Source organism: Melanotaenia boesemani, chromosome 12, assembly GCF_017639745.1.
Source record: "Melanotaenia boesemani isolate fMelBoe1 chromosome 12, fMelBoe1.pri, whole genome shotgun sequence".
NCBI classification, from domain to species: domain Eukaryota; kingdom Metazoa; phylum Chordata; class Actinopteri; order Atheriniformes; family Melanotaeniidae; genus Melanotaenia; species Melanotaenia boesemani.
In genome coordinates this window covers 30,335,261-30,597,862 of record NC_055693.1, presented here as the reverse complement: position 1 = coordinate 30,597,862, position 262,602 = coordinate 30,335,261, and the positions used below count along the sequence as shown (strand labels likewise).

The 262,602-nt window shown below is 39.9% G+C and overlaps 2 protein-coding genes across 9 annotated transcripts; one reads left to right on the top strand and one right to left on the bottom strand.

Moving 5' to 3' along the window:
* The first annotated feature begins 43,771 nt into the window (after positions 1 to 43,771).
* Positions 43,772 to 102,965, top strand: col5a2a (collagen, type V, alpha 2a). Its single transcript, XM_042001477.1, has 54 exons — positions 43,772 to 44,051; positions 76,171 to 76,392; positions 78,122 to 78,138; positions 78,229 to 78,261; positions 78,354 to 78,386; positions 78,622 to 78,675; positions 79,374 to 79,466; positions 79,547 to 79,618; positions 84,107 to 84,151; positions 84,308 to 84,361; positions 84,548 to 84,601; positions 85,834 to 85,887; positions 85,994 to 86,047; positions 86,166 to 86,219; positions 86,360 to 86,404; positions 86,559 to 86,612; positions 86,771 to 86,815; positions 89,247 to 89,300; positions 89,445 to 89,543; positions 89,627 to 89,671; positions 89,760 to 89,858; positions 89,961 to 90,014; positions 90,146 to 90,253; positions 90,737 to 90,790; positions 90,904 to 91,002; positions 91,128 to 91,181; positions 91,373 to 91,471; positions 91,549 to 91,602; positions 91,736 to 91,789; positions 91,881 to 91,934; positions 92,033 to 92,086; positions 92,173 to 92,217; positions 92,309 to 92,407; positions 92,497 to 92,604; positions 92,738 to 92,791; positions 92,995 to 93,048; positions 93,192 to 93,245; positions 93,345 to 93,398; positions 93,475 to 93,582; positions 93,690 to 93,743; positions 93,827 to 93,880; positions 95,935 to 96,096; positions 96,182 to 96,289; positions 96,376 to 96,483; positions 96,561 to 96,614; positions 96,689 to 96,796; positions 96,934 to 96,987; positions 97,090 to 97,197; positions 97,685 to 97,738; positions 97,877 to 97,984; positions 98,198 to 98,507; positions 98,606 to 98,787; positions 98,876 to 99,118; positions 101,838 to 102,965. The coding sequence occupies exons 1-54, from the start codon at positions 43,961 to 43,963 to the stop codon at positions 101,982 to 101,984; spliced, it is 4,485 nt and encodes a 1,494-aa protein (XP_041857411.1). The 5' UTR covers positions 43,772 to 43,960; the 3' UTR covers positions 101,985 to 102,965.
* Positions 102,966 to 105,741: 2,776 nt separating this feature from the next.
* Positions 105,742 to 227,578, bottom strand: gulp1a (GULP PTB domain containing engulfment adaptor 1a). Of its 8 annotated transcripts, XM_042001487.1 has the most exons (14): positions 227,421 to 227,578; positions 176,538 to 176,623; positions 145,686 to 145,766; positions 130,758 to 130,819; positions 119,387 to 119,458; positions 113,386 to 113,484; positions 113,104 to 113,241; positions 112,873 to 112,989; positions 110,598 to 110,684; positions 109,954 to 110,184; positions 109,651 to 109,789; positions 107,854 to 107,948; positions 106,933 to 106,943; positions 105,742 to 106,504 (listed from the first exon to the last, which is right to left on the bottom strand). In XM_042001487.1, the coding sequence occupies exons 3-14, from the start codon at positions 145,711 to 145,713 to the stop codon at positions 106,483 to 106,485; spliced, it is 1,101 nt and encodes a 366-aa protein (XP_041857421.1). In that variant the 5' UTR covers positions 145,714 to 145,766; positions 176,538 to 176,623; positions 227,421 to 227,578; the 3' UTR covers positions 105,742 to 106,482. The 8 variants fall into 8 exon arrangements, with proteins under 8 accessions (XP_041857421.1, XP_041857416.1, XP_041857420.1 ...); XM_042001482.1 differs by lacking the exon at positions 106,933 to 106,943 and having other exon boundaries at positions 227,421 to 227,576; XM_042001486.1 differs by lacking the exon at positions 106,933 to 106,943 and having other exon boundaries at positions 109,954 to 110,181; positions 227,421 to 227,576.
* Between the last annotated feature and the right edge of the window lie 35,024 nt (positions 227,579 to 262,602).

Genomic DNA, 262,602 nt, shown 5'->3' with positions numbered 1-262,602 from the left:
TATTTTTATTCTGTTACAATGAGCCATTTATTTTTACCTGCTGTGGGTCCACATACACGGCAGCTGCCATATTTGTGCCACCATTTCTACTAAAGTGTCTCTGAATGGACAAACAATGCTGTGTGAGAAGGGAGAACCCTCTGAGCCTTAAAACTGCAGCACCAGCTTTGTTTGTTAGGACTGAACTGAAGCAACTGGATCCACTTAAGAATTTTGGCCACTGATGGCCCCCATCGAATTACAAATGCGTTTGATATTTAAAGTAATTTCTATGCCTATCTTTACCACTAGGTGTCAGTATTTCTGACCTGTACCTGTACCTTTAAGGTTTTTTAGTGGTTAGTGTTGGGTTGTGTGGAGTCAGAGCAGATTTAACAAAGGGTGGAGTTGGACAGAAGTGAGAAGTGGATCTGAATGAAAACTGCATCACACAAGCAAACCTATAAAACAAGAATCTGTCAGTCACAACATACCAGCATAACCATCATGCCTCACATTGTCAGGATGTCAGAAACATGAACACATTATTTTTATTTTATGGATTATGGATCAAACCAATATAAACCCACTGATGGTTTTTGAATAGAAAAGTACTAATGACACAGAACGGTGTAAAAACCAAATATACTGATAAACTGGGTTAGTAATGTGTTTCAATTCAGCTCATTGATATTAAAAGCAAAGCTTTAAAATCCAAAGTATGTAAATAGCAAAATGCTCATAGAAGAATGTTTTCACATGGTTGTGTGATTAAAAAGCTTGTTGGTTGCTCATGATTTTTATATTGTCAGCTTGTTGGTCCCTGACACGCTTTCCTGATTCTTTTGAAATTTAATGGAGGCTATTAATTTAATTTGAGTGCAGCTTTTCCTGATAAGCAAGTCCCAGCTCGCTCCTCCACTCTACCAACTTCCAAACTGCATTTTCAAATGTTCCTGCACCTCCTTATGTCAGAAAACTGTAAAGCAGAAATATTGCTCTTGCATTTATAGTTCATACTGAAACTTTTTATTCATGTTACATGAGTTTGTCTGATACTGCAAGCAGTGGTCTAAGCAGCCTGAAGAACACTGGGGAATTTGATGCAGTAGGAAAGTGTTTGAAGAGGGACCATTTTAACTGCTGCACCACTAAACATTGATGTAGCAGAGCAGCTGTTACTGGAGAGGTTGAGCAGTGAAATTGAACATGATGACACAGAAAAGAGGAGCCATATCTGTTGTCTGGAAATATTTTGGTTTTAAAACTTAGGACATGGACCAAACAGCTAGTTAGTAGAGATGTTGTTGAGATAAAGTTGTTGCAGGAGGCAGCCCCATGAGCAACTTGCTGTACCACCTTAGCTGCAAGCCTGCTTTGGAGTAGCAAGAATGTCCAAAACTAAGACTAACAAAACTAACACCCTCCACATCCTCAGGTAAAACTGAAAAAGATAGAGGACACTTCAGTCAGATGTCCATTGTAGATGAGTTTGTTAAAGGTGCAGATTAGATAACCAAAGACATCTCAATACATACAGCCAAAAACCTGGTTCTCGTAAGTTCAGAGAAAAAAGACTGATGAAGGGCTGTTATGAAGACACTGTGGACATTAACATGTTTTGTTTTTGTTTTGTTTTTTTAAATAGCATATAATGATGATGAATCGATCCTTATCCAATCTACTGCAGTAAGTTTTTTTTTCCTAATCAGTAGAAATCTGATTAAATTTCTACTGATTAATACCACCAAATATAAAAATGGTATGATTGTGAAAAATAATAATTTTGGTCATACTGCCCCACAATAGCTAATGCAGATGATCAGTTTAAGGTCATAGATGTCAGGATTTCACCATATTTTGCTCTTCTTAAAAATCATTACATTAAAAACTTCTAAGTTCACTCAGAGAAATGCCATCAATAAGGATGCTTCGTCCTTCCCTATCAATCTAAACTTAACACTCAAGTTTTCTTATCCTCAACTTACATTGTAAGTATTATATGAACATTGTAAAGACTCTTTATTTATACTACTTCTATCACTCAAAAGTTTGGACACCCCAGAGGATTTAATGGCAAAGTTTGCCCGAATCTTTGACTGGTAGCGTGTGTTCGTGTCTCTTTTTCATTCATATATTTGTACAATTTGGAAGCAAAACTTGAAATTAAAAAAAGAAATGGTTTAGTTGTACATTCTTACAAAATTTACCATTTAAATGAATTATTATTATATCTTGAAAGGAAAATTAACTAATTGAGATCACAAATGTCCCAAAGGTTATAGAAAAAAGGTATCTCCCCTGAGAGCTTGGTTCAACAGAAATTGGAAACATCAAAGTATTGTGTAAGATAAGTCCACAGATTATGATCCAATCTTAAGTTAGAAAACGGTTATGTGTAAAGACTTGAAACAAATAGCTATAAAATGTTCTAAAATACAAACCATGTTTCTCAACCAACAACAGGCTGAACATAGTCCCCGTGAGAGGTGAGAGAAAGCTGTGGTGAGCCACAGAATAGAGCCAGTAGAGCAGAGGAGGATCCAACACAGCTTCTGTAGCCTCGGCTCCTACAAAGTCCAAAAGTAAGATGCCCTGCTGAACTGTGCACTCGAATTATTGACAAAACTCTGGTTATAACCAAAACTAGTCACCATGCAAAACACTCTTATCATGCACTGGGGGTTTTCCTATAAGCTATGAAGGACTGGGTGGGCTTCCATCCACATTTCTGAGGCACAGTTTGAAGTTAATTTTAAGGAAAGAGGGTGATGGAAAAATGATAAACAAAAGAGGTATTTTGAAATGGTTTGCCTACAGGGATCAGCTGTTATCTGTATCAGGTTATTTGTTGTGGTGATTGTCCTCTTATAATGGATTTGGTTGTTAGTTTCTCCATGTTAAAAAAAAAAAAATGTAGTATACATAATATCGACTATTACACTGAGAGGTTTCCAGGGTAAACATGAGCTGATAGCAGAGCGCCATCTCCTAGATAACACTGCAAACTACTTCTAACAGTCTGGTGTAGGGATAGTATATCGAAACCTTGGATATCTACCAGGTAATAAATTTAAATGTGAAAACCCAGCCACAGTGTATTCCTCTCATGTCTTCTGTGCCACATGATTATGGCAGCCAAACAGACGCTATGATGATGCTGCTAGTGTTAATGTTGAATATGTGTTTTAACATTTTACTGAATTAATGAAGGTTCTTACACATTATTTTTAGTATTTATTATGTTACTATTACAACACACACACAGACTCACACACACATATACACACACACATATATATGTGTGTGTACATATATATGGGGACTCTAACATTAATAATAACACGTTAATTATGATTAATTAATTACAAAATAATTCCAAACAACAAGGAACCTTTGTCATTGCACAGGTTTCTGGTTCACCAAATACACCGGTGCACACATCAGAGCTCGGCTAACAACTTAGCGACTTTGGCGCTATATTTCACAAGTTTTCAGTCCATTTACCGACTCTATTTCAAGGAAGCGACCAGCAACAAATCTAGCAACTTTTTCTGGCATTATTAGAGACTTTTTGAGACTGCATGAAAGCACATGTAGGCTGTGTCCCGAATCAGGGTCTACACACTTCGAAGTCTACTTGATGTTCGTGAAATGGAACAGCCAACCTAGCCATCGAGTGTTTCCCATAGCAGCAACGTTGGCGTTAAATCACTTAAACCTCTGAAATGACTAAGTTTGCATATCATAGGCCATTTTATAGGACTCTTGGTTAACATGACTGAGTAATATTATAAAAAAAATCTATCTGAGACTCTGTTTTCCAGCTGATAGTCTTTAATCCCTTAAAAATCCATGAATATAAAATATTACAGAATTTTAATGCCACAGTTTAACAAACTTGTTTTTAATGTACTTGGTTTTGTCACATTTCTACTGAAGTAAGGTAAAACCCAGGGCAGCCCAAGCGAAGAGCCCAGGGCCCCAGGAGCCCAGAGGCGGCCACCCCACCCCCCAAAGGCAGAGGGCCCGCAACATGCCTAGGAGGACCAGGCCCCCCCAGACAGCCACCCGGCATAGGCCAGCACACACCCCAATGTCCCAGCCGCACACCCCGGGAACCAGGGTGCTATCGGCCCCCTCCCCCCACTCCCCACCTACTCCAATCTGCACCCCATATAACCCCACACTCACATCCGCCCCGGCTCCGCTCCCACAAGCACTCACCACCACACAGTCAAAAAAAATTTGCGTTTTATGCAAATTTATTATATTCCACTTAAGAAATTTAAAATAATCTTATATTGTTTTTTTTATTTGAAAAAGATTTATTTTCATATAGTTTTTATTTAATCTACTCAGTAATATATTTTGCTATGTTTTATAAGCATTTCAAATAGTATTTATGGTTATGAGTTTTATTTAAATTTCATATTGCCCTTGCAATAAAGATGATACACGCAAAGATCTCATAACATCAGAATCAAGAAGAAAGGAGATTTAACTGACTGAACATGGCATGGTTGTTGGTCTTGAGTATTTCAGGAACTGGGATTTTAAAACGCAGCCATCTCTCAGCAGGATTAAGGCAGCAAAATACAAAAGGGCTTTAAACCTGGTACTAGCAAGGTGGATCTAATAAAGTGTAAAATGAGGTGCTTTTCATGGATGAAAGTGCAAAAATCACTGTCTTTTTTAAAAGTTTGTTTCATGTCTTCTATGTTAGGACATCAGTCTTTAATTTGGACATTTTATTCAAGTTGATGTCTCATTAAGTTAAAGTCAAATACATGTAATGTTTTTGTTGCTGCCCTCAAGGTTTCCATGAAAAACAGCTTTAAAATTCAGCCGTGTTGCTCATACACACAACCACAACTCGGATATTAACAAGTCATTTGTGAGCCAGCTGGCTCGCTCATTGGAAAAAATCCTGTTAGCCTCTTTATTCTTCTTAGATGTGTGCGTCCCATCATGACGCATCTCAAGAGGCTCGTTTCTCCAGACACTAATCACAGCCCATGTGTAGTTTTAGGATCAGCTGGGAATTTTGATATCAGATTACTTCATATTCTTCCATCTTGAAGCACCATAAAACTTGTTTTTTTTTTTTCTGTACAAAATTAGGAGTTAGGTTATGTTATCCTTCTCCACCAGTAATAACTCTGTATCTCTAAACTGTCCACAAACACAACTGTCCTATTTGCTTGACGCTGTTTGTTATTTCACTCTTTCATCGGTAACTTTTCTTTGTTTAAAACATGCTGCAGCTGTTTTAAAACTCAGCTGCAACCGTCAGAAGCTTATTGCTAAAAAAACGTATGACACCAGGTCAGATTTCAGCTCTTCTGTATCTTTTTGTGCACATTGAAGGAAGGAGGGACTGAGAGAAAATGAAGGAAGTATCATCTAAATTCAAAAGAGACCAGTCTGTTACCACATTAGTCTGTAAAAACTTAGTTAATCATAATTTAGAGTTACACTTTTGGAAGTAAATACCCGTCCCCCCACCTTCACCTCCATCTGGTGAAGGCTGAGTCAGTTTACCCCCCATAAAGAAGTGTTTTACAGCCCAGTCACATTCCAGTTTGTGGGTGGTGGTATGTGGAGGGTAAAAATGTTGCACTTTTCCAACATGTGCTGCAAAACTCCATTTAAATTCCTTTTTTAGGGTCAGATGATGCATCACTGCACTTCCTGTATTTAACCTATGACATCACAGAAAATTTCCTTAGAGCTGGACTTTCTATTTTTCCACCTTCTGAACTGTATTGAGTTGGCAATGTAAATTATTTTAAGTCATTGTTTTAACACTGCGAGGACAGTTAAGCTTTTAGCCGGAGCAGAAGCTTTAGAGCCACATCGTGCAAAGCATCTGCTGGATGGGGGTAGTTTGACAGTGTTTACAGAGTCCTCCTCAGCTGTGATTGGTTTTTCCTTCTGTGTACATGTGTCAGGGTTTGTGTTTATGTACGAGTTTGGCTTTCATACCGACATGCCAATAAAAGTCTAAAATGCTGCAGAAGCCTAATGTATGGTTCACGTGGTAAAAGAAAAAAGTTGCACTCAGCATCTGTCAGCAGTGTTTCCTATAATTTGGTTTCACTCATAAAATGCAATGAGGTCAGCAAAGGTTTGTCATCAGGCCTGGACTAACCTTGCCTTACCACAGTCTTGCAGTCTTTTGTTTTTGTGAGTTTAGTTTTGTTTATTAGAAAAATATCTGGCATCCGTCTGCCTCCTGCCTCCCCCCACATCCACGCCACAGTCCAGACTAACCTTGGTGTACATTTTAAAGTTTAAGAGACAAAACATAGGGCATGATGCAGTTTGTTGAAGCCTCAGAACTGAGAAAAGGTAGCTTTAAGTTATCAGACAGAACATAAATATAATAAATACAAATATATACAATGGCTTCGAAAAAGACTTTTAATGTTACTGTCAATTAATAAACATATATTAACAGATGTAATAGATATATCAATAAATTCTACAAATAATATCGTAAATAGACTGGGCATTTGATGTCATCTGTAATAACAAGAATAATCAGATTTAGAGGAGCTGATGTCATTGTAATGTAAATATATAACACATAAAGCATCTACCTTGCTTGTACGGGGTTGGATCCCTTTTTCCTCCAGAACTGCTTTAATTCTTGCTGCCATTGATTCATCAATGTCTTGGAAACATTCCTCAGAGGTTTTCTCCATATTGACATGACAGCATCACACAGATGCTGCAGGTTTGTCGGCTGCATCCATGATGAGAATCTCCCGTTCCACCACATCCCAAAGCTGCTCTACTGGACTGAGATCTGGTGACTGTGGAGAACGTTGGAGTCCAGTGAACTCATCGTCATGTTCTAGAAAGCAGGTGGAGATGATCTGAGCTTTGTGACATGGTGCATTATCCTGCTGGAAGTAGCATCAGAAGATGCTCCACTGTGGTCATAAAGGGATGGACGTGGTCAGCAGCAATACTCAGGCTGTGCTGGTTTAAACCAGGCCATGTTGGTACTAAGGGACCAAAGTGGGCCAAGAAAATATCCCCCACACCATTACACCACCAGTAGCCTAAACCATTGAGCCAATGCAGGATGGATCCTTGTTGTCATGCTGTTCCCACCATCTGAATGTGGAGCTGAAAAACAAAACAAAGAAACAATAAAAGGCACATTTTACAACCAAAGTGTTTTGTTTCTTTCCTTGTGTATGTTTTATGACCCTGTAGAAGTGTGAGGGATTTTTTGTTCATTGTTTTCATTTGATTAGGATGTTTTTGGTCTGAAACTTCTTTTTTCGGGGGGGGACAGAGATGCCAAGCGCACCAACAATTATACTTCAAATGATACTGTTTTTATGTTGCGTTTGATTAAAACTGGGAACTCAGACCTTACAATATTATGCTAAATAATAAAATAACAGAATACAGAAATCTACAACAATGATTTCCATATTTTAAGCCTTTACTATGAGATGCACCCACAGACTAAGCTTTTCTTGTTGTTGGTTGGTTTGATTATTCAAGAAGACACAATTATGTAATTTATACTCTTATTTGTAAAGCATTACTTATTTGTAAGTCATTTCAAGTCCCTCTTGATGTCCTGTTCAGTTATAATGCATTGTAATCCAGTTCTAATCTAATTAAAAGTAATTTTTTATATGATTTAGATTTGTCCAACTTGGACTTCTGACCTCTTACATCTGAAGTCTACTACCAGTCTAAAGTTTGGACACACTTCCCGATTGGATTTGATAGGAAAATGTGTCCAAACTTTGGACTGGTAGTGCACATCAAACACAGCATCTCTTTGCAGTAAAACAGTGGAACGGCAAGTTTACGATGCAGGACATTACAGAGTAAAAGCCTATTAAACCTTTAAATATCATAGATCTTCAGCTAAAAATAATGTTACGACACTTTTGACTCGTCTGTTCTTCATCACTTTGTTCAAACTTTTGTAAACTATTAAGAAATTACTCAAACTCCTAGACTCCACTTTAACACAATTTTTCCCCAAATTCAGCTTGACATATGGTATCTTAGGAAACTTTGAGAATAATAAAGTTCTGTGGTTTTGAACAATAGTTGGCAGCGCATGCCTGCATGGCTGCCAGACAAAGGGTTTAAAGAGGACATGCAGTCTTTCAGTTTCTTTCTGTGTGAGCATGCATGTGCAACAGAAATGTGGAGATGTGTGTTTGCATGTTGCTTTTTGCATCGTTAACTCATGTAGTGACTCATATATTTACATTTATCATGTAAATTTTTACTTTTAAATCTTATTTATCTGCACACAAAACAACTTGCTGAGCTTCTCTTTATTCTTGGCTTGCAAGTCAGTACAGGATAAAAGAGAAGTAGTCCACGAATAACTGGCAGGGAAAGTAAACACATCATCAATGCCGTGTAGAATTAAGAGAGAAAACACACACACATATACAGATCACTGCAGGCAGGACTGAGCAGCACTCCCTACCTGTACAAACCACATCCCGACGTGGCTGAATGAATAACTTTTTGAAGAGCTGTCATTACTCACCTATGAGCTATTTGTTACATTACCTGCCCGAGGTTAGCTTTCCTTCTCCTTCCGTCAGCTCTACAGTGAAGGCCAGTCATTCTGCTTTGAGATCTGTATACATTATGAGGGGGTCTGCACAGGCATGCAGGATGCATGCTGCAAAGACGTCCAACAGATACTGTTGTCAAAGGAGCCAAGGGAGGCTGAGGTGATAGTTTCTACTGTTTCAACAACTTCCTACAACTTTATAGGATGGAAATTTGCAAAGACACTACAAATTGGATGTGTTTCCTTTTATTTGTGTCACAAATGTCGTTTCTGAAATGTTGCACGGATTACTCATGCACACGGCTCTTTTTCTTTAAGGCAGTTACACATCGTCTGTCCTCATGACTCACAGACCTCAAAGTGATAAATTACTCTCATTACATTCCATTTCAAGCTGTAGGAGACCCCCACTCACCACACACACAAACACACATACACAGGGGTGGTTTACACATCTGCAGAAGCAACGGGACGAGATTTTTTTTCTTTTCCCCCCTCGGCTGTGGAAAGAAAAGGCTCACATCCTCATAAAAGTGTGACATCACTGCAGTACATGCATTTGTTTTAAACCTGGTGATTATGTTGGAGTTTTGGACTAACTTTCTCAAAAAAGAAGACGTCTTTTCTTTAACGTATATACAGTTTCTCACAGTGACTGAGTACACCCCTCACATTTTTGCAAATATTTTATTATATCTTTTCAACACTATAGAAGTGAAACTTTAACATACAGAATATCAAAGTTTAGTTTCTATAGTTTGGTGTTCTGTATATAAAAGTTTAATTTCTATAGTGATTTCATGTGAAAAGATACAATAAAATATTTGCAAAAATGTGAGGGTTGTACTCACTTCTGTGGGATACTATATATATATATATATATATATATATATATATATATATATATATACAGGACATATATACAGGAAGTAAAGAAAGTTGTCATCAGATGTGAAACTGTAGCCTGAGGTGCTGTTTTAAATAACAGCTCCATAGAAATTCCCATATTCACATTCCAGGGAACTATGGAGTTCATTTGACCTCATTCTTGGTGCGTTTTAAGAGGAAGTGGCTTTATTACCCAAGTTCCACGATGCCTGGAGATTTTTTGCTTTTGCTTGCAGATTCACTCCTCAGTTTGTGGTCTAATGGTTTTGGATGAAATCTGCCTCTGCTATTAAACCAAATACATCAAATTTACCAATGTTCAGAGCAAAGACATGTTTAAATGGAAAATCTTACTGAAAAATTAAATGCTTGATCATGTGAAGTCAGTTCTGTTTAGAGGCTGAGCTCCACCTCTTAACATTAACTAGTGAAGGATTTCTAAGTTTTCTTTTCCCCTTTTAAAGCAGCACTACTGAATTTGGCAGATTTTCACTCTCATGACGGGTAATTCAGCAAATGTTCCTACATCCTGTCTCTTCTCTGATTTCTTTCCTGCCAGTAAATCTCAGTTCAATGTTGACTCTTGTATTATCCCATCCTGTTACTTTCTCTCTTTTTTCCCCTCTTCCTCTAATTACATCCTCTTTGACTGTAATGAATCAACCACAGTGCACGTTGATATCCAGTTGACCTGTAAAGTCATGCAGTGTCCCAGAAAAAGTTGTGAAGTACGTTTTCTTGGGATGATGCTGGGCAGCGACAGCTCCAAGAATGAAAATAATAAATGTTATTGTACCATCAAAACAAGTCAAACATTTATCTTTAAGGTCAGAAAGTTACAAAGTGCTACTTTAAGTTTACTTTATTATAAATGCACTTAAATACATCTTGGTGTCAAAATAGATACAGCCTTGTGTATACCCTGTAAAGGGTCCTGTCTGGATGCACGTTCATACAGTTACAGACTCACTGGTCTGGTGTAACAGCAAGAAACATCCAAAACCTGCAGGATTCAAGGACCGACTTTGGACACCCCGGGTTATGTTAACAGCTGTGATAAAGCACCTATATACCGAAAATCAGCTTCTGTCACTGAGATAGGGCCAAATTCATATTTTTAAAATAGCACATGTAATAACTTTCTTTCCAGACACCCAATGATAAAAAAAATGAAAAAATGTCAGAAACTTAATAAATAATTATAATAAAGTGATTTTTGGAAGATTTGGTTCATAGCTGTAACAAAGCACCTACCAGCCCAAAATCTGTTTTTCTCGTCAAGGTAACGCCAAATTCGTATTTTTAATATGACACGAATAATGACTTTAACGTTAGTTCCTCAGAATAATCTCTTTGCATTAAAACATTCATTTTGACAGCCCTAATAAAAATCCCACATGTATTTGATAAATGTAGGCTATATTTAACAATGATCTGGCAACCCAGTTATTGAAAGGCTGGTCTAGTGAACATCTTTGGCAAAAGGGTCTTTTTCAGAGCAGTGAAGCAGAGTATGTGTTTCTTGTGGCAGCTGCAAAACAAAAGCAAGCAAAGAATTCAAATAAAAGAATCAAAGCAGGTGTTGGTGGTCTGAGCGGCAGCTGAGGCCTTTCTGTGTGGAGTTGGTGATGGACAGATGAGACCCCTGGACAGGTTGCCAGTTCTGTTCACAGGTTGTCCCAGCAGAACCAAACCCGTCCTTTTGTGGTAACTTTGCAGAGTTAACACTCAGTGTGTTTTAAGTTGAGCTGTTGTTCAACAGCTTTCCTTGTCCCAGTATTCACAAAAGAGAAGTAAATGTGTTCCTCAAGATGGTGATTAGTCTCTAAGGAAAGGCACAGTGTGTTTGACTGCGCTACAGTTTTGGACGTTATTCTTTCTACATTTGATTGATTTGATTTGAAAAGAGATTAGGAAGCATTGACATAAACAAAGACGTAGAGTTATATAGCTAACAATAAAAAGCTTCAGACTACATTACTTAGCTTGATCGGGACTGCTAAAAGGCCAGGGGTTATATGACCCCCTCTAGGACTGAGGAGATCTGTAGAAGTGCTTTGTTACAAGCTAAAGTCACAGACTTTTCCTTATCTGGTACTTTAACGCTGTTCATTGTTGAACTCTTCCTGATCAGCTAATACCCCAATGTCTTCACACTGTGGAGTCAAATACTTCTTCATCTCTACAAGTCAAGTCTGAGCCCCCGTCAAACATCCGCAGATATACAGCAAACTGCCAGGTTTCTGACAGTCACACTTTAAGTCCTGAGGACATGTTGAGTGTTTTAAGCATGTAAAGCCTCTTCATCTCTTACAAATATGCAAGTTCAGTCCTGTTCCTTATAAAAGACTTTCAGCAGGATGTTTTTGGAGAACTTTTGATTCAGCTTTATTTATTTAAAGCTTATGTAGAAGTCTAAAAATGAACGATTAGAAAGTTGAGGTCATGAATACATCCACAAAGCTCAGCCACATCTGCATGATTTATCACTTTAGAGGTTATCAGCTCTGAAGTAAATGCATTCTGATTAATGGTCATTCATCACTAGTAGGTCAGTTTGACCTCAGTTGCTGCTTTGAGCTAACTGCTAGCAGCAGTTTGCAAACATGCTAATATTCAGCAGTAATATTTCAACCCTTTCTCACATCAGTATGTTAGTTGCAAACACTAACTGGTATGAAACAGCTTTTGATAGCGTCCTTCACACAGTTGGTTGCAACATATCGGTTCTGTTCTTCTCTGGTATTACACATAGCGCAAACAAAGGTGAATCAGTAATTCATTGATGTGTGATTACACACAGCAAGCTGCTGTCATGGCTAAGTGACAACAGGTGCTTGTTGGTAAGACGAGTGTGTTTTACAGTGCTGGTTCACCCATATGCATTCACACCAGTTCGACCCACAGGTAAAAAGATCAGGTTTGACCTCATTATTATCTGAACAACAAAGAGACATCAGTCCCGCCTTGAGTTGGACATCAGAATGAAAAAGAAGAAGGTCTGAAGAAGAGAAAATATCCAGCGAGCAGCAGTTGTCTGAACCAGAATGTCTTCTTCTATTCTATTCTATTCTACAGTCATTTAGCAGATGCTTTTATCCAAAGCAACTTACATTTGAGAGTAAGAACAACACAAGCATGAATTCAAACAAGATGGGACGTCATAATTAAGTGATAGTCAGACCACTTTGAGTCCAGTTGGACCCAGATGCTGTCATGTAGTGCTAGAGGCAGTGCATATAATTTTTTTTTTTATTTATAAGTCATTTTATTTAAATACAAGATCACGATTTCATCACACAATATCAACTTGGTCATAAGTGCATGATTTCATCACACAATATCACCTTGGACATAAGTGCATGATTTCATCACACAATATCAACTTGGGCATAAGTGCATACAGCTTCTTCAGTACTTGGTTGAGCCAAAGAGCTGGTCAAATCTTTCTAACTCATTTAGTTAAGCTAAGTGTGGAAATGCTTCTTAAACAAGTGAGTCTTTAGCTTGCTCTTAAAAGTGGATAAGGACTCTGCGGATCAGATGGAGTTTGGTAGATCGTTCCACCACCGGGGAACAACAGAGGAGAAGAGTCTAGCTACTGATTTTGCGCCACATTGTGGTGAGAGCACTAGGCGTCTTTCGCTGGCAGAGCGTAACTGTCAAGAGGGAGTGTAGCTCTGGATTAAGGAGTGAAGGTAGACCGGAGCCGTATAGGGTTATTGTTTTGTAAGCCAGAAGCAGAGCTTTGAATTTCATGCGTGCTGCAACCGGAAGCCAGTGAAGAGCAATTAGCAGCAGAGTGACATGAGCTCTTTTGGGCTGGTTGAAGACCAGACGTGCTGCTGCATTCTGGATCATCTGCAGAGGTTTAACTGAGCAGGCAGGCAGGCCAGCCAGTAAGGAGTTGCAGTAGTCAATGCGTGAAATGACCAGAGCCTGGACCAGGAGCTGGGTCGTGTGTTTAGTCAGGTAGAATCTGATCCTCCTGATGTTGTAGAGAGCAAATCGGCAAGACCGGGAAACCGAGGCAACATTGTCCTTAAAGGTCAGCTGGTTGTCTACCATGACACCAAGATTCCTGGTAGAAGACGTAGGCACAAGTGTGATTGAGTCAAGCTGCACGCTTATCTGTGGCGGTAAGGAAGGATTGGCTGGAAAGACAATAAGCTCAGTCTTGGACAGATTTAGCTGAAGGTGGCGATCCTTCATCCATGCGGAGATATCAGCAAGGCATGCTGATATTCGCATTGAGACGGTTGTGTCGTCAGGTGGGAACGAAAGGAAAAGCTGAGTGTCATCTGCATAGCAGTGGTAGGAGAAACCATGAGAGCTAATGATGCACAGAGTGAGGAGGTCTATAGTGAAAAGAGAAGAAGGACAAGCACCGAGCCCTGAGGCACCCCTGTTGTCAGCCCATGTGATCTGGACACGCCCCCTTGCCAAGATACTTTGAATGATCTCCCTGTGAGGTAGGACATAAACCACGAGAGGACAGATCCTGAGATGCCAAGCTCCAAGAGTTTGGAGACCAGTATATGATGGTTGACCGTGTCAAAGGCAGCCGACAGGTCCAGCAGTATAAGGACTGAGGATTGACCAGTGGATCTGGCAAGCCGTAGGGAATCAGTAACTGACAGGAGAGCAGTTTCAGTAGAGTGACCTTGCCTATAGCCAGACTGATATGGATCAAACAGATTGTTGTCTTGGAGGAACTGTGAGACCTGACTGAAGACGGCACGCTCTAGTAATTTGGACATGAATGGAAGCAATGAGACCGGCCGGTAGTTTTCAACCTGGGCTGGGTTGAGTGTGGGTTTCTTCAGCAGCGGGGTAACCCGAGCTTGCTTGAAGCCAGAAGGAAAGACACCGGATTTAAGAGAGGAGGTGATAATATGAGTTACTGCAGTTTTGACTGTAGGTAAAATGCTCTGCAGGATGTCAGAGGGAACAGGATCAAGAGGACAGGTTGTGGGTTTTGAGCTGACTAGAAGTTTAGAGACTTCGTCCTCATTTTTAAACAGCGGAAAGAGCAGAGTGAGGCACCAGTAGCTGGTTTGGCAAGGCTGAGTTGGTCAGGCTCAGAGAATTGGTTACTGATGGTAGCAACCTTTTCAGTGAAGTAGGAAGCAAACATTTCTGCAGTCAGCACAGTGGGAGGCTGAGCAGGTGGTGGAGATAGAAGAGAGTTAAACACCATGAACAGTTGTCGTGTGTTGGGAGCATTGCGGATCTTGTTCTGATAAAAGGCTATCTTGGCTGCCTTTAGGCTGAATGTGAAAGTTTCAAGTTTTTGCTGGTACTCAGACAAGTCAGTGTGCTCTTTTGATTTGCGCCACTTTCTTTCTGCAGCCCTGAGTCCGCCTCTGTGCTCCCTCAGAACCTCTGTGAACCATGGACTGGGACGATTTTGTCTGGCTGGTTTTGACACCAGAGGCCAGAGTTTGTCCAGAGAGGAGGCGAGAGAGGAGCAGAGTGTTTCTGTAACCTCATTAACAGACAGTAAGGAGAAGTCTGAGTGGGAAGGGAGGGTAGAGTAAACCTCATCAGACAGCTGTGTAGGTCTGAGGGATCTCAAGTTTCTGCGGTAGGACACCATTTTTGGAGCCGCTTGATTGACAATGAGGCAGGAAGACAGAGAATTTAACCAGGAAGTGGTCTGAGAGATGCAGCGGGGTGACGGACAGGTTGGCTGTGGAGCAGTTTCTGGTCAGCACCAAGTCAAGAGTATTGCCAGCTTTGTGTGTTGGAGAAGTCTGTACCAGTTGGAGATTGAAACAGTAGATGAGAGCCAGAAAGTCAGTTGCCTGTGGTTTGCAAATGTGAATGTTCATGTCTCCCAAGACAATTAGTGGTGTGCCATCATCAGGAATGTCAGAGAGAATCATGTCCATTTCAGAGACAAATTCATCGATACTGCCACCCGGAGGGCGGTAAATGACCAGAATGTATGCAGTGATGGGTGTAGAGACCTTTACTGCATGATACTCAAGTGATGAGCAGTTAGCCATAGGATGGACAGAAGTAAAGTTCCACTTTTTAGAAATAAGAATGCCCGTTCCACCTCCTCGTCCAGCTGAGCGAGGTATTTGGGTAAATTGAGAGAAAGGGCAGTTGGTTTAGCTGTGTTGTTGATGTCAGAGGTCAGAGGAGAATGGGCAGACTAGTTGGAGATGATAGAAAGACAACAGGAAGTAAAATAAGCACTGGTTCCAACCAAGACACCAGAACAGCATCTCTGAACACACAACATGTCCAACTTTGAAGCAGATGGGCTACAGCAGCAGAAGACCACACCGGGTGCCTCCTGTCAGCTAAAACAGGAACCTGAGGCAACAATTCACACACACTCACCAACACTGGACAATAGAAGATGGAGAAACGTTGCTGGTCTATTGAGTCTCCATTTCAGCTCCACATTCAGATGCTAGGCTCAGAATTTATTTTCTTGGCCCACTTTAGTCCCCTAGTACCAACATGGCCTGGTTTAAACCAGCACAGCCTGAGTATTGTAGCTGACCATGTCCATCCCTTTATAACCACAGAGTAGCATCTTCTGATGCTACTTCCAGCAGGATAATGCACCATGTCACAAAGCTCAAAACATCTCCACCTGCTTTCTTGAACATGACAATGAGTTCACTGGACTCCAACGACCTCCACAGTCATCAGATCTCAATCCAGTAGAGCAGCTTTGGGATGTGGTGGAACGGGAGATTCTCATCATGGATGCAGCAACTGTGTGTTGCAAAATCTTTTGTTGAATCTATGACACCAAGGATTACAGCAGTTAATCTAACAAAGTGTCCGTTGAATGTAACTGAAAACAAATAATTAACAAAAACATGGGTTCCGTTTACTTAAAGGTACGGTAGGAGTTGTTTTCCAGGAACATTTTTTACTATATTGCTTAAAATCTCCTACACACCCCAATTGCACCCAATTAATTAAATGCTCTAACACAAAAACAAAAACTAAAAAAAAACTGTGACCTGTGGAATCATTTTAACCGCCCGTTCTAAATGATTGGTTTGTGATATGTCTATCAAAACCCTCCGTTTGAACCCTCGGTTACAAGCATTCCTCCTTTCTGTGTTTTGGAGACGTGGCTTTGGAGGAAGTCTGAAGAAAGGGGTTTGGACTTTTGAATTGTGTATTTTCTAAATGTAGCTTGCTTAAACCATTTTTCCAGGATCTCCTACCCTACCTTTATTATTTTTAATTTTTCTAAATTCATACTATAAATTGGTACATTTATTACATTTACTTTTTATAAAAAAATTGGCAACTTTTCAGGATCAGGGAGTTAAACTATTTTCTTCTAATGAAACCAAAAAGCACCATATATTTCAACACTTTTTTACTTTTAAATTTTGCATTCTACATCAACTTAAATAAATTTTTAGGAGTTAAATTGATTAAATTGAATAAATAATGAAACAGGTAATATTACAGCAAGTAAAATCCAATATTGGGAGCAGAACTTTGAAGGTTAAAAGGGTTTCCAGGCTTCATTATTCCACTCTGAAGCTCATTTATTTTCTTCGTGACAAAAGGACACTATGTGCAATCCACATTTGTTACATTTACTGTTCACGTGCAGTTTGTCTCTTACACATCTGTGTTTTGTTTCAGTGTTTTTGCTAACCCAGTTCGTTCTACAGTGGTAGCAACTATCCACCCTGCAGGGATGTCCAGATAATTAATCAGATTGTTATGGTTATTTGGAAAATTTATTTTCTACTTTCTTTTAAGTTCATCATTACATGCATCCATTATGTGTTGTATTTCTGTTTATAGAGAAATTTATAATGTAATATGCAGTCTAGTATAAATTTTATTTATGAAGTAGGTACATAGTTTTTATGGAATCTAATTTAACAGAGATAAAATAAAGGACTAACTGCCGTAACATGGCATCAGGTATCATAGGAACTCCTTGCAGAAGGTCTGCGGTGGAGGAGACAGAGGAGTAAATCACTGGATACCAACCGTCCTCTGGTGCCAGGTTGTGCCAGCCCTGCTCCCAGCATCCTTCAGATAACTCACCTGCTCAGCCATGTAGGTCTGACTGCCTGTTAACTGCTATAAATGTCCAAACTGTGATAATTTATTTTGAGGTTTATTTAAATGTGAAGATGCATGTGTGTGAGGATAGTTGTTGAAATGTAGACATAAGTTTGAATATTTGAAACAGTCTGACCACTATACTGTACCAATGTGTCTATGCAGGCTGCATATTGAGATAAAAATCTGAGATTGAACCTTTATAATATTGTGTTGATTATTTTGTTTTTGTATTAGTATTTTGCAAAATGCTAAACAAAGTCCCTTATTTGGCTAAGAGAAAGTTGGCAACCCTACTGCAAGGTAACAACTGAAGATGGACTTGTACATTAAAAGATGGGATGGTGTCTTATTTGGCAGGATGTATATAAAACACTTGCACCATGACAAATGTTTATTTATATTATACATGTACAGTATATCTAGAAACAAAGGGATGAGTAAATCTCACATTTATGAGGAAACATCCTCAGTCATTTTTTTTCTTGTTCAGTATGGTTGATTGTAGACCTCCATGTATGAGTAGAATGTGTGGAATCTTAGTGTATCTGTGGCTGTTCTAACATCTGGGGCTAAAACAAGTTGGCAGAAATATTACTTTGCAACAGCAGAGGAAAATAATCCACTATAGTTGTATTTATTTTATTTTTCAGTTGAAAACAACAACATAAAAGTGTATTATGAGTGTATCTATAAATTGAATTTAAATAACAAAGAACTGAACAGCATTAAAGTTATAAGTGCTCCGTTAAAGCAAAGATTAAACTTTAAATCAGAGTTTTAGCATGTTTGATCAAACAGAGTTAGCAGTTACTTTTTTCTAATTTAGAGTTAACTTGTCCAGTTTTGTAGATGAGCTGCAGGTGGTATTTGGTCAAGATTAGCCAAGTTTACATAGATAAAAGTATTTTGATTAAAACCCTGTTTGAATAAAAATGCTTCATGAAAACCAGTGGATAGATTCTGATCCAGTCACACTCATTCGGATCAGAATTTCATTATGATGTAGCAGAGTGGCTTAAGCTAATTGTTGTTCCAACTGGTGCATGACAACACATATTCTAAATGTTGGGTAATAACTATCCCAACTGTGCATGCCTGTTATTTCAGCCATGTAGCCTGTATTTCACAGTTAGCTTTACTTAATAAAGTTACATCCAGTGGAAGACCTGGCGAGACCAAATCAGAATTAATCGGTATGCGATACAAATACATTGCTTGAGATTTTAAGAAAACTTTAATTATTAAGGGGGAGGCAAACTGAAATCGATGACACAGCAATGAATACACACACTCAGTAGTGTTTGTGTACACCAGATGGAAGAAATTGTGCACCTGTAAACATTGCTACTGTCATCACTGATCACCTGTACATTTGTATGTGAAATTATGAAAAGTGGTGTCCAATGGTCTCAGTCAACAATAATATATATATATATATATATATATATATATATATATATATATATATATATATATATATATAACTATATATATATATAACTCTACAGTAAAAATGAGTTGGCTTGCAGCTTTATTTGTAAACAATTACAAATAAAATTGTTCTGAAGTCCTTCCTCCGAACATTGCTTGTGGCATTAATTAAAATGTTAATATCTTGAATTTGTTATCAGCTAAGAGCAAATCTCGAACATTTGAGTGTGGACATGTTTGAACAAAGTCGGTGAATTTTTATGATAAAATTGTTCAAATATAAACACCTTGCAGTCATAGTTTTTGTCTCATTAAATAACTTTTGATAATTTACAAAGTATTTTGTTTCAAAATAAATTGCAAGATCCTGCAATTATTAAACATTAAACATTATAATATATTTTAGAGTAAAAACAAATTATTTTTCTTTAATTCAAGAACAAGTCACAATCTGGACTGCATGTATTTATTAAAGACACATTACGTAACTTTACAACCTTATAACTCTTCTGGAGTCGTATGATGGCACACTGACATCCATCATGTGCATTTCTGGAGCCGCTGCTGCTCAGCAGCGTCCCGAAGCGGAGGAACTGCACTGTACAACTCACACGCTAGCAAGCAGACAAAAAAAAGCTGATAAAAACATTGGACCTCGCTTGGTAAAAATAAACATAAAAGTTAAACTTAATCCCTTCTCTTCAGTTTGGGTCTTGTGTACTGTAAAAGCCCACAGCAGAATAGCCAAGATACACGAGTAGCCTTTCCTTTTACTACTTCGTAGAAAGTACAAATGTTTAGCATTAGGCCAGATCCTTTGCTGTTTGCTCTGGCTGATCAGAACAAGCAGTCCTAACATTTTTAAAGGCACAGTTGAGCTCCTGCGAGGTGATCATAAATTCCCCGTCTGTTGCATATCGTCTGACAAGCTATGATGTAATGGGAACAACAGATGCAAGCTGCTGATTAGGTAAAAAGATTGAGGTATTTCTTTAGACTTCTACTTAACTGTAGTAAATTCCAAGTCAGACATTTTAATGGAGAGAAAAATAATTTATTCTGATAGGGCAAAAGGCCTTACAAAGAAATCCTGGTGACCATGCATAGCCAGGCAGTGTCTGAGCTACTTTTCATACATTGTGTGACAAGAATAATTCATCCAACTTTTTGCATGTAACCCTAAATTGAATTAAGACATGTTTCTGCCCACCATTTTCCCCTTTTGAGTGCCTCTCAGCTCCCCTGTCTGGAGTGTAAACAAATAGCTGAGTCCAGCAAAGGCAGGACTTCCATCCCCCTCAAAGATAGCTGGCCAATGAGTCATGCTCAGTGGCCTCAGTCCTACTCATATTTTCCACAAGGTGCAAATCATTTTCCCACAACCATGTAAAACCAAATGTACATGTGGTTATGCATTAGACCCCACTTATGTAAATTTTAAGTTGTTTTGAACTGATGCATTTTCAAATTAAATATTATTCTGTTTAAAATCACATTTACTTATAAAAATACAGTTAGTTTTATTTCTTCTCTATGCAAGATCATAGAAAAGTAGTAGCACATGAAGTGATACTGACACACTGTAATGTATTATTATTGTTTTCCAGAAATGGGATTTTCTACTTGCTTTCATTCCTCCTAAATAACAAAGGAAATCCCTTCCCCAGGTTATTTGTTGGCTGCTCAAAAAAAAGACATTGACTATATTACGGCTCGGTGACATTTTCCACAGGTTGCTCTGTTTGAGAAGTTTGTTGGCACTGGTCCTGATGTGTCTTACTTAAGAACATTCATCATCATAAAGTCAGCTCTGTAACTGTATAAAGAAATAGAAAATGGTGATTAATACAAATATTAAGCAGTTAAGAAGTGTAGGAGCAACTTTATCAATTTGATTTCCAACTTGGAATAGCTTCAAAGAGAGGAGGCTTTCCCTTAATAGAAACATTTATTAAAATTCTCTACTGTGTTTAATGTAGAAGGTGTTTTTGTAGAGATTCAAGTTTTTAACATTTTCCTGCCAAAGCTGTTTCCATCTTGCGGACATATTTTCTTTTCCCCCTTACAGTGATGCTGTGTGGATCTGTTCAAATGGTCAGAAAACCAAACCAAACCTTGGACCTTGGAAAAAAATCATAGGGTTTAAAAAAAGTTTGGTAGGAAAAAATGGTGAGGATTCAGGAAAAGACGAGTGCCTGACCATGCTGCCACTAAGCTGTGATGTAAATCTGCTGCACTGAAAATATTACTGTATGTTACTGAATAAATATACATGAGACATGAGGCAGCAAACGTCATTGGATTCCCGAGTAAGTGGGTTAGAAAGAGCACAGGTAAGAACAGGTAAGAATAACATGGAGATGGTGCCAGCTGGGCGTGAGACAGAGGCTGGAGACATTGAACTGCAGTCCACAGAAGGTCAACAAGACACAGAAGCTCAGGACAAGGACAGAGAACCAGAGAGCAAACCAGAGTATCCAAACTGCTTTATTTGTTATTGAGGCTCTATTAAAGTACACTAAAAACAGTTAAATATTGAGCTCCTTGCTATAGATCTTTTTCTTTCCCTCTACCCTGCCATGACCATCCCTATCCTTTCCCCCTCTTCAGTTTGCATCTGGTTTGAAATTGTGATTGTGATCAGTATTGCATCCATTGCAACAAATTCATCCCATCCATCAATTTTCTACTGCTTTTCCGGGGTCAGACCCAGGGGCAGCTGCCTAAGCAGCGATGCCCAGACTTCCCTCTCCGCGGCCACATTTGTCAGCTTGTCTGGGAGGATCCCGAGGCTTTCAGGCCACCTGAGAGATGTATCCCCTCCAGCGTGTCCTAGGTCTTCCCCAGGGTCTCCCCCCGGTGGGATGTGCCTGGAACACTTTGCCAAGGAGGTATCCAGGAGGCGTCCTAACCAGATGCCCGAGCCTCATTTGGCTCCTCTCGATGCAGAGAACCATCGACTCTACTCTGAGCCTCTCCTGGATAACAGAGCTTCTCTCCCATTTCTAAGGGAGCTTCCACTATCAGTAAAAACCCAGATAGAAACAGCTGCAAAACCTTCCACCTCCACACCGACATCGGGAGGCGGAGTAAAAGGTGATTATCCCTGGGTGAAACAGGCTTATCTACCTTCACTTATCTACCCAGCAGTAGTAAAGCAGACATGGGCCAGGACCTCATTTCCGACCTGGAGAGAACACACCACCCTTTTCCGGCTGAGGACCATGGTCTTGAATTCAGAGGTGCTGATTCTCATCCTAACCGCTTCACACTCAGCTGTGAATGGCTCTGATGAAAGCTGGAGATCACGTCCTGATGAAGCCAGCAGAACCACATCATCTGCAAAAATGCAAGACCCAATCCTGAGGCCACCAAACCGGATCCCTGCTTCGGCTGCATATTAAAAAATGTGCATAAACGTTATGAACAGAATTGGTGACAAAGGGAAACCTTGGCAGAATCCAACGCTACTGAAAATAAAACAGACTTACTGTTGGAAATGTGGACCAAGCTTTGGCACCGGTCATACAGGGCCACTGTCGCCGATGTCCACGCAATGCTGCAAATGGTGTGTGTCAACCAAGACAGCTCTACAGTACACAGTGCCTTAAGGCGGATTTATACTCATGCAGTGTCTGCGTCACTGCCGTAGGCGCTACATAGGTCTGCAGAGGCTCGACAAGCACCTCTTCAGACCTGACGTTCACCCCTGCACGGAGGTACAGTGGTAGTTTGGGATCATGTGTTGCCGGATATCTGGATCTTCTCCCTGAATTTGTGTTGTAACCATCATTTTTAAAAACAATAACCAGTGGATCAAGTTAATGAGAGGCTGATCAAATTATTTCTTTGTTTTCTTCCACAAGCTCATAAAGACACTGAACCATTGTTGTTTTAAAACAGAAAATGCCTTCTGAACTGAAGTGAACGATCAAAAAAAATCAGGCCTGGCGAGTTTACCGGCTGATACCACCCCTGCTGCCACCTACAGATTAGGAGGGGAAACTGCAACACAACACCAAAACAATGCATAACCCATACGCTCAAGTGCGAGAGCAAACACACCAGACGCCACATGTGTATAAATCTGCTCTGGATGGACCTCATCCTACTCAGGGCCCTGCGACCGAGGAGCTTTTTAACCACCTCAGCAACCTCAGCACCAGAGATAAAAGAGTCACACCAGCGTCCCCTGAATTTGCTTACTCGTCGGAAGATGTGTCTTTGAAGCATTCCTTAGATCAACCCACAACATCCCAAGTCGAGGTCAGCAGCCCCCCATCCCCACTGTACACAGTGTTGATGGAGCACTGCTTCCCCCTCTTGAGCCATCGGATTTTGAAGAATCTCATCGAAGCCGTCCGGAAGTCATTCTCCATGGCCTCTCCAAACTCCTCCCATACCCGAGTTTTTGCCTCAGCAAACATTGAAGCTATGTTCTGCTTAGCCTGCCGATACGCAGCAGCTGTAGAGCTTCTGCTCGGGCTGGCCACATCAGTCCAAATATTGATAGTATAGATACCAAAGGGTATTATCAGTACCGATACCAGGTGATGAGATCAATATTTTTCTTACACAGTGCTTTGAGGAAACAAAGCCAAAGAATGTGAAGGAGAGTCAATCAGCAGTAGACTTTGGTTTGTTTAAACAATTTACTCCGTTGACTTAAATTTCAGAAACAATTGTGTGATAAAAGGAAATTACAGATTTATATATTTATTATTACTTTGTTACAATGTTGATTTTGTTATTTTATATTGTTTACATTAACAATAATCTTTATTCTGTGTTTGATTATAATAATATTAATAATATATAATTAAAGGCAAACTCATTAAATGGTTGTGAAATTTTAAGTAAAAGGTATCGTATCAGTATCAGCTATACGTGTCCTAGATTCGGTATCCGTATCAGCTATACATGTCCTGGATTTATTATCAAATTGATACCAAAATTACTGTATTACCTAGCTTCTGCAGGCGAGGATCAGGCTGTAAGGGTCCCTGCCTTCGGCCGCCGCCAAACTCACACTGCACCCGACCATAGACTGTATATGAAAGATGGACGGAGCCTCCGTGACGTCGCTAGTAGATTTCTGAAGAGCTGAATTAAAGCTCATTGGGCGGTTCCTACCATCACCATCTTGGCAGTGTCACGCCTGCCATCCCTCCCGGAAAATACAAAAACGGGCAAAGTGGCAGTGCTGAGGGGGGCTGTGAGCGTGGGGTTGGATGATTGACGTCCATTAAACTCAGAGCTGCATGTAGGTAAGAGCTAATTGAGCCAACTCGGATCTAACGTGAGCTAACTAGCTAATGAAGGTAGGTGAGCTAAAGCTAAGGCGCACTGTTAGCTGGCTAAAAACCGTGGTTGTGCTACACCCTCACTTCTTGCCGTGAATATTGGATACATGTCAATCGAAAGGACACACCCCTAATTATGACGAATTTAAAGATTAAATAACATCCAAATAAATGATTTAGAAAAAAAATTACCCCTCACAATTGTCATGAAGGTAAACTTGACCTATTAATCCTAAAATGTTCTTTTGTACCAGGTTTTAAACATGTTTATTTCTACTGTAAAGTTGGTCTTTTTAACATGGGAGTCTGTGGGAATTTGGGGTGAACTGCAATTTTTTGCACTTCTGCAAAGGCTTCACATTTTACCACCGGAGGTTGCCGCTTGCACCCGACCCCTATGACCTTTCCCGCAGGTGTTAAGTCCAAAAGACTTCTGATTATTATAAAATGAATGACATTTCTTAAATTGAAAGAACATAGAGCTCAAGATGCTGCATCTAACCAGAAAAGCTCTCAGAAGTGAATATAAACATGGTATAATAAATTATAGTATATAGAAAAATAAATAGAATAATAAGAAAAAAATATTAGATGATAAAAAGATTAAGCAAATTATTAATAATAATAATTAAAAAAAAAAAAAAAAAAAAAGGCCAGAAGTGGTTTGTGACAGTAGGAGTTAAATAAGAAGAAGAAATTACAGGTGGCTTCAAAAAGAACAGGTTTTATTTACCCCAAAAAATACTCTTAAAAACATCTGGGCCCTCAAGAGATCAAATAAACAAAACTAAACAAAAGGTATAATGTCAACTCAGAGTAACTTCAAACTAATTGTTAACACAAAGAAACCAAATTAACTTAACAAAGAACCAAATTAACTTAACAAAGAACCAAATTAACCTAACAAAAAACCAAATTAACCTAACAAAGAACCAAAATGACCTAAGCAACATTAAACAAAGAGGAACTTAAATACTGGCTGATCAGACCAGTCTAAGCACATGAGCGGGTTAATAAATACTAACAAATAAACTACACAAAGAAACAGAACCTAACCGTTAGTTTACTTATTACTCAAACAAAAGAACTAACAAAAATTAAACAAGAGATCAAACTACTCAAAGTCAAAACAACAAATCTAAATATTGGAAGAATAGGAGCAAATGAGAGCCCCGCTGAAAGGAGCTGTCGTGCTACAGGCCCACAGCACTTCCTGTTCCTTGGCTTTGACAGTTGTGCTCACGTCTGCCCCGAAGTGTTCACATGGCTCCCCAGCACCAGTAAAAGAGAAACAAATACACAGTAAATGAGCATAAATTACACAAAAGTTGAAAATACAATAGTGTCTTAATGTGCGCGCTAACAAAAAGAACTAAAGCATTTTAACCAAGTTTAAACCAAATATATAAAGAAAAAAAGTGTTAAATGATAAACTAACATAAATGTGTTGGTGTATGGGGTTACCGCCTTTAAATATGTGGCTGTCAGTTCAGCCTCGTAAGTCTGCATTTGGATTCACACGGTCCTTGCCACACAACTCTTGACAGTTAGTGCATGCTGAACCAGCTCCACCATGGTCATGATACCCTCGTGATTGAGGCGATACCTTTTCGAAAGCTCAGCTTCATTAAAGTTTTCCAAAATGTTGGTTCGGTTACATGCATTACCGGCAGCCATCAATGGATTTCATCTTTGGTTTACTGCCAGTGTTTTAGCAGTCTTCATGACTACGCCTAGCCATTTTCAGGTTTAGGAGCTAGTTTTAGCACTAAAATGCTTTGTGAAAAATTTAGGAGTCCTACATTTAGCACTGACATGCCCACTTTTTCTACAAGTTAGTCCTAAACCAGCAGGTTAGGAGCTACTTTTGTTTCTAAGATTCTTTATGAATACAGCCCCTGGACTCTTAACATTCATGGCTGATTATGTTTTGATTAAATTAGACAAAGTGTTTCATTAGTAACATGCAGATCCAACCATGTACATTAATTTTTACACTAAGCATTCAGAGGATAGAGGGCTATAGAAAAGTAAGGAATCATGAGGAAGGGAAAAGAAAAATAAAAAAGACTGTTAAAACACTGATTTCAAACCTGTGATCATTTGCTATAAAATGTTGAGCATTAGCATTAGTTAGCGCCTCCCTAACCCTTCATTCCTCCTTATAAGGGTTAGTAGCTAAGCAAACAGCAACATGACATAAAAAGCAACACACTTGTTTGAGTTTCTCTAAGTACTTTCTTTATTTAAACAAATGCTCCTTTCTCTGCTTTGTCCTTGACTGAGACTGAAATGGAGAAGCTCCAATAGTGACCATTCACTCATTGCTTTGGCCTGTTTTTTTCAAGATGCATTAAGAGTTTATCAGGAAAGCTGAGGAAGCATTTCATTTTTCTCTGTGGCAGAGAACGTCGACCCTGAGTTCACTGCAGCACACACTGCTCATATGTGGGCACTGAGGGGGGTGTAGGTTGCAAAGTTTCCTGCATTCAAGCATGATGGAAATATGCTTTGTGCTTTGTAAAAACAACATAGTCCTGCAGTCCAGATGAGGCTGTAGACCATGAGTGAGGCTTGAGAGATGATTTTTTTTTTTTTTTTCTTAATCAAAGTAATTGTTAATATGCTATTTTTAAAAAATAGACAATGAATCATAATATGAATTAATCAGCAATTATTGAAGTCTTATGACTAACAAATGCGCATGTCTGCATTTCCACAGGGAAAAATGTACAATAAAAATAGTGTTACAGCTTTGGTTGGACATTTTGTACCATGAACATGTATTTTCTTCTGTTAAGGAAATAAGATTTTCTTGTTTCTAGCTGTCTGTTATTGTCTCTGTTTTGCTGGCCTTCAATGTCTTCTGGGTTTCCAAGGAGGGGAGGAGGGGGTTGGTTTGGATGACTTTAACAGATGAGCCAAGACCGTGAAACTGCATGTTAGGAAAGAGGGGAAAGTCATCACTGGCTTGGCAGTCAAGAGTGTGGAGGGAGGGTTGTTGAAGTAGGAGATAGCACAGGGAGGATTTTTCCACTGTAGGAAGTCGGCTCCCAGCTTACATCGCCTCAGAGAATTCTCTCAAAGTCGCTCTGCCTGACCAATCAGTTGTCTTTTCTCTCTTTTCATTTTGTGTAAATCAACCATAATTTGGTAAATTTGGCAAAACAATACATGACATTTTGTATATCAGCATTAGAATCTCTCCAATCTTCTTTGACCGTAGCAAAGCTGCGTCATGCTTTTCTGCCATCTTACTGAAACACCCCCCACTCGTTTTATTCTGGCATCTGCTGGACAGAACTCCTGTTTGGTGCTGACCCCAAACACAACAGTTGGGCTTTTATCCAGTACAAAAGGCAGATAGCGTTCTAGCTGAATGGAGACTTGTATTTATAGGATTTTTCCCTGTCACATACAGTATGCTGTTGTGAAATGGTTCAACTCAAATCTACATTTTGGACAACTTAACTCCTTCCACTCAGGAATGTACCATTACTTCTGCCAAAAAGTTTCTCCTTGAACCTTTAAAACATTCGAAGCGTAATCAGATGTTTGTGGTCACAGCTACCAAATGCTGATACAGTCTGCATGGATACACACTCCAGCAATGAGATGCAATAACTCTTCCATCAAATGTAAACTGGGAACTTTAAGGCTGAGCGTGTTCTTCTTTTCATCGATCCATCCATCTATTTTCTGTGTGCTTTCTCCTATATGATGTTGTAGAAGGGCTGAAGCCGACTCTAGATGGAAGGAAAGCATAAGAGCACCCTGGACATAATACTACTACTTCAAATGGACCAGTTAAGAACAGTTCTTGAAGTTGGCAAAATAACTGCACAGTGACAAGAGCAGAAAGAAAAGAACATATAAAGAAATAATATTGCAAAATACAATTTTCATGCTACCCTGTTGGCAGCATGGAAATTGACTGAGGGAGCAGTTTTCAAACTGCCAACATTCCCAAACCATATCCAAGTAGTTTGGTTCCTAAACCTAACCAGGTAGTTTTGATTCTATATCTCTTAAAGGTTTTGTGGCGCTAGAAAAACAATAACATTTATCCCTGAACAGCACTCAGTCATATGAAAAAGGGTCACATACAACCACAGATGAACTGTTTCAAAACACATATTAATCAAATAGTTATTTCACCAAAATTCAGACAAAGTCAAGAAAGCGTGTCTACATATCTAAGTAAGTAACACCTTTATTACTCCCGTAGTTAATTATAAGTTAATTATCTACAAGTATGAGGACCATTAAAGCAGAGGTTCCATTGGTTTGCTGGTTTGGAGCATTCGAAGAGGAAAGTCATCAGCAATGATCTTCGATAAACAACTGCTGCTGTCCATCAATCTAAGGGTTACAAGATTATTTCCAACTACTTGGAGTTCATCATTGTACAGAGAGAAAGATTCTTCACAAGTGGAAAGCATTTAAGGCAGGTGTGACTTTTATCAGGAGCAGATGACACAGTAACATCTCAGAGAAACTGCAACAAACCTAAGAAACTCACATTTCAGACTCTACAGTCCTCACTTAGCTTGTCAAATGTTAAAGTTAATGACAGTACAATAATAAAAATACTGAACAAGTGTGTCATTTGGTGGTGAGGAGAGAGTCTCTTCTCTAAAAGAACATGGCAGCATAGTTTAGTTCAGCAAAGTTACATCTGAACAAAACCAGATGACATCTGGAACAATGTCCAAAGATTAGATGAGATGAAGATGGAAATGTTTGGTCATAATGCACAGCAGGATGTTTGGTGAAACCCAAAATTAAGCAAATCAGCACAAAAGCCTCATACCAACAGTCAAGCAGGATGGTGGACAAGAGATAATTTGGGCTTCTTTTGCTGCTACAAGACATGGGGCATGTATTATGAGGCAGGTTCAATATATCCAGGATATATAAGGTGATGGGGTTTATCTGATGCACATTGTGTGTGATACACTGCACACACATAAACGTCAGGAGGAGATGACATGGAGTCTTTCACAGTTCAATGATCATTGTGAGAAAAACGAATAAATAAAAAGAATGAACTGAACCCTCTTTGTAGAACACACCCCAGAATTAGTTTGAAATCTTTACAAGTTCACCAGAGCAAACTTTATTTACTCTCTTTTAGACTAAATATGTTTCCTTTTGCTATCACATCTCTTGCAAAGTAAAAGATTTTAAAAGTCAAGCAGCAGTCAGTTTTAATTGTAGCCAGATTTGAAAAGAGACTCTCTGTCTACCTGCTGATGTTCCATCTTTTCATTTCCATCTTTTCTTTTTCAGAGAGAAAAGGAGGAAGATGTGTTGTGTAAGCATGTGTTGATCTGATCTGGAAAAGCTCACCTGCAAGCAAACGATATGATTAGGAAAGTCTATGACTGTGTTGATTCATGAAGCTTCTGATCTGAAGAAGAAGTCTGCATCTCAGGCTCCATGTGCTCTCCATCTGCTTTAGCATTCTCGCTGTCCTGTTTAAAGTAACAGGAGTAAAAATAACTGTGTCATCAATTCAAATGTTATCTTTGAAAATCTATGGCAGATGCTGCACTAGTTCTTGGTTATGGGCTGTTGTTTCATTCAAGGGATGGTGAGCTTGCTGATGGTGTGTGAGCTCTGGTTGCAGAGTCTGTCTATTGAAACATTTTGGTTGACGCAGCCTTGGAGACTTAGACATTACTTATTATTTCCATTCTCTGGTTCAGTCCAGAGCTAAGCTATCAAAGAGCAACCCCCTCCTCATGTCTGTCAGTACCACCCAATGTCTAAAAAGCAATACAGAATGGAAAGCAGTTTTATGATTTGTCTTTGTGCATTAAAATCATATACATCGCCTAAAGTCTAACAATTAAAACACCTTTCAGAGCTGCAAAAACATGCTGTTTCAGGTCCTGGTATGGCTTTGTCTCAACTGCACGTAACTCAATACGCTGTAGCATGTGCTTTACTAAAATAGAGGAGGAGAAAGTGTCAAGTTTACTGTGATGCAGTTTAGTTAAAGTTACAGCACAAACAATTTAGGTTTGCAGTTATTTCATACCGTCTCACTGCTCACAATTCACCTCATGAATTTGTAAATACAAAAGAGGAGTTCTTTGGAAAGAAAAGAAAATCATAGTGGGTCCTATTACTCCTTACTTCTACAGCCAACATCTGCAGTGGAGTAAATATCTTTTTCAGTAGATACTGAATAGGGATGGCTGATACCGAAACTTTTTCCTGTTGATATTATACGATTATTTGATGGTATTTTATCATCAGTACCGATAATGATACTGTTTGCCCCTTAAAGGAAAATCATGATAGTACAGTGTGCATCAAGATTCTTATTGAAGATTAAACAAAAATAATATATAAATTATATAAATTATAGATTTAGAAATTATAAAATAATTCAACAACAGATTAATATGCACATTTATTAAATGGAAAATAAAGTATATAGTAATATGATCAATAGAATTTAAAAAGTGCAATAACCTGTATTAAACCAGTAAAATATCAAAACAAAACCACATCATCACTAACAGTGTCATCATCATCACATCATGACATCTGATAGGCTGCCATAATCATGTGACACAGAGGGAACACACTGTTGCTGGGCTTCACATGCAATTTTATTGCCTAAAACTCTCAAAAGTGAAAACAAATGGCATGTTTTGTAACAGTAGAGTATCAAATCCGATATGTTGACAGGCTCACATCGAAGATGTTCGTATCGAAGACTATCGATATGCCCGTCCCTGAGTAAATCAGGGCACCGTCCTGCTTAAGCACCAAGTTGTAAAGATTTTGCTAGCCCTTTTTATGCAGTTATCAATAACTCATACTGTAGGACTAGCATCTCCAACAATCCACAGCCCAAAACAGGAGCTTTACAGCAGTAGCCCAAAAATTGTACATTAACAAGGTTTTTCTGACCCATTTCCCTATTAAGATGCAGATTTTGTGTTGCTACGATCTTGATACGCAGTGAAATGTGAGAATATTGAAGTTTGTATGTGGCTTTCCAATAACTCAATACTGTTAGCCAAACTCACCTTGTCAGGGCTCCTTTGGCTCAACGTTAAAAAGGAACATGGACATTGCCTTCTGTCCGTCCTTTGGGTTCATTTTGTGCATTTTTTAGCACATTTTCAGACAGCTAGCAGATGCGTAGCAAACACAGTCATACCACTGTAAATGTGGTATGACTGTGTTTGTGTTGTGCAGAATAACTTTCATGCATCCGGTGAATGTTTGCTGTTGTTTGCGTCAGCTATGTTTACTACTGCATACTGTTTTTAGAACTCAGAGGTGAACTTCTGCCCTCTAATGGATGCATTACCAAACAACCATGCCAGCATATGTTGGCATGGTTGTTAAGTAGTGACTTGGGCAGTGACATTCATCAACGATTGAAACAGATGTACATGATTGTTGTTTTGATCATAACCAAATACAGTATAAATAATAATATCAAATAAAACATTTTTTTATTAAACTTAATGGCAGAAGTGAAAAGTTTTAATTTAATTTTTTTTTTATTTGTATACAATATAAAGTAACAAAATACAAAATAGTAAAGTGACTGTTATTACCTTTAATCACATAATTAAGAGAAATAAAGTCAGCAAAACTTACTATTGATTGGCTCCAATTCACATTTTTTGTCTTTTTCTGACTTTCCCATCTGTCCCATCTGTAAGAAAAATATGAATCTCATCCGGCTGGTATCGATTGATACCAATACTAGCCTTAGTATTGGTTGACTTCTTTAACACTATTGTCCTACCTCTTAGATATATTTATTCTGATTATGGACATACTGTTAACTCTTGCCTGTTTTGATATTAGTTGTATTATGATTGCTGTACAGCTACACTGATGTCCATGACAATTTCCCTTCCGTAACAATAAAGTTATTCTGAATTCTGAATACGTTTGCAATTTTGAACGATTTGTGTGTTGGTAATCTTTTTTTATTATTATTATTCAGTGTTTTTATAAAAGCTTTTTTTTTTTTTTTTTTTTTGTTACAGAAAAAATTAGTATTGTTAAGCAATGAACACAGAACCACTGCAAATAAATCAAAGTAATAAACTAAGGCCCATCTCTGAACATTATGAGATTTAGATAGAGTGACAGATATTTTCATCTTGCAAATTCTGCGCTCAGTGTTTTTTTTAGTCTCCAATATTATTTAAGTGCAATGAAATGCGGCTTATTTTTCAGTTTTTGCATATTTCTTTATTTTTTCCTGATGTGTTTGCATTTAAAAGCCATCTAATCGGACTCTGAACCTGACCTGTACCATTACACTGTCTTCGGAGCATCTGCCCTCTTCTTTCTTTTACATAATGGTATAATCCAAGCAGAGATGTTCACAAGTCCTGTTTTGCAAGTCCAGGTCAAGTTGTAAGTTACTTTTGGTTTTGATGAGTGATCTGCCATGTAACACTCAACAAAATTAACACATATCTCCAGTGTTGGGAAAGTTCAATTTGTACATGAACTAGTTTTAAAAAACATTTTAAAATTAACTGGTCCAGTTCATAGTTCATAATTCAAAATTTTTAACTAAGTTCACAGTTCTAAAAAGGAACTAGTTCATAGTTCTTTTAATAGTCCGTAGACAAAATTCAAATTTATTAAGATATGCAGTGTTGCATATATCAAGTTTTTAGGAGTGAAAGTTGGAGTGAAAGCTGCCGCTGGCTACGAGGATGGACTGAATGGGTGGGAACAATAAGAAAATGTCAGTATTCTGAGGGTAAAAGCTCGCAGCAACATATTGGGAAAAAAGAACTATGAACTAGTTCATTTTTAGAACTGTGAACTTAGTTAAAAAATTGAATTATGAACTATGAACTGAACTAGTTCATTTTAAAATGTGTGAACTGAATTTTGAACTAGTTCATGTACAAATTAAACTTTCCCAACACTGTGCAGTGGATAACACAACATCATAGTGCGTAGTATTATTATGGATGTATGGATGATTATTATGGACGTTATGGATGTTATGGATGCTTCACGTCTGTTTATCAATTCGGAAGTACTTGCACAATCTGAACCAAAAAAATTATGCCTAATTGATAAATGAAAGGAGACAGAGAAAAAAGAGAGCACATATGTTAACAATGGCCTTTTGTGGAGCAGTGTGTTACACAGGACCCTCAGGAGACAAGAGCAAGTTAACAGATTTATTGTGAACCAGAACTCAGAGGAACGAACATACAGATACCAATGCTGGAAGTGGTACTGGGGGTGCTGAAGCCAGGAACGGAGTGGGAGTGAGTCCATCTAGTGTAGGTTAAGGTCCGACCATGAGTGACTGAAGGGCTGGTGTTTATGTAGGACTGGGGAACAGAGGAACACAGGTGTGGCAGGTTGACTGGATTGTAATGAGTGGATCAGGAACAGGTGTGGAGGATGAGGGAGGTGAGGAGTGAATGGAGGAGCAGAAGACCAGGGAGTGCTGTAGGATCAGGGGAGTGGCCGGACAGATTGTAACAGTACCCCCCCCTCCAGATGGCCGGATTCCAGACGGCCGGGAGGACGACAGGAGGGCGGTGAGGACAGGAGTCGGAGCCCTGGCGGACGACCAAAAGAGGGAGACAAAAACACCCCAACGCCTCGGTGGGCGTCCAGGAGGACGGGAAAACCTGGACCGGACTGCTGGAGGACGGCCCGGAGGACGAACAGACCAGGGCTTGGATGGAGGACGACCCGGAGGTCGAGCAGACCAGGGCCGGGTCATGGACGGAGGACGACCCGGAGGACGAACAGACCAGGGCATGGATGGAGGACTACCCGGAGGTCGAGCAGACCAGGGCCGGGTCATGGAGGGAGGACGACCCGGAGGACGAGCAGACCAGGGCTTGGATGGAGGACGACCCGGAGGTCGAGCAGACCAGGGCCGGGTCATGGACGGAGGACGACCCGGAGGACGAACAGACCAGGGCATGGATGGAGGACGACCCGGAGGTCGAGCAGACCAGGGCCGGGTCCTGGAGGGAGGACGACCCGGAGGATGAGTGGACCAGGGCCGGGTCATGGAAGGAGGACGACCCGGGGGACGAGCAGACCAGGGCCGGGTCTTGGAAGGAGGACGACCCGGAGGACATGTGGGCCTGTGGTTGACCCCTGGTGAACGGGCTGGCTTGCACCGGGGCTCTGGCGACCCGGCTAGGTGGATCTCTGGCAGCGGCGGAGCAGGCTGGACCTCCGGCGGCTGGGCAGGCCGGACTTCCGGCGGCTGAGCAAGCTGGACCTCCTGCGGACGGCCGGAGGACTGCGCAGGCTGGAGTTCAGGCGGACGGCCTGAGGACTGCACGGGCTGGAGCTGGAGCTCAGGCGGACGGCCCGAGGACTGCACGGGCTGGAGCTGGAGCTCAGGCGGACGGCCCGAGGACTGCACGGGCTGGAGTTCAGGCGGACGGCCTGAGGACTGCACGGGCTGGAGCTGGAGCTCAGGCGGACGGCCTGAGGACTGCACGGGCTGGAGTTCAGGCGGACGGCCCGAGGACTGCACGGGCTGGAGCTGGAGCTCAGGCGGACGGCCCGAGGACTGCACGGGCTGGAGCTGGAGCTCAGGCGGACGGCCCGAGGACTGCACGGGCTGGAGCTGGAGCTCAGGCGGACGGCCCGAGGACTGCACGGGCTGGAGCTGGAGCTCAGGCGGACGGCCTGAGGCATGCGCCGGCTGGAGCAGGGTCTCTGGCAGGCGCGCTGACTGGAGCAGGATCTCTGGCGGGCGCGCTGACTGGAGCAGGATCTCTGGCGGGCGCGCTGACTGGAGCAGGATCTCTGGCGGGCGCGCTGACTGGAGCAGGATCTCTGGCAGGCGCGCTGACTGGAGCAGGATCTCTGGCAGGCGCGCTGCCTGGCGCTCTGGGAGGCACACCGACTGAAGCTGGAATGCAGGGAGGGGTGCAGACAGGAGCTCTGGAAGACAGAGACGTATTAGTAATATTGCTGGTGGGCGACCGAGAGGTCGCACAGACAGGTACTGCGTCTCTGGCGGGCGACCGGGAGGTCGCACAGACAGGAACTGAGTCTCTGGCGGGCGACCGGGAGGTCGCACTGACTGGAGCTGAGTCTCTGGCGGGCGACCGGGAGGTCGCACTGACTGGAGCTGAGTCTCTGGTGGGCGACGGGAAGGTCGCACTGACTGGAGCTGAGTCTCTGGTGGGCGACGGGAAGGTCGCACTGACTGGAGCTGAGTCTCTGGTGGGCGACCGGGAGGTCGCACTGACTGGAGCTGAGTCTCTGGTGGGCGACGGGAAGGTCGCACTGACTGGAGCTGAGTCTCTGGTGGGCGACCAGGATGTCGCAGAGACAGGAACTGAGTCTCTGGCGGGCGACCGGGAGGTCGCTCTGACTGGAGCTGAGTCTCTGGTGGGCGACCAGGATGTCGCACAGACAGGAACTGAGTCTCTGGCGGGCGACCGGGAGGTCGCACTGACTGGAGCTGAGTCTCTGGCGGGCGACCGGGAGGTCGCACTGACTGGAGCTGAGTCTCTGGTGGGCGACCGGGAGGTCGCACTGACTGGAGCTGAGTCTCTGGTGGGCGACCGGGAGGTCGCACTGACTGGAGCTGAGTCTCTGGTGGGCGACCGGGAGGTCGCACTGACTGGAGCTGAGTCTCTGGTGGGCGACGGGAAGGTCGCACTGACTGGAGCGGGAAACTGGAAGGACCCCGAGGCTGGAGAGGAGCGTCCCACTTGGGGACCCCCTCGGAGACTGGAGCCACAGGCGGAAGAGGAGCGCAGCAACCATCTACCTCCTCGGAGACAGGAACTGACAGGCTGGACAGAACCAGGGGCTGGAGAGGAGCGTCTCGCTCTGAGACCCCCTCGGGAACTGGACCCACTGGCGGGAGAGGAGCGTCGAACCCGTCGACCTCCTCGGAAACAGGAACTGACAGGCCGGACAAAACCAGGGGCTGGAGAGGAGCGTCTTGCTCTAAGACCCCCTCGGAGACTGGACCCACTGGCGGGAGAGGAGCGCGGAAACCATCCACCTCCTCGGAAACAGGAACTGACTGGCTGGACAGAACCAGGGGCTGGAGAGGAGCGTCTCGCTCTGAGACCCCCTCGGGAACTGGACCCACTGGCGGGAAAGGAGCGTCGAACCCGTCGACCTCCTCGGAAACAGGAACTGACAGGCTGGACCGAACCAGGGGCTGGAGAGGAGCGTCTCGCTCTGAGACCCCCTCGGAGACTGGACCCACTGGCGGGAGAGGAGCGTCAAATCCGTCGACCTCCTCGGACACTTGTGCTGACCTCGGACGGGTGAGCGCCGGACAGGACCGTTGCGCTGGTGTCGGACACTGTAGAGCCGGGACTGACCGGGGAGCAGGCGTCGGAGGCTGCAGAGCTGAACAGGACTGGGAAGCAGACATGGGAGTCTGTAGGACCGGGGCTGTTCGTGGCTGTGGCGTCGGACGCTGTAGAGCCGGGACTGACCGGGGAGCAGGCGTCGGAGGCTGCAGAGCTGAACAGGACTGGGAAGCAGACATGGGAGTCTGTAGGACCGGGGCTGTTCGTGGCTGTGGCGTCGGACGCTGTAGAGCCGGGACTGACCGGGGAGCAGGCGTCGGAGGCTGCAGAGCTGAACAGGACTGGGAAGCAGACATGGGAGTCTGTAGGACCGGGGCTGATCGTGGCTGTGGCGTCGGACGCTGTAGAGCCGGGACTGACCGTGGCTGTGGCGTCGGACGCTGTAGAGCCAGACAGGACCGGGGAACAGGCTCAGGGGACGTGAGCCTGGGAGCTGGAGGCGACACAGGGGACGTGAGCCTGGGAGCTGGAGGCGACACAGGGGACGTGAGCCTGGGAGCTGGAGGCGACACAGGGGACGTGAGCCTGGGAGCTGGAGGCGACACAGGGGACGTGAGCCTGGGAGCTGTAGGCGACACAGGGGACGTGAGCCTGGGAGCTGGAGGCGACACTGGGGACGTGAGCCTGGGAGCTGGAGGCGACACTGGGGACGTGAGCCTGGGAGCTGGAGGCGACACAGGGGACGTGAGCCTGGGAGCTGGAGGCGACACAGGGGACGTGAGCCTGGGAGCTGGAGGCGACACAGGGGACGTGAGCCTGGGAGCTGTAGGCGACACAGGGGACGTGAGCCTGGGAGCTGGAGGCGACACTGGGGACGTGAGCCTGGGAGCTGGAGGCGACACTGGGGACGTGAGCCTGGGAGCTGGAGGCGACACTGGGGACGTGAGCCTGGGAGCTGGAGGCGACACTGGGGACGTGAGCCTGGGAGCTGGAGGCGACACTGGGGACGTGAGCCTGGGAGCTGGAGGCGACACAGGGGACGTGAGCCTGGGAGCTGGACCTCGCCGGATCGCCAACCTGGAACCCTGGAATGGCGACCAGTCAGAAAAACTGTCCCGAAGACTGATCATTTGGTCCAGCCATCTCCTCATCTCATCCTCCGTGGAGAAGGGTGGTCCAGTGTCGACGAATCCCTTTCCTATTCTCCTTCCGCGGCTCATTCTGTAGTTGGGTCGGACCTTCTGTTACACAGGACCCTCAGGAGACAAGAGCAAGTTAACAGATTTATTGTGAACCAGAACTCAGAGGAACGAACATACAGATACCAATGCTGGAAGTGGTACTGGGGGTGCTGAAGCCAGGAACGGAGTGGGAGTGAGTCCATCTAGTGTAGGTTAAGGTCCGACCATGAGTGACTGAAGGGCTGGTGTTTATGTAGGACTGGGGAACAGAGGAACACAGGTGTGGCAGGTTGACTGGATTGTAATGAGTGGATCAGGAACAGGTGTGGAGGATGAGGGAGGTGAGGAGTGAATGGAGGAGCAGAAGACCAGGGAGTGCTGTAGGATCAGGGGAGTGGCCGGACAGATTGTAACACAGTGGCTCCTACTTCAGTACAGAGGCATGTACAGACAATGCAGCCGAGTTTGTCGTCCTGCATAGGTCCAATTTTACCAACTCGCACCCACCCAAACCCGTTAGGATGATTACCAAACCCAACCTGTGGATATCTTCCAGAGAAATCTGGACCCAACCCGACGATGTAGGATATCTACCAACCCAACTCGCACGTTAACCCTCGTCCCTTACTCCATTGCACTACTTAATTTGTTATTTAAAGTGATGATGTTGTTTCGTCATTGTTTTTATTTACAGTAAAAATTGGAAAAGACAACAACACAGTAAATATTGTGAAGCAGCAGAATTGAGATGCAACTTCTGTGATGTCAAAGTTGGATGAAATGTGACCGTTCAGACTGAGGTCGGATTATTATCCAATCTAGGACCACATATGAAAGTGTCCTAGGTCGGATTTTAAAAAATGGGATTTGCGTCGTTCAGACTGGCATTAAAAAAAAACCCACGAGTCACATATAGGCAAAAAAATCAGAAGTGAGCTGCAGTGTGAATGGAGCCTGAGTCAGAGCAGAGGGACGGAGCAGAGGAAGCTGAGAAAATGCATGTTTAGCTGTGAATGTTTTTGCTAGAAGCTTTAGGTATAAACACTTCACAGCTCTTCTAGTTAGAGCAGAGAGCTGCTTCACTACTGCTGGGAAAATAAAGTGAGTTAACCCTGAAGCTAGTTGCAGCTTTACCCAGGAGTAATCACCTCACCTCCCCGAGCTCAGTTTGGAGGCGGAAGCAGGAAAGTTTAGCAGCTGTTTCTGTTGAGTTCTCATTAATGGTGGAGGCAACAGACCAGAGCTGCATGGTTACTAAACCTTCACAGAAATGTAGCTTCAGAAGCAACAAGACCAGACTGAAAGACGAGGAAAATAACTGGTTTTGTTCCTCCCGAACACTCCTGTGGGTGCAGTGTTTAGTTCACCAGGCAAAGCAGCTGCCTTATAAATAAAGCCAACCCAGGTTGAATCCCAACATCTCCGTGACCTGCTTTCTCATCTACCTGCTAAACAATAAAAGACACTAAAGTCTACACAATGTTAAAATAAAACAAACAAAATTACTGATGACATCATGATGATGTCACAACTAATTGATTTTGATTGGCCTGACTAGTCGCCTTCAAAATTCAGCTGAAAGGCCCATCCCTAGTCTGTACACTTCATTGTGATTCAGTTTCATCTGGAAAGCCCCCTATCCTCTCTACTCCCCCTCCATGTCTTCCCTTTCTAATCAGATACTGTTTTGACTAAATTCCTTGCAGAAGAAAATTTAACTAGTCTGAATCCAGATATTACAGAGAGTGTCTCTCACTGTCCGGACATGACTTTATGTACCTTGACATTGTCTTTACTGAGACTGGAAAGAGGTGGTTCATTACTTCTGTAGGCATAATCTTCTCAAGTACAAGGTAGTCTGTAAAATCATTAAGCTGGAAGAAAATCAATAAATCTATGTGACCCCATGCAGTGGGATCACAGTGGGACCAAAATGCTTTGAAATATAACACAGGGGATAATTGTCTGCAGATTCTTCATCCTGATTGGATCACCCAAGAAAAAACTGAAGACTATCAAACAGGACCTGGTTAGTGTACTTTCACTATAGATGAGATTTTATGTAATCTATCTTTTGGATTAATAAATATTCAGATACACTTTGTGTTGGCTACTTAACTCTGATAGTTTATATAGTCCATGCTTTGTTGAAATTAAGAAAATGGATCTGACCCATGCTTGGTCTTCATCACAAAAATAAAAAAAACTCTGTGGTCAGAAACTCTGCAGCCTAACTAACCTGTAATGTTGGGTTTCTTGTTCCAGTGCTGCCAAGAAAGCTCAAAAGTATTCATGACTTAATAATACAGGAAGCAGAGATGGAGGCTTATCTTCAAGATCCTCTGAAACCTGAATGGAAATGATCCCTCTCTTCTTTTTGTATTACTGCTCGTGATGACAGAAAGATGCTGATAAGGGACATTTGTTAATGACCCCGCACCTTGTATGTAACAGGAAACCGGAAGATTTGGACTGAGCAGCTGCCTGTTAGATAGATTAGGGGTTCCCCCCAAATTCAACTCGTATATATTTTGAGTTTATAAATTAATGTCTCCAGAGGTTTTAGTTGTAAATAAAGTTTTGTCACATTGTGAAATAAATCTGTCTGAGGAAATAAGGTCAGTGCATCTGTAGAAAAGACCTGATACTCAAACACACTAAGAAAAAATGGATGTGAAGACAGCCGTATTGATACTCTGCAATCAGTACTTTGATATCTGCCAGTTAAAATATTGGTTCTGATCATTTAAATATGGCAATACCCCTGTGATAATAGAAAACATGCAATTTTGTTTTACTTTTGAGAGTTTTAAGCAATAAAACTATGACAGAACCAAACTATTGATTAAAACGACGGCCGTGCAGCCGTAACTTGGTGTGGAAAATACAGTACACATTTCTAATATTACACTTTTTTTCTTTTTTCTTGAAAGGGCGGTGCATTTCATTCAATGGGCAATGCCCCAGTACGCCCCCTGTGGCACAGGGCCCGAGAGGAAATGATAATTCCTTCTGCCACTGACACGGTTTTAACTATAGTTAACAAAAAAAAGCAGCCAATAAACTAAAGACTAATTCTTGACACAATTCTTTGTACGTTTCTTTCTTAGCATCGAGGTGCATGCGGTAGTGGGATCGAGGGGGCGGGGGTTGGCATTATTATCGTTGTCATGAATAGGGGCGCTGCAGAAAAAGTTTGGGAACCACTGAGCTAATATAAGATGAGTTCATTTCAAAGACAAAACAAAGAATTAATTACCGTCTCACAAAGTGCTTACGTTTGTAGCAGGCACAATGAAGGAAACAGGAAAGAAAGAGAAAAAGACTAAATATGTCTAAAGTTGTACTTTTATAGGTAATATTGATTTATTATGCTAACAGGGATTTCTATGTGTTCTCTGAGAAATTTAGCATCTATATATCTTCTGTTAATTATTGTTTTGTAACAGCAGAACAGGCTTAATGATTAAAAAAAACAAGCTGCAGTTCATCCTTAGTAACCGGTTAGAGGAAATTGTCATTGCTGCATGAATGGATCCATCCTCTACATCAGCACTTCTGTTGCTATGAAATGATGTCAACAATGAAGTCATTGTCGATGACAACAATGACGAAGCTGAAGATGTTCCCATTAAGCATCAGCAAACAGAGAGTCAAGGAACAGAAAAGGGAAGAAAATGAAGAAGATGGGAAAGCAAACATTTTAGACTTTTAGAAAAGTTTGCTGCCGTACAGCTTCTACTCAGCACTTTACCGCCCAAATCTCATCACATTGTCAGGATGCATGGCAGATGAAGGAATTAACGGTTTAATGAAGATAACAAGAGGGAGGCAGGAAAACTAAATAAGTAAGAAAGCCAAAACTAAAAAGCAGAACATTATAAAGAAAGACTGAGACTGGGGAAACAACAACGAGGATCTGGCAAAGAAGACCAGAAACTAAGGGGTATATGTACGTCCTGAGGGAACTAATGACAAGACAAGGATCAGGTCATGTAATTAGCCAACACGTAATTATGTAATTAGCCAACCAGGTGAACACAAAGTAAACTGAACTGAAGCAACAGAGGAACAGGCTTTACAAATAAGACAGGAAGACAAATCAGAATATAAATCAATTTACAAAACGCTGGGACACGAAGCAATGTAAAACAACTAAAACCAAAAACAAATTCTTCCACCTGAACTCTGAGCCAGAGCCCTGGACTGGGACAGGGACTGGGACCCAACGCAAACCTTGCAGGACTGCATGGTTTTAAGGTTGCTTGGGTCGGGAAGCGGGCAGCTAAGAATAAACAGCAGGTCTTGAATTTAGGCTGTAAAATATGAAACTAAAGAAAAGAAAGGAAAATCATGGATATCCTCCTTGGCTCTTGTTAAAATTTAATGTCATATTTGCACATTTGTTTGAATAGATTTGCTTTTTTTTTTTTTTTTTTAAATAATGGCAGATTTTTAGCCATAAATAAATAAATAATGGCTAAATAAATTTAGCCATTATAGTTTTTGGCCTCAGTTTTTATGAACATTGTGATTTTTGTGGAATATATTTTTATTTATTCTTCTGTTATATGTTGGCCAATTAATAAAACGGTTCATATAAACTTATTTTAGTTGGCCTGCATATGGGTCAGCAGGAGCAGGCAGGAGTGACTGAGACAGGCAGCGGTAACAGGTGATAATGACCAGAATTTTAGTGTGAGGTGATTGAAGGTGGATTGTAGGGCTCTACTCTGAGCTTTCAAACCCCATTACCACCAATGTGACATTGCTTTGGACATACTGCTTACCCCCAACAGTAGCACTGAGAATGAAGCCCCATTGTTAGTGCTTCCCAGCGACCCAGTGCACTGGGAATCCTGGAGCAAGCAACGACGAGACAGTGCACGTTGATGCAGTTGTCAATTAAAGATTAAGGGCTAAAGATGAAGATCTGGACTGAGTCATAGAAGAGTAAAAAAAATGGGGTAGACGAAGGAGATGGGAAGGAAGTCAGTGCTTTGTTTTCATTAAATTAGAGGTGTTAAAGTTGGATTACATTACATACTAAATGAAGACCCGTTTAGGAACCAAAAGAGCCGAATCTTTGAAAAGAGACAAACTTCCCATCACTGACAGATGGAAGTTGACAAGACACAGGTGAAAGACATTCAGGAGGAACAGGTAGACAGACGGGGGTGACCATGACAACGTGACCCAGACGTTATCTCTGCTATGTAAATATCCTGTTGACTTTCGCTGTTGGACTAAGGTGGCTCATATAATGGACATGATTTCACTGGATTGTAATAATTATGATTGTGTCTGTAAAATTGCTTTGAAAGAACTGAATTAAATAAGGCAAAAGTATTTCTTTTCTGATTACACAACTGAATGATGGATAATCAATAGAAAATGTTTTGTTTTCTGCAAACATTTTAAATAAAACACACTTAATTGTAGTAAATTTCAGTCTCTGTGTGAATCAGACACTGGTAGCATATGAATGTGTCTGAATTCTCACTGTTGACCACCTACCATCACAACCACCCACTTTAAGGCGCTGCTTCTTTTTGCTTTTATGTCTTTATCTGTTATCTGTTGTTGTGAAGTACAGTCCGACTAAACATATCATTAATTAAACAAGAGACAAATCAGTTGCATCTTCTACAGTAACTTCTCAGCTCTGGTTTCTCTTCATAAGACAACAGTAATAAACTCTATTCTTGCATTTAATGAGCCAGTAAAAGGGGATGGGATTCTCTTGTCTTGTTTTGTTTGCAGTTAAACAACACTTTTGTGATCTGGCTTAGCAACAACATGTGAAAAAGAAGGAAAAAAGAAGCCTTAAAACAAGCTCAGTCATTCCTCTTTATCTCGTCCTGGCGTCTTTTTCTGAATCAGAGTTAAATTCTGAGATAGGCAGACCGAGGGAGTCACTGGAAAGTCTGAGATCTCGTGAACATGGGTGTAGTTCTCTCCCAGCCACTAAAGCCTGCGAGGGGATGGCTATGAGAGAGGGCTGACAAAAGGGGGAGGAAAATTAGGCTCGCCAGCATTCTTCTCATTTAAAGCTGTAACTACACCAAAAAAAAAAAAAAAAAAAAAGAAAACCAGGGCACTCACACAATCTGGGCTGGGTCTGCTTGCTGCTTACAAGGAGAAGCTCCCCTGTATTCATGGTGCTGCAGTGACAACCTGAACACCTTTTTTTTTTCCTTTCCATCCCTTTTCCCCTGTACTTTGCACACAAGGAAGGCTCATGTCTTTCTTATAGACATGATGAGCTCGGTGCATTTGAGGACTTTCCTTTTTCTGGTGGTCTCAGTTGCTCAGGTTTTGATTGTTTCATGTCAAGACGGGACGAGCGGTAAGTGAAGCCCTCAGCTGTCTGTCTGTACATCTAAATGCTGCTGGTAACAAAGTGTGAAGGTGGCTGACCTTTAAACATTAACTGGGACGTTGTCTTTGAACTTTGGCTGGGTTTAGTGGTGCAGTCTCTTGTGTCTTTACAAAAACTTTTATTAAGGGACAAGCTACTTAAAAAAGAGCGATAATGTTAGTTTTTATGTTTGATTGTTGGATTTAAAGTGAATCCCCGCTATCGTTGACAGCTTTATTAGTTCAGACAGCATCTCTGGCATGGATGGTGAAGTCAGACCCTGGTTATCAGAGCCTGTTCAGCTTGGGGACAGTTTTGTAGAGATGATAATAGCTTTAATGTGGGTTATCTGTAGTTGGTGAACAAGCCCTGCATGTAAGGAAACAGTCTTCTGGACATCTGTCAGTGATTGCAAGTGATGTCACCCTGAAGGCACAGAAAAAAGTGCAGAGAGGGAAACGAACACCTCTGTGGTTTTTGCTGTACTCCTGCACCACTTTGGAACAATCATTAAGAAATCCTGCTCCCATTCGTTTCCCAGTTGGAAAACTGCACAGCGTACATCTGCTAAAAGAATCCGGCAGCTCGGCTCACGCGCCACTGAGGGAACATGGGCTGCATGTTAATTCAGGGCAGATGTGAGGAGACGTGAGAGGCAGAGATGCTGTTAGATACTCTGAGTCACTGAGAGTGTGGGGCTGTCCGACATCTTCGGCTGGAAAACACCCAGAGCTGGAACACCTGAGCGCCCTTGTTTTACTTGAGCTGCGTTTCCACCTCTTTTTTTTTTTTTTTTTTTTCCTTTCCAGCAGGAGCGTGTTTGATCTCTGGTGTCGTCACGGAACCTGTGTTGTTTCAGGAGATGATGTCATGGACACTGAAAAGTTCATATGACGGACTCCTGATGGGGTGATGAGTTAAAAGCTGCAGACAAAACAAAAAGTTTTCTCTCCCTCTGCATAATTGATGTTTTTCTTTCATTGTATCTGGACTGGTTTTTCTCTTTGACATAAAGCAGAGTAGTGTTGGACAGAGCTCCACCTTGTGGCAAGTGAAACGTCTCATTTGATTGTTGCTGTGAAAACTCTTGAGACAGCCCTCATTTCTTTATATGATGTCAGGAAAATGGAAATTATGTTTTAAAAACATGTGAAAATATGACATTATATATGACAAGTGAATATTTGGTCTGAACAGATTTACCCTCCTAGACAAGCTTTCTTTTTATTTCTTTTAATAACTTCAGGAATAGCTCTCTAGGTTTCTTGAAGGACTTTCCAAAGCTCATATTTGGCTGATTTTGCCTTTTGTTCTGTCCTCTGTCCAGATGATCTCACACTTCTTTAATAATGTTAAGGTCTGGGCTCATGGGGGGATTCATGACTCCTTCAAACCTGTTGCCATGGTTTTCGGTCCAGTTTTTCTTTCATGTGTCACACTTCAACCTTTTCTCATGTTTCCCTTCCTTCTGAACATATATTCTGTTCACCTACTGTGAATAGTCTTCTTTAGGCCTGATACTTCTTCTTTTGTCCTCCACTTGTCCAGTTTTCTCAAGCACATGCTGAGATATGCCATGATTTTTGGCTAATAGCTCTTTGGAAATCAACATATTGCAAAAATACTGTTTTAGTTTGTTAAACTGTTATATTTGGGTTTTCTTTGTAGATACAGTTAAAAAAAAACTGAAAAAAGTGTCTGTTTTGGGAACAGTGCCAAAAAGTAATGCTTCGTGGGGTAATTTTCAGTGGCTTAACAACAACAAAACACTTCTCTGAAAATGATCTGGTACAAAGACAAGACTGAGATGAGTGGAAAAAAAAAAAAAGCGCAGGAAAGTCTGACTGCTTCAAAGCAAAATATAAAGAAATGAGGGGTGGATTAAGACTTCTGAACAGTACTGTACACACCAATGCTGATGCTGCAGTTTAACGAGGAGGGCAAAACAACAGTTAAACTCAATTTAACAGAGTTACGTAAACACAGAAGCAGTGTTTCTGTTGGAGGGAAAAAAGCTTTTTGTTAATGGAAGTTTGTCTCTTTAACTCCCGAAAGCTCGGTTCCTATGAACTCTGTCCATATATGTTCATGTAAAGCAGCACTGCGATCATTCAGGGCTCTTTCCATGGAATAATGGTGGATGAGGTGATTGCATTTCAACCAAACAAAAGTAGAGGAAAGTTCTGGGTTTTGCAGGCTAAGGGAAAATGTGGTTCACCAGCACTTTGGAAATATGTAGTTATGTATTTGTACAGGAGATTTAAAGACAATTACTATGAACATTCTTTGCCCCTTTCTATCCAATAGTATACCAATGTCATTCTGAACAAAATAAAATGCGTCTTTTAGCTCAAGAAACTCACTCATACTTAAACACTGTATTTGCCCTGTGGAATAATCTTGTTTCTCCACTTGGTTGGACATTTTTTTCAAGAAAATAGCAACTTCAAATTGTGTGTGGCGGAGTGCTGGTCAAACTACTTAATTGTGAGCAGATACATTTTCAGATTCTCAGATCAAAAAAAACTTTTTGTTGAGGACTGAGGTCACGAGAAAGAGATGCTGAGGGTCTAGAGTTTCACAATTTTTCAAAGAAAGGTGACTTAAGGTCTGAAAACGTGTTCAAAGCAAATGTTTAAGGTTTCATTCAGTACTGTTATGAAGTTCTATTAGAGTCATATGCCTGCACATGTGTGGAAAGTTTGCTTGCAGAAGAACATAAACTTGCAAATGAGATTAAGGAGCCGACTTTAAGCTCATAACTGGAAGTGGTGACGCCAGCACAGATTACCAGGATAAAAATCTAGCACAAGCGGTGGACAAAACTTGCAACTTCCAATCAAATACGGAGAAATCTACTCATAATATTTAAAGAAAAAGTTAAAGATGTGATCACAGAAAAGAAGGAAAACAGCAATAAAGTTTCCTTTTTTTTTGTTGTTGTTGTTGTTGTTCCTTCCAGGAAAAACAACAACAACAAAAAAAAAAAAAAAACAGGCATCTGTGACCACAGTTTGAGCCAGAGACAGAAATCATGCCTTTAAAAGTGTGTGTATGTATGTGAACACTCCCCCCAGACGCTGGCATAGCTGTAAAACATCTTCAACGATGCCACTTTGCACCTTACATCAAAGAGTCTCAGCACCCACTCTTGGTGAAAGCAATGGCTTTACAGAGTCACATTGGTCACATTATCAGGATTGTAACATTCATCACAGCCAAAATACGACTTGGACTGAAACATTTTACCCTTTCAGAGAGAAAATATACAAGCAGAAGACAAAAAAAAAAAAACTGAAACTGGCTATTCCAAATGAACAAACCAACATGAGGTCACCCTGTCTCCCAAATTGGTTCCAGTTGTTGTTGCCACATCATTGACATCGCAACAAATGGGCTGTTTTCTACCAAAGCTGAAATGTCCAAACATGTGAATTCAACCAGGTCCACAGACGGCTCTGATTAGAAACACATGCTGCATTTTTTAGCTATGACTTGATTACACGCCTCTTTTCTTCCAGAGAGAAGGGGTTCGGGCTCGCCAGATTACACATTGTCTCCAGCAACACGTTAGCAGAGGTATTTGTCTGTAACTGGATGGGAAGGGTTTGTCTGTGAATCTGGGATGTTGTGGGGGCACAAACAGTGGGACTGATAGATTTGGAGTGCAGCTTGTGCTTGTGAGAACTGCTTCATGGGAACTACTTATAAACCAAACTGTTGCAGTCAGCAAATGGAGGATTGGGGTGGAGGGATGACTTCCAGATGTTTAAAAAAAAAAGACTGGCAGTTTTTTGGAAAAATATGTAAAAACAAAAAGAGATTGTTGGAAGAGGGGCAGGTTTAACTGAAGATGTAAAACACGGTGAGTCATGGCTGTAGCGCAGATAGATGTGAAACTTACCTTAGACAGTGGTAGGGGGAAGGCTTATCTTCTGTATCTTTACAGGTTCAAGTTAAAATAAGTGTTTGTTCAAAGGCTGTGCAATTATGCCTCCTCCTAACAGGTTTCCTGGTGCTTGATTGGCACTTAGTCACATGTGTCCTGTGATCCTCTCCGTCTGTCCATGTGAGACGATGACAGGACAGTGCTTAAACACAGAACAGATGGCTTTTTCTGAGTCCTGTTACTGTCTTATTCATTCATTTATTTTCTGTACTGCTTCATCCAGTTAGAGTCACAGGTAAGCTGGGGCCTATCCCACCAATTAATGGGCCAAAGCAGGGTACCTGAACAGGCCAACATGGAGAGACAAACAACACTTACTCCTAGGGAGAATTTAGAGTTACCAATTAACCTAACATGCATGTCTTTGGATGGTGGGAGGAAGCTGGAGTACCTTGAGAAAACCCATGCATACACAGGGAGAACATGCAAACTCCACACACAAAGGCCACAGTTCGAACCTCCCCCACACGACAGTACAACCCTTACTGCACAGCCTATTACTGTCTTTTTTTAGTTTTTAATTAAAAATGCACCAACAGTTTTTTTTTATCTGGTCTTACAAAAACAGCCTGCACATTAAATTTACATATATGATTGCTCAAATAAATAGATAATTGACGTTTGTGCATAGTTCATATTTTTCTCTTTTGCATCCAACATTCCCATCTTACCCTAAGCATCATTTCTAAATACACGTGGGGACAACTTTACCATCCCTTTCCAATGCACCGGGAGCTGATGCATATAATCTGTTCTGTACTTGCAACGCTAAGGGATGGGATATGCTTGCTGTTAGCGGCTCGTCCGGTCACGTATCATGGCTGCCATGCACTTGGCACGCTGTCTGCTCACAAAGTTGTGAGGTAACGTGTGTGAGTTGCAATATTGACTTGAACGCACTCGCACTCGCATGAACACGACAGGTCTGAGGTAAACACGGTGGCGGATAGATTTTTTCTTCTTTTGTTTAACTTGTCCTGTCTAGCATGGTCTAGCTGCTGTGTTAGGCCAAACAAATTTGCTTTGCCAAAGGGAGCTTTATGGGTATAAGACTCCTCTTTTTTTATATTATTTATTTATTTTGAATGGAATTTACATAATCTTGCTGGACCTGACAAGAAATGGAGAATAGTGAACAGAAGTTAAAAGAAGAGTAGAAAAAAAGGAGACAACAGATAGAAGGCAACGACCCTTCAATCCAACCTAACACCAGAACACTAGCTGCTACACCTGTACAGAAACACAACAGAGAATGTCCTACGGCTTTTACAGGAAATCAAAGCTGACAATCATCAGGAGTTCCTAAAGAAAAAAACAAAAAAAACATGTATTACAATAACAACCAAAGTACCAGAAACACACACAAAAACCCTAAACAAAAGTGTCTTTTAGTATATAAACCTATTGGACAACTCAGTGACTGTGTCAGCATGCAGAGTGTGAGGACTGAGGAGTGAGCAGAGATGAGAGTGATTGTTCAAATGTGACCACGCCTCTGCGTAGGCCAGAGGCAGACTAGGGTGGCTCAGAGACCCGGGCGATCAGCAGCAATCCCAGAGCACGAACCCAAGCCACCCCACCATGAAGACGACCCAGGACCCACCCGGAGGACGGCAGAGGAAGGCCCCAGCCAGAGACTCATGCAACCACAAGGCACAGACCACAGTGGGCCAAAATCGGCAGCTGCCGACCCAGCCGAGCACCGGGCATCCACGCTCAGGGCCAAGTGCCTTGAAGTGCCCCCAGGTCCCAACAGACGACCAGCTGGTGTGGACCAGCACCCACCTCAATGTTTCTGCCGCATAGCCTCCACCCACCCACATACCCCCTCCCACCTTTCCCCAGGCCATACACTGGGTCCCGGGGCGGCGACCAGACACCAGGCCATGCACCAACCCACCCCATGGTGGCACACAAGGGCAAGTCCAGAGAATGCTGGATAGTTTTAAAGACCGTCTCTCGGACCTTGTTTGCACCTATCAGCATCTGTGTGATTTTTCTTCCCAGCGATAAACACTCATGCCTTTTGGGGGTTAGTGTTTCAATCGGTATGACACGGAAATACAATGTGACCGGTGGACTGACCTTTTCACTATCTCAAAGTCCAAGTGCTGTGTACTCCCCCTTGCAGTGACCTCGTGTATTGAGTTCTTTTGCAGTGCTGTGCTTCCATCATCTGCAGAAAGTATACACAAATGTAGTGGAACTTGACGTGTATGCTTGCGTTCACAGCAGGTGTATTCCAGGCCTCAGTGACCCAAGTCAAGTTTTCATGGACACAACTTTGCTTCATTTAAACATACCAATTGGATGATTTTGAGCCGATCACATTCGTTTGGATCAAGATGGGTGGGTTATACCAATTGGTGTTTCAATCAGCATGCATGAAAACACATTCTGAAATTCTGAAATGATCCTTACTGATTATACTTGCTATGTGAGCCATATGTCAACGTAAAATTTTCACTTTAAGTCCATTTCAGTTTTATTTAGCTTTATCTCTATGGTGCTAATTCACAACAAAGTCAAGTCAAGACACTTTACAGACATAATCAATTCAAACAAATTCATTGTGATGCAGTTAAAACATATCCATAGTCTGTGTTCACACAAGTCAATTAATAGAAAATAGCCAATGTAAATAAAAGCAACAGATTCTCATCTTCGATTCAATCCCCATCCTGAGCATGCACCAGTTGGAGGGCAACATTATGGCTTGTACTGCTGTTTGTTTATTTAAAAAGCAGGCAGAAATCGTTATGACTAGTGGAAGACCTAATGGAACCAAAACAGAAGTGACTGGTTTGTGATAGAAACACATTACTACCCTGTGTGTTAAGAACGGCTGCTAAAGACTAGTGGACACGTTCATTGACACGCCCCTTGGCTAGCTGAGCCTGCCTTCTGAAATCACAGAGTGGGCGTCAGCGAAAGCCGGATTCTCTCCCAGAGAGGGCCGTGGAAAGGCACCACTCATGAACATTTAAAGGTTCAGACACAGAAACAGCTCGTTCTCATTAGAGCTCACTAAAGCCACATTTGAAGTGGCTGAAATTAATGGCCAGGGCTGACTTTGGGGTTAATACACTTTGAAAACAATGTTGTTGAACCTGTGGCACCCATATGAAATGGTTAAAAATATGTATAGTATGGGACTTTTAACCAAAGCCACAGAACTTGAATATAATGTCAGTAGTTCAGACTCATACTCCTCACATTTGTCTAGATTGTTCTATATTAGTGGAACCCCAAGGAAACAATAGAATAATAAATGCTAAAAATATTATCTGGAGTCATTTTATCCCAATTAGAAACCATCCTACATATGACCAGACCCCTGGCTCTTGCTTGACCCCAGTTCAGTCATAGAGATCTCAGTCCCTTCTACTTCAGTTCTATCTTTCATTTTCCAGAGCTTTAAGGAAGTGCAATACTAAACCACAAAAGTACCTCTTTAATTGCTTTTAAAAATAAAGATTGTTTGATTTTAAGCAAACATTATCTCTTTCAACAATTAAAGAGCAATATTGTCCATCCTGAAATTCTGGGAAAACAAACATGACAACCAAAATGCTTATGAGCTGTCAGCTGGTCTTTGGTGCCGTTCGCCTGTTTTCTTCATGTTGATACAGCTGCTTGTGGTTTTTCCAGCAGACCGGGGGGGGGGGATTACCCTCTGGAGCGTATCCTCGTTAGGTTGGCAGGTTTCACTGTAATACAGTACTCCCTGCGAACATGTATTCTGCTTATCCCCTGATGACTGTTTCAAAGGCTGCTGTACTTACTTTCAATCATCCCCTTTCAAGAGATATTATATCACATCTTGGAGCCTCAGTTTTTCTGTGGTGAACAGCTCAGGGCCAGGTAGTGATTCAGCTAAATAATATTACATTTTATATTGATTATATTGATACTGTCAAGCAAGAAGAAGTCTAAGTTAAGCTTTAGAGGGAAAATAAAAAACTAAAGGATGCTGTTTTAAATGGAAGAATATTTAAATATCTCACAGTTCTGGCAACATAGTCTCATAAATTTCTAAAAATCTGAAGATACTTGCAAGCCACATTCGTAAGTACTACACTTACTCTTGTGTAAACTGCCACGAAATAGTGACAGCTAGCCATAATTGCATGTTGTGGGCCAGCCTAAATTCTACGTTGTGGCTAGTTTGTGTATATTACAACTTCAGAGGGTGAATAAATAGAGCCACAAGGGTGTTGGTGGGTGACAAGGGTTAGTAATGTGGCCTGAGATATGTTTAGGCTCTTCAAAAGCTGTTGGACAGCTGGCTGAATTACCAGGGACATGCTTCATGTATGAACGGCAGCATGCCTGGAGGTACTTTTCAATGCAGGTGGTCCTCCTGGAGCTGACATAGAGGGAACTATGTTGCTGCTGACTAAAGTAATGAAATGACATTCATTCCACATATTACTAGTAAAGACTAGTAATATAAGGAATATCATAAATGCAATATGTGTCTACTTCTACCTGATTGTATATCATGAATGCCTTGAGTTTGCTGGTTATCATGTTTTTAAGTTCCTTAGCTCACGGTCAAGACTGGTGTCCTTCATTTTAACACAAAACAATTAAATACCCTCTTGAAATACAGAGCAGTGGGTCACTATCATAAAGAAACCAAGATCCCACTTAATGAGTTAACTATTTCATTGACCTGAGATAACAAACATCATTATCTTCAGATAACAGGCTAATTATTGTTATACACTAAGACAAAACTAGGGATGTTCCGATGCCATTTCTTTTCTGTCCGATACCTGGGGTTTTTTATTAGGAGGTCTATAAATTCTATTTTATTCTTCATCTTCACGTGACAGTGACATAGATCTGATTGACATGAGACTGATAATTTTTTGCTATTGCTAGTGCGTCTAATAACAATACTTTGGGTTAAATATAAGATGAACCACGAACCACCATTTGCCTCCTTCTCAGATGAATAATAAACAAGCCCAACAAGAAAGAAAGTGCTACCATCAGAGAAGCAGATCAGCTGATCACTGACAGCTGATCACGGAGCAACAGGAGAGAGAGGAGGAGTAGAAGTGGAGCAGGAGAAGGCATATTAGTACAGAACAGCAGGAAACTTTTTTTTCTTTCTTTCTTTAAATGAAAGAGTGCAAGTGTTGAACCCTCTCACAGCGAAAAGTGTGGGGGATGAGGGAAGGTTAATTCCGGTTAAAAAATTTACGCAATTAATTACATAAATTAGCTACTGCTGTTAACGTGTTTTTTTTTTTAACAGCCTTAATATTTATTCATATTATTCATGTTTTATTAACACATGAAATCCATGATGGCCACAGAACTGTTTTAATTATTGAGTAAATAAACTTGGATCAAAGAATTCCCATTAAAATCTATCGTCCTTTTAATGCAGGACGATAAATTGTAAGAATTCTAAGAACATTTCCTTAAAGGCAACAAACTTTCACACATTTTAACCAAAATGCTTTATAAAGTCACTGGTGGTAAATTTGGCAGGCCTCATATTAGGCATGTCGCTGTTTTGCTTGCAGGATTTTCTAATGAGTAATGATGCCAAATTACTAACATACCATTAATGCTAAATGTTAGAACAGTGACTCGCGTGCAGCTGCTTCTCTGCCTACCAATTCAAAACAATGTCACACAAGACTGCGTAACTTCCTGTGTCTCTGTGTGGTTGTGTTGGGCAGGAAACAAAGAATTATTCTTCAGTTTCCATGGTATCGGATGGTCTTAAAACAGAAATACTCGCCGACACCGATCCCTTTACTTTTGGTAGGATCAGCGAGTATTTCCGATGCTAGTATCGGTATCGCCCCATCCCTAACTAAGCGGTCTTCTTTGTTAGAGTTCAGGGAAACCTTTGTTGTAAAGCAAAAGCAAACAGAATAACACAAACCTTCACTTGCTGTTATAAATCCTACCTTGACATTGAATAATCAGTGGCGGAGCTAGAGGGGTGGCCCTGGGGGTCACAAGCTGGCCTTCCAGGTGCCACCCTAAGAATAGAAAAATTCTAACAAAAATGTAGTGTAAACTCACTTTTAACTGGGTAAAGCTCAGATGCCCAAGTGCAAGTGAATGCAGCATGTATTCATCACCAACCCCTCAATGATCAGTGTCTTGATGTTTCCCTACTGCAACACACTTGATTCAAATAAAATGGATCTCCAACAATATCTTGTAAAGTTATGCACAAGTCTGTTAATGACCTATTCATTTGAATCAGGTGTGCTGCTGCAGGGAAACATCTAATACCTGCAGGATACTGACCCTTGAGGATCAGAGTTGGTGATCCCTGTTCTACATCAACACTTCCATGATTTTGATTATAACACTGCATTTATACAGCATCATCACTCCTATCATTGAAAAGTCACTTACACTGATTAAACTGCTGATTTGGTTAAAGTTTTTGTTGCTGAGGTATAAATGTTTGTGCAGTAATGGTTAAAGCCACACGATGCAGGGTCCTCCTATGTAAACAATTGCTGATGAAAAAAATATAATTGGTTACACAACCACTTTAGTTGTAATAATCAAATATTTATTTCCTAAAATCTACTCTTTATCAAGACTAAAGATTTGAAATTTGAGACCTTTTTTTCTGATCTTTGCGCCGGTCTAACTTTTCTCATTGTGAACAATGAAACTTAGAGTTAAAGCTCCACTAATTTTTAAGCTCACCTTCAACATCTTAATGAGAAAACAAAGGAGAAAATATCATCCATCCATCCATTCTCTTCCGCTTATCCGGAGTCGGGTCGCTGGGGCAGCTGCCTAAGCAGGGAAACCCAGACTTCCCTCTCCCCGGCCACATTCACCAGCTCATCCGAAGGGATCCCGAGGCGTTCCCAGGCCAGCCGAGAGATGTAGTCTGTCCAGCGTGTCCTGGGTCTGCCCCGGGGCCTCCTTCCGGTGGGAAGTGCCCGGAACACCTCACCAGGGAGGCATCCAGGAGGCATCCTAACCAGATGCCCGAGCCACCTCATCTGGCTCCTCTCGATGTGGAGGAGAAGCGGCTCTACTCTGAGCCCCTCCCGGATCACCGAGCTTCTCACCCTATCTCTAAGGTAGAGCCCGGCCACCCTGCGGAGGAAACTCATTTCGGCCGCTTGTATTCGAGATCTCGTTCTTTCGGTCATTACCCACAGCTCATGACCATAGGTGAGGGTAGGAACGTAGATCGACCGGTAAATCGAGAGCTTTGCCTTTCGGCTCAGCTCTCTCTTCACCACGACAGACCGATGCAGAGCCCGCATCACTGCGGACACCGCACCGATCCGCCTGTCGATCTCTCGCTCCATCCTTCCCTCACTCGTGAACAAGACCCCGAGATATGTAAACTCCTCCACTTGGGGCAGGACCCCATCGCAGACCCGGAGAGAGCACTCCACCCTTTTCCGGCTGAGGACCATGGTCTCGGATTTGGAGGTGCTGATTCTCATCCCAGCCGCTTCACACTCGGCTGCGAATCGCTCCAGTGCGAGCTGAAGATCACGTCCCGATGAAGCCAACAGAACGACGTCATCCGCAAAGAGCAGAGACCCAATCCTGAGGCCACCGAACCGGATCCCACAGCTCTTACAAGCGAGTCCGGCACTCCATACTCCCGGAGTACCCCCCACAGGAGTCCCCGGGGAACACGGTCAAATGCCTTCTCCAAATCCACAAAACACATGTAGATTGGTTGGGCAAACTCCCATGCCCCCTCGAGGACCCCAAAGAGGGTGTAGAGCTGGTCCACTGTTCCACGACCGGGACGAAAACCACACTGCTCCTCCTCAATTCGAGGTTCGACTATCTGACGGACCCTCCTCTGCAGCACCCCTGAATAGACCTTACCGGGGAGGCTGAGGAGTGTGATCCCCCTGTAGTTGGAGCACACCCTCCGGTCCCCCTTTTTGAAGAGGGGGACCACCACCCCAGTCTGCCAGTCCAGGGGGACTGTCCCCGATGTCCACGCGATGCCGCAGAGGCGTGTCAACCAAGACAGCCCTACGGCATCCAGAGCCTTAAGGAACTCTGGGCGGACCTCATCCACCCCCGGGGCCTTGCCACCAAGGAGATTTTTAACCACCTCAGCGACCTCAGCCCCAGAGATAGGCGAGCCAGCACCAGCTACCCCAGACTCTGCTTCCTCATCAGAAGACGTGTTGGTGGGATTAAGGAGGTCTTCGAAGTATTCCCTCCACCGCCTCACAACGTCTCGAGTCGAGGTCAGCAGCCCCCCATCCCCACTGTACACAGTGTTGACGGAGCACTGCTTTCCCCTCCTGAGCCGCCGGATGGTGGACCAGAATCTCCTCGAAGCCGTCCGGAAGTCATTCTCCATGGCCTCTCCAAACTCCTCCCACGCCCGAGCTTTTGCCTTAGCGACCGCCGAAGCCGCGCTCCGCTTAGCCCGCCGATACCCATCAGCTGCCCCTGGAGTCCCACAGGCCAAAAAGGCCCGATAGGACTCCTTCTTCAGCTTGACGGCATCCCTTACTGTCGGTGTCCACCAACAAGTTCGGGGGTTACCGCCACGACAGGCACCGACGACCTTACGGCCACAGCTGCGGCTGGCCGCCTCGACAATAGAGGCACGGAACACAGCCCATTCAGACTCAATGTCCCCCGCCTCACCCGGGACTTGGTTGAAGCTCTGCCGGAGATGGGAGTTGAAACTCCTTCTGACAGGGGACTCTGCCAGACGTTCCCAGCAGACCCTCACAACACGCTTGGGCCTGCCAGGCCTGACCGGCATCCTCCCCCACCATCTGAGCCAACTCACCACCAGGTGGTGATCAGTTGACAGCTCCGCCCCTCTCTTCACCCGAGTGTCCAGGACATGCGGCCGCAAGTCCGACGACACGACTACAAAGTCGATCATCGAACTGCGGCCTAGAGTGTCCTGGTGCCAAGTGCACATGTGGACACTCTTATGTCTGAACAAGGTGTTCGTTATGGACAATCCATGACGAGCACAGAAGTCCAACAACAAAACACCACTCGGATTCAGATCAGGGGGGCCGTTCCTCCCAATCACGCCCCTCCAGGTCTCGCTGTCATTGCCCACGTGAGCATTGAAGTCCCCCAGCAGAACGAGGGAGTCCCCAGAAGGAGTGCTCTCCAACACCCCCCCCAAGGACTCCAAAAAGGGTGGGTACTCTGAACTGCTATTTGGTGCATAGGCACAAACAACAGTCAGGACCCGTCCCCCCACCCGAAGGCGGAGGGAGGCTACCCTTTCGTCCACCGGGGTAAACCCAAACGTACAGGCGCCAAGTTGGGGGGCAATGAGCAGGCCTACACCTGCTCGGCGCCTCTCACCGGGAGCAACTCCAGAATGGAAGAGGGTCCAGCCCCTCTCGAGGGCAGTTGTTCCAGAGCCCAAGCTATGAGTCGAGCTGAGTCCAACTATATCTAGCCGGAACCGCTCAACCTCGAGCACCAGCTCAGGCTCCTTACCCGCCAGAGAGGTGACATTCCACGTCCCTAGAGCTAGCTTTTGCAGCCGAGGATCAGACCGCCAGGGTCCCCGCCTCTGGCAGCCGCCCAGCTCACAATGCACCCGACCCCTATGGCCCCTCCCGTAGGTGGTGAGCCCACGAGAGGAGAGGCCCATGTCTCCCTTTCGGGCTGAGCCCGACCGGGCCCCATGGGCAAGGGCCCGGCCACCAGGTGCTCGCCTCCGTGCCAGGTGCTCCAGGCCTGGCTCCAGAGGGGGGCCCCGGTGACCCACGTCCGGGCAAGGGAAACCTTGGTCCTTGTTTTTTCATCATCATAAGGGTTTTGTGAGCCACACTTCGTCTGGTCCCTCCCCTAGACACCTGTTTGCCATGGGTGACCCTACCAGGGGCATACGCCCCCGACAACATAGCTGCTAGGATCGTCAGGACACACAAACTCCTCCACCACGATAAGGTGGTGGCTCACGGAGGAGAAAATATCATATAAACATGATATTCTGTGAAAATGAGCTTCGTGATCTCATGATTACAGCATAAGATAAATAATTGCAGGCATGGCTACTCTCAACTTCTGTACTATTGCCGGTTTTGAAAGGAAAATTCACAAAATATAATTTTAATGGCATTCCAATGCAGTCTTTAATATCAGTCCCTGGCATATCTCTGTATGGATTTCCTTCTAATCTAATATAAAATATACAAAGTAACATAAACTCATATTAAAACTCAGTAGATAAAACAAAAATGAATTAGCTTGTTGAAAAATATCAAAAGATGAGGTTTGTCTGTAGAAAAAGAAGAACATGGACCAACAGAGCTCTTTAATCTCATTATACTGTATACTGGATCATGGCCTGCTCCTTCAGAAATGGCTTTTTTCTTCTTAAAGTTTCTAAGTGACAGACTTGAGACATGTATATTAGGTACGTGAGTTGTTCAGTGGAAAGAAGGGTGCATTCTTTTAACACAATGTGGAGTCTGTGCTGCCTGTTACCCAGTGTCCACAGTGTTCAGCCAAAGTTTCCGAACAGGGACGTCTCACACTGAGCCAGACCAACGAGATGTGGAAATGTCTGCTTGCAGCTGGTGATTCATGACCATTTAACCTGGATGATTTCACCAAATGAGCAAAATTCCGCTGCAGAGAAGTAACCAAACACAGAAAGGACTCAACAAATCACACTAACAGAAGACATTGGAGGGTGTTGCTTCCTTTCTAGCTGTCCACCTTCACATAGAAAGCATCCATACTGCTCATGTTTTCAGTTGTTTACAGATAATTGTGGAAAGATAGTCCATTTCAATCAGAAGAACAGCAAACCCAAATGCTAGCACAGTAATTTACAGACTGCTAGCTTTAAAATTATGTCTAAATGAATAACATCAAGCACTAACATTTTGCATTTTTTGTAAACATGCTTAAATTTCATCCACGTGGGTTTGCCTGCAAAAACAAGAGGCTCCAAATAACCTTGTAATTACTTTGGTGTGTCAACATTTTTCAGCCATCCTGCATCAGCTCCACACTAACAAAATACCTCAGGTTTACACAACTTGAACTGTGTTGTGTATCGCGTCAGTCTTTATTTACCTGGGATAATTTTGAGAAATATAAGTAGAAGCTCTGAGTGCCTCAGAGTTCAGCCCAGTGTTTTTGGGATGGAAGAATAATCTTTACACTTGAGCTAATTTCTTATAACTGTGTCTCAAGCATTGAGATGGAAAGATGCAGCTGCACAGAAAGAAAAAGAAAGATTAGGAGAAGACCAGAAAGAGTGGAAAGAGATGGATTTAGTAAGAAAAGATAACTCAGTTGTAAAAATGTAAAATGAGATGTATGAAGTGATAAGGTAATCCAACAGATTGTTTGGGATCTGATTTAAAGGGCAAATATGTTCCTGCATGTGCGTTGCAATCTACTTGGACACACTCCAGCGCAGGAAGTTATGTTGAAAAGGAATTTCCTCCAGAGCAGCTCATGCTTTGACTCTGATTATTAATAACTACTGTGATTTATAGCTAAAAGACAAAACAATGTTTTTTTGTTTGACTCTAAAACTGTATATGAGCCCTTTTTATGCATTAATGCAGTCTAAGACAATATAAGTCAATGCAGGACATACGTTTGATACACATGTTAAATTCTTAGAAAATAGTAACATGCTAACGTTTTTTCTATTAAAATTAGGTCAGCCATTAGCTCTTTAAAACAAAAGATTTTAGTTTAACTCTGCTTTGAGAGATTTCTGTGCCTCACACAGCTGTTGATGACATATTGAATAAAGTATGTAGCTGTTGCTGATATTAGGGAGGAGTTTCTGTAAACAAAACTGCTACAGATCTGCCAAAAGTAATCGCTGTTTGGCACTGATGATGCTGCTAAAATCCTCTTAAAAGTTAAATGAAAAAGTTTGTTGTTAGTTGATCCAGTTGTCATGTCTTCCTGTAATGCCATAAGGACATGTGAGGAAAATAGTTCCTAGTGAATGTGTGTGTGTGCTTGTTTTTAATACATGATGGGGACTACACTGGCCAAACACAAGCTTATGAGGACTTCTTGTGGATATGGGTACATCAATTTAGTTCCCACGGGTCAAAAATTCTTTTTTTTTTTTTTTTTTTTTTTTTTTTAGTTAAGACTTGGTTTTGGGGTCAGGATTGGAATTAAGTTATGGTTTTGGTTCTAATTGTAATGGGTAAGGGGCTAGGGAATACATTGTGCCAATGGAGAGTTCCCAAGATCAATACAATATGTGTGTGTGGAAATAAATGGGTATAAAAACATGGATGGATGGATGGAGGGATGGATGGATGGACACATTTGGACTTGATGTCTTTCTGACCATTGGATTATGTTAAATATAACAATTCATCAAAAGCAGAAATGGTAAAATTACATCACATTATATTTATAATTCTATTTACATTCAAACATGTTGAAGCCTGTCTGATTAGAATAAGAAATTCTCCAATCCTGACAAAAAATTTACACTCTTAGACACAATTCATAGCCCCACACATGGTCACAGGGTTTTCCCATCAGATAAGAGTTTTTCCACACTGGAGCAAACTTTATCCACAAGGGTTTTCTTTAACAAGCCACAAAGTCCTCTTAAGGAAGCAAGAGAGAGGGTGGATGGTGTGATTACACCAACACTTGGGACTTGACCATTAGTTTGACAACCAGAAAATGTTTACTTTGTTCATTAAAGCCGTTGTCTTAGGTGCAATGACCACTAGATGTTAAATACTATTTTAATTTAGTTATCCGTCATTATTGATGGTGTAAAAAAAATAATTCATGGCAGGAGGACAGTCTGGATTATAGCAAGGTCTACCTTCAAATAAAAAACGGATTTACTGTGAGGCAGCAAATTCTGCAGAGCTAACCTGTTACTAATACACCGGAGCATCTATACAGCAGATCTCACTGTGCAATGTAAATAAGCATATGAAGAAGAAGATGGTTGGTAAAATCTGGTAGAGATTCGAGCTAAAAAGGAGACCTTTCTTTTCTTTTTTTTTCACATTTTGCTGTAAATCCCATATCATACTCAGCAGCTTCGTCACATGCAGGCAAAGGCAAGGTAGAGCTATAGCATCATTGGTTCAGAAAAGATAAATATAGGTCATAAACATGGAATTAAAATGGTAGAGTTTTCATATTTATTCACTTTTGGAACCTTTATTTAAAAAAAAATGTGTTAAAAATTCATGTTGATGCTAAAAAACTAAAGCTAAATACACCTAAAGTCCTCTTCATGTGGATGTTGCTTTCACAAGGAGCAACAAGAAACACAACTAGACAAGTTGCCTACTTTACTCTGATTTATATCCAATGAAGGACTCTGGTATCTGCAGATGTTAATTTAAATCAGTAGTTACATTTTCCTATGTCTCACAGATAAAACCTTTGTGGCTAAACCATGTGGCACCTCCTTTTGCAAGTGACCCCTCTAAAGTCCATCAGAACTCTGCCCTGACCTCATCCCGTCTGCTTCGTGTGTGTCTGTCTCCAAGCATTTACATAAAAGCAGGCTGCAGTTAACTTCAAGGGCTTCATTCAGCAATAAAAAGAAAGTGATGAATTGTGGGTGTACCCCTGGGCTGCAGCATTTCGTGATGTCACCACAGGGAAGAGGCCTCATTGTCTGCCTCCCCTCTTAGTGGTTTTGACTTCCCAGCCTTTTGCCTGGAGAGAACCCGCACATACACGGGGAGAACATGCAAACTCCACACAGAAAGGCCACTGTTCGAACCTCCCCCCAGCCAAAGCTTGAACCAGTAACCTTCTTGCAGTAAGGACATGGTGCTAACCATATATATATATATATATATATATATATATATATATATATATATATATATATATATGAGCGACAGAAAAAGCTGATCAGCCGACCATGGAGGGGGAGAGGAGGCTGCTGCAGACACAGATAGGAAAAAACTTCTGAGAAGTTTTTTTTTTTTTTTTTTTTTTTAATGTGTGAAAAGAGCAGGTGTTGAACCATCTCAGGATGTGACCAGTCATCTTTCTCCATCATAAATGACGGATGCTGTGCATGCAAATGTTAACGCAATTAATTAATTAATTATATAAATTAGTTACCGCTGTTATATATATATATATATATATATATACATATGAATAAACACTACATTTTGCAGCTGGATTGTAAACTTCCTGGAGGGGACGTAAATGCCTAGAAATTTTCCATAGATCGCCTAAAGGGTAAACTTTCCATCACAATTTACCCCACAGAGTTCCTGAGAGATAGTTAATAATATAAACAATAGGACTCGGGGGCACTGGTGAGCCTTAAGGATGAAATTAAAAATGACGTAAGAATGAAAAGCCAACAGAGAGGTGAAATTATCTAAGCTGCTATTCTTCTGTTTATTATGTGACTCTGAAGTATAAGAAAATAACTAGCAGTTCACATGGACGTATGTTAAGGTTTCTTTTTCCGGGATGCTACTGGAACAATGGATAATCAGGCAAATTCTGTTTTCTTCATAAATATGGTATCTGTTACTGGCTTCATGCTTGATGTCCAGGACTGTGACCCAATTCTAAAGTTACATTTCTGGTAATGCAATCATGTCTTGCATCTTTCCAGCCGGGATTTGGATGTGTCCCGATGAAATAATCTACACTTGAAAAACTTTGTAGCATTGAGAAATACCCGTCTGTCTTCTTCACTTTAAAGCTCTTTGACTTTTTTCATAGAGATTTTTAAACTGTGATGGGTTTGTTGTTTACTTAAACATCCTTTGCTTGTTGGGCTTCACGGACTGGCGCTGCAGCCTATAGCAGCTGTTTTATATCTTAGAGCTGCTGGAAAGACAAAATGGAAACAGAGAAAAAGGAACAAGGGGGGCTGTGAGAAGAAAAAGAAAGCAGAGGAGAAAGTACAAGAGGAGTTTGGAGGGAAAATCCATAAAGAAGCATTGTGTTTTGATAAGGATAAGCAGAAAGAACAAGAGATTGCAGAGCTTGATGGACTTATGAGAAAACAGATTACTGCCGATGAAAAAATGGGATTTAAAAAGTAGCCTCCGGCAGCCATTTGAGTTTGAGGAGATGATGCAGCGTTCTTGGACTGCTGTAGCGCTGATGTCAGATACAATGCGGAGGCAATAAATCTCATCTGCCTTTGGGGTTGCTTCTAAACCCCAAATACGGGATGTCTCATAAAATGACTCAAAAGTTATTCCCCACCTGAAGAACGATATAATATTGGAGCATATGTATCCCATAATGTTTACTTTTACAAACCAGAAATAACTGGCTAAAAATCTTGATTTTTTGAGCTCTCATATCTTATTAAGAGTAGACAAACTCCTTCAAGTGTTCACCACAAGATGAAGGGAAGGTTGCTCTGCAGCACGGCCTGTGCAGAGATTCTGATCTCGTCCAAACAAATGAACTGAAACATACAAACTAACTGGAACTGGTAAATAAACTGTGTATTGTGCACCCAGTGTAGTAAAAGCTATAAGCTTGAAGCTTTAAATTATTTAGTTTTATTTATTTATTTACTTATTTTTCCCTCCGGGGTCGTTTGTGCAGCACAACTACTTATTCTGCACATCATAAATATTTATGCATTAAATTACGTCTATTGATCATTTGGGGGGGCTTGTTAGTAACAACAATGGATAAAAAATCAGAAATAGAATTTCACTACGTCTGCTTGATGTGTCGACAACTGATTCTAAATCATTTTTTGTACCCTTAGTCTTGTAAACATGTCTTAAAATGCCACCGGACACAACCAACAAATCACAATAATTAACAGGTAACACTATCTGAATCCAAATGTTCCAAAAATGGTAAAAGTTTCACTCAGTTAAATATCTACATTGTTTAAACGTGTATAATTTATTGAAAAAAAAGATTTAAAAAAGGTATGGAAATTCCTTTATATGGTTTGATGTCTCACGCTGCCATTAGCTAAGCATTTGTTTGTTAGCCATTCTGAAGAGAAAGTTGGATTATATGAGGCTGTGTACAAGTGGAAGTGGAAGAATGGGGATTTAATGTCCGACATGTTCAACTACACTTACAAACACAATAATCTGAGCATTTGACTTGTACATGGTATCAGCTTGTAATGAGATGCTTAATGTTTCCTAAAACCTTAGCTAGCCTATGCAAACTAGCTTGTTGGTACATTGAAAAGTTATTATGAATGCAGGAATAAGAGAGAACATAACAGAAAAATAATCACACTGTCTCACAGACATGCCTGCTAAATATTTTTTAGAAATGGCAAAGCTGTTTAAACTGCAGTAGTTTAACATTATTGTGCCCTGGGACCAGACACTTCACGTTAGTCTGTTGTTAACAGACATGTAATTGAGGCTAATTTTGTTTTCCCCTGGGCAAAGGTGTGACAACCCGTTGTCTCCAGCCTATGTCCTGTCCATCTTCATGTTGGTCTGCGCTCCTGAGATGATCTAGAAAAGTGTGAAAGACAACAGCAAAAAAGAGAAGAGTACAAATTACATTAGTTATTGAAAATGGTCTTGTTCATTTGTTTAATACTTGAACAGATATTTTTGTTCAGTCAACAAGAAATACAAAAATGTTCTCCGTGTGTAACTGGGAGGACAGTCAAAGAAAAGGTTTATTTGTAAGTCATGTTTTATGTGAAGCAGCAAATGAACAAAACATTCTCAAGTTTTTCACTGTGGAAATGTGACCATAGTGAAACTGGTTGGATATTCAACAAATTCAACCTCTACCGTGGATCACCACAGTGACGGCAGTTTTCAGTGTTAATGAAAAGTTGGACGTGTATTTTCCTTTGTGGTCTCAGTAAACGAAACAATCTTAAAATAGAAGCGTTTTCTCACAGTAATTGTTAACTCCTAAATATTTCAACAGGATATCCCTAATTATTACATCACGTTAATATTATCTGCGTCTGCTGGTTTCTTCCTCAGCTTTGGCATGAAGAGGAAATACTTTGCTTGGGGCTCTTTCCACAGCTGAAGGTCTGATACCCATCCTGCCATGAAATATTTAGAAGCCTCTAATCTGACTTGTATGCTTTTAATTCTGCCACTATGAAGCGCGACTGTCCATTATTTCAAGGTAAGGTAAATCGGGTAGCAATATCTCCGTGAGCTGGATGTTTCGAAGTTTTTTTAACCAGGAATATGGAAAATCATACAGATTTTGAGCACCAGGAAGTGCACATTTTTTAAAAACAACCCTCTCTAACATGACCACATAAGTGCTGAATTGGTGTGGAAATTAAGTCCGCTAACGCCATCCCTGATGAGAAATGGTTAATAATGCCTATAGCAGGAGTGGGTCCCAGATAGCAGTTTGCCACCCAACATGTGGCGGCATAAAGGAACAGTGTGAGGTCACTGAGCATGGTCCATAACTTGTCCTCGTAGTATATGCTAGCTTCTAGCTTCTCTTTTAACAGCTGCCATTACTGTTTGTTGTCACATTTGCTGAACAACAACAACATTTCTGCTAAACTTAAAAACCATGTCAAAATCACTCAAACCTGATTGCAAGCAGCAACAATGCAATGGTTGTAATTTAGCTACCAGTTATACAAATACAAACTTGAATTTCTGAAGTTTCCATGCCAGACGTTTTGTTTGCTGTTTGAAAATGTGCATAAATGGACGTAAACATCTACAAATTAAAATGTTTGTAAATGAAATAACACGTTTTTATGATTGAATCTTTAAACTTTTGGCTGACATGATGAGCTATAAAGACAAATATTGCTTTATTTAGGCACTTTCTAAAATTCTGAAACCTTTATTTTAGACACCACTTGGTGTTTAGTTAAATTTAAAACACAAAAAGTGAACAATGTAAAACGCTTTGACACATGTTGCCAGTGTATTAGCTTTGGCCCATACAGCTTCAGTCCGTCAAATTAGTGGCTCTTGATTTCAGCAAAAGATTCACTCTGAATTTTCTGCCTGTTCATCAGAGATATTTTCGTATATATGAGATAATTCTCTACCAGTTTTCCAAAGATCTGTATAAATAAATAGTTGAGGTAGCCATTTAAATCACTGCAACAAAGCTCAGAAATGGATGACGCATTAAATGAAAACAAGCTTGTATCATGATATCACGATTAAAAATTTTCACTGACATGAGTGCAAAGCCGTAAAAGTGTTTCTCTGTGTTTCATCAGCCAGCATGGCATCATGTTACAGTTCCTCTGTGTACAGACACAGTTTATTCTCTCACATCTGGCTGTGTGCTGAGTTGATGTGAAACACCAGGGTGCTCTGACCCCTTGTATAAGTTACCCATCTGCTTGGGTAAACTGGAACAATCTACGTCACCCTTCTCCTTTGCTTCGAATAGCCAAATGTTTTATTCCATCATAAGATTTGACTGCTTTGATAAAGTTAAAGGAATATTAACATCTAGAAACATGTAGAGAGCTTTCTGCTTATGTTCTGTGTTAAGGGGCTCTACTGGGGAACATCCCAGAGTTTTATGTTTACAGTTGCTTGCTCAGACCTGATGATCAGATCAACTCCACTGACTCCACTGTACTTAGTCTCATGTTCATTAATGTGAGAGCACATTATGAGGTATTTTCATACAGGGAAGCAGAGATTAGCTCGTGTAGCAGCTCATTGTTCACGTTTGTATTTTGTTTCGTTTGATCAATGAACAACTGGAACCATCCTGAGAGAATATGAATACCACATGTTTGACAGTGCACCAGGACCTTGTGTAAAATGTGATTATAAATCAAACAGACTTACCAGGCAAGGTCAAACAGTCATTTTAAGATGTTGTTGTGCACTGTGGATATTTCTCATTTTTCTGTTCCCTTTGGTTGAATTACTGAGATGATGTTAGAGTGGAGGCTAACTTGGGTGCTTCCAGGGTGTTACAGAACATGTTACAGAAGAATTTTTCACTCATATATCCCAATTTTAGATGAGGCAGTATTATATGGTGTTCATTCAAGTTTTAGATACAGGGTATGAACGATCCAGTGTTCTCCTGCAACGATGCAAATGATCCCTATGAGAGACACCTGAGGATTATTCTCTATCATATTCATGTTTCCATGTATAATATGGGGTAATTCAATTGAATATTTTTGAAGTAAAAATGCTGGGTTAAGCTCCTGCTTCCCTGTGACCCTTAATGGACGAAGCAGTGCAGATAATAAATGAATGTTTGAAGTACCTGTGACCCTGAACTGGATTAAGTTGTACCCAAAATGGATGGATGTTTGAACCAGAAAGTGATGCTCAGCATGAGAAAGTATATATATACAAGGTCCCACACAAGTGTATCACAGTGGGAATGTATTTACTTTCTGATGCAGTTATACTGCTAATTTAATAGCAATAAATAATATAAGCCAGTGGTATATTGGTAATGTGCTAATGTTAGCTAACCTTCCTAGCATGCTAGCTAAACATCAGAGACATTTTTTTCCTGAAGGCTTTTATGGCTTTGGTGTCATCTATTAATAGCTACCTACTAGTGTTTTTTTGGCAGGCATCTCAGTTTTTGTCTTAGTTTTAGTCTGCAGGACGAAAATGCTTATTAGTTTTAGTCACATTTTAGTCATTTCTAAGTTTGATAGTTTTAGTCTAGTTTTAGTCGACGAAAACTAAAAAGGTTTTAGTCTGGTTTTAGTCAAATAATAAAAATGTATCAATCTTTTAACAAATTAATTTAGGTCAATAATACATATTAAAAAGTGGAATCAAAGTTGACAGGTTATAACAAGTATTGCAATTCATAAAACAAGTGAACCTTAATGCTTTTGCATAATAACCAGATCCTTTATCAGACTGGTAGCTTTAGCTTAGACTTTCCCATCAACAGAGATGCAATGCTGTACTTAACTGCTGTTGGGCAGAAACCTTTTATTTCTATATTTCAGCTTTTTTCATTAATTGATGCCCAACTTCATCATACAAAAATGTCACACAAGAAAATAGCAGATCTATAAGTTCAACATATAGCAACACATTGTGAGCTTGTTGTTTGGTTATTTTCATCAATAATTACAAAATTAAAAGGTTTCCCAACTAGCAGCAAATACTTTCTGATCTACTTAGGGTTATGCTTTGCACAAATAAAGGGCTAACTGTGGAATCAATTACTCCAAAAAAGCAACGATCAACAACATCCTTACTTTGGTAACTGTGGCTTTATTTCTGAGAATTTTCTTAAGTGCAATACTCCACCCTGAACATCCTCATGCCCAAAATATGAACAATGGATAAGGAACATATGCTCAACTTGATCTAATCTGCCAGTGAAATTATGATGGATTATAATTATGTCCATATATCGTTTCATCGCTTCCACCAAATCCCTTCATCGACACTGCCACCATGATTCATCTATGAATGAATAAACTGCTTGTCTGGGTGCGCTGTCTGATGGTGGGCGTGGCCAATGTGCAGAAGCATTGCTGACTGACAGATTGCGCTCACAATAGGCAGAAATGTTGTGCGTTTTTAATGTCGATATTTATTGACACCTGCCTAGCCTGCTGAGATACCCAGTGCCATGGACAAGTCGTGGACCCACTTAGTTTAATGACAAAACAAGTCAATTTTAGGTCAACTTTGTGAAGCCGGTGTCTCAAAAATGAAGACCGCAGACTTTAATAGTACTTTTGGGACTCTGAAATTATTTCAAATATAAATGAATAAACATTTATCAACATTTAACCTCTTTGGTTAACCTCTTTAACACAGTTACAGAATCTGATTTCATGCTATCAGTCATGAAGAAACCAAGTAGCTTCACCAGCTAACTTGTGCTAACTTGTCCTGTAGCATCTGCACAACTTATACAAATTATGGCTAAGACACAGGAGGCAACCAACGACAGCGACAGGCGAAACTCATCACAACCTTCGGGACACAACAAACAGCAGCAACGGCAGCAGTGTCGTGCATCACGCTCTGAGATCGCTTTGCTCCAAGAAATTTGATTGGTTATGATATTGATGGGGATTTTGACATTTTCAGTCCGTGATGTGACAGACAAAGTATGTTGGATGGAAAGTCAGAAGATTTTGCATGAATTGACAGAAAGTTTGCTGTTTACTGTATAAAAGAGAGACAACCCTGGGTTCATTCGTGTTTACAAAATAGGAAACAGCATCATGAATATCATCATTTGATGGACCTCAAGATTGATCCAGATAAATCCAGAACTTATATTCAGACAAATTCACTTTTTCACTGCCTTTTTATTTAGATCTCTATAATCTTTGTGTGAAGTAGCCTATCGTAAAGTGTGGGAAAGTCAGACACAGCTAAATTGATCTGATCCTCTATGTTCAAAGCGTTTGCAGACTGCGCTGTCTAGCCTGCTCTCATTGGTCAGTCCATGAAGCCCCTCGCTGGTTGGCTGTAGTGCCATGCAACAGCGACAAAAATTGAACATTTTTCTATTTTCTTGTGTTGCTTTGCAAACCTCGTGTGCACGTCTACATGAACGAGCGAAGCATTTCACATGCACAAATTGGTTGGAGGAGGGCAGTGATATTAACGTCATTGCATGAGTTCCATAGAGAATGATGGAGGAGGAGTGACATCTCCTCCCGTGTCGAGCCCATTAGCTGTACAGCCCTGTCTAGATTGGCAGCTTAATGCCCACATTTTTTTTTTTAAGTTGCTCTAAACAAATCTGACAAATTTTAGGATAACTCTTTGTTATGTCATTGGGAAAGTCATCAATTTTCCCTCTCAATGAGACAAGTCTAGCGAGTGAGACATGACTGTTTTTGTTTTGTTAGAGCTCCCAGCCTACAAAGCCACAGCACTACTGGGACAGATTTCTACCTCTTAGAGAGAATACAGAAGGCATTATTACATCTGTTCTTTTGGTTTTGTTTGTTTGTTTGTTTGTTTTGGGGTTTTTTTTTTCCATCTGAGTGATCATTGTACTTATAATGAAAATCAATGCATAGACATGTCATCAAATTCTCTGGGTAGCGGTTGTCTCAGCTTTATTTTAATATAAAAGCCTGGTTTTTATTAGAGCAAAACATACTTTCAGGCTTATTTTCTTTTCTAACAACAAAACTAGAAAAATATGTGAATGAGGGCAGCTTTAGTGAAAAATTGTGCCAATTTGTGTGTAATGTCATACATGTTAAGGTTAAAAACTTAAATTCATCTGAGGTAGACTGTAAGTAACGTATGCTGTCTAAGTTTAAAACTAAAACATAAAAACAGATCAAACTTGATATAATGCAGAAAAAGAGTCTGCTAAACATAATCTGATGTAAGGCTACAGAAGCAAACATGTTCTGAGTTGCGTTTGTGTACATAGTCTTCTCTGTGTTAAAAGCTTTTCACATGAAGGTTTTAATGGTCAATCAGAGAAAGACTGCCCCTGCCTTAAACTCTGACCCTGACCTCCGTTACTTGACAGCCTTGGGCAGCAGAGAGTCTGCCATTTCCTGGCCCTGGTGATTTAGTGGCTTATAGTTAAAACAGCTTGTTATTCACTAATCAGTCATTTTACAACCTGCCAACCTTCACACACATATTCATCCTAATGAATACATACATAATCTGTGAATGAAATGCTGAGGTTCAATCATCTGATTTAATTATAGTAATTATATTTCAGGCAAATTTACAACACAGATTTAGACAGGAATTGCCAGTTTTGATCGAAAATGTTTCATATTAGATGGAGCTGAACTGAATCCAAGGAAGTAGAGAACAGAGTCAGCCAGAAAAAGATATCCAGAAAAGGAGGAGAGGAGGGGAGTGTATTTCAGAGGAACCGCAAGCCTCTCAGGGCTGAGCATGGGAAGGGAAGAGCTCATAACTGTGGCTGCTTTTTTAAAAAAGGAAGGCCCAATGGAGACGAGGGCCTGTTGATGGAAAAGCCTAGACATGTAATCAGGAAGCTACTTATTCATTTTAACTTTCCTGGCCCGAGCTCCCTCCCCCACCCCTGAGATGCACAGCTTTGTTTGTGGAAGCCAAGCCAAAGAGCATGTTCAAACTAGAGCGTTCTCCCAGATTTTAAGCCCATCACACAACAAACCATCCAGACGCTTCTGAATATTAAAAGGGTTGAGAGATACGCCGTGCCCCTAGCATTAACACCCTTACAACTCAAGACCTGAGCTGTTTGTGGAACAGCTGCTTTTATGTGCAGCTTCATCAGTGGACCAGGTATGGGGAGCTGAGCTAAAGGTCCTTTACGGAGGGAAGATTTATGTTCGGCCATGACACCAGGGGTTTTAGAGCAGGAAAGAGCAGCTGCTGCACTGTGAACAGCTGTAACTCATCTGGACAAGGACTCAGCCAACTAACCACGCCAGCTGCGGCAAGAGAAGAACTTCTGAATAACTGCTCAGATTTTATACATTGTTATATCAAGAAGCCACTATGTTTTCCTAAAACACATGATAGGGTGGTTGTGTGTGTTTAGTACTTGTGCTCATCTTTGAGGAAAAAAAGTCTGAAATGACTCACTGGTTCCCTCAGGTCATTTTCTAACCCCCGACTTCAGACGGCCAAAGCTTCTCCCCAAACACACAACATTATGAGTCTTTCCATATTAACCAAGGAAAAATCCATAAACTATCCACTTTTTCTTTTTGCCTGCTCACATCTGCCAGCTACATCTCACTAGTAGTTTCCTCTGGTTTTTTTCTTAAGCCAGATGAAGTGACTCTAGACAAAAATGTGTGTTGGGTTCTGTGTTATCTGACTGATGTGTCATGAGCGGCTCTAAATAACAGCCGCAGAGCAGACACGAGTCATGCTGAAGAACTCCAGACTCCATGTTATAAACCAAGGAAATCATGCCCTCTTAGCTGACTAGTGGAAAATTCAACACCAGGAGAAGGAGGGTGTCATGATTAAACTATAAAAAACTGCAGGACCTGCAACAAATTAGCTTAGAGATGGGGGAGAAGTAAACCTTCCTCTCTTTCTCCTCCATTGAAAGGCTTGTGGTCAGCTCCTTGACAAAACCAGACAAAAAAAAAAACACCCACATTTCTCTTCCAGTAAATTTCAAACTCATGTTTTTTGTTTTTTCAAATCTCAAACCTCAACTGGGAAAAAAAAAATCACTCACCGTCTTTGTGGCTTAGCCAGACATGCTTGGTGTGACATTTTTATGTCTCAACACTGAAAAAGAGAAGCTTGAGTTACACACCACCCACAGAAACAACATTTACCTGAATGAGATTTGATCAGAAAGCTTGTTTGAGGCAAAAAAAAAGTCAATAAAAAGACAGATTCATAAGAGAGCTGCTAAGCTAGCGCCTATGAAACACATGCCTGAATAATGATGAAGCACATTTAAACAATCGTTCCTGTGCTCCCTTAGACTGGTCTGATGTGTAGACTGTGGCAGTTTTGTGGCTGTTAAATGTCAAGAACATTTCATTGCTGAATGACATTGTGTTTGTAGGGTCGTCAAATACCTTGTAGTTGACAGGGCAAGGCTGGTTGAGAAAACATACCTCCAGGATGTATTTACTAGTTAGACTTGATCTGCTGAGGTAGACACAGCTGGAGAAGCTGAAGCATGACGACAGAGTTAATGGCTGATGGATGCTGAGAGTGTATTTACAGATGTGGGCTTTGTGTTTCACTTCTGCGTAGCAATACGAAGTGCAGCACGAGTAGATGGCTTCGATTTATGAATGTACAAAACTTTCACCTCTTTCACCTTCAACATCTTTAAAATCTGTTTCTGAAAAATCCTGAATTTCACTCATATCAGACCTGATTTATACCTGACTTCATTACTGCCTTTTATCATAATAACTGTCTTTTCAAAGCCTGCAAACTAAACAAAGGTATGAAAATTCAAATATTATAGGATGCCTATGTGACATACACCAGATTCATTAAGGACAAAATCCAATTTGTAATATGATATTTCAAACATTAGAAATCTAAATGAAATTGCAGATTTATTAAGAACTTTTTTTAAAAAAAAAGCCGAGTTTGCACCAACGGGACAGGTCGGGACGGTTAGGGTGCTGATATAGTTTGTAAACTGTAATCTCACTGCATTTCCACAACCAACCATAACCCTAACTGAGAGGTGGCGTATCAGTCGGATAGTGATAGATGCCTTAGCTACGTAACAGCATGACACCATCGCAGTGCAGCACCTTCCTTAAAGTAGAACCAAAAAACAACTCAGAAACAAAGGAGGAGAATGGCGATCATCCAACAGTTTATGTTCTTTCTTCTTGGCGGTGCTTCGTAGCGCCATTTTAAATGGAGGATTAATCAACAAAGAAAATATGTTGCTCTAAACAAGAAGCTGTTTTATTGTTATACCTTGTTCCATGGAAAGTGCCTTTTTTTTCTCAACCAATCAACAGATTGCAGTGTGCCAAACTCCATCCTTTCAGGTCGGTTAGATTAGTATGCTGGGTTGGATATTAAGTGTACCCTTTCCAGTTTTCACGTGTGGAAACACAAAAAAACATGCGTCCCTCCCTGGCCTGCCCCGCTCCCATCGGTGGAAGCGGGGCTATAGACTACATGCAGTCAGGTTCTTGGAATAAAGGACTTGGTTCTGACTCTGTTGAAGGTTTTCCTTCCTGTTATAAGGGAGTTTATTCCTCTCCACTGTCGCCCTGTGCAGCTCAGGATGGAGGCTTGAATCAAAGAGAAGATCTCATGAATCTGTTGGTTTCCTAATGAACTTGTTTAAATGAACAAGGGTATTGTAAACTGGACTGATGTGGATCATATAATGGATTTGGTTTAATTGCATCGCAGTTAAACCTTAATGAATCGGATCGAATTAGATCGTCTGTGAGGCACCTTGAGATGACTTTGTTGTGAATTGGGGCTACATAAATAAAACTGAATTGAACTGAACTTAACTAAAATCTAGCAAAAAAATATCGTTAATACTTTCATACTTCATACATTTTTTTTCTTTTGTTCTCTTCTGCTGGTTTTAGATATTAAGTCTGAAGCAATATTACATCTGTCACTAACTATAATACAGTATTCCAATATCTAATTACACTAAATAGTAATGCACTAATATTACTACCATTCGTGTTTCTGAGTTTTGGAGATTTCTAGTATGGAAACTGAAATTTTATTAATTTAGTTTTTTTTTAATGAAAGCCTTATAGGTCTGACATAAATGAAAATGAAACAACTGAGGTGAGATTTAATCAGTTTAGTTGCTTTATTTTCAATAATATTAAACATAAACAGCTTTGTTTAAAACATAAGACCAAAATTTCAGATTTTATTTTACCAGCTATTGCAAACTCCTTTACTTCAAAATACCACTACATTTTATCCAATTCTGGATTATTATATTTTAGACACGGAGACGGTGAAATTTTGTTTGTCTTTTTCTGAGTGTTGTCGTGCACATAAAATGTATACCAACTGTCAAATCTGATTGGCTCAGAACGCCAAGACCTGAAAAGTGAGGTCATGTGACACAGTCTTCTCCAAGCTTAGAATTGTGTACGTGTGAATTGACCTAATAAAGTTTAAGCAAATATAATACAATTAAAAAGACTAATGACTAATGACATGTTCCAACAAATAGGATTTTACTTTAATTTTATAATGAAAAGGAAAATTGATGAGAAGAACAACAGTAATTACATATAAATGAGTCCAATTTATTGCTCCCCTCACTGGTGGGATACATCAGGAGCTCAACAGGGTCTGTTTACATGGTGCATGAAGCCCAGACGTTCCCATAATTAAAAGAGTGTAAAAGTCCCCTTCTTGTTAAGGCATGCTATATGAGTTTGTTACTATTGTTTGATGTTGTAACAAGCGTTTCACTCGTATTAAGACAGACGTTCCTCACCTCATTGCGACATGTGATAAATTATGACAGTACTGGAATAGAAGGCTCTAGTGGTCTTATTAAAAATCCTGAACTTAAATAAACTGTAGTTATTGACGTCAACTTCATAAGTTGCATAAAGTAACTAATTAACATCTCTAAATCATTGAAACAACATAACTTTGTGGATGCTACGTTTTATGTTGACACTTATTGAATTTTTCTGGCCTGGCTACACTGACGTCTCTGTTCTCATCTATATATTTTATCTATACATGGCTCTGATGTAATTTAATGATATATTGTTGTGTTAAAATCAGCTTCTTCTTCCCAACATGCTTGCAAATGTGAAAGTAAGCTATGTTTAGATATATTTAGTACTTTTTTCCCTCATGTTTGGACATTTTGAAGCTTCTCAAAATGTTGATTGAGTTATAAAGAAGCCGGTCCAGTCTTTTTAGTTGCTTCTTTAGGACAAAATCACATAATTTCTTCACCTACCTGGGAATAATCTGACTTACCTGCTGTGTGAAGCTGCCATCTGCTGTTTACACCAGGAACAGGTAAAGGTTTCAGAGCCTCCTCTGCAGGCCCGACAGACATAGAGTCAGGTTACAGAACATGTAGAGTCCTTTCAAAACCAAATACACCCCACAGCAGGCGGTGGCCTCCATCTACATTCACTTCCTACATTTCCTGAGACTACACCATGAGTGGGAAAAGGGACAAAACTGTGCATTTAGGTGAAATGATGAGTAATCTGTAAAGTATGTGACGCTAAATTACAACTCAAAAGTGGTACCTCAGACATCTGGGAGAAGGTGGTTGCAGGTTTTCTGTTTTTAAGCGTTAGTCGGGTTTGTGAGGGAAATGACTTCATGTCTAACGACGGGAGACTTCACTGCAACAACGGATCACGTTTTCCAGACCCCCCCTCACTTTGTACAGCACATGCTGGAAACCTGTGTTTCACATTAGGTCCATACTGTTTCCCCTGCATGCTTGCTTCTCCTGGGGGAGGCCTCTGGTCTCCCAGATTCGGAGCTTTTGCAAAGATAAAAATTGAGTTTTCAGTCTGCCTGCCTCCTCTGTAGCAGCTGCTCTGATCTTCACATGATGGATTTGTGGTTGGTGCTATTTCAGTGGTTGTGCTTTTCTTTGAGGAAATAATGGGGAAGAGAAAATGGTTTAGTTTAAATGGTGCAAAAGCTTATAATTATATGCAGTCTTCATCTCTTCATGTAAATACTCAGGCTAACTTGAACAAAGGGTCAGTTTGTGTTAGTAATCACGCATTTTCTCAAAATGCTCCTATTTAAGTCGAGATCTTGTCTTTAGTGCTGCTTGTGAGCTAAGCAAACCTCTGTGCTGTTTCAGGAGATGACTCGAGCTGCACTGTGGACGGCCAGTTCTACACAAACAAGGACATCTGGAAACCAGAACCATGCCAGATCTGCGTCTGTGACAACGGTCAGGTGCTCTGCGATGAAATCCAGTGTGAGGAGACCAACTGTGAGAAGGTGATGATCCCGGAGGGCGAGTGCTGCCCCATCTGTAAGACTGATTCATCCACCAGCGGCGGGACGGACACCTTTGGTGGTAAACAGCAGCTTTTGTGTTGGCGGGGAGCAAAATTATTGAGAGAAATCACTTTAATATTACTCACAAACCCAGACCTCAGAGGAGAAGTAATCATCACTGACAGGAATCAACTCTGTTAAAACCTCAGTTTCAAAAATGTTGGGACAAAAAACATAATGCAATGATTTAAAAATCTCATCATCCCATATTTCTTTCCCAACAGAACATAAATGACATATCAGATGTTGAAACTGAGACATTTTACCATTTCATGGAAAATATGAGCTCATTTTTAATTTCATGGCAGCATCACATCGTAACAAAAAGCAGGAAAAGTAATTTGCACAAATCAGAAACAACTGACCATTTTTCTGCATGTTTGAAAGTTGCAAAGACTTTCAAGATCCCAGCATCTACAGAGTATAATATCATCAAAAGATCCCAAGAATCAGGAGGAATCTCTGTGTGCACGGGACAAGGCCAAAGATCAAAACTGGATGCTGGTGATCTTGGGGTCCTCAGGCAGCACTGCATTAAAACCAGACATGATTTTTCTACTGGAAACCACTGCATGGACTCAGGAAGACTTCCAGAAACCACTGTCTGTGAACACAGTTCACCCTGAAATCCACAAATGCAGGTTAAAGCTCCATCATGCAAAGAAGAAGCCAAAAACAACACCATCTTCTCTGGACCAAAGCTCATTTATAAGCTCTGAGGCAAAGTGGAAAACTGTTCTGTGGTCAGATGGATGAAAATGTGAAATTCTTTCTGGAAAGCATGGACGGTGTGTCCTGCAGACTAAAGAGGAGAGGGAGCATCCAGCTTGTTATCAGTGGACAGGTGAAAAGCTGCATCTCTGATGGGATGGGGCTGCATTTGTGCCAATGGCGTGAGCAGCTTCCACATCTGTGAAGCTCCATCAATGCTAAAAAGTACATAGAGGTTTTAGAGCAACATCTGCTCCCATCCAGACAACGTCTCTTTCAGGGAAGGCCTTTCAGATTTCAGCAAGACGATGCTGAACCACATCCTGCATCCATCACAGCAGCATGGCTTCACAGGAGAAGAGTCCAGCTGCTGAACTGGCCTGCCTGCAGTCCAGACTTTTCACCAGTACACAACATCTGGAGCATCATGGAAGCAGAAATCCAGCAACCAAGGTCCAGGACTGTAGAGCAGCTAGAATCCTGCATCAGACCAGAATGGGACAACATTCCTCTCCTAAAACTCCAGCAACTGATCTCCTGACTTCCCAGATGTTTACAGACAGATGTTAAAAGAAGAGGAGATGCTACACGATGCTGAACATCATCCTGGAACTACTTTTTACAGATGTGTTGCTGCCATTTTAGTCCATATATTCCATGAAATGATAAAATGTCTCAGTTTCATCCTCTGATATGTTGTTCATCGTCTACTGGGAATAAAATATGAATCATTACATTCAGTTTTATTTACATTTTATACATCATCCCAACTTTTTTTTTGGGGGGGGGGGGGGATGGAGGTTGTACAGTGTTCATTGTTGTCAATAGCAATATAAGGAGCTTAGCTTTGACAAGCAGTTAGTGAAAATTACTGCTGCTATCAGGCTCCTGCACATCCGTTCACCCTGTTATCAGATTAATTGTGTTAATTGACTGTTTTTGTTCGCCTCCACTGACCTGCATAATGATGATTAATGAAAACTGTCTCAGTATTCATCAGCACACTGAAATTCTTGCTTGTGTTTTCCTCCCTGCAGGTGGCAGAGTTTATCGGGTAGGCAGCTGTTTTGTGATGTCAGCTTTATTACATTTACTTTATTGTGTGCTGTGAGTTTGAAATCTTTTGTCTCTTGTATTTATTCAGGGCCAGAAGGGAGAACCTGGGGATGTTCCACTTGTGAGTTTTTTTCTCCATATTAAACTATTAAACCTTGAAATAAAGTCTCAAGTTAAGGGATCTAATGGCTGTTTTTGATGCCTGTCCTGCAGGTGACTGGTATCAGAGGCCGTCCTGGAGCTATGGTGAGCATTGTTTCTGTTCAGTGTAGTTTTCTGAGTCCTCAGCTGTGGGTGGATGTTCATCCACCTCAGCTGACACTAGATGGCACAAGAAGACAGTTGCATCCTACATAACTTCACCTTAAAAGGACATCTGCACAGCTGGATGAGCTGTCCTCAAGTCATCATGGTTATTTCTGGGATGCGATTTCGATGTCATCTTCTTTTTAAAAAATTATTGTCTTATTTTTTACAACAGGGGCCTCCCGGCTCCCCAGGAGACAGAGGACCTCGTGGAAACAAAGGAAGGCCTGTACGTCACATCTACACACTTAAAACTCAACCAGTCTGCAGATTCAGTTTTATTGGCCTCATGTGATGCCACATTGTTGCACCATTCCAGTCATTACGAGTTATGAAAATATGTGTGTGTACAATGCAGTAATATGATTTATTGGAAGACACACCCTCCCAAACTAGACTCAAGTGAGAGTATTGTATTAGTTAACCTCATTCCTCCATATGCAGACTAATATATCATGATTTTAACACAATGCATGTGGATCACAGGGGTCATGAGAACAACTCAAGTTAGTTATTTTATTAGTTAAGTAATAAAATAAAAGAAATTTTTAAAAAACGCTGCTTGGTTTAAGGTCAAAGAACTTGCCATCAGGACTGAGCCTGGGGAGCTGATGTAAGCGGTGCTTAGCAAGCAGAACGGCTGGCGCTGATGAATGAACTGTTGGTGGAGGCGACGGCAACATTTCGCTGCTGATTTATTAGCACAACTTTTCCTGCTGCCCACACTTTAGTTTGTAAAGGAAAAGCAAACTTTGTTGTTGGTGGTGAACCAAAATGTCGGGTTCCACGGAGCTGCTTTAAATCGCCTTTTGTTTTCATAATAAAATGTAAAAAGCTGCAAACAGCATCACTGGCATAAGAGCAGCAAACATCTTAGATGTTAAATACTTTGTGCAGTGAGAAAATCTGCATCTGTTTCACTTTAAGGGACTGCGGGGCCCTGCGGGATATGATGGAGAGCCTGGTATACCAGGCCAGCCTGGTGAACCCGGACCTCCCGGCCATCCATCACACCCAGAGGTGAATAAACCGCTAGTGGCCGACACTTTTCCTGACATACTGTTAACAAAGTGAGCTAACCTGACATGTTTTACCTGCAGGGGCTTGGATCCCAGATGGCTCAAGGCTTTGATGGAAAACAAGGACCCCAGGCCATGCTGAGTGGCTCCAGGGTAAGATGCCAGAGAAATAATAGACTCAACTTTATTCTGACTTAACATTTCTCCCTTATTATTATTTTTCCAATGTTTTGATGATCACACATTTGAGTAGGGAGTGTGGGACCAAACCAGCTTCACCATAGAGGCACAAATTATGAGTGACAGGGTTCGCTTTATGAACCATTGTCCCATACTTTAACCCCAACCCTGTGAAGAAATAACAGCCAGAAGGTGCCGGAAGTGGCACTAAAACCAAAGATCCTGAGACTAACTTGGTCAGTCAGTCACTGCTTATCTGAGTTAAAGGTCTACGGTGAAAGAATGAGTCTAATCCAACAAAAGGATCATCCTATAAGATACTAAATGACATTCATTTAGCTTATTATTCTGTCTTGCTTCTTTTCAATAAAAAATTAAGAAAGAAATATTTCAGGACAAGGTGAGTTATTTGTTTAGCAAATTTCATGTACAACATGAATGCAACAAATAACTTAAATAGTTTTTCTTTTAGTTCATTTATATGCTGGGAATGATTTTTTCCTGGCTTCCAGCAGCAGAAAGACAACGTTTTTGTGCACCATGTTAACAAGTTAAAGATAAAATAAGATGATTTGGCTAGTTTAAAAACAGTGATGTGTGTGTATATAAATACAGGACATCAGTGTGTTTTTTATGGCACTGGACCCTTTACGCAGTTATCATGGAAGGTGTGTTTGGTTTGGATGATTTGTGTAACACCCACAAGAATATCAGTTATTTGATATTATTTATATTAATCATCAAGTTAACCTTTAAGACTGAATTAATTCATGTCATGAACCTCAAATCCAGACAATAACAGGCTGCTTATTATTACAACCCGTTTTAATAAGAAAAACAAAGGAAGCACTGACAACAGAACTACGAAGCTGCTGGTCCTGCCAGCCACGAAGACCACTGGTTTCAGTTTTCTTTTTCAGATTTTACATCCTCTGAACCAGCAGCACCTCCTTCTTCTGTGGAGGATTTCTCCTCCTCGCTCTCACCTTCATCCATGAGTTCTTGTGGGTTTTTGAGTCTGGGACGCCCCGAGAGGAGAATCAGTCCTTTCTCGTGCCACTAACGTCAGTATTTAGTACTGCTGCCCGGGTGCAGCCCACCATTTTTGCTGTTTTAGAGACTTTCACACCGAGTTGAATTACCTCGACAACCTGGCCCTTCTCGAAGTCGCTCAGCTCTTCATTCTCCCCCATTTTCCCACAAACGTGACTGAGAACTCTACACACCACAGAGGCTCACGGGCGTTATTTTCTTTTTCTTCCTCTGTTTATTAGCAGTTGGCAAACAACGTACAGATGTGCATTACCACCAGCAGCTGGTAAGGAGTGGGACAGGACAGACTGATAACCCAAAAACAGTCCTCTACATTCTCTTAATCAGCCCTGTTTTAGATGGAAAATCAATGATTAGGTGTGTGCCATCTGTAAAATACCTGGAATTTTAAACGTTACTTTCATTGTTCTGAGTTTATCTAGTTTCCTTCCTTTCTGTCTCACATCTGTTGCAGTGAACTATTACATGCTTTGTTTCATTTTGGGTGCAGTATGTACACCAACTTATATCATGTTTACCCATCATACAGTGTATCGCTAAGCCAAATATGTCCCAGTCTCAGTCTTGATATAACACTATCACATTTCCTTCAAACCGCCTTCCTTCCTCCCACAGTTCTTTGTATTCTAAACCATTGTCCTTTCCTTTTTTCTCCCCGTTTCTGCCATCACTCCTTTATTTCATGCATAATAATTCTTACTTTCTTCTTACCATAGTCAAACCATCATGCTTCCCTCCTATTCGTTCTCTCTTATGAGTTGGGACCCAAAGAAATGCCACTACTGATCCCCTCATTTGCTGGAATTCAATTCATATCTGTGGTCAACTTTCTGAGTTTCTGTTCGTTATACTGGCTAAAGATGAACTTGAGTCAGGCGTCGTTTTGACATCAGAGTGCTAACAAAAACAAAAACAGCACCAAAATGACTCGCTCATCATTTGACAGTCTCCCCAATGGCATTATATACGTTTTTGTTATGTAATTTATATTAAAAAATCCTTATAAAATAACATTTATTATCAGATTTGGACACTTTTTTCCCTCCTTTAGCTGAGTTTAAAGGCAGTAGGATCTTTGTCGCTGCTGTGAAATGAGCAACCTGGAAGTAATGAGTCTCCTGCAGAGAGAGAAGTTAGCAGAAGCACAGATTCGTTCGGTTTAGCTGCCTCTTTATTCAATACACATTAAAGTTTCATTCAAAATGTAGCCACTTCTTCACACATCCAAACAATGCAGAATATTTATGAAACAGTTGTAGTGCATTGAAATATGTCCAAATTAACTTTGCATGTTTTTTTTCTAAATAGGCCACATGTTTTCCTCTGAACACTCACAATAACTTAGCTCCGTTTAATGCGTTGCAACCTGAACTTATTACTTATTAGCTCTTATTATTACATTTATTAGCAACAAACCTCTTAAGAGTAAAAGTAAAGTGTTTTTAGTGTTGCTATTTAAATCCACAGGCATTCTGCAATCTCTTTAACATCCATAAGAATATCAAAGTCTCCCTTCAAATCTCAGCCCTGGAACATGTTCACCGGACTGTGGTCGATCAAAAGTTTGGATATTTTCACAGCCACAGTTTCACAACAGCAAACAAAGAGTTCTGCAGGAAAAGGTGCAACATTTAAGACTGACGCACATTTACGTGATGAGCCTCAACTCCAGACAGGCAGGCTGCTGACTTCAGGTTACAATCTCATTTATTCTGAAAAACAAAGGCGGCACTGACAAGCTGTATGTTTCTGGTCCTCCCACCCACGAAGACATTAGCAGCTGGTCCTTTGAGTCCTGTTAGTTACATGCTGGAGGCACCGATGCTCCAGATGTGCGGAAGAGGAGGTCAGTCAGGACATTTTAAACTGTGTGCCCTGATCCAGAGGTCTCTGAGAGCATCACTCTCCCTCCACGGGCTCTTTTTTCACAGCAGGATCTGCAGATTTGTCTTCTTCTGAAACTGCAGCACCTCCTTCCTCTGTGAGGGCTTCCTCCCCCTCCCTCTCTAATTGGTCCATGAGTACTTGCGGATCTATGAGTCTGGGTCGACCCGCGCGGAGCCTCTGTCCCTCCTCGTACCACTGACGGTAGGTATTCACCACTGCTGCCCGGGTGCAGCCCACCATCTTGGCCGTTTCGGAGACGCTTTTACCGATCTCTATGGCAATGACAACCTGGCCCTTGTCGAAGTCGCTCAGCTCTTCATACTCCTCCATTTCCCCACATCCAACACGTGACTGGCAGCTCCTGTCCACACCTGCACACCCAGGATAGTGAAAGGCGTCGATTTAGCAACGTCTGTGCTACATGTAGGAGTCTGAACTGTGCCAGACTTCCTCACTCGTCATGTGACGCGCATTCGCCACAACTGAAATGTGTCGTTTCTTTCCAGCGCAAAAAACAAAACAAACAAAAAAAAAACTCACAAACTTAATGGGATGGATCCTCTCTTCTTTAGAATCGTTCTTTTTCCGTCTTTCTACAGCAAAGTTTAATAACGGCAGGATTCTACTTACAGACGCCAGCCTCTGATGTGAAATTTGATCCACCCAGAAGTCAGATGACTCTCCTGGCGGGAATCACTTCTGCGCATGCTCTGTAGGCCGCACGCTGCCAGGCAGGAGCTCTGGCCTCACATCCAAACTGAATCACGTTCCCTTCACCAAAGTCCTAACAAACACACTAAAACCACCAGCAGGATGTAATACTAAGCATTGAAGTATGTCTAAACCAGCTGTGCACAATTTCTTCTTTTTATTTTTTCAAGTGACAAAAACTGTTTCCTCACAAATATTTATGTCTGGGTTTAGTGTTGCTACCTAAATGCAACACTTGATGTAGAGGTTTTCTGCAAACTCTTCACCACTAACTAACTAACTGATTAATAAATAAATAAAATACCATTTACTGATTTATAAATTATTTATATTATTTTTGTACCATTACTTGTTTGTTTAAATAAATGGTATATTCTCCTTATTTAAAAAAAAAAGTGTGTCATTATTTACATAGATTAAAAAAGTAAAAAATAGTTTTATGGCTTAACAATTAAACAATATGTTTTTTTAAACTCTATCAGGAGACACTGTAGGTTTTATAGTAATGATGGTAATGCATGATCCTGTGTATCAAAAAACATTACTCGGATATAAAAAAGAACAAAACAAAACTGATAAGAAAAAAAAACATAGAAAAAAGAAACTATTTTTATTTGTTTTGTTTTTATCTCTCACTTTTTATCTCTCTCTCTCTCTCTCTCTCTCTATCTTTCTCTCCCTATATATAAATCAATCTCACTGTCTCTCGCTTTTATAATGTCTTATGTGTGTATTTATGGCCCTGAGTAGAACTGAATTGAATTGTCTGAGGACTTTAGCTGATCATTTCATATGGCATGTTTGTTGTAGGGTGAGGATGGACCAAGAGGACCTCCAGGGCCAAATGGCTCACCTGTAAGTTAAAGCTTTTTTTACATTGTTACACAGCATTTTCTAATGTCATTGCTCTCCCTGTTCACACACACACACATATTTATATGTATATATATATATATATATATATATTTGTTATTATTATTATTTTTTTAATGTTTTAACTGTCCTTTAAAGGGTCATCCAGGACCACAAGGACCTCCTGGGGATGTTGGTGATCCTGGACAAATGGTATAACATCATTCTATTGTAATTTTCTGTGTTTGGCCAAATTACTCACACAAAAATTGTGATTTGCATGAATTTTAATAATGTCAGCAGACTGCTTTTTTGATACAGAAAAATACTTACAGCATGCACAAAGGAGGATTTTCTTGATTAAACTACACAGTTTTTAATTGTGACTGTGTTTGTCAGGGTCCACCAGGGCAAAGGGGACCAGAGGGCCCGCCAGGGAAACCGGGAGAAGATGTGAGTCAGCAGTTTGTTTTTAATGTACAATTTTAGAGTGAAAAAAAGACTTTTATTTAAATTTGGAAAAAGAAATCTCTTGAGTTTTTATTTTTTATTTTTTATGTTTTAACTTGGAAAGTCAGAGCAGCCACACCAGACCTAATCTCAAAATCTAACATGGCTGTCCTGGACAAAAGTTTTAAATGATGTGGTGATATCTGTAGTAATAAACAATTTATTAGAACTTCTATCGATTTTTTTTCTCCTTCAGTCAATCATAGCTCTGACCAACCTTCAACAATGACCATGTTGCTATGCTGATTGTAAGCAAAACAGTGATAATGGCTAGCTTGATCTAGCAAGATGTGAGTAATTTCTTTGTCTTTAGGTATAGCTTTAGACTTGGAGACATTTGTGCATTTTCATTTAAATTTTGAAGTCAGAACATCCATATTCTCAGTATGAAAAATCAACTGGAACATCTCCTAAAGTTGTATTTTTGAGTTGGAAAGTCAGAGCAACCATACCAGACCCTAAAATTAAAATTCAACATGGCCGCCCTGGACAAAATGTAAAAAACTGTGGTGAAATCTGTAATAATGAACAATTTATTAAAATGTTTATCAGTTTGTGTCTCATTAAACCAATACATTACATAAAAGAAAAAAGTGACTAAAGCACTATTGAGGTAAAAAATTGAGAACCCTTTAATAAAAAGTTGCTAATACATGGAAAAAGTTCAATATGAACCAAAGCATTGTGGGACACTGCCTTTATCAGGGTGACAAATCTAATAATACACCTGGTCACCTTTTTCTTTCTTTGCCACATCATTACCACTGTACCAAAGAGCACCTTAAGGGTTTTGTTTTTTCCCTCTGACCTCTATGAGCATGTTGCTATGTTGTGTGTAAAGCAAAATCCTCATTAAAGCTAATTTGATTAGCAAGAACAATGAGCAAATCCTTCTGGTTTTCCGACATGCAACTGGAATGTGGTCCTCTCATCTGCAACGTTATTTTCCAGGTACGAGTTTGGACTTCAGAGGCTAAATGACGCAGCATTAAATTTAGAATTTGTACCACATGGTTCTCCATAATCAGCCAAAATTGTAATCAGTTGGAAAGTTAAATAAGTCACAGTCCTGAGTAGCTTTCCAGGTGTAGAATCAGTAAGCAGTTTTCCCACTTTCACAACAAACCTTTTTATGTAGTAACTAAGTAATGTGTAAATGCTTCGTCCTTCCACAGGGTGAATCAGGCAAATCAGGAAATACTGGAGAAGTTGGATTCCCCGGATCAGCAGTAAGCTTCTCCAGCTTCATAACCCACACAGACCAAATCTCCTGTCCTTTATTGTGGATCTCCATGAGTAATAACTAATCATGCTCCTTCATGTCATATATTTTAGGGGTCTAGAGGATTTCCTGGTACACCTGGGCCTCCTGGCCTGAAGGGTCATAGAGTGAGTATGAAACATTAAAGGAAATTATCTAAAATGGGCATCAAGCATTGAGAAATCTTTTGCTAAAGTGAATTAAACTGATTTGCTCTGGGGTTTTGTTTCCCTCTCATGTGAACAGGGTCATGCTGGGCCACTTGGCCAAAAAGGTGAAACCGGAACAGTTGGATCCAAGGTACAGAAGAAATGTGAAATTATCACGTAGTTATCAGCCTCAGTGGGTCTGGTGGTTTGTTTGATTGGTTGATTAAGGGGAGCCTGATAAAATAACATGTACTAATTCTGTAAACGGATTCGTTTCCTGTGTTTTTTTAGGGTGCTACTGGGCCCCCAGGTCAAATGGGAGCACCTGGTCCCATGGTAAGTTCATTGTTTCAGACACAGACATTCTGAGCTTGTTTTGCTTTTACCTTGAATGGCAGGAGCTTAACATGAACATCTGATCTGAAATTATATAAAATTCTTAAGTTTAAATGGAAAGCAGCTGTAATTTATCTTTATCTGTGGTCATCAGGGTCCTGCTGGGATGCCTGGGGAGAGAGGGCGCCTTGGACCTGGCGGTATAGCAGTAAGCACGTAATTTTTGTCTAACTATTGACCAGAATGTGGAAATAATAGTCGGATTTTACACATATGAATATTTTATTTTCAGAAGTTCTGTAATTTGTAGAAGTAAGTACAAACATTAATCTGTCTGCTATCTAGTGATTAATTTTTGTCTCTTAGGGTAAGCGTGGTCCACCTGGTAATCTCGGGAAACCTGGTCCAATGGTAAGCCAACATTCATAACCTTTTTTTATTTTTTTTTTATTTACAATTTAATATAAAACAATACATATATTTTACATGGAGAGGAAATAAATAATGAAAACAAACAAAGAGAAATAATTAAATACTAATAAAATACTGTGTTTTTCATCATAGTCTCTAATGTTAAGATGGATTTGATTGGAAAAGATTTAGGCTGCCAATCATGAACCGTTTAAAGTCTTGGAGTATTGATTCTCCACCATTTTCATTTTTTCAACTTTATTAGTATTGGATGACCACAGCAGAATTTGACTCTCTTCCTTTATTCGTTCGTCAGTTCTGCCCAGAGTAATGCACACATGCCTTCCTCAGTTTTCCTCTCAAAAATGGAATTATGCTTCTTTATTATCTCATCTTTATTTATCACATTGCAAACACCTATATCTTGTTGATGATGTCAGCCGCATCAGCTGGAATAACTTTGCAAAGTCGCATGAGCTCGTTTTCATGTGATAACTAGTTAATTTTTCACATTATCTTGAGAAATCAGCCTTTTTTCACCTACTGTAACTGCTTTTTACAAGATAAGCTGTGTTTTGTTGAGATAACAACATGATCAATGTGAGCTAGAAAATGAGCGGCTATCATGTAATGTCATTGGTAATTGATGGAACTGGTCAGTCTACCAGTAAGATAAGACATGCATTATGTCTAATTTTATAGGCACAATACTGTATGTCATATTCTGTTTGACTTCAGGCAAATTTTCAGAATTTTATCAAAAACCTCTGCATTTCATCATACTTTTCAAAAATAAATAAACTGTTATCTTTTTTTAGATAATATTATAATTAACTCGTTATCTCGAGTAAACAATGTAAAATAGAAAGCTGGAAACTTTAATAATCTTGTAAGCAATCATAAAGTAAGTTGTTGTCATGTGATCATTTTTTCAGACTATCAGACTATGACAGTAGCCTAAGGCAGGCATGCCCGAGAAAGACCTCTTAGTTAGGCCTGTCGCGATAAGCAATAAGTCAATTAATTGAACGATAAGAAAATAAGAGCACGATAAGTTTGCCGGCCGCGATAATTTTTTTTCGTCCCCCCTTTACCATAGACTGTGTATGACAATAGGTTTCACTATGGAGTATTTCGACCAAACGCTCTGGTTTCTTGCGGAGTGATCTCTCTAGTGTCACACTTGACTGCAGCATGTTGCAGCACGAGCCGGTAAGCCGCATTTGTTTTGCACGGCTGCCAACACGCAATGGCCGTGAGACTTGCGTATTTAAGTGGCTTCTCACGCTCTTGCGCTAAACCTCCGATTCTCATGCTGAAATATGTAAATAATAGATGCAAGCATCTCCTCTTTTATTGTTTCGCTGCTTCCCACATGTAAGCAGAACACACACATTCTAGCTTACGACGTCAGTACAAAGCCCCCACTTCCTGGTCTACCGTAATAACCCCTGTAATCCGCAGGCACATTACGCAAATAGAATCAGCCTATATACTACCGTATATGACAAAATACACATTAAGAGCAATGCCGGCTAATCGAGAGGTTTGGGAGGATTCCCAGTGGGCCGCATAACTTTTGGGCCGGTGTCCCGGCGTATGTGAATGTGGTATCCCAGCTAACTGCTGGGTTGTAGTTACTTATAAGGCCAACAGAGGGCAGAATGACTTTGTTTCACAAGCAGTAGATTTTGAAGAGCAGAAGAAGAACACGGGTTTTTGTTCGATGTAAAGTGCTGAAGTTTGGTTCGTCATTAAAACCGGCATGCTTGTCTACTTGTCTGGAGTTTATTTGAAGATGCAACAGTGAAAAAGGCGCTTTTATTTATTTAGTTTATTGACCTTTGAAAATGTGTACTTGCATTATTACGGCATATGTCACTATATTAGTTGAGAATGGTCTCAAAATGACACATTAGCGCTCTGCGCAATATTATCGTTTATCGCGATAATTTCTGAGAAAATTTATCGTACAGCTAAATTTGTTATCGTGACAGGCCTACTCTTAGTTTTGTCACAGTTTTTAAAAATAAATAAGCCATATCTTGAGAAAAAACAAAACAAACAATAAAAAGGTTTTTTCAAGCATGACTTCTGTATGAAAGTTAATTTATGAAGAAGGACTCTTTAATTTTCCTCTTGTGGGTATCCATTGCAGTTGTATTTCCCCCTCTGGGTTTGTTTCTGATTAGGTCAACTACTTCTTCTACTGAATTATGACATGCAGCTGAGTTTACTCACTTCAACCCATCTGAAGACTACTTCAGATTTGCTTGATCAGCAAATAGAAGCCCAACCACAGACAGAGCATAGTCGCCATGATCAACTATATCTGCTCCTCCACTATGTTTTCCTATTTGCTCCATCAATGCACATTTTGGTGGTTACAACTTTTTGTTAATGGTGTCTTGTCTCCTCTTTTGGTTAACAGGGCCCCTTGGGTCTCAGTGGCCCACCTGGATATCCAGGAACTCCAGGCATGAAGGTAAGTAAAATAACACAGCTTGCATAGATTCTTTTTATGAGTTGGATATCTCAGTGATGATCAGTTTCAGTGTTTATAGTGCTTTCAAATTCAAATATATCACATCGCTCGGTATTTCATGTACTTGGTGATTGACTTCCACAGGGACAACCTGGCCCCACAGGTGTCCGGGGCCCAGAAGGCCCACAGGGGCAGAGAGGAGAGACTGGTCACCAGGGTAGAGCTGGACCAGTTGGCATCAGGGTAATATCTTATGTCACATGAAACACATTTACAAGGCAGTAATATTATTACCAAATATAACATGACATTATTTGTTTTCAAAGGGACCCATGGGTACAGATGGAGGCCCAGGTTCCAAAGGACCAGTGGTTTGTACACAGTTGTTCAATTTAGGCAAAATCTCTTTTAATTAAACAAATAAACAGATGTCTCAAAAACACAGCTCTCTCTTTACAGGGTAACATTGGTCCACAAGGTCAAGGTGGGAATCTTGGACCCCCTGGTCCACCAGGTCCTCAGGGTAGCACTGGTCAGCCTGGTATCAAAGGACAGCTGGTATGACTCTTAAGTTTTAACTGAATCCTTCCTCTAAGTTGCTAGACAATCCTGAAAACTATAGCTTACAGTAATAAACATTTTTCCATTTCTGTGTCAAAGGGAGATGTTGGTGTCCCTGGTTTCAAAGGAGAGGCTGGACCCAAAGGAGAGCTTGTAAGATTTAAATAAAAAATGAATTAATACAAAATTAAACCTCAGAATTATGTTTCATTCATTGGAAATCATTGTACATGCACAGAAATAACAGGGAAATGTGAATTTCGGTTTGTGTGTCCATTTCTTAGGGTCCCTCAGGATCCCAGGGAGTGATTGGTCCCCAGGGTGAAGAAGGAAAGCGAGGAACACGTGGAGACCCTGGCTCTGTTGGCCCTCCTGGTCCCGTTGGTGAAAGAGTGAGTCAGCACTTTCCTCCATCTGTGACATGCGTTCATAACAAAGTCATACTTTGAGGGCCGGTGTCCACTTCATTATCAATTCAGACAGAAAAAAATAATACATTTTTCTGTCTGAAAATAACACACACACTGATGGTAGTAAATAATATCACCTCACAGCAGAAAGATCCATTTGCCTGGGATGGCAGACAACAAAGAAAGTTTGGCCCACATCACAGATCCACCAAAATGTGGCCAAAATCTGTGTTTATCATAACTCATAACAGAGCAGTTACTGCCCCCTGGTCATGTCTGGCCTGCAGAGCACATGATGGTGCCTAACTCAGTAACCATACTGAGCCAAAATGAGTCTGCTATCTGGCTCTGTGCAGTTCCTGCTGCTGTCTAACAGTAACTATAGGAGGGGTGGAGAATCAGACTAACAGTTTAACTGTTGTTTCCTTTGTGAATGTAATTATAATCTACATCATCCTTTTTCAGGGTTCTCCTGGGAACAGAGGGTTCCCTGGTGCTGATGGCCTGCCAGGACCAAAGGTGGAGTTTATTTTTATTTTCTGATTCTTGAAATCAGTCTGTTTAATATACAGCATCTTGTTTATTATTTAAATGTCAAGTGTAAGGAGGAACTGTTTTGTCTTTTTTAAAAGGGTGCTCAAGGAGATCGGGGCATTTCTGGGCCACCAGGGCCAAAAGGTTCTCTAGGAGACCCAGGGCGTCTAGGAGAGCCTGGTCTTCCAGGTGCAAGGGTAACAAATGAGTTAGATTTTTTTGGTTGTTGTTGTTTTTTACCTGTGAGCTACATTTTAATATGATAACCACATCTGAGTAGATATTTAAACAAATACTAATGATTCAATTACTTTTTTGGTAGGGTCTCACTGGTACCCCAGGAGTCCAGGGAGCAGAGGGAAAGCCAGGACCGCTGGTAGGTTACACTGCTTAGTCATGATTTAAACAATATTTTAAAGATTATGTGTGTAGTATTTAGTGACATCTAGTGACACAAACTGCAAACTGTAATCAACCAGATACTGATACTGTCCGATACTGATCCCCAAACCACAGAGGCTGCAAAAAACATTCGCAGATTAAAGCAAAGTCTGGTTTCTTATGTAGGGTGCTCCAGGTGAGGACGGTCGTCCCGGCCCAGCGGGGTCCATTGGAAACAGAGGCCCTGCAGGAACCATGGGGGCACCTGGCCCTAAAGGCTTCAATGTAAGCCTGGAGACTTAGTTCAACCAATGCATTTAGTGTCAGATCAGAGTGTTAACGCAAGTGTTTTACTCTCAAAGGGTGACCCAGGAAAGACAGGTGAACAAGGATCTGCAGGAGTGCCAGGTCAAAGGGTAAGTCTGGTTAATAAATATGGAAGTGGACATGAAAACCTCAGTTACTATCTGTGTAAGTCATCTTCTTGTTCCACAAACATCATCAGTTAGTTCTGTATTCATAGGTAGTTTTGTCACTTTTTTTTAACAGGGTCCTCCAGGAAAAGATGGAGAGGTTGGCCCTGCTGGCCCCCCTGGTCCACCTGTAAGTATATAATTTCTACTGCAACACAAAAACTGCTAAAAGCCTTTCCTGGCTGGTGCAAAATGATACAAATGATTGTCCCGTTTCAAAGGGGGTTGCAGGGGACAGAGGAGAGCAGGGACCACCAGGTGTAAACGGCTTCCAGGTGAAGAAATATTTTCAGCTGATTCATAACATGTCATAGAGTCACAGAGGGTTAATGTGAAGGGACAAAATCTGATGCTCACATTCTGTTCTTCGTAGGGTTTGCCTGGAAATCAAGGCCCTCCAGGAGAATCTGGTAAACCAGGTGACCAAGTGAGTCCAATAGTGATTAAATATTCTTTGCAATGATTTTACATTGTTTGGACTCAACACGTGAAATCAAATCGTGTCTCTTTCAGGGAATTCCTGGAGAACTGGGTCCTGTGGGTCAAATCGGACCAAGGGTAGGTAAACCTCAGCCTGACATTTTTCATTTACGTCACTGAGTCTGCAGTGGACAGTGATCCTGATCACTTGATGGTATCCATCCTTTAGGGGGAGCGTGGAATTCCTGGGGAGAGAGGAGAAATGGGTCCAACTGGTCTGCAGGGCGCTAAGGGAATTCCTGGTGCACCTGGTCCAGATGGGCCAAAGGTACTATCAGCTACCATGGAATATGATTACAGAAAAAATTTGGAGTGATTCAGGCTGATTCAGATTAACCCTGATGTTTGTCATTGTAGGGCAACCCTGGTCCAACTGGTGCTCTGGGTGATGTGGGTCCTCCTGGTCTTCAGGGAATGCCAGGAGAAAGAGGCATCTCTGGTCCTCCTGGGCCTAAAGGTGACAGAGTAAGTTTGAAAACATCTTTGAGAATATCCTAAACTGATTTTAGAAAGTTAATTAGTGTATGTCTTTTCAAACCATGACTCAGATCTCTGCTTCTGGAGGCTTTTTCTGCATTTCATTGTTGTTTCTGTTTAGGGAGCTGTTGGTGAGAAAGGATCAGAAGGTACACCTGGAAACGATGGTGCAAGAGTAAGTTAAACATCATTTTTTCCTGCCAACATTTTTCCCTGGCTTAGTTCTGAACAAAGTTCATTTTACACTTTGCTGGTGATGGACTTATGCAAGCTTAAGGCTTGTCCCTGCTTGTCTATGCTAATGGATTTCTCTGTGTTCTTATAAACCATAAACAATGAGTGCAGAGTCCTAACTTGTTCCCTTTCTACTATCTACAGGGAGCCCCCGGTCCTGTTGGCCCACTAGGACCTGCTGGGCCTAGTGGTGAGAAGGTAGACTTCTTTATTTTGTGTCATGTTGAAGACGGATCTTTTACAAACACAAAATTACTGGATTAATGCAGATTAATGCAGCAGCACAGACTCAGTGAAGAACTATGCTGAGGGCTGTCAGTAAACATGGGACTTCTTTACAGGGAGAACCTGGACCCAAAGGACCAGCTGGACCTCTAGGATCAAGAGGAATGCCTGTGCGTAGACTTGACCAGTGTTTCCAACAAGCAAATTAAATCATTTTGACTATGTTTACTGGTTTACAGTACATCAACTATGAGTTCTTATTATTTCAGGGAGGGAGAGGCGATCCTGGCCCAATTGGTGCTGTTGGATTTTCTGGACCCCCAGTGAGTCGACCGGACACATACTGAGTATTTGTAGCTTATAGTGACACAGGTTGTTCATGTTAACAATGCTTTTCAGGGTCCTGATGGCCAACCTGGAGTCAAGGGAGAGCCTGGAGAGCAAGGCCAGAAAGGAGATGCTGGTTCTCCAGGACCGCAGGGTTTAGCTGGTGCTCATGGACCTCCTGTGAGTCTCAAGAATAAATAAATTACATGATTTCAGAGATGCTACAGTTTTACGTGCTGATGCGTTGTTGAGAAATTATTTAGAGTGTTGGTTTATCTTGTTTTTAGGGGCCAGTTGGTGTTGCTGGACCAAAAGGAGGAAGAGGAACACAGGGTGCACCGGTAAGAAGTTGGATCAGCTTACTTTTGGTTCATTCCACTGAGTTAGTTGACTGATGCGAGTGATGAAAATGTCCTGCTTGCAGGGTCCCACAGGTTTCCCTGGATCTGCAGGAAGAGTTGGACCACCAGGCCCACCAGTAAGTACCGCTCTAAGCTTGTGTGAGCATACAGGCAGGCTAAAATTAAGATGTCTTCTTCAGTTCATGCTGGGATGGTGTTCAGGGATCATTTGGAGCAGGAATCATCTATAACTGAGGAGCACAGCATGTGTTTTGTATTTCATTGCATTATCTTTACATTAAACTAAGTTAAATTATAATCCGATTAAAACAAATCTATTTTACGATCCACATTAATCTAATTTACCAAAACCAGTTCACAACAATATTCACGTAGCTAAGGAAACCAACAGATTGCATCAAGCAGCATAACGCTATGCCAGGAATATCTGCTGAGAAAGATAAAGAACAACAAAAATGTCTAATGGAGAGTATGGAGAGTAAAGAAATAAAAGTGGACGGAAGGGCTCGTGCATAATGGGACGTCATCAGCATCGTTATCAGCATCACTAAAGGCATGACAAAAGCTTAATTTTAATCTAGAGGTCCGGCTCGGTCAAGAATGGTACGCATTTTTTGCGTGTCCACAGGCAAAAACTGGGAAAGGTGCTAGAATACCCAGTCTGGGACCCTTCCATCTGAGACCTTTAAGATCCAATGGAGCTTGGTCAGTAAGAGCTTTATATGTGAGGAGAAGAATTTTAAGTTCTATTTAGGCCTGTCACGATAACAAATTTAGCTGTACGATAAATTTTCTCAGAAATTATCGCGATAAACGATAATATTGCGCAGAGCGCTAATGTGTCATTTTGAGACCATTCTCAACTAATATAGTGACATATGCCGTAATAATGCAAGTACACATTTTCAAAGGTCAATAAACTAAATAAATAAAAGCGCCTTTTTCACTGTTGCATCTTCAAATAAACTCCAGACAAGTAGACAAGCATGCCGGTTTTAATGACGAACCAAACTTCAGCACTTTACATCGAACAAAAACCCGTGTTCTTCTTCTGCTCTTCAAAATCTACTGCTTGTGAAACAAAGTCATTCTGCCCTCTGTTGGCCTTATAAGTAACTACAACCCAGCAGTTAGCTGGGATACCACATTCACATACGCCGGGACACCGGCCCAAAAGTTATGCGGCCCACTGGGAATCCTCCCAAACCTCTCGATTAGCCGGCATTGCTCTTAATGTGTATTTTGTCATATACGGTAGTATATAGGCTAATTCTATTTGCGTAATGTGCCTGCGGATTACAGGGGTTATTACGGTAGACCAGGAAGTGGGGGCTTTGTACTGACGTCGTAAGCTAGAATGTGTGTGTTCTGCTTACATGTGGGAAGCAGCGAAACAATAAAAGAGGAGATGCTTGCATCTATTATTTACATATTTCAGCATGAGAATCGGAGGTTTAGCGCAAGAGCGTGAGAAGCCACTTAAATACGCAAGTCTCACGGCCATTGCGTGTTGGCAGCCGTGCAAAACAAATGCGGCTTACCGGCTCGTGCTGCAACATGCTGCAGTCAAGTGTGACACTAGAGAGATCACTCCGCAAGAAACCAGAGCGTTTGGTCGAAATACTCCATAGTGAAACCTATTGTCATACACAGTCTATGGTAAAGGGGGGACGAAAAAAAATTATCGCGGCCGGCAAACTTATCGTGCTCTTATTTTCTTATCGTTCAATTAATTGACTTATTGCTTATCGCGACAGGCCTAGTTCTATTCTGGATTCAACAGCGAGCCTATGGGAAGATAAACCTGGAGAAATATGATCTTGGCTACTGTAGCATTTTGGATTTTCAGAGTATTCTTTGGACATAATAGTAATAAGGAAATGCAGCACTCCAATCTTAGCTAGACTATTATTTTTGTGAATCAGCTTGTATAAATAGCGATTAGAGCCCAGTGAATTCGCTCAAACTGATTTGTCTTTAAAGTGTCCTGAGTGAATTGGTGCTATACAAATAAAGCTGAATTGAATTGACTCTTGAAGTAACAAACGCATGGGCTAGTTTTTTCTGCATCACTCTGGAGCAGGAGTGATGACCCCAAAATTATATTTCTTATTTTGGGGGAAAAAATAAATAAATAAATAAACTTTACATCTGCAACATCTCTCATCAGGGTCCAGTGGGAGAACCTGGACCTCTGGGACCTCCAGGAAAAGAAGGTCCTGCTGGACTTCGGGGAGATCATGGACCTCCTGGGCGACAAGGAGAACATGGACCTCCAGGACCACCAGGGAGTCCAGGAGACAAAGGGGACTCTGGAGAGGATGGCCCCACGGTAAACTGATGCTGTTTGGATGGATTTTCTTCTTTGTGGTTTTTGAAAGAACCAAATGTAAATGTTATGCGTTTACTGGTTTCAGGGTCCTGATGGACCTCCAGGACCAGCTGGAACTACAGGACAGAGAGGCATTGTGGGTCTTCCCGGTCAGAGAGGAGAGCGTGGGATGCCGGGTCTTCCTGGACCAGCGGTTGGTATCACTGAAGTCCAGTTTCAGGTTCTCTGCTGTAGTTAATACTTGTGTTTGTTTTTGAGCCACCAGTTTTTATCTTGCAGGGTCCACCAGGAAAACAGGGATCTCCAGGATCACCTGGAGATAAAGGCCCCTCAGGTCCCGTCGGTGTTCCTGGTGCTAACGGACCTCGTGGTGATCCTGGTCCTGCTGTAAGTACTTGTGTAAAACTGGTTGCCAGGCTACAACTCAGAAGCTGGTCTAAGCATGATCTTTGTCTGGTCCTCAGGGTCCTGCAGGTTCTGACGGACCACCTGGAAAGGATGGTGTTCTTGGACAAAGGGTGAGAGGAAAGCATCAGAACTTCTTTGGTATTTCTTTTCGTGTCACAAGTGACTGACAGGAGCTAAATTTCAGGGAGACCGAGGAGATTCTGGTCCAGAGGGTTTGATTGGTCCTCAGGGACTTCCTGGACCTCCTGGTCCTGTTGGTGCAACGGGTGATTCAGGAAGAAGAGGAGAGGCGGTAAGTGGATTTTCAATTTCCCTGTGGGTGTTTTGTTGGGTACACGCTGTTCTGATCCAAACCAGTTTTAGGGATTTGGATAATTCTCTTTTTTTCCTTTATGATCCTGAATTCCTCACGGTTCTGCTCATCTACAGGGCTCAAGAGGACCTCAGGGTCCACCTGGATCAGCTGGAAAGAGAGGACTAGTAGTGAGTCTCCATCATGCTGATGTCTGCTTAAGTTTGTGTAAAACAGCAAGAAAATAAGTTTTTTTTATATGATATATATATGATGAATCATTTTAATTTCAGGGACCCCAAGGACCAAGAGGAGATAAAGGTGACCTGGGTGACCATGGCGAGAGAGGGCAAAAGGGGCACAGAGGCTTCACTGGTCTGCAGGGTCTTCCTGGACCTCCAGTAAGTTAAATGGTGCTATGGTGCAGAATATCTATTGAACATCTACTAAACGACCAATAGGAATAATAAAATTATAACAAAGGGTTCCTGACACATGCAGGGAGTGAGAACTGGTTAAAGGTTAAAGGTAATATGTCACATGTGCAGGTTGGAATATTGACTTGAACACTAGAGGTGAACAAAATCACGAACAAGAGGTCGCTGCCTTAACAGTTGGCAACAAATTAGTAAACTGTTGGCCAGGGGTGTGTGTACTGCTACCAGCAGTGACCTCAAGTGATTTGGCTGCACCGTTCTCTGTCATTTCGCAGCAACTATATACAAAAACATAGCAGAACGATGATGGGATCACTTGCTTACACAGCAAGTATAACCTGGCCCTGAGGAATCGAACCATTGCATGTGGTTTCATGCTTCAGTATTATCTGATAGATCCTTGCCATCATGTGAGCCAAAGAGACAAATAAACATTTTTTCTTGTCTTTAGGGTACAACTGGTGAACAAGGAGCTCCAGGAATTGTTGGACCAAGCGGCTCGAGGGTAAACGATATGTTTATATTAGATTCAGCAGCTGTATTCATGCAGAACAATAAATTATAGTAAATTATATACATACTTTTTAGTGATTTCTAAATTAGACGTTATAGGATAACAACTTTCTGCTGGAATATGATTCAGGGGCCTCCTGGACCTGTTGGACCTTCTGGAAAGGAAGGATACATGGGTCAGCCGGGGCCAATGGGACCTCCAGGAACCCGTGGACTCAGTGGAGAAATTGGACCAGAGGTACAGTCTCATTATCCAGATCAGAGAGCGTGCAGGACTCATAAAGTTTTTCTGCAAACAGCCGGATGAGAATGCCGTTAAAGAGCTGAACATCTTTTAAACAGATGTTTGTAAGGAGATAAAAAAAAAAAGAAAAATCTTATTCTGAGCTGTGCAAATTTTGGACTTTTAACATGGAAAAATAAAAAAGAAGCCTTTTTACCAAATCCACAGGGCCCACCTGGAGAGCCTGGACCCCCAGGCCTTCCTGGTCCGCCAGGACCTCCCATGGCGGCGATGGATGATCTGTTTGGAGGCCCACAGGATTATGATTCTGGGCCCCCTCCCCCTCCTGAGTTCAGTGAGGACGAGGCTCTGCCCAACAGCAACTCCTCCACCATAGTGTCCATTGACCCCAGCGTGCAGGCCACCCTGAAGGCCCTCAGCAGCCAGATTGACAGCATGAAGAGCCCAGACGGCAGCAGGAAACACCCAGCCAGGACCTGTGATGACCTGAAGAGATGCTACCCCATGAAGCAGAGCGGTGAGTGTCTCAGGGAACTTAAAATAAATGGGTTTCTGTCATAGAATTTTCAGAATAACATGGAAGTTATTCTCCAACCTGATGGTTTTCATATGTAGGCGAGTACTGGGTGGATCCAAACCAGGGAAGTGCAGAGGATGCCATCAAGGTTCACTGCAACATGGACACTGGAGAGACCTGCATCTCTGCCAACCCACCCAGCATACCCCGTAAAGTGTGGTGGAGCGCCTCTAGGAGCAAACCTGTGTGGTTTGGAGCCGACATCAACAGCGGGACACATGTGAGCGCCAACTTTTGGATGATTATCAATAAGAAGGAAGGCGGATAATGTAGTTGAAAGTAAGAACATGCTGTACTTCTGTTTCTAGTTCACATACGGGAACAGAGACCAGCCGGCAAACTCTGTCACGGTGCAGATGACTTTCATCCGCCTGCTCTCCAAAGAGGCTGCCCAGACCATCACCTACCACTGCAAGAACTCTGTGGGCTACATGGACGCCAAGACTGGTGATCTGAAGAAAGCTGTGATCCTCAAAGGCTCCAATGACCTGGAACTCAAAGCCGAAGGAAACAACCGCTTCAGATACATGGTGGTGGAAGACACCTGCTCAGTAAGTTCCTCTCATTTATCCAAACTCTTCTCTACAGCTGGCAGTGGTCTGTTTTATTCCAACATTTTCTACAAAAACAGCAAGGACCTGGTAAACAATGTGAGAAAAAGGACACAAAAGTATAATTTCTCTGCTCTGAGATCTGAGTTTATTACAGCAATGAAAAATGTTTTTTCTAGCCAAACTCAAATGATGGAGGGAAAATAAAGTTAAACAAATATTTCCTAAAAAAAAAAAAAAAAAAAAAAAAAGAAGTTTTTGGGATATTTCTGCTGACTAACGGATCTCAGACCATACTGAATGAACCAAAGAACCCTAACGATAACAGAACAAACAGGGCTGAGGTCCTTTGAAGGAAATCAAACCACTAAGATGTTTAATTTTGCTAAAATAAGCGATTAGCACCTAATGTAATTGTTGCAGTTGGTGAGAATCTATATTAGCAAGTTAAGGTAAGCATGTGTCATTCTGCTCAATTCCTACATTCAGCAGAATGTAGTTCAGGAAAGTTTAGGAAAGCCTGAACTTTCCTAAACTTTCCTTTGTCTTCTAAGGACCTATACACTGGCACTTAAAAAAACACCAACAATTAGTGATTAGCATCTATTTTATTTGTAATTGTGGCTTTCTTGAACTTTAAGGAAGTTTAAGGCAGTCGTTGTAGTTTTTCTCCTCCTATATAAACACTGAGCCCCAAAATCTGATTCTTACCTGATTTCTGGGGATAACAACAGTAGTCTGATTATGAGAAATCAGATTAACAATTTCTCTCCAATACTCGGATGGCTCCGTGCATCTAGACCCTCATGTTTGATTTATTTAGTGTTAGCTCCCACATTTTAGCTAACACTAAGACTGTGGGCACCACCATGTTCAACAAAAAAAATCTAGATGTTTTGAAAATCTCAAGATAACAATGCTATCAACAATTTCCCCACTGAGGGACTAAAAAAGGTTTCTTAAAAAAAAAAATTCAAGCATGGCTGTTCTTTACGTCTGTAGCTGTGTACTAGCTTACCAACAAAAACTGTGCAGTTTGCACGCACCTGGTGGCATATCCTGTGGATGAAGTAGCCAAACGATTGGCCCAACATTAGCATGCTAGCATAGGGGTAACTCTATCTGGCTATGATAAGCAGTCACAGCAGTGTTAATCTGTTAAGATCTCCAGTAAAGTTTGTGAAAGTAGCAGGTGAAAAATGAGGCAGATGTTGGTGATGATCCTCTACTCTCTCCTCATTAATCCACTCTTGTTCCACATCAACTGTTGTGTGAGATTAGATTAATCCTGCAATCAGTAAAGTGTAAATCTGATCCTAAGAGCTGGGATGTGGGGATTAAGATTTCGTTTGTTCACAATAATGCAATTTCTTATGTCAATATTTCTCAACATTTAAAGTTCTAGTTAATTTTAAACTAGCTAATCTAGTCATCTATTTTTGTATCTGACTAGCAAAATAACTTCTCCTTCATCATGAAAAAGCATCTAGACAAAACTTGCAGAACTTGTGCTGTTTTTAGTGATAAAAACATGAAGTAAACAACAGGGTAGGTCCTCATAGTTTTAGCTACTGGTTTTAATGGCTTTTAATCATTGCGGGATGCTTCAATTTACTACCTTTGGGTCACGAGTGGGAACAAAAACAGTTAACATAAACATTTTGTCCACTTTTTAAAAAATCTTTTGATCAACTTCTCCTATCAAAACTACCTATTATGCAAATCATTGTAACCCTTTAAATGCCTGTTTGATTACATGATCGGCTCTGTTTTTATGAGAAAATATGCACATGAGGTTTCCATATATTACATTTTGGGAAGCTGTTTTTTCATCTCTTTTTAAAGTAAATGGTAAATGGTCCGTATTTATATAGCGCTTTTCTGTACCAGGATACCCAAAGCGCTTTACAGTATACAGCACATTCACCCATTCACACACTGATGGCGGAAGCTGCCATGCAAGGCGCTCGACCACGACCCATCAGGAGCAACTAGGGGTTCAGTGTCTTGCCCAAGGACACCTCGACATGAACACGACTTGGCCGAGGATCGAACCGGCAACCCTCGCTGAGCCTTGCTGAGCCACGCCGCCAGTCTTAATTTTAAAGTCTTAATTTACTTAAAATGAGTAACAGCATTGATTTTGATGTTGGTGTTTTTTGCAGTGCCAGATTAAAATATACAGAAACAATTATAAAAACGTAACAGATTAATTCTTTAGTATATATAAGACTGATGTTAAAGAGAAAAAAGTATGTATTGTATGGAAAATAACTATTATTATATGTTCATATTCATAAACAATATCGTTGTGTAATCATATAGTCGTTTAAAGTGTGAAATAATTTAAATACATACATATTTGGAAATTTTGATAAGTTGACTGAAAGATTTGAGCAATGAAGTGAGATAAATATTAATCTGTAATGTCATTAAAGCTGTCTTTTGGGAGAAGACCATTTTTGAAATTGTAGTAAATTTGTTCCTGGTGTCTTGTTGACCATAAAGAAAAACTAAAATTGGAATTCCAAAGTTCTTCAAGAGAAACACTTTCTTACAGAAAAATCCTCCCTTAGTGAGTAATACGACCAAAAAGACTTGATGGAAAAAATTAACTGAATGGACAAAACATCCCTATTCATCCACATAGTTTAACAGCTTAACACTGAGAAATTCTGTGTATGTTTTTATCTTTAATCTGTTTGTCTCTCTTTCACAGCAAGCAAATGGCAACTGGGGAAAGACAGTGTTTGAGTACAGGACACAGAAAACTGCAAGACTTCCCATTGTGGATATGGCCCCTGTGGACATTGGTGGCCGAGATCAGGAGTTTGGCATTGATATCGGACCGGTGTGCTTCTTATAAAGTCGTCAGCAGGGATGGAGCGAGGGAGATTTCTGAGACTGTTGAACTGACAGCTGACACGATCAGCCACGTTGTACATACCAGTACTGGGGACTATTCTGGCCCTGTGGCAAGATATTTATTGTGCCTTTCAACCCAGTTCAAGACATCAAAGATTTGTAAGTTAGTATGAATGTTTGGATTTTCCAAAAACCAGTTGGCAAAAATTCTGAATCATTCCTTTGTTGTCTTGTGTATGTTTGACTTTAAGCTTCAGGCGTTGTGAAGATCCAAAAATCTTTAAATTAATTTCAAAAATCGCTGCCAAAGAATCTAAAAGATTTCAAATGTTACTTAAAACTGCTGTTTATAAGCCCAGAACAGTTCCAGTGAAGCCGTGTCCAGTATCCCGTCATGCTATTTTCTTTCATTTTCTTTTAAAGATTTGCAGATTATTAGTATTTTTAAATATAATAAATTGTGGTGCTATTGGTGAGAAACGGTTGCTCAGAGGTGCATAGTCAAAGATCTGATGTCTTTTCCCAGTTATTCTGAACTCTGGACCGACCGCGAGGACAATTAGGTCTGTTGATAACTCAGTGTTAGCTACCTCGTCCGAACTGAGAAAACAATGACACTACATGTAAATCTTTTTCATTCCAAGGTGCTGTTTTGTAAGTTGTGTGATCTTTGTGCACTTCTTCCAGGCCCGTGGTACAGGGCAGGGTTTGGGGATGCAAATAAAGATCTTTTTGTCGATGGAGGGAGGAGTGAGATGGTGTGTGGTGATTGGTGACATTTTATTCCTTCATCGTCAGTATGGTCAGCTAGCACAAAATATCCTTTTTTTAAATGCATGCCATTTCCCCCTTCGCAGTATCCTGGACTTATATGCTCTTGAAACCCTTCTTATAATCAGTTTTATAGAACAAGATGGCTTTGAGTGGCTGTTTGCTTTGTATTTCTTGCTATGCAACAAATTAAACTAAATGCTTGATTATCCCCCGTAACTCTTGTCAAATTAATTCAGCTGTAGTTTTGGTTAGTAGCTCATTCTGCACACAAACTCCTTTTTTCATAGTTAAAGAAAAAATTATCTACTTGTCTCCAGTTTCCAGGTTGTTTCCAATCAGAACTCTTGAGTTTGTTTTTCACGATTATGTCTTCAAGCAACTTTGTGGTTCAAATTTCAGTATATTTATTATAGATCTGTAAAAGAGGCTGGGAAGCTGTGTAAAACATGAATCTCATCAACTCATATTTTATTCCTAGCAGAACATAAAAACATATCAGATGATGAAACTGAGACATTTGACCATTTCATGGAGCATATGAACTGGTTGTGAATCTGATGGCAGTAACTCGTCTGTAAAAAGTAGTTCCAGGGTGATGTTTAGCATCGTGTAGCATCCCCTCTTTTTTTAACAACTGTCTGTAAACATCATTGAAGTGAGGAGACCAGTTGCTGGAGTTTTAGGAGAGGAATGTCGTCCCATTCTGGTCTGATGCAGGATTCTAGCTGCTCCACAGTCCTGGACCTTGGTTGCTGGATTTCTGCTTCCATGATGCTCCAGATGTTGTGTATTGGTGAAAGGTCTGGACTGCAGGCAGACCAGTTCAGCAGCTGGACTCTTCTCCTGTGAAGCCATGCTGCTGTGATGGATGCAGGATGTGTTTTAGCAGGTCTTGCATTTTCCTGAAAGAGACGTTGTCTGGATGGGAGCAGATGTTGCTCTAAAACCTCCATGTACTTTTCAGCATTGATGGAGCTTCACAGATGTGGAAGCTGCCCACGTCATAGGCACTAATGCAGCCCCATCCCATCAGAGATGCAGCTTTTCACCTGTCCACTGATAACAAGCTGGATGCTCCCTCTCCTCTTTAGTCTGCAGGACACGCCGCCCATGCTTTCCAGGAGAATTTCACATTTTCATCCATCTGACCAAAGAACAGTTTTCCACTTTGCCTCAGAGCTTATAAATGAGCTTTGGTCCAGAGAAGATGGCGTTGTTTCTGGATCATCTTCTCATATGCTTCTTCTTTGCATGATGGAGCTTTTCCTTGTCTCAAACACAAAGACATTCCTCCTGATTATTTGATGAAATTAGAAACTGTATGAATATTTGAACTATTTTCTATTAAATAGTAAAATGTCTGTTTCAAGATCTGATATGTTATTTATGTTCTACTGGGAATAAATTATGGGTTGATGAGATTTGTGAATCATTGTTTTTTTTTATTTACTTTTCAGTCTCAGCTTCTTTGGAACTGAGGTTATAGAAAGATGAGGAGCGGACTTTCCACACTGAAAGTAGAGGTGTTTTATCATTTGAAAAAAAACATTAAAAATGCTTCTCTCTGGTGGTTTTTGTTTCAGGCGACTTCATTTAATGCTTCACCTTGCTGCAGTTTAACCAGAATCATTTCAGCTTCCAAGGATGAGAATATACTTTCATTTTGTGATCATGTGCAAGATTTCTACTTCAAATATCCTGAATTCATGTGAAGTGACAGTTACGCAAGACCTCTAAAATAAATGTAGTGTAGGCAACATGCAGGCAACCTGTAAAGGAGGGAAGAAACCAACTTGATTTAGAGGCCAAAAATACCATCTACAGCAGTGGTCCCCAACCCTGGTCCTCAAGGCCCAATATCCTGCAGGTCTTAGATGTCTCCCTGCTGCAACACATTTTATTTAAATTAAACGGCTCTGACAAGCTCTGCACAAGCCGCTAACAAGGTATTGAGTCAGGTGTGTTGACACAGGGAAACACTGAATGTCTGCAGGACAGGGGGCCTTGAGGACGGGCGTTGGGGATCTCTGATCTACAGTGCTTACCTCCTTTATTGTCTCCTTTGTTGTTCACATCTTTCAACTCCAGATGCTCTGGATCATCTGAGTGGACCAGTGTGCCCCCTGGTGGAATTCCCATTTATAGACAATTACACCAACAACGAAATATGTTCCCAACATAAAGAATGAGGTTAAAAAACAAGTCTGTTCTAAACTTTTTTTGGTAATCCAATTATATCTTAAGTCAAAGGAAGTATAGATACATTTTCGCATCAGGTGATGCAAGTACAACAAATATGCTTCAGTGTGAATAGTTAGCAATTAGCATGACATTTTGCTGCAACAACATCAGCAATGAGGTTCTTCCTACATCACTGCAACAGCAATTAGTGATGTCATTTTTGCTAATTGGGTTGTGGCACATTGTTTAGGGGCAGGTGTAACAGTGATTCTTGTTCCACTGAACAATCCTTACTAGTTCTGTCTCACTGTAAATGTGACTGATCATGCTTTCTAATACTGTATAATGCAACACCAGCTGGTGTTATTAAAGGAGAAAAGTAATCAAACCAAACACAAATCTCCTCACTTTTTCTGCTTAAGTTTAAAATTCGTTGGGCAGCTTTTAGAAAAGTGTTTGACATTTATTACTTCAAGATAATGATGTTGAAAACATTTTTTCTTTTTTGCTCTCAGACTCTATTCTACCCGAGTACGCCCCGAAAACAAAGTAATCTTGTACTTTATGGATGTATAGTTTAAAAATGAGGTTAATGTTGCTGACCGACCGCATCCATGGCAACACATTTCCTGTTTCTCCCACCTGATCACTGATCTGTGACTAATTTATAAAATTCATGAAATAGTTGTTGGGACAATTAGAAGAAAGTAAAATGTGTCATTTCTGTTGGGATCAATTAATTATAAAAGTATTAAACCGGATAGAAATCAACAGATAAATAAAGTCACACATGAACAATATATTTTTTTTTCTCCACAAGGAGTTTTTTTAATAACTGTAACAGCAAAGTTAATGAAACCAAAAAATGAAAATGGGAAAAGTTGTGCATGGATGGACAATGAGGAGACAAAGAAGGTAAATACTGAAATGGTAACCCAGATGTGTCAGATGTGAAAAAATGAGAGAAATTAGAAAAGATGAAAAAAAAAAATCATTCAAATGTCTGGATAGAAGTCTGGATTAATGAAGTAGATAAGGTGGGATTTAATGTGGAGTAAAAACAAAGATAAGTGAAGTTAGAGGAAAGTTAATGATACAGATTCCATTTATTTTTTTGCCGCCTTGTTTGGGGCATACAAACAGGAATGTGTCAACAATACAGAATTCAACAGGTGCACGTACACGTATGAAAATCTGCCACAGAGTGTACCATCGGACCTACTCGACTATTTACATCTTGCATGTGCAAGCAAAGGTACTCAAAACTACCCCTCCAGAAGTACTTTCTTCTCTTTTTTTTTGTTTTTTACAAAAATAGCTCTTTTCTATCGTGGATCTGAGTTTACTTTGAAATACTGAAAACCAATCTAAATGCAAATGCATATAAACCTCAAGATGAAAAGAGTGACATCTTGACTCGACTGTGGAGTGGATTTTGGCACTTTTTCATACAAACGAGTTAAAAGTCTGCCTCAAAGGGGAATCTTCTCGGCATCAGCAGCGGCTGTCCAGCGGGTCCAGAGAGAAAACGGTGCCCTCTAAGGTTAGTCCCATTTTGAACCCCTCCTGGAAGGACAAGCAGGATGACAGCTGGTGTTCAGTGACCGTGCACACTTGAGTCTCTAAAGCTACAGCTTTATTGATAAACAGGATCTCTGAGTGATGTCTGTATTAGAGGAAATTGGAGATCTGTGCACCGCTGAGGTTAAGAGGGAAGGAAAAACATGCTCGGTCATCATGCAGGATCAGAAACACCATGACATGCATCTTAATGTAAAAAGAGCTGATGAAACACCATGTTTTGATAGGATTTTGTATGATAAAATAGTTCAACATTTTTTGGACCCAAATAAAGCAGTTTTTGCTCACCCTAGTCAGAAAAGCCACATGGTCTGTTGATTAATAAATAAAAACAGAAGAAGGAGAGCGTGCAGCAGGGTTTATATCATGCAGGACAAAAACACAACACAGAAAAGAGAGGAAAGAGTACAAACCATCTCTGGCGCTACAAGAGGAAAAGAACAAGACACATTCAGCTGTTATTCAGAGAGGAGGAAGTTCAGAGAAACATCGCCGCCTGCTGGCAGCTTCCTGCTGAATTTCAAACATAAAGATGGACTGGATCAGAACCACCTGTTGGGCTGCAGGTCAGCTAAAACCGCCCTTGTCAAGCAGAGAAACCTCCATCTCTGGTTGCTCAACAGTAACAGGACTCTAGTGATGTATAAACATGAAGTTTATTGTTTTCAGATTTTAGGGGACACTGTTATTGTTACTTCTGAACATCCAGTTATTAAATTAAGACATTTGATCTGAATGTTGAGAATGTTTTTACTTCACTAGGAGACGTGAAGGAGCACGAAAATGAAGCTTGGAGATACACAACAGACTTTTTTTAATAATCCCAGTTTGTATTGAATGCATCAGGGCTGCAACAGCAGGTTTAAATAAAAGAAAAAAAGCTTTCCTGTCATCTGAGGATTTTACAGAAATCTCTGTTTAAACATAAAAAATTGTTTTCCTGCTTAACCAGAAACTTTATCTACAAACCAGTTATAAAGGGATGCTGTGGAAAATCAATCAAATGCAGAACACGAGACATTTTAATTCTTCATGGAAAATATTAGATCATCTTGAATTTGATAGCCACAAATATGTCTAAAAAAGCTGTGATGCGAGTTCCTTTCCTTTCCTTTCCTTTCCTTTCCTTTCCAGCCTTTTTTTGCTCCCATTTACACATTTCTAGACATGTTGCTGCAGTCAAACTCAATGGGCATGTTTTACTTGGTTTGGAAGTGAGGTTGTATTTTAACTGTGACAATGAAGAGCAAAATCCTACAATCTATTGAACTATCTTTAGATAGATTTAGAAAGGAGACGTAATTTGACAGTTTAACATACAGACAGAAGCTCACCTGCATCTCATCCAGCTTTGACTGAATATCTGGAGGGAAGTCAGCTGCTCCGCAGGTGAACGGATCAAATGGCTCAGAACCAAACAAATCTTTCCCTGCACACACACACGATAATCACACAGCCTGAGTTACAGTCTTCAATAGACACCGATTTGATGTCTTCCTACAAATACAGGGTGTGCAGAATTATTAGGCAAGTTGTATTTTTGAGGATTCATTTTATTATAGAACAACAACTATGTTCGCAATAAACACAAAAGACTCATAAATATCAAAGCTGAATATTTTTGGAAGTTGGAGTGGGGCTTTTTTAGTTTTAGTATCTTAGGAGGATATCTGTGTGTGCAGGTGACTATTACTGTGCATAATTATTAGGCAACTTAACAAAAACCAAATATATACCCATTTCACTTATTTATTTTCACCAGGGAAACCAATATAACAACTCAAAATTTACAAATATACATTTCTGGCATTCTAAAACAAAACAAAAACAAATTAGTGACCAAAACCACCTTTCTTTGCGAGGACACTCAAAAGCCTGCCATCCATAGATTCTGTCAGTGTCTTGATCTGTTCACGATCAACATTGCGTGCAGCAGCAACCACAGCCTCCCAGACACTGTTCAGAGAGGTGTACTGTTTTCCCTCCCTGTAGATCTCACATTTGACGAGGGACCACAGGTTCTCTATGGGGTTAAGATCAGGTGAACAAGGAGGCCATGTCATTATTTTTTCCTCTTTTAGACCTTTTCTGGCCAGCCACGCAGTGGAGTACTTGGATGCGTGTGATGGAGCATTGTCCTGCATGAAAATCATGTTTTTCTTGAACGATGCTGACTTCTTCCTGTACCACTGCTTGAAGAAGGTGTCTTCCAGAAACTGGCAGTAGGACTGGGAGTTGAGCTTGACTCCATCCTCAACCCGAAAAGGTCCCACAAGCTCATCTTTGATGATACCAGCCCATACCAGTACCCCACCTCCACCTTGCTGGCGTCTGAGTCGGAGTGGAGCTCTCTGCCCTGTACTGATCCAGCCACGGGCCCATCCATCTGGCCCATCAAGACTCACTCTCATTTCATCAGTCCATAAAACCTTAGAAAAATCAGTCTTATGATATTTCTTGGCCCAGTCTTGACGTTTTATCTTGTGTGTCTTGTTCAGTGGTGGTCGTTTTTCAGCCTTCCTTACCTTGGCCATGTCCCTGAGTATTGCACACCTTGTGCTTCTTGGCACTCCAGTGATGTTGCAGCTCTGAAATATGGCAAAACTGGTGGCCAATGGCATCTTGGCAGCTTCACGCTTGATTTTCCTCAGTTCATGGCCAGTTTTTTTGCGCCTTGTTTTTTCAACACGCTTCTTGCGACCCTGTTGACTATTTTGAATGAAACGCTTGATTGTTCGATGATCACGCCTCAAAAGCTTGGCAATTTTAAGAGTGCTGCATCCCTCTGCAAGACATCTCACTATTTCTGACTTTTCAGAGTCCGTCAAATCTCTCTTCTGACCCATTTTGCCAAAGGAATGGAAGTTGCCTAATAATTATGCACACCTGATATAGGATGTTGATGTCATTAGACCACACCCCTTCTCATTACAGAGATGCACATCACCTGATATGCTTAATTGGTAGTAGGCTTTCAAGCCTGTACCGGTTGAAGTAGGACAACATGCATAAAGAGGATGACGTATTAAAATACTCATTTGCCTAATAATTCTGCACACAGTGTATTAAAGAGGAAACAATCTGTTTAAATCCTGCAAACTTCTTTTCTGTTGAGGAAAACCTTCACTCACGTATGTCTGGTGGAAGTGTGGTTGGTGGAGGAGGTGGGCAGCCGTTGCTGGCCGGCGTCGGAACCAGTGGCGTCACAGGGGAGAAGGGAACCATGTCGAAAATGTCTGTCGACTGTGGCTTCATGCAGATGCTCCCAGCCTGCACATGAATGCAAACATTTAGTCCACCAGAAGAGATCTGTGTCGACACGAACTACAAGCTGTTTCAGCCGAAAAGCCAGAGAAGAAGGACAGAAAAGCAAAACACAGAAGGTTTAGAAACAGCATCAAAGCAAGAGAAGAAGAAAAGCGTAGGGTGTTTACGCGAGGCCGCGGGATGCTGCATCCCTCGGAAGCTTTAGGAGGAGGGAGAGCAGGTTTGGCAGGCGGAGGAGTTAATAGCCCTGCAGACAAGTTGGACTCCGGCGAGCTCATAGGGGTGAGCGTGACGGAGGAGATTTCCAGACAGGAGAGCGACGTGATGCTGTGACACCAGAAGAGAGAGGAGGGCCTCTGCAGCATGTACGCCTCATTAGCTGCGTTTATGTGCAGCTGCTGGGAAAAGATGGCAAGACAGAAAGTGACTGAAAGGGGGAGAAGATTATTCAGCCCTGCAGAGCAGCACAGGTGCAGGTAATTGCATTCACATCAGGCTTTCACCATCACTGGCATTCGCCCCAATTAGATGGCGGATGCTTCGCATTCTTCATCGGACCAATCAGGTATGTAATTGCTTTGCTTCAGTCATGGCGTAGACGCCTGCTGACAAACCAGAGGCTGAGGCTGCAGAACACAAATCAGCACTGAGATTTGGTCAACCTTTGCATTTACAGCTGCTTCTGGCTGACTCAGGGCATCTGAATCAACGCTTTACATTTTCGGATTTAGTTTGTCTGCAGCCCAAGTGGATGGCTTCGATGGATGTTAGTGGGCTTTTGGCAGATACTGTCTCAGCATTTGGTTCTTACTGGTGGCACATGCGCAATCATCAGCTGCTCTTCCAGGTCTTGCAGCTGTTTCTTCAGCTCAGAGTTTTCTGTTTCCAGTTCCTGAATCTGCAAAAAACAAACAGATTAAACCAGTGGTTCTCAAACTTTTTCTACCGTGCCCCCCTTTGGAGGAATAAAAATTCCCAGCCCACTCTCGCCCTTATATATACAGATTACAACAGCAGTTTCATATTTCATAATGAAAGACATGATGCCACCGAGTTCACTATCAATCCTAAATTGTAGTCAAGAATGAGATCTGAGACCAAACCCAATACAGAAAATCATATTGTGTATTTTTGCTGCATCACACAGCTCTACTTTGTTGACACTGAAAAACTAAAGTTTGGGTTTTTTGTAGCATTTCTTCAGTTTTTCACCTTTAAGATCTTCTGAATGTTGTTTAGAATATCGGTGAATTTGGTGAGACAGGGTGAATTTGTTGTCATTGATACTGACTGTTATTGTTTTTTATTTGTCATGGATCGCAGCAGCAGGAGATGAGGACGTAGGACCCAAATGCAGGACTGAGAGGAGAGGCTAACAGGTCAACTTAACCAAACGTTTATTGTAACAACAGAAAAGGCGCTGCTTAAGCGGGAAATGCAACTCAATAGAAGACCAAACTCAAAACAAACTAAACTTACTGGCTAGATTAAATAAGTGAGAAAACTCCTGACAAACTTGACTAGCAATAATAGTGTCTGACACTTAACACAGCACAAATTATAAAACATGACAGTACTAGTACTAAAAGTACTAAAGAAACAAAGTCTGATGGATTTGCATTCAAAATACCTCTTAAACTGATGATTCTGACAAAATTTATTCTACAAAGTGCAGCAGAGAGCCATAACTCAGCTGGTAGATGGTGTTTTTATATCCAATCCTGGCACCCTTACCTGACACCAGTCGAACATTTTACCAAAACTCTTGTGTTTCTTTGTTTCAACCAAACTTCTCTTTTCTTTTATTACTGATATTTATTTTAAACATTTGTGCATATCTGTGATAAATACAATTAACAAATTTCTCTTTGTTACATAAAGGCTCAAACAAACTACCAAGTGACAGATTCACAACAATGCCGATCCAGCAAAGAAGCTGATTTATGTAGTTAACCTGAGGACTTTGGCCCAGGATCAGGCCTCACCTGAACCACACCTTTATTCACTCACGCAGCACTGTTCATCCCCCCTCCAGTTCCATTTATCCTCCTGCCATTACATCCATCCTTCCTTCCCACATTCATTCAATCCTCTTCATTGTAGTTCAATAATAATCAATTAAAACAAATCTATAATATCAATTTAGTCCAATTTGTAATAACTGTGTTTAGCTAAAGAAACCAATGGATTGTATAAAATTTTCTCTTCAGTCCTCCATCCCAAGCAGGCAAGTGCCGGCAGGTGACAGTAGAGAGGAAAAACTGCCTTTTACCTCCAGCAGAACTAGGCCACGTCGACATGGAGGCTAGTCTCTGTGTATCCCCTAACGTTTTTCATCATCAAGCATTTTGGGAGCCCAAAAATGTTCTTTTTAAAACTGGTAAAGTAAAGTAAATAAATCTGAAAAGACCATAATTTCGTTTACAACTCATTCACATGTCTCCTGAACTGATGGTGGCGTAGTCCCACCCCTCCCTCACAAATCCAGCCAATCCAGCAGGGTTACAGTATGGAAGAAGCTACTGAGCCTGATATGGTTTTTTTTACAGCTAAATTGTCTGCTCCTCTACTTCCACCATCAGCAACAAGCAGACAGAGAAAAGTACATGATGGAGGTCTGTATATGTCTGGCATTATATTGCATGCTCCACGTCTTATTCTGTCTTTGATGTATTCTACAGCATTGTCAGTGGTTTTATGTGGACACACATTTCTTTTAAAAGATTTGGTCTTTACAGAAAACTTCAGGAGAAAATCAGTTCATCTCTGTGTGAATGTAGCCAATATGCAATCTGCCTTGACTGGTTGGAGGTGACAAGGACAGGAAAGCAGGAGTCAACAAGCACCATAAAAATGAATTAAAACCCCCTTCCATCATGTCTCCTTCATCCAGTCATTCATCCTTCATCATCTTTTTCATCCCTCATTGCCCTATCTCAACTCACTCTCCTCCCTCTTATCATTCATCTGTTTCTGTTTTTTAGATACCATCTGGGGGACGGTAGATCTGCATGGATAAATGAAAAGCTCAAGGTGAGCCCATGTGAGCGTGAGCCCATGTGAGCGTGAGCTAGCGTCAGACGTACTCGTTTCTGCAGGCCTCCGATCTGTTTCCTGGTCTCCACGTCTTTGCCTCCAGACTCCAAGAACTTCTTGTAGGCCAAGTCAAAGGCCTGCCCGATGGTTAGAGTGATCTCTTCCGCCTGAAGCACCAAAGCAACAGAGACTTTTTATCTAATTGTTTACACCTGAAAGTTGACAAAAATACACAATTCAACAATCTGTGGAGTTTTACGTATGCTTTAGATCAAACTTACACATTTTTCACTGTCAAACACGTAGCAGAGGTGTTTGTTGGACTCCGAGTCTTTGCAGATAAAAGTAAATATCCTCTTATCAGTTTTGTCATCCGCACAGAAAGATATCCTGTGTAACTGACAGTTATGTTGCACATCCTGGAAAATAAAAAGCTTATTTATTATTTACAAATGACAGTGTAGCAGATCATTTCTGATTCTACATGGTGTTTATCTCCACAACTTCAGGAATCACACAGATAATTAATGCAGCGTTCAGACAACATAAACCGTCTGACTCACTTTCGTCTTGGGATCCAGTATCTTCACTCCGTAAATGGAGATCTGCAGCTCCACTTTGGGGATCTTCTGGCCCTCTGACTTTTTAATGTGCCTTTGAAACTGTCGGGAGAAATCAAAGATGTATTTAGGCAACTCTATTACGTAACATGAACAACACACATCAAAGTAATGCCAAGACCTGAATGTTTGCCCTTAAAACTGGATCTTTAACCATTATGTTGAAATAGAACAAGTTGAAAACACATTATTAGCTCACAAATAAACACTTACTCTGAACTGACAGGACTTTTTACAGATTCATTCATTTTAGTCGGGAAATGTTTCATTACATTCATTAACCGACAGCTACCTGCTGATTGGTGGTGAGCAGCGATTCTATATTAGTTCAATTTTATGGGTTTTTATTCTTCTTTTTTTTCTTATTTTCAAATGAACCAAACCGCCCTGTGATTTACTGGTAACCTGTCCAGGTGTGGTGGGAAGGAGGGAGGATGGATGGCTGGCTGGCTGGCTGGCTGGCTGGCTGGATGGATGGATGGATGGATGGATGGATGGATGGATGGATGGATGGATGGATGGATGGGCAGGCGGACGGACGGACGGATAGGTGGGTGGGTGGGTGGATGGATGGATGGATGGATGGGTGGATAGATGGGTGGATAGATGGATGGATAGATGGATGGATGGATGGATGGATGGATGGATAGGTGGGTGGGTGGATGGATGGATGGATGGATGGATAGATGGATGGATAGATGGATGGACTAAACCAAAACACTGAGCTAGAAGTTGAAAACTTTACATTTAACAGAGTTTACTATTGTTTGTTACTCTGTCATTTAATGTTCTGTTCTGTGAAATATAAAGATTTTTTTTTTATTTTTTTTTATTTCTTTTACAAAAATAACATTAATTCAACAAACTTGGAGCTAGAGCTAGAACAGTGAAAGACATTCCAGTGGAAGCATTATTTAGGATACAACCTCAATAAAGGACAGAAGAATTTAGGGAAATGTAACCGTGAAAGATGAATACTTTACAGCTTTAAAATAAAGAAATTAGTGCTGGGCAATGGGCAACAATGTGATTAATCATGCAAAATGTCTCTTTTCTTTAAAAGAAGGCCTACGGCTTTATAAAGAAAATGCAGTAAATTTTGGTTTACAAACACGACATCAGGGGTTTCCAACCTGCGACTCTGGAGCTGCAAGTGTCTCTCTGGACCTTCCACAATGCCTCTAAATACGTGGCTAAAATGTTTTTTTAAATATATCTTGCTTGTCATTAGGATGGAAACCAGGGACTTTTTTTTTCTTTTACTTTACATCATTTTCCACAAATATCTACATCCCTTAGAAGAAAGTCTGTTTATCATCTTTTTATATAACATTTGTGTTTTTCTTTTTTTAAAAAAGCATAAAAATGTGGTTCTTCAAAAATAGAAAACATCCTATGGTGGCTCTTCATTAAAAATATATCTATTAAGTTTCCTTTTTGAAAAGTCTGGTAACATTTGCTTCTCTAAAGGAGTTTTATTTAGCTGGCTGAGGGAAAAATGGCTCTTTGGATTGGAAAGGCTGCAGACCCCTGCACTAAACACATAAACAGGTTTAGCAGCAGTTTTCTCTTTAAACAGCAACAGTTAAAATATTTCTTCATATATATTTATAAAATCAAATATTTATGAGAAAGAAGGATGAAATGTTCAGGATTTACTAACTAAAAGGTAAAAAGTCAGCAGGATGAATTTAAAGCTGTGAAGCTGCTTCCTTCTAAACACAGAAGGAACAATATGTTATGAATATCAGCATCAGGTGAACAGACAGAAAGCAGGATGAGAATCTCACAGCTTCTAGATGGTGAGGAGACAGAAATATTCACAATATGCACAATAACTTCCATCCATGCAACTTCACTGCCTCATTATCCAGATTTTTGGCCTATAAATTCTCTAAACTTTCATTTTTAGCTTGACTGCACCTGCAGCCTCCGCTACCGGGAGTTAAGGGGTTAACAGCTCGTTTCCGGGTGTGACGTCAGGTCTGTAAATGTAAATATAAACGTGTGGTATCCACAGAAAGTCCAGAATCTCAGCTACCAGCTCAGCAAAACCATTTCTATCACCAACACACACAGTTAAGACAACAAATTATTTAAAGACCAGCTACATAAAGTCCGAACACACATGTAAACACAGATGATGTCTCCCCGTGTCCACCCGACAGCATGAACAAGAACAAACGGCTCACGTTTGTAAAAGTCAGAAAACATGTCTCACCTTTGCTGTCTTGCATAAAACAAAACCGCATTTATTAAAAAAATAAATAAATAAATTAAAAGTTTCTCATTGTCTTTTGGGAGCAGTTTCCCGTCCAAAAATCACGATGTTCTGTCCATCAATATGGGTTTAGATAAAGAGAAACGTCTGTTCTTCTTCTTTCTTAAGTTTCAGACAGAAAACGTCTCTTCATTTTAATAAACCCGCTCTCTCCTGATTACACCAGACGCACCGCTGCAGCAGGGAAGGGAGACAGAGAAAAAAAAGAAAAAATAAATAAAAAATTTAACGCGCAATTAAAAAACTAACAGCGTTAATTAATCGTTACGTGCCCAGCCCTAAAATAAATATATGGTTCATTAATAAAGTTTTTCTCTTTTACAAGTTTAATGCTTTCAGAGTTTTGTTGCCAAGTGACGTGAAGACTGAAATATTGTGGTGGTGAATTAAAGTTGATATTCAGGGAAAGAAAAAATGGTGTGTGTAAGCTGTCAGTACAATAAATAAAACACTGCCATACAAAGTATGAATCCCTCTTGGCTCTTTCTATTTTAGCCAGGAATCAGCAAAAGAGTTTGTACCATTTGGGTGAGCATAGATCAGGTCCTTCTGTTTCGTCCTTTTCTATAGCTCGGCCAGTCCATCACAGAGCCAGTCAGTCACACTCCCTGCAGGGTGAATTTAAAATCACAGAGGAACCTAAATAGATGTTTGTGAGAGTAGGGGAAGCCTGGGTCAGTGTTTCATGGCTGTGAGAGGTTGCTATGGCCTCATTTGTCCACCAGATGCCACTGAAGCCTGAACATGTGACTCTTTCAGTTTTTAGTGGCAGAAAGTTATGAAATGTTGCTTTAATAATACACTTTTATTACACAGACAGACTCAAGTCATCAAATGATGTGATTTTTGACAGCGACTGGCAGCACTTGATTCAGGGAAAATGCCTCCAACCACTTTTTTTATTTAAAAAGTTTTGAAACTTTACTTCCTCTTACTGTCCAAAGACATTTATGTTAGGTTTATTGTCACTGAACTGAGTGTACTCAGGCCCCTACTGTACACACTTTTCACATATGGCTGCACAGCTAAACATCCCTGTAATCATATTGTGTAATCATAGTGAGTCTGATGTCCCATAACGAGGAGACATCGTACAGGAAGGAGGTGGAAGATCTCGTGAGCTGCTTTGAGAAAAACAACCTCTGCGTGAATGCGGAGAAAACCAAAAAACTTGTTGTGGATTTTGGGAGGAGGAAAGACCACATTCCCTCCCCCTGGCTTGAAATGGCCCACAGTCTGAAATATCCAGCGATCTGAAGTGGGACCTGAACACCAGCTGCACAATGAAGAAGGCCCACCAACGCTTTTATTTCCTGAGACGGCTGAAGCAGTCCGGCCTCAGTCTCTCCATGCTGGAGGCCTTTTATGGGTGTGGTGGAGCGCACGCTCACATTCTCCATCACCACCTGGTACAGGAGCATATGCTGCTGATAGGAAGGCGCTGCAGAGGGTGGTGGAAACTGGCCCAAACATCACCTGCTGCTGTCTTCCTTCTATGTGAGCAGGTACAGGAGGTGCAGCTCGCTTTATGAAGGACCCCACCCATCCAGCTAATGGACAGTTTGATCCACTGTCCTGAGGCAGGAGGCTGCAGAGCATTAAAGCTAAAACAACCAGACTCAGAGGTGGTAGACTGGCTAATGCCATGTTAAGTGCACTTTGATCCATGCGGCTCTGTCATTCTGTTTAAACATTTTTAACATGTTGTGAATTCTTCTTTTATACTTATTTATTCTCTTTGCCTCTCTTTTCTGTTTTTACTTATGTTGTGTATTGATAGTCCTCAGGGCAAATGTAATCTTCTACATATGAATGACAAATTAATAAATAAAATTAACTAATCTGGACTTTTATTGTCTATCATACAAAATCCAAAAATGTATCCAATTAAATTAAAGATTGTTATGCAACAAAATAACTAAACAAACTAAACAAAAACAAGACAAAACAAAACTGCATTGCCAGTCTGCATAAAAACACTGAATAAATGTTGAAATGTTCAGATTTGCACATCAGGTGTCTTCAAATGCATCTGAACTTCATTCTGCAGCTTGATGACAACCTCAAACTTCCTGCCAGGCACATAAAAAACAACTAATGAAAAGAACAAAATGGTACGCTCCCCACAAAGCCTCCATCTCATCATCATCATATCAGTGTGTAGATTACATAAATCCATAGAAGGACTGTGGCAGCTTCTCCAGGATGCTTGCAGGGGTACCACGAAGCAAACAAAACTATCTCCTGCTTCCATGAAAGTGGAAGAAAATCTGTTTGGGTAACACCTGAAGCCAGAAAGAAGACAAGACGATGCTGCAACGTGTTTACAGCCTCTATGGCAGCAAATTGATGGATTCAATCAGACTCTTGTAAGGCTCGAGTTCTGCTTTTCTAACTGATGACATTTACCTCCTTCAGACACAAACGTGACCCGAACCAGAACCAGACAGTCATCACTGAGTTACAGATTGATTTTGGCTACTTTTTTTTTTCTTTTTCATTAAACTATGGACAGATGCCTGACACATCTTTTCACATTTAGCTAAATGTTTTCCCTGCATGGGATCTTTGGAAGCATAGCTAAGTCGGTCTTTATTGCCACTGTATCTGGGAGAGTAACCATGGAACCTCAGTCAGAAACAGGCTTGTAAGATCAAATGTGTTGGAACAATAGAGGCATGGGTTTGGGAAAACAAGCCTCCCTCACAAGTGGCCTCCCAGATTCAGTTCTTGGCAGGGGGAGACAGCAGGAAGGCCAGCAGGCTGAGAGAGCTGCAGTCAGTTCCCAGGACTGGACGTCAGGAACAAACCCGGGTTAAAGTCACTCACTTTAGAGAAATGCTGTCTTAAACTATTATTATTATTATTATTATTATTATTATTACAGTACAGTTGCTTGTAAAAGTACTCTCCCAACATTATTCTTGAATATTTATTTTCTATTTCAAACTGTAGTTTGAATGGATCAGTGGGCTTTGGTGGACAGTCCTCTCTTAGCAGGTTTGTTGTGGTGCCATTATATTTTCATTTTGTGATGATGGATTTAATGGAGCTCTTTAGGATTTTCAAAGTTTTACAGTCCAAACCTGATTTATACTTCCTCACACACCTATTTGGAGAGCTCCTTGGTCTTCATAGTGCCTTCCTGTCAGTGGTGTCTCAGATTCTGGGTCACTTCAGATCAGGTGTATATATACTAGGATCATGTGACAGTTTAATAGCAATTATGCAACTTCTGAAGGTAAATAGTGGCACTAATTTTACTTTAACTGCCTTTTATTGTAAAGTGCATGCTAATGGAAGCAGAAGCTGGTTCATATGCTCTTAGTAATTAATTAAGTCAAATATTATAATGAAGTTCCAGTGAGGGTAGTTTAAATCTGTCAGCTAAAGATCTGATTATGGGGGCTTTTTTTTGCCAGATGAATTTTTCTCTAACTGAGGTCTACATCTACCCTGAGTGAGCAAACTGCTTATCCAGCACTTCCAGTTATCCATGCTCAGGAGCTGGAAACTCCAAGGGCACCTTGCAAGAATGGAGGGAGGGGAGTACTTGTCACTCACTCCCACCTCCTCCTGCACCGAGCCCTCCGGCCCAGTCTGCTCACTCGACAGCGCTCTGCTGTCCTGGAGGCTACAGCTTGCTCAGAGGACTGAATTTACCTTCAGCTTTCTCACCGCGTCCTTCACCACTTCTGTGCCTTTCGGGGCTTCGACCTCTGTGTTTCCAAGGAACTGGGAAGAAAACAGAAGTTATTAAACAGCAGCCCGACAAAAAAAACACACCATACATAAATGCAGAGCAAGCAACGAGATGTGATGATGGAACAGTTCAGAGTTTAGCATTCTGATTTCTGTAAAAATTTGGAGCATTTCTACTTTTCTCCAACAGATGACGCCATTGTTGCCTGAACATAGTGACATCCATCTAGTCGCAGCAGTTGTAGCTGCTCCAGTCACACACACTGCTTCCTAGCCCCCCTGAGCTTTATGTGCACAGCCTGTTCCAGTATCAGTCTTCATAAAGAGTGGTGTCAAGCCCCTTGAAGGCTGAGAAAAACACAATAACAGTGTCTCCCACTGGAGCTCAGTAAACAGCTCGGACGGGCACGAATTGTCTCCATGAGGCAATGAAATGTGTGAAGCCTGACTCTGCAAATGCCCATCTGACTCTGCAGACTTCTGTCCCTGTAATAATGTGCAGCAATGCCAGATGAGCTTTTTCAAGTCCTGCATATCTGTTACCTCTACGAAGGAAGCCTATTTGTTTTACTGTTATTCAGACCTGCGCTAATATTTATGCCTTTTAATGAGTCCAGTAAACAGCTGGTGCTATGGTGGTTATTCTATGGAGCTAGGATAGGGACATAAGCTTTGTGACATGTATCTCCATATTTGAATCTGTAACAACAAGTAGCAATCATATCTAAAAGTAAGGTTTATCAATATTATTTTCCGTATTCCTGTTTTGCAAATGCATTACTTGGAATCAATTCTGTTCTTACCACTGCCAGTTTTTTTATTTCTTGATCTCTATTTTGATCTATATATATATATATATATATATATGTATATATATATGTATATATATATATATATATATATATATATATATATATATATATATATTGGTACCTGTGATGCTGTTCGTGTTTTATTTTAGTGTGGCAGCTTTTTGTGTGTTTTGTTTGGTTATTTTTAAAAAAGTTCTAGAAATAAAACAAAAAAAGATAAAATCTGCAATTACGGCTTTATTTAATAAAAGCACAAGTTAGATAATGTAAAAGTCAGTTTTACAAGTTCAAACATTTTTCCCACATTTTACATGCCTACTGAAGAACCAGTCAGATTTCTCTAATTCCTAACGGATGAAGGCCAGTACAACCATCATAGCTCTTACCTGTAGGGAGCTATGACAGTCACACACGTTTTAGTGGAACTTTTTCACAAGATGTAAAGTTTGGTTGCGCACACAGAGAATCTTAGCCCTCCTCTCTCCATGGTTGTTTGGGGAATGAAGAAATCTGATTGGCTGTTGAGTAGGCGTGTAGAATGTGAGACAAATGTTTTGTACTTTGCACTTTTCAGAACAGCAGAATTAATCCATACTTGTACTTGTTGTTACACTTAGAAATACGGAGGCACTAGTTAAAAAACCTTAAGTCTCTATCCTAGCTCCATACAGTTCATGCTGGATATTAACTAGTGTCGTCATTTCTAAATTTCTAAATTCTACAAGACAGAAGTGAAACAATAACAAACTGCTGCTGCTAAAGAGACAGAAAACAGATCGAAGCTTTCTACACAAATGTCAGAATTCTGCAGCAGTGTGACAAATGAACTCCCCACACACTCGCGGTCGTGTCGGCTGTGTGTGTGTGTGGGGTGTTGCTTCCAGATGCCCAGAATAGAGTGAAGCGGCACATGTTTCTGACCAGTGCATTCTGGGCAGCGGCTAGGGAGGTTTCACACGGCAAATCAAGCTTGGAGGCTCATCCATCAAGCAGTGCAAGCTGTTGTAAATGAGCCACCCCTGCTTCTCTTTCCCCATTCTGAGCATTTGCACAGAACACAAGGTTTCAACCTCGTGGCAGGCCTGAAAAGTTCACTGAGATGACACGATGGAGAGCCGAGATCGACCTTGCTACATGTGCAGCACTCCTGCCTCCTGCGTGACAGGCTCAGTTAAAGGGCAGACTGTGATGTGTCCAGTTACAAAAACCCCTGACAGTGATTTCTTTCCTCCTGCAGCCCTCAGGTCTGAAGCTGTGCACAAACCATCCAACCTAATAAGTGTTATTTGGATATGTGCATCAGTCAAAAGGGTACAATATCTGAGAACAAAGAGGTGGGGGGAGAACAGTGAAACAGAAGCTGATTTCAGCTTTGGCTCACACCTCATATGTACTGACAAAGCTGATGCCAAAAACAAATCTGCCTCAGTTTGATGTGGAACATAGCCCTTGGTGTCCATTTGCCATTTTTCATAGTTTTCCCCCTTAAATCCCATTTCTAGCTAAATAAATGGTCAAGTTGGTCCTGTCCTGCTGTGGTGAGTCCAGGGCTTTCAGATAAGAGGTGCCAGTGTGTCAATCAAAACTGTAAACACTGCAGGGTGTCAAGACTCAGAGACGCTGAAGACGTGAGATGCACATTCAGAAATGCACCCTGAGGTGAGACAAGCTTTCAGAGTTCAACTGACATTCAATTGCTCCAATAAATTCTGAGCATCTGTAATTCTCTCTGATGTAACTTTTAATTTATTTAATTCAAACTTTTGGTTTATGGACTTTTCTTTGTGAAAATCAGTTTAATTTACCTGCTATCAACTCACAATGATCTTCACTTGATTAATTTATCTTCATCATCCATGTTTGCATCTCTATTAAAGCAGAGGTTTTGGTGGTTTCTGGAGGACTCAGGTGTGTGTTGAATTCTTAGCGAGGCCATTGTTGCTACCCATCAAGCTAAGAAAGGTCAAGGTTATGGTCCATCTACAGTCAGAGAGTAACCCCAAGTGGAACAACATTTGTTTTTTTGTTTTCTTTACATAAATAGATTTTAATTTTCAAAGCTAAACACTATTGTTTTTTTTTGGTTGGAAATAGGTTATGTACATTTTGACAACCCTATAATTGGAAATATGCACACACATTTTGGTTTACACTGCTTTTCATGTTTGAATTAGTTAATTATTTTTCTCTTTTTTGTTTCCAAGTTACCTCAGATGGAGCTGCTCCAGTTCCTTGACTGTAGGCCTGCTGGTGGAGAAACTGAACCATACCACAGCTCGACATCATTAGTGGGGGATGGGGGTTGTTTCTGTTTTTATTAGTTAGATTTTTGGGTGTTCTAGCCCTGTTGTGTTTTAGGTGGGCTGATTAACAACAAATTAATTTCCTCTTTGTCTAAATATGTCAGGCCAGTTTGTTGAGTTAGTTGTGCTGTGTTATCAGTAATTTTGTGTAGAGTGTAGTTACTTTTCCACCAGCGGGTGGGGGCTGGTGGGTGGGAAAGCATTGTTCTGTATTTCCACACTCAAAAACTGGGAAGGGTACCCTAACATCTGACCCGACCCATCCTACTTTTGGGAACCCTTCTGTTGGAGTACCAATCTAACTGATACGACCCCAAAAGGGTGGAGCATGACACACAGCAATCCGTTGATTGGTTGAAAAGAAGTCAGTACCCATGTGAACTGGCATAAAAACAAAGCAGAATGGCTCCTTGTTTAGAGCAACAGATTTTCTTTTGTTGATTAAATTTATTTTTAAAATGCCATTACAAAGCACCGCCAAGAAGACAGAACACAAACTGTTGGATGACCGCCCTTCTCTTCCTTTGTTTCTGAGTCGATTTTTGGTTCTACTTTAAGGTAGGCGTTGTTGGATGGCTTCATGTTATTGTGTAGCTGAAGCATCAATCGCTATCCACCTGATACTCCACCTGTCAGGTAAGGTTATGGTTGGATTTTGAAACACAAGATTACAGTTTACAAACCATATCCACCCATTGGTGGAAACTTTTAAATTCTTTTCTGGCTCATTTTTTGTTTAGTTTTGTAAATATTACATTTGATAAATTTTGGGGGAAAAAAAACCCAACAAAAAAACAAACACTTTTTTTTTTTTTTTACTTTAACCAGTGCCTGACTGTCCGTCACATACAGATAAGATCAAAGTGGAGATGTTTGGTCAGAATATAGCACAATTGGTGAAAACCAAACTTCAGCACCAACACCTCAAACCATTTGTAAAGCACAGTGGAGGTAGGCTGGTGAATAGGGATTGCTCTGCAGCCACAAGACCTGGACACCTTGCACCTTGCTGTCAACCTTTTACCAAAGTACTGTAGTCAAACGTGAGGCCATCTGACTAAAGCTTGGCTGAAACTGGGTCATTAAACAGGACAATGGTCCCAAACACAGCAGCAGTTCTACTACCAAATGACTGAAAAAGAAGTGAATCAAGGTGTTGGCATGATCCAATCCAAGTCCAGACCTCAACCTGTTGAGATGCTGATGTGTGACTTTCACACCAGCCTTCTGAATCAAATCCCAGTTCATTTACATAAGATGTTTGGTTTGTTGGGGGAGGTGTGAATGGTCAACCGAACTCTGATGTACATCAAAGGAATGAGTTCTGGTCTGCCTAAAAATGTAGATCTTAAATGAACTAAATGCAGGAAGTGGACTACAACTTATGTGGAGGTAACAGAAGTTTTCTTGCATTAACCAATAGATGACCCAGTTTTCTTGTTCACTGCTTGTCTTGCCTTCTTCAGAAATTCTTGAGGCAGCACCACCTCTGGTGAGAAGGGGAGTGCAGTGTGAAAACAAACTCGGACCAGCTGAATGTTGCAACCTTCAACTGAACCGAGTCCTTAGTTATATTGAGTCTAACAGACTATTAGGTGTAAAAATGACCTGAGAGCTTTGCATAAATGAGCCTCAATGAACTGAAGCATTGTTGTAAAGAAAAGTCCAAAAATGATGTGGGAGAATGAGGTCATACAGATCTTTTTTCTTTTTGCTGCTGTAGTTCTGTAAGCTGCTGAATCATCTGGTGTATTTGGTTTCTTCAGCATTATGGCAAGGCAAGTTTATTTGTATAGCACTTATCATGTAGAAGACAATTCAAAGTGGTTCATATAAAACATTAAAAGCATTACAGCAGGATGCAGGAAGCAATAAAAAGTGCATTAAAAACAAACTTTAAAAGGAAATTAAAGAAACTAAATAAACACAGAATAAATAGATAAAATCAAGAAATAAAAGCTCCAGTGTGTGGAATTAACAGTTGTTTTGATAAAAGGCAGCAAATAGAAAAGTTTTCAACCCTGATTTAAAACTGCTGAGTTTCAGCAGACTTGCAGTTTTCTGGGAGTTTGTTCCGCATTTGAGGAGCAGAAAAGCTGAATGCTTCTTCTCCAAGTTTAGTTCTGACTCTGGGAACAGAAAGTAGATTTGACCCTGATGACCTGAGGGATCTGGTTGGTCTATAACAAACCAGAACCAGAACAAGAACCATAACCAGAAGATCCTGAATGCATTTTGGTCCTAAACCATTCAGGTCTTTGTAAACTCACAGCAGGATTTTGAAGTCTATTCTTTGACAGACAGGAAGACAGTGTAAAGACCTGAGGACTGGAGTTATAAGATCTACTTTCCTGGTCTTAGTGAGGACTGGAGTGTGTTCTGGACTAACTGCAGCTGTCTGATGGACTTTTTAGGGAGACCTGTGAGGACAGCACTACAGTAGTCCAGCCTACTAAAGGTAAACGCATGGACAAGTATTTCTAAATCCTTCTGAGTCATCAGTCCTTTAATCCTCCAGATGTTCTTTAGGTGATAACAAGCTGACTTCACAACTGTCCAAATATAACTGCTAAAATTCAGGTCTGAGTCCAGGACTACTCCCAGATTCCTGGCTTGGTTGTTAATGTTGAACTTAGATGTTTGAAGCTGAGTACTGACTTTTAATCTTTCTTCTTTGGAAAAACTATTTCAGTTTAGTCTTCATTTAACTGAAGGAAGTTCTGGCACATCCAGTCTTTAATTTGATCAATGCAGTGGATCAGTGTTTTGGATTGGACTGCAGTCTCCTGGTGAGATGGTTATGTAGATTTGTGTGTCATCTACATACACTACCTTTCAAAAGTTTGGGGCCACTTCCCTATTGAATCCCATGGCAAAGTGACCCCAAACTTTTGAACGTTAGTGTAGTTATGGTAAAATATTTGGTTGTTTTTCATAATTTGAGCCAGTGGCATCATGTAGATGCTGAACAGCAGGGCCCCAGAATGGAGCCTTGGGGAACTCCACAGGTTATTTTGGTTCGCTCAGGTAAATAGGACGCAACGCAATTAATTGCAGTGCCAAAAAATTCTAACCCAGTTTTTCAGCTGGTCTAGTAAGATGTTATGGTTGACTGTGTCAAATGCAGCACTGAGATCTAGCAGTACCAGGACTGAAATGTTTCCACTATCTGTGCTCTAACGGATGTTATTAAAGATCTTAACTAGAGCATCTCAGTGCTGTGGTGTGGCCGAAAACCTGACTGGTAGACATCAAATCAGTTATTTAGAGTCAGGAAGTTGTGTAGCTGTTGAAAGACAGCTTTTTACTATTATCTTACTAAGAAAGGGAAAGTGTGATTTCGGCCTGTAGCTGCTCATGAGTGACGAGTCTAGGTTTTTCTTTTTCAGTAGTGGCTTGATGACGGCTGTTTTTAGGATCTGAGGGAAGAGAAGAGACCTGAAAACAGAGACGTGTTTACAGTCTGTAAGAAATCAAAGGTCATGCATCCTGAAACAATATTGAAAAACTGTTGCTAGTTGTGGTTTTCAGATGGCCAGTGATCTCATCCTGGACTGACTGAAGAAAAGTGTGTCACGGTGTTCATGTCTATGAGTGGACACAGTGATGACATATGTCCTGCCCCTGGCATGGAAGCACTGACTTTGGTTTAGATCCAAAAAGTGATGACAGTGTAATATGTGATGTGTTGTTGATCATATGGGGTTATTTTTAAATCATTTAAGAAGTGGAGAGATTTATATTCATTTTACATAGTACACATAAAAGTTTAGAACTGAAAGAGGGTGTAGTTTCTTTTATTCATACATGTATTTTATCATACGCTCTAGTTTTTGACAGTTGAAGGTAAAACATCCAGAAATCTTGTTTCATTTAAATAACCAGCAGATTGTACTTGAATAGGTACACGTTCCTTATCCTGGAGATCTGAGCTGTGGCCTGGACTGAAGCCATGCTGGGGTCACGTCAAATACAAAGGGACATTTTTCATCTTTGATTACTCCGCTTTTTCTTTGAGTTTTACTAAGAATGAGGTTATTCTTTTAAGGAAAATGTGGTTTAGGAACTCTAACAGGAAATGGGTTGTATATTTATAGACTCTCTGTAGAGTCGGTGCTGAGACTGAACCTGAGCTGAAAAAACAGCAACAAACAGATTTGATCTTTTCTGTCACATTTGAGATGACAGTCTTCAGAGTTTAGTCTCTAGTTTCTCAAGTGTGAAGATCTGTAGTGTTTTGTAGGTTTGATTTTTACAGATTTGATCATTTTGAACTATCAGTCTGTCTTTCTCAGGATGTCATCTTGGTCTCGGAGATTACAGTAAATAGGAGGAATGTTTACAAGTTATCCTGCTTTAATGTCTACAAACAGAATTGTATTATTTCAGTTCTCTTTTCCATGATGTGAACATTTAAAAGCTCAGCATGCAGAATGTGGTAGCGGGTAAAAATAATGGATTGTTTTTCATTTAACCCTTAAGGGTCTGAGCCTATTTTACTTTTATATACTACATAAAACACGTTTGGGATCTTTCTTCAGCACAGCTTCACCTCTATGAGCTAATCTAATAATCTAATCATTATTTTTTCACTGTAACCTACTATAGTATTCACATATTAAGACCATAAATACAAAAAAAGATCAAATCTGTATTGAGAAAAAAACATAGTGTAATTTGAGTTGATTCAATCTTGTTTTGTGACAAAATTAACTAAAAACTAAAAACATGAATATTTTTAAATAAATGCAAGAAGTGCCATCCCATCCCACTTTTATAGTAACTGTACTATACTATAGATGATGTTTTTCATGGTCTATCAAAGTTAAAAATACCAAATAGGGCAGAACATTAAATACATTTTCAGTTAATTTGAGTTTGCTGGTGATAAATATTTGTTTTTATAAAAATCAATATTTTTTTCACCCCTTTTAACCCTGAAAATGCCAAACACAGCACAAACAAGCTTACCCAAATTAGATTAAATGCTGTCCTTGAACTCTTTGGAATACATTGAACATGGTCTCTGTGAAGATAATACTGAATTTTTGCCTTCAGCTTTTATATTTATTGCTACTGTAACTTGCATGTTGTGATTGAAGTTGGTACACACAGTAATCAAACTTGTTCCCCCCTTCTCTGGATTTTTCTTCCATTTTTTCTTTTAGCATATAAAAAGATAGAGATAAGGGCTGGAAAATTAAAAGAGGCTGTAGCACAGGGCTACTCAGTTCGGTTCTACAAGGACCGCAATCCAACTGGTTTTCCATGTATCCCTGCTCCAACACACCTCACTTAAACTAATGAGTCAGGTAGGCTGTTAAAACCCTCGCAGGACCAAATTGAAGATTACCTATTGCTAGTTCAAATTAGGTGACAATAGCAACAAAAATGACTATTGTATATGTGTTTTTAGTGAGTATGTCCAGGTGTTATCCACAGTTTCTTTGGATAGTGGAATCAACATACCAGAGCAGCATGGTCACTAAACTATCATAAAATGGCTGCACTTCAGGAGCAAAATGACCAAACGGAAAGACAATGAAAAATAACTGGTTTTGTTGTTGCTAAACACTTCCGTAGGTGCAGTGTTTAGTTCACCTGGTATAGCAGCCGCCCTCCATAGAGAGGCTACAACCAGCCCGGGTTTAATCCCAACATCTCCCTGACCCACTGTCCCATCTACCTGCTGTACCCTAGAGACCACACAATGTTAAAAAACATAAAAATACAAAAACAAATAAAGGCAATAAAAAAAAAACAACAAAAACAAACAAACAAACAAAAAGCGCATTATACAGAGAGATAGAGTATTTTCCATTTTATTGTGGATGACATCATAACGGTGTCATAACTAATTAATTTGAATTGGTCTGACTAGTTAATTTCAAAGATCGTTTAAAAGGTCCATCCCTGGTTTAAGCTATTACCAGCTTCTGATAACTTATAACCAGTGATGGGAATAACGGAGTTAAAATAAACGCCGTTACTAACGCCGTTGCCTTTTTTAGTAACGAGTAATCTAATTAATTACTTTTTCTATCGTTACAACGCCGGCTTGGCTCACAGACACAGGAGCTCCAAATGTGTGTGTGTTTTCCCCTGTAGTGAAAACAGGGGTAAGCGATTAAGTAATGATGATTGGAGGAAAATTTTATAAGCCAATCAGAGACACCAGGTGGGCGGATGTTTACACACAAACCCAGCACATAGAAGCACACACACAAAAAATCAGAGATGGCGAGTCCGGAGTCTCAGGGAAAGACGGCGTTTTCGAGGTGGAAATGATGAAGAAAATTCTTGAAGTACAGTTGTGGTCTTTTGAGGTGCAATAAATATTAAAACCTCTGTTCAGGTACCAGTCTTTGCTGTTCTACTCTATGCACCTGGCCTGTGAAACCTGTTCTGAAAAAAATCAAACTTCTTTGACATTTTTAAACTTTAAAAAAGTAATGAAATAGTTACTTTCCCTGGTAACTAGTTATTTTTATAGTGGAGTAACTCAGTTACTAACTCAGTTACTTTTTGGGAGAAGTAACTAGTAACTGTAACTAATTACTTTTTCAAAGTAACGTGCCCAACACTGCTTATAACGAGATTAGATTCTTATATACAAGAGAGGATTGTAAGTTATTAGAAGCATTTTCTGCAGCAGTTTCAGATGAAGCAAAGTCTACATTAATGCACTCATGTCCCAGCTAAGATACCTTAATCACTAACTGAACCACGGTCTAACGTGGTCAGTCCAGCGATCCATGGTCCTGTCCATGCCAGCAGGCGGTAGCAGATACGAGGTCATCGCCACAGTAATAATGGCGGCACCTCGAGATGGGGCAACAGTTAAAATATCTGCCTCCTGTCATCTATACAACTGAAATATGCATGAAATGAAGGCAGAGAATAGACAGAAGGCTTGTCTACATGTTTAATGTAGAGCACCTGAATCAATACAAAATTGTAGTTTGTATTAATATTGTAATGTGGGATTTAAACCCTTCATATTAATTAAATTAATAAAACAAAGTGATTTAAAAATGCTGCACAACCATGGCTCATAAACACCCCCCCCCCAAAACAAGAAAAAAAAAAACAGAGTACATGGCCCCAGTGTTCTCATTAGCAGCTGCATATCTGATTTCTTGTTCAGCAAACTTGGAATAAAAAAATGTGATTTTTAGCTGAGGAAATCTAACACAGGCCGTTCTGAGGCTCCATCATGTCCAAATGATTGAAGTTTCACAAGATTTGACGTCTATGATGAATCCATGCTTGAAAAAAAAGAGAGAGATTCCTTTTCTTGCAGCAGAAAAAGATCTCGCTTCAGCTTTTTCAACAATCCTGGGTCCTTCAAACCCAGGAAAAGTACATCCTCATTACTTTGGCTGTCCAACTGCCTCCAACTCCTTCAGCAGTGGGATTTTTTACTCAGATCTCAGCAAATTTAGGCAGACAGGGAGCTCATCAGTAGAAGCTGATGATCTGCTTTGATTTTAAAAAGGTGTCTCCTGCCAGTTCACCCTCCTTTTGTGCTGCTTAAACAAAAAGCAGCTGGGGGAGGGAGATGTGGTAGTCCCATCTCCGCTGCAGCATGACATTACTGAAGCACAGGATGCAGGAAGACAGATTCTTTGCCACACAAGAGAAAGAGAAAAAAATCTTTGTCAAATTGAAGCCGAGAAGCAGCCTGACGGGGAAGTGCTGACAGGGAGTGATGGTCTCCCCTCAGAGGTGTACTCTGGATATTTGGAAAGACCATTTGGTGTTTGGACTCCAGTCAACACAGAGCACTTTTTCATGCTGTTCTCAAATCAGAAGCATGAGTCACTTCACAGAAACACCCTGACGCTCTCATTAAAACTCAATAAATAAAGGAGTAAACTTTGACGGGGAGGGTTTTCCGCTGTGACACCAGGGAAGCAGCTGCTCCCGGATGATTAATACCGCAAGAGAACATTTCTGACAGCTCATGCTAGGAATGTGTTGATGTTTCCCTCCATCAAATATCCACATTATCATGAAAATGAGGAAACTGTATTAGTGTTGACCTGATCAACCCAAATTAACATGTTCAGAGTATTACCACAGCTGTTTGGATCAGGAGAACCGGATGATGGGATTGTGTTTTTCTTTAATTTACAAAAGCCTGTGATCATTTCTCCGTGTTTATTTATTTCCCTGTCACGCGCCGCTCTAACAAACGCTGCTGGGGATCCCTACCTTGGCATTGTAGGCGATGTAGTGCTTGGCCAGAGCCTCCGGGGTGTGCATCCATGATTTATCTGAAACATACAAACAGCTCAGTCAGCACAGCAGTTCTCATTGGGGAAGAGGTACAATTAGCCACATGTGTGGTTAAGTCATGAGAAAACGTGAAGAAGCTTCATGAGACTTAACATTGATGGAAAAGAATGAGTCGAGCTACTGAGCAGAACTGTGTTACATACTGGATGTTACCCTCCACCACCACCACATTTCTGCTGGACAGAAACACTGGGAAATCCTCTTTACACAAGTGAATGTAGTTAGTGGTTATTTCACAGATGGAGAATGTTTCCACATCAGAAAAATGTGTGTGTCAGGATGAAAAAGGAGAGGATGGGGAGAGGAAGATCAGATGGAGACCTGGTTGAATGGTGTAGGCTGTTAGCTAGCTAAGGTTAGCATCAGGAAAGTCTCAAAGCTGAAGGTAACAAACAGCAACACTGGAAGGTGGAAGGAAACTAACATTTACACTAAATAAACAGCAGAGAGTTGAATGAACCTCCATCTGCTAAATGAGGGCTGGGTTTATTTTTCTACATGGAATTAAGTTCACTTTGGTTCAGGGTGAAGGCCTCCATCATTCCTCTGGTCACCTGCTGAGACTTTTCTACCTGCTTCACCCACTCAGCTGTTCTCTCAACCCCATCCTCCCTCACCCTGTCCTCACCCTGTCCTCATCCATCCTCCCTCAACCTGTCCTCATCCATCCTCCCCCATCCATCCATCCTCCTCTTCCTCATCCATCCTCCCCCATCCATCCATCCTCCTCTTCCTCATCCATCCTCTCTCATCCACCCATCCTCCCCTTCCTCATCCATCCTCCCTCATCCACCCATCCTCCCCTTCCTCATCCATCCTCCCTCATACATCCATCCTCCTCTTCCTCATCCATCCTCCCCCATCCATCCATCCTCCTCTTCCTCATCCATCCTCTCTCATCCACCCATCCTCCCCTTCCTCATCCATCCTCCCTCATCCACCCATCCTCCCCTTCCTCATCCATCCTCCCTCATACATCCATCCTCCCCTTCCTCATCCATCCTCCCTCATACATCCATCCTCCCCTTCCTCATTCATTCTCCGTCATCCATTCATCCTCCCCTTGTTAGGGTTCTGTTATGGTTGCTGGGTTTTTGTGTTTCTTGGTTTATTTAGTTCTGATTATAGTTTGGGTTTCTGGGTTTTTGTCATGTCCAGTTCTGTTTTCCTTCATGTCCTCTGGTTTCTGTTCCTAGCTCGTTACCCCACCTGGTTTGATTTGTCATTCACGTCACCTGCTCCTTGTTACTCCCTCTGTCTTTAAATGCTGTTGGTTTTCAGTTATGCGTTGTCAGATCCTTGTGTGTGTTTCCTGCTCCTCAGTTTGAGTTAAATAAACTCATTTTCACCTGCACGACCTGTCTCCTGCCTTGACTGCCTGCAAGTGGGTCCGCACCTCCGACAACACGCGCATAACACCCCTTCCCTTATCCATCCTCCCATCCATCCATTCATCCATCCTCCTTCATTTCCTAAATTGTTTATCTATCCATCCTTTTCTGTCCTCTCTCATCCATTCATCTATACTTTCCTTTTCTCTCAGTCATTCATTTTTTTTTCTCATCTATTCATTCATCCCTCCCTTCCATCATCTTCCATTCATCCATCTATCATTAACTCCTGCATGTGTTCATCCGTCCTTTCCTCTCTCATTCGTTCATCCATCCTTCCTTTTCCTCATCACCCATTCATCTGTTCATCCACCCATCCGTTCCCCTTTTCATCCATCCTTTCCTTCTCTTATCCATCCATCGTCATCTTCATCTTTTACCCCATCTCAACTCCTTTTTGTCCTTCTTCACATCATTAATCTGTTTCTTTTTGTCAGGTACCATCTGGAGTCAGGTGTGGGTGTGTGTGTGTGTTGGGGGTGGGTGGGGGTGGTTAGGGTGGATGTTTCACATACAGTGAAATCTCTCCTGTAGGGGGAAATAATCTGTGTTTAATCATCAGGTTCTGACTCATTAGGTCCTGTTACATTCAATAACAACTTCTTCAGAGTCTGAACTGCAGACGGTTTTTTATCCTTACAGGTCACTGACATCAAAGACCAAAACATCCCATTAAGCTGCTTTCAGCAATTCTCTCATTCCTCATTTCCTGCTCATCACTTACTTCTCAATGTGCTAATGAATCTTATGACAAAAGCTCACGACTGTGACCTCGGGGAGCTCAGCCTGTTTAAGTTGATTGTGTTCATCCAGACTTTGCAACTTGTCATCGCAGTGGGTCGACTTTGCTGCCAATGTTAATGACTTTGTCTACAGTATTGTTGTCGGCTACCAAGATTAACTAATTTAAAGTTTAATCTGATTAGCGTTTCTCATTTGCTTAATTTTAATTGGTTTTATGGGCAATAATCAGGAGAAAATGTGATGATGTTGATGCTAAAAGGTTCATTTTCAGTTACATCTGTTCAGCTGCTTCGTCAGCATGTTTGGGGAGTCTGCCCGATGCTTTCCTCTTAAATCTCTGAATATTTTGATGATGGACTGTAAACAGTGTGGATCTTAAAAGTCTTAAAAATTTTATGTTGAACATGTTTTCTGAAATTGTTTCACCTACATCTTTACATCTGAAAGACCTGCCTCTCTGAAATATTCCTGCCAGTTAACCAAATTAGCTGTTAAAATATCATCTACTTGTTTCTGATTTGTACCAGTTATTTTTCCAGCCTTTTGTTGTCCCTGTTTCAGCTTGGTAAAGATGCGCTGCTGCTATTGGATTCAATATGAGCTAATGTTTTCCATGACATTGTAAAATGTTTCTGTTTGAACACCGAATACTTTATGTTCTCTTGTGAATAAAATATGGGTTGATGAGATTTGTAAATCATTGTCTAACATGTAAATTGAAACAGAATGCAGAGTCCCAACTTCTTTAGATTTCGGGCTGCTCTTGTTCTTTCTAACAGCACAAGATCAAATTTAGTACTTCAAAGCAAAGATGTTGAACACAGACACACACTACCACCATTACAAGTACATTACATAATATTTTTAAGGCATATGTTTTTAAATTCAGAAGCTTAAGAGGTGAATACTTCTGAAATTCTCTACATGACCGTGCAGGTCTGCAAGTTTCTTTTGACTTTTTTAACACTTCACTGACAACTTGGAGCTCTTCTTCGACTTAAAGCGTCCTTCTTCTTGGTTTACTTAACAGCTGTGCAATGAGATTAAACCTGATTGCACCTTGCAACGGGCTCCTCCAAAGATAAATCCGCTCCTCATGGGACCCTCGAATGAAAGCTGATGGGGGGAATGACATATCACCTCCTCCTCTTTTACAACTAGGGAGGCCAGGAAACTAAACTGTGAGACAGAGTAAAGAGAAGGGCAGGAAGAGCAGCGCTGAGAGCTGACAGCAGCATGGCAGCCTGGCTGACATCTTTTAAAGTGTGCACACTGTGCTCTGATTAAAGAGGCAGAATGGGAATATGTGCTTCCTTGTCTGTTCGCAGCATAAAATGGCAAAACATGAACAGAAGACAAATTACTTCAAGCATATTGATGCAATGATTACAAGTCAGTAAAGTTATGAACAAAAACTAAAAGGATGTCTGTCGACTTTTACAACTGTGAAAAAGAAAGCACAACGTCTTATTTACCTATGACAACATAAAAATCTGGACCCAGTCCTGTACTAGGTTGGGCAATAGATCGCTGTGAGTGGGCCCCATTGGTCAAGTGAAGTTTGAATTTATAAGATTAATAATTTAACATCTGACCGATATCAAAGCAGATTAGGTATAAAATACCATGAAAGTATCTTACTATCAAAATACAAAACCTTTGCTGACACTTAGCCTAAATATGATTCAGATGATAACAACTATAAGAGAAAATGTAACATTTCATTCATGAATAACAAAGTCAGTCTAATAATCTCAACCAATAATCAGACTTTATGTCTAAATGACCTAAACGGCGACATTATAAGAGATACGTTCAGCACCATGGATCACATTTCACACAGAACACTCAGAATCAGGCTCTTACCACTCTACAAACTTCTACATCCAGTCAAAGAGGAACCGTGGAGGAACGCTCAGTAACTCAGGAACTCATTCACAGGTAGTTCCTGTACAGGTAGTTCATTTTAGAGAAAGGCTACAAGGGCTCAACCAGACTGATCTTGTTTATTGTCGTGCAACTTACTTCAACATCAAGGAAACATCTTCAAAATACTGACAGTAAAAACGTAGTTATGTCTAACTACATTTAGCAAAGACGAGTTGGACTGAGTTTAATCCAGCTGCAGAGGAAGAGGGTGAGGAGGGACACACACACACACGCACATGAATGTGTGGTTGCTATGGTTACTATCTTGCTAGGTCTCGTCACATTGCTGGAATCATCCAAGCTGCTGGAAGTTGTTGATTCTTGCAACATGATACCTGATGCGTGTTACTTTCGACATGTTATTCTTGAACCATTTTCTTATGTCTTAAGGTATCAGTCTACTTAATTAAAGCTAGCCAATGATTTCATGCCAAACACTACAATTACTACAGAACATAACATAACTTCGCCTTTAACGTTGTCGCGAGATTTGATGATTATTCGCACACAGATTAAATATACAGACACACAAGTTGCAAATATCTTCAGTTTTCTCAGCGCTGAAAAAGCACAAACAGAAACAGAGTCTAATTTGGATGATTTATACCACTGTAAAACACTGGGACCCGCCCACAGCGCCGGGTCTGAGCTGTGTGAGAAAGTAAGGCTAGCTTCACTGCTTCCATAGGAACTAAGAAAACTCAATGACACTTGAATATATTGAAGATTATAATCAGACAGAAACAGAAAGCCAGTTAGGAGACATTGGTAATGATCTTAGATTGTTGCTGCCCATCAGTCTGGGAAGTGTTACACGAATATTTCTGTTGGTAAATAAGATTATTCCCACACAGGAAACAGTCACGGCTGCTGCCGGTCTTCCCAGAAATGGGCATCGGAGCGAGTTCACACAAATTTCACACTGTTTCATGCTCAGAGAAACGACAATGAAAGAGTAACATCTCAGACTTTCCAGGCCTCAGATAGCATGTTAAAAGTTAAAGTTAAAACAGTACAAAAAAAGACGGAACAAGTTTGACTTTATTGGAAGGGTTGCACGAGAAAACCTTGTTTTTCTAATAAGGTCTTAGATTTGCAAAGCTGCATCAATCCACCAGATTTCTGTGTGGAGATGTCTGGTCAGGAAGTACATCTGGTAAAACTAGAATGGTGGTGGAGGACTGATGATTTGAGCTTGATTTGTAGTCTTAAAAAAGCAAATTTGGGATGTAGTTGATCTTAAGCTAGTTACTTTGGTTAGTGATAACTTGCAACTTGAAATTAAGAAAATTGTTGAACCAACTTAAACAAACTGCTTAGCAAAAAGTGATTGAATTAAGTTCATCCAAGTTAATTCATTAAGTTAGTTTGACTCATTCAGACTTGCTTAAATCATTTAGTACCAACTGTGCAAAGACCGAAAAGACTCACGGAAATGAATATTCAGCAGAAATGTAACCTTTTATAAACTTTAGTTATGTTTGCTTTTAGACAAAGATGTTGTAAAGTTAAAGCTGAATGTTAACGTTGCCGCCATGAGTTGATGCAGATGCAGAGTTGATGCTTTTGACTGACATCTGATGTACTCCCATCTAAAAAAAATATAAAGTATAGCATGAAAAGTATGCGATTAAAATGCTTTCTATTCATGCAAATTTTTTAAGTATAATGTGAATAACTGCACTTTCAATTAAAATGAATCAGTGATTCAGATCTTCATTAGAAAGAAACTAAATTAATTAAGTAAGTGTGTACAATTCATTTAAGTTGGTTTAACTATTCTTTCTTTACAGTGTGCAGTTACAGTGTACAGTGTTGAAACTGGGTCATGAAACAGGACAATGATCCCAAACACAGATAAGAAGGACTGAGAAAGAAAAGATCCAAAGACCAGACCTTACCCGGACAATGATACATGAAAACCAGAAGAAGAGTGAGCTAAAATTATTCAACTCTGTTCAACTCAAGTTATAACTCATAAAGGTTATAACAGTTGAATCCTGGGGTGTACTTAGTTTATTACATACTGCCTCTGCATAATAATTTCCCCTCAATCCAATAGTTACGACTTTTGTTCAACAACGGTTACTTTCTAAAACTGGATCCTGTAGAAAATCCTACCTGATGTATTGACTATCTGTGTACTGGTGTCTAACACACAGTCCTGGGTTCCTGCTCTAATTAACCAGAGTAGACAGATATAAATGGTTAATGATTTGGCTTGAGTAAAGAAAAGAAGGCCTGAGTAGCTCTTTGTGACAATGAAAGTACAGACTGCACACAAGACTAATGCTGGAACAAAAAAGCAAAGTTCACGAGGTTTTTCTAATGACTCAGACACAGAGAATTTCATTACTGAATGAACAAGAAATCATTCTGTGCAAACGCTCGGCTTGCATGATTTAAGTCCAGCAATTGTCTTCATGTGTTCACTTTTTTACTTTGGAACAAACAAAAAGTTATTTTTAACAACTTATATGGGTCACAGAAAACAGTATTTATTATTCTCTGAGCCAACTCTCGCCCCTTGCAGCTTGAATTGCTCACAGTTAGTGAGCAACTTTTTCCACAGAGCCCCCAGGAAGTGGGCAGCCAAGAGCCTAATTCACTGCAGCTCTCAGTCAATGACAGGAAGAATTTGCTAGCTGTGCACAATTCTCCATCATGTATGGGACAACTTCAAATGGACTCTAAGCAGAACAGGCCGAAGCCACAATTCCAACCAAAGAGTGTTAGTTTGAGATAAAGAATAGCAGCGTTTAAACTGCGCTGCTGCTGGGAAGGAAAACTTACCTCCAGCCATAAATGATGTAAAGGTGAATACAGTGGATATAAAAGGCTTTGCAAAATGTTGTAATCACATAGAAATAGTGACAGCAGAGAAAAGCTTTTCTCTATCATTTTATGCTACATTTGGGAAAATGGAAGAAAAAAAAAGTCAACCTAAAACATTAAAGAACTAAACTCCTGTGGTTTATTACAGGACTGGACTCGGTCTTGTGTCACGCCTCATGTAAAACCGCTCCTCCATTGTGGTGAAAAGCTGCTGAAATGCTTCCTCATTTTGAAGGTAACGAATGTAAACAAGTGTTGCTTCTAAGGAGAAAATCAAGGTTTATTCATGGCTAATATGGATTATACCAGCCCTCCTCCCCCACCCCACCAACAAGCCAGAAGAGGCTTATAAATTACACACATATGGCTTTCTAAAACAAGATGTTCAACATCACATGTGCTGCAATGTGAAAACAGACTCTCCTCTCTCATTGTGTCTTTCAATGGGAGCTTATCCTTCCAAAATGTGAGGTCCCCATACTTGGGAAAACTGTGCTGAAATGTCTATTTTGGATACTCCCCCTGAAGTCTCTGTACTAAAACTTCTGATTTTGTTCTGCTTCATTTTATCAGTTGACCTTCGCAGAGATAATGATCACATATTGACGATGATCTGATAGAGGTTTAGAGCTGCAGCTGCATCGTTCCAACAGGATATTCATATTCATTTAGTTTCTTTTAGTTGAAGTTTAAAAATAAAAATCCTTACTTTATATACGGATAAAGCTGCAAAGACAAATTCTGCATCTTCAAATCTGCAGAACAAACATGATATACACTCACCAGCCACTTTATCTGGCCAATATAATTCAATGTTACTTTATATATATATATATATATATATATATATACATATATATATATATATATATATATATATATATATATATATATATATATATATATATATATAATACTCTGAGACCCTGTTCAAATTTAGAAGGAATTAATGGTTTTTTGTGTTAATTTAAGAGCAGTTAAAACAGCATGGTAAAATCTGAACAGGAACACTAAAGTAATGGGTAGGGTATGAATACAGATGGTAAAAGTCCAAACCTGTACTGTTTCTTTTAAGTTTGAATTGCTAAACTTAATCATATTTTTATCTAATGTTCTTCTTCCTTCATCTGTTTTTAAAAGTAAATGATGCTTCTTATTTTCTGCCGTGTGATGATGTTTTGATGTCGCTATAAAGCACTTCAAATCACACTGTCGTTGAATTGTGCTATACAAATAAACTTGCTTTGACTTTTCACACACAACCATCTCTAGGGTTTACAGAGATGGTCGGAAGAAGAGAAAATATCCAGTGAGCAGCAGTTGTCTGGACCAGAATGTCTTGTTGATGTCAGAGGTCAGAGGAGAATGGACAGACTGGTTGGAGATGACAGAAAGACAACAACAAGTCAAATAAGCACTGGTTCCAACCAAGATCTGCAGAACAGCATCTCTGAACACACAACACGTCCAGCCTTGAAGCAGATGGACTAAAGCAGCAGAAGACACACCAGGTGCCTCCTGTCAGCTAAGAACAGGAAACTGAGGCTACAATTCACACACACTCACCAACACTGGACAATAGAAGATGGAGAAACGCTGCTGGTCTGATGAGTCTCTGTTTCAGCTCCACAATCAGATGCTAGGCTCAGAATTTGGTGGAAACATCATGAAAACATTGACTGCCTTGGATCAATGCTTGGGGATGGTGTGGGGGACATTTTCTTGCCACTCTTTGGGCCCCTTAGGCTAGCTGCAGGGCATAATGTTCAACTTTTTTGTGAAATCTGATGTTTTTGAGAGTCCGTTCACATTTCCAGTTAAATGTGACTTGTGTGTGATCTCCTGTATGAACTTGAAGCGCATCAAAAGTGTCCCGCATGTGTAGAAGACACGACGACCTGACAGTGCGCGTGTGTGTGACGTCTTCGTGTTTGTGGAAATAAACATGGACGGTAACAGCGGAGTGTATGTTGCAATTTTGAAGTTATTGTCTCACTATAGTCAGATTAAAAGAGGAGAGCCAGATTATGATGTGGAGGTCGGATTAATGCGACCTGGCCGTTCAGACGTTCAGAAGTCGCATGGCAAAAGATCAGATACATATTGGATTTAGGACCACATATCCAAGTGGCCTGGGTCACATTTAAAAAAATCAGATCTGTGTCGTTCATACTGTTATGAAAAGATCAGATACAGGTTACATAGGGCCACAAAAAAAAAGGGATTTGGGTCACTTCAGTCTGCAGTCTGAACGTAGCCTTAGTTTCACACAGCTAACCTGAGTAATGTCGCTGACCATGTCCATCCTTGATGCTACTTCCAGTAGGATAATGCACCATGTCACAAAGCTCAGATCATCTCCAGCTGCTTTCTAGAACATGACGATGAGTTCACTGGACTCCAACGGCCTCCACAGTCACCAGATCTCAGTCCAGTAGAGCAGCTTTGGGATGTGGTGAAACGGGAGATTCTCATCATGGATGCAGACGACAAACCTGCAGCAACTGTGTGATGCTGTCATGTCGATATGGAGAAAACCTCTGAGGAAGGTTTCCACCACCTTGTTGGATCTATGACACCAAGAATTAAAGCAGCTTTGGAGGAAAAAGGAGGTTCTGATAAAGCAGCTGTTGAATGTACAAACTATGCATGTTCTCACTTAAAAAAAAAAAAAAAAAAAGTTTTAAAGAGACACTAAATATGCACTGAGGTGAACTAACTAAACGAGGAGCAGGTGAAGCAAATTAGTAAATGAAACAGGAAGTAAATTGAATGTAACACACAAGGAGATGAACTTACAAAATAAAACAAGAAACAAGACTCAAAGACACCCAGGAACTGAAAGTAAGGAAGAGACTAGAACAGGAATAAAAATCTGAAACAAAACACAGAAACACGACAATGTCGTCTCTGTGTATCTCTGTATGTCTCTGTGCACTGCTGTGACCTGTTGTTAACAGGAATACTCAGCGGTCTGTTTTGGCTGCACCATGACCACAGCTCCAACAAATGTTCAATATTTATATCATTTAATCCCGTTTTCTAAGAACATGTTTATTAATTATCGAGTCCTGGCCAAAAACGTGTTTTTATTGTTGACCTTCAACTACTAAATGCTGTCTTCGAGAAATCTTTGTAAGGTCTTACACAGAAATTGCATTTACTGTTTGCATGTTTCTACTTTAATGTCTCTTATTCGGCTCCAGCTCTGGTCTCTGGGATTCACTGTTCCACATTTAAATAAGCTAATTAATTTTTTTTTGCTTGTTGTTTAAGAAGTTATGAAATACTGCTGAGTTTTTGCCAACTCAAACCTGATAAAAATGCTAATAAGCAGCAGCAGATAAAGAAAAAACATTAGCTGCATAAAGAAAATGGCACTAACCTTTGTCACACAGAAGTAAAACTAATTAAATACTTTTTAAATTTACTTTAATACTTTTTGTTTATCTTTTTTTTCTGGATTGCTAGCAATATACAAATTGGCACTACCAGCAATACCAGATAAGTTTCAACAGACATCATCTGTCGAGTCATGAAAACCTCAGTAGGTTACAATGACAGCACCTAACACTGCTCACAACTTATGGATAAATTGTTAGCAGTAAATATTAAAGTCCAACACTTGGGTGCAAGTCACGTCCAAGACTGGGAGCGTAATAAACACAGTAGATAAAAATGATCAAGAGCCTGCTGGCATCACCTGTTGGATGTGACACAGTTGTGACCCCACAAAACACAGAGATAAAGGAAAGCTGTTGGACCCGGCCTCCACTCTCAGAGCCAAAAGCAGCGAAGGCAGCCAGGAGTGGTGCAGAAATTTAGAGCTATATGACAGCTGGTGGACATATACACAGGTTTGTTTGTGTGTTGACTCATTATTTCAGCTATTTATGTTCAGTAGAAATAGAATAGGGAGAAACTGCAACCACTGTCTACAACTCTGGTTAAAAAGCATTTTAATGTAAAATAAATAATTCCCTCTAATGTGACAGCACCTGCAACCAAGCCTTTGTTAACTCCTGTGGGAGGATGTCAGCTGCAGAGAAATGTTGCACATTTACATTTTTGTGGTGATTCAACGTCCAAACCTGCAACCCAAATCAGTGGGAGACTGAGAAAAAAAAGATGTTTTCAAGGAAATCAAAAGCTTTCAAATCTTCTTATCCTTCTCATCAAAGTTCTGTATTAAGATTTTTGAGGATAAACACAGAGGCGTTAAATCTGCTTATTAAAATTCAGACTGGTTTGTAACAGAAACATCACGGTCCATTGAGAGTGAATGCAAACAGCAAATGAGTGTAGACTGCGTACAAACAGGAGTCTCCAGATACTTTTGAAGATTATAATTCGAACTTTGAATTAAAAACCTCCTGCCTTTCTGTGAGGGGAAAGCTTTTGTTTCAGATGTGTGTGTTTGTGGCCTCAGAATAGGAGTCTAGAAAGACGCTGAAGGGTACGTCTGTGTGGGACATGGGCGTCCTCTTAGTGAAAAGGTTTAGAAAACTGATGGGAGAGTGGATTCATGTTTAAAAAGAAATGGTCAGAATGTGCTGGCCTGTCTGTGAGCTTTTTTGTTTTCCATCTGGATAACTGGCTTCCCTTCTAACAGCAGCCCTCATTACCTTCCTGCTGCCAAAGCAAACTCTCCCACTGAGCCTTCTTACAGCTATAATTCTCTGTTTTCAACATGTCCTTGCAAATCTAGGCAACATGCATGCATCTGCTGAAATGTAGAGAATTTGAATAAACTGAGCATTTCCATTTTAAATGGAAATTTACAGTCAAGTGAGAAACAAATGTCTGCCTACTCAGATTAACATATTTTGCTCCTAAAACATAAGACCAAGTGAGGAAAAAAATTAATCAAAGCCAAATATCATTAAAGCCTGAGGCGCCACCTGGGTGCTGGACATTTTCCTTTGCTCTGTCCAAGGCTTTTCCAGGTCTGCTGATTCACACCAGAGGGAGTGGGACAGATGGTGGTAAACACATCAAGCTGTTTTTACAAACTCAAGTCCCAAATATCACCTCCCCTGCGCTTGGGCAGGGTCACCTCGAGACTGTGTTGCACAAACCACTTAAGAGTCCAACATTCAGGCAAAGGCACAGAAGGTTGTGTTTGTTGTCCTGCCCGTCCTACACAGTGGTGTGTAAAGGATTAAGGGTGTATTTTCAATGTTTTTTTCCAGATAGGCTGGAAAAATGTTTCACAGTTCAACAGAAAATCATTCTAAACATTAACATTACGTAGTCTTTTTATTTGGTGATATGGTGTTATGGTGCAAAGGTATCGAGGCGAAAAGATCAACTTTTTAAATCCAGATAAACTCAACTAAAGCATAGAGAGCTTTATTCTGTAGACACCTACTTCTTTCCAATAACAAGCATGTTGAATGAATGAATGAATGAATGAATAAATGAGTGAATGAATGAATGAATGAATGAGTGAATGAACTGATTGATTTATTATATAAATAAATATAAATATTGTAACTGCATTGTATTTTTTTGTTTTGTTTTAGAAATAATAAGAAAATACACAATAAAAATATAATAATATAACATGTTTTTTTCATAATAATAAATAATAAAGAGGAGAAGAATAGATACGATAAAACTAGGGAAATTATGTAAAATTTCGAAGCTGAACTGTCTCTACAAATGATTCATAAATCTGTACATTCATCTACTTTATTATCTAGAAATTTCAGTCAGCATAAACCAATGTGAACAAACCTGATTTACATTCCCATTACTAGTCATGAATAAATGTGGACACTTCTTTGATTAGTCATTTGCAATTACAAATATTGTTTTCACCAAAACTAAAGAGACAATTAACCACAAAACAAAGAAGAAACGCAGCTTTACTGAATGAGAAGCTGAGAAACTCACCAGCAAAGTACATAAAAGAAAATTAGTTTTATCTGTTTGCCTCATTTCTGGAATCACAGAGGAAAAACTACTGAAAGTAAGTAAAAGCAGATAGCTGCATCAAGTCAGAGCCAAGAAATGTAAAAAAGAAATATTCTGATTACAAAACGAGAGGCGAGACATCAGTTTACACTGTGACAGCATTGAGACTACGGGACCTTCTTATCAGAAATAACTGAACACAGTCTGTACAGTTAACAGCTGAATTGGAGACAATCAGGGGGAGACAAAGACATGCAGATTGATAAAAGGCTTATTAGCTGTTTTCTTAAATCGTGTTTATAAGCCTAAAGCAGCACACAAGCCAGTCTTCTTCCAGAAAATGCAGAAGGCATTTACAAATAAACGGGATTCTGTCTAAATGAGTAATTAAACCAAGCCACCTTTGGAGCCCTATAACTCAGGCATACTTTCCCGTAGAAACTTCTTTCCAACTTCGAATGAGTCTCAGAAGCTATAACCTTCCCAACCTGAAAGGGCATTGTTATGTCTTTTATGATTTTTGACACAAGCACAATTTAGGTTTTATGAAAATTTGAGATTTTGCTGCAAAATGTTCACACTGATGATGTCACACAGTAAACTTTGGCCCTAAAAATGTTTCAGTAAAATTGTCAAAGAAATTTCTTCCAGGCCCACAATTTATCCTATACATATAAAAATTATACATCAAAATGTTGGCATTTTAATCTTCTTTCATCCAATGTGACCATCTTTGTGATGGACCTTACTGTCTTCTCTCAAATCCCCTCACAGTGCAGATTGCTCACGAGGGAAACACTAGAGTTAAAATGAAGATTAAAAAAACCTTAAGAAACAATAAGAGCAGTTAAAAAAGACTGAATGAATGAATAAATGTATAAATAAATAAATAAGAAGTAGTACAGTTGAGTAAAATGAAAATAAAATAAATAACATTTGTGACATCAAAGAAGTGTGATGTCCCACACGCTCCATTCATGTGACGCATCTATGGACAGAGAGTATTGTTTGGAAACAAATACTGTCAGTTCTATCCAAAATATTTACAAGACTTTGCACTGATTGCAATTAGTGAATTGAATCAGAAAAGTATTACTATTATACTATTCTAGAAAAAAAATGCTTCATGTTAATTCTGTTGCATTTTTTCATTTCTACTTTATCCTATAAGGCTTCAGTTGCTTTACAAGATGTGTATTTCGTAGTCATGCATATGAAGTGAGAATATTCTTTATAAAAACAGTTTGTGTGAAAAGAAAAACGTCATTTGGATGTTTTTCTGTCTGTGAGTTATTTATGCATCTGGTTGGATGGATTCTGGATGGAACAAACCACATTTTTTACTAAAGTAATTTATTGTTGGTGCATAACCATGTCTTCTTTCCTGATTGCCATCCTTCATTTTCAGAGCCACAAATATCTTTTACTGAAATTTTGGGAATATCTTACACATTTGTTTTACTGTTTCTTCTCCTTCTTCTACTTTTTCCTCTTAGGTTCCATCTATTCCTCAGGTCTCATTATTGTATTTACCATCAGATGTTTTTTTTAGAAGGTGACACAGCTGTGCTAAGTTATATATTTTTTTGCTTTTTGATGGTTAAATACTGGGTAATCCGATAGATTATATAGATGTTCACAAGGAAAATCCATCTCCACTATTAACAAAAAAATCTTCATGCGATTGTTCAATACAACTAACAATAGAGCTGATGTCATTTATTCATTATCTTCTTGCATACAATACCATCAGCTATTTTAAAATGTTTTAAACTTTGAGAGAAAAAACCTGCAAAACCAGCAATAAAGAAAAAGCTCTTTGATGTGTTCAGAACCCACTGACACTCATGTGTCAGAACACACAGGATGTTTGGAAATAACCATCCTAGCGAACAGGCTGAGATGACGTGAACAACACTGGTCTTGTCTCAGACCTCTGAGAGAAGATATTTGTCCCGCGGTGGAGCTAAAACAGGCTTACCTCATTTCCAGAAGCTAATCCTGTAAGTTGGGTAAATCTGCTCACCTTTTTTCCTGTTGAAGGCGCGGTTCATAGTGGAAAATGTGCGTCGGCGAGGTCCCACCTGACTGTGTGCCAATCTTCCACCTGAAAAAGCAGCAGGGGGAAGGGAGTTATAAGTTCCAACCTTCACAAATAGGCAGCAGAAAGTCTAAAAACAGTCTCCTTAAAGGAAAAAAAAAAAGATAAAAAAAACACATTCCCACCCTGTGAGAAAGAGGCAAGATTTACAGCAGCTGTCAGACAGTGTTCAATTTAAAGTTCCAGTACCTTCTGCATTATATTTATTTACCATAAAGTCACATCATACTCAGTGGAGAGTGTTTGTAACCTTGTGGAGCTGATAAACCAGGACTCAGCGTCCTGATTTCTATCACAAGAGATCTAACAATGTTGCAGAAAAAGTAAAAACATCATTTATCATGTTCCTCAGTGGCATTGATGCTCTAATCTGTTCACCAGAACAAAGTGTTCCTTCTGTCAAATAGTTTCATCTGCACTCAGGAAAACATTCATGACAAAAATTCCTAATGTTTAGTCATCAGAAAAGATGCCAGCATTAAATTTGAGTGTGTTGCTACTAATAACTTCCACATGTCTGTTGCACAAGCACAACTTCTCCTCCCACACTGATCTCATCTGGATTTAAACAAATGGGAATATTTGGTGGTGTTTTCTTGTTTTCTGAATCTTCTGAATCTGGATGCTGGATGTGATCTGACACACATCTGGGTTGCAGTACAGTGACACTGTTCCACCTTCCAGAAATTGGAGCAATTTCTTTTGCAAATGAAAAATGCCCCTGAACACAACACAGCTCTGACCGCCTTTGCATCAATTCCCCAGGAGTGCTCAACAATATGCACGACTGCAAGGACAAACTGTGCGGGACGGGGTGCCTGTCAGCGAGCTCCTCAATCAGTATTCTTTCTGCTGTGTGGAAAATATGCAAGGAAGCCCCCCCCCTCCCCTTATAACAAATATTTCAATCCCTGCCTTTGCAAACACATTAACTTGTGCTGGGCAATTTAGAAAATGAATGAAAATTTTCCATGTCAGGCATTTTCCATTTATCAGGAGAAACGTGCATGATTATGCGTTCTTAGTGGATAGAAAAATAAATCATACTCAAGACACAGCATCAAACTGCCAACATGTTTACCTCATAATAAAGTGCTCCCAATAAGGTCTCCTTACATGAGGACATTTGAAGGTTCATTTGAATGGGAAGTCACATTTTTTTTCTCATTACAAAATACAAACTTCAATTTCAGGAGAGCTGGGAATACAAAAATTAATATTTAATTAACTACTTTGTTCAAACATTTATTTAATAGACACAAGTGCTAAGAAATTATTGGTTAGGGTGCCAAGATTGGGTATAAAAGGAGAATCTACCAAAGACTAAAGTACTTAACCTTAGCATGTATGAAACAAAGTTAATCTACTGCTGATGCACCTCTGAGCAGACAAGGGAGGTCATATAAAGAGGGCAAAATGGGTTTGAATTGGTGCATGACTACACATACTAAGCGGAAATCATTGTGCTCTAACTCTATCCTACAGTGTTATTGTTGATATTGTGATAATGTTCAGGAAATCTGGTGAAATCTCAATGTGTCATGGCCAAGGCAGTAGTGTTGTCAAAAAAATCGATTCTCAGAGGCTAATCCAATCTAAAATTTAATATCTAGTTAGACATTAATTAGCACGGGTTTCAAAACTTATATGCCACTTTAGTGTTTGAAAAACAGAAAACAGCTGTGGAAATTGATTTTATACAAGCACTGCAGCCGGCAGCCCCGCCCTACAGCTTCTCCTTTGAGGACCCATTGTATGCAACTTGTTGCTATAATTAGCAAGTTTTTAGACCCCTTAAGCTGCACTTTAAAGAAAAAAAAAAGCGACTAGCAACCAATTTGGAAACCTTTTCTGGTATTATTGGAGACTTTGAGACTGATGTGAAAACACTTATTGTTTACAATTCTCGCAGATTGTTGCAGATTATACTGCAGGCCCCTCCCCTCCGCCATCTAGAAGCAGTCACAAGAGGCTCGTCTTCGAGCTGCAGAAAGAGCAGTAGACTAGACGTTGTTTTCTGCTCCATAAGCAGCCTAAAAATAAATTGCACAAAGCTACTATTGGCTTACAGTCAGATAATAATGCCTTTTACAGACTGTTTACAAAAACATTAAAAAAGCTAATCTTTTTTATGTTTTTAATTAATCTAATTTAAAAAGTAGATAGTCTTAATCAGTTTGTTCGTTCTATTTACTTACCCCAAGCCTTGTAAAGAAAAGGTCACTTATGTAAATAACTACACTAACTAGTGGTTGAAGTGGTTCGTTAGTCTTTATTTTTTGCACCACAGTGAGCAAACTGCCTGACAAAACTGTTGGACTGTATGAAGACTATCTCTGCACAAACTAACAAAGCTTTAAAATTATGCATTTATTTTAAGCTGTTAATGTATTTTCTTATATTTATTAATATATTTTTTTGCATTGTTTGTATTGTGTTATTTTGGGGGTGTTCTGACTTTGATTAAAGGAATAATCATTTTTTCCCCCTCTGTAGTATTGAAAATAGTATTATCGAGCACCATACTTAGAATCGGTATCAAGTTTGAAATTTTAGTATTGTGACAGCCCCACTTTGCACAAACTAATAGTTTTAAAATATTGCGCTGTTAATGTCTTCTATCTATTTTTGTTGTATTGTTCAGATTGTGTGACTTTTGTGGTGCTTTGAGTTTGATTAAAAGACTACATTTTAAACATTTTTTTTTTTCACTTGTCCTCTCTGGCATCATAGCAAGCTGAATGATGGTTTGGACCAAATAAATTAATTTTGCCTAGGAAATCTTAGTCGATGTGATGGAAAGAATGCCCCCTTAATGCTTGTGTATTATTCTTGCCAAGTTATACTTGTGCATGGAGGACCTGACAAGGGCAAACCCAAGAAACTAAAATGTGAGGACAATAACTGCTAACATGAAACATGCTCATGTTATCCTTTATTTCCCATGCTTGTTTTTATGTTAGATTAACTAAACATGCATAATCCATCATAACTCTGTTGAGATGGCACCACATGTGAGATATCCTCCTCATGTTTAAGTGGTTTCTTTCAATTATGTGAACAGTTAGCTAAACAGCTGCTAGCATAAAACATGCTTATTCTATTCATAATTTTATGCTTACTAATAGCCGGTAGATGAACAAACTTAATAAGAACTTCTATATAATCTTCCAATACTTGTTTATTTAGTAATGTCAGCATAATAAATAACATTGATCCAAATAACTCATGTGAAATGGCAGTACATGTAAGAAATCCAACTTAAGCTTAAGTGTTTTCTTTCAAATGTACATGAACAGTTAGCTAAACAGCGGCTAGCATAAAACATGCTTATTGTATTCTTACTTTTGTGCTTACTAATAGCAGATTAAGCCAACAAATTTAATCAGAACATCTAAGAAAAAGCCAAATATTTTTAAAATTTAAGCTTTTTCTTCGAAATCTATGTTTAATTCAAGAAAAGTTGCTACTTTGAGCTAGTTTAGCCAGAGAATAAACGTTAGCAATTGTTAAACAGCAGCTACCATGAAACATGCACATTTTATCCTATTTCTTATGCTTGTTTTTATGTTAGAATAACTAAACATGCATAATCCATTAACTCAACAAGTGAAGATAAGAAAAAGGAAACAAAGATACTAGAGCAGTGGTTCTCAAACTGGGGGGCGCGGTTACATGACAGGGAGGGTGCATGGGATTGGGAAAATGTAAAAGACTAACTAATGTTTTGACAACTTGGGCTCTTGAAAACATTCTGGTCCACACTCCAGACCACTTGGTGGCAGTAATACACCAATTTATTTTTGCCAACCTCCAAAAAATATAAAGAAGAAGAAGAAAAACTGCAGACCCAAGATCAGGGTTTACTGGACGCATCAAAGGGCGAAAAGAAAGAGAGAGATATGGAGAAATAGCAGCAACAACAACTTTACAGCTGAAACAGAGAAACCAGGCAACTGATATGTGTGATCATGTAAATTTGGCCGCACCCCTCCAAGGATCAGAAGCTGATAAGTCGAGCCCCCAGAGCGAGGCAACCAAAACAGAACATTAAAAACTTTTTAGCTCAGCTATTAAAACCATACTGTCCTTCTAGCAGACCACACTGATATCTAAAGGCCATAAAGTGTTTTCAGTCTTAGTTCCAGGACTCCGGATATCAGAAATTCATTATGTTAGGGCACAATTAATCATGCTACATTGTTGGTATATATATTACCTTTTATGGTACTGTTTTTACGCCTTATGATTAGGGCGGCACTGATACTGATACCAGAACCAGGCACCCGCCCAATACTAGGTGCCTGTACTCAGTATTCATAAAAGTGTTCTGATACTGCAGTGATGCAAATACGTTATTTTGGAGCGATATATGCTACCACCGAGGTCACGTCTAGTCCCAGAAGGTCTGGTAATTTCAGTAAGACAATGCCAGAGTTCAACCTGCACAATTTACAACAGTGAAACTTCATGACTGCAGAGTGTGTGTGCTCCGCTGGCCTTCCTGCTGACCAGATCGGGCTCTGACTGAAAATGTGTGTTGCATCACAAAGAGAAGAACCAGCAACAACATCCTCGGACTCTTGAGCTGCTGGAATCTTGTTTTGGGTAAGAATGACACAGATTTCTCTGCAAAACTGAAATAACTGATTCCCAAATAATGAAAATGAAACTATTCCAGGTCTTTTCAGTCTGTTGCCTCAAATTCTGGATTTGTTCAAATATTCTAAATGAACTCAAGTTAACCTGTGAAGACACAGAAAATCATTTTTTGGGACTTTTTCTTTTTTAAAAAACATAAAGAAACCTCATCTGAAGGGAAACCAAAAGCAGCTGGAGTCTGAACAAAGCTGGATGGAAAGAAGGGAGAAAGCTGCAACTGACAAACAAACCATAAATTCTGAATGAGCCACATCTGATGTATAATTGAGGGACATCTGAATACAATGCATGTGGCTTCCTTACTGTAAGAAAGTCTTTGACTTAACCAGAGGCCCTGGAAAGGGCTGCAAAAAGCTGAGCTTAACAAGTTTTGGGGTGGAGACTGGGAAATTCCTTCATCTGTCAAGGCAGAATATATTTTTTTGATTAATAAACAACTTGTGTTTCCAAGTTGAACAGGTCACTGCTGAAAGCAGGGTCTGGGCAGATGAGTAGGGATGGCGATGGTGCTAAAATTTCCCTTCAGAGTTCTGCACATCTCTGCATCAAACTGCTCTGCAGTAACTGGTTTGCCAAATGAAGACCTTGGCAGCGGTGGCCTTGGTACTTAGCTCTCTCTGTATAAGTGCACCCCTCGCTTTCATCTTTGCTGGTTATGTTTTGCAGCAAAACAGGACCATGTTAAGTAAATACAGTTTCCCTTCAATGGTTTCTGATATTTTCACTGTGTAATACTTTTTCTTTTTAATCAATGCAGGAGGGGCAAGAGTGGAAGTGAGGGAGGAAGTAAGAGGATCTGGCCTCTTTTCATCAAGAACATAAAAAGCATTTTTAACCAAAAGGAGCATCTTAGAGGTGAACTTAATGAAAAATATTAGCACCTACAAAAAATCTAAGCTTAGTTTTCCTATGGAAAATGGCAACATTTAAGCTTTTTAAAAGCCATGAAGAATATCTTTGATTTTTTTTTAAAAAGTGGCTGCTTTTTTACTAATTTTCTGTCCAGTTACTGAGCACAGTGTGCAGGATAACAGATGTATCAGACCTAAAAGGCAGATAAACAGTATCTAAATATGATGTCTTCAATCCAGCAAAGACCTGGAACAGGACCTGAGTGAAGCACCTGAAACCTCAGGTAATCCACCTACTCTTGGCTGAAGACTCATCAGAAATGGTCTCCATGAAAGGAGAAGCCACTGGCAACCCTTAGGTGCCTGAACCCACAGTATTTTCGCCGTAAAATAATTTAAATTTAGCCTTTTTATACCCCGTAAAATCTGTTCGCCATCTTTTATTTATTTATTTATTTTTAGTATAACTTCCCTTATATGATCTTTCACCTGATTTATTAACATACTGGGCTAAAAACAAACCCACAAAAAAACATCAAATCCTGACTGATAAAAATGTAGATATCAGCAGATTCAAACACTTTTTTAGGTTTAATTGATGATAAATGTTGAATATTTTGAAAGAAATTTAACACGTGCCACTTCTGTCCCACTTTTACACTTAAATAGATATTTTTTTGTACCATTACATCAAACTTATAATAAATCCAGTTTTACCCAGTCCATCTGTGTAATCATAGGGTTCCTAAGGGTTGAGGAAATTGAACCAGGGCGTAAAGGGTGAGGTGTGCTGGGTGATTTTATAGCAAGAGGGATGAAGTACCAAAAACCATCATCAGAAGAAAAGTCCAGGTCAAAAACAAAGATAACAGCTAGACTGGACCAACAAAAGCAACCAAACAGTTAAAATTTAGCCCGGAGACCAGCTTGTTTCAAATATTTCTGAGACTGCCCTCCACACAGGACAACTTTTAAATGGCATTGTATGGTTATTATCAGCCAGGCACTTAAAATATTTCCTTTTTATACTAAAGATATCAAAAATATTTGAATGGCATAAAACAGTAATTTTCCACCAATAAGGTGATTCCCAAAGAGATATAAGAAAAAAATTTAGCAAATCTCAACATGTGTCAAAGAATTTGGAGAAACTGGAAAAGGAACTATCTCCAGCAGATGAACAGCATGTGGAAGTCATGCTCTAAGAACAACTTCCGTAATGTGGGATCTGAGATGATCTTGACAGTGAACAGAAACAAAAGGCACATCGTAGGAAAAGCTTTGAAAAATTCTTGAAGAAGTCTGCAGAACTGTTCCTGAAGATTTCATACAGATATGGCAGAAAGCTCGTCTATGAGGATCCAGACTGGGATGAAGAATAAATATGATCATATCAAATATCCATTTTCAAGCTTGTTAAATTTGTGCAAACTCAGTTTTTATTCTTTTATTATTTGCAAATATTTCCCTTTTTTCCCCCCTCCATCACCACACACACACACACACACACACACTCACACACACACACACTTTTAGCTTTCATTACAGCTGTTCCCTGAACCACTCTTTTACAATCTGAGCCTGATAAATCCTGGTGTTGCCGTCTGGGAATATGGCCGTGCCTCCAGCAAAGATGGAATAACCGGCTCATTCAGTATATTCAGGTATCAGCTGACATCATTCTTTGAACACATAATGTTGCTGAACCTAGACCTGACCAACTGCAGCAACCCCAGATCATAGCACTGCCCCCACAAGCTTGTACAGTAGGCTCTAGGAATGATGGCTGCATCACTGCATCTGCCTCTCTTCTTACCCTGTCCCATCTCTCTGGAACAGGGTAAATCTGGACTCATCAGACCACATGACCTTCTTCCATTGCTCCAGAGTCCAATCTTTCTGCTCCCTAGCAAACTGAGGCTTTTATTTCTGATTATCCTCACTGATAAGTGGTTTTCTTATGGCTACACAGCTGTTCAGTCTTAATCCTTTGAGTTTTCTTGACGTGGTGGGGATGGAAATGTTCTTACTTTCACTATTAAACATAGTCCTGAGTTCTACTGTTGTTTATGATTTGATTTTACCAAACCTTTTAGTAATCGTTGATGACGATCATTCAGATTTTGTTTTTGACCACATTTATTCCTGGAAGATGATGGTTCCCCACGATCCATCCAGTTTTTAATAATGTGTTGGACAGCCCTTAACCCAGTTTTAGTAGTTTCTGCATCTCTTTTCTTTCCCTGCTTGATGCCACTAATTTGACCCTTCTTAAACAGACTTACTTTTACTGTCTGATGTGTATTCCCACATGCTTGATAAAGAAATGAAAAGCTACTCATTGCATCAATAAGGGCTGACTAACTTCTGAAACATTATAATCCATACAGTGATTATCCAATAGGAGGCTCTTACCTTTGTCCTTAGTCAAACTCAGGTGGAGACTTTATTTGGATGAGCAGTGTATACAGGAATGAGAAAAGACTCAAGACCTTTGCCCGGTATTTTAATTCTATTAGTAAAATATGTTGCTATAAACAAAAAACTGGAACTTGATCCAGTTTTTGATGACTGATACTTCATTTGAAAAAAAACAAAACAAACCAAAGCCCTCAGCTTTCTTAAGTTACCTCTAAAAAGTTAAGAGCTTTAAGCTCTTAAAACAACGATTTTGGCAAAACTATCAGAAAAAATCTGCAGCAGATGAAGCCAGGCTGCTTCTCTGTTTGTTTGTGACTCACTTGGATGTAATGCAACGCTTTGCTTGGCACTTGACTGTTATATCACTCTTTGTGACTGACAGCTGCCCTGTTGGGCTTACTTTAATAGCTTCCTGTCTGGTGATTCAACAGAATCCCTGTGGGAGAACTGTTGACCCCAAAGACACACAGACACACACATTCAGACACATGCACACACACAGACTTAACACTGAGCTGCAAATGTCCTCAAGTCTCCCTGCGATGTTTACCAGCTGCAGCAGCAGCAGTGAGTTAGATCTGCTGAAATCTTCACCATAACATCGTGTAGCAGAGAAACAGCATTGCACTCATTAACGGTAAAGCTCGGACATTATGAGGTCTAATTAGAAAACAAAAGGGAACACTGTACTGGGCTGAACACTGATTTTGACCTTAGAAAGCTTCTGAAATGTAGTACTGGTAAACGTTTAAGGTAATGGGTGGAAAAAATGAGCCACCAGTTCAGTTCACTGCGTTAAAACAGATAAATAGCATGTTCAGCCTGATGATTCACCTCCAGTGACTCAAACATGTGGAATTTAGGTTGGGAAAAATATTTCTGGAATTGAGCACAAGCCCTCGAAACAACCTAAAAGTGAATCTAAGATGACAAACATTAACGTTCACAAAGGCTTCATACGAAGCTAAGTTAATATGGCATTTCTAAATACCACTCAGCAACTCACTAATCTGATCCATATGCATTGAAAATCCAGCGGGATTTTAACACTGGACAGAAGTATAGCATGCATTTTAGTATCAACATAATGCCTCAGAGAGGAAAATCAACAAAGAACCTTTGTTTTCTTCACTTTGCTCACACCCCCGTCTCTGGATGCTTGCTGGCTAAGCGCAACACATGAAACGCCGTAATCTGTTTATGAATTTTGTCCCAGAATTCCTCAGTTGAATCAACCGTGGTGTTTTGCTGTCTAATCTAAAATCCAGGCTCACTCTATCACAGCCCGCCACTTTAACACCGCTGGATCAAATGCAGCACCCTGACATCCTTTATCAAGGAAAAGCACATCTTACCCTTTACAAGTAGAACGGTAAAAAAAAAAACATCTATGGAGAGAAAAATGCAAACAACTGAACGGAGATAAAAGCCACTTACTTGCTTTCAAACTGCGGTGGAGTAGAAAAGAGGAAGTTCCAGCGGGTCTTAATAGTTTTCAGCTGTGGACCAGATGTTTCTAAACTAAGGACTGCAGTAAAGAGAGATGATGGGGCTCACTAAACTCAACAAGAAGCGTTTGCCTCGGCAGGAGATACTTCACATTCAAACCCAACTTCCTCCGCCCACAATTTGTACACAAGGAGTTTTGCATGTGTAAAAAAGAGACCCCTTGGACCAGGACGACTACACCGTGATGCACTGAGGCACAGCCAACATGACCTACAAAAGCTGCCGTGCCAGAGGTTGCAGTTTCACTCTTTCGCAGCGGAATGTGATTCATCATCGCACTATGTGCACGGGCAGCCGCCTGAACTCCACATCTTTGCATCAATCAGAACTGCAGCCAAAACATTGCGATGTAAAAGTCAAAATACTCACTCAAATTAGAGCACTCCTCTTATGCTAATTCAAGTTAACAGTACCTTCTCCTCTTCTACTGAAATCCAGAAATTTCAGGGAAACAGTCATGTGAACAAGAAAGTACTCCCTTTCAATTTTAAGGCTTCATATATGACATAAAAGTAATAATAATGATGTTTTTTTTTTTTTTAAATCTTTAAAACAGGTCCAAAAATCAGGTAAATACAACCCCAGATAAAAACAAAACAAAAAAAAAAAAAAATCCTGTTGAGGAATTCTATTCTTTTTAATTGAGGTTTGGGGACGTTTGTTTATTACCAGATCTTTTAAGGTCCCACCACAGCGTTTCAATAAGACTAAGGTCTAGACCAGCGCTACTCAATTCGGTCCTACGAGGGCCGCAATCCAGCAGGTTTTCCATGTATCCCTGCACCAACACACCTGAGTCAAATTAGGTGGCTCTAACAGCCAATCAGGTTCTACACAATAACTCATTAATTTGACTCAGGTGTGTTGGTGCAGGGATACATGGAAAACCTGCTGGATTGCGGCCCTTGCAGGACCGAATTGAGTAGCCCTGGTCTAGATATTGACTCTGCACAGAGGAGTTCATGGTCCACTAAATGATTGAGAGGTGGGCAGGTCCTGTGGCTGCAAATCAAGCCCAGATCATCAGCCCTCCACCTCCGTGCTAGACAGTGGGGATGAGGTGTTTGTGCTTATATGCTGTGTGTTTTGTGCTTTTATGACTAAACATCATAACTTTGGTCTCATCTGTCCAAAGGACACAGGTTTTGTGGTTCAGATGTGTTTTTGAGGTTTTGCAGTTTCCTATCCAACATGTTGATATATGTCACTTCGTCTCTTTGATTCACTGGCTGGTCCATTTCCTTTCACTCTGCAAGCAAATCCCACCAAGGTTCACTTGCAAGTGAACTGAGACCCTCAGTTTTCTTCCAGGCCAGAGTTTGCTTTCTTGGTCCACTCCAGGGTCCATATGGGCATTTAAATTCCTCAAAACAAGCCAAACTATTCGTGGAAGCAGACCAGGGTCGCTTTAAAGTGGACCATATAGCATGTGTCTGATGTCTTTCCTCCTTTGCATTGTGTTGACACACACCTGAATGCTTCAGAAAAGCAAACAGCAAACCTATTGCTTTTATAGTAGAGCTCACATTGATGATGACCAAAGAATAAAGCTGGTTGCTAAGAAACCCCTAAAACGAAGGAAACAGAGGGAAAGGCCTGCCAGCAGACAGAAAAAGGAAACAGAGCAATAACATAGGAGGAAAAAACTCTAGAGAAAGATGGAACTAGACTGAACATCTATCTCTCTTGTCTGCAGCTGATGAGCGTTTCAGACTATTTGTGTTTTACGTCAGCACAAAGCCCAAATATTAAATACCTGTCTTGAATGTTTTATTTTTATAGTTTCATTGTATTTCTATAAAAATTTAAAAATTAAGATTTTTTTGCATTGTTTGTCATTAAAAACTCACTGGAATACCATTTGTTTTCTTTCATTATTATTATACTTAGTATTGTTATTATATGATTTTTTTTTTTATTTTTCAAATAAAGTAAAAGAGTAATTTTAATTCAAGTGCCAACTCAGATTTTGGGTTTTCTTTTTAATCAACAGTACATTTGGGTAGTTTTAACTGTACAGCTTGGTAATTCTAACCAAACTTTTGGGTAGAAAGTCTAACCCAACATCACCCAACCCTGCTGGGTCAGAATAACCCACGACTGGGTCAGCCCATGTTTGAACCCAGCAGTTTTTAGTGTGTAGCAACGAAAGTGGGGATGAGACTAAAACTAAACTCATGCTTTATGCTCTTATATTCATTATATGTCTTTTAAATGTTTTATGTATTCTTACTATTCAGCTCTTTGGTCAGTACCTACAGTGTTTATACTGTAAAGTTGGCTTGGCTTGACTTTCTTCCTGAACTGCCGAAGTAGTTGACATAAGATGTTTACGCTACATCAGTAATATGGAGGTGGTTTTGATCAGGATAAAACAATGAAGAACATTTTAAAACAAAGAGAAAAAAGAACAAAATTGGAAACACGAGTTTTTTGTTTAATTGCCTGAAGATGTATCGCCCCAGCAACTGTGCAGAAAGCATTAAATTGTGGGCATTAATACTTGCAGCGCAAGCACCAAACAGAAAAGCATCAAATCATCATTTGTTGCAAGTGTTGAAAATGAAGCAAAGAGATTATGACGACACTACATCAAAGTAACACTACATAACTTTCTGACCCTAAAACTCTGCTTCTGACTTGTTTCAATGGTAAACTGAGTTTTATTATTTACATTCCTGGAACTGTCGTTGCCCTGCAGCATCCTGAGGCTGAGAAACACCTTTTCCTCATCCCAGATCATCACTTTACTGCTGTGTTTTGATTTATGGCACCATGTGACATGCCAGCAACTGGATATCAACACCCAAGAGGACATTATCAGAGAAAGAAAAGAAAGAGAGAAAGTGATAGAACAAGAGATATAACAAGAGTCAACATCAGACCGGTTTTTACTGGCTGGAGAGATCTCAGAGAAAAGACAGGATGAAGATGGATGCTGAATCATTAGGGGAAGCCAAAGTGCACAAATCTGACGTTCATCTTAACTTCAGCAATGCTGCTTTAAGGTTTTACTTTTACTCTTGGTCAGGATAGAAAAATAAAACTGGGATAATACAGTATGTTTTGTCATATGACCAGTGTAACATGCCATGTGCTGCTGTTTGATGTAACATTACTTAAAGACTTGCTTTGGACCAGATCCTTTTTTTAATGACCTGATAAAAAAAAACTTTTTCACAAGCAGTTAAATTTGTGTACATCTCTAATCGGATATCACCTGTATTAATTTTCTTGTCTAGGACACAATGAAGAGGGAAGGATGTGAAACTACAGCCCCACAGCTCTATATTTTTTTAATGTGAATACCTGAAAACTTTTTTGATTATGCTCAGCCCTCAGTGACCAGGAGCTTCATGAGTTAAAGCTTTGAAGTCTGGAAATTTAACCAAATTTTTAGAATATCTAACTTACAAACACCCATCATCCAATTCACAAAGGCCATTCAAAGCCAAAGAGGGCATTTCTTGTATTTTTTTAGGCATCAGTATCAGATTCAGCTTCATCAGGGCCTTGGGTGGTGGTGTGTTTTTTCTGGCCAGCAGAACTTTGGTTTCTGCATGAGAGAGCATTTAAAACAGGGAGGGTCGGTATTTGGGCGGTTCTCTTCACACTTTATTTTTCTAGGGTTTTTCATTCCCCTGCCTTGTATCATTTCATGTACGCATCTTGTATGAACAGCTGTGGGGATCAGAGTGGGGTTTGGTGAGGGAAGTGGCTTTTCCAGACACTCTCTAAAGAAGTGGGGCCCTTTAGGCTAAAAATATGAAAACAGCACATGACAAAGCCATTGAGCCACCTTTCCAGTTGGTAACTGAACTCAGAATTAAACGTTTCAAGTTTGAAACGTGTAACAAGAAAAAGATCCCTTCACACATTTTAGTAATCAATAAAGAAACAAATGAACAACTTTAAAGTATCTCAGTCCTGCTGTCAGTGTCTATGGTTCATGTGCTTCTTGCATTTACACACATTCCCAATAATTATTTCAGTCCTTGCCTGAGATGTGAGTGTTTGTGGGAGTGGGTGGAGAAGCAGGAATGTGAATCTCAATGAGAAGCTTCTCTGTGGATTTCCATTGAAACTTGCAGCCTCCGCATGATTTGTGTTCCATTTAAACAGTAATGCAAAGTAGAGATGAAATACAAGAAATGTATTACTGTTCGTCCCAACTCAAAATTACTCTGATGGCTGAAACACAAGAACACGTAGAGTTGAAATGGTTTCCAGCAGCCTGCCTTGTTTCTACGCAGGAAGAACATCAGCTAAGACTCAAATAAGAAATCCTGATGTTTTCATTTAGCACAGCATTATTTTTATTTTGAGATCACACATGTGGAAGAGACACTTCAGGCCTGTTCTCCCCTCCATCATAATGGGAAACGTAAGATCTCGTCCCAACATTTTGGACGAGCTGGCGGCGCTCACAAGACCTCAGCAGGAGTCCAGAGACCAGGCTGACACCACTTACTCCTGATTCTATGGATTCTATGGTTTTACTGGACAACTATCACCTACTGTAGGAGGACAGAACAGAGAACAGTGGTAAGAGGAAAAAAAGGGGACTAGCTGTGTTTGTGAATGTGAGGTGGTGTAAACCAGGGCACTGCACTGTTAAAGAGCAACTGTGCAGCAGAGACATTGAACTGTTAGCGGATAGCATGAGGCCATATTATCTGTCACGGAGTTCACACATGTTATTGTGATAGAAACATACGTGCATTATACATCTCCAGCCTTTTTATAAACCTGTTGTACACAGGCAGGCTGTGATCCGATGTTCAGTCAGGAAGACGACAGCTGAGAGCAAGGAGGCTCTTAGGGACTGCTTCAACACCACTGTGTGGACGGAGCTCTGCGACCCACATGGGGAGGACGTTAATGTCATCACAGACTGGATCACAGATTACATAAACTTCTGTTTCGAAACACTGTTCCCTCCAGGGTGGTGTGATGCTCCGCTAACAACAAGTCGTGGATTTCCCCTGATATTAAAGCTCTCCTGAAGGAAAAGAAGAGAGCCTTCAGATCAGGGAACAAAGAGGAGCTGGGGACTGTACAGAAGGAGCTGAGAAGAAAGACTGGAGGGAAGGCTAGTTACAAGAGGAAGATGGAGAAGCAGCTGCTGCAGCAGAGCATCAGTAAGGTGTGGAGATGCCTGGCTCTCAGGCTTCAAAAAGCCCTACTCACAGGCTGAGGGGGACCTGAATTGAGTCAATGATCTAAATCTACATTTCAACAGGTTTGCTAAAGCACCCATTCCTCCCCCCACGCAGCTGCATTCAAACACCTTGACACTTAAAGTACCCCCACAGCCCTTCACACCTCTGGCTCATTCTGCGAGCAAAGCACTCCACATCTCCCTGGACCTAGCCAACCGCCCCAGCACAGAGCCCCCCTGCCCACCCCTCAGCTTTACAGCAGGTTGGAAAGGAGCTGAGGAGGACCAAGGCAAAAAAAGCTGCTGGCCCAGATGGCATCAGCTCCAGGGTCCTTTACCCCTTTTTTCCACCATGTGCGGGTTAGCCACGTTACAGCTAAGTCGCGGCCTCCGCTGCTGTTCGCAGCCATTTTAGTCAATGTTTGTCTATTTTTGACGGAGCATGCACCCAGAATGCATCAAATTCTGCAGTTCAGATAGCGAAGACAGGAAATTAAGGGAGCAGTGTAAAAGTTTCTAGTAATTTTTCAAAATAAAAGCCCATGTGCCGATTTGCACTGCATGGACGACGAGATGTTTATCCTGGAAGTTGAGAATCAAGATTCTCCAATTCTCCTGTGATTTTGTGATCCTGCTATACTCGTGAGTGCTAAACACCTGACATGCTCCTAGTGTAGATTGCCGCCAACGGAGGTTGGAACAAAACCGTGGTGCAGCTGTAATGTGGCGCACACGCACCCGGTGAAAATGAGGGGCAAGTCCTGCGCAGATGAACTGTGTGGAGTTCTGGAGCATGTCTTCAACCTGAGCCTCAAGCTGAAGGTGGTACCACAGCTCTGGAAGACTTCCTGTGTGGTACCATTGCCAAAGACATCTCATGCCAGAGAACTCAGCAGCTACAGGCCGGTAGCTCTCACGTCCCATCTGATGAAGACACTGGAGAGATTGAGCCTGAAATAAATCCGCTCCATGGTGAGACCCTCCATGGATCCACTGCAGTTAGCCTACGAGCCTGGCATCAGAGTGGGAGATGTTGCTATCTTCCTGGAGCACCATGCTCTGGCTCACCTGGAGAAGTCCTGCAGCACTGTGAGAATCATGTTTTTTTGTATTTCTCCAGTACCTCCAGTACCATCCAGCCAGTGCTCCTGAAAGCCAAACTGGAGAGGGCTGTGGTAGACCTTCATCTGGCAGAGTGGATTCTGCACTATTTCACAAATCGGCCCCAGTTTGTGAGCACCTGGGACTGTGTCTGACCTGCTGACCTGCTGACCTGCAGCATGGGTATCTTTGTGGACTGGTGTCAGCAAAACCACCTCCTGATCAATGCAGAGGAAAAAAAGGAGATGGTGGTGGATTTTTGCAATCTGCTGTTCCCTCACCGCAGAAATGGACAAACATCCAGGGAACGAACATTGAAAGAGTGGACTCTTATAAGTACCTGGGTGTTCACCTAAACCATAAACTGGACTGGACTCACAACGCGGACGCACTGTACAGGAAGGGTCAGAGCAGGTCTATCTTCTGAGGAGACTACAGCGTTTTGGAGTGAAGGGGGACTCCTGAGGACCTTCTATGACTCCTTGGTGGCATCATCCATCCTGTACGGTGTGGTCTGCTGGAGCAGCATCACAGAGAGGGAGAGGAGAAAGCTGGACTAAGTCATCAGGAAAAGTCCAGCTCGTATCCTGGGCTGTTCTCTGGACTCAGTGCAGGAGGTAGGTGACAAAAGGGTCCTGGCAAAACTGACATCCATGAGTCCCACCCCCTGCAGGACCTCCTGTCTGCTCTGGAGAGCAGCTTCAGTGACAGACTGATCCATCCTCGCTGTGTGAAGGTGAGATACCGCAGGTCTTTCTTCCTGCTGCTGACTTCACAATGAACCCATGGAAACTGTCTTTACATATTTATATACGTGTTTATGAATATAATTATATACTTTACTGTACATATTATTATTTATTATTTGTGTGTGTGTTCCTGTTTAAAATCACCTGTGTGCGTCTGCTTATTGCAACTGCACTGTTGCAGCCAAGCAATTTCTCTACTGAGGGACTAATAAAGGTTTTCTTATTCTTATCTTGTCTTTTTAAATATTTCTTTCATTTTTTTTTTAAATTTAAAACCCTATATACATCTTAATTCTGATGTCAACATGTTCCTGAAATAAACACACAAACACAAAAAATGGAGGAAAGGTTAACCCAAAAAATAAAAAAGAAAACTAACAAATATAAGTAAGTAAGTAAATACAGAGGAGTTGTTCACCACTCTGTAAAACACTTTTGAGGAAAAGAGTTCACACATTTATGAACAAAGTTCTCATTATTTAAGACCAAAGATGTTTGGGACAAAATTTGCTTAAGAGAATCCCCAAAAAATAAAATCTGAATATAAAGGAGAATGCTGAAAACAGAAATACTTCAGTGATGGAAACTTCTGAATGAACTCTAAAACCAGATGTGAAAACCAGTTGGTGAGTGATTGGAGCTCCACGAGACGTCCACAAATGCAAGAAAAATAAGTAAATAATAATAAAAAAAATTGAATAGACTGTAGTAAAGGGGAAAATTGCCCTGGCCTGTTTTAATAATTTAACTCAGAGAGGTGAGAAAATAAACTGCAGGTCCTGCCGTGATAATTGAACCTGCTAGCTTTAACCACATTGTTAACAAATGAGGTTAAAATCCTGCTTTCTGTCACACGACACCACTGCATCAGTTTCATGTTTTCCTTGTTTCTTTTTTGTGTGTGATTGGATATGAATGGAGGTTGTCTCACATTGATTACTGGATCCTGAATCAAAATCATATGGCAAAATTTGTGAAATTGGTAATTAAATTCTATTCCACTTAATTAGTCGATTAAATGGCAGTCTGTTGCTCTATCAAATGGGGAAAAAACAACTGTGAAATATGACACTCATGTTTAATTTCACTCCCCTGTTTCTTGACAGGTGATTAAAGACAATCATTATCTAAAATAACTGCAATCAAACGATTATGTGATAATTTAGACAGCCCAATGTACCGGTGTGGCATGACACAGATCAACAGGTAAGCCAAGGGTAAGTGTTCTCAGCTTCAGATCCCACTGAATATTATTCACTTTTTAACAAAAGAAACACATCCAAATGTATTCAGTTTGCCTCCAAGCTATACAATAAGGCCACTCAATAGGTCATGAACTGGCCTTTTTGCTGATTCTACACTAGGAAGCTAATTAAAACAGTCAAGTTGTGCGGTATCTTGAGGTGAAAGCGGGAGGGTGTCTCCTAATGCCTTCTTGTTGCTGCAGAGCTGCACACTTGTTCTCCGCTGCTTAGAAGGTCACACAGCTGCCATGCTGTAATATTGATTAGAATAAATTAACTTGTTTTCAACTGTTTTCTTAATCAATCTTTAGTCACTGCTGCATAATTCTGGAGGAAGATGAGATCTATTCCACAGTCACACGAGTCACAGTCAGACCTGAATCTAAAACCTATTTAACAGCAATATGTCCTCAAAAGATCAACATTTTTAAACTGCATTGCACCTCGACATTGTCAAACTACGCCTACAGCTCATAGACCAAATGTAAGGAGGCTGTGTGTCCTTGCTAAATAGTTTTGTTAAGGTCTTAGATTGGGACATTTTTAGCAGGGTGATAGCTGCTTTGTTAAGAATAACCATGCCTTGCTTTAACCTCACATACCATCACCTCTTCGAAATGTTTTATTACAGAAAGTTGAAAAAATAATGACAAAAGTAAGTGTGACTGTCATGTCGCTGTTGTTAGGGAATCTATGACACATACCATCCTGGAGCTGGTGTATAAATCTGATCTGCACAGAATCAGATATTCTGGAACCAACTGCTCCAGTCATGGTAAACAAGCCGAAAATGTTCCGACACTGATCACCAAACCATCAACTTGAACAATTCTAACAATGTTTCTAGACTCAAAAAAGTCACACTGGGTGGTTTTTGTATTTAGAAAAGTATAGGAACATTTCCAAGGCTAAAATAATTAAATCCTGTAAAGTTATCATGAACTTCAACAACTACACGCTTGTTAAGGCCTATTTATGCTCCCTTACGTACGAAAATAGCAACGTCCATTTCAAACATTGTCATACGTCGCCGACCTCATACTTCCATGTGTGTTTTGCATTGCCATGGTTGGTAAGTCAATTCCTCCACCAGTGGGCGGTGCTAAGTTCAGAGTTCTCTCCTGCTAGTCGACCTCAGTTTCAGACACCATTTGGTGGCAGTAATGCATCACTATAAAGTTGTTTCCAACCACCCGACACTCCCTAAACACTCGCACATAGACTTTCTTTAAAAGCTCAAGCAATTCCTATAGTTGTTGTGTTCATCTTCATTCTTCTTCTGCTTTTTTGTTCCCTTCCTGATTCTCTTCTTCTCTGGTTTGTTTCTTTCACTGGTGGCATGTCAGCTATTCTGCTCATCACTGCCTCCCCGATTTCCGGTGGCATTGCTCCGTCTTCTGCGATGGGTAGCTCCCTGAAAACAGCCCAAATTACATGCTTAACCGACACAGAAGACGGACGAAACTGTGCATCGCTCCGCCTATCTGTCATCTGTGTTGAGCATGAATGGGCCTTTCAGGCATGTTGAGGTAACATGATTAAATCTTGCCAGAATGTTGTCATGTCCCTTTAACCCTCTGGGCTCTAGGCTATACATAATGGTCATTTGACTACTTTTGTTTTACCCTTTAAAACAATTTACTTTCTCTTGTCTGGCATTCTGTTCAGCACAACCTCACTTGTGTAATTTTTTAGTTATTTTTTTCATTGTGATGTACTGTATTAACACAGTAGACATAAAATCACACAAAATACATCAAATTTGAGTAAAAAAGTTAGATTTTTTGTGTTAAAGCCAAAAACATGTTTTACAAACCATTTTATATGTTAGAATGCAAAAACATTTGAAAATTTACTGTACAAATGGCGCAAAAAAAGTTATGAACAAAATGAAAATGCAGCAATGTCTCACATAGGTTTTATACAACTAATTACAAAACAATCAGATGTCACCATAAGATGCTACTTAAATTATTTGCAACCAAATTTGTTATGGTGTCATATAATTTTTTGATTGGTGGAAGTGATGCATTTTTCCACTGGTAGGAAAGAGGATGTGAGTTTTTTCTATTTAGGTTTATTTTTTTTTTTTTTTGAGGCACTGACAGTGTGCACCCTTAACCCTCTGGGTTAAGGGTGCATTCACACTGGGACAATTCTAAACATTTCACACTTTAATTTGCTTTGGTTTGCTTTCACAGAGCAGCAAACCTGGACGTCATGCTGTTACAGCAAATGCTCACTAGGGGGCGATATTCCCCAAAATGGCCGCTGACCAAGAAGAAAGTAAATGAAAATCCAGCTCTTTGATTGGCCAGGACCGAAAACAGCTCATTCTTCACAAGTAAACAATGGATAAACACCAAGTTCATGCAGAGTTCAAACCTTGTGCGGCTGTCACTGCATTCCATATCACTTTCTCTCTTTGGCTCACTGGATGGTCCATTTGCTTTCACACTGTAAGCGAACCGCACCAGAGTTCTCTTGCAAGTGAATTAAGACCCCTGGTTTTCAAGTAGGACAGTGACTGCTTCTTCAATGGTTCAATGCACATTCACACTGTTCCAGACCAGATTTAGTTTACAACCAAAACAACAATGTCAGTGTGAATGTGCACTAAGACAGAAGGTCTTGCCTGGAAATATTGCGTAGATAAAGGGTAAGCTACCAATTACAATTTCCCCCACAGAGTTACACACCACTGTTCCTGAGAAATTGTTGAAAATATCAGCAACAAAAACACATCTGTAAAACATGTAGGCAGTGTAATGTTACAGTCATGTATGCTTTCCAATGCTACTGGATCACCAGTGTTTATTGTTGGTGTGATAGAAGGCAGAAGCAGTCGGATGGAGTCCCATGACGGAGAAATTACTGACATGGATGACCAGTGAAGCAAAGCAGTCTGTGAAATTAACTCAGGTTTCTATGGAAAATTACACTTTTATACAATTTTATGCTGCTGTCTTCATGACGTTGGTATCAATGCTTTTGCAAATGAATATTTAATTAGATACTAAATTTTGGCATTAATACGACTTTTTTTTCTTTTGTTAAACAACCCTGACAGCAACTCACAGGGAATCATAGAAATACAAATTTATGAAAGAAAATTATAATAAATAAATAAATGACATTTTACTTCAATGTCTGCCAGTTCAGTTGGTTTAACAGATCACATTTTTAACTTATCATACCTAAGAGACAGGCGTTTTAACGTTTAAATAAGTCATTTTAAATCTACTACAGGGGCAAGTTCTTGGCCCACTTTGATCTATTTTTTTACATGTTGGTTCTCATCACACACAAGAGACAGGTGTTTTATATTTAAAAGGTCTTTTCAATTTAACTGAGAGAAAAAAAAAATCTCAAAGCTGATAGTTTCCTTTTTAAACTCATTTTTAGATTAAATGCTCCACTGTTGAAATATTTCCATGTGATCACATGAGGTCAACTGAAGCAGACTGAAGTATTGAGATTTAGATTTAGGAAAGAAACCAGGCGGGGGAACGCTAAGAAAAATCACAAAGTATAATCCCATTACTGCACCACTGTAATAAAGCTTCTTTCAGTGGTGTGGTTCCTATTTCCAAAGAATTCCAAGCCAACTAAGCAGAATCCTGACTGTAATGCCAAACCTTAATCTAACTTGGCAATCGCTGTTGGTCGCAAGAACTTCCAGGAATTTTCAATAATTTATTCACTAACACTTTACAATCAAACCTACAATTTTATTGCAAGTTTAACTTTTAAGCATATTTGTGAGAGAAAACTAATTTTATGCACATGCTGAATAAATTAGTCAATGTTAGAGGCTTTTTTCAGCTTCTGCAACAACCATTTGTTTACTGTCATGCCAGCCATCAGTACAGTAAAGTTTAATTTTCTAAACCAGTGAATTAGTGATTTGGCTTTAGGGGGTCATCATTAGTGTAAGAGTCAGTTCTCTAGTTTACACTTTGATGGAGCTTCCCAACTGGAGCAAGCATGTGAATTCCTGAGAAAAGGGAGCAGCTGACCAAGCATAGCATGGCAGCTTCACCAGAGACTTTGGATAAAGACTGTACAGATCCTTCAAAGGCCGTCATCCAGAAAAATTATGAATTAATGCTTACTGGGCCTCCCAGTGTAAGTATGCTCACTGTCTTCTTAAACCTAGTGCTGGCAGATCTTCTTTAATCTCTCACTTTTTTGTTTCTTTACTACCTTCCGACCTCCTAAAACCTTTTCAGCAGGTTGAAATTTTTAGCTTAAATGTCTTTAAAGCAGGTGGGCATTAAATTTTCATTTTTCAAAGCTTTTGAAAAATGTTTCATGTTGAATTCAAAGCTTATAGATCTTAAAGAAGGATCTAACTGGTCCAGTTATGGAGCTGATCCACCTAAAATATTGCCTCTAATTTACATTCTCTACAACTCTAAGATAACACTTCCCCCAATTCCAACATCAGATCTGGCCAAATCCAGAGAGCAGACACATTTGGGCCTAATCCAGGATACTTCTCGGCACGTCTGGCTCAGTTAAGGGACTGAAAAGTGACTTGTGGGCCACAAGTTGTCCAAATGTCATGAGCCAGCCGAGCCTTGTGGACCACTTGTGGTGGTGATGTGGCTGACTTTCTGCAGCCACACTCATATAGCATCAATGCTGTAAGTGTAGGTCAAACATGAGCCAAACTAAAGCTGCAGATGTGGGCCAGATTTGGGCCAAACATTTTTTTGTTATCTGGGAAATCATTTATACAAGGCCGTATTTTTCTGTCAGAAACTGATTCAAATGGACCGACTGCAATGCAGAGCTTGGCACGCTCTGTTTTATCAACAAAGGATTGTCCAAGTCATGTTTATTCTCACTCCAAATGCATAACAAGTCTGCACAAGGAAAGAGAGGATGTCTGTGTAAGGCCAAAGAGTTTTGAGACACACAAATGGTCTTTTAAGTTATTAAAAAATGTGCTAGAAGAAAAATAAATGCTTAAAAGAAAATGTAAAAGCTTCAGCTATGCCCTCCTTTTCTCTGTATTGTGTATATATACATACAATACAGAGAAAAGGAGGGCATAGCTTTATATATATATATATATATATATATATATATATATAATCTGCTCTTTATATTAACTGATGATAGCAGCTCATGGTAGCAGGTTGTAACTGTAATGTGCAACATTTTTTATCAGGTGGAAGTCACAAACATGGTTAGAGGAAGAGATGGAAAGATTTGTCACCATAATTAGAGCTTAAACATATCTTAAGACAGCCTGAACTGAACAAACCTGAGAAGCCAATAAAAATCCTTGGCCAATTTTCCTTTAAAAGCTAAAAATGTTAGCTTATTACTTCTAATCAGAGTAGTAGTCATCATACTTTATTAAATAGCATTGATAATTAGCTTTTGTTTAAGGTATTTATCTGCAAATCTGTACAGATCGGTAGTTTTAAATTGGTAATGGACCTGATATATTTGACATAAAAATGATACATTCCCATATGCTGAGTATCAGATCAACACCACCACTGCTAAAAGTTTAAAACCAGTTGCATAAAAGTCTTCTGAGGAGAGTTAGTATGCCAGTTTTCACAAGTAAACACAACTTCCAGACCTCTTAATACAATGTCTGTGTCATGCTTTGGTTATAATATTACAGACAGTACAACAGTTCCCTTATCAACCACATATTTATGGCTCTGTTAATAGCAGCCGGTTTTACAGAATTAAACCACTAAACTCCATTCCACTCATTTCTTACAAGGTCTGTGCCTTTTTAAGGATAATTTTATATTTGAAAAATGTCAATAAAGCTTTCGGAAGCACTGAAACAGCCTTGCTGAGGGTAACAAATGCTCTAATGGCAGCAGATGATGGGCTGTGTTCAGTCTTGGTGCTTCTACGCTTCAGTGCTGCTTTTGACATGATTGATCATGACTATGGAACTGGGTTGAGATTTCAGGGATTGTTTTAAAATGGTTTATATCCTAGCCTGCTAACAGAATATGTTGTGATCCAGCAAATAATTTCATGTCTTATCCTAGAAAATTCGGCATGCCCCAGGGGTCAGTCCTAGGACCACTTTTATTTTCTTTGTTCATGCTTTCCGTCTTATGTCTTTCTTTCATTCTGATAGCACACAGATGTACTCACTTACCGAGTCCAGCGGACTATCCTGGTGTGAATGTACCCTAAGTATTCATTGATTACTTTTACAGCACTCAGTAGTCTCTGTGTCTTCTATTTATGTAAACTCTTAGAAACTTACATCCCTGTACGAGCCTTGCAATATCTGTACTGGTCACTTGGCAAACTAACGGGCACAGAGCTTTTTCCATCTAGGCCACAGAGCTTGTCGTGATGCTTTTTATTTTACTTAATTTTTTTCTTTTTTGGGGAAAGGGATTCACTTTAACTTGCTTCTTTGGATCTGTTGTGTTTATGAATTGTAAAGCACTTTGTAACATTTGTTTTAAAAAGTGCTCTGTAGCTAAAGATTATTATTATTTTTTTATTTATTATATTTTTAGATCCATACTACTTGACCTTGTAGTTATTTCTGTGAGATCAGGTTGAGAAATGTAAACATTTGTCTTTTCTGCATTAATTCAAAGACTATATGAAGGACTATTCTGACACAATCAAGACTCACAGTGATGGAAAAGCCAAAGAGAGGCAAACAAAGAGTTATTCATAATGTGAAATTTATGCTCTGTACTATGGTTTCAGATTGTATGTGAGCAAAACAAAACCAGCTGGAGCCCAAAAGCAAGATAGATGAGATACGGAGCTCCAATCTAAGCAGGCCAAACAGTCACTCTGACCTTTCATTCTTCACAGAATATGACAACTTATGAATTCAGGGAATAAACAGTTGAAGTGCTTATTTCTCATAACACGATTAATTCAGTAACTTGAAGCACATCATAACTGCGTGAGAGAGCATACAGTCCATAGCTTAGGAGCTCACACTGCAACAAATGAAGGCCACACCACCACACACCCGCACTAATGTTGTTATCAACAACTCATCAGCATCTCAGAATTCCAACTAAAAAAAAATAAGCAAAATACAAATAAAATAACAGAAGTAAGAATTCTGATTTAGTAGTCTGCCTATTGGGACTTGTAGAGTAAATTCTTTAACAACTGCACCATACAAAAGCAGATTTTTTTTCAACTTCCCACTAAAGCTAAACCTTGAAGTTGAAGGTTGGTGGGGATAAAAATGAAATTGGATAACTCCACTGGTTGCTGTCTCCAGCATAAAACTAAATTAGAATACTTTTTATTCTAAAAACCTTCAGGCGCGACCATTTGGCTGGATATTGCTGATTTCAGAGATTGAAGCATTAACATGAGTCTGACTCATAACACCACCAGTCATTAAAACACCATGATTCCTCATTGACTTGTGTTGCTCAGTTAGCAGTCCTTTTGAATTATGGTGTTTTTACAAAAAAGAAAAAAGGAGACCTGTGATGCAAAATTCCTGGATTAGTGAGGAATATAAAATGTGGAATGAGCAGACAAAGATCTCGTGCTAATATAAAACAGTCATGCAGTTTATAAGACAAAGTGAGGACGGCCGTGTATTTCATCTATTGCCAAGGTCCAAAGTTCACTAAAATAACTAACTTGCTGACTTTACCATGAAATATAAACATGAGACATGATTGAAACATTTTTATTATTATTTTAAAGGAAAGGTTCATTTTATGAGAATTCAGTCAATTAATTTTTTTCTTCAAAATATTTGGTAATTTATCTAAATGTCTGTTCTTGACCAAATTCTTTATTTATCATGCTTTACTTATTTACAGTTGGGAGCTCCGGCGTCACAACTAGTTAATATCAGTCTAAACCTAATCATTAAAAACACTGAATTAACGCCTCTTAATTACTCATTTTCCCCCATGTGGTATCAAAAATAGTATTCAGTATCATTGCTAGTTGGGAGTGTGACATAACTTTACCCTGAAAATTAAAAACTGTATTAAATTTTTAACCTCTATTTAACCAGGAAAATCCAACTGAGATTAAAACAGTCCAACGGATTCCTGGCCAAGAGGCAGTAAAACTTAACATACAACAACATGCAAACAAACAACATTAATATAACACAGGTCATGAAAAACAATTGCAAGTTATTGAGGCAGTCTCTGGTTTTGAAGGCATTAAGGTCAATAGCTCAGCCTTTCTGCAGGGAATGGACTGCAAGTAAAAGGTGCTGCATGAACAAAACTGTTCATTTGATCGTAAGGACTACGAATCAACACTTCTGTGTGATTAAAGCACAAATGTAAGAGGCAGTAGTCCAAGCATAGCCCTATAAACAAATGTTTACCAATGACCCTGCCTCCTAGTGGCCAGAGGGGCCATCCCACTTGTGAGTACAAGTCACAGTGATGTGTCATGGCTCTCAAGTTAGTAATAAACTGCAGACAACCATGATAAATTTGAAGACATTTGAAGACAAGAAGACAAAGCATTCACATAAAAAAGATCACCATAATCTAGCACAGATAAAAAACATGCAGTGACAATACGCTGTTTTACTTCAACAGAAAAACACAACTTATTACGGAAGACAAAACCCAATCTCAGTTTTTGTTTTTTCACGTTTTCTATGTGTGGTTTACAAGTAAAGGAGTCATCAATCAAGACTCCAAGGTGCTTGTATTCATGAACCACCTCTATGACATTCCCTCCAAGAGTGGACACGTAAAGTTGGGTAAAGTGTCTCCTATATCTTAACTGCAATGAATCAGTGTTGACAGCAATCAATGGGAAAAAGCACCAAGAAAAGATTGTATTTGGGAGAATTGTGATTAATTTCAAAAGCAAAAAACTTTTAATTTTCTCCAGCTTTTATATTTGCATCTGTTCTTTGCAGCTTCAAGCCACTTCAAAGTTAATTATTGCTTCATTTTTACACTGTAGGATCTTTTCAGTCAATTATTAGTAAGCCATTTCATGTTAACAAGTCAGCAGTGTACCACGTTATTTACTCCTTCATGCCTATCTGTCTGCTGAAGGCTGCTGTGAAGCTCCAATCTCGAAGAAAGAAGGATGAGAGACATAAACACTACTTTGTAATCTCCCAAAAACAAAAGTAAACCTAATACTTTTTTCTGACACGTTTTTGCATCAGTGTTATCGAGGGTTTCCATTTTCCCTTCACAAGGGTCGCTTCACAACTTGAATTATGTAGAACAGTACCACTTGTCTACCTACTCTACTAAAACATCTGTCCGATAGTAAAAAATATACCAACATGACCAACCTCAAGCCCACAAGTGGCAGAAGTGAAAGCTTGGAGGATGTGCTTGTTGCTGGAGTGCACTGCACAGCTCCAACCAGCATGAAGAGGAGAGGATGCTGTAACGGTGAGCTCTTAAAAAGATAAGGACATCTTCCTGGCATCCGTTGAGGGTGAAGCGACCCTGCAGGTCACACTGTATTTCATCTGGCTCAAGGACGTCTGTAGTGTCTTATAAACTGTTGCAGTGCAGAGAGATGTGAAAAAGATTACTTTATAGGTCAATAATGTGGATTAACTGAAATCCAGGGGTGCTTCTGGTGGGTGTCTGACTATATTATTTAAAAACATGGAGAGTGAAAAGAGAGAGATGTCAAAGTTGAAGGTTTTGCTTTGAACTTCAATTTTTTTTATCCCTTTTGACTGATAAAAGCCAACGCTAACACCTAATAGCATCTCTTTATAACACAATAAGAAGCTTTTAATAAAAAAAAAGATGTTAAACAGCATCCAGTGCCATGTTAAATGATTCCACAGAAGTCAGAGGAATCTATCATCCAATCAGCATTGAAGGGAACACAATACTCCCAAGCACACACTCATTTCCACTCAGGGTTCTCCATTCAAGGCTGCAGGAGGGGGCACACCTTGATATTTCTTTAAAGAAACACATTTACTGATTAAATTTTTCACATGGATGTGCAGAGACTGCTTTGCATCTGACAACTGGAGAGCTCATGTCGAGGTGTCCCTGAGCAAGACACCGAACCCTTAATTGCTCCTGATGGGTGGTGGTTGAGCGCCTTGCATGGCAGCTTCCGCCATCAGTGTGTGAATGTGTGTGTGAATGGGTGAATGTGACATACATGTAAAGCACTTTGGATAAAAGTGCTATATAAGTACAGACCATTTACCATTTAATGTAATAACTGCGATTATTAGAAAAACAGCAGCAAGGTGTCATTTTAGTAAACAAGAAGCGTCAACTTCTGCTACTGAGAGTCGAATCTTCAGAAGGGACCAGTTACATGAGAGGGAAGAATGGGACCATACCATTATAAGAAAGGAGGGGGCACACTCTTAGACAAAAAGGGTGCGTTCACACCGGGACAGCCTGGGTAACTCCAAACAAGCAAAATACCTTAAAATTTTGCAACTTCCTTTGAATTAACTTGCTTTTACGCTGCAGTTTATCCTTGGACAACGTCATGCAGTTACAACAACTGGTTACTAGGGGGCGACATATCCTGAAAAGACCAACGACTAAGAAGAACGGGGAAGATGATCCAGCTTATCAATTGACTACGACCAAAAACCTTTCATTCGATGCAAGTAAAAACTGGAAAGTTTATGCAGTCTGGCTTCTGTTTTTACTTTAGTGTTCACACCTAATGTGATTTTTCACCAGAATCTGTCCAGTATGAGCAGCAGGAGAGATAATCCAGCATGTTCTATGTCACGCTCTATGCCACCATCTCTCTTTGTTTCACTGTAAGGTCCGTTTGTTTTCACACTGTAAGTGCGAATGTACACTCACACTGATACAAGCTATCTGTACTATCCACGGAGGCGGACCGGGGCTAGTTTAAACCAGAGCCAGTGTGCATGCGCCTACATGTAATAGTGTGTGTCAGGAAAAAGTGGAGAAATGTGTGAATGTAAAAAGTCTTAATGTTCAGACTTTGGTCTTATTTATTTGATTTGTTTGTTGTGGTTCTGTGTTCAGTTGCTCATTTGAAGATTTGATTAAAACATTAAATAGTAACTGAATTTTTTTAATGAAAAAAATCATCAAAATGAAGTTTTATGTAAACAATAAATATAAATTTGCTTACCAACATGCAAACTTATTCATAACTGCAAAATTAAGCTATAATAGAAGCTTTGAGTGATACTAAATTAAGCGTTGTTGTGAAGACATAAGAGCCAGCTCCTCTAAGGGAGCCAAACCAAAAGAACTGAATCTTTGAAAAAAGCTAGACTTCCCATTACTATGACCTGAAACAACACAATAAGTGATGAAAATGTGTAGAAATGACAGGCAAAAGGTGCTGGAAGTAGCATTAAAAAGAGGATCTGAACCTGCAGAAACTGGGCAAGTGGTCATCTCTTACTGCAGAGTTGAAGGTCTACGGTGAAAAGATGAAGAGTTGATGCAGCTAAAGGATCCTATTAGACACTGAATGACATTCATCAAGCTTATTATCTTTACTTCCTGCAGGCGAGAGCTTAGCATAAAGCTAAAGTTTAAGTATCTCCTTAATAAAAAATAACACTATAACTAAAATGTATGTTCTTTCAATTACAAAAAAGTTCATTAAAGAAGAAAAATTAAATATGAAAAAAAATCTCATATAAACCCACAGAAAATAATTAGTAATCCTAAACGAAGAAACATTTTGGAGCTGAAAGAGTGCAATCTGTGGAAAAAGCTGGACTTCCATCACTACAAACAGCCTGGCAGGTACATTGTGATAACATCTCTAAGGTGTCATGGTTACAAACTTGTCCACCAGTAGGAAGGGGTAGTTTTTGGTTGTTTCATATCCCCCAGAATGCTGAGGATAAACTCCAGCAGAGTTTGTCACAAAGGATTAAATCAACTTCCTTAACCTCCTGAGACCTGAGCTTTAGTTTGACTTTAATAAGAGATTTCTTCCAGCATTTTGGGATTTATTATTATACACATATTTTTAATTATTTTAATTTTAATTATATATGCTGATGATGTAGAAATAAATAATTAAATTGAAGAACAAAGTCTCTTCTGACATCACCAAATGTAAGTCTATGTGGTGAACTGGTTCCAGTTTCACAGAATTTAGTATTACGGTGCAGACAACAAAATCTGAGATGTCCTTGTATGAGGACACTAGGCAGGTTTAAAAAACAGGGTTAAATGTGTTTGGTATTTATCACTGTGCTCTGTCACTTGTTTGAGTCAACCAGCTCAATATCTGCCTTAATTTCACTTACGGTGACTTGAACTCATTCAACTTGTGGCTCAACCAGAAGGACCCACCCAACTAGTGGGCAGTGTGCAATCAGGCCACGGGAGCTGACCAATCAGAGCAACTTAGGCTCTGAAATCTCTGAATATGCAGATGCAAACAGCAATGTGCTATTTTATTAGGGAATGTAAGGTACTTTAAGGTGCAATATATTTTCGTACAGCTGCATTTTCAGCTATATTCACATGTTAAATGAAAATTCGTAGGAGAAAATAAGATGAAACAGAAGCACAGTCTCCACCTGGGTAACAAACCTTGAAGATGTTTGTACATGATCACCTGAGCTATGCAGTCAGTTGCTCTTTCCTATCTCTGTACAGAGTAGAGGTATGTCTGCACAGAGACAGCAAGCCCTAACAGTCTCAGAAGAAGCTGCTAGTCACTTTTCAGGGATTTTTTCAAGAGACAGTACAACAGCATGATGAATGGAGTTTATGGACTGATATTTCTACAGAGTGGGGTGTGTTCCTGATAGAAAAAAAGCAGAAATGTCACAGTTAAGTTCATATATGGTCAAAGTTGATGTATTAACACTTAGAAAGGCAAGAAAATGTCACCACACTCCTCTGTAGGTTTATTACAAAGCAAAGTAGACCTGGTGAGAATATGCACAGCTGCATAATGTGTCAGGATGGGATGTGTGATTGCTGCCACATGCCCTCTGCTGTCTTTTAGTCCCACACTCCCACTGACATCCACCATTCAGAACAATAAGCACATGCACACGCAGGATTTGAAACAGGCTGTATAATGACATAATGATAATGACACATAATTATATCATCACAGCTCTGAAGATGGCGGATAAGGAGCCTTACTGTTATCGTGGACTGCTGATGTTCAGGTTTTGAGGTTGTGCTTCACTCATCTAAACGCTGATGGGTGCTCATTAGTGCTGCATCCGCTGTGGGCAGAAAGACACAAGAACAAATCGGTTGAGACTTTAAAAGATGAACCCGGCTCTGTACACCGCTGTAGTAATTACATTAGGCAAATGAAAAGAAAAATATAAAAATGGATGCAGAAATCCATCATTTTAACTTTGTTAGAAAATTAACTTGTAGCCTGAAAGAAGTGCTTGTTTTGCAATTATAAATGTGGCCTTGTTTACAAGGTCCAGTACTTCCCACACTTAATTACAGTTACTGACAGGTGGAGGAAGGGTGAGCCCACACTTACAAGGCAGAACAGACCTTGCCAACATCCCTGGAGAGTTCAAGTACACATAACAAACATCAACATATACAATCAGGTAATGTACGTAACCTCAGAGCGCTGTGGAAAAGTTTAAACACTTCATTTCTTCAGTCTGTGCATCAGACTTTCCTGTGATGAAGCTAATGTTTTCTTTCACGTCTGCTTGGTGTTTGGGTTTTGCATCTAGCTTCGCTTTAGCACATCTTTTCCTACACCGTCAAACCACCTCTTTCTTATTTATGTCACCCTCCTCTTCTTGCCTGCTACTTTATGAGTCTGATCCCAATTCTTTAAAACCATCTTCTGTTGACACCCCTCCTTTACTCAACCCACCTCCTTCCCATCTCCAGCTCTTCCTGACATCCTCGTTAGAGTCTGATTGACATAAAATTTTTGAGGCTAATTCTGATATTTGGGTAAAAATAAATTCAGATAACTGATTAACTGGCTGATTATTTTATTACTAGGGCTGGACGATAAGCCCAAAACTTGTATCACGATATATTTCTTAATTTCGGTCGATACGATATAATTCTGATATTGATATAAACAATATAAAAGCCTCAAAAAACTGCCAAAAATGCCCACAACAGATGCTGTAAAACTAAAAATTATTTTGCCAAGTCTATGAAAGTCCTCCAGTATAACCTTTTAGAAATAAAAACTGTACAATAAATAGGGAGTAACTTAAGCTGCTTTAGCAATGCAACATAATGTGCAATGAAGCACGTGTCACTATCATAACACATGGCAAACAGAATTAAACTGAAACTGGAGGCATGCTAAGTCATTCTTAATTTCACAATGTTAATAAGTCTAATCACTGGCCGACTATGACTCATCCTCTGTAGGGGACCCATAGACTGGATTTTAAGCACCAAGCTGTTTCTTCAACTTTTGTACATCAGTATTATTTTACATTATTATCTTCTTATGTAATTTCTTCTTACTGAAATCTTACAGGACATAATAGCCATGTTACTGTATACCGCGATGCACTCAGCCCCAGACAGACGGCCATTTTTCCATCACAGAAGGACAGAAGGACAGAAGGACAGACGTCCAAGATGCCAACAACACAGGGCTCCAGAGACGATCCCACACGCTGGTCAAATACCGACTGGTTGAAACGTTAACTTGAGCTTGCCAGTTTTATAGCATGAAAGATGAGGTGCTGAAAACCACTGGTGGAAAACAAGGAGAACTGAAAGGACCAACAGCAGCATCAACACAGCAAAAATCAGCCCAGAGCTCAGCTTGTTCCTGACATCTCTCAAGTTCTCTCAAGTCAACACAGATGAATTATTTAGTTGTATTGTGTAGTTACTTGCACCCTGTTAGAAAAACACATGATATGTTTAAAATTTTCTTCAGGTTTTTTTTTTTTTGGTTCTTCAGTTGATAAGCATAAAACATTTTTGCATTAATATGTTGAGAACTATTAGCCAAAACATTGCATTTCTCATCGTGGTGAGCAGTGGCCAAAAATGTGGAGAAACTGCATAATTAAGTGAACAAAAGAAGAGTCTGACAGTGATTTCCTGAAGAAATAGGAACAAATCCGGCAACGACCTGAACCAGGACCTGAGAGATGCATCTGGACCTTCAGCTGATCCATCTGCTGCTGGTTGAAGCCTCATCAGAAATGGTCTCAAAGTAAAACAGAAACAGGAAGAAAAGAAAAATAAAAACAGGTCTGACGGAGGGATAAATCCGCCCCCGAACCCAGAACTCATTATTAAAGTAAAGTGGAATCATCTAGACAGAGAACAGAACAAAAGCCAGCGGACCTCCAAAGAAGAGCTTTAGAAAGTCCTTCAGGAATAGTTCTCCAGATTTCAAGAAGACTACTTCAAAAAATTCGAGTAAGCTTTTCTAAGAGGGTTCAGACCTTCAAGCTGGTTAGAACTGTACATTACACACTGTGTTTCCACTAATGTTTGCATGTTACAGCAAACTGCTAGACCTTTTATCTTCATAAAAACGAAGAAAGCCTCAACACGCTCAGTGCTGGAAAGTGGGTTTTTATGGCAAACAATCTGACTCGATTCTCTCCACAGATGAAAAATGTTCGGCCTCGTGTTCAGTTTCACAGCATATTTTTATTCATACGAGCCATCCAATCTATAGCTCAGTGTCAGCTCGGGCAGATTTGTGAGCTGTCAGTGTTCATTAATGGTTCAGAGAAAACAAACATATTGATCAATCACTCAAAAAAATGCAATTTTGAAAGACTAAAATCAATGGCACGCCTCAGTGGCAGATCTAAACCCAGCAACTACAAGACGACTGAGCACGCTCACCAGAACGCTCGTCTCTGTGCTTCGGCTTTTTTATTCGGTTTCATATCTGAGCGTCAGTACTTTAAGAAAGGACGTACTCAAGATTAAAGCTGCCTGTCTGCACACTTGATAAATGAGGGACAAACTTTTCTATTACCCGTTACCTTGTACTGTTGCATAGTTATTGTAAGAGCGCCTGAGGAGTTGGGGGGAGGGGATGATGAGATTCAGAGATAGATGTGAGAGGCATGGAGTATTATGCAGGATTTTCTTGATCTGCACTGCTGCAGATATATTTTTGTCATCTAAAAGAAACATTTCTGGTAACAGAAATCCCAAATTATACTTCATTTAATGTGAAGTTTGCACTTTGCAGAAATCTGGTATCCACCCAGAAGCAGGACTTTCTACAGAGAAGCTGCTCTGATGAGGAAAAGGTGTTCACTTTTAAATTCAAAATGAAAACACAGAACTAAACTTTTATTACTTCTTAAGACTTATTTTCTCTAAATCTACCTCTGTCACTCTCCATTTCTTTCATTTCTATCCCTGCACCAACAAAGGTGACATGATCAAATTTATCCCGTCTGCAGCTGCAGGAATAATAAAAAATGGATTACTGTTATGAGGGGGGGGGGTTGCCTTTTGGCCTCCGGTGGTATGCATTACACTGAATAATAGAGAATAGAAAAGTAAGCAGCTGTCATTTCCATCTACCCTTGAACAAAGAGGGGAAACAGGAAAAGTGTTTAGGTTGAATTCTGTTCTGTGAAATTGACTAAAATTTCATTTCCAGGTCATCAACTAGTCCAATATTTATATTAAATGTAGTAAAATTACACGGTGACTGATACAAAAGGAAACACAGTAAAAACTATGAAAAGGAGGAAAACAATCACAGCGGCGGAGGATCAGAGGAGCCCTGAGCTGATGTCGGTTCATGCTGGTTTTTCACATTACAGAAAGTCAATCATCCAGAATAATATGAAGGATGAGGTCCTGAAGACCACGCTAAAGGAGCGTACCGGATTAATCCTCCCTCACACATCCTGACAGCCAGGCGGAAAGCTGAGTCTAAGCACAACTTAAAGAAACAAACCTTGATCTGGAATTCCATTTCAACTTTTTTTTCTTTGGTCCCATTTCAGATGATTCACCAGTCCACAAGATGATGCCAGAACAAAATGCGCCAACATAAATGATTCAGTTCTAAACAAGTCAACCAAAACTCAAACTTAGAAGCTTCAGAAAAGTGGAATTTATGGTGGTGCTGATCAATCTCACACATAAAAAACATCAGCACGCCACCAACCTATGCCTGGCTTTTGACCTGCTTTCATTTGAGCTTTTAAATAAATAAAACAGAACCCCCTAATAATAATAATAATAATAATAATAACAATAATAACAATAATAATAATAATAATATCACAGCTACAGGAAAATATGGAGAACTGACTGATAACCAATGACCAGCGATGAATATGATGAAAATTTCCAGGAATTATGAAAAAGTTAAGTTTATTTTATAGAGCATTTCATCTACAAAACAAGTGAAAGTGCTTTACATAAAACATTAAAAGCATTAGAGTGGAGTGCAGACGAAGCATTAAAAGTACATACATGAATAAAATCATATTAAGACATAATTAAAACAATATGTAAAAATCATAATAAAAATATAGAATAATTAAACTAAAACAGTTAGAATAAAGCAACAGTCTGAAAAAGCAAAGATGTGGTTCATTAAAATAAACTGCAAATTAATTCATTATAATGGTTCATTTATCATTATATTTAACCCGTCTTTCTCCACAGAACATATCAGAAGCAGGGTTTGGCTGCATGGACTGTGATGGTTTTTCAGTTTTACCTGAGGATGGGGGGGTGCTGGTCTTAGTTTCATGACTTTTTAACCAACCTATCTCCAGACAACAGATATGGCTCCTTTTCTCTCTGTCATCATGTTCAGCTGAAACGTTGCATATTGTAAACAATATGTTCATTTTAGGGAACCGTAGGTTATGATGGAACCCGATGACTTAACCACCAACTTTCAAGACCAAATCTCCAAGCTTTTTATGTTTATGCCCTCCCAGTTTGGATCTGGTTAAACTGGTGTGAACGTGGGCTGCTTTGCCTGAACCATGGTTCTGAAGGTGTGTCCCAATTCAGGGTCTGCACACTTCGAAGTGCGGATTCATCTGCCACATACGTCATCGGGATGCGTGAAGTACTGTCCCATTTCACAGAATTTGAAGGAGCCTCCAAATCCACCCTTCAAATCCGCACTTCGTTTGGCCTCAAACGAAGGCTGCTGGTGATGCAACCTTCGCAGCCTCTTTTCTCCCAGAATTAATTGCGCTCAAGACGGTGGTGTATTCTGTAATATTTGATATTTGTAGATTTTTAAGGGGTTGATGAAGTGTGTACCGGCTGAAAAACAACACAGCCTCAGACTGTTTTTGTTGTTTTTTTTTTACTGTTGGTGTTACCGGTCTGTGTTAACGTTCACTGAAGTGTCCTATGAGTAATTTCAGAGGTTTAAGTGATTCAACATCCTACGTTGTTGCCATGGGAAACTGTCCCATTTCACTAACGTTAAGCGGACACTATGCAGCCTACCCTGAATTGAGACACACTGTGAGACTCCATGTTTACTGGTGCAGCAGTGAAAAACGTTCCCCCTTCAAACACTTTCCTATTGCAGAATGTTGTTTTAAACCGTTGTTTGGGGTATAAGACAAATTAATGTTTTAATAAAATAAAAACTGGCTTTGAGACAGAATTCACATACATAAACTATTTCACTGTTCTTCAATCATTTGTTTTAAAATTTTTAGGATATTGATTAGCTTATTGTTCAGCCAAAACCTAATTTCTTAGGAGCTTCATTTTGTTCATTCCTTTAGCCTGATTGCTCATGTTTTGTTTACAATCAAAGGACTTGCAAATCGTTCAATTCTGCTTCTACAAAATGGTACCAAAGAGCTAACTCTTACAATCCAGCAAGAGGATTATTATAGGTCTGATACTAATGGAGTAAATCCAAGAGGGTTCAAGGGTCAAAGAAATATGCTCACTGAATAAATGAGATAAATACCTGCTACCAGTCCTTTCCACTTCTCCAGGCACAGGTCGGTGAGATAGGCAGTCAGAAACAAGAATCAGTGGATAAGCAGATCTAGAGGATGGATGATTTCATGTTTGGAGGGTCATGGTAGGCAGCACTTACCATTATACTCCTAAATAATAATCCTAAACTTTTCTAAAGATCTTGAACCCTCTTCTTCCCTCTGAGCTCTTTTGAGTAAGTTTCCTGATTGTGAAACACCATCATGTGGGCAGCAGCACAGATACAGAACCAAACATGCTGGAAGAGGAAGATAAGAGACAGGGGATGTAGAAAATACACCAGGCTGGCTCTGGCTCATCTTCCTTCCTGTGGGGAAGAAGCATGCCTGTGCTGGGCAGATGTCGGGGGTTTTGTACTGAAGGTACACGTTGCCTTGTGCATCTTAAAACCTCTGCAGCTCTCTGAGCTACACACAAACAAGCTGCAGTCTAAATGCACCACCTTTCAGGAAACATTTCAGACAGCAGCTTGTTAAAAAAAAAAAACGTAACCATACTAAACATTTAATCCTTCATGGTACATTAATGCTCATAAGAAAGGAATTTTTTAAATGTGTGCTTTTTAATAAATAATCATTTGATACAGGACTGATTTCAGCTGAGTGATAAAAAACCTTAGAAGACAATGTAAATGAACAAACATCCTCAGTCTGAATCACATCAGCAGCCATAGGAATAAGTAGTAAAGCTTTATAAACAAGTTATTAAGACTTATATTGTATATTTTAGTCCTTTTAAGTAAATTTTTAATATTTTAGTCATCCACTTTATAGTTTTTTTTCCAAGTATTTTAGCCTTCCAATTAATTTTAGTGAATTTTAGTCATAATTTGTTTTAGCTGTATTTTAGTCTTTTAACTTTTAATTAAATTTAGCTTTTCTTGTCCTTTTATGTTTTTTAGCTGTGCAGAATCTCTGGCTGTGTGCATTGTTTTTGTTTTTCTGCGACATGTAAATGATTGTGGTGCACCGCCACAACAAAATAAAAGCAGAATTATGACTTTTTTCCTTTCAGATGTTACAAATGTAAATGACATTGTATGGATGCATCCGTATAAACATAAAGTCCATATTTGTGCACATTTACGGAGCATAATAACAGCGTGAACTTGTACTCAGGAAATGTGACACTGATCTGCAAATAATAAAATTTTGTCTGTCTTTATGTGCAATGAACAACTGATGGGGGTATTTCATTTTTAACGTGAAACTTCGTTTGTGGCAGGGCGGGGTTGTGCACACAGTAGTGTCCGTGTCTGCAACTGCCACATGTGATGTATACATTTTCGTATTTCTCAGCACCTTAATCAGCTTTTCATTTCAGTGTTACAACCCGACTCTGCTAGGATAACAACAAAAAGTAGAACTGTTGCAAGGTTTTAAAGGTGACCACTATATAAACTATATACACAATAACATTAACCTGTCCTATCCCAACTCCACACTAACTCTAACTAGACTAATAAACTAACTAAAGGAGGAGCCACAAAGGCTTTACAAAAACTACACAAACCAAGACTACCAGTCAGAAAATAAACACACAACCAAACAGTATTAACACTACCGGATAATCACACATAAACCTCCAATAAACGAACGAACTAAGCTATCACTCAATCTTAATCAAATATCACCAAACAATCACAAATCCAAGCAATCTGCTACTGAGCGGTTGCAAAAGCAGTGACTGGTCCACGGATTATCCAATGAGGAGGGTGAAGGCGAAGGTCCAGCTGATCCCAGCCAGGTGACAGCAAGCAAGCATTTACATGCAGAACGGGGCACAGGCGGCTACAGCAACAGCCGTAACAATCAGTAACAGTTATGTTCAGAAAACCTGAAGGATGGCAGGCAGTTTTCTGTAATGAATCATTCTTGTTTGCATTTTTAGATAAGTAAGCCAAGATTAAAATATTTTCAATCGAAGAACCCGAGGAAGTGTGTTAGGTGTAAGATAACAGAGGTTCAACATTCTTGATTTACTGACACTTAATGTTCTCAGGTTCTGAGGAATAGAAGTGATATTGATGAGTACCCTGGCAGGTGTGATATTTAAGTGTTCCAAACATGAACTGTGTGATGTTAGCGATGGAAAAGAACAAAACACTGTTACCTGTTTGCTAAACAGTCAGAAGTAGTGGGGGAGAGAAAAGTGGAGGCAGAGCAGAGAAGAGCAGCAGGAAGCTGCAGCAGAACCTTAAAGATAGCTCTTCTTTCAAAAACCAAGACAAATCAAGTGCTCTCAGCCTGGCAGCAAACTGTGCCGTTATATAAGGCTACATTTTGTTTCTCTTAAATAAATCATTTATTTAAATTATTATCATTATTATTATTATTATTATTATTATTATTATTATTATTATTTGGAGGGTGGGATGGAGCTCACACAGTTTAAAAAATGTTGGAGGAATCCCTGTATGTACAGAACATTGTCAGTGTTTTATGTGTTACATAAAGTGGATTGGATTGGATGTACAACATGAAAACAACATGAAGGTATGCAGAAATAAGACAACTGAACCATAAAGAGTATGTCATGTGTGATATGACAGACATCTGTAGAACAGCTGGAGCACTCATTACAGGTATGTATCTGTTCTGCTTGAATTAATTAAATCATGATTCATCCAAAAATGATCCAAAACACCTAAAGATGTATTTTGATGCGTATCAGTGTTGCTTCTCTACATCCACACCTCACTACAGATCCATTAATAAGCACAAGCACTGAGATCAAACTGAATTATCAAGCGCTTACAAGAATTATAAGAGCTGCAACTTTTCACTATCACTGTCAGGTTTAATGATAAAGAACATTAAAACTGGCCGTTGACTGAAGCGCTGTAAGTAAACGCAACTGACGCATCACAAATGTCGAGATACACAACAAACATTTCATTAAAATTAAAATAACCAAAAAAAAAAAAAACAGCTGCAGCCATGAAATGGTGACCTGGCCGACTGGGATGAGATGAAAGCATAAAAAAAGCTTTTCAAAACCATCAAACATTAAATAGGTTTTAGTTTAGATATCTGCCTCAGTTTAAAAAAGCTATTTTTGACCACCGAATTGTCTCACTGACCCACTTCAGTCATGTACATGAGTTAAACAGAAGCCTACAAATCGCCTGTCATGGCGGCTCAACAAGCTTTTAGTTCTTTACTGGAGCTTTAGTTTGCCTGCAGAGTTCAGTTACAGTCATTTCCATGATGGAGTTTGTGAGGGAGCTGATACTGCAGCTCTAACAACTGGAAAAACACTGAGGTTGTCTGTGACTAAATAAAGTAACCCAACAGCCAGGAAAATATGTGTTCATCACAATTTGGAACAATGACTACATTCCATCGGTGGCTATTTTACCTCATGTAGCTATAGGCTGAGGGATGTTTGAGCCAACGGGCCCCTTTCACTGAGGAATGTACATGTAGTAACTGCGAACTGTGGTTTCTAGAAATGTTAAATGGCAACATAACACCCAGGAGACTGAACTGAATGAGGCAGTAGATGCATAGCTATGAAGTTTCCTTCTTTTTTCAGAGTTAGAGGGAACTGCTGATGGTGCACACACTATGAATTTGTCTTATACCACAAACACCAGTTTAAATAGACTAAACAATGTTGGGAACTTGATGCTGTGAGAAACCGTTTGAAGGGTGATCTTTTTTACTGTTACACCACTAAACATGCAAAGCAAATGTTGTTATTGGAGGTGTTAAGTGATGAAAATGGACATAGAAAGTTTAGACCGTTAAGCTGTATTAGATGTTCAAGGTTAAACATTGTGACAGAAAATAGAAGCTACAGCTGTTGTCTGGAGATACTTTGATTTTAAAAGTTCAGATGTGGAGCTAAAGTTGTTGCAAAAACACCTTACCCACAAACATGTTGGGGACTAGGGCTGCAACTAATTAACCAGTCGACTATTGTCGGAAAAAAAACCTACAGAGTGAGACATCGTCTTCTTCCCTATCTCTGTTGAGTAAAACAATTGACATGTGCAAAAAAAAAAAAATTACAGAGTGACACATCGTCTTCTTTTCTTATCTCTGCTGAGAGTTGCACATGTGCAATAAAGTCCACCAGGGAAAAATATGGCGGCCGACCATGGAGCAAAACGGTGGCAGAGGATGTCAAAAGTCTGAAATAACTTCACGTTAAACTTACAAAATAAATTAAATACATGTGAGATGCGTACCACAGAAGTACGTCTGCAATGCTCGAACATTTAAAAAGGAGGCAAGTCGGACTTACATAAGAACCTTATGCAAGATTTCAAAGCTGAAAGTGAAATAAGAGCCATTTAATAATTATGAGATACATAATCCGATTAGTTGACTAGTCGTTTTAATAATCGGTGACTAATCAACCATCAGAATAGTCATTAGTTGCAGCCCTACTAGGGACTAGCAAGAATGTCTGAAACTAAGATCAACACCCTGGAGCCTATGACAAAAAAAAAAAAAAAAAAAAAAAAAAAAAACGCCAGCAGTGGATTGAGATAACCAATGGCATCACAATCCATACAGTCAACGTGTAGCCAGGCTAAAAAACACAGTGAAACCAACTTTTGGTCATACCAATATGCTTTTCAAAATTGGTTGTGTTTAATTTTTTTCTACATAGATTCTACAGACTGCAACTTATCTAGATACTGAACACATAAAGTTCATTAAATCCAAAGTGTCCCGAGAAGTCTGTATTTTTAACCACACCTCCCTGATCCATGCCTCAACATCTGGCAGAAACGTTAACCTGACATTCCAACAAGTTCTTCTGCTGCTTTGGAATTTGATGAGATTTCAATATAACAAAATTACTGCTGAGCTTTATCCTTCGGTGAAGGTCAGGAAATGACTAAGATCATTTATTTTCTGTCACAGCATCCATGAGCAATGTATCTTAGAACTGAGAAATGCCCTTTATTTAGAACTAAAAGAACAAAGTTATTCAATCATGTCATGTGAGGACAAGTTTGCACTCTGCAGCTGTTTTAACACAGAGCCAAAATATTAACATCTGAATCACCAGGATGAGGTGACACTGATGGATGCAAAAATCCCTCTACCTGGAAGACATCAGAACCGTTCGGTCCATAAATGAGACCAAAGACAATCAGCAGTGTTTTATCACACAAACGTTTTTTTGGTTAAGGTGTGTTAGGTGTTCACAATCATTCAGCATAATCATTCAGCATAAGTGTATACATGTATTTTGTATTCCTTATGGGGTCTGAAATACATTATTATTTAAAATCTACTCTTAAAAGATGGAAAAAGTCTTCAAATATGAGATTCTGGAGAAGGTATTTATATGTATATGACCTCTTCTCACCTTGGTAAGGGGTTGACAGGCTTGTATTTTTCACCGCACGGAAGCCAAGAAGTAGAAAATTGAGCAGAGCATCCGATGAATAAAACAATGTGAACTAAAAAAAGCTGAGAAAAATGGAAAAAGATGCAAACAGGGCTTATTATTATATCAAATACCGTATGTCAAAATAAAGTAGAAAACCTGACAGCACACACACAAGCACACACTGGGCAGAGTTCTTGCTGGCTCCTGAAAGAGAGCGCAGCCTCGACCTGACCCGCTGAAAACATTAGCCGATATTCCACGTCAAGCTCAGCCGACCCAGGATGACCCATATTTCCACACGAGCAAAGGAAACTAATCAGCTTCTCCACCAGAGTGCACACAGCAGGATTGTTGGCTGACAAGCAAACGCAACATGGGGATTTGTATTATTGATACAAACAATTGCAGCACAGCTCCCTGATCTGGAAGAACTCTACGTCTCTGGCTCTGCTCAGCTACAGAAAGCATCCCTCCATCTAAATGTTGAAGTAAAATTCTCTGTTTAATTAAGTTGATTCAAACGTATACCCCTTTTTCTTTCTCTTAGTCACTGTGTGGATTCTCACTCAAGCAGCCTCCTATCCAACTCACCCAGACAAAGCTCGTGATCAGTGTAAATCTGCTCTGATCTGTTTTTGTAAATGTTTACCTGGTAGGTGAGTGAACACCGAGGTAAAAGGTTTCTGTGTGCCAGTAATCTTGTGGTTGTGTCTCAGTCTTATCCTCAGTGGGAATAAACATGACATGAAATGATCTTATTCTGTGTTGGGCAGCTCATTTCTTCTGAGCATCTTCTTGATTGTAAAGCTAATTAGATTTTGTTTTAGGTCTAGGACAGTGGTTCCTCACCTGGGGTCCCACAAAGAGCACAGGAGGTCACCAAGGCTTTGACTGTTCAGTGCCAATGTGATTTAAATTTTGTTCACACAAAGAAGAGTTAAACTTTATTTGCTTGGTTGATTCGCATGGAATCTGTGTTTTGGGAGCCTGAAAGCATTTCATTAATGAAACAAGTCAGTAAAATACCACAGTGCAGAAAATGTGTCATTATTTTTAAATAAATAAATAAAAGTAAGGCTAAATGTTGTTAATTTCCTTAACTTTGTTTTTATCCAAGGATGCAGACAGAATGCATCATTTCTGGTGAGAAGCAGCTAAAACACGGGCAGGCAGGGAGTCCACAGCTTTTTGGTAGTTGCATCAAGGGGATCTTCAAGGAAAATAGATTGGGAACCACTGGTGTAAGGAATGTTTAACAGATGGATTTCTTATAGACAGGAAAACAGAATGTTAGAGCTATAATATGCAAGTCATTTTGTCAGTTTGGTGCCTTTGAAAGTTTATACTGAAAAAAATAAAAGTGGAAATCATGGCTGACACAGAGCGCTGCACACCCAAACAAAGCAAAAAAAAAAACAAACGAAAAGATCAGTTACTGTGTATTTAATAGGGGTAGGCATTTTAAGTCAAAATCTATTTAATTCAACCATCAGACGACCTCCAGCAGGCGTTTGGTGGCGGCTAACACCAGGCTGCTGTCACTTTTCCAGCTAATTCTCAGAGTTCAGTCTTTAAAAACACATTTACAAGGTTTTTCTGCCAGAGGTTCAAATGCCAACATATTGATCCTTATGTGTGTTTTTATATTTACCAACTGGCAGTTCCCTGGTTGTTTCTTCTTTTATTGCTGTTGCTGTCATTCCTTCATTATTATGGGATGCACAGGGTGGACTGCAGAGAATAAGGTATCATCGTTCTGTGTTCATCTGCCCAGCGCAGGAGTGTATGATGAGGGATCCAGCAGGTTCTGGTATAAAATACTGGGCTCATCTCCATCCATCTCATGTGTGTGAACAACAGGTGTGTGTGTGACGTCTTTCTCTTACAACAATAAACACTTTGTCATTGTTTCGTAAATTCTCACTGGACATTGGTAAAGGTAAAACCTCCACAACACTAGCCTTACCTGGCAGTGGTTGGACTGGACATTACCTTCCTTTGTTTCCTTGAAAAGGTTCTACATAAAACCTTTTGTTTTGTATACAATGTAAAACATTTCTTTTTTCATGTGCCTATGCATGAAATCTGCACGGTAACTTTTTTTTTTTTTTTTTTTTTTTTTTTTTTTTATCTTATCTTGCTTTTAATCATTTTAATGTAATTTATTATTTTATTGTGATTATGTGTTGATTATGTGTTGATGCCTTTCACTATTCTAAATATCTGTAATATCTTTGTTTTATGTAAAGCACTTTGAATTGTCCTGTACATGAAATGTGCTATATAAATAAACTGCCTTGCCTTGCCTTACAGTACCAGTCAAAAGTCTGAACACACTTTCCCATTAAATCCAGTGGGTAAATGTGTCCAGACTGGTACTGTATTTGTACTCCATTAGCATCAAATCTCACTGCACCACACACTTTGTACTAGATAGTGATAGTGAAGTGTTGTTCTGTTCATGGCAGCTAGCAAGCAGCTTGGTAAATTGATGCCACCTTGTGGCTGTAAGTACTGATTTGTAGCCCCAGGTTCCTCCCTTTAACCCAGAGGTCCCCAAACCTGGTCCCCAAGGTCCACTATCCTGCAGGTCTTAGATGCCTCCTTGCTGCAACACACCTGATTCAAATTAAACAGCTCTCTGACAAGCTCTGTACAAGTCTGTTTATTTGAATCAGGTGTATTGCAGCAGGGAGATTTAAAACCTGCAGGATAGTGGGCCTTGAGGACCAGGGTCTGGGACCTCTGCATTAACCCATCTGTACCAGACCTCCCGTTAGTTAGACGTGACAAATAAATATGCATTTTACTCAGACTACCTTCCAAGTAGCTACACATGTTATACACCAGTGGAAGCTGGGATATCTTGAGATGTGAATGATGTGTACCATCCCAGGCTTCAATCCTGACTGTAGATTCAGTAAACACTTATTTCAGACCAGTCCCAATGCAGTTTATCTTTGAAGCCGTATTTTACACCAGTAGCAGATGATGCTGCAACAAAAATGGTCCCATTACGCCTGCAAGGTTCCAGTAAAAATGTTGGTCCACAACAAGTCTTTCACTCATAAAATATGTTTTAGGCAAAAATTAAAGGATTTTAAGGGGTAAACTAGGATGCTTGTGTTCAGTCATGGTCGACTTACTCATGCCTAGACCACATGTTTGTTAAAACAGTCGCATATCAAGACGATAGTTGTACAGAATATTTGATTTCTTACAATCAAATGCCTATCTGAACATTTGAAAATCATTACCTGCCCGGAAATTTGGTTGTTTTTGATTTGGATTTAAAATGAAGGGAACAGAAACTGGAAATCGAGAAAAGGTCTACAAAAGCACAGCAGCAGTTTACATGAATGCTGGAGATTAAGAGGTTAAGAAGACTTAACCCTGTAACTGCCTGTTCTCACGGTCGGTAGAGCAAAAGTTCCAGCGATGACAAAGAATATGTGGAAGTAAACCTGGCGGAGTCATCTCCACCTCTTGGTTTGGGTATGTAACACCAACAGTAAACTGTTTCATGATTGACCATTTAACTATTGTTACTATGTTACTGACTGTAATTTCAACCATTTGTTTAAAAAAAACATTATTTCTATATATTATTGTCCCAAGGAAAAGGCAAAAAAATAAGAATATTCCAAGAGTTAAAGAGCCGGAGAACGGAAATAACTTAGCAAATCACTGAGCTGACATGCTGTGACTCGCCTGCTGTTTCCAGTTAAACTAAAGCTCAGTGAGATACGTAGAAACACACCATCACCTTATTATTTATACTGACCAATTTCCATTTGCTCATGAAGTAATATCTGTGTACCAACAGATACTTTAGCTATATTCATGTGTACTTACAGTTATATTTATATTCACATCACACATTTTTCTGTGAGTAACATAATGCCTTCATGTTTCCTGTCTTCACATCTTATCAGCTGCTGCACTGCTGCACTCACTGGACTCTAGAGACTGCAGTTAGCTTTCCTGCAGCCCCTTCTTGGTAAAATTGGCCGCCTCCAGGTTGCCTATAATAGTTGTTCCTTTTCTCAGTCTGCAGCCTGAAGAGGCAGATTGGGGTGGTTTTGTTTGCTGGATCCATCCATGGATGCAGAGGGGAGAGGTTAATTGTTAGAGCATAAGTGTGCGTGGGCCCTTCATTAAAGACAGAGGTGGAGAGTCTTTAAAGATGCAAAATAGAAATAATTATTTCAACAGTTGAGGAAGATACTGCAAGTTCAGTCTCCCACTCTCATTAGTACTTTTATGTTGCTATCAGGCTCATTCATTCCCACCGGCATACTTCAATCATCTTCTTCACAATGTTTTACAGTAATTGATGGGGTGTGCTTTTATCTGATAGACACGCTGGATGTAATTTTTTATATATAAACTATATATATATATATATATATATAGTTTATATATAAAGAATTTTATTTCCATAACCACTCTCAGCCCTGGCTAAATGAATCGATGCAGGTTGGTGTCTCACTATAAACCTCCTCACCCAACAGAAAATGTTATATTGCGTTAAAGAAATTCATCTACTCCTTTCATAATGACCTACGTAGGTATAGAATATTACAAGCCCGGGCGGCACAGATGAGCTCATGTAAGATTTTCATTCTAGCTGAGACTCTTTTTTTTTGGTTTTCAGCTGAGAAAATGCTTCCAGGTTCCCACATCATTTAGCAAGAAATAGACCAAAAAATTGTACACTTGGACTGCTGTTAGGCTGCGTTTTCCTTTTCTTTTTTTTTAAACTAAATCTTTTCCCCTCATGTCTCCAGGAGACAGGTTGCCAATCCAGCACCGCAGGGGTTATTTGACCAACCCTGTTTCCTGCCTGTGCAACTAGGACAGTGAAAATCCTTTCTGAGATCAAAAGCATCTTTCTGAACTCTGCCAGCACACATGAACATGCTTTTTTTTGTTGTTGTTTCTATATTTTTCTATATCTCTGTTGAATTGATTTAAATGGAAAAAGTGATGGAACCAGTGAATAGAGATCAGAGAATCAAAGACAGACATGGAGATGAGAGATTTGGTGCTGTTCAGATTTACATGCACAGGGCAAGTGATGGTTTGTGTCACAGTGGCTAAAATAATTCTAAACATTTAAGAAGATTCATATGTTGAAATTGGCTTAAATGACATTGTTAATCTACAACACCAATTCCAGAAAAGTTGGGATGCTGTGTAAACTGTAAATAAATACAGAATGCAATGATTTGCAAATCTCATGAACCCATATTTTATTCCTAATGAAACATATCAGATGCTGAAACTGAAACATTTCATGGAAAATACAAGCTCACTGTGAATCTGATGGCTGCAACACGTCAAAGCAACCGGAGGGACGTTTGACAACTAGTTTGGTTAATTGGCAACATGTCAGTAACATGAAGGAGCATTTGAGACAGGCAGAACCTTTCCGATGTAAAAACGGGCAGAGGTTCACCAATCTGAGACAAACTGGGTCTAAAAAATGTGGAACGATTCCTGAAAAATGTTCCTCAATGTAAAATTGTGAAGACTTTGAAGATCCCACCATCTACGGTGTATAATATCATCAAAAGATGAAGAGAATCAGGGGGAATCTCTGTACGCATGGGTCGACACAAAGAAGCAAAGAAGAAACCAAAAACAACACCATCTTTTCTGGACCAAAGCTCATTTAAAAGCTCTGAGGCAAAGTGGAAAACTGTTCTGTGGTCAGATGGATGAAAATGTGAAATTTTTTCTGGAAAGCATGGACGGCGTGTCCTGCAGACTAAAGAGGAGAGGGAGCATCCAGCTTGTTATCAGTGGACAGGTGAAAAACTGCATCTCTGATGGGATGGGGCTGCATTAGTGCCTATGGCGTGGGCAGCTTCCACATCTGTGAAGCTCCATCAATGCTGGTTTTAGAGCAACATCTGCTCCCATCCAGTCCACATCCTGCATCCATCACAGCAGCATGGCTTCACAGGAAAAGAGTCCGGCTGCTGAACTGGCCTGCCTGCAGTCCAGACCTTTCACCAATACACAACATCTGGAGCATCATGGAAGCAGAAATCCAGCAACCAAGATCCAGGACTATAGAGCAGCTAAAATCCTGCATCAGACCAGAATGGGACAAAATTCCTCTCCTAAAACTCCAGCAACTGGTCTCCTTACTTCCCAGATATCTACAGACAGTTGTTAAAAGAGGGGATGCTGCACGATGCTGAACATCACCCTGGAACTACTTTTTACAGATGTGTTGCTGCCATCCCTCGCCTTCACCGATAAGGTGACCAACATGTCAACTAACGAATCGTCTTTCTATGAAGTTCCACCAATCATCTCAGAGGTTCTTTGGGTTCAAAAGAAGACGAAAAAAAGCAAGATGAAGAAGAAAATCCAGCTCACTGATTAGCTAGGTCAGAAAATGGCTCGTACAGTTCAAGTAAACAACAGAGCAACACCAAGAAAGGAGTTTATGTAGTTCTGGGGTTTCTCTTTTTACTTTGGTGCTCAGACCTAATGCCACTTCCTAACTTTAATTTACTGGATGGTTCATTTGCTTTCACACTGCAAGCGAAACCGCACCAGGGTTCACTTGTAGGTAAACAGAGACCCTCAGTTTTCAAGTGGACCAGAGTTCACTTCTTTGCTCCAAACAAACTGTACTATCTGTGGATGTGGACCAGGGTTCTTTTAAAGCAGACACTGGTGTGAAAACCTTTCCTATTGTATGCAAAAGCCAGTGGTTCAGTTCCTGACTGGTATTAGCTCCTGGCTCTGAAACACCCTCTGACACCTGAAAGCTGACTGGCTGGCCTTTTGTCCTCCAGGCCAATCACAGCAGCTGCTGCTGCAAGATCAGCTGTTTTCCTGTCGTTCTGCATGGCTGTTTTGTAGCGTGTACAGCTCACTAGCTTTAGTTTCACTTTCTGGGTGTGTTAACTAGCTTCCTCTGGCACTGCAGTTATTTGCTGACTTGTATTTTGGGTTATTAAGAATTCCCTGGTGTTTCATTTTTATTTTACATTTAGACTTTGTTGGGTGGAAGACAACTTTTGTTTTGGAGGCTAGACAAGGTTTTAGTTTTAAACTCATATTCGCTCACCATAATTGATGTTTTCATTAACACAAGTTTAATTTTTTAGTTTATGCGCACGTTACCATCTTTTGTTTAGTTTTTTTTTTTTTTTTTTTTTTTAGGACAAACTTCTGTTGTAAAGTTACTTTTTTAATAAGTTTAGGTAAGAGGAGTTTATGTAGGTATGTAGTTATGTAGTAAAAACGTCATGATTCTTTCTTGAATTTGAGTAGCATCCTTCATCTGTTGCTCCTCAGTTTGTGTCTTCTGTTTTATTTTGTCTTTGTGCTTTGACCATAAACTCCCAATTTCCTCTAAATATCTTGGTATTTAAATTTATGTTACCTCCCACACTCCCCTGCAGAGCTGGGTTGTAAGGCCAATAATTAAGAAAGCACACAAGCTAATATATGATGATGTTAATTAAAGCTTGTGGCATTGTGTTAAAAACAGCCATTTAATTCCTAAAAACATATTAGACAAAACTGCTAAATATTTCACACTGCTATGACCTGCTTTAGTAAACCAATTCTGTACTTACAAACAAATGTCCTGAAGTTAAGTATTAAAAATTGCACATTTGTAGATTCTTGTCTGGTTGTAGATTTATGTTTTGATCAACAAGTCTGCAACTGATGCTGTGAGATTATATATCCATGCAGATTACTGAAAAATGGCAAATAACTGTCTGAATTAATAAACCTATTAATGGACCAATCACCAGCCAGGATACATGTCTTTTCATATATCAGTTGGGCAGTATTGATGAAAAAACACATTTCTGTTAACCTTCAGGTAAGCGCTAAAAACGAAGTGACATGTGTTTCTAGTTCTGCTCAGTTACTTACTGCAAAAGCATCATAATGGGCTTTTATGACAATAATTGTTGCAGGTCGCTCTCCATTTCTATTTTCTTCAATTGGCTGATTCCATATAAAATCCAGAATTGAATTTAAAGCATCACCGATGACCAAGATACATTTTAGTTCAAAGAGCTGGAGGTGCCCAGTTATCCCATCTGAACAATGTTGCCCAGAGGTTATAAGAGTAAAATGGGAGGTAGCGCCTTCATCTTTCAGGTTGCTCCTTTGTAGAATCTAGTTTCAGGAGGCAATATTAAAGTAGCACTACATAACTTTCAGGTTTGAAAACCTTGCTTCTTGCTTCTGACTCAGTGATATTATTGCAGCATCCCGAGGCTGAGAAACAGCATTTCACAGCCCAGAGAAGAGACAGGATGAAAGACAGATGCTGAACTAGCTGTTGTTAGGGGGCGCCTCAGCGAGAAAATCTGTCATAGTTTAGAAGTGGGGCTTTTGTTAAATTAGCTGAAAGAAAAATTAATGATGTTTTATTTCCAGTTATCAAACACTATGCCTTCACCTATTCTATTTACTCAAACACACCAAATGGAAACTCTACAAATTTGAGTTTAATTTGTCACAACAGCTAAAAATTTAGCTACACTTTCATCAGAAGATGACATTTAACAGCTCACGGAGAGTCACGGGGAGTCGAAGCTCCACTACTGACACACGTTTTTCTCTCAGAGGACTTCCTGGTTCAGCAGTGTTTTACACTCTGTTTCTAAAAGTGTTCAGGGAAAAGTGACCTTTCCAGTCTGCTGACCTTTGTAAGCAGAGCAGCCAGAATGTGTTGACGGCTGACTTCAGCTTTGATTTGGAGTTTGATGAGTACATGGGTGACGATGGATTGCAAAGCCACTGTGACAGGAAGTAATTAGTTTTCATTATATATTAAATCACTTTTTCCCATCAATGCAGAGCACTGGAAAGTGTGTCATTCTCTTTACATGACAACAACAAGAGAAATTCAAGTGTTCTTTGGTTAACCAGTTACCAAAAAGAAGAAACTACAAAGAAGTCTGAAATAATGCAGCTCTGAAATTGAATTAAATGAATTGTTTGTCCTCGCAGAGGAAGTGGTCTCCACAAATTTAATGTGAAACACTAAATGTAAACACCAAACATTTATTCTTAAATATAACAATATTTCAATGGCACATATATGGCTTTAATAATCCTGCTATTTGCAGACGTTGAAGGTCATTTAATCTCATCAGGAGACTTCTGCTATAAAATGCTCTGCCTGAAATGTGCAATTTTCTGTCTTTGAATGTTCTCTTTGTTGCACACTTATCATATTAGCTTCTGCCCATTTCTGTCCGGCACTATAAGTTAGACTCAGAACAAAACCATCTACCCAGGACTGATCCATCTCTGTCTGTATACAGAGGAGCTGTGACAGGAAATGGCCTTGAGGGTAACTAAGCAAGCGAAACACATCTTCTGACTTCTTCCAACTCATCTTGATTTAGTGTTTCAGCTCCAGAGGTCAGAATTTCTCAGTTCTTCCACAGAGCTCAAACTCCCTGTGGTACTGAATACTGTCCTGAAGTGCACCTGAACCAAACTGCATGAATTTTCCAGTTCTGAACGAGATCACAGCGACTGCAACCTCTTTCATCTATACTCTGTTTCAAGCAAGTTTTGAGCATATTGTGGCTGGGTCAGCAATAACTGAGGCAAATTTATTTGATTCATAAAGATGCACATCATTTATCTCACTCCAGACAGGTTTGACTGTCTATGTCAAACTCAAGTCTGACAAACAATCTTTTTTGTTTTGTTTTTGTTGCGATTAATACTGCTACACATCCAGCAACAACAAAATGCCTAATACACTGTAATTCAGCTAAATGTTATCCAAAAGATTCAAGAATGAAGATCTTTGTTGTCATTATGTAAGCACAACAGTCTCTTGGCTTGAGTACACATAAATAAGAAAAGAGAAATGTAACATGTATGCAGAGAGGAGCGTGCTCAGTCTTCCTGGACCTCCTGTAAGCTTCCTTGTCTCTTTGATGTTACGAACCAGATTGTTCTTGGAACATCATTTTGTGAGACTCCGGGCCTCTTCTCTGTAATGGGTCTCATCATTGTTGGATATAAGACCCATCACAGTGGTATCGTCTGGAAACTTCACAACCATGTTGGTGGGGTGGATGGCTGAGCAGTCCTGTGTGAAGAGGGTGAAGGGTGCAGGGCTGAACACACAACCCTGTATGTTCCAGTGTGGAGGATCAGTGGTGAGGATGTTGACTTCCCTACTCTGACCACCTGGGCCTGTCGGTGAGGAAGTCCCTGATCCAGGTGCAGAGTGATGCTGACAGACCAGGTTGTGGAGCTTCAGGACCACCATGCCCAAGGAGGATGGTGTTAAAGGCTGAGCTGAAGTCTCAAACAGCATCCTAACCTAGGTGTTGGGATGCTGCAGGTGAGTCAGGGCCATGTGAAGTACCATAGAGACAGCATCCTCCGTAGAACGGTTCTTCCTGTAGGTGAATGTATAACGGTACTAAGCACATACATATGCTGAAAAAGTAATGGAGTATGTAATAGATTATCAGTATCAAAATTCCTATGTTAAAATTTTCTAAATTGTTTTTATATAATCATCTGCATAACTGAGACCAACTGACTATAAAAAAAAATCTATTCAACTTCAGGCTCAGATCCCAAAGGCCAAGAATATGCATGTTGTCTACCTCAAGTTGTTATTGGAAGTGGCACACCTTAGCCACAAACATGTTTTTGAGTATCAAGACTGTGTGAAAGATCAGCATCCTCCACATCTTTTTGTAAACCTATAAAGGATGGAGTCAGATGTCACTTGCAGACGTATTTATTAGAGGTGCTGACTAGTGGTGGATTGAGATAACCATCAGCATCACAATCCATACATCCAAAGAATGTTCAGTTCTCATGACGACAGAAAAAGCCGGCCTCTGTTAATGAAGAAAAAGCCACAAAAGTCACTGAAATAACTTGAAACTGACTAATTTCATAATAAATAAAAATTTACTGAAAATTAACCAATGAAAATCAGACATTTCTTCTGAATTGTTGTTCAACAAAATTATTATAAAAAAAAAACAAATAAAAAAACAAACAAAAAAAAAACAAATGAATGAAACAATTCTAGACAAAAATGATGGCACCCCTAACTTAATAATTTGGTGTACAACCTTTTCAGGCAATCACTGGAATCAGGGCTCGAATTACACCGGAGCTTTTGGGGGAGCCTTTGTCTTGACCATCTCTATTTATTCTTCACCAGTAACACATATACTATGAAGCTCATCTGGTGATATTTAAAAAATAAATAAAATCAACTTGATTTCAGTAGTTTCTTATACAACGGGCATTGAAGCAAAAAATTAAGTTAATCTTCAACAACATCAAGATCACACAAAGAACATATACACTGCTCTTCAGATATCCCCTTATACCTGCCCACTTCAGTCGCCAGGGGCAACGTACCAGATCTTAATTGTGTACACGACCTCTTAATTGTACATGACCTCTGACCTCTCCCTTAGTTTAGTATTAGATATGGTTCTGTACAATAATCCACTTTCAAATGAAGATAGCTTCTAACTTAAGGTTTCCTCCAAATTAGATAACTTTTGTTTAGCGATGTCTACCTTACACTGCAGATTATTGCTAAAAATATAATATAAATCATACAATGCATTTCCACCACTCATCAGCAGGCCAGGAAGAAAATAGAGATGCGACACTGCAAAGACAGGGCCAGCAGATTATTTTCAAGACTCCATTTTAAGCTACGTTTCAGGTCAATGCACTCCAATGGGCAGTAAACTGGTTCCCATTAGATTCAATGAGGTGCTGCCGAGTGTTCCCGTTGACAAACAATAGACAAGGTAACCATGAATCATGCAGCCACAGCTGACATACAAGCCTCTAAAGAATGTGGCTTTAATTTGTCTGGATGCTGAATGTCAGATGTAATCATTTAGTTTTAGTGCCTAAAATGCTATTTTAAAAAAATCTTCTACTGGCTCCTTTATATTCAACATTAATGCTGACAGGAAAGAGGAAGCATTTTTCCTAAAATCCTTCCACAATCATTGTGAGAGGGCTCGCATTTTCCACCAAACACTCCCATGGAAGTGGTTTCTATGAATATTTAACTGCTTCAGAAATTTACAGACACAATCATTTAACAGTTTGTTAATGAAAATGGATTTTTGAAAGTCCAAATCAGGACTTTAGAGAAGCTCTTATAAAACACAGGAAATTCTTTTTCAAAAGCAAATTTTAGCTTCAGTATGGCATGAATAAGACTTGTGAATTGGGGCAAAATCTAACAATTGTGAATGGATTTTTTCAGCCAATCAGATAGAGTTTAAACCATTATCCAGAGCAACTAATCAGAGCAAAGAACACAACAAAGGCATCCGAGCAAACAAACACAACATGGGGCAAAATCAAAGAGGTTATTTTGAGAAAGCTTTACAAAAAAGAGAAAAAGACCCTTCCTACTGCAGACAGTACCTTATTGTTGGTTATGTAAGTAAACAGTTTGGGACACAACATGATCAATATTGGATATTTTAACAGAGTAATTCTATTTCCTGCACTTTATGTATTTCTGTAGAGAATAAAGGCTGCCGTTCACCTCAGGACGAAACAACTTCAGTTTATTCTTATGGGTGCTCATAAATGCCTTGTTTGTTTTACATTTCCTCAGTGAGAGTTTTATTCTTTGTGCCAAGTCCAGTGGCAACTTTATCTGTCTGGGGTCAGTTATAATGAGCGAAGGTGTGTTAGCTGAGGAGAAGCTCCGTTATTCATGAGCCATACGGGGGAAACCTGGGCTGAGCCTGCAGACCGAACGGCAGATTGGATGGGCACACGGGCAAAGTGATTAGCATCCATCACTGTCTGCTCCTCTCAGACAGCGAGAGGGCTGTGACTGATGAAGGGGACACAATCAGAGGTGAAGCAGCACAGCGTGGCAGAAGACAGAAGCCTGGGAGGGGGAAAAGGACCCTGGTCTGCAGAAACAAACGGCACAGTTGGGACTTTTAAAGGTCAGGATACGGATAAAAAGAAACAGGCTTTGTGAAGATGTCAGCATGGGTCGGAACGCTTGTTAATGTGTGGGAAAGTTGGAGGCAATATGTTAAGAGAAACCTCTAAAGGAAAGCTCCAGGTAGAGGATTAATACGCAGTTATTCTAAGGAACTGTCACCGAGGACTCATTTCACTCTGAAGGGAAATCCCACAAAAACTTTATCAGGTCTACCTTGCTAGTACCAGCCTTTTCCCTCCAATTTTCCCTCCAAAGATTTTGCTCCATATTGACATGACAGCATCCAGAGATTCCCACAGACCAGGTAGCAGGTTGTGGTGCTCCCCTGGCACTGGCGAGGGAATCAAGTGTCGTGGCGTTGTGGTGGTTGGTGGAGTCGGTCATCGGGGTGTATGCTAAGTGTCTGCAGAGGGTGGTGCTCAATCACACACTTAAAATAGGTATTGTACTAAAACAGGTAAAATACCTACCTTAAACAATGCTGAGCAAATGTGTAAAGGGCGATTCCACTGAATTCTTGGGAACCTAGACCACATTAGACCAGTCCCTGTAGAGTAAAGTGAAGCACTTTACTTCTTCCGACCATTCGTTGTAAACCTACAGATAGTTGTGTGTGAAAAAAGTAGATCAACCAGCACTTGGTAGTAATGCATTGCTACCAAGTGCTGGTTAAAGTGGAAAAAAAAATAATAAAAACATTAAAGAAAATTTGATAAATAATAAAGATGATTACACATGTGGATTTTACATTAAACCAACATGTTTCTGAGGGAGGCACTGGTGCAGAAAGACAGCGAATTTAAAATAATGTGGAACGGAAATAATAGATTTCATGCTGCTCACTACAAGAACGGCAACTTTCTTGATAAAATTCACAATAAACATGTAGAGAGAAAAATGAACCACATTGTTGGCTGATAGACAATCTATTTCTCACACCGCCGCACAGAGGCCAGAGTTTGATGTGACACATTGTAAGGTTGAAGCTGACACAGTGTATGAAACACACTCTCATTACTCAAACGGAAAAAAAAAAACAACTTAATTTTTATTCTAGTGAGCGCTGATTAAGATGCCACAGAGGTGCAGAGTCTAACAATAGGGAAGAACTGTAATTATATCTTGTGTTGTTTAGAGCAAGAGAAGCGCAGCATATAATTTAGCAACAATTAAATTCTTTCTGAAGGATGATCGTAGCGGTGGAGGAGGACCACAGAGACTCCATCTGTCTGAGGAGCTCCTCTCCAGGTTCGTATCTGGGCTCCGGCTCATAGAGCTCAATCAGGACTGCTGTTAATGCTGCAATTACATTGTGGATTTTCACGCTGAGCTCCTGTTGGACCTGCTGGAGATTTTCTAAGCAACAAGAAACCGAGCAGGTGAAGAACAAAACATATTAGAACAATTAATGGGTATTTTCTTTTCTGGGATACGTTTTCCAATTAAAATAGGTGACCAGTACAGAGGCAAAAAACAGAATCTGGGAAAAAATTGATTTCATAGGGTCCTAAATACCAAGGCTTCACATCTGATGGAAGCCTTTCTTTCAGACCCCTTTTCTTTGCTGCCCCCTCAGCTTGGAAAAGCAGTCTGAAGCTGTCTTGATTTACTTTGAAGATTTTAATGTCATTTAGTCTCTTGAGAGGGCATCTTTCTATGAACCTGCTGTTGTTCTTCATATTTTAATTGTTTTGCCTGTTAGTTTTGGAACTGGAGATCAATTGATATGAATCCATCCATCCACTTTCTACCGCTTATCCAGGGTCGGGTTGGGAGGGGGCGTCAGCTGCCTAAGCAGAGAAGCCCAGACTTCCCTCTCACTGACCAGATTCGCCAGTTCGTCTCAGGGGATCCCGAGGCGTTCCCAGGCCAACTGAGAGATGTAGCCCGAATGCCCGTAGGGAGGGTCTCCTCCTTAAGCCACCTCATCTGGCTCCTCCCAATGCAGAGGGGCAGCGACTCTACTCTGAGCCCCTCCCGGGTCACCAACCTTCTCACCCTATCTCTAAGGCAGAGCCACCCTGCAGAGAAAACTCATTTTGGCCGCTTGTATTTGCAACCTCGCTCTTTCGGTCACTACCCACAGCTCATGACCATAGGTGAGCGTAGATCGACCAGTAAATTGAGAGCTTTGCCTTTTAGCTCAGCTCCTTCTTCACCACAACAGACCGAACTCCTCCAGTTGGGGCAGGAACTCATTCCCGACCCAGAAAAAAAACACTCCACCGTTTTCCAGCTGAGGACTATGGCCTCTGATTTGGAGGTGCTGACTCTGATATGAAAACGAAAAAAAATCTATATGAATAAAAGCGGTTCATAGAACCTCGAGAGAAAAAAGTAAGAGATGTAGCTTATTCGTTGTAATGATGCTATTAATAATCAAGAAATAGTTGTAAAATATTCAGTGAGTAGTTAAAATGATCTAACAGGGTATTCAGAGCCCATGTTGTCTGGTTTGAATGAAAATAAGGACACGTAACGCTGGACTCTGAAAACATGCCACATCATGGCAGGATAAGAAATTAGAGCCTGAGAAGAAGTTATTAGTCAAAAGGTCCATGTAGATATACGTTTCCTTCCTGTATTTGTGCTTTTCAGTATGTAAAAGAATGTTTTCTGCTCCTGAAAGAGTGTGTGTTGGTGTCACAGTTTCTGCCAGCTAATAGCAATAACGTTGCAAAGTGTCTTAACTGAGACGGCATGCAAGTCCGGGGCATAAAGACGGTTAATGTGAGAGTCAACAACAGAAACAAAGCAAACTGAAATCCGGACTGTGTTTGCACAGAGAGGCGGCGATGTAATGAGGCCAAATAAATCTAATTAGCTTTAATGTGAATGATCTTTATGTGGAGGAAGCTTCCAGACTGATGATAAAAAATAAATAAATAAACTGGAAGTAAAAGTATTTACTCTAGACTGCAGACTTGGCAACATCTACAACATAAACGGGCATTCGGGCCTGTGACTATGAGATATGTTGTCTACTTGGAGAACGAAGAGAGAAATCAGCCTCCTGACTAAGGTGCTAAACAACACCAATGAAACATGCAACTCCTGCCAATTCATTTCCGAGCGGAAGATAATGCAGTCATGTTGTCTCAAGCGGATAAAGAAAATGCCAGCTGCAAAGAGCCCGGCCCACCCTGTGAAATTAATGGTACTCATCAAGAAATAAAAGAGCCATAAAAACGCTGTTCATTTCCAACACCAGCAGAATGGCTCCTTAAATTAACTGAGGAGGCCTTGAACAGGTTGGGGATTTCAGGTTTTTTTTTTTCTTTATTATTTCATTTTATTCTGAGGGTGCTGGATCAGGATGATGTGCCTTAAAGCCTCAGCCAAACTGGAACCAAGCAGTGACCCTCTCTGATTCACAGACAGTCATCATCTTTTAATGTTGTCTGTCTGGGCCAGAGATGTTACACAGAATCTGTTGATGGTTTGATAAAATATAGATACGTGCAGCCTTTGTATACTCCTCACTGTGCTTTTCACTGATGTTACAGAGCAGGAGATGCGAGGCAGAAGAGCCCTGTTGTGCCTAACTTCTATGTGGTAGGGAAACCAAGCCTCTGAGCCCAAGTTCTCATGAATAATACAGTGAAAAGTTTGCATAAAATGAATATGAGCCTGTCAACTGTATCTCTCTATCTTTCCGGCTGTGTTTTCCTGCTTTTTTTGGCATTATTTCTAGGCAATGGAGAAAACTGCCACAAAAGGGGGAAAAAGTTCAGAGCAGTCGTTTATCTCCACCCAATTTCTACCTCAAATCACACCACCTTATCCATGAGGCGGAGGTAGGGTCTGGGTATCGTCACTAATTTCCTGGAATGGATTTGTTTCACAGCAGCCTATTTCAATTTGATTTAGATTAAATCCGATTTGATTCATTTACCGCTAATTATGTAACACCATTCTCAGATAACTGTTGTGTTTTTCTTGATTGTTTTTTTAAATAAAACACTGTGTGCATTTACTTGACAATGAAAATCAATCAGGGAGTAATCAGATTATTGTAATAATCTGACCTAACACATCTACATTAATTTCTGAAGTATCATAACAATACAGTGTTTCCCCAGATTCAGAATGCTGTGATGGAAATAAATAAACAAATAAATACAATTTAAAAAAAAAAAGAAAAACCCACAAGACAGAAAAACTTTTTAAATGTCCCAATGAAACTGTTTCATTCAGTGGAGTTGCTCTTAATATTTTTAATGTTCATATGTCAGAAATTCCTTGTTCGTTGCCATGACAACTGTGACACTATTGGCGTAACACTGGAGCAGGAGAAATATTCCATCTGCTCCTCACTGCAGCAAGATGCTTCCACCTCCACCTGCCTGAGAGAAATTTAAAAACTCATATTTTTGTCTGTTTTTCAGCAGGTTGACGTGTTTTCTGACACGTGCACTCAGTCCTCTGACAGAAACTGTGTGTGTCTGTGTGTGTGCTTACTGCCGTGGACACAGAGAGCAGCTATGACATGCCGTCCTGTAAATCAGATAAATACCATCGGACTGTTTACTGTTTCATTAAAGGACGATGAGTAAACCTGTTCTAGAGGAAATGTGACTTTAAATGACCATATTGGATTAATTTAAATTACGTGCATGGTGACATCACTTCCTGTTTTTGAACTTGACGGCGCCCGTTAGCATTAGCTGCTAATATGAGTGCCGTGGTCTTAGCGTTAGTTGCTAATGTGAGAGATAATATGCTGCAAAAGACTTTACAGATTGATGTAATCCACACTGGTGAATGAAAACATCTGAACTTGACATCATCTCAGCAAGAGAAGCTGATTTTGGATGGACGCAACACAGGAAACCAGTTTATATGCTAAGATCTCGTCGAGTCTCAGTAAGTCGGGTCACTGGAAATGAGGACAATTAAAAAGATCAATCTCCAAGTTTTATGTTTTGATATTAGAGTTATTCAATTTAAATCAATTAAAATCGATGAATCAATTATTTTGCCCAACGCTTAGTGGAAGTCAAACCTTTTATGGTGTTTTGTTTGCCTGTGAACACTGAAGTTACATCAGAAGATTTCAGGTTCACTTATAAAACAAATGAGTGAATATGAGTTTCCTTCATTTTTTCCCAGATAGAAATAGTTGTTATTAAATGCACATCTCTCTGCCACCATCACTTGAAAACTTGACCAATAAAGAAACAGTTCCTAACATTAACTGTTACAAATTCTAACAAAACAAAAATGACTAGCGTGAGTGTTTGAAGTCAGAATCTTAGCTTTTTGTTTTGTTTTTGTGGATGCCTCTGTTATAAATCTGCTATAGTGAAATTGTGGGAAAAAAGGGAAATTAAAGTTAAACTGAACCGTGTGTTAATTGTAACGAGGTAGTAAAGTTTATTCTTCCGTCATCTCCTTTTCATACATGCAAGGAAAATGAAGTGTAAAGGTGTAAATATTGGAAATGTTAGAACATGTGTGAAATAACTTAATCTAACTTAAAAGTGTAGTGTGCAAAAAAAAAGAAAATAAAAAAAAAAGAAAAATCAAAGGTCAGTGACAGAAAATGTTTCTATTGGCATCTAATCACTTTACTAAAAGAAAATTGTGTTTTTACTCCACCTGAGCTTTAAAACTGCAGAACTGGCTTTGATAAGTGCTAGAACACTGTTTGGGATAAGTAATTCCCTAAAGTAGCATAGAAGAAGACAAATAAAAACAAATTCACTTTACTCGAGTTTACCTGTAGTGCTACAGCTGAGGCCACAGGATCCACTCAAAGATGAAAACATGTTTATGTCTGGAAGAATTTTGGCCACTGATGACCACTGTCCATTCTCAAGAATGCTATGCCCATCTTTACCACCAGATGTTAGTAATCCTTACAGACTGTAACTTTAAAAATCTTTGTAGTCCGACAAACTGGTTTTACCAAGCTTCATGGTTAAGTCTGAGTATTGTTTGCAATGCAGTGACAGCTTATATAATGCTGTCCATCCATCCATCCATCCATCCATCCATCCATCCATCCATCCATCCATCCATCCATATATCCATCCACCCATCCATCCATCCATCTATCCACCCATCCATCCATCCATCCATCCACCCATCCATCCATCCATCTGGTTTGCACTTTAGGTGACGTCACAAACTCCTCATTAACCCCTTAACTCCTGAATTCATTTATAACAAAAAATGAAAAAAAGACTGGAACAAAATAAATTACAATTTAATATTAAATTAATGAATATCATTAAAAGAATGAAGATTAATCATTAATAAAAATATAAAAATTCATGCATAAATGAGAGTGAATAAAAACAAATAAGTAAATAAAAAAGAATGACTAGATAAAAAGAAATAATTTAAAAAAAAGGCCAGATGTGGTTTGATGCAAATTTGAGACACCAGGCGTTAAGGGGTTAAGTTGTCTGTTTCATTAAGTGGAGGTCAACCTGACTCATTATAGAGCAGAGAATTTATGGCTGGAAAATATTTTACATCTGCAGCATTTTAAGTTGTTCCAGTGATTCAAATTGTGAAACTGATCTAGGTTACTTTAATGTTCCTCTTGAATGAACCAAGGATTCTATGCACACCGATGAGAGAAGAGGCTTGTGAATCTTTGGTTGGGGTCAGAATGAGCCGAGTCAAAAGCATGCCAGAGTTTTTAGTGATCACTTGGTTACAGGTTTGTAAATCACTTAACTTCAGTTGGTTAGGATCCTTGTCTGTTAGCTTCTGGTATGTTATGACTGAATCAAAGCTTGTTCACTTTCTGGTTTTACTCGGCAACACTGAAGCCGACGGCAACATATGTTAAGTCAATCCTAACAACATTTTTGCTTCATTCACCAGGTAAAACAAAAAGGACTCTAGATTTCCTCATGCAACGTGTTTGGTTTAAACAAGCCATGACTGGCTGTTTCACTCTATCATGACCTTGATTGTTTGTAGAAGCCCAAACAAAAATATGTAAATACAAGAGCAGAAACACAGCAGGATGTGTTATTAAGAGTCTTAATCCTAATTTCTTTCACTCACACACATACAAAGAACCTAAAGATTATCGAGGTTTTTCACGTTTTCATCTGCTTGGTTGTGTAGAAGCAGCAGATAGCTCATAAACTTTTCTTCCTTTCACAGCTTAAATCCTTCTTGGATAACATATGAGCATCTTTGCCATCACATAGCTCAACTTAAAGTATCTAAAATGTGAACTCTCGGCTAAAGTGTGACATCTCACATTTTCCTTGCATATTTGCTAGTTGTGTGTGTTTGCCACCAGCCATGTGCAATATAGGAAATTTTCTTCTGGTGTATGAACAAGCCTGCTTTCTGTATAAAGGTAAGGCTTCACCAACTTGGGTCCATTCAACATAAGACCTATGACAGGATTGCTTAAAGGGATCAGTATTACCATAACCATGCCATCTTTATTTAAAACAACCATGGCTAAACAAAGTGCTGCACCCAAGTACAATTGTGATACAAATAAAAAAATATGAAAAATAAAAACAAATGAAATCATCAGACAAGAAGAACTAAAAACCAACACATTAAAACTAACTAAAACAAATCTGATCAAATAAAAAAAACTAAGTCTCTCTGAGGTTTAAAGCCAAAGAATAAAAATGGGTTTTAAGGAGAGTTTTAAAAGTGAGCAGTGGCGCCTCTCTGATGTCAAAGGCAGATTATTCCACAGCTGTGGAGCAACAGTAGAGGAGGCCCAATGTTATCATCCGAGATGAAGCTGCAGATGAGGTAAAATCAAAGTATTTGATGGTAAATGGTCTGTATTTATATAGCGCTTTACTGTACCTGGAATGGTACTCAAAGCGCTTTACATTATACATCACATTCACCCATTCACACACACATTCACACACTGATGATGGAAAATGCCGGTCAAGGGCTTTTCTACCACATTAATGTGAGGTAATCTGAGGTTGTGTTTTTTGTGCACTAGCATGAACTTTCAGGCTAAATACTTTTAGGTCTTTCATTACAATAACATACCTCAAGAGTTATTGAGTGTAATTTGCTTCCAAATGGACGTTTTCATACTATTCTCAAACTGTAGTGCAGCTTGTAGACTGACCGTAGAACGGAGTAGAGAGTTGTGTTGTCACTATGAAAATAGGAGGTGCTTTATTTTATTTCTGTGGTATTCTGACCAAAACATTTTAAAGATGTTTCATTATAGTTTACTTGTTAGAAAATAATGGCATAATATATCTCCTTTTAGGTCTCCCATGATTGCCGGATTGAATTCTCATTAATCTAACTGCACAGACTATTTTGGAGACAATTTTATTAAAATTGTTAGTACAGCAATTGATATTCAACATAAAATAAAAAAAAACAAAATGATACATATATCAGGTAATAGTAAACTTTTAAACTTGGATAAACAAAGATAATTGAGCAGGACTTTTTATTGCTGAAAAGTACACTCATCAAACTACCGACATACTAGCAGCAATTTGTTTAATGACCAGCCATGTTTACTGGAACAGGTCAAAAATGACAAGACATTTCATTACAGCTTCAAAAGACACGCAAAGGAAGACAGAAATGAGTGAAAAGGCTCTCTCTTAGATGAAGGTGAGAGCAGAAACACTGCAGGGGAAGACAACTTCAAAGCAACTCTTTCATTAGACTTGTGAAAGCCGAACAAAGTCAGCAGTCTGGACACTCCTGAAGACATAGGACGGTGTGTTCGGCAAACCTCCCATACAGGACTCAAGTTTCAGTAAAACACAATACACTGAGTCAAAATTTAATTTAAGTTATATTTCACTATCTAATTCCATGGGATTTTTACTTGAGTAAAGATGGCAGTAATATTTTACTCCCACCTTCCTCTGTAGTGTTAAAGCTTTGCATGTCAGGTAGGAAGAGAGACTTACAGACGTGGACAAAATTGTTGGTACCCTTCGGTTAATGAAAGAAAAACTTAATGTTCACAGAAATAACTTGAATCAGACAAAAGTAATAATAAATAAAAATTCTTTGAAATTTAACTAATGAAAGTCAGACATTGCTTTTCAGCCATGCTTCAACAGAATTATTTAAACAAATAAACTCATGAAACTGGCCTGGACAAAAATGATGGTACCCTTAACTTAATAATTTGTTGCACAACCTTTTGAGGCAATCACTGCAATCAAACGATTCCTGTAACTGTCAATGAGACGTCTGCACCTCTCAGCAGGTATTTTGGTCCACTCCTCATAAGCAAACTGCTCCAGTTGTCTCAGGTTTGAAGGGTGCCCTTTCCAGACGGCATGTTTCAGCTCCTTCCAAAGATGCTTAATAGGATTTAGGTCAGGGCTCATAGAAGGCCACTTTAGAATAGTCCATGTTTTCCTCTTAGCCATTCTTGGGTGTTTTTAGCTGTGTTTTGGGTCATTGTCCTGTTGCAAGACCCATGACCTGCGACTGAGACCAAGCTTTCTGACACTGGCCAGCACATTTCTCTCTAGAATCCCTTGATAGTCTTGAGATTTCATTGTACCTGCACAGATTCAAGACACCCTGTGCCAGATGCAGCAAAGCAGCCCCAGAACATAACAGAGCCTCCTCCATGTTTCAAAGTAGGGACGGTGTTCTTTTCTTCATATGCGTCATTTTTCCATCTGTAGACAGAGCTGATGTGTTTTGGCAAAAAGTTCTATTTTTGTCCATAGGACATTCTCCCAGAAGCTTTGTGGTTTGTCAACATGTAGTTTGGCTTTTTTATGATTTGTTTTTAACAATGGTATCCTCCTTGGTCGTCTCCCATTAAGTCCACTTTGGCTCAAACAACAACGGATGGTGCGATCTGACACTGATGTTCCTTGAGCTTGAAGATCACCTTTAATCTCTTTAGAAGTTTTTCTGGGCTCTTTTGTTACCGTTCGTATTATCCATCTTTTTCATTTGTCATCAATTTTCTTCCTGTGGCCACGTCCAGGGAGGTTGGCTACAGTCCCATGGATCTTAAATTTCTGAATAATATGTGCAACTGTAGTCACAGGAACATCAAGCTACTTGGAGATGGTCTTATAGCCTTTACCTTTAACATGCTCGTCTATAATTTTCTTTCTAATCGCCTGAGACAACTCTTTCCTTTGCTTCCTCTGGTCCATGTTGACTGTGGTACACACCATGTCACCAAACAGCACAGTGACCACCTGTAGCCTATATATAGGCCCACTAACTGATTACAAGATTGTAGACACCTGTGATGCTAATTTGTGGACACACCTTGGATTAACACGTCCCTTTGGTCACATTATTTTCAGTTTTTTCTAGAGGTACCATCATTTTTGTCCAGGCCTGTTTCATGAGTTTATTATTATTTTTTTTAATAATTCTGTTGAAGCATGGTTGAAAAGCAATGTCTGACTTTCATTGGTTAAATTTAATAGAACTTTTATTTATTATTACTTTTGTCAGATTCAAGTTATTTGACCATTATGAGTTTTTCTTTCATTAACCGAAGGGTACCAACAATTTTGTCCACGTTTGTAGATACTTTCCATATACACTGCCTGAATCCGGGTTAATGCTGCAAGATTTTCATGGTTGTTGGATCACTGTTGTGTTCACAATATGTAATGTTTTTATAGAGGTGTGTATATTTATACCTACAACGACAGATTCAACAATGAGCCAATGATATCACTCCAAATTGAAAAAGTTGATCAAACAGTCATTTTTTGTAGGCCATTCATAAAGAAGAACATGTTGACATGATGTTTACATTTGTTTTATTGTAACAATCAAAATCTCTTATTTTAACTGGATGAAGAAAATGTTGAAGTCAGGAAGCCCTGACTTGTCCCTACTATTTTCCATCACATAAACAGTCTTTTCTGAGTTTTACTGATCGCTGCTGTAAATTCTACCTTGTGAGCTATTTTAACTGATTCAATTAGCTCTGTTCTTTCATTTCTTGTTAACATGATTGGTTGTCCCTGCAAAACCTACTTTGCTGAAAGAGTTAGTGCTAGCTGACGTTAGCTAGTGCTAAATTGCCGCTTATGGTGGTTGTGTCTTCCGTCAGAAAGTCAGGAGTGAAGAAAAGAAATAACTTATTTTAAAGTGAATCAATGTAAACATTTAAGTCACAAAGAAATGACCTTCTCAGCTGCTATTGAGTCATTACAAATGGTGATAATGGTGACTACGTAAAAACTTGTTTCCTTTTCATGTATTAATGTGTTATTTTGTCAGATGACAGATTTAAAGCTACAAGGCAGTTCAAACTGAGGAGGAGATACTGAGGCAAGTGGAGAGTATTCACAGTTGTGACTTAGATCTACTTAATTCAAATGTAATCAGTTATAATAGGATATACTGATGTGTTTATCTGACCTTCACACAATAATGCCGGGCTGCCAACTTTTCAATAATCCTTGGCGTGAGATTTGGTGGAACCAACCAAAATTTTGTCGCATACACGGTAGCAGGACATAAGACTCATTTTGACTCATTTTGTGCAGGTTCAATCATAAAATACTGCACTCAGCAGTAACAAAATGCAAAAAATAGGTAAACAAATAGGTCTATAAAGTACCAACAGAAACTTTAAAATAAAACAGGAACAGACTCAACTACAAAAAATAAGGATAATAAGACCAGAGGGAAGATCTGTGTGCCTTATCGGACTAGGCTATGGTCATTTTTCGGGCCTCAATTATCAGCTGATTGAGGTGGTGAGAAAGTACGGAAATGAATACAGTGTGTGGAAAATAAGTATAGCAGAACATACAATAGAATAAAATTAATGTCAGAGCTACTGAGATCATTCTGTTTGAGCCAGCTGCAGATTATTGATTGTAAACTGAATAAGTTCAGCCTCATCTGGACGTGACGATGGACCTGCTGCTGCTGCTGGGTCTGAAACTGAGACCATGTGGTTCATGATGTTAACCTTTGCAAACACTGATGTTACAATGTTAAAATGGAGATGAAAGGTTCAATATGTATGACTGTTATGCAACAAGCCATTTGCTAGGACACACCAACAAATACATGAGGCATGTTTTGTATTGTACCTCCTGTCTTACTGTGAACTTCTTCTACTCTGGATCTGAGAAGACGCAGGCTGGACAGCTTCCTGATCCATCCATCCATCCATCCATTTTCTATACTGCTTAGTCCAATTCAGGGTTGCAGGGAAACTGGAGCCTATCCGAGGTTGTAGCAGGTGAGAGGCAGGTACACCTGGACAGGTCGCCAGTCCAAACAAACCCCCAACTGGTCTGATCTCTGTCAAGCAGTTCCAGCTGTCATGGAGACAATTCAGTCTGGTTCGCTCACCTGGTCAGTTTTCTGAGCTAAACAGTTCTTCACCTTGAACTCCATCTTGTTTACTGATGGTTAGTCCTTTTTTCACTTTTACCATGACCCTGTCTCTTACCCTCTCACACACTTCAGCACATCGATGAGTTTGAACAACTCTTTTCCGCCACCTCCTTTAGAATATTGGAGGCTAGTCATAGGCTGCAATCTTCACAATTCATTTAATGACAATCCAGCTTAAGAACTAGCCATGTGAGTTTAGCTTTTACAGCAAAGTCCAAGTCTGCAGGTACTGCAGCCTGCCCTGTGTGATCCCTGCCCGAATTTACATGTTGATTACAAGTTAAAGACAATCCAAGGTCTGGTCACCTTTATGCCACCCTGCACGTCTCATGGTTGTCATTAAGATGCTCTGTTTTCCATTTTAATTGGTTTCAGTGACCAGCTTGGTAGTTAATCAGCCGGTAAGAGTGCTCAGTCAGAGGCCGAGTGTTCATTCTGCTTACAGCTGGGTAAGATATTATTCAACTAAGCTGCCACAGGGTCTTGATCACACACAGAGCTGTAGGAAAACAAATTAGTCTATAATAAGAATCCCCCTGTGGATGTGAAATTTTTAAGTATTTTTGGCCTCTACTAGGCAAATTTGAGGGGGCGGGGGGGACAACTTCTACAGGAACAAAAACTTGTCCTGAGTTAAAAAGTCTACAAAAACAGTTGAGATCAGGACAAACATGCACAAAGAACTGCAAACAGATTTAACATTCAGTCCAGACACATGCTGTGTCTATTTATAGTTCCCATCATGATCAAATTTTGATAGCTGAGTGCTAATTGTGAGAAGCCATGTTTCTCATCTCATTAGCTTATTTGGTACAAAGACAGACCCTCATTCATGAGGAAATTGCATTGCACAGACTTTCATTAATCAAAATGGACAACCTTACCCATGAATCAACTATGTGAAGCGGTTCTCATTGACATTCAGCTGCACCAGAGCCCACAGTGACACAAAAACATGCACGAGTCACGGGTTAACACAAAGACACACTTACAGCCAAAAGTGGAACTCACAGAAGTGAACAGCATATTAAAAGCCAAACATTGTGATGGTTTAGAATCAGACGGAGACAGAAAAAGAGCACACAGAGCCGAAGATGAAGACCACACTAAATCCAATCAGTGGCTGTTATTTGCCGCAGATCAGAGGAAGTCGGCGCTCACAGCGTGAAAGCAATAACGTAATGAGGCTGATGCCAGCTTTCTTCTCGTCAGCTCATCCGCTCGATTGTCCTCCATCACCGACTTCCCCTCGTCGACTTACAAGCTCCGCCTGACCTCTCCTCGGTCAAAGACATTTCATCCAAATGTCAACAGACAACAGGTGGTTATGAATACAAAAGCACATTCTGGCTTTTCTTAGAAATCTTTTCATCTTTCAGCATTAAAAGGGTGACAGTAAGAGATTAGAAACACAGACTTTGTCTTTGGATCTATACGGTAACTTTTTAACTTATCTTCCTTTTAATCATTTTAATGTAGTTTATTATTTTATTGTGATTTTTGCTGTGTTGCTGCCTTCTGCTATTTCTTAATATCTGTTATGTCTTTGTTTTATGTAAAGCACTTTGAATTGCCCTGTACATGAAATGTGCTACACAAATAAACTGCCTTGCCATGGAGAGAACCATTAATAACTAAAATATACTACTTTCATTCAGCTCTTCAGCTAATTACAAATTTAACTCTAACCTAATACATTTTTGTCATTGCATCACTTACATCACTGAGAAATGCTGGAAAATAACATTCAGTTGAATCATTTTTCTGTCAAAGATATTATTTGTCAAATCCTTTCATGACCTTCACCAGCAGATTGGGTTTGCTTGGTTGTCATGGAGATAGCTCAGCTGTTCTGAAATGAAACATCTTCAACTGCAATCCAGCTGAAAGCTCTGAGAAATTTCCATCAAGTCGAGAGAAATTTGATTTTTTTTTTTTTCTTTTTACATTTTGGAAGCGGCTCTTCTGGATGGCTGATAAGAACTGAGACCATCATATTGTAGAGCAACCGTTCCCAAACTGGGGGTCTCAACTCCCAAGAGGGTCCCAAGATAATTTCAGATCATTGTAAATAAACAATTTATCGCCTACATTCCCTTATGTTTTCATGAGAGTTGTGGCTCAAAAAGTTTAGAAACCACTGTTGTTGTCATGGTCTGTGTGGGTTTGGTTTAGTTTTACTGTCTTAAGGTTCATTGCCTTGTCTGGTTTCCTGTTTTATTTTGTTGAGTTTTCCCCTTGTGTATAATGTTTTGCTTTCTGCTTCCTGGTTGTCAGCTCACCTGATTTAATTAACAAATTCCTTTCACCTGTTCTTTATTAGTCCCACAGTGTATTTATCCTCCTTGGTTTTCAGTGTCTTTTGTCAGATCATCCGTTGTGTTTCCTTTGTTTTGGTCTCGTAAGTGTTTCTTCATTAAAACCATTATTCCTGCACCCGTCTGCCTCCTGCCTTCTCCGTCCTGCATGTGGGTCCACTTCCTAGTCAAATTATGACAGTTGTAGAGGATGGAAATAGTGGAATCGGGATAGAAGATTAAAACTCAACTCATCCTCACTGTTTTTATATTACTGTAGACACATTTTAACTTCTGTACATGAAGTCTGAGCAGAACATTTTCTTAAAAATGTTCCTTCAAATTCTTGAATCTGGTTCTTTTCCCTCCAGTCGCAGAGAAAAATAAGAAATCCCATGGGAAGTGATTTCTTGAGATACTGGGCATAGTTCATGAAAGCTCTACTAAATCATGGGGAATTACATAAAATCCTAAAAGTTTGGCAACAAGCCGAGCTCATAAATGTCTCTGTCAGACTGTGGCAGTTCCTGGGCTGCTTCAGTCGCTGCCAATATCACAAACCAGTTTGCATTTTGACAGCCCAACAACTGGCCGTGGATCAGGGAAAATGTTTCCAGAACAGCACAAACTCAGAGGCAGAGGGTGAAGAGGGATTTTTATGATCAACAAAACCACTAAAAACAATATGAACACATTTTTTTTTATAGAAATTAATGAATAAATCAATCAATAAATAATGAGACAATAACTGTGGATGAATATTTTAAGCAAAAATACTATTCAGAATCATCCTTTGAGGACTTCCATTCCCCCGGCTTGTGGTAGGTGTTCCTTATTGGCTAACACCATGATGCTAGCACTGTCACACACACATGATGTGTGTGATCTTTACCATTTAGTCCCCAAAGTTCAGCAGCCACAGAAAACACATTTGCCAGTTTTTCAGTTCTGTGTGTTTTCCAGTTGAGTAAGTAATGATATGATGGTGACATATTACTCTGTTATAAGTGTGTTTCATAGATCTGTGGTGAGAAACAGCTTTTCATCACTCGCTAAGGGTCCAGCAAACCTCTCACAGATTCTTCCCTCTTGTGCTGGTTTCATTTAAGTTCTGATTTTATTATGATTTTATTGTGATTTTTGCTATTTGTTCCTGCTTTTTACTACTTTTTAATGCTTTCTTTGCACCATCTGAACTGCTTTGATGTTTTTTGTAAAGCACTTTGAATTGTCTTGTATGTGCCATGTGCTATACAAATAAACTTGCATTGTGTGTGTTTTTTCTTGATCAAACAGTAAACTTGGGCCCAACTAATCCCATCAAACTTTGAAAACCTTCAACAAATCTAATAGACGTGTGTCTTTAGAAGAGCAAACCCTTGATTAATTTGTGGGTGGACCTTGTGTTGGATGCTTCTCTCAAATGACTGTAGTCGTGGTAGCCCTATCACAACGGTGATCAGATCAGGCTAGCCTAACATTACCATGCTAGGCTAGCCTGAGCTGCTAGCCTAACATGGTAGTGGTTGAAGTGGATCTTTTTTAATTTATTCCATGGAAGGAGTTGCACACAGAACATGTTGTCGGTCTGCTTGTTACTAATATTTCTACTCCATTAAAAAGGCATTACCTCACTTTGGTAGGAAGGTGTCCCTTAACAACGGCTAATTCAGCCTCCATCTTGCATCCTACCTGTACTTTCAGTGCCAGACAATAAAAGTCAGTCCTATGATGACTTTTGTCTTATTTCTGTCTCTTTCTCTTTTCCTATCCTCTAACGATAATGTCATCTTGTGATTCTTTGCTGAACTGTGTGCATTCAAAACGGGTGGTGTGTTGATATCCGCTTACTAGCGTGTGACAGAGTGCATAAAGGGAAATTCAGTTTCAACAACACGTGGCGTCCCGCAAGCTAAAGTTGTGAGGTGCAGTTTCTCAGTCCCAGGACACTGCTGGGTAGCGACGGCTCCAGAAATGTAGATAATAAAACATCACTGTGCTATCAAAACAAGTCAGAAAGGAAGAGTTTTAATGCAAAATGATGTCTTCTGTTGTTTTACTGGCATCTGGCAAACATTCTGGAAATGTGACGCCACCCTATGGTGGAAGTAGCACATAACTACACTGTAAATAATTATATGTATTATTTTTATTTTTTTAATGAGTTCACAGTTTTCCCTGTTTTTATGAAATACAGAGAATAACCAACAAGATTACTGAAATCAACTACGAATTTACATGTCTAATAAAAAAAAAAGTGAAAACATGGAACTGTGAGCACATAAAATTCCCAAACTGGAATATAATTTTATACATACAGAAAAATGTTGGCCAGGAGGTCAAATAGGTGGACCAGGAGCTGATAGAACTGGGTTCAAGACAAGGTTCAAGTTACCAGACAGGCAGCAAACTGAATTAGTGTTATCTGTGTTTATGTGTTTAATTAAACATAAAAAAGCCAAAAGAAAACAAAAGATCCCATGTAAAAATAAAGCTATGAACTTTTTTTTTTAAACAATATATGGCTATTTGAAACTTTGAAAACCACAATCTATCCCTTGTATGAAAGTAAGACTGAAACACTTGACCTTTTCAGAGATGCCTCACCAGCAAATGTGCAATCAAATGATTACAAATTAGCCCCAGCTGGAAAGTCATATATAAAAAGGCTCGGTGTAAGTGAAGCTCATTTTTAATCAGTGTTTTTGTCATTGCAAACAGGGTTTATAAAGGGCGACCGTGAAGCACCTGTGCTTCTAACAGCAGTTATGAATGGCTGTGTGACATTTGAAAATGTTTCAAATGTCTGAAGATGGAGCGCCAGGTAGCTCAGGTGGTTGAGTGGGCGCAGCATGGTTGGAAGTCAGGTTTGACTTCCAAGTCTCAACACAATTCAGCTTGCTGAATGTCATCTCCTTTTTCTCTGCCAGCTTTCCTGTCATTCTACAGTTTATGATTAAAGGCGACTAAAGTAAAATAAACATTTATAAAATTTATTCTAAATGTCTGAAGAGTTCAGTCATCCCAATAATTAAAATCAGGACTGCATAATATATTTTTGTAAACTGATATAATACCTAAAATATTCCTACTTAAAGGGAAGTGGAATGAATTTTCTATTGTATTCTACAGTCATTTGCTTTACAGTCTGCAGTCATTCTACAGTCCTTTCTAAGACATTTCTAAGGTTTTATGAATCAGTATTAGAAATCAACAGGTGCTTAAGGCCCATTTATGCTCCCTTACATCCGTAAATAGGATGTCTGTTTCAATAAGGAGTGCTGAGTTCAGAGTTCACTCCCGCGATCCAACATCAGTTTCAGACACTGGTTGGCAGCAGACTGGCAACCCAGAAACACTTGCACAGTCTTTGTTCAAAAGTTTGCACAATTTCTACATTTGTTATCCTCATCTGCTTTTTTTCCCTCTTCCTCTTCTTTAGTTGGTTTGTTTCGTTCACTGGTTGCATCTGCTCAGCACTGCCCCCGTGATTTCCGGTGGCATCGATCTATTTTTTCTGCATCAAGACAACTAAGCTCCATGAAAACAAACCAAATTACCAATGTAACCAACGGAGGAGACGAATAAAACTGTCCGTCTGTCTGCATCGAGCATTAATGGGCCTTCAGTCTGACGTAAAATTATTCAAACACATTCCCAGATGAACAACAACACATGTTACACTGTGTCATTACTCATCAAAAACTAAAGCACAATGCTAAAAGATGCGTGAAAAACATTTTGTCAGCTCAGGTTCAGGTTAACAAAATGCCAAGGAGGATTGACATGGTCTTACAGAAGAATCTATCTAAGAAGGAAAGATTATAAACAAAGGGAAAACATCCAAAATAGTTCTTTCAGTCAGTCTTTACAGGAGAAGCCCTTTACAGCAAGTTCAGAGCCCAGTTAGATCAGAAAAAATAAAAATCTCAGACTGTCCAGGCACATGACACTACAGCTGCACAAGGCTGGCTTGTCTGACAGGTTTTTTGTTAAATAAAAAAATAAAAACAATATAATAGACTAATTAGCCACGACATTTAAACCGGTGACAGGTTTTTAATGACTCATGGGAAGCAAGCCTAATCCATAAAGACCTCTATTCACAACCGGCAGTGTCCAAAGGATTTATTGTTAATGTTCCAGTAATAAGACACTTCAGAACACATCAGATATTCACTGTCTACCCTGACTGGTCAGATATGAGAATACAAGCCAGTCTCAGTACATCTGAGGTTTAATTCAACCCCTAAAAATGGGAAGATAAAGATTTATTAACATGAACAGAACTGACTGAACGTGTACTTTTCTTTTACTCTTCACAAAGCCTAACAATACATGAGGGTAAAAAATGCTTTCAATGGCTTGGTTTTACTTTAGTTTCCCACCAAACATACTGCGGGATATTTCTGCATATTTCCTATGTGCACCTGATCTTTTACATAACTAACCATCAGACTGAAACACAGCCAAAGCAGAGAAAAAGAAACCAATCTAGTCATCCTTTTTATTACACAGACAACAGTAAAACCCCATCACAACACTGGGAGAAGTAATGCACGGCAAACTGGCTAACTGGACAGAAGAAGGCACTAAATACTGATGTGTTAAGACACAAATGGGAAGTATTTTACATAAAGGCCATTTCCATCTGGTCTGTAGTGTGGCATCCTCAACGCAAGGCTAATGAGATGGTTCATTTATCATCCTGAAAGTTTTCATTAGAATCAGCACCTTCTTTCCATTCACTAATCAGGCACACTCATTTATCTTTGGCTCATTTGACTGTTTAGTGGAGAATACACAACTCTTGTAAACAATCTGCCCAAAAAAAGAAAAGATCCATAAAACAGGCTTTTGTCGTTTATGTTGTGGGCAGTCTTTGTGTAGCATTGCAAACATTTCCTGCACATCTTAAGTCCTCTCAGTGTGTTAGTTGTGTGTTAACATCATGGCTGGGTGATCTAGCTACCTTGTTTTAATTGAACATGATGAACTGACATAAGAATCACACAATGGCAGAAGCAGCCGTGCCAGCAAGTTATTTTTTAGGCTGTCAGCTCAAGATCACAAAGCTCCTTTTTACGTGATAAGTTCATTATTGTTACTGTCTTCACTAATCTGCCTAACGATATCTACAGATAACCGCCACCTGTAACAAGCTGCTTTCTCCAGATCAGAAGAAGCTAAAAAATGAGCAGGTAACACCTAATTTAACTGGCAATTATTGCAGTTGTTTAGCCAGCCGTGTGTTATTCTCTTTACTTTCTGGTAATGGCTTTCCTGAACTCTAACAAAGGCTTTGTTTGATCATGGTTTTAAAAATAATTATATCATTATCACAAAGAAATTGTTTGGTTTTCTCAGTAACAACATCATTTTTTCTGTTATCTGAAGAAAACATTCTCATTACCTCGAGATAATGGAGGTTTCTTATTTTTTTTCAAACATGGCTGCTCTCAACTTCCAAATAATCACACACTGCAATAAGAAAATACAAAAAATATTCCCTTTTGACACAAGCTAGCAGACGAAGCTGAATATGATGACAGAAGAAAGGAGCTGTAGCTGTTGTTTGGAGATACAATATTTTTGGTTTTAAAAGGACAATATTTTTGGTTTTAAAAGGCCGGACATGGACTAAACAACTAATGCAAATGTTGAGATAAAAGTAAACACAAACAACTTGTTGCACCGCCTTAGCTGCAAACATGCTTTGGAGTAGCAAGAATGTCTGAAACTAAAATCAGCATCCTCCACATCCTTTGATAAAACTGAAAAAGCTGGAGGACACTCGAGTCAGATGTCACTTGAAGACTGCAGGATATTTCTGTATGTTGCCTGTGCCCCTGACGTCACTTGTAAATGTGTTTGCTGGAGGTACAGAAAAGAAAAGCAAGAGATGGATGGAGATAACCATCACAATCCATACAGCCAAAGACCTGGTTCTAAAAAGTTCTGTGGGAAAAAACAGATCAGGGGCTTTGGTTAAGACATTTCGGTCATCCAGCACGTCCCTTACAGAAAAACCACATGTGCTCCATGTGTGTTCTACATATACATAAATATCTGTTTTGGAACATTTTCATGTAAAGAACATGTGAAATTAACCACATGTGCATGTACATGTGAACCATGTAGACATGTGCAAACTTGATTTTGGAACATTTTTTTTTTGTGATTCACATTTCTGACCTCATTTCCTCTTTCTAACATATAGTCCATGCCTTGATTTGAAGAATCATTACATCCCGCTCGAAGTGTTGGAGAGCAATGCCAACACCTACTAGCCACACTGCAGAAAGCTATTCACATTAATTGTTGAAGCTGAATGCTCACACCCACAGAGAAGATGAAGAGCCGTGCACCACAACCAGAATGCTGCAGTGCTTCTGATTAGCTCTGTTGGGTCTTTTCAAATTATTTACGTTGCAAAGTAGAACAAAAGCATTATTTTCAAACATCAAAGCACCGAATGTGAAGCATATTATCAAAATGACAGGGACTTAAGCTATATACATTTCTTCCTTTTTCTTTGTAGGTTTTAATATGCTCCCAATGATCCACCATTTCAACAAGGAACCACAATTAGCGCAGGAACGGAGCCTCTTTTGAAAGAAACAATGCCCGTCTCATCACGAAAAAGGAAAGTGAGACAAAGAGTATGAAAAACAGGCAGAGGCATGCACAAACTCAAGGCTCCCTCTGCTGTCAAATCCCATGATTAATTAACATGTATAATAACTGCTCAGAGGATTAATTCAATCACAGAGATGGCAGGTCCAAAAGCGTTGACATTTGTAGAGTCTGCAGCCAAGTAATATGAAAATATCAATTATCTTTACTTAAGCTGTAAAAATGATTTGTTTTTAAATTAGAAACCATGAGGATGCAGAAAAAACTGAGTCAGGAATTAGAGATACAGTCTCTCTGCTCAGTTTGGATTCCAGCTGCAGAAGTCAGACTGGATGAGAAGTATATGATGTTTCTGGCTGTGAACGGGGCGGAAGTCCTTCCAGCTTTCCAACACTGTGGCAGCAAACAGCTCTAGGTGGAAAGTTGAACTTGTTGTAATGGAGTTTGTGGTGACAGTGAGGGATTGGGAGCATGGGCTGATAGTAATGACGTTATCAGTCACTGTGTGATTGTGAGCTGATAAATGAAGTGTCTGCTGAGCGTTGTGAGAGCAGGAGGAGAGCGGAAAGCTGCAGTGTTGTCAACATCACAGGAACAATAAGCAGATTTCTTTAACTAGCTTCCCTAATGTGCTGTGCTGCAGCCATTTCTCAGATGAGACAGATAATCTGTGTGTGAACATCATGGTCCAATCAGTGCTGCTACATAGTCTGCAACAACAAAACAAGGAAACTAATGTTTCCTTTGCAGCACATTGTAATTCACCTAGATGTCATTAACTATGCATATCCTAATCATTACATAATTATCACCAGTTTTTCTAACATACCTGTGACCCAAATAGAAACATATAGAAGAATTATTGTTCCAAGAACAGATTTGAGCGGAAAGTTTACACCCAATGAAAGCCCCAAAAGCCCATCTTGTGATCTACATAACTGCACAATACTCATTTATTTTTTGTGTTACCAAGAAGTCAGATTTTTTGCAGTCTTTTGGTGTTGAGAAATAGCTGTCCAGGCATTCAGAAAGACTTTTAAGGGTTTTCTTTGGCTCCTTTTTCAATCATTTTCAATCCAGTCTTTATTTTGACCAATTGTTACTGGAATGTGTTTTAATCTTTAAGCACTTTGTTACAAGCAGTCAGTTGCAAAGACACAGAATTTGCCTTCCTTTCTCAAGTTGGTCCAAAATATTCCAATTATAACAGTTTTTCAGTCATAAAATAGTGTTTTTGCACCCTCAAGAAGGTAGGAGCTAAATAACTTGGCACATCTCCGCATAGTATGCAGCGTGTCGTCAAAGTTTTAGGAAACCTGGACAAGTAGAACATAGTTTCTCATGTAGCTCTGATACACTATGTAGACTCAGAAAGCAGGGCAGTTGCTAGGAATTCTAGGCCCCCACTAACAATATGGCCATGGGCCCCTCCACCCCTGGATCGTTGCCACTTTTTTATGTCTGTGAATTATGATGTTTTTCAGTGTTCTTGATGGTGCCTGATAAAATGCACCTTTACAGTGTAGTAGTAGTAGTATTATGTAAATGATGTACTATTAGTTGTCTCATTTAATGCTATGGTACCTATAACTACTTTAACCACGTTATTACACCTCTGATTGCAAATATATTTTCAATAAACCATTCAACAAATAGGTAGTGGGTATTTTATTGTTAACAATCAAGCACTGATGTGCAAAAAACAATAACTTAAAGTGTCCAGTTTTTTGGCCTTTAAACAATTCCCTTCACTATCTGAAGCAGCCTTGTTTTGAGGACATGGGCCTGGCTCTGTCAACAAGGAGAGCTACTTACAGCGTTACAAATAAATTGGCTATTGAATATATAACTGAAACAGTTAATGGGTTGATTAATGTCTTAGTAATTACCAATGGTACTGCAGTTCACTAATAAACCATAACAGCCAACCAGTGTCTCTCACCCACTCACCCTCAAAGGCATCACTGGACGGCTGGAGATGAAGGACTGCTGCTGGGTCGGACTCAGACCAAGCGGCCACTGCTGTTTAAAAGTCCAAAGTTCCTCTTGTCTGATTCTATTCCTTATGATGCTCAGGAGACAGATCTAGACTGCAGGCTCTTATTAAATGGATCCAAAAGGCTATGAAATTCTGTGAAATAGTTGTGTTCCCATTACAGTTTTTTGCTAAATAAAAGCAATATTTTTAAAATTTCAACAAAGTGCACTTGCAATTTGCAGGCGTTTCCATTGAATGGTGTTTAACACATTAGCCGTTATTCTCTTAAAATCTCATCTCGCGAGACTCCACTTTGAGGAGGAAGAAGAATTCTAATTCTAATAAACTTTCCTGTTTTACTTTGCATCTTTTACAACTTTTATGGTATTGCTGGCACTAAGGATATAGAATGAAGTCAAAATTTATTTATTACTTATAAGTTATTTTGCTAAAAGTTAAGTGCACATAAGTTATCAGACAGGTTATAGCTTATATAAAAACCTAACCAGGGTGGACTCGGGTAGAGGCAGATGTGTCGGCTGCATCCAGGATGAGAATCTCCCGTTCCACCACATCCCAAAGCTGCTCTACTGGACTGAGATCTGGTGACTCCAGTGAACTCATCGTCATGTTCTAGAAAGCAGGTGGAGATGATCTGAGCTTTGTGACATGGTGCATTATCCTGCTTGAATTAGCATCAGAAGATGTGGTTATAAAGTGATGGACATGGTCAGCAACAATACTCAGGTAGGCTGTGCTGGTTAAACCAGGCTATGTTGGTACTAAGGGGCCCAAAGTGGGCCAAGAAAATATCTCCCACACCATTACACCACCTGCGATGGACTGGTGACAAGGGCTGCAACGATTAGTGGACGTTGTCGACAAAAGTCAGCAATAAAAGTAGTCGACATCGAATTTACCGTCGACTATTGTCAGCAAAAAAATCGTCTTCTTTCCCATCTCTGCTAAGAGTTGCACATGTGTAATAATGTCTGCCAGGGGAAAAATATGGCAGCCGACCATGGAGCAAAACGGCGGCAGAGGACGTCAAAAGTCTGAAATAACTTCACGTTAAACTTCCAAAATAAATTAAATACATGAGAGATTTGTAAAGCGGACCTTGTGTACCACGGAAGTACGTCTGCAATGCTCGAACATTTAAAGAGGAGGAACGTCGAACTTACATAACAACCTTATACAAGATTTCAAAGCTGAAAGTGAAATAAGATCCATTTAACAATGATGAGATACATAATCCGATGGGTCAACTAGTCGTTTTAATAGTCGGTGACTAATCGACCATTAGAACAGTCATTAGTTGCAGCCCTACTGGTGACCTGTCCAGTGCGCTCCCTGCTAAATGCTGGGTTAGGCTCCAGCTTCCCCACAACCCTTAATAGACAAAGCATTAGAGATAATGGATGGATGGATATTACACCACCAACAGCCTGAACCATTGATCCAAGTCAGGATGGATCCGTGTTTTCATGATGTTTCCACCAAATTCTGAGCCTACCATCTGAACGTGGAGCTGAAATGGAGACTCATCAGACCAGGAACGTTTCTCCATCTTCTATTGTCCAGTGTTGGTGAGTCTGTGTGAATTGTAGCCTCAGTTTCCTGTTCTTAGCTGACAGGAGGCACCCGGTGTGGTCTTCTGCTGCTGTAGCCCATCTGCTTCAAAGCTTTACGTGTTGTGTGTTCAGAGATGATATTCTGCATACGTTGGTTGGAACCAGTTGTTGTCTATGTTCCCGTTATTCTTCTATCACCTCCAACCAGTCTGCTCATCCTCTTCTCAAGACATTCTGGTCCAGACATCTGCTGCTCACTGAATATTTTCTCTTTTTCGGACCAATGTCTTCCTGTCTAGCACTATTCAACAAGTAAGAAAGTGGACAGTGGATGTATATGGCATGTCTAAAAAAATTGGCAGTTTTAGAATATTGTGGAGGCAAAATGTAAAAAAATGAGGAAGATGAAGATGAAGATGAAGATGAAAAAGAAAAAGAAAAACTCAAGGCTACAAATGTTTACTAGTCACTGAATGACAGGAGGATGAGGCTCACTGGCATATTAGTTTTAAGAAACATTTTGTTTAAAAGAAGATTTGCAAGATCTTATATATATATATAGTGAATAATTTAATTCAGCATGCATTTATGATATTTTTCCTACATAACTCTAAAATAAGCTAAATATTTAAAACAGTTTACATAAAAAGTACAAATTCTGTCTAAATCTTTATCATTGTAAGCTACAGTCAGACATCCCTTAACACAGTAAATTACAGAGCAGATGCCAAGACTACTGAAGCTGAATTAGACTTTGTCATTAAATCTACATAACCATCATTTACATCGGCTTTAAATCAGGTCACCATGACCACGCTCGGTCTAGTCCCGGCAGATTACCAGGAATCTGAAAAGATGCTGTCCTCATCAGCAATATGCAGAACCTGCAGGCTAATTCATACATATGTCATAAGACACACAAGGCAGATAATCAGTTAATCATACCAAAGTTTAAACACACACACACACAACAATGGTTAACATTGGCTTCAACCAGTCTTACCAAAAACTATTTCACAACAACTGAAAATGGGGACTCTTCAGCCATGAAATGAGAACTGTCACAGAAACAAGAAGTAACACACACACGCGGACACACACGGTTGACAATATCCATGCGTGTAGGAATGGGAACAATATCCCTCCTTCAAATATTGCACCCATGACTTTAGCTATCTGGTATCTCATTTTATTTATATTTACAGAGTTATTAACATGTCCGCTGCAGTTTGCGCGTGCTGGAAAGGTGACATATAACCGATTAAAGATGACGCCATCTCCCTGTTCACGCGTCTGTGACAAAACAAGGCGATACGCTTACATTAGAAACACCCACAGTTTAGAGCAAAACTCTGGAACAGATGATAGTTTTTGTCAGTATTCGAGCAGATAGGCTATGTGAAGAATGTTTGCTACTTCTGTTTTCACTTTTAGAAAAATAAACGCCTGAATGTGCCAACATATACATTATTACCGTCACCGCAAATGCAAATGACAGCGCCACACACAGTTAAAGCCAAGGCGCGTGTACAGACGTCTAAGAGAATGCGCGAGCACTTCGCAAAAAGAAGGAAAAACTCTGCATGTTAACTATGGAAGTCCACCTTGCACGGACTTGCGCAACAAACTTTCCCCGTTAGGTTCTGGAGTGACCTGAATTCAGAACCAAAAGGAAAATGTGTGCAATCCCTAATAAAATACGAAATAAAAACGTGTTTCAAACACCCCAAAGTAACTATGTCAACTTGTTTTATATGGCCGGCAAGACTACTGTATCGCACTGTGGGAACGCTTCCCCCCACGACACAATACATTGTTACCCGCAACAGGGGAAGTCGAGAGCCAACTCCAAACAGCAGTGTGGGAATCTCAGCTCCCAGCAGCACGGCTAAAAGAACAGAGGAGAGCACCTGCACTTACATTCAACAGCGGGAGCCAGGTCCAGAAGTGTCCCGGAGAAAAGACGCCCAGACGGTCCTCTGCGCTCCACAGTCCAAGCTCCACATCCAGCGGTCTCATTCCCTCTCCTCCTCTTCCTCAGCTCGCTCCACAGCTGCTGGATAAGTTTGCTGACGTCAACAAGCTCTCAGCCTCAAAAAAAAAAAAAAAAAAAAAGCTCTGTGGTCTCAACCCGAATAATACGTGGAAAGGGAGGGGGAAGAAGCCCGGAAAGAAGCCGGGAGGCGGGCAGCGCATTAAAGGCTACCAACACAGGACAATGGCCTTATTAGAGAGGAAACATATACATGTCGTGTCTTCTGAAAGCTTGAACTTCCGTGGATATTTTAAGATTTATTTCAAGCAGGATAACAGTGAGATGATTTTATGATAAGCGGCAGCGCTGTATAGCAGTCTGTCATACTCTTTAAAAAAGGGGGTGGAAAGTCAAAGTTGGCAAATGTTTTAAGAGACAATCTTTCAAATGAATAAAAACAAGTCAAATAAATAAATATCCTTAAATAAACATGAATTGTAGCCACGTCTTTTAGGCTTGAACAGGGCTCTTGCTGAAGAATAAGCCAGAACTCAGATTTGGCAAATTTTAGTTTTTAATAGTATTTGATGCAGAAAGGAGACAGAAAAGTACAAAATGCATTAAAACATGGCCACATTCAGGCTTGTTTTCAGGTGAGCAAGCACTTACGAAGCTGATTATCACGTAAGCTAATTTGTAAGCTAGCTCATTTAAGCTAACATTACCATGTGCACTAGGGGCTTATGGTTGACACCCACAGGACTGCTTTCAGCCTAACTACTTGATTTTAAACAGACTGTCTTTAGAGCAAGCCATAATTCAAACATCTATAATTTTAGGCCTATATAATATGTGTTACTAAAGGAGAGGGGAAAATACATAAATGAATAAATAAAAGCATGGTCCAGACAGTTTAACATTTTCAAACACAATATGAGCACTGCAGAGACTTTGCTGCCTTTGAGACTCATGGGACCTCAGTCTGCTCGTTTACTGGACTCGATCCACAATCTTCTGGTCTTGGCAGCAAGCTGTGATTCCTGAATGTTAAACAATGTCCATCCATCTTTTTAGGCAATTGGTAAAATTAACTCTCCTGTCATCTCTGTTTTGGAGCTTGGCTCTGCCAAACACTCGGGGCAGAGCTTCTCTTCCCTGGTTAGGCACACACCTCTGTTATAATATTGCAAAGAAGCCCATCCATAAAGAATAAAGTTGATGTAAGCATCGGTGTGTTTGGACGCGATATTGTAATCTTGCTTGTTCTAGGGCTGTCTTTTGTAATCACTGACCCTGAATTTTAACATCTGCGTAGTGTTTCTTGGCTCAAACTGTAGGATCAGGCCATAAAATTTTGTTTCAATTTATACCTAATCCTCATAATTAAAAGTAAAAACATCTGTCTGCTATATGTAAAAAATAAGACATTTAAATAAGTTTCAATATTAAACAAAAATACTAATATCAGGGGGAAATTGCAATGAAAACATCTCTACTAACCCATAAAACCTCTAGAGATAACTAGATAAAATAAATATTTATTGGTAAAACCTAGAAGATCTCGCAAATCTTCTTTCAACTCTGTAACTGGAAAGACTGGACTGAAATTGCTTCTTTGTAGATTTGGTTGTGTTTTTTTTTTTTTTTTTTTTAGATTTTTCCCAACTACTGATTGAAAATTCCAAGTTTCTATCAATAAGTGATTTATCAGCCTTTCATTGTCAGCTTCATAATCTAAACCACACACATTTAAGCAAATTGATATTAAGTCTTTATGCTGATGATGTATTACTTTTCCTCCAGAACTCAGCGACATCTCTCTCCCAGACAATCACACTTATTAACAAATTCTCATCAATATCTGACTACTCTATTAACTGGTCTAAGACTATAGTTATGCCCACTAACTGTAACTTACAAAACACACATAATACTACAATACAGTCTAAAAACATTAGATATCTAGGCATAAACATTTCTCCCAGGTTATCAGAACTGACAAAGCTAAATTATGTCCAGCTACTTAAAGCAATAGAGGATGATCTCTCACGGTGGAGGCGCTTACCCATATCACTCATGGGGAGGGTTACCACAATTAAAATGATGGTTCTATCTAAAGTCAACTACCTGTTTTCAGTGATACCCACTAAACCATCCTCCAGCTGGTTTAAGTCACTGGACTCACGTATATCCAAATTTCTATGGAAAAACAAGCCATCACGTATCAGTCTCAAAACTTTACAACAGACTAAAGACAGCAGTGGATTGGAGCTACCCAACTTTAATCACTATTTCTTAGCTAACGAGCTACAGTATATCTCCAAATGGCTTAAACCTAGCAGTCTGGATGAACCATGGTTAGATGTAGAGCAAGCAATGTGTGAGGATCTGTTTATCTCTGGCCTGCCATTTATTAGCTCAACCATCAAACCACATGGGTTTTAAAAGCATTAACATCAGTTTTGCTTTAATGGCTTGGTAGAAATTTCTTAAGATAAGAAGTATCTTAAGAAGTCTTCACTTATTCCATGTAATCTTACACCCATCTGGAACAACCCTGACATCCTGCAAAACAAAAAGATGATTTACTTCACTCAAGGGAAAAATAAAGGAATAAAACAGAACATTCTTGTCATTTAATATTCTCACTTCACAATATGGAATCAGTAGCACAGAATTTTTAGAATATTACCATGTATTATATGTAAAAAATATACCAATAACCAATTAAACTTGCAGCTACCTAGCAGGGTAGCAGAATTCTTAAATTTCAATGCCCCAAAGCTGTTATTAAAAATATATAGACTATTATCCAAACTAGAAGATTCAATCTCTTCCAACTTTGTGTTTGCACGTGTTTGTGATGTTTTTTATTTTGGTTATTATTTAGGAGGTCTTAATTACTTTCAGCTCTGTTTTTTGTAAAAGCTGTAAGGAATTCTCTTGTGTATTTATGTACAAGTGTTGCAGTTTGTTGTCTGGTGATAGTTTGGATTGAAGGGTTGTTGCTTCTATCTGTGGTGTTTTTTTCTTCTCTTTCTTCTTTCTGCTTTCCTTTCTGCTTCTTTTTCTGTCCCGATCGGTCTGGTCCAACAAGATCACATAGATTCCATGATTCAAAATAAATAAATAACAGTAAATAAATAAATTAATCAGATTATCAAGAGGAGCCTTATCCCCATAAACCTCCCTTTGGCAAAGCAAATTTGTTTGGCACAACACAGCAACCAGACTATCATTCGGCTTGCTGATGTAAACTTGAATAAAAGTCCTGTCTCATGTGAATCAAAATGTTTTTGAACACAGTGTTGAATTTGTAAATCTAAAAAACAAAAAACAGACATGTCTGTCTGTTTCCAGACAGTCTTTGAAGCAGAGAGAACTTAGAGTACACATTATCTGCTGGAGACATAGCTAGAAGTACCATGGCAGTACAATATATCAGCACTGGAAAATAGAAGAGATATAAAACAAACCAGGGGAATAACTTGGAAGGTTTAGGTTTCTGATTAATTTTGAAAAGAAGTTCAGCAAACACCATGTCTGGTGGCATATCATCTGATGAGATGGCATAACAATTGTGGTATTGCAAACAAGATAGAAAGCACATTCCAACAAGTTATAGAAGATTTCCGCATTTAAATACAAAGTAATTCATGATGCTGATCTACTATCAAGACTCTAACAGAAATAAGCTTTTCAGGATTTTTAAATTAAACCTAATTTCATCCCTCCAGCTCTCTATGTGTGCATTATGTGTTAAGACAGATTTATAAGATAGTTTATCTTTAATTCTGATTTGACTATGTAATGGATTGAAATAACAGGGAACAAGTACCACTTGGTTAAAGGAGCTCTACCAAATGTTGACTAATCTTTAATGAGCGTCATCTGCATAGCAGTGACAATTTATACCATCCATCCATCCATCCATCCATCCATCCATACATCTACCTACCTATCCATCCATCCATCCATCCATTCATCCATTGTTTGGAATTGGGTGAAGGAGGCAACAGGTCCAAGATAGAAATCTTCCTTCTCATCAGTGGCATTCCTGGGGACCTCTCAACATTCCCATGCCAGGTGGGATATACAGTCCTTCTACCATCTTCTGGGGCCTCCCCCATTGTCTTCACGTCCTTGTGCCACCAGGAATTGGCAAGTGCAGGCCCCCGCTTTCACCTTCCATTTCAGCTCATACTACACTAACCTCCAACTTCCTTCTCATAGGTGGTGACCCAGTATGAAGATGGTATCCTGTCTCCTTTTTGGGCTGAGCCTGACTGAGCACCAGGCGGCAAGGCTCATCTACCAGTGTGGTGACTCTGGTTTTGCTCTATCAAGGTCTTTGAATCACTCTTTGTCCAACCCTTCCCCTGAGACCCACTGGCCTTGGTACCAAATGCTAATGCTCCCAACAACACTGCTCTCGGGTCTTCGGATATTCCACTAACCCCTCTGCCATGGTAAGGTGGCAATTTGAAGGTGGATCAGATGTTTCCTAGCTTATAAACAAACAATTTAAAACTGATTTGCTTCTTTTGATGTAAAACAAAACTCACTGATGATAATATCTTTTAACTGGAGGCTTTGAAAGCAATATAAAGACAGCTATTAAACAAGATCAAATTAAGTCAGTCATTAATCTATTATTACAGAGAGATAAGTTTTGCACAGCAACATATGCTCCTATTTTAAGAATTTAACAAAAATAATTATGTTTCTTTCATGGCAGCTCATGTCTGGAAAAAAGGATTAAAAGCTATTTTCAGAGAGCTGGAAGTCAGTTTCAAATGACTTTCCCTCCTCTAAAATAAAAAAAAGTATCAACATCAGAGAAGCATTGCTCCAGGTACTGTCAGAGTATTTATAGTCTGTCGCTACCTGACCAACTCCAGACTATTTTGATGACCTTGCAGATATATTATGTGCCTCCAGGTTTTAGCTCTGATCAGACACTGTGTTCCACAATGATGGTTTGGATGTTTCTAGACAGTACAGTGGCTTGTACAATGTAAACTTGGATAACTTTTAGTTAGCATTCTTGTCTTGTATATTTTTCTATTACATATATATTGATTTCACTGCAGCTGAAAGTCTGGATGTGATTCTTACACAAATATATCAGTATTGTCATTACTTCCTTGCCTAAACATGGAATCAGCCATTAACATTTTTCTTATAAGGTTTTTAAAGCAACGGTGGTATTTTACACTTTTCTTATTATCAACTAACTTCAGTGAATCATTACAATGGATAACAAACCCAACCAAAGCCAGCTATGCAAAAACAGAAACAGACATTACCAAGAGGAGAAAGAAATGTTAAATTAATGTTTGCAATATCTTCCAGAGATAAGTCAGACTTGCTGGAATAATGTTTGTCAGACAGGAAACCAAAGAAGAGCTTTTCCATGATGCAATGAAAGGCTCATTTAAAGGCAGCACAATGAAGCCCAAAATGAAAAGCCCCACCACCAGCAGCAGCAGCAGCAGTGATGTTTTGATTTCAGGATTAAATATGATGTTGGCTCTAACAGACTGTGGGACTGCTTCACATTACTGAAAGAAATAACACCATAGACTGCATAAAGAACGAGATTTCAAGCACTCATGGGAACATTGAATATCACTTTTGACTGCTGTCATCTGGACTTGTGATAGAAGTGACCATATATGGAAGAGAGAAAGTTTTAAAGTTAATGGTTGTTTAGGAGCATTTATATCTTGTAAATTTACCTAAATTGACAAATGGAAAGTTGGATGAGTAGCATTGGGGTGGTGCATTAGTGGCACAATAAATGAGATGATGATGACCATCCATCCATCCATCCACTGTCACTTACCTGAGGTTGGTTTGTGGAAGCAGAAGTTTAAGTAGAGAATCCCAGACTACCCTTCCAGACTCCAGGTGGGATGTGCCTGCAACACCACACCATCAAGGCATCATAACCAGATGCCTAAGCTACTCTGCAGGGTGTCTGAGCTCTCCCTTAAGGCCCATTTGTGGTCTATGTTAAAGACGGACATGCAATATTTGGTCTGTTTTCTGGGCCATTTACGTGTGTAATTTGACCTGTTTTCTCAGCAGAACATAACAAGGTTTAGGGGAAAAAAAGAATAAGACTAAAACTATCTGGCTGGAAAAAAAAATACATCATGAAAGCAACTGTAATTAAAGCTGCAAGCAGCAATGAAGGCCCTTGAACCTTTGGCGCCACTCCGGCCTATATCACCACCCCATCAGCCGGCAACCTCCCTCCCCCAGCAAGGCTCACAGCCGTATCCTTTGCTCAACCGAGTCCAGAGTTATAGCCACTTCCTGTTTGATGGCGAGGGACTGAAACCTCACAGGCAGCTATTTTAATAATGATGTTAAAAAAGATTTGCTATATTGGGAATAATGAGTTCATCAAGGATGATATTGATGAGTTTGTATATATTTTAAGGTTTTCAATGGTAAAAAATGTGGTACTTCCTGTTTCCAGGGAGTGGGGCTGTGGCATTGACAACATCTGGACATGTAGATGTGGACAGCATGGAAAAGGCATCAATGCCTTTGTTTTATGTAAAGCACTTTGAATGGTCCTGTACATGAAATGTGCTATACAAATAAACTGCCTTGCCTTGCCTTACGTGGCCATTTTGGTTGAGATATGTTGTTTTATATGTAAGTTAAATCAATTTTGTCTGTCATGGTGAGATATCAAAGTTTGAGGCCACGCCCCTGCCATGCCCTTTCTCCTTTGAGAAAGTTTTTGATAACTTTTGATCACACATGCCTCTGGAAGCTTCAGAGTGATTTTGAGATACATACAATAAAATCTGTAGGAGGAGTTCGTTCAAATGCAATGCCAAAAATTACCCTAAAAATTACACCTTTTTCAAAATGGCCGGCTTCCTGTTGAAATTAGCCTATATGTCCAATAGGCAATTTTGTACATCCTGGCATGGTAAATCAATGTGGTGAATTTCATGCATGTCGGTCCACGTGTTGGGCGGGGCTGGTAATTTAAAATATTGTAGGGGGCACTATCAAGCCACTATGCCACTATTCCAGCATATGTCAATTTGGCTCAGTCCCACTTCTGACTACGAACCTTCCTGTTAAGTTTGGTGGAGATCGATGGTACAACGGTTGAGTTACAAGTACTTCCTGTTTGATGGCGTTGGAACAAAATTCGCCATGGTTACGTTTGGCAAGGAACTTGAGATTTTTATTGTGGTATCATGAAAGGGTTTGACCTGTTGTGAAGCACTTTCAAGTGTCTGGGGTTCATGCCTGAGGAGAAGGACCCCGGCATCTGAAAAAAACACTTCCTGCTGAAAGTGGGTGGGGCTTAGGGCTAGACCGGAAGTGGTCATATGGGTTTGTTCGGGACCGGACCATGACTAATCCCTGTGAGTTTGATGGTGATTGGATCAAAATTGAGGGACTTATATTGATTTATGATGTCATGGCATCGAAGTTCGCCATAGCGCCACGGTCTCGTCTTGCAGTGTAGAGCAACAGTTTTCACCAGATATTATCACCAACTTGTTTTCATGTGTCTGACCCAGTTTGACCCCGGTTGTGTTCAAAATGTCAGAGAAGTGGGTCTTCGAGTAAAAAACATGACTTCCTGTCGCCAGGGGGCGTGGCCTATTCATAATCCAATAATTATGATGTAGATGTCTTGAGGATGGGACTAGTATCATACGTGGCTATTTTGGTTCAGATATGTTGTTTTATATGGGAGTTATAACAATTTCGTCTTTCATGGCGATGCACAAAATTTGAGGCCACACCCCCTCTACGCCTTTACTCCCGAGCACTCCAAAATACAAAATTTTTCACATTCCAATGGAGGGGTAAACAAAATTTAACACAGCCACCAGATCTCAATGCAGTAGAGCAGCTTTGGGATGTGGTGGAACGGGAGATTCTCATCATGGATGCAGCCGACAAACCTGCAGCAACTGTGTGATGCTGTCACGTCAATATGGAGCAAAACCTCTGAGGAATGTTTCCAATACCTTTTTGAATCTATGACACCAAAAATGAAAACAGTTTTAAAGGTAATAGAAAGTCCAACCTGGTACTATCAAGGTGGACCTGATAAAGCAGATTTCTCTGACTGTGAAATCATCTTAGGTTGATATTTAACAAATTAAATGCCTCTCAATTTTTTTTCCCTGGCCTTCAACTTTGCAAATAGACCCAAACCTGATAATACATTAAACAAGCCATTTTCAGTTCCAGTTTATGTAAATAAGTTTGCTCTGCACTTTGCTTGCAGTGTTGCTGTGCTGATTTGCACAGCGACACATTCTTCCAGTTTGGTCAGCTACCTTCCCTGTTAGCTGCTGTATAATGTCAAACCTGCTGATTTAACTCCAAGCTGACATGGTGGTGTTCAGTCAGCTCCACAGCTATTTTCAGGCACCTACTAGAGACTCACACCATCTCAAGACTTCTTACATAGATAAGTGTGTATTATTTTCTTTTGCAGCCATCACGGTCTTGCTCTATGTGAGGGTAGCTTGTTTTCAGCTACCTCTGTTTCATATTGTTATTCATGATTCCATTCTCAGTGCATCACAAAGGGATCTTTAAGTGGGGATTTGTTATTAAAATCCCAAACTATCTATTTCCATCTGACGAGGGAGGTCACACATTAAGAGCGAAGCTAGAGACAGATCCACTAATCCATCATCGCTGCAGCTCATCAGCACAGCCATCACCAGAGATCGCCACAGAAACGATAAATGGTACAAAAGGAATGCAAGCGCAGGACTTCCACATCTTTATTTCAATATTGGTTAAACAGGAATGATAAGAAAAGCAAAGTCTGTTTTTGTAATGAAATCTTGAAAATGAGGCCTGTAATGGGCTCATATCAGCTTAATCAGTTTAATGTGCTGGTTCTGAGTCTGCAGAGAATTAAACTTTTTGTTTTCTGGGCTTCTTCACTGCCTTTAAAGCTTGAAAGGGAGTAGGTGGAACTGGGAGGGAGGGGGGAGGATGGTTGCGGTGGGAGGATGTGGTTGGGGTGAGTGGCAGATGGTGCCCTGATTCCCGTAATGTGCGGCTGGAACACTGGGGTGGGTGCATGCTGGGTAGTTGTCTGGGGGGCTGGTCCTCCTAGGCATGATGCGGGCCCTCGGGGCTGCTGATCTTAGCCTGCAGGGGCCTGTGTCCTGTGACCGGGCGGGCCTCTGGCTGGGGCCTTCCTCTGCCACTGTTGCACGATCACACTCATCTCTGCTCACTCTTCATTCCTCATCCTCTGCATGCTGACACAGTCACTGAGTTGTCCAGTGGGTTTATACACAAGAGATACTTTTTTTATGTATTGTTTGAGTGTTTCTGGTACGTTGGTGGTTCTTTTGGTTGATACATCTTATTGTTTCTGTCTCGGTTATTTATTTAGAAACTCCTGATGACTGTCAGCTTAGTTTTCCTGTAAAAGCTGTAGGAAATTCTCTGTTGTGTTTCTGTACAGGTGTAGCAGTTGCTTGTTTGGTGTTAGGTTGAATTGAAAGATTGTTGCTTCTGTCTACTGTATCGTTGTCTCCTTGTCCTTTTTTCTACTTTCCTTTTTACTTCTTTCATTATTCTCCTTTATCTTTCTCCTCCAGTCAGATCCAGCAAGATTACATCATTTCCATCATTTAAGATAAATAAAAAAAATATACCCATAAACCTCCCCTTGGCAAAGCAAATTTGTTTGGCAAAACACAGACGTCAGACCATCATTTTGTTTGCCACAATGCTGAAAAGAACAAGTTGAAAAAAAAAACAAAAAAACAAAAACTGAGACATCTTATCATCCATTTTCTGTACCGCTTTATCCATTTAAGGGTCACGGGGAAACTGGAGCCTATTTCAGCAATTAGCAGGCGAGAGGCAGGGTACACCCTGGACAGACCGCCAGTCCATCGCAGGGCAACATTTTATCATTTCACAGAAAATATGAGCTGATATTGAATCTGATGGCAGTAACACATCTATAAAGTAGTTCCGGGGTGATGTTTGCAACTACTTACTTACTGGAGTTTTAGGAGAGGAATGTTGTCCCATTCTGGTCTGATGCAGGATTCTAGCTGCTCTACAGTCCTGGACCTTGGTTGCTGGATTTCTGCTTTCATGATGCTCCAGATGTTGTGTATTGGTGAAAGTTCTGGACTGCAGGCAGGCCACTTCAGCAGCCGGACTCTTCTCCTGTGAAGCCATGCTGCTGTGATGGATGCAGGATGTGGTTCAGCATCGTCTTGCTGAAACCTGCAAGGTCTTCCCTGAAAGAGACGTTGTCTGGATGGGAGCAGATGTTGCTCTAAAACCTCCATGTACTTTTCAGCATTGATGGAGCTTCACAGATGTGGAAGCTGTCCATGCAGAAATTCCTTCTCATTCTCCAAATATTTTGGTTACATTATACACTGTAGATGGTGGGGTCTTCAAAGTCTTCCCAAATTTACATTGACTGACATTTTTCCTGAAATTTCTCTGCAATGTTTAGACCAGGGATCACCAAATCCGGACCTCTTGAGCCAGTGTCCTGCAGGTTTTCAATATCTCTGCAGCACACCTGACTCAAATAATGGGAGGCTGGTGTAGACCTTGACTATTGACTATTTCATTTGAACCAGGTGTGTTGCAGCAGGGATGCAGTGAAAACCTGCAGGACACTGGCTCAAGAGGTCCGGATTTGGTGATGCCTGGTTTAGACAATGTTTGTCACAAATTGGTGAACCTCCGTACATATGAGAGACTCTGCCTCTCTGAAATGCTCCTTTTTCTTTCCCAGTCATGTTACTGAGCTTTTAGTTGATCTTATTCGTTGTCTAATGCTCCTCCAGTTGTTTTTTATTTGTGCCAGTGTCTTTTCCGGACATTTTTGTTGCCCTTTTGATAGCTTTTTACAGACATGTTACTCACATCAGGTTCCAATGAGCTCATATTTTCCATGAAATGGTAAAATGTCTCAGTTTCAGCACCTGGTATATTGTTTATTTTTTATTGGGAATAAAATATGAGTTGAAAAGATTACATTCTGTTTTTTATTGACATTTTACTCAATGCTCCAATGTTTTTGGAATTGGGGTTGTATAATTTGTGACTGTATTGGATTAATTCCTTAGCTTGAGCATGTCCTGTTGCTGTACTCCAAACTTCATCCATCTGAGAAGAAATTCATTTTCTAAAGTTGAACGCTATCTACATTGTCCACATTTTAGACATAATTAGGGACTGAATACAAACGAGGCTTCAACCACAGCTTTGTGCACCAAATAATGACACAATGAGTATTAAATGTGTCAGTGTCTGTGCAATATTTTTGCATTTATCATTTCCTTGTGCTAATATTTCTGCATTAAACTTTTTACCACTTGCTATTTATAAATATAGGCAGCAACTTCAGTCAATTTTATGGTTTCCACTTTATTTATTACTGAGCTTATTTTACTCCTCACATTGTTCTTGGGGAAAAAAGTTAAACAATAATGCTTAAAAGCTTCAGTCACAGTTGGATGGTTTGATCCAGGACTGCAACTGAACCTTGCTACATGGAGCGGCGAAAATTCAGCTGCTCCTGCAGAGATGAAGAGCAGAACCTGAAGCAAAATGATTAGGAGCTCCTCTAATCCTCTACTCTCATCCACCTCTACTGTCAACAAACTCTCGTGCTTTTAGCAGAAGGGCATTAGTTGCCAGAACACCTGATTCAGCAGACATCGCAGCCAAATGGATGAAATATACAGCACACAATTGGAAGGCCATCGAATTATCATAATGTGATTATAAAGAGGAGAAACAGTGCCAGGGATGTGCAGACAAGCATTGTATTCAGTGATGTTTCATGAGCCGTTTAGGTCAGCATCTCTTACTCTCATGAAGTCATATAAAGGAGTTTTTGTTTACTATTTCTATGGGGCTTTATGTAATTAAAAATGTATTTTATGTTTTCATAAGAGGGTAAAAACCAATTAAATGTTAAATGAGGTTGTAAAATCATTGGTATTGTTTATAGTTTTATTCTTAGTTGTATTGTTAACTTTACAGCCTGCTGTTGTTTCCTCTTGACATCACAGTATACACAAGAGGCAGGTTCACTTTAACTTGTTTACTAACGCATGCTGTTACTCCCAGGATAATTGTATGGACCGATGGGGAATGGTTTTTGTGGCGCAGGGAATTCTTAGGCCTGCAGGCTTCTGATAACAAGAGCAGAAACTGGCAACGTCTATTAACATAGTGAATTAAAATTAAAAAGATGGGTGTTTCTAATCACTCTCGGCGAGTGAAGGCTTGTCATTTGATTTACTGCTTTTGTGGAACAAGGGCTGATTTGTGTAGACTGTTACTTAAGGAGCTAAGTATATCTATGCTTAAATTAGCTGGGAAGTGTAACTGAACATGTGTTTTATTAAAATAACAAAAAACACGAGGAAATAAAGAAGTATGTCTGCCAGTCAGATATCTTCTAAAACACATTTTAACAGGCTGAAGAACAGTCAGAATACTGGAGATGGGACAGACTTGTGATTTAAAAATGAAGTCATCTAAGTCACTATTTGTGAAAATGTAATAAGGCTTCTGAGCTCCAGCTTGCTGTCTTTTGTGATCTGCCAAAGAGCACAATAATGAGGGTAATAGCATCTCAAACACATGGTCTCTCCGACTCAGTACAGAGGGTTGATTTACTTGTACCTGCTCTCTGGGTCTGGGCTGCCTCAGGCCATAATCACAGCTACAAACAGATTCTCTTTTTGGATTTCTTTTGGTTGCCTTTTCGTTGGTATCAGCTCACCAGCATGAGGAGAGGAAAGTTTAGCACATGGCTCCACAGCGACCATGATTAGTATTAGTATGAGACGTATCATGAAGAGTGAGCAAAAATAGACGATATTCAAAATATTAGCTAAGATCTGAAATGAAAACATAATGTTAATACTCTGATAAAATAAAAGAGGATTAAACTCTCTTTGATAGCAACGGAGATTAAAAAACCTGACACTGCTGGAAAATTGAATACCTTTATATTGAAAAAGTGACTGTATTTATCAATTTTATTTATATAACAAAGACAAAATGTCTTGCTTTATTAGTTCCGAGACTTTACTGCGGAAATAAAAGTAAATCTTTTGGAGAATTGGTCATTGAAGTTGATGGCTCCATTTTAACTCCACAGTTTCCCAAAATAAACAGTATATTCAGATGGCCCAGCAAATTTAAAACATGTTCAAATGTCAGCGGAGTTTAAATAAATCTTGCCTGCTGAAATTTTGCTAGGCAACATAACAGCGCAGTGACATTTAGGTTTTACTCAAAATGAATTATTTCAGTGTTTGATTGGCCTCAGTTAGTCGATCTGAAATGTATTTTTATCAGGTGTATGTTCACCCTCACTTTTAGAGCTACATCTCTTTCTGACAACTGTCTTCGTTTGTGGCAGACCCACAGATGAAAAGCAGTACTCGGTTAGCTTCTTGGTTGCTCCACCTTTGCCCATGTTCTTCTTCCTGACTTTTTAAATCTTTTTTATCATTTTGTGTGGCATTTGTTTTTTATTTTTAACTTTAGAGAAACACAAGTATCCCAGCGGTCGGACATTCAGGTGAAGCCTTTGCCCACTTTTAACTGCTTCCAGATCAGAACCAACTTTTCAGGTTTTGAATCAACTCTTTTTTTAGTCTAACCAAATTGAAATTAGGTTTGGGAACAGCACTGGAACAAAGCCCTGCAGGTGTGAAAAGCCCAGCTGATGTATTGGTTCACTTCGTGCAGTCATATTTAATCACACACCACTTTGCTCTAATACAGTTTTCCCTGGGAAAGGGAAATATAAAAAAGTAAGTGGTTGCAATTTTATCAAATTTACTTACAATGATTACATACAATATTCTCCCTGCAATTTTATTTATTTTTATATTTACGTCATGTTTATTTATTAATTTATTTTAGCATTATTGTTAAAACAGTGACATAAAATCAGTGCTGATAACTGGGGGTTTGGAGATCCAGCAGGACCTTCTGTCTGCACAGCAATATTCAAGCATCAACCAGTTAAGACCTCATATTGGAGAAAGTAATGTTAGTTGCAGGTAAAAAACTAAAAGAGCAAATAACCCTACACTTCTAAGGTGAGAGAGAAACCTGATTAATTCAGTCTGGGATATGTGATTATCATGAAACATTTGGATCGGTGCAAACATGTGGCGATGGTCAACAATCAGACTGTTTTCTGCAACATGTATAAAAGGACACAAATAAAATATCCAGCTCATGTAAAACACCATTAGAAAATGCTTTTATTCAGAATGAGGTCAGTAGTCAGACAAGCGCTGTGCGTGTAAATGTAAAGAAGGTATAAATGCTCAGAGAACCATGTTTGGTTTTGGTAGATGCTGAAGAAAACAGAACATAAATCAAACTTAAGAGTAAACAAGTAAAAAAAACAAACAAACAAACAGAAAAGCAAAGATAAAGGTGGAAAATGAGAAAATAACCCATCAAACCTGTGAGATGGCAGGCTCTCTATTGGATGTTCCAGCTGATGTTGGTCCAAGATGGAAAAAACTCAGAAACAGACTCTTCTGACAAACCTTTTCACAGGGACGTCGTTAAAACCCCCTCGTTTAACTGAACACAAATCTGGAGCTGTCATTTGGCAAATGAATGAAACCGAGACTAATAAACCATAGAGTCAGAATAAAGCAGAAGATTACTGCTTTTCACTCTAGGCTGCCACAGCACAAGGTGAATCAACTACAGTCATTTAAGCAAAAACCCAAACGTGAGATTTGTTTCACTGAAAGTGACAAAGCTCTGAAGTGAAGCTTGTATTGTGATGAGGATTTTTCAGCCTCAACCTTGACAAATGAAAATGTTTCATTTCCCAGAAATAATGTTAACAGTGGAGTGTAAAAATGCAGATACACACTCACTTGTCAGCTTGTCAACCAATCACATGGCAGCAACTCAGTGTATTTAGTCATGTGGACATGATAAAGACAACTTGATAAACTTCAAACTGAGCATCAGAATGATGAAGGAAGGAGATTTAAGTAATTTAAAGATTGCTGGTTGGTCTGAGTGCTTCAGAATCTGCTGATCTTCTGGGATTTTCACACAAACCATCTCTAGGGTTTGCAGAGAATGGTCTAAAAAAAGAGAAAATATCCAGTGAGCAGCAATTGTCAGGACCAGACGGTCTTGTTGTTCCTGTCTGTTAAGAACAGGAAACTGAGGCTACAATTCACACTGACTCACCAACACTGGACAATGGAAGATGGAAAAACGTTGCTGGTCTGATGAGTCTCCATTTCAGTTCCACATTCAAATGGTAGGCTCAGAATTGCTGGAAACATCATGAAAACATGGATCCATCTGGCCTTGTATCAACAGTTCAAGCTGTTGGTGGTGTAATGGTGTGGGGGATATTTTCTTGGCCCACTTTGGACCCCTTAGCACCAACGTGGCCTGGTTTAACCAGCACAGCCTACCTGAGTATTGTTGCTGACCATGTCCATCCCTTTATGACCACAGTGCAGCATCTTCTGATGGTGGACCTGATTAAGTGACTGGTGACCAGCTGGTTAAAAATACTGGCAGGCACAGGGAATTTACTATAAGTCTTACTGCACATACTGGACATATTGCAAATGACTTTTTTTTTTTATGTTGCTCAATTCGTTGCCACTTCTCACTTACTTTTGTGCTTGCTCCATATGTTTTTCCAGAAATGACAGATTCAGTTAAATCATTACAGAAAAAACAGAAGTAAAACCAACTGACGAGGATGATGATAATGTTGACGATGATGATTCAGGCTCAGGGTAAGCATTGCATCACCAGCCAAACAAGTACATGAAGTGAAGACTGATTCTGTCTGGAATCTAAGACGTCTGCGGCTGACACAGTTTTATGTTTATCCTGATGGTGGTATACAGCAATCTGGTCTCTACCTTCCGTCACATCTCCTAGCACTCTATTATGGTGCTGTCATTGTGCTGTAACTCTCCATTCTTCAATGATTCATGAGGGGCCATTTTCTCTGCTTAGCAAAGCTATTAAAATCTAGCCACCAGGCTTGGCATGTAGCTCTGCACTTGTCTTATTTTCTGTAAAGAGAATAGTATCATCAATTGTGGTTTTAAAAAGTCTAATCAGCACATATAAAACTCAAGGTGAAGCGTAACCTGCGGCTGCAGAAAGCACCTTAATATGACAGCATGATGTAGATTCTAATCTTTGTGAGGTTACATTTTTGCTGGTGATATCTACTTCAAAACATGTTGTAGAAATGCACAGCATGACTGGAGCTCATTGCAGACCTTGACCGTTTAGTGTGTGGGGGAGAGGAAGGTGCAATCAAAGTGAGTAATGTATCCTGATGCAACCATTTAGATTTTTTCAACTATTAAAATCACACAAAGCAGGTGAAAACTGCCACAGTTCCCAAACAACCTCTTGATGTTTATTCAATACTCTCATCTTCAGTAACGGCAGGAGCACATGCAGCTGAATTTTCAACAACCTGCAAATAGAATGTAAATTAGGTCGAAAGATGATACACAAAAGAATAGCAGGTCATTTAGCACATTTTAACCATTTTAAATTATTAATAAAATAATACTAAAATCATTTTTAAAAAGTTTGTACATAAAGTAAAATGTCAATAAAAACAAAGGGCAATGATTTAAGAATCCCAACAAGTCATATTTTATTCCCAGTAGAACATCAACAACATATCAGATGCTGAAACTGAAACATTTCATCATTTCATGGAAAATATGAGCTCATTTTGAATTTGATGGCAGCAAAAAAAATCTCTGGGAAAGAGATGTTACAAATCATAACAACAGGTCAGTAATATGTGAATAAAAAGATAATTTCTGAGAGATCAAGCCTCGCAGATTTAAAGATGGACAGAGGTTCATCAATTTGTGACAAACATTGTCTAAACATGGCAGAGAAATCTCAGAGAAAATGTTCCTCATGTAAATTTGGGAAAACTTTGAAGATCTCACCATCTGCACTGGATAATATAATCATAATATTTAGAGAATCAGAAGGAATCTCTGTGTGCGTGGCACAAGACTGAAGCTTGTGCTCTTTTGGGGTCCTCAGGCAGCACTGCACTGAAACCAGACATAATTCTCTACGGGAAATCACTGCATTGAGGAAAAAGGAAACCTGTTCTGTGGTCAGATGGATGAAAATGTAAAATTCTATCTGGAAAGCATGGACGCTGTGTCCTGCAGACATAAGAGGAGAGGGAGCATCCAGCTTGTTATCAGTGGACAGGTGAAAGTTGTTAAAAGAAGAGGGGATGCTACACAATGCTAAACATCACTCTGGAACTACTTTATAGACATGTTGCTGCCATCAGATTCAATATCAGCTCATGTTTTCTGTGAAATGATAAAATGTCGCCCTGCGATGGACTGGCGGCCTGTCCAGGGTTTTTTTCAACTTGTCCTTTTCAGCATTGTGGCAAACAAAATGATGGTCTGACATCTGTGTTTTGCCAAACAAATTTGCTTTGCCAAGGGGAGGTTTATGGGTATATTTTTTATTTATCTTAAATGATGGAAATTATGTAATCTTGCTGGATCTGACTGGAGGAGAAAGAAAAAGGAGAATAATGAAAGCAGTAAAAAGGAAAGTAGAAAAAAGGACAAGGAGACAACGATACAGTAGACAGAAGCAACAATCTTTCAATTCAACCTAACACCAAACAAGCAACTGCTACACCTGTACAGAAACACAACAGAGAATTTCCTACAGCTTTTACAGGAAAACTAAGCTGACAGTCATCAGGAGTTTCTAAATAAATAACCGAGACAGAAACAATAAGATGTATCAACCAAAAGAACCACCAACGTACCAGAAACACTCAAACAATACATAAAAAAAATATCTCTTGTGTATAAACCCACTGGACAACTCAGTGACTGTGTCAGGATGCAGAGGATGAGGAACGAAGAGTGAGCAGAGATGAGTGTGATCGTGCAACAGTGGCAGAGGAAGGCCCCAGCCAGAGGCCCGCCCGGTCACAGGACACAGGCCCCTGCAGGCTAAGATCAGCAGCCCCGAGGGCCCGCATCATGCCTAGGAGGACCAGCCCCCCAGACAACTACCCAGCATGCACCCACCCCAGTGTTCCAGCCGCACATTACGGGAATCAGGGCACCATCTGCCACTCACCCCAACCTCCTACATCCTCCCACCGCCCCATCCTCCCCCCTCCCTCCCAGTTCCACCTACTCCCTTTCAAGCTTTAAAGGCAGTGAAGAAGCCCAGAAAACAAAAAGTTTAATTCTCTGCAGACTCAGAACCAGCACATTAAACTGATTAAGCTGATATGAGCCCATTACAGGCCTCATTTTCAAGATTTCATTACAAAAACAGACTTTGCTTTTCTTATCATTTCTGTTTAACCAATATTGAAATAAAGGTGTGGAAGTCCTGCGCTTGCATTCCTTTTGTACCATTTATCGTTTCTGTGGCAATCTCTGGTGATGGCTGTGCTGATGAGCTGCAGCGATGATGGATTAGTGGATCTGTCGCTAGCTTCGCTCTTAATGTGTGACCTCCCTCGTCAGATGGAAATAGATAGTTTGGGATTTTAATAACAAATCCCCACTTAAAGATCCCTTTGTGATGCACTGAGAATGGAATCATGAATAACAATATGAAACAGAGGTAGCTGAAAACAAGCTACCCTCACATAGAGCAAGACCGTGATGGCTGCAAAAGAAAATAATACACACTTATCTATGTAAGAAGTCTTGAGATTGTGTGAGTCTCTAGTAGGTGCCTGAAAATAGCTGTGGAGCTGACTGAACACCACCATGTCAGCTTGGAGTTAAATCAGCAGGTTTGACATTATACAGCAGCTAACAGGAGCTGACATGTTTCATGAAATATTAAAAAGTTTCAGTTTCATTATCTGATATGTTGTTTGTGTTTGACTGAGAAGAAAATAAGGGTTGATGAGATTTGGAAATCATTGCATTCTGATTTTACCTACATTTCACATGGAGTCCCAAATCTTTGGAATTGAGGTTTTACAAGGGGAAAGATCATTTTGTGCTTGACATTAAAAGATGCATAAACCAAAATACACACCCTTTGTAAATTACTCATATTCTCAGTCAGGTTTTATTTTAACAGGTTTAAAAACCAGTATTACAATTAAACTAGTAGCTTGTTAGTCTGTTTGCTATTTCATTTAACTTTTGTCATGGCACACAATGCAGCATCTTTCCAGAATCTACAACAAAAGTTTTTCAAGTACTGAAGGCAAATCCCGGCCTGTCCTTTGTAATAGTGGCACTAAATTAACTTATTTACTTCAATTTAATGGCCAAAGTTACATTAAAACCAAATCCTACTCCTGCCTTTGAGGGTTTATAGTAAGGAGACCAACAATATCTTTCCGCTTTATGCTTGTTGATCTCTTTTTTCTATCAAAATTCCTAGGAGGGACTCTAAAACAATAACAATTTTGCTCTTATCTAAAGAAGATACTGGTTTATCTTAGCTATGACTATTTTATGTGAAGTAGTTCCCATACTGCAGAGTAAAGGGTTGTACTGAGATCAGCATGAAGGACATCACTGTTCACTGCCCTTTGGCAGCCTATGAGCTACCAGGGTTCTCTTTGTGTCCACTTAACGTTGTCTATAGCTTGCTCTATAAAGTGCATTGCTATTTTAACACCACAGTGCCCATGACTTACTGTATACTCAATTATCTGAACCGCAACTCATATAATGTGTGTCTGCATGGCTTGATTCAACTAACGAGGTCATATGTGGAGCCAAGTTGTGACTTTGAAGTTGATTCATACACATATACGGTACAGTCACATATCCATCAGTCAAAGCATTAACTTATAACTCAGCTGTCACAGCTTGTAGCCTGCCTGATGAATCCAGTCCTGGTTATGAAATAAAGCCACTGAATTCCATGCTGAGATGTAAAATGTTAGAATCGTTGTTGTTGAATCATTATCCATCTCTGTGCACCAACAAAATTCAATGAACAGAAGATCAAAGGCCACAATGAGGTGACTTTTCATCTTAGTAATGGTGAATAGCTGCATTAGTACATGTTAGATATCTGTATATAAGTGCATGTGTGTGTGCATACTGCAAACTCATACAATTATTTTTGCCCTGGAAATCTTTAAATAAAACATAAGCATATGGACCTCATAGATGCAGGCAGTCATTGCATCAATAATTTAAGAGGAAAAATTTAGCACAGAGGTCTATGGAATAAACAGCAGTACGTGTTTACCTGCGTTATCGAGTTAAGCATTTTTCAGTCTATTTGTACTCATCAGCCAACTGTCTGTTAAGCCTTCAGGCGTCACTTTTTTAAAAAGATTTTTTCTAACTTGTCTTGTCCAGCATCGTAGGAACAGAATGATGTTCTGGCAGCTGTGTTGTGCTAAAAAAATTTGCTTTGCTAACGGGAGCTTTATTGGTATAAGGCTTCTTTGGATAATCTGACTGATTAATTAAATTCTTATTTATTTATTTTAAATTACAGAATTTCCATTATATTGCTGGACCTGATTGGATGGGACAGAAAAAAATTGAAGGGAATTATAGTTTTTAAAGTTTTTTTATGGCATACTGTACATAAGAAAAAATGCAGAAACCAGAGTTTAAGTCCAATTTTTTTTTATATAAGGTCTTTATTTGGCCCTTTAACAAAATGTAACAAAAAAATTTACATTTTAATATCTACCATTTATTACCACGTAATACATTAAAAATATTATAATGTGGTTTTCTGCTTCTGGGTATCTATTAGGGGACAGAAGACAAGTAGGCCTATCAGATTGTGTTCAACAGGATTTTAAACAAAGTTTATACCATAAATTGAAGCAACATGTCTCAGAAACTGTTTGTAATATATAAGTCACATCAGGCTCTTATGGTTTAAGATCTCTCTCTGGAGATATGGTCTGGTGTCTGTCCCAGTTTTGCTACTTTGAAGCTTAAAAGGTCAACAACAATTATCTAATTAGCCAATTACATGGGCAAAACTCAATGCTTTTATGTAGATATGGTCAAGGCAGCTTGCTGAAGTTCAAACTGAGCAACAGAATGACGAGGAAAGGAGATTTCAGAAACTGCTGATATATTGGGATTTTCATAGACAATCATCTCTGATCCAGGGGTGGTGGAGCTGGGACACATGAAAAACCTGCAGGACTGCGGCCCTCGTAGGACTGAAATGAGTGACCCTGATCTAAGGAGAAGCTAAAGTTAAGAGGTGAGTCATTTATTTGTTGAGGACAATTATATATTATAAATCAAACCGTATTTATAAAGCACTTTCACCCATAACAACAGCGTTACATTAAACAATATTGTTTTTGCATCTTAAAAACACAATTACACACTCAAGTTTATCAAAAAACTAATCAAAGCATACACACACACTTCTCTCCCACTACACAAACTAAATGGACACAGAGCTCCACCTCTTGACCCCACTCTGAAACAAACTGTCTAAAGTAAAAGTATAAACCAACATATTTCTTAGCACAGATGAAATCGTGAGGAAACAGTATCCATACACATTAAGAGCCACCCCATCCATGACCAAGGAGGACGTCACCATGGGAACCACCCAGATCAATGCAGACTGGGTACTCACCACAACCACAGGGCTGCAATGCAGGGCCCTGAGTACCCAGGGAAGGACAATCACCAAAGTAACACGTCACTGTTTCAGATGGTTGCGTCACATCAGTCCCTGACTCATGTGGAAAAATGCAAAATGAAACGGTTCTCCTGTTCTTAGAACTGCGTTCTTAGAACTTCTCTGTCCAAATGCAAGTTTTGATGATAATTTTCTTTTGATTTCTCAAGTGCTTTTAATACAATTTAGCCTGAATTATGTGTGAAGCTACATAAAGTACAGTACATCTCAGACCTCCAAAACAAGTCCCGTCATCTGCAGAAATACTCTGATTACTCTGCAGTTGTGGGGTGTATCATTGATGGACCAGAAGCTGGGTAACTGGTCAGTCAGTTTGTGAGTTGGTGTGATAACTGGTTGTTGAGGTTTTGGTTTTTGGTTTAACTGACAATATGTAATGATGTACAAAGACAACCAGCACTGTGACCACCATTTATATAAAAACATGATGGTCGAAAAAATAACAAAAAGATTCAAAAATGACAAACTAAGTAGGTTTATCCACTAAAATATTGACTGCTTTTGTAAGAGTGGTGGGATAGATAATATCTAACTTTCTCTGTATGTATTTATTTAGCTTTTCCTTCTATTTGTGTTGCTCACTAAAGCAAATCTGTATTTTATGTGGACTCATTGGTTGTCTGTGTGTAAAAGCACAACAGTAATAAGAGTATATATTGACTGAAAGCTCTAAGTCTTTGCTCTCTCTTTCTCTCTCTCTCTCTCTCTCTCTCTCTCTCTCTCTCTCTCTCTCTCTCTCTCGTGGGCGATGACCAAACATGTTCACTACACAAGATGGCACCAAGAGGCACAGAATGCATTGAATTGGAAATCCCATTAAAATTGGGTCAGCTGATAAGGGAGGTGATTACATAGCGCCCTGAGTGATTCACGATTTCACACCTCAATCTCTTTAGTGTGCGGATGGAAAAGCAGGGAGGAAAACTGCATATGCACAAAACCAAAAAAGGGGGAAAAAACAAACAAACCAGCCTACATATCCCGCCTTTTGGGTAAGATCAAATGATCCAACCCCCTCATGGCTGTGTCAGATCTGGGATTTGCATACTGAGGGAAGGGTGTAGATGGTTTGTTTCAGCATCAGCATAGTTTTTAACTGCTTTTCACAATCGCTCTGTCATGACCATGAGACCCTGCTGAAGCTCTCTGCTCTTTAGATTGTGTATTTTACATAGATCACCAGTCAGTGGTTTGGCTGTGAATTACAATGATAAATATATGCTACTCCATTATCACAACATATCTATCAGAAGGATATTTTGTTTCTGTGTCCTGTGTGGAAGATTCATGGCCTATCAGTCTGTGTGTGTGATAAAGGCATCAGTCATTATTTTGTGAAACAACTCGAATGAAAATCACCCACGTTTGACCCAGTGTCAAAAAACAAAACAAAACAAAAGCTGTTAACTTTATACCCATTCAGCATTGTCACTGTCAGGATAGTATGACTTTAATAATTATATGTTTTTGTTTGTTTTTATTGTGTTGCTGATGTTTTTGTGGTTGTGACTCATGTTTTTTATCCTTTTTCAGCGTGTCTGTGTCTTTAAAGGTGCTCCTGACAATTGTCATCTTTGTTTTCCTTGCAGATGCTGTAGTTCGTTTTCTGTTTCCTTACAGGTGTAGCAGCTGGTTGTCTGGTGGTTTTTCTGTTGATGCTGTTGCTTTCTACATGGTTGTCTCTTTTTTCTTCTCTTCACTCTCCTTTTCTCTTCTGGTCTCTCACTTCTGGTCACCCTACCCCTTTATATCCATTAAGCTCCGCTCAAGCGTGGTACACACATGACAATTTTTTGGCTGGTTTTGTCCTGATTTTGCCTCTTTCTGACCACGGATGGCAAACACTCGATTATCATGACTCTTAGACTTTTCTGTACAATTATCACTTGGTCTGAGGTGTGTTACAAGACGATTTGTCCCGATAATCCGCTCTGAATCGGGTCGTAGCCGACAATCGAGAATATTGAACATGTTCAATATTTCAGAGCCGATTTCTGAGGAACGTCGATGACTCGTGCATTGTGACTGCGTGGGTGTTGACATGGTGAGGAATGTAGCCAATCAGAGAGCGAGCTGGCTGGGGAACAAGGAAGTAAATAAAGTCCACGTTCATGGCGTCTTCAGTGTGTTATTTTTTCAGTTCTGGCTTTTTCTGTTAACAATAGTCCCAAAACCACCATCATTCCCTCAGCCTATATATCCCCTTCCATGCTGCATGTTGTGTTTTCCGGTTGTTGCTATGCTTTGTCTTCTACGTTTCGACGTTTGTCCGGCTCGAAGAACTACATCTTAGATGAGTTGCAGGACCGCATCGTTATGTGTGTGTTGTTCTGTGATTAGATTATCAGTGCACGCCACACACATTATGATCAAAACTGTTTAATGCCTGATTTTTTATCTTCATGTGTGAGGTCTCAAACCGATAAAAAATCTTATAAGATTAAAAAAATCGTTATGTGTGTACCAGGCTTTAGCAGAGTAAACAGCACAGAACCAAGACCACCATTCTGCTTGCTATGATGCTGGACGGGACAAGTGGGAAGAAAGAAGAAGAAGAAGAAGAAAAAAATATATTATTTATGTGTCAGCTAAAAGAATAAGTATTTACTGTCCCTTTACCGCTGTTTTGGTCTCCTGATGGTGGTATTTGGTCATATTATTAACCCTATTAATTAGCCTAATCTTGTCTGTCTGCCTTTGGCTCAAGTGCCTGTGAAAAGAACATTTTGTTCTGTGACATCATGAAAATCAGAGGTGCAGCCATCATTTCTACACCTTTGCCATTTTTGCCGTAAGTCAAAATGTGTGGTGTGAAGAAGATGTGTTTCTCGTTCAGTCTCAGCTGGAGCTTTTCCATGTGCAGGGAGGAGGCATTCACACCAGCCTTTTTGATTTGAATCCTAGTCCATTTGCTTAGAAAGTCTGTTTTATTTGGAGAATTGTTAATGCTCAAACAAACTATGATTCTAATCAAAGAAGCGGACTGAATACAGGAAGCAGACTACAAACCAAAGTGCATTGTGAGTTCAGGGCGCTGCATTATGGGTAAACACATCCAAAACATGTAGGATGATAGGCGGGTCTAACCGGAAGAAGTTTATTTTTTTTATTTGTAGTTCATTCTTACAACATTTAAACAAAAATAGATGAAAAACAAGAAAGAAACAAGCAGAAGGAGGAAAAAACAATCTTACATAAACTGTCCCTTACAATATACAAATAATATATATATATATATATATATATTTATATTAGTGCTGGGCAACAATAAAAATTTTTAATCATGATTAATTGCATTGTTATGCGCAAAATGTCTCTTTCCTTTAAAAGAAGGCCTACAGCTATAAAAAGAAAATGCAGTAAGTTTTGGTTTACTAACACGACATCAGGGGTCTCCAACCTGCGACTCCGGAGCTGCAAGTGTCTCTCTGGACCTTCCACAATGCCTCTAAATACGTGGCTAAAATATTTTTTGTAAATCTATCTTTCTTGTCATTAGGTTGGAAAACAGGGACTTTTTTTTCTTTTATATAATTTTCCACAAATATCTACATCCCTTAGAAGAAAGTCTGTCTGTCCTCTTTTTTTAAATAAAAGTTTTATGTTTTTCTTTATTTTAAAACCTTAAAAATGGAATTAAAAATGTGGTTCTAACAATAACAAATATCCTATGGTGGCTCTTCATTAAAAATATATATTAAGTTTCCTTTTTGAAAAGTCTGGTAACATTTTCGTCTCTAAAGTAGTTTTATTTAGCTGGCTGAGGGAAAAATGGCTCTTTGGATTGGAAAGGCTGCAGACCCCTGCACTAAACACACAAACAGGTTTAGCAGCAATTTTCTCTTTAAACAGTAACAGTTAAAATATTTCTTCATATATATTTATAAAATCAAATATTTATGAGAAAGAAGGATGAAATGTTCAGGATTTACTAACTAAAAGGTAAAATGTCAGCAGGATGAATTTAAAGCTGTGAAGCTGCTTCTAAACACACAAGGAACAATATGTGATGAATATCAGCATCAGGTGAACAGACAGAAAGCAGGATGAGAATCTCACAGCTTCTAGATGGTGAGGAGAGAGAAATATTCACAATATGCACAATAACTTCCATCCATGCACCTTTAGTGCTTAATTTTCCAGATTTCTTGCCTATAAATTCTGTAACCTTTCATTCTTAGCTTGACTGTTAGCTTCACCTCTGCACCTGCAGCCTCCACTACCAGGACTTAAGGGGTTAACATCTCGTTTCCAGGTGTAGCGTCAGGTCTGTAGATGTAACTATAAACATGTTTGGTATCCAGAGAAAGTCCAGAATCTCAGCCAACAGCTCAGTAAAACCATTTCTATCACCAACAAACACAGTTAAGACAACAATAATTAAAGACCAGGTACACAAAGTCCAAAAAATATGTAAATACAGATGATGCCTCCAAACCAGAGGCAGAAGAAGGCCCGATTTATGCTCTACGTTTATAAAAGTCAGAAAACATGTCTTACCTTTGCTGTCTTGCCTAAATTAAAAAAGCATTTATTAAAAAAATTATAATGAATAAAAAGTTTCTCATTGTCTTTTGGGAGCAGTTTCCCGTCCAAAAATCATGATGTTCTGTCCATCTGTATGAGTTTTGACAGACAAATTTTAGTGTCGGTTCTTCTTCGTCTTTCTTAAGTTCCAGACAGAAAATGTCTGTTCATTTTAATAAACCCGCTCTCTCCTTATTCCATTAGTTGGACCGCTGCAGCAGGGAAGGGAGACATGAACGCCATGTTTCTGTCATCAAAGCGAGCGGCCAGCAACAAAACAAACCAAAAACAACCTCAACGCGCGATTTAAAAAATTAAAATCTACTGGTGGCGACCAATACATTTGCCAAACTTTTTCTTGTAGTAGTTATAATTTAATTTATTTTGTCGCTAACAAACTTCTGCTCCCCTCTTCAGCCCAGCAGTTCACAGAAATGCACAAATTAGCTGCTGGTTTGCCAACTCAAGCTAACTTCAATACGAAAAGAAGATGCACACCAACGAAGAAGACGACAGCCAATGTGTGTGTGAGCGGGGACGAATGACCACTTTGATTGGCTTATGTGTGAAAAGAGGTGGGTCTTGGGGGAATTTATTTCAGTGTTGCCAACTTAGCAACTTTTATTGCTATATTTAGCGAGTTTTCAGACTCCTCTAGTGAATTTATTTATTTATTTTTATTATTGTTTAAAGACACCAACGACAAGTCTAGCGACTTTTTCTGGTATTATTGGAGACTTTTGTAGACTGACGTGAATGAATGTAGTTTACTCTTCCCAAAGAGGAGCAGGTTCTGTGCAGACCCCTGCTCCATCCAAATTAAAGCACTCATACGAGGCTTGGTCTTCTCGCCAGCAGCCCAAGATCCAAAAACGGCAAATGGCCAGCCACTCAGCAGACAACATTCACCTCTGTTTCATAACCAGGCTGAAAATGAAACGTACAAAGCTGCTGCTGGAGGATCCTGCTCTGGCCTACCATCAGAGTAATGTCCATTAATGAAGTTAAGTGATGTGAAATGTTAAAGACTCCTAATTAAAGAGCAAAATAAAGTTAAAAAAACTGAACTAAAAAAAAAAGAAAATATTGACATAATTATTATTTTATTTATTATGTATTTTATTTTATTTATTTAATTTTTTGTTAGTATAAACATTTTTAGGTTGTCGTTTTTTCATTTTTAATTTTATTTAATTATTATTATTATTTATTTATTTTTTATCAATTTTTGCCTTCGCCACGGCATCCCTCTTTATGGCAGCATCCATTACAACTATACTAGGCTAATTATACTAATTAGTGACTTCTAGCGACTTTTAGGACAGCCAATAGCTACTTTTCTAACTGAGGAGTTGGTAACAGTGGTTGGAGAGGAGTATCGGTCCCTGAAGCTGTTTATTGCCAGGAACTACATGCCCTATGTAGGATGATGTTGACAAAGTTGCCATTATGCTTCGACTACAAAGGGAATATCAAATCAAATCTGATTAGATTTGATTTATTATAAAAAGTTCTATGTCTACTTGTTTTGTATTTGTGCAGCCAGTAAGATGTTTTTTTATGTCAACTGCAAAAAAAAAAAGTGCATTGTAAACATTGTAATTTCTGAATTTATTGTTCAAGTATTTATTACTAATACAGTGAAAATGAGAGGAAATGTGAAAATTTGTTATGCAAGGTGATTTCAGTGTGCACCCCTAAATTTTCTGCTTGAGCTCCTAAAAATTTGAGTTAGGGTCCACTGTGGTCCTCGTGAAAAAAAGTTAGTCTGGAGCCCTGAATTACAATTATTTACAAAAATGATGTGTAGAAAAAAGTTAATGCTTTCTACCCAAATGTTCCAGCCGCACATCCCGGGAACCAGGGCACCATCTACCACTACCCCCATCCTACTACACCCATACAAATGACATTAACTGGTTCTATATCATCAGGAGGCACGGCAATGTAAATCTGTGTGTCATCAGCATAGTATCAATACATAGTGTCCTGATGACATCCTCAAGAGGCAACATGTACAGATTAAAAAGAATGTAGATAGAGTATGTTTGTTCTTTAGCTTTGGCAAGATGCATGTAAAAAACGATTGAAATAGAATAATGGAAAAGATGAGATTATGAAATGCAACAATTAAAAACGAGCACGAAAAGAAAAACATTTATATTCTCTTAACACCAAAAATTCAAGCTGTAAAGTAAAATCCAGGCTAATAAAGTGCAATGACTGAAAACAACCATGTGTCTGATTGCTCAGCGAATGTAAACTCCTCTTCTCAGACAGCAGGTTGCACATTGTGTTGGGTTTTGACGGTCACAGTTATGCACAAGAAATGAATGACTGGATTGAAGGGGAGAAAAGGAATGAAAAGTCAAGCTTCAACAAAACTCAAGACAAAACTCACTTCAACAGTTTATTTTGCCTTTACTTGAAAAAAAAAACCAACTAAATAAATAAATAAAGGCAAATAAGAAGTCAGCAGAAACAGAGAACTGAGTGAATATCTAAAAAAAAGAATGTGTTCCTCCTGACAGTTATGAAACTTCTCTCCTCCAACTGCAGGGGCTATGATGAATTACACTGTAAGAGAAATTAATTTGTTCAGAGCCAAATCAGGAGGTGTTAGCTGAGGGGAGGGTGAGCTGTATTGATAAGGAAGCCATGGTGAGCGGTGAATCATTGCTCATCCCTGGGAAGCTGAATTGTTGTGCAGCACATGATTTGGACTCTGTACTTTGAAAACCTCGCTCCCCTTGATGCACAGCTGGCAGTGCCACTCCACTCGCTGCTGCAGGCAGCATGAACTCATTACTTAGCTTAGCCATTGATTTTCCTCCCTGCCTGGAAAGATGCACCAGAGCAGATATGAACTGCTTTCAAGATAGATTGCCAGCATTCTGAGGAAACTTGAAGGACATTTTATCATGACAATATTTTGTGCTTGGAGGTAAATTCACTCGGGAACACTGCTGGCCTTGATGTGCTGCTTTTTTGGTCTTTGCCTAATCTAAAAGAACTGAAAACCATTGAGCAGGTTTTCCCCCGACATGCAACTAATATCAGGGTATTTTGTCAAAATTATTCGGATCTTAATGCAAATGAACAACAAAAACTGTGTAATTCTCATATAGTGTAGTTTAAAGAATAAAAAATTAGTCAAATAAGCAATATTAAACTGTACACGTACATTTTTGTTTCTTCCAAGCAGCCAGACATCCTGCTGATCTTTTAAGGTGGGCTTGAGCAAGAGTTCTTAAGGATTTTTGAAGGTCTTTCAAAGTTTTTTTTTGGGCAGTGACAGTATTTTTCACATTCAGCCCGAGCCTGTACAAAGCCCCAAGATTTTTTTTCTTTTAATCTTTTGTGATAAGCCACTGAATACCGATTTAGGAGCATTTCAAGCATGAACTCAGGGACTCAACAGGTGTAGATACAACCAGTCTTGTATTTACACATAACAGATAACAGTAAACCAATTTCAAAAAGTATTTTTTGGTACTTTCTTACCAGCAGCCTTTCACAAGGACACATAATTTGTTCCCTTTATATACATTTATATTATCTAAAGAAGTGCAAAAGATAATGCAGTTTGACTGAGGGAAAATAGGCCTGATGCACCAACAAGGTGATTCCCAAAGAGCTATTAGCTGAAAACTTGGCATGTCTCAGCATTGTGTGCAGCATGTCCCCAAATAATTGAGGAAATTGAAGGACAGGCAAAAAAAAAAAAAAAAAAAAAAAAAAAATGAAAAAAAGAAAAAGAAAAAAAAACCTACTTACAGCAAATGTACAGGATTTGAAAAATATGTCCTTAAGATTTAATAATGATAATAAAAAGAAAATCTAGTAAAAACCTGACACAGGACCAGAGAGCTGCACCTGTACCATAAGGTGACCCATCTAATTAACTGAAATGTCATCAGAAATGGTCTCCATGAAAAAGTGACTGTCAAGAAGCCACTCTTAAGGAAGGGAAACAGGGAGAAAAGGTTGAGGTATGTCACATGATACAAGTACTGGACTGAGGATCAGTGGCAACAGGTCTGATGGAGGGATGAATCCTCCTCAGATCCCTGACCTCAACAACTTTAACTAGATTGAATTTCACTAAAATTAATTTAAGATGTGTTGTATTTTCCGGACTATAAGTCAAACTTTTCTCATAGTTTGGCTGGTCCTGCAACTTATAGTCAGGTGCAAACTAATTTATCATGTTTTTAAATGTTAATTCATACTGACTAACATGAACCAACGAGTAAACATTACCGTCTACAGCCGCGAGAGGATGCTCTGATAACTACGGTATTTGTTGCTCCTGTACCACTGAAAAAAAAAAAAAAAACTTAAACATTAAATTAAAGACAACTGAAAAAGACTGAAGACAACACTTGTTTGAAGTGTTGCTTGTGCGCATTCTCAGAAATTAACACTAAGCATTCGCGTCTGCAATATGCGATTAACTGCTGTAGGCAAAGTGAGGTAACTTCTTTTCTGTGAACTGCAGATCATTGAGCTGGTTTTAATGAGCCCTTTTACCATCCTCTACTAAACCAATCCCATATTTTAGAAGTGAGACAGAACATGAATATAACTTCAAACAATTGATTTGTACAAATTAAATAAGCTACTTTTATAAAATAATCAGAATACATAACTACAGGGTGTGCAGAATTATTAGGCAAGTTGTATTTTTGAGAATTAATTTTATTATAGAACAACAACTATGTTCGCAATGAACACAAAAGACTCATAAATATCAAAGCTGAATATTTTTGGAAGTTGGAGTGGGGCTTTTTTAGTTTTAGTATCTTAGGAGGATATTTCTGTGTGTGCAGGTGACTATTACTGTGCATAATTATTAGGCAACTTAACAAAAACCAAATATATACCCATTTCACTTATTTATTTTCACCAGGGAAACCAATATAACAAATCAAAATTTACAAATATACATTACTGGCATTCAAAAACAAAACAAAAACAAATCAGTGACCAAAACCACCTTTCTTTGCGAGGACACTCAAAAGCCTGCCATCCATAGATTCTGTCAGTGTCTTGATCTGTTCACGATCAACATTGCGTGCAGCAGCAACCACAGCCTCCCAGACACTGTTCAGAGAGGTGTACTGTTTTCCCTCCCTGTAGATCTCACATTTGATGAGGGACCACAGGTTCTCTATGGGGTTAAGATCAGGTGAACAAGGAGGCCATGTCATTATTTTTTCTTCTTTTAGACCTTTTCTGGCCAGCCACGCAGTGGAGTACTTGGATGCGTGTGATGGAGCATTGTCCTGCATGAAAATCATGTTTTTCTTGAACGATGCTGACTTCTTCCTGTACCACTGCTTGAAGAAGGTGTCTTCCAGAAACTGGCAGTAGGACTGGGAGTTGAGCTTGACTCCATCCTCAACCCGAAAAGGTCCCACAAGCTCATCTTTGATGATACCAGCCCATACCAGTATCCCACCTCCACCTTGTTGGCGTCTGAGTCGGAGTGGAGCTCTCTGCCCTGTACTGATCCAGCCACGGGCCCATCCATCTGGCCCATCAAGACTCACTCTCATTTCATCAGTCCATAAAACCTTAGAAAAATCAGTCTTATGATATTTCTTGGCCCAGTCTTGACCTTTTATCTTGTGTGTCTTGTTCAGCGGTGGTCGTTTTTCAGCCTTCCTTACCTTGGCCATGTCCCTGAGTATTGCACACCTTGTGCTTCTTGGCACTCCAGTGATGTTGCAGCTCTGAAATATGGCAAAACTGGTGGCAAATGGCATCTTGGCAGCTTGATTTTCCTCAGTTCATGGGCAGTTATTTTGCACCTTGTTTTTTCAACACGCTTCTTGCGACCCTGTTGACTATTTTGAATTAAACTCTTGATTTTTCGATGATCACGCCTCAAAAGCTTGGCAATTTTAAGAGTGCTGCATCCCTCTGCAAGACATCTCACTATTTCTGACTTTTCAGAGTCCGTCAAATCTCTCTTCTGACCCATTTTGCCAAAGGAATGGAAGTTGCCTAATAATTTTTTTTTTTTTTTTAGTTGCCTAATAATTATGCACACCTGAAATAGTGTGTTGATGTCATTAGACCACACCCCTTCTCATTACAGAGATGCACATCACCTGATATGCTTAATTGGTAGTAGGCTTTCAGGCCTGTACCGGCTGGAGTAGAACAACATGCATAAATAGGATGATGTGATCAAAATACTCATTTGCCTAATAATTCTGCACACATTGTATGTTCACATTTGTTCAAAGGTTTTAGCTTAGTTGATGGGTATGCTAACTCTGAAATACAGCGATTACTCAAGGAGTGACCTTTTTTGTCTTTTTTTTGTCAATTTCCCATTGGGAATGAATTTTGATCAAATTTAATGTCATGCATATGATAGAATATATCCATAATAAAGGCTACTCACTATATAACACTGTGTTGATAGAAGCTAATTCTATGGTCATATTTCTTTGATCAGACAGCCTTTACTGACACAAAATGCCGTTTGTCATGGATTCCATCAAAGCTGCCTGTTTTATACACTTTGACCAGCAGGTGGCTTCGTGTGCACATGAAGCCTCGAGAAATTAACCATTTCCTAAATTTTCCAGTTTGCTAGAGAGCTTCATAAGGCTTCATTTGGCTATCACTATTTACTACCTTACTTAAAATCTTAAAAAAGTTTCTTAGCTGCTCAGCCAAACCAATCATATCTACCTTGTCTTTGCAGGTGAGCATAGCATGGAAAACTCCTGGCTTCTGTTACCATGCACGCACGCACACACACACACACACACACTCACACACACATCATTAACCAATAAACCATTTAAATTAAACTCTGTCTAATCATTCAACATTCATCTTAAGAGAGATTAAAATATATTTACCATCAACCATTCTTGCAGTCATTAATACAAATAACATCAACAGCTAGGGAAAAATGGCTCATTGTGACTGCCTTAAGACTCAGACGCTGTTCTGCATAAATACATGAATGTGGAACAAAAATCCAGTGGAAACTGAAGTTGGAGTCTGACACGTGTGTATCGGCACCTAATCATGAATGTGATTTTACAACAGGGGTGTAACAGATTGTCTCATTAAGACCAATCACACCATATAATGCTTCAAAAAAATAATTTGCATTTTGGGCTGATTGAGAACTCGTCAGTGCATGAAAACAAATGACATTTCCAGTGAATTCTGTTTACAGTCTGCTCCCCAGGGCTGCTTTCACACATGCTTGGCAAAAAAGTGAATCAACATGATAAAAGTCTTGCCATTTTTCTCACCTGTTCAATGTGCAATGAAGCAGTCAAAAGGTTATTTGATGCATATTAATTCAGGTCAGTGAGCATGTGACGCGGGTGTGTGCAACAGTGCAGTTGATTATCTGATAATGAATTAGTTGAGCTGATTTATAATTCAGAGGGGACATATATTGCAGGAACATGCTGTGGTTCTTTTCCTTTTAAAATTAAATTTTGTTTTTTTTGGCTACACAAGAAACTGGTCAGCTGGAGCTCCATCATAGCAACCATTTCATGACAGCTCATCAGGCAGCTGAAAGGCCACCCCGGGCGGCTCACTGTTTGTGGGAACGGCCTGCAGCAGTATTAAACTGGCCAGGAGAAACTCATCTTTTGGGAAATTAAATAACAACAGAGTTGATGAAAAATGGATCTATAAATGTTTTTCAACATGTTTTCACACTGAAGCTTTTTTTTTTTTTTCTTTTCCTTTTAGCAGGTTTTGTTCTAAACTACAGCCACGAATAGAAACAAAAGTGGTGAAACAAACAACAACAAAGATAAACAGTTGCCATTCATTCTTTCAGACTTCTCCTGGATTTCTTCCAAATTATGCCCCAAATCCTGATGCATTCTGATATTTTTCTATATCAGCTTCCATAAGGGGAATGGTTGATACCTTCCCAGAGTTGTAGCTGCTAAGTGGAACCTCTGTGGCAGCTATCACCACTGCTATCTAATTCCAAGCCTCACTTAAGGGACCAGAAAGGGCAATTTTCTGCTCTATAGAGGCTTTGATTTTGTCACTGGGCTGAGAGACCACATTTTTTGGCCTTGATGTCACGTTGCATGTTTGTTACAAAGAAAGACATAAAGCAGGTGCCTGATAAAGAGTATGAGAGTAAGAAAGAACAAAATGAAGTAAACAATGAAAAAAAAACAGAGCCTCTAATGTGTAAAAGGCTACGCAGGAGAGCAGAGTTGAGCTTGAATAGATCTTGGCAGAGCGAGGTCCCAGTGGAACGACCCACTAACAAAACAGAAGAGTAATGATTTGTCTGTTTCCTTCTCCCCCAAAGCAACATGGTCCAGAGGAGGCCCAGTTTTGAGGCCACTATGGTTAGGATGAATGAAGCATTCAGGGTTTTTGCATGGCCCAGCAACCAGCTCTTCTCTATGCCTCAAATAAACAGCCCAGCGATTATTATTATCTGTGTGCATGGCTGGAAATCATGAACAGGGCAGGCATTCTGCGCAGGAACACAGTGGCAGGACGCTCATTAGGAGCTTTACGTAGAGGAGATCCATCTCTGGTTTTGTGGGAGATAAATATGATCTAATGTGATTTAAGTCATGCTTTCTGTGATTGTCATAGCTCAGTGGTTAAATCTGCATTTTAAAAATTCCTTTTAAGTTGCTTCCCTTTGGACTTACATCCCCCTTACATCTGTCTCTCTCTCTCTCTCTCTCTCTCTCTCTCACACACACACAAACACACACACACACACACACACGTAGGGACTTGGGAGGCGTGTGTGCCATGCGGGGTGGACCTCTGGTCTCCTGGGGCCCTGGTGGGGCCTGCGGCTGCCAATCTTGCTCCACTGGGACCTGT

Coding starts and splice junctions, on each gene's coding strand:
- col5a2a (XM_042001477.1), top strand. CDS start 43,961: ATGATGAGCTCGGTGCATTTGAGGACTTTCCTTTTTCTGGTGGTCTCA. Junction 92,087..92,172: donor CTGGTAAACCAGGTGACCAA/GTGAGTCCAATA, acceptor TGTCTCTTTCAG/GGAATTCCTGGAGAACTGGG. Junction 93,399..93,474: donor TTGGATTTTCTGGACCCCCA/GTGAGTCGACCG, acceptor AATGCTTTTCAG/GGTCCTGATGGCCAACCTGG.
- gulp1a (XM_042001482.1), bottom strand. CDS start 145,713: ATGAACCGCGCCTTCAACAGGAAAAAAG. Junction 112,990..113,103: donor TGTTTGACAGTGAAAAATGT/GTAAGTTTGATC, acceptor TTGGTGCTTCAG/GCGGAAGAGATCACTCTAAC. Junction 110,685..112,872: donor TCGGAGGCCTGCAGAAACGA/GTACGTCTGACG, acceptor TGTTTTTTGCAG/ATTCAGGAACTGGAAACAGA.